Below are 243,793 nucleotides of genomic sequence, written 5' to 3' on the forward strand. Positions count from 1 at the left end.
CACTCATGTCCTTGTATATATTATATGCATGGCTATATATTACGTAATATACATTATATTAATTGTTGTAGTGCTACAGTAATATACATTATATAATCTTAATTATACCAATATTCTATGTACTAAATAGAAATAGAATGATATATTACACACACATAAAGTAATAATATAAGATAAGGAGCCACAAAATGGAAGTAGCTCAGTCTGCACCCACTGAGGGTGGCCTGGGGCTGTGAGGACAGGTGTCAGAGAGGCAAACTTCTGGAGCGAACCGGGCAGGAGAAAAAGGCTTAGACAACAAAGGAGATTCTTCTCTGAGGTAGAACAGGTGCTCGGCCAGTGTTCAGATGAACAGAAAAGAGGGAGCCGCCCCTTAGGAAGGGCGCTGTCTGGGTGGATGATGGGGACTGTGTGCATCCCTCTCCTGGGAGGACAATCATCGGCCAGTTAGGAACTGGGGAAGAACTGATGACCAAAATAAGTGAAATGATAACAACAAAGTCCTCAGCGATGCAAAAGAACATAAACCTCTTGCCCGGGCAAAATTTTATAATGACAATCATCATTTTATGGTTTTTAAAAAGTCCTCTCTGCTATTTGATGAACTTAACTTCAAAATGGCTTAGGTGGTTCAGGATGAAGAGTTGATGTGGGTCTTTGGGCAGGGCCCTGCAGAAATAATTCTTGGACGCAGAAGAGTCGTCTTAATTTCACTCACACCAAAGACAGAATCAACTCACGTGGAATAGTTTTACCATTTAAAAAAAGGTATTTTTGGGGCGCCTGGGTGGCCCAGTCGGTTGAGCGTCCGACTTTGGCTCAGGTCATGAGCATCCGACTTCGGCTCAGGTCATGATCTCACGGTTCATGGGTTCGAGCCCCGCGTCAGGCTCTGTGCGGACAGCTCAGAGCCTGGAGCCTGCTTCAGATTCTGTGTCTCCCTCTCTCTCTACCCCTTCCCTGGTAATACTCTGTCTCTCTCTGTCTCTCAAAAACGAGTAAACGTTTAAAAAAAATTTTTTAATAAATAAATAATTTAAAAAAGTATTTTTTAAATGTATCCCAAATTCTATCATGAAGAAAACATTGCCGCAGCACAAGTCCCATTAAAAGAATAATCCCCTCCCTGCCAAAAAAAAATGAAAACCCCATTTCACAAAACGGGATCTGGAGGACTGGAAGACCGGCAAACCGTTCAATGCGAGGAAAAGGGGGAGGGAGGGTCCCCTTGTTGGTGGAAACCCGGCTCAGCCCCGCTCTCACCTCCACCCCCCTCCCGCCTGCATTTCTTGCTCCCAGTGCAGCGCAGAGGCCTGAACGCCAAGCAAGCGGTTTAGCAGCGCCACCCAGTGCCAGAGTCACAAACCACAACAAGTTTTCACCTGAAAGGCTGTAACTGGAGGCCTCCTTCTGAAATTCGGCGCAGGCACAAACTTCTTGCCTGGGGTTATTTCTGGAGCCCAAGAAACCTAATTCCAGCACACTTTTAAGAGTTCTATACAGGAGAGGAGCCAAGATGGAGGAACAGCATGGAAGTTTTTTGTGTGTCTCGCGTCCGTGAAATGCAGCCAGACCGACACGAAACCATCCTACACACCTAGACAACTGATCGGAGGATGAACACAACAATCTGCACAACCTGAACCACAGCATTCAGCAGGTACGCGGCGCAGAGAGGTGAATCTGGGGAGCGAGAAGCCGCTGGGGATAGGGAACCGCTTTTGCGGGAGGAGAGAGGACGGAGACTGGGGAGGGGGGGAGAATACGGGAAAAGCACCCCTCCCCAAAAGCAGCTGGAGAGAAAGTGGAAAATTGCAAACGGCCGCAGGGACTAAACCAAAAAGGGAGAAAGGGGAGGGTTTCAATTCCACTAAGACTATAAACAAGAGGAGCTCAAAGGCTGCAACTCCGCAGCTCCCTACCTGGCGGTGCTCTGGTGGGAAGGGTGAATCCCCAGGAGCAGAGTGGGGTCCGGGAGGTTCTCGGGCCACAAGGGGAGAAGCAGTTCCACTGCCGGAGGGACATTTGGTGGAGACTGTTGAAGCCACCTGGTCCCGGCAGACCCCAGAAAACGGCCACATTCGCTGGTGCTGGAACAGGGTCGTTGGGGGTGGACCCTGGTACCAGATGTGTTGTGATTTCCCATCATCCCTGAAACGCTGCTGCTGCACTAGCTCGCGAAGTTTTTCTGGGCCGGGCTGGCACCTCCGCGCAGTCTCGGGGCACCAGCAGCAGCAGGGTCCAGCGGGCGTCCCTGGGTGCAGCCGACATTCGGCCATTGCTCATTTGGCCATTGCTCGGGGAGACTCTCCCGCAGAGGGGCTGAGCGGGTCAAGGCCGCAGCCCTTCGGAAGTAAGGGGCCGGGGAAAACAGCCGCGTCTGAGACAAAACTCGGGAGAGAGCTGCTGCCTGGGACCTGGTCACGGAGAGCGAAGAAGCGGGGAGTGGACGAGAGCTGAAGACGGAGGACGGGTGCGCGACTGCTGATCTGGGAGAACAGACCGGGTGACGCCATTTTTACCGCTCCCGCGCAGGCGCATACGCACCTATGAGCGCCGCAACACTCCGCCCCAGTAGGCTAGCAGCGCCATCTAGTGGAGACGGGAGCCATTACACTGAACCCTGCCCAACGGGGTCAACCTCACTCTTCAAGGACACAAATCTCACCGCCAGCTTAGTTTATGGACTATAAAGAGCTTCATGATCTGACTTCTAGGGGAAAACGAAGTAATTTCAGTCGTATTTCAGTCTGTTAGCAGGTCCATCTATTCAATTTTCTTTCTTTTTTCTCTCTTTTACACTACTTTTTCTTGAATACAGAAAGAAAAAATTCATTTTTATTTTCAATTTTTATTAAAATATTTTTCGTTAATTTTTTTACCATATTTTTTACTTTTGTGTAAATTTTTTCAAACTCCATCCTACTTCCATCATTTTATTTTAGTCTACCTCACTGTACTCACCTTTTCAAATTTTCAAACGATTTCCTTTTTTTTCTTTTTTCTCTTTTTCATTTCTTTTCTTTTTCTTGAATGCAGAAAGAGAAAAACTTCATTTTTACTTTCAATTCCTATTAAAAATATTTTCTTTAATTTTTCTACTATATTTTTTGCTTTTGTATAAATTTTTTCAAATTCTATTTTACTTCCATCATTTTGTTAGTCTACTACAGTGTATTCACTTTTTCAAATTTTCAATTTCTTTTTTCTCTTTTTCCTCTTTTTTGTTTCTTTTCTTTTTCCTGAATACAGAAAGAGAAAAATTCATTTTTATTTTTAATTTTTATTAAAAATATTTTTCTTTAATTTTTTCTACTATATTCTTTACTTTTGTGTAAATTTTTTTAAATTCTATTTTACTCCCATCATCTCACTTTAGTCTACTTCAGTGTATTCATTTTTTCAAATTCTCAAACGATTTCCTCCCCCCCCCCTTTTTTTGTCTAATCTGTCAAACCACTTTCAACACCCAGACCAAAACACACCTAGGATCTAGCATCATTTATTAGATTTTGTGTGTGTTGTGTGTAATTTTTAATTTTAATATTTTTAATTTTAATTTTTTTAATTTTAATATTTCTACCTCATTAATTCCTTTTCTACCTTCAAAATGACAAAACGAATGAATTCAGCCCAAAAGAAAGACCACAAAGAAACGACAACCAGGGATTAAACCAACACAGATACAATCAAGATGTCTGAACCAGAATTTAGAATCACGATAATAAGAATACTAGCTGGATGGGGTGTCTGGGTGACTCAGTCAGTTGAGCGTCCGACTTCGGCTCAGGTCACGATCTCGCAGTCTGTGAGTTTGAGCCCTGCATCAGGCTCTGTGCTGACAGCTCACAGCCTGGAGCCTGCTTCAGATTCTGTGTCTCCCTCTCTCTCTGCCCCTCCCCCACTCATGCTCGCCCTCTCTCTCTCTCTCTCTTTCTCTGTCAAAGATAAATAAACATTAAAAAAAAAAAAAGAATACTAGCTGGAGTCGAAAATAGATTAGAATCCCTTTCTGCAGAGATACAATAAGTAAAAAATAGAATGAAATTAAAAATGCTACGACTGAGCTGCAATCATGGATGGATGCAGCAGCGGCAAGGATGGATGAGGCAGAACAGAGAATCAGCGATATAGAGGACAAACTTATAGAGAATAATGGAGCAGAAAAAAAGAGGGAGATTAAGGCAAAAGAGCACAATTTAAGAATTAGAGAAATCAGTGACTTATTAAAAAGGAACATCAGAATCATAGGGGTTCCAGGAGAGGAAGAGAGAGAAATAGGGGTAGAAGGGTTATGTGAGCAAAGCATAGCAGAAAACTTTCCTAACCTGGGGAAAGACACAGACATCAAAATCCAGGAAGCACAGAGGACCCCCATTAGATTCAACAAAAACCGACCATCAACAAGGCATGTCATAGTCAAAGTCACAAAATACTCAGGCAAGGAGAGAATCATGAAAGCAGCAAGGGAAAAAAAGTCCTTAACCTACAAGGGAAGACAGATCAGGTTTGCAGCAGACCCATCCACAGAAATTTGGCAGGCCAGAAAGGAGTGGCAGGATATATTCAGTGTGCTGAATCAGAAAAATATGCAGCCAAGAATTCTTTAGCCAGCAAGGCTGTCATTCAAAATAGAAGAAGAGATAAAAAGTTTCCCAGACCAACAAAAACTAAAGGAGTTTGTGACCACTAAACCAGCCCTGCAAGAAATTTTAAGGGGACTCTCTGAGGGGAGAAAAGATGAAATACATATATATCAAAAGCAACAACGATTAGAAAGGACCAGAAAACGCCACCAGAAACTCCAACTCTACAAGCATGATAATGGCAATAAATTCCTATCTTTCACTACTCACTCTAAATGTCAATGGACTCAGTGCTCCAATCAAAAGACATAGGGTAACAGAATGGATGAGAAAACAAGATCCATCTATATACTATTTACAAGAGACCCACTTTAGACCTAAAGACACCTTCAGACTGAAAATAAGGGGATGGAGAACCATCTATCATGCTAATGGTCAACAAAAGAAAGCCGGAGTAGCCATACTTATATCAGACAATCTAGACTTTAAAATAAAGACTGTATCAAGAGATGCAGAAGTGCATTATATCATAATCAAAGGGTCTATCCACCAAGAAGACCTAACAATTGTAAACATTTATGTGCCAAATGTGGAACAGCCAAGTATATAAATCAATTAATCACAAACATAAAGAAACTCATCGATAGTAATACCATAATAGTAGGAGACTTCAACACCCTGCTCATAGCAATGGACAGATCATCTAATCAAAAAATCAACGAGGAAACAATGGCTTTGAATGACACACTGGACCAGATGGACTTAACAGATATATTCAGAACATTTCACCCTAAAGCAGCAGAATATACATTCTTCTCCAGTGCACTTGGAACGTTCTCCAGAATAGACCATATACTGGGACACAAATCAGCCCTAAGTAAATACAAAAAGATCGAGATCATACCGTGCATATTTTTAGATCACAACACTATGAAACTCAAAATCAACCACAAGAAAAAAATTGGAAAAGTAACGAATACTTGGAGACTGAAGAACACCCTATTAAAGAATAAATGGGCTAACCAAGCAGTTAAAGAGGAAATTAAAAAGTATATGGAAGTCAATGAAAATGATAACACCACAACCCAAAACCTCTGGGACACAGCAAAGGCGGTCATAAGAGGAAAGAATATAGCAATCCAGGCCTTCCTAAAGAAGGAAGAAACATCTCAGATACACAACCTAACCTTGCACCTTAAGGAACTGGAAAAAGAACAGCAAATAAAACCCAAAACCAGCAGAGGACAGGAAATAATAAAGATTAGAGCAGAAAGTAATGCTATCAAAACAAAACAAACAAAACAAAACAGGAGAACAGATCAGTGAAACCAGAAGCTGGTTCTTTGAAAGTATTAACAAAATTGATAAACCACTAGCCAGTTTGATCAAAAAGAAAAAGCAAATGACCCAAATAAATAAAATAAAAAATGGAAGAGAAGAGATCACAACCAACACAGCAGAAATAAAAGCAATAATAGGAGAATATTATGAGCAATTATATGCCAATAAAATGGGCAATCTGGAAGAAATGGACAAACTCCTAGCAACATATACACTACCAAAACTGAAACAGGAAGAAATAGAAAATTTGAACAGACCCATAACCAGTAAGGAAATTGAATTAGTAATCAAAAATCTGCCAAAAAACAAGAGTTCAGGGCCAGATGGCTTTCCAGGGGAATTCTACCAAACATTTAAGGGAAGAGTTAACACCTATTCTCTTGAAGCTGTTCCAAAAAATAGAAATGGAAGGAAAACTTCCAAACTCTTTCCATAGAGCCAACATTACCCTGATTCCAAAACCAGACAGAGACCCCACTAAAAAGGAGAACTATAGACCAATTTCCCCGATGAACATGGATGCAAAAATCCTCAACAAGATATTAGCCAACTGGATCCAACAATACATTAAAAAAAATATTCACCACGACCAAGTGGGATTTATACCTGGGATACAGGATTGGTTCAATATCTGCAAAACAATTAATGTGATTCATCACATCAATAAAAGAAAGGACAAGAACCATATGATCCTCTCAATAGATACAGAGAAAGCATTGGACAAAATACAGCATCCTTTCTTGATAAAAACCCTCCAGAAAGTAGGGATAGAAGGAGCATACCTCGAGATCATAAAAGCCATATATGAACGACCCAAAGCTAATATCATCCACAATGGGGAAAAATTGAGAGCTTTCCCCCTAAGGTCAGGAACAAGACAGGGATGTCCACTCTCGCCACTGTTATTCAACACAGTATTGGAAGTCTTAGCCTCTGCAATCAGACAACACAAAGAAATAAAATGCATCCAAACCGGCCAGAAGGAGGTCACACTTTCACTCTTCACAGATGACATGATACTCTATATGGAAAACCCAAAAGATTCCACCAAAAACCTGCTAGAATTGATTCATGAATTCAGCAAAGTTGCAGGATATAAAATCAATGCACAGAAATCAGTTGCATTCCTATACACCAACAATGAAGTGACAGAAAGAGAAATCAAGGAATCGATCCCATTTACAGTTGCACACATACACACACACACACACACACACACACACACACTGTAAAATACCCAGGAATAAATCTAACCAAAGAGGTGAAAAATCTATACACTGAAAACTATAGAAAGCTTATGAAAGAAATTGAAGAAGACACACAACAAACAAACAAACAAACAAAAAATGGAAAAAGATTCCATGCTTCTGGATAGGAAGAACAAATATTGTTAAAATGTCGATACTACCCAAAGCAATCTACATATTCAATGCAATCCCTATCAAAGTAATACCAGCATTCTTCACAGAGCTATAACAAATAATCCTAAAATTTGTATGGAACCAGAAAAGACCCTGAATAGCCAAAGCGATCTTGAAAAAGAAAACCAAAGCAGGAGGCATCACAATCCCAGACTTCAAGCTATACTACAAAGTTGTAATCATCAAGACAGTATGGTACTGGCACAAGAACAGACACTCAGATCAATGGAACAGAATAGAGAACCCAGAAATGGACCCACAAATGTATGGCCAACTAATCTTTGACAAAGCAGGAAAGAATAGCCAGTGGAATAAAGACAGTCTCTTCAGCAAGTGGTGCTGGGAAAACTGGACAGCGACATGCAGAAGAATGAACCCGGACCACTTTCTTACACCAGACACAAAAATAAACTCAAAATAGATGAAAGACCTCAATGTAAGACAGGAAGCCATCAAAATCCTGGAGGAGAAAGCAGGTAAAAACCTCTTTGATCTTGGCCGCAGCAACTTCTTACTCAACACGTCTCCAGAGGCAAAAATGAATTACTGGGACCTCTTCAAAATAAAAATCTTCTGCACAGCGAAGGAAACAATCAGGAAAACTAAAAGGCAACTGACAGAATGGGAGAAGATATTTGCAAATGACATATCAGATAAAGGGTTAGTATCCAATATCTATAAAGAATTATCAAACACAACACCCAAAAACAATACAGTGAAGAAATGGGAAAAAGACATGAATAGACACTTCTCCAAAGAAGACATCCAGATGGCCAACCAACACATGAAAAAATGCTCCACGTCACTCATCATCAGGGAAATACAAATCAAAACCACAAGGAGAAACCACCTCACACCTGTCAGAATGGCTAACATTAACAACTCAGGCAACAACAGATGTTGGCGAGGATGTGGAGAAAGAGGATCTCTTTTGCATTGTTGGTGGGAATGCAAGCTGGTGCAGCCACTCTGGAAAACAGTATGGAGGTTCTTCAGAAAACTAAAAATAGGCCCACCCTATGACTCAGCAACTGCACTACTAGGCTTTTATCCAAGGGATACAGGTGTGCTGTTTTGAAGGGGCACATGCACCCCAATGTTTATAGCAGCACTATCAACAATAGCCAAAGTATGGAAAGAGCCCAAATGACGTCCATCAATGGATGAATGGATAAAGAAAATGTGATATATATATATATATATATATATATATATATATATATATATATTCCACAATGGAGTATTACTGTGCAATCAAAAAGAATGACATCTTGCCATTTGCAACTACGTGGATGGAACTGGAGGGTATTATGCTAAGTGAAATTAGTCAGAGAAAGACAAAAATCATGACTTCACTCATCTGAAGACTTTAAGAGACAAAACAGAGGAACATAAGGGAAGGGAAACAAAAATAATATAAAAACAGGAAAGGGGACAAAACAGAAGAGACTCATAAATCTGGAGAACAAACTGAGGGTTATGGGAGGGGTTGTGGAAGGGGGGATGGGCTAAATGGGTAAGGGGCTCTAAGGAATCTACTCCTGAAATCATTGTTGCACTATATGCTAACTAATTTGGATGTAAATTTAAAACAACTTTTAAAAAAAAGAGTTCTATATAGGATGATTCACGCACTGTCTGAAGGCCAAATAGGGACCGGATATATATCATCACCATCATCGTCACTGATCACTAAGTACTCCCTTGACCATGTGGGCACGTGCCCTAAAGATTCAGGTGTTTCCAAGTGGAAGCCCTCCCCTTTGCTGAGTGTGTTAATGCCCTTGAGTCTCTTCAAACCGCCCCACCTTTACACCCTACACCTGAGGGAATAACCAAGCCTCACCCCAAACCCTTCTTGTGTCTTGAAAATTCTGCCACCTCAGACATCAGTTCAATCTCCAAGACGTTCTTTTTGGTCCAAATTTTGCTGAATTTGGAATCAGGAAAGGATGTGCCTTGGTCTTAGGGATGGAAAAAGGAAGTAGAAAATGGATTAGGGCATGTGGGTGGGCAGGTGGGCCGGGGCACGGGGCAGGTGGGACAGAGCCTGGAGAGAAAAACAGGTGCTTCAGCTTCAAGGCACCCCTCCATCGTATTTCCCCCCTAATTCACCTAAAATGTTAACACACTTGGTGCCTCAGAACTTAATTTTCTCCCAATGATCATATAGATCAACCTATACATTCCTTGTAAAAACAAAAAGTCCTTAGCTCTACTCGCAAAATAGTAACCCTGACCTCATTGTGTTAAAAGTAAATCTGACTTCTTCTTTTCTTGGTTTTAATTACAAACGGTCCCCACATTAACTCAGATGCTTCTGCTGATTCCAGAACAGATGGCCTTTTATTGAAGTCATTTCTCTCTGGTCATAATTTTCCCAAACATGTGACCTATTCTTGTACAGACAATACCTTAAAAAGGGGAACAAACTCAATTTTGGAATCTCTTCATCTTTCTACCCACTAGTTCCCCTCAACCTGCTTTTCACTTCCTCGAAACAAGAATTATTTTTACCTTCTCCACAGCTCTCCAACTACTGAGCACAGCGTAACTCTCAGTGCATGTGTGTGCTGAACTAACCCGCAAAGAATGACAGTTGATGTGGAGGAAACTTCTTGATAGTGGCAGTGACAGAATTTCAGAATGGGTGGTCATGGGCAGGAACAGAATCCCTGGCTCTGGGGCTCCTTAAGAAGGGAGTGGATGTGAGGGCAAGAAGCTCCAAATCTCAAGAAAGGACTCTAGCTTCTCAAACAATAACCTCTTTGGATAAATAACCCAGCCTGTGAACCGCCATCCAGTGCAAAGATGGAGGAGATGAGGAGGCGATGGGAGTAGAGGGAGAGACGTACAGGGAAGAGCCTGAAAGGAATGTCCGTCTTCTGCATGTGAGGAGACACTGATACTCTTCCGTGGTCGTTTCCACTCTCCTCCGGGAGCTTCCGGTTCAATTGTTTGCATCCGCGAAGCCATTCCCAGGTTTCTCTTCTTAATGAAGGGGAAGTCGGATGGATCTTGGAAGCCAAGGATGTCTTTAATTTGTCCGTTTCAGGGACGAGGTCAGATGGGATCATACAAAGAGGGACATCAGCCTCTCTGCACGGGTAGTTGAGTTCAAAGTGGAACTCGTCTTCCTAGAAGCAAGAAGGCAGGTCTTCAGAGATGCCTGCGGGTCTCCATGGAGAGTGGCCAGAACCGTCCTGTCTCGTGCTCTTGCCCCCCACTCTTGAAGATCTCCTCTGGGAAGGTTCCCCCGGTGCTGCTGGTTTGCAATCGCCTTACTTCCTTTCTCTCCAGCAGGTGGCGCAATAAGATTCAAGATGCTTTGGAAAATCCTCAAGACCCCAATTCCTCTGAAGCTTGGTTTGGGGAGAAGAAGCCTCAACTCAGCTCCTAGACAAGAAAAGAACGTGTGGAAAACATTGAACGTGGCATAAGCATGTATTGACTAAGTTAAAATAGCCCGAGACTGAAGAGGTAGGGATAATAAGAGGGGTAAGGAGGTGTGTGGTGGCCTGGAGAGAGACTACACATTCATTAGACATTCATTAAACCGCCCTCGTTAGACACTTTTCCTCCTTAAAGACTAGACAGAAGCATTTCAAAATGTTAATAGGTTGATGAGCCCACAGAACGTTTTTCCACTATTTTACCGACAAAATTTTCCAAATTTTCTGCACAAGGTAGATCTTCATTTCATACCTACCAAGTATTAAACATTATTACAAAAATCTCTTTTATATCAATATTCAATATCTAACTTATACTGGTTCTATTGTCTCTGTAAGTAGTGAGTGACAAAATCTGACTTCTCTTGGACGATTGGGCATGTTGGAGATCATTGTGCTCGATGCTGTGGATATTATGTGTCCTGATGCCATATTGGTAAGACATACAGAACATGAACCCTTCTATCACCCACGCTAGAGAGTTGTTTCCATGTCAAGCTTCCAGTTCTCCCAAGTTAAAGCATTTCTCTCATTCTTCAAAGACATATTCTAGAAAAGTTTTAAACAATGGGGTTACATGAGTACTAACCCAATGGTATGAGGAGAGACCAAGGTTGGGAAATCAGTTAGGAATCCGTTATCATGGTTTAGGAGTCAAAAGCATGATGGCAGTGAGTATTAAGGAAGAAATGGAAGCAAGAGGTATTCTAACGGATGGGTACAGAGGGTTTAGTAATGGATAAGCAGTTCAAGGGGAAAGGAGGAATCAGTAATGGGGACAAGGCCAAGCAGCTGGAAACATTAGAGCACTGGTGACAGAAATAAGTAAGTCAAATGGCGAAGATGGTGCATTAAGACGTGTCATGTTACTGGAAGTTTTGAAATAGACTGGGGCGCCTGGGTGGCTCAGTCGGTTAAGCGTCTGACTTCGGCTCAGGTTACGATCTCCTGGCTCAGGAGTTCGAGCCCCGCGTCGGGCTCTGTGCTGACAGCTCAGAGCCTGGAGCCTGCTTTGGATTCTGTGTCTCCTCTCTCTGCCCCTCCCCTGCTTGTGCTCTGTCTCACTCTGTCTCTCAAAAATAAATAAATGTATGGGGCGCCTGGGTGGCGCAGTCGGTTAAGCGTCCGACTTCAGCCAGGTCACGATCTCGCGGTCCGTGAGTTCAAGCCCCGCGTCAGGCTCTGGGCTGATGGCTCGGAGCCTGGAGCCTGTTTCCGATTCTGTGTCTCCCTCTCTCTCTACCCCTCCCCCGTTCATGCTCTGTCTCTCTCTGTCCCAAAAAAATAAATAAACATTGAAAATAAATAAATAAATGTAAAAAAAATTTTTTAATAGATTAATAGGATATGTTGGGTCATTAAAATAGCGTAACACCTATTAGTGAATATAGTAAATGTTAATATTACAGCAATTTTGGGGGGCGCCTTGGTGGCTCAGTCGGTTAAGCATCTGACTTTGGCTCAGGTCATGATCTCACGGCTCATCAGTTCAAGCCCTGCATCAGGCTCTGTGCTGACAGCTGGGAGGCTAGAGCCTGCTTTGGATTCTGTCGCCCTCTCTCTCTGCCCCTCCCTCGCTCACACTTTGTCTCTCTCTCCTTCAAAAATAAACATTAAACAAAAATTTTTTAATGACAGCAATGCCTTTATTTTAAAAAACATACAGGGCACCTGGATGGCTCAGTTGGTTAAGCGTCTGACTCTTGATTTCAGCTCAGCTCATGATCTCACCATTCATGAGTTCGAGCCCCACATCAGGCTCTGCAGTGACAACACAGGTCCTGCTTGGGATTCTCTGTCTCTATCTCTCTCTCAAAAATAAATAAATAAACATTTTAAAACTATACATATACAAATTATCCATTTGCAAAAATTAGAACTAAAAAATTAAGGGAACCCAAAAGAAAGGGTTCCATAGGATTTCCCTGGTCCCTATGAATGTGACCTTACTTCAAAATAGGGTCTCTGCAGACGTAATCAATTTAAAATGATGAGTTCACACAGAATCAGGTGGGCCCTAATCCACTGTGACCAGAGTCCTTTTAAGACAAGAAAAAACATCGGGGCACCTGGGTGGCTCAGTCAGTCAGGTGTCCGGCTTCGGCTCAGGTCGTGATCTCACACTCTGTGAGTTCGAGCCCTGGGTGTAGGGCTCTGTGCTGACAGCTCGGAGCCTGGAGCCTGCTTCGGGTTCTGTGTGTGTCTCTGCCCCTGCCCTGCTCACGCTCTGTCTCTCTCTGTCTCAAAAATAAGTAGTCCTTTAAAAAAGAATACAAAAAGACAAGAACAGACATAAAAACAGACACAGAAGGGAGACAGCCAGGAGAGGATGGAGGCGGAGAGCAGCAGCATGCTGCCACAAGTCAAGTCCAGAGCTACCGGAAGCTGGGAGACTCCTCCTCCAGAAGCATAGGAGACAACACGTCCTGTCTACACCTTGATTTCAGACTTGTAGCCTCCAGAGCTACGAGGGAATACATTTCTGTTGTTTTAAACTGCCCACTTTGCTATGGCAGGACTGGAGACTAATACAGTCCCTCTTGAACGCTCAGAGCACGCGAGGAGAGGTAGATGTTTAGTTTTGAAGGCGGGGTGGATATGACAGGATTATGTCACTACGGAGAGCCACACGCCATGTAAAGTTACCCACGAAACAGATGGGGAGATTAGGAGCGTGTTGGTCCAATAACTCTGTGTACTTTTTCCTTGATAAGGGTGGCTGCTTCCCTTATCACTGTGTGATGAAGGCTGAAGCCTCGTCACCAGAAACAAAGAGGTGTTTGGCCAGCCCACTCTCCTAGCACACCCCATCCCCACCAAAGAAACACGTCCTAGGCACCTCAGTGTACCCCTTCCTCCCTGGTGAAGGCTGCTGGTGCTTGGAAGGCCAACAAGCTCACAGAATGTTCCAACATAACACGGGAAGACAAAAGACAAGAAGCTCATCTATAAATCGAGAATGAGCCAGCTGGGGAGACAAAAGGGGAAAAGGAGTCAGGTTTCAATAATATGAGATAACCATGACAAGCACGGATGTGCCCCGTAGGCTACAGTCTTCCCCACTCGAAATGTTAGTAAGACATTTGGCATTCTCTTACAAAAAAACACTCTCCCCTTTTCAGTGTGGTAAGAGAGGCCCCAACATCCTCTTGGTTATTGATTAACAGGAAAATTTGAAGGTTGAGTTAGTTGTGTAAGTGTCCAGGGGAGATTATTTAACTTGCTGAGTATTCTTTTCCTAAGGAAGTTTTAATTCAGCAAACACGCATTGAACACTTACCTGCTGAAGAGACCAAGAACTTTTTTCAAGTCTCTGCTCTGCTCTTTTTTCAAGTCTCTGGCGTGGAGTATGCACGCCAGTGGGAGAGACAGACAAAGAAATAAATAGCTAGAGGATACTGACGTTTTAAAAAATTGCACTGCAATAACGGTCCCTGTTGGGGGTTGTGATAATAATAACGACAGTGGTAATAATAATGTCGAATGTACTATATGTTTTACATACGTTAAGGGAGCAGAGAGAAAAGTGTGCCCAGCTCCCTCTGGGGTGATAAGGGTGCCCGTCTGTCCCATTGGCAAGCTCCTATTCCTCCAAAGAGCCAAGGGAGGGAGAAAAGGGCCAGCAAGAGACCTGGAGCCTTAGGAATTCATGTAGTCTTTGCAGAAATGCCAACAGCCCAGGAGAGATGTGGGAGAGCGGGACACGAGGTCGGGGCCGTATCTTGAAAATCTGTGCGTGAGCCTCATTCCCTGACCCAGGTGTTTCCAGACTGGTGTCCATAAACACATGGGGGGATTTTGAACTTCTCTGTAAGAACGCATGCATGCATGTGATGGTGCCTTGTTTCAAATGTCATCTAAAAAACATCATATTAACATATTCTGACCATCTGGATAAACCACCTTATAAGAGAGCACTGCCAGTGATTTTAGGCTTTGCATTTGCATTTAGAACGTTTGCCCCAAGCAGTGCTTATTTGATTGTAGCCTGTCACATACTAAGTGTGGTGAACATTCAGCAACTCTTAGCTGTCTGTGTCTATGTACTAGTAGGATCTGGGGCAGAGACTACTGGTTGTCTCCTAATACAAGTTTCTCCTTTTTTCAAAGTCATGAAACCCCAAAGACTTAGGCAGGCACATAGCTGTCCAGAAAAAAAAAAAAAAAAAAAAAAAAAAAAAAAACCCAGACAAACAAAAGCCACATTGCCCAGTCTTTTTTGAAGCTAGCTCAAGTTCAAGTCAACAAGTCAGGTATGAGCAGAAGTACCTTGAGACAGCTTCCAGGAAACTTTCTTTAAAAAAAAAAAAAAAGATGTCTTTATGTGTTTATTTATTTTGAGACAGAGAGCGCGAGCCACTGGGGGAGGGGCAAAGAGAGAAGGAGAGAGAGAATCCCAGGCAGGCTTTGCAGTGACAGCACAGAGCCTGACGTGGGGCTCAATCCCACGAACGAAGAGATCATGACCTGAGCCAAAATCAAGAGTCAGATGCTTTACTCACTGGGCCACCCAGGCACCCCAGGGAACCTTTCGTAACAGCAAGGTGATTTTCTCTATATGTTCATAAGGTGAAGTTTACCACTGTGTTGTCCAAATGCCCCATGTCCTTATCGATTCTTAACTGATTCTGTTAATTACTGATACAGGCGAATTAACCTTTTCCACTGTGATTCTGGGTGTCTGTTTTCTTCTTATACCTATTTCAATTTTCACCTTATAAGTATCAAGTTCATGTTCGGGGGAACAACATGAAAATATTTGGATCATCTCAGTAACCATCATTTAATAGAGAAATTTCACATGATTCCCTCATTTCCATTTGTAGATTTATAACCATTTCGGTGCCAGTAGTGTTCTTTAAAAAAAAAACAAAAACAAAAACAAAACTCAGTCTTTTAATTAGAGCATTTAGTCATTTGTATACACAATTCCTGATATATGTTTGGACTTAAATTTCCACCTTATTTTATACATTCTTCTCTCCCCATCTTTCTCTCTCCCTTTTTAGACTGTTTTTTTCCCCTGGCATTCTTATCCTGTACCGGTTTGTAAATCATACTCTCTTATTTAATACTTTTAGTAGTTATCCCAGACATGGTAACATGAATCTTAGTTTACAGGTACGTAATGTTAATAAGTGTTTTTATTCTTCTCTTGGACGATGGAAGAAACTCAGGACATGTCACCACCCTCCTCCTTTGAAAGCCCCATACTTTACTACTGCGCATTACATATCTTATTTTCCAAATCTCCGGTTTATAGAGCCTGCATTCATTTAGATGTACCCACATATTCATACTCTGCCCTTCATTCCTTCCTGAATCTTGGCCCTACATCTAGGAACATTTCCTTCTGCCTCAAGTACATCCTTTAGAATCTTATTTAGTGCAGAACAAATTCTCTGTTTTGTTCGTCTGAAAATATCTTTATTTTACTGTGTATAGAATTTTAGGCTGAGGGTGCCTGGGTGGCTCAGTTGTTAAGCATCTGACTTTGGCTCAGGTCATGTTCTCACAGTTGGTGAGTTTGAGTCCCACATCGGGTGAGCACGATCCCCGCTTTGAGTAAAAACACGAGACCCAGGTGAGCCCCGCCTCTCTCTCTTTCTCTCTCTCTCTCTCCCCAGCTCACTTGTGCCCTCTCTCTTAAAAAAAAAAAAAAAAAAAGAATTTCAGATTGATAGTGTTCTCTCTCAGGATATTGAAGATATCCCACGGTTTTCTGATTTCCGTTATTGCTGTTTAAAACTCAGCTAAAAGTGTACCTATCACTCCTTTGAATATAGTAAGTCTTCCCCTCAATCTGGCTGCCTCAAAAAAAAAAAAATTGTAACTACCTGTTATGGAAATTTTAAAACATGTTCATAATTAGAAAGACTCATCTAATAAACCCTCTCATGCCCACATCCCAGCTTCAATAATTATCAACATTTTTTGCCACTTTTGTGTCAGCTCTTCCCACATATGCACACACTTAGGCACTAGTTTTAGGATTTTATTTTTACTGGTGTATTTTAGAACAGATACAAAATATTATCTCATGTCTTTTCATCTGTAAAGCCTTCAATATGCACCTCGAACTGATAAGGACTTTATTAACATAAGAGCCAAGCCATTATCACAACCAGTCAAATCAGCAAAACCCCTTAACTCTTCTAATACCCATTTTCTGTTCACATTTCCTGCTTGTCCCACAGGGGCTTTTCACAGCTGGTTGGTGGGAATCAGGATCTAAAGAAGTCCACGGGGCGCCTGGGTGGCGCAGTCGGTTAAGCGTCCGACTTCAGCCAGGTCACGATCTCGCGGTCCGTGAGTTCGAGCCCCGCGTCGGGCCCTGGGCTGATGGCTCAGAGCCTGGAGCCTGTTTCCGATTCTGTGTCTCCCTCTCTCTCTGCCCCTCCCCCGTTCATGCTCTGTCTCTCTCTGTCCCAAAAATAAATAAACGTTGAAAAAAAAAATTAAAAAAAAAAAAAAAAAGAAGTCCACACATCGCCTCGGTTGTTATTTCTCTTAAGATGATTTTGTTAGAAGCGGCCCTTTCTTGATTTTTTTCTCCCCTTGTTATACGTTTGTCAGAAAAACAAAACAAAACAAATAATTCTTTAGAAAGACCCACATTCTAGAGATTTGGTTTTCTCTAGTTGTTGGTTAATTTCTTCACATTGCTATGAATTGTCAGTCAGACCTAGAGGTTTGATTGGGTTTGAGTTCAGAATATTTGAGGCAAGTGAATTTTTTCAGCGTATTCATGATGAATAAAAGGTTTGCTTTTCCCTGTTTAGCGGCTCTAAGATTAAACAATGGTTTCAAAGTGTGTCAGCTGATGCCTCCATTATGAAGTCCCCCTCGACCTTCCACCCAAGGTTTTAGAACCACTGAGGACTGTTGCCCAGATTTGTGACTTCAACAGAGACTTAAAAGCAATGGTTTTCTTACTGCTCCCGTTCCTTCTGAGCAAGTAGCTGCAAACCTTCTAGAAAAACCTCTCCTCCACCTACTCTTTCAGTGTCCTAAAAATACAGTTTGTACAGGAAAGACAGCATAGATGCCGGATCCTTTCCCTCTTAATTTTCAGGACAGAAAATTAAGGTGCCTAAGGTGCCTAAGCCACCTCCAAACACAGTTGGTCCGTAGAGCCTTTTCAGAAGGATTCTTGTGGCTTTCTTCTTCTTCTTCTCTTCTTCTTCTTCTTCTTCTTCTTCTTCTTTTTGGAAAAATCAGCTTTACTTGAATGTTCATCCAGTAAAATTCACCTATGTTGAGTATACAGTTTGAGGAGTCCTGATGAATGAAATATTTATGCAAACGCATCACAGTCAGGATTAGAACATCTCGGGACGCTGGCGGCTAAGCATCTGACTCTTGATTTCGACTCAGGTCATGGTCTCATGGTTCGTGGGATCGAGCCCCGTGTCAGGATCCATAGGGACAGCACAGAGGCTGCTTGGGATTCTCTTTCTCCCTCTCACTCTGCCCCTCCCCCGCTCTCTCTCTTTTTAAATCAATCAATCAATCAATCAATCAATCTTTTTTAAAAGATTAGAACATCTCCAGGACCCCCCAAAAACTTTTCTCTTGTCCTTTCAAGTCAATCTGTGCTCCCCACCCTGTCTCCAAGCAGCCTCTGTCTGCTTTCTATCACATTGTCTACGTTTCCTAGAGTGTTCCATAAGTGAAATCACCCAGATTTAGTCTTTTCTATGGGCATCTTTCTCTCAGCGTAATGTTTTTGAGATTAATCTATGCTGTTTCATGTGTTGGTAGTTCTTTTTATATGAATATACCCCATTTTATTTATTAATCCACAGTTTTGTGGGACATTTTATCCTTGCATAAGTAGATCAATACTCTGCCAAAGACTCGAAGGGACCCCTCTGCAGATCTCTGGACCTCCTACCCCCTCCCGTGTATTTACGTCCTGTTTGGTACTCTGTTCTGTACCTTCACCCTCTGCAGCCTGCCCGAACCCCATTGTCTGGATGCTCAACTCAAAGGGACAGTTGGGCTCTGTCTTGGTTGCCCCTTCCTGCACCACAGCCTGAAAACTTCTTCTAGGCACTAATTTAGGGCAGGTACAGAGCTCACCTTGTTTGTATCTTATCTCAGGGGGATCACAAACATGCATTGTCTGTCCAATGTCTGAAAACAGTCACTTTATATATTTTGTTCAGTCTTCCAGGTTTTTAAGGGAGAAGGGCAGTTGGCGTAGAATTCAATCCTTCATGGTGGAAGCAGAAGCCTCCTGAATCTTTTTGACAAGTTGAAATTCGTTATTTTTTCAATCAACTTTACTGAGGTATAATCTATATACTTTAAAATTCACAGTTGATGTCTCCAGGTTGTTGATTTTGACAAATGCATGCAACATATAATCACCTCTATCTCCCCCAGAAAGTTCCCTCGTTCCTTTTTGCCATCAGTCTTCATCCACACCTCTCAACCTGGGCAACCACTTATCTACTCTCTGTCACTACAGAGTAATTGCATCTGTCCTGATATTTTAAATATATAGAATCATTTTGTCTTTTGTAACTGGCTTCCTTCACCAGTATCATGTCTGAAGATTTATTCACGTCATTGTATGTAACAATGTTTTGGCTTTTTTATTTCTGGGTACATGCTTTCATTCCTTTTGGTTAAATACCTAGGAGTAGAATTGCTGGGTCTTATGCAAGTATATGCTAAATTTTATGAGAAATTGCCAAACTCTTTTCCAAAATGGTTACACAATTTTATATTTCCAGCAGCAAGGCCTAAAAGTTTCAATTGCTCTGTATTATCACCAAGAATGGTTTTGCCGCTTTTTAAAACTTCAATTTAATCTAAATACTGAATATAAGTGGTGAAGGTAGACATCTTTGCTTGGTCTGTGATCTTATGAGAAAGAATTCAATCTTTCACAATTAAGCACGATTGCTAGCTATCAGCTTTTCATAGCTATCCTTTATGAGACTGAATAAGTTCCCTCTCAGTCTTGGTTTGCTAACAGATTTTACCAAGAAGGAATTTTGGATTTTGTCATCCTTTTTCTTTATCGAGGGAGCTAATTATATACTTTTCTTTATTTGTCTGTTAGTATGATGATTCACATTGATTTATTTTCCAATGTTAATCACCCTTCCATTCTTGGGATAACCACATTTGGTCATAATGAATTATCCTTTTTATATATTTGATATATTTGATAAGACAGACCTTTACATTTATGATCACAAAGAATGTTGGGGCACCTGGGTGGCTCAGTCAGTTAGGTGTCCAACTTCAGCTCAGGCCAGGATCTCACACTCCGTGAGTTTGAGCCCCACGTCAGGCTCTGTGCTGACAGCTCAGAGCCTGGAGCCTGCTTCACATTCTGTGTCTCCCTCTCTCTCTGCCCCTCCCCTGCTCATGCTCTGTGCCTCTCTCTCTCTCTCTCTCTCTCTCTCTCTCTCTCTCTCAAAAAAGGAATAAACAATTAAAAAAAATTTTTTTTAAGAATGTTGTTCTATAGTATTCCTTTTTCTTGTAATGTCTTTTTCTGGTTGTGGTATCCAGGTTAGGCTAACCTCATAAAAATAATGCCTCCTTTTCAATTTTCTGGGAGAGTTTCTATAAAATTGGTATTAGTTGCTCCTCAAATGTTTGGTAGAATTGCCCAGTTTACTGTGTGGGAAGGTTTAAACTACAAATTCTGTTTGTTTCATCTGTATGAGGGTATTTAGTTGATCAATGTCTTTGAATGATCTTTGGCATTTTATGTCTTTCAAGGAAGTTGTCTTTTTCATCTAGTTTGTCAGGTTGTTGGTGTAAACTTACTTATAATACTCTATTAGCTTTTTACTATCTATCGAGTCTGTAGTGATGTCCCCTCTGTCATTTCTGATATTGGTAAATGTTGTCTACTCTCTTTCTTTATTACTTTTTTTTTTTTTTTTTTTTTTTAGCAGTTAGATTTTGCATACTTTGGAGTCATTCTATTCGTGTTTCTTTTGCTTGGGATTCATTGAGCTTCTTGAATTTGGTACTCCTCCCTGCTGATCCTAGCTGCCTTGCTTTACTGGACTTCTAGCTCTCTCCTCAACTCAGGGAATCCACTGCCTGTCTGCCCATTCCTATGATGTGGCCTGCAAACTCTTTCCAGCAGTAAGCTTGGCAATAATAAAGATCCCTGGCTTGTTTCTGCTCTCTCAGGGACTGCCATCCTATCTGTCTGATGTCCAATGGAACAAAAAAATCATTTCATGAATTTTGTCTGATTTTTACATTGTTTCATATAGAAGAGTAAATCTAGTTCCTGCTACTCCATCTTTGCTGGAAACCAGGAACTAACTTCTACTGAATATCTACTATGCACAAACACTTTTCATTTCTTCTTTCATTCAATTCTATTAGAAGTCCTATGATGAACATACACTATTAATCCTTTTCACAGATGAGGAAACCAGGGAATACAACAAATTAATGAACAAAGTCATACATCGTATTAAATGACAGAACTAGGGGCAACTGGATGCCTTGGTAAGTTAAGCATCTGACTCTTAATTTCAGTTCAGGTCATGATCTCATGATTCATGTGACTGAGCCCCGTGTCAGACTCTGAGCTGACAGCACAGAGCCTGCTTGGAATTCTCTCTCCTTCTCTCTTGGCACCTCCCCTGCTTGTGCTTTCTCTCCCTCTCAAAATAAATAAACTTAAATAAATAAATAAATAACAGAATTATTTGATCACAGATGTGTTTTACTACAAAAGGATGCTACCTCCACATAAAGCAGAGAGATAGAAAAGTGCATGAATGCAATTAAATAAAATCCACTCTGTAAAATTTATTTTAATCATAACTATTTAAATCATCAGTTGAAACTGCCCCTTTTTCTAGTGATGACAGCAAGATGTGATCTGGGAACGACAATTTTACATTTCCAATGACTATCTTTGTTGATTTTCCTTTCTTGCCCTTTAATGGTATCATGGGCAGATTCTCCACATTTCTGGCCACTTTGGCTATAAAAGGTCCAGTCCACTTTGAAGTTCCAATCCCATATGCAATCTAAACCCTTCCCTCACTAGACTCCAAGGGACTTGGAGAGAATTTACCAGTCTTCCTTCTCCAACCCCTGGGGTGGCACGAGGAACATGGTCTTGTTTTGTATACTTCCCCTCCCTGTCTTCTCAATATCTGACCCCTCTGAGGTTGAGGGGTCAAAGGGGAACAGAAGAGGCAGAGCTCTTCCTGTATAACTGCTGCTTGGGTGGTGCTGAGGCACTACTAGTCTTTTCCTGACCTGTGAGGTTCCTATTTTCCTGCTGTGCTCTGCTCTTAAGATGTATTTTCATGAGGAAGCCACCTTCAGTAGGCTCTCTCTGTCCCTGCTCCTTTGGCCCTGCGTGTGGTTCTATGCCCGCTCTGGTGAAGTATTACCTTATTTAACCTAGAGTCTTCCATGGTTTCTGCCTCCTTCTATAACCCCTCTGCCCCTTCACGTGGAGCCAGGAAGCTGCCGAGGTCCTCTTTGGCACTCTCGAAGGACCAAGGGGAGCTAGGCTGGGTTTGGCCACCATTCCCTTCCACACTCACCACACTAAGGCTTAATTCTGTCCTCCAGCCTTGGATTATCTCTCCAAGCCTCCCTTCTCAGCTCTCTCTCAAGATGACATGGAGTAACCAGCTTTTCTAAGAAATCCCTCACCATCATCAGCCCTGGTGGCAGCGAAGGGGAATATTTCTGAGGTTCTGTGGGTCATCGAGTCCCTCTGGGGAGCGAGCTGACAGTCTCTTCCCCTGTTGGCACTCTAAGCTCTAGGTTGGTATTCTTGGAACCCCCAGCGCCTTCATTTAAATTCTGGAGGTGAGAGAATTACCTCATGGGAAGGGATGGGAAGGGAATTACCTCCTGCTGAGAGAATAATGGCTTTCCCCTTTCCCTCCTCCTGTCCCCAGTAATCTCTTCATAATAGCTTGTTTGCTAGGTGATGACTGTGGGTAATAGGGCTGTTTTCGTTCCTCTCAGCAAGCTGGGGGGGGGGGGGGGGGAGGGGAGATGGACAGGTCCTAGGACTGGCAGTCCTCTTTATACTGACACAGGAGTGCCTCTTGTTTTCCAGCGAAGCAACCCCCCCCCCCGCAACAGTAAAAATCCCACTTAATATCCTGTTCTACAACCCGCAGTTCAACTGGCCTTCTGCCGCAGCTCTCCAAACTTTGATGACAAAAGTCAACTTCGAGTTCAGTTTGCCTAATTCTGTGGTCACAGCTGAAAATCTCAAGAAGCTATGAAGTACACAAGACGGGTAGAAGCCCGAGAAAAGTCAGCAGGGTGTGCAAAACAATGCAGAAAGAAACAATTCGCGACTCTCGCCACAAAATGTGCCCAATCTGACCAAGGCAAAAGCCAAAACCAAAACCGGGTGCCTTCTCTGGGAGCGTGATTCCCAAGAGGCAGGAAGGAGTGTAGTGGGCGGGGGGAGGGGAGGGTATGGCAAACCAGGAGGAAAAAGGGGGGGGGGGCGGGGAAGGAGAGAGACTGTGAGTACAGCAAGACACTCTCTGCTTTCATTCTTGGTTCCCATGGACACAACCCAGAAGGAGCGCTGTGGGCCCCGCTCTGGGAGGGCTGGAAGCTGGCAGGCTTCCTTAACTCACAGAGCTATTTAGAGCACTGGGATTGGTGCCCGTGTCCAGGGAGTTAGCATGCCTGTGTAGGGGAGGTGGCATGGGAGAGAGCTTAAAGCGTATTCACACATTCTCCACCCCCCCGCCCCCGCCCGGCCTCTCCCTCCTCACTCCTCAACACCAAACTCCTAAATTTTCTGAAGGAAAACAAGTGCATTAACCCAGTCTCAGCCTGACGCCGCAAAAGATACAAGCAGCTTTCTCCCGGTGAGCAACCTGGCTTTGTAGGTAAGTGCCACTCACCTGTCCTTTGTTTAAAGTTCAGTCTACACTTAGACTATAAAGCGAGCTGTCTTAACGCGTCCTTCCTGGGCCCTGGCCTTATCCTCCCTTTCAACGCCAAGCTTTCTCCTGCATTATTATCACCAAAGCTCCATCGATAGAGATGCATTTATATCCTGGGCACATATTGTGCTCTTAGCGCCGAATATGTATTGCAAAGGACTCCAAGGCCAGGAAGGTGTGTCCAGCCTGTGTGTGCGATAGAGTTCCCCAGAGGACGAAGCCAGCTTGGGCTTGGGGATCGGGGGACAAGAAGGGCAGAGACCACGGGGCTCTGAAAAGACGGGTGAGGGCGTCCCACCCAAGCTCTCTCACCAGTGCCGCCCAGACTGCTGGTCTGGGGCGCCTGCACCGTTTTGTGACCAGTAGGTCCCGACCCTTCCCATATTCGAAATGTTGATTGTTCAGATTTGGTGTGGATCCTGGGATTCCACAGCCACAAGTCTGAAAGCCCCCTTGGGAATAGACACTGTGACTCAGTCACCACCACCCTCAGCACTTAGCATAGCACCTAGCACCTGGTAGGCTAACAGGCTGCGTGGACCCATGCATGTGTGAATGAATGAACAGAAGGGGCCCCAGAATGTCTCTGCCTAAGTCCCAGATCCTCTCTAGAAGCCCGAGCAGGCTTTTTGGGGAGGCTTCAAGGAATAGAAGGATCTCTTTTATTGGGTGCATCATGCCTTAGAGATGTAAAGCGTTTTCTATTTTTTTCCCAAAGAGTTATTCGTATGCTTGATCTTCACGGCAGTGTGACTGGGGCCCTGGGGGACCCTATCATCTATTGCTATCTTATTGACAAGGACACTGAGCCTCAGAGCAATGATTTTGCCCTCAATCTGGGAATCCATTAGGATAGGGCAAAATTTCCCAATGGTGTGACTTCATCAAATGCTGAAACCTGATTGAAAGCCAGGGGTCTGGGTGCCCATCTTGCTCTATCGGGTGAATCGGGGGGCCTGGGAGAATCTTGTTTTACTGCCCCTAGATCGGGAAGAGGATGGAGAGGCACATGGTCGGGGGGCCTCTGTATAAGCACTTCGATTTGGAGAGGAAGAACGCCAGGCAGGCCGACGCCAGGCTCAGCCAAAGACTGCAGAGACTGGAGCGGGTCTGCCTCTACCACATGAAGTCGCTGACCCGCGAGCAGAGACAGCTCCAGAAGGAACTGCAGAGGCTGCAGGAAGGTGAGGCCTCCGGCTCTGGGAAAAGGCAGGGCGGCGAGCCATCGGGCTGAGGCCAGAGTGACACCGTCACCTCCTAGGAGGGCTCTCTCAGAGGCCTGAATCCCAAGGAAGCAAGACCCTGACCCGACCTGGATTTCAGGCTGCCCTCCCTTCCACAGCCCTCCTTCCTCGTGTACACAGCTCGCTGGAGAGGCTCACACAACAAGCCTTTTTGAGCTAATACCTCTCAGGCTTCCAGTCACCTCTGTGTTTCAGATGAGCTCTGCCTCGCTTAAGTACTTCATTTCCTTCTTTCTTATGTCTCCTTCCGCTGTCCTTTCACTACATCTGGGTGGATTTGGTTTCACCTCTTTTTTTTTTTTTTTACACCTGGTCAACAACCATGGATTGAGCAACTGTTAATGCGCAAGCAAGCCGCCTTAGGAAAGGGAAGTGAAAACAGCCAAAAAAAGACCCCCGGGCTTAGCAACCACAGAGCAGTTATCCTCGAACTGATGGCCACCCTCCGAGAGGGCTGAGGACAGAGCATTCCGCCATTTTCAACGCTCTCCAATGTTGGAGACACGGGAGGGGGGGGGCTCCTTGCCTTCTGGGCAAAAGGAACTTCTCAACCACCCTTCTTGGGCTTTAACGTGTGTTCCCACTAGAGCCTGCAGATCTGGCTTCGATTAGAAAATTTCAGATAAGCCATTGTGGTGTATTGGTACTGTGTTTTCTTTGACTCCATAAGCCAAAGGGCAAATATTTCTGTCATTTTCCCAAAGAGGCCTCTTTACCTATAAGCTGTGTGCTCCCATTCTTGATAACATTGCTCTTCCAAAACACCCCCAGTCTCCACAGAATAACCCTTTCCAAATGTATACATCACTTAGAAGGCTATCTGGTTCCCAGAGACTATAGCGTTAAGTAGTGATAACAAAAATAATGTGACTAACTTCAAAAACTAGTTCCTAGTTCGTAGCTACTGGTCATCCCAGAACGAAGGACTACACAGTGGTGTCCAGAATCTCGGACTTTCCAAAGGTGTCTACACCATTCAGTAAAAATTGAGAAGGAGAACTCCCTTCTCAATGATCCCATTAAAACATGGTGGCTTGGGGCATGTGGGTGGCTCAGTCAGTTAAGCGTCTGACTCTTGATTTCGGCTCAGGTCACGATCTCACAGTTTGTGAGTTTGAGCTCCCCCTTGGGCTCTGTGCTGACAGCACAGAGCCTGCTTGGGATTCTGTCTCCCTCTTTCTGCCCCTCCCCCTCTTGTTCTTTCTCTCTCTCTCAAAATAAATAAAAATAAACTTAAAAAAAAAAACATGGTGGCTAAGAACATAGACTCTGGACCCAGACTGTCAGGGTTGAAACACCGACTCTGTCACTTACTAGCAGTGAGGCCTTGGGTGGCTTGCTGGACCTGTCTGTGCCTCAGTTTCCTCACATGTAAAATGGGAAAGACGTCCCCTACCTTGTGAAGTTATCTGAGGATTCAGCGAGCACTTGGAACAGCACCTAAACACACAATCAGTGTCATATACGTGTTTTCTCCTAGGCCTTAATCAATCAGTCAATAAAAGATGATTACAGGATTAAACCTTGCTACTGCTTTGTTGAAAATTGCCACCGTTGGCGCAGTCGGTTAAGCGTCCGACTTCAGCCAGGTCACGATCTCGCGGTCCGTGAGTTCGAGCCCCGCGTCGGGCTCTGGGCTGATGGCTCGGAGCCTGGAGCCTGTTTCCGATTCTGTGTCTCCCTCTCTATCTGCCTCTCCCCCGTTCATGCTCTGTCTCTCTGTCCCAAAAATAAATAAACGTTGAAAAAAAAATTTAAAAAAAAAAAAAAAAAAAAGAAAATTGCCACCGTTGTGTAGTTTATAGAAACCGCATCCATCCTTGAAATCATTAGGTTGTGATATTACTTCAAAATTCAGCATGCATGGGGGAGGGGAAGGAAAAAAAGAGTTAGAGAGGGAGGGAGCCAAACCAAAAGAGACTCTTAAAAAAAAACTGAGAATAAACTGAAGGTTGATGGGGGGGTGGGAGGGAGGGGAAAGGGGGTGATGGGCATTGAGGAGGGCACCTGTGGGGATGAGCACTGGGGGTTGTATGGAAACCAATTTGACAATAAATTTCATTAAAAAAAAAAAAATTCAGCACGGAAAGGATCCACCCCAGCTCGGCAAAACTACGGCCCTTCTCACTGAAGGCAGGTGCCGGAACTCAGAAGCTCTGAAAATGCTGCAGCATGTTCCAGAGGAAAACCTGGCATCGTGAATCAATGTAAATGTGTTTAGGTCTACACAGCTAATATGTGGACACAGGAGTGAAGAGTCATGTCCAAACAGCTGGTCTGGGGATTATTTCTAACCCAGGTTGGGTCTGAAAGATGACTCAGGGCAAGTGGCTGAACTTCTCCGCTTTCCATTTCCCTGTCTTAAATGGTTACAACAAACTAGACTAAGAGCTCACACGCTGGCAAAGAATCTTCGAAGCCATCTGGCTGAATCCCACTTCCATTCTCAGAAAGGACACTGAAGGCCATATACCTATTTTCAGGGAGGGGGCGCTGGTCATGCAAAAGGCCAGGCCCCGAGGTAGCTGGCTGTGCTGGCTGAGTAGAGAGTTTGCCCCAGCGGCAGGGGGTGTGGGGAAAATCTGGACCAGGAGGCAGAAAACTGATTCAGGGGCCTCCAACTCTACATCCTTCAGAAAGTTGTATCCTCTCTAACCCTCAGACTTTTAGACGGTAAAGTTAAGGGAAAGGGGAAGAAATAATATATATTAAGTCTCAGTATTTATCAGGCACTGTACTAGGCAGTGTTTTCCCATGATTCACTCACCAAAATTGTTACTGAGATTCAACTATATGCCAGTTGATGGACTGTCTAAAGTGCATATTCCCAGCCCCCATCTGTAGAGACTTGGATCGGCAGGTTGGGAACCAGGCTCAAAAATCTACATTCGCAACTGAGGTGGTACTAAGGCAGATTATTCTGGGACAGGTATTTCGTGGACCGGACTTTACAAAGCACTGTGACAGCTACTCCCATAGATGAAGGAACGTAAATGTGAAAAAAACAAAACAAAACAAAAAACCATGGTCTGTGCCCCCTTCGATGCTCACATTTGGTTTGGAAGGTAGCGGAGCTTGTGAAAAAATTATGATACAAGATACTAATTACTAAATTAGAGTTATTTGCATAGTAGGGCACGAGTGTAAGAAGATTCCTGTGTCTGTCAAAGGAACTGAGGTGAGATCTCCCCAAAGAGGCAGAGTGTAAGCAGAATCTTAGAGGAGGGGGAGAATGAAGGGGTGGGGGGGGTGTGGTTTGTCATGAGCACATGTGGAGTGAGGCCGCTCCTGCGAGAAGGAAGAGCACGTACAAACACATGTGCATGCGTGCACAAGGCTTGCTACAAACAGCCCGGTACGGAGGAGGCTAAGGGGCGAGGAGAAGATGAGGGAGGCGCTGTGTAGACGCAAAGCGGTGTAGACAGTGTCTCTGATCATGAAGAGGGTGATGGGTCTTCCAAAAGAGTTTAGATTTCACCCTATCGCGTCTGGGAGTGGGGAGATGACACATTCCCTCTGGCTGCAATGTTTAGGAGAATTCCAAAGCCCAGGCCTAAACTAGGGAATCGGCCAAGTGAGGAAAAGAAGTATTTTGCGATAATCAGAAAGTGGAATTGTCAGAGCTTTGTGATTAATTATGCGTCCAGGAGGAGCTAAAACCAGAGTCGAGAGTCTATTGCCTGCCACAGGGCAGGCATCCAAACAGCCTTGTGAGTTGGATAGCTGGATGCGTACAGGTGGCATGCCTCCACAGGAGAACCCTGGAGAAAGATCAAGTTTTGGAGAAAAGATACATTCATTTCTGAGCCTGTTGGCCCAACAGGGCTAAACTGCAGACGAATGGCCTGGGAGGGAGAAGTGGCTTAAAATCTCCTGGCTTATAGGAAACAGATGAAGTTCTTACATGGTTCAGACCTACACACATACAGGCAGGCACGCACACACTCAAGCAGGTGACGGAGGAAGAAGGGCTCACAAAAGACTGTCTCTTGTCTCGACTACCTTCCAAGGCAATGATCGGATGAAACAGTGTTAGGAGATGAATGTGAATTCTAGTCCCCTCATCTGGACGTGTTCCCTCTGCCCGGTGCCTGCTAACCCCAGTGCAGGTTCAGGGAACCCACTCCCATTAAAGCAAACCGGTGCAAGACTTTCAACCCCAAGTGAGCGACTCATGAGGTGTCTTGAAAACTAACTGGGTCCTCCACAGCGACCATGACTACAAGATGCCGAAACATTTACTCCAAGAGTGAAAAACCCACTTAATCATAGCCAGCAGTTGCCACTCGTGGTTTGGGCGAGAAGGAGGTCACATAATTGAGGTGAATGAAACAATAGGGCGCCATCTCTGGGTATCACTCACACCTATTTTGCCTTGAAAACACCAGGCTTGCCACATACAACATTCAAAAGCAAACCCTCCGCGGGCCTCACAGCCGGTTTAAACCTCTGATCTCAGTGTTTCTAAATCCCTATTAACATGTTGTAGGTCACGCCACACTGGGGAATAGCTGTAAGGTTTTCTGTCTTCATCCATCATGGCAGATCAGCCTTATGTGTATGTGGTCAGAGGGTATTCACATGCTCCTTCTTTCCCCTACATCTCTTCACACTGTCTTCCCTCTGTCTGTGTCTGTGTCCAAATTTCCCCTTTTTATAAGGCTACCAGTCCTATGGATTGGGGCTCCCCCTAATGACCTCATCTTAACTTGACTATCTCTGCAAAGGCCCTATTTCCAAATAAGATCACATTCTGAGGTGCTGTGGGGATTAGGACTTCAACATGTGACATTTGGGGAAGACACAATCAACCCATAACACTTATTCATTAACTCAAAGCAGATATTGTCAAGAAAAAGCTCTCCTCTGATTTGCGGAATGGAATTCAGAAGAGACCAGAAGACGTCCTTGTGTCCTCACCACCAAGAGGGAAGAAGCATGGAGGTCCACACACTAATGACGTTAGGTAAGAAAATGCTTGCTAAACTCATGGAGATGTCATTGAATCCCTCTTCCCAACTGACCTCCCAAAGTCATCCTCTCCCTGAGAAAATGCTGCCTTTTCTCCTTAAGCAACAAGACACTTCCCCATTCTGTGACCACCCCCTTCTCAGCCACTTCATTACCTCAGCCGATACCAACTGAAGGGGACCATGGTCTGACAACTGGAAAACTCAAAATATAGGCCTTCTTGTTGTTTTTCACAGATGTTTCTTCTTTTTACCTCCTTCCCCAGAGTGCTGGCCACCAACATGACCCAAGAAATGTACAGAACTAAGTCCCAGATGCCTCTTTTCCATCACGCTGGCTTCAAAGACGCCATGAAAAGCAAAGAGCAGTCGCTATCTCAAAATTACACAGCTTCTCACTTCACAGCCGAGAAGCCACAAGCCCAAGAAAAAGATTTTATGAGCCCACCAAAAGGCAAAGACTCCAACAAGGGCATCTCTATTCTGTGTCAACATCAAGACGTCTCCATCAACACCCTAGACCAAGGCCCTGGTTCCAGCCCAGTTTGTGAAAGTGGAACAGCACACATGGATGAGACCAGACCAAAGGATGTCAGCCTAAAGCCAGACCCCAATGCTGGGAAACAAAGTCCCTTGAATCCCATGGAATGTGCAAGAAACTTGAAAGGCGAGTCCGTAACACCTACCTTCTTAGAGCTGTTTGCTAAGGTCAGAAATGCCCACTACCTCTGGCACAGGGTCCCCCCGGAGTCTGAGAGATTGCTTAGCATTGGGGAGATATTCGGGCACAAGGAATCCTTACAGCCCAGAACAGGACAGGAGTGTAAGAACAGGGTGAGCATCTAATTTCCTTCCTCTCTAACCACCTAGTGTAACCTCACAATAACTTGCTAAAAAGATGTATTCCTCAAGTAATTGTGTATATACATACACATATATAGGTACACACACACACACACACACACATACATATATGTCAATTTTATTTTAAACCCTCAGGTTTTTCTTTTTTTTTCCTTTTACAGGGATATAATCTCTCACTGAATGAGCAATACAAGTATACAAAAAAGGAGGGGAGAGATGAATCTTCTGACAACACTTTAAGGGGTGCGCATATGTCGCGGATGTCATCAAAAATATGAATCTACATCGACGACTAGGCTTTTCTCGAAAGGAAAAATATGAAGGGTCCTGCTTACGTTGGCCACCCTTTTCTTATAGGAAGTTCTTATGGTGCCACCTTCTGGCACAATGACATAGCTCTTCTCTTCGAGTTCACATCTAACGTCCATGCGGGGAGAGGGACTCCGTTGGAAACAGTTACCGTCACGCGGTCTATAATTAAAACCTGCTCTCTCCTGCCACAGCCCTGGGCTCATCGGGAAGTCCTTGCCTCACCTCTTTCCTTCCCACGTGGCTCCGTTTTAGCTTTCTCATTCTCGTTCCCATGTGCTCATATCACACTTTCTGGATCCTAGCAGCAGAATAATACACAATTTACAACATTTCCTCTACCATCTGACGTTTCTCTCAAGAAGCAAAGCAACAGAGGAAGGCGGGCCGGGGCGACAAAACCGATTCATGGATACTGGATGTATTCACACTGGCCCGTGACCAAGCTAGCAGCAACAGGGTCACATAGTTTACAGAACCCCTCTGCAAAGTGCCCCCAGCCCTTTCTTTTACGTCCTTCCTTCGTTCTTCCTCCTTGTCTTCTGCTTAAACCCCATCTGTCTCCATTACAATCACCCTCCAAGGGTGAATTTCCAAAAATGATTTACCCTACTTCTACGTGAGCCTTTTCTCTGGCTCAGCCACCGGAGGACGGGCCATCACCAAGGCAGCCGGGAGGGTGGCCCCAGCCTGAGCCTCTGCTCCACACGCCATCAAATCCTCCACTCCAAGGACACCTCCGTCTTGTGAGCTCGAGAAATAAACATTCTGCACATGCCTCCTCATAACTGCGCTTGTGTCTTCATAGACCTGACGGGCCCGGATCTGTCTGTGCTTCTAACGGCAGTATTTTGGACACGCTACTTTGAATGGCATGTGATGCATTGCCACAAAATTGTGCATTTCCAGGGTGGCTTAGTCGGTTAAGCGTCCCACTTCGGCTCAGGTCATGATCTCACAATTTGTGAGTTCCAGTCCCACGTCGGGCTCTGTGCTGACAGCTCAGAACCTGGAGCCCGCTTCGGATTCTGTGTCTCCCTCTCTCTCTCTGACCCTCCCCTGCTTGTACTCTGTCTCTCTCTCTCTCTCTCTCAAAAGTAAATAAAAAACATTTTTAAAAAAAGAAGGAGGAGGAGGAAGAGAAGGAGAAGAGCAGTTGAAATCCCGGGGCTTCACAAGGCATATCAAGCTCCAGGATGGCTTGTACCCAGTCATCCTGAAGTCACTCATTCATACCCTGGTCTCAGCTGGGGATACACGTGCTCCCCAAAAGACATTCGGCAGTGTCCAGAGACAATTCTAGTTGTCACAACCCAGGCAAGAGGTATAATCCCAACCTATATACGGTTGCATTAAATCTTTGCAAAACCCTCTGAAGGGTAGGAAATCCGTGAGACGACTGCTTCTGTTTTACAGAAAAGAAAATCGAGGCTCATGATAAGCCAAGCGACTCTCTCTGTTCCAGAGTGTGACTGAGGCACAAAGGTCAGGACGCTGCTTTCCTGTCCTAACTTCTCTCTCAAAAAGGGGGTGGCGGGGGGGGTGGTCATGGCACAATTGTCCAATGGCTTGTGTCCTCATTTTCACTTTGAAATACTTTCTCCCTATAAATAAAAATCTTAAACAATCAAATTAGAAAGAAATGGTGAAAAGGAAAACTGAGTACTTCAATTTTGAGGGAATATGACACTTTTTACTACATCCATTCATGTATTTAGAGATATATTGAGGAGAATGTCTTCTCCATTTAGCCCCCCTGCCCATGAGGAAAAGGGGGCTTTCACCTTGATACCTGAACCCATCCAATGGGAGGGGATCCATGCTTCACCTGTAGGCAGAGACACCTGGAAACTCTGAGATGATTGCTCAGCCTCTTACCCAGGGTCCCGAAGTTCTGGAGGCTGTTGAGAGGGACCCCAAAGGTTCCCACAACCCACAGTGATTAGGTAAGTTGCTACCAGTAACTCTGGAGCAGCAGCCCCCCTGAGGGTGAAAGCCCCAGAGGCAAGGCGAAGGGAGGAGAACTTGGAGGGCATCGCCCGCACACCAAGAACCCCAGGAGAGCAGAGGCTCAGTCCAACCAAACAGAAGTCAATGGTCCCACATCACCAGCAACAGCCACCAGCATAGCAAGAACTGCTGAAAAACAAAGGAAAGCCAGGACGCCTGGGTGGCTCAGTCGGTTGAGCATCTGACTCTTGATTTTGGTTCAGGTCATGATCCCGGGGTCGTTGGATCGAGCCCTGCCTCAGGCTCCACGCTGAGCATGGAGCTTGCTTGAGATTCTCCCTCTCCCCCACTCATGAGCTCTCTCTCTCTCTATAAAATACATTTTTTAAAAAATTAAAAAACAAAGGGAAGCCAGGGAGGTGTGAGCCAAGTCCTTCCCTCGCCCGACCCGACCCGACCCCAGCCCTGTGCAGGTGTTGGGACACTGAGGGCAGAAGGAGGGAGACAGAGGAGGTCCAACCTCACACTTGTGCTGAGCCCAAGCTGCACTGGGGTGGGGAAGAAAGACTTTAAACCGGACGAGGACCCAAAGTGATAATATCTAATGTGGTCAAAGAATGTCTACCAGAGATGAAACTTGTAAAACAGAAGTGACCGGAAGTTGTCAGATCAGACTGAGGTCGGATTAAGCCAAGCTGGTAGCAGTTACCGGGAGAAGAGCCCCCCACCCCACCCCATCCCATGGTTACACATCATCGAGCTGGGATTTCTCAGTCTACTCTACATGGAACAGCATCGTGCTGAGAAACATTCAGCAAGGAACACACGTGCTTATTACAAACCTCATCTCAGATGGGGCTGGGGATGTGGCTCACCTGAGACTTATAGGAGAAAATTTCCTAATTAGATGTTGTATGAACTAGGCACCAGTCCTCCCATCGTCCTGCCCCTGCCGTGAACGTGCTCTGGGTCCCAACAGCTGCATCACTTAGAATCTGTGGATGAGATGTAATGTAATCAGTTCAATTACTTTGAATTGCTCAAGTTTAATTCCCTTCGAGTTGCACCACGAAGCTGGGCCAGGAAGAAACCTTCCCAGGAAAAGGAAAACACGTGCAACTATACATATAAAGACTCCAAACACACTTAACACACGTTGCTTGGAATCAAACCCAATGTTAGCATGGGGCTTCTCAACTCAAAACTATTTGTAATAAAATATTATTCCAAAAGTGTGCGACAAAGAGAAAATGTAGGCAAGCTATCGATAAAGATGTCTAATTCTGCAATTCACTGCTGGGAATCTTTTTTCATGTTTATTTAGTTTTGAGAGAGGAGGAGGAGGGGCAGAGAGCAAGGAGGACAGAGGATCCGAAGACAGCTCTGTGCTGACAGCAGCGAGCCCGATGTGGGGCTCGAACTCACGAACCGTGAGATCATGACCCGAGCCAAAGTTGGAAACTCAACCGGATGGGCCACCCAGGCGCCCCACTACTCGGAAATTTTGAACACTCTTGCTGAGGGCTATTTGTGCGTGTTGAGGCAAAAGAAATGAGACAACAGACAATATGTTCAAAAGCAAAGGATAAAAGCTAAGACTGCAGGAGGAGGTCTGACAGTGCTGGAGAAGCCACCAGAAGTGGGAAGTAGGCTCCTACATGGCCATCACTGGGGCCTCAGCCTGTTCCCCACTTCAGGCTAAGCCCTAGCAAATAGGATGGTATGAGCAGAACAATGAGCGATTCCAACAGTTGTCTTAACATCATTACATAAAACGTTAGGTAGAATGTTATAGAATATGTGCAACCATTCATATTTGAAAGATAATTTCCCTAAAGACTTTTCCTTCATTTTCTTAGGGGGTACGCACTCACACAAACACTCACACACAACACTCTTCTAACCTGGCCGTGAAAGCCAGGTGCCCCATGGTCTCAGGGCACCTGGGCTGGTTCACTACAAATGTTCCCACGAACAACATGGCAGCTCTCGGCATGTGGGTGGGAGGTGGTGGTGTTTCAGGGAGCTTCATCCTCAGTTTCAGATATGAGATGTGAACAGTCGACCTAATACGCGTTTCACATTCTAGCAAATTTGGTAAAAATTTTCAGCAGTGTCTTCATCCAGGCCCATCTGGAAGTGAAAGCAAAAATAGATATAATTTGGTCTTAAAATTAAAGGAAAACGAGATTAATAAAATTTGGATTAAAATGGGTGGTATTTAACATGTATAGGAAGGGTGGAAAGCTATAAATTGGAAAGAGACCAGCGAGTTGGGCTCCTCTAGGAATTACTGGCAAACTGAAGACATATGATCTCATGGTCCCAACCCTGTCCCTTACCAGGTCAGCTGGGACCCTCAGGAGCAGAAAAGCTGACAGATCTGAGCTTTGCTGCCCATAACGCCCTTGTTTTGGGGCAGAAGCTAACTACTGGTGCCATGACCCAAGAAGAGACAAGCCCCTATATTAAAAACACAACAGGGACCTCAATTCTGAACTCAAGACTCATTCATAATTATCTGAGCAACTATAAGTATAAACTTTTTTCCTATTACAACTCATTCTCAACAGACATTCCTTCAGTATAAAAAATAAGCAATAATCGTTGGGGTATCTGGGTGGCTCGGTTGGTTCCGTGTCTGACTCTTGATTTTGGCTCAGGTCATGATCTCACTCTTGGATCTCATGGTTTGTGAGTTTGAGCCCCATGTCGGGCTCTGGGCTGACAGGGAGGGACTTGCTTGGGATTCTCTCTCTCCCCCTCTCTCTGCCCCCCCCTCCTCAAAACAAATAAATAAACATTAAAAAACAGAGAACAAGCAATAATTGTTCAGCCATATCTACTATACTTTTGCCCCAGAGGCAGCCCAGCAGAGGCTGTAAATGATCCACACTCAGGAAATAATTCACACTCTCTGAAATCCGACTTAGAGTGATCAGAACCCCTAGGGTGAAGGGTTCTACAGCTCACCCCCACGTTACTGTTTAAACCTAAATATCACTAAAAAAAAACAAAGAAAGAAAGAAAAGAAGCCTATGCTTGATAAAATAGAAATAACCATCTTATTTATACTCATCTTGGAGTTTTTCATAGGATGGGGTTGGGAAAGGCTTTGGGCATGAAGCAGTTCAAGCTCAGTCCCAAGGCATAAGATGACTTCTTCAAAACAAACAGAAAATGAAAATACTCGCCTTCAGTGACTCTCCCACCAATAACCTGGGTCTAGAGTTGTTCTAGAGTTTTGGCCTGGAGTCCGGTCTAGAGTCTAAAGAGTCTAGACTCCATGTACACCAATGACCTTCCCTCGTGAGGAAGATGGGAGGTCTGAGCACCTAACCTTGAGAACCAGGGGTTTAGTTATTAGACTGATATGATTCCCTAGAAGGCATTCCCAGAGATGTTGCTGAGTGCCAGAGGAAAAAAAAGGACCCCGGGCTAAAATAAGTTTGGGGGGACATGGGTTAAACAATAAAGGCAAGAGTCTCTCTCCAAAGGGACCTAAGTCTCTAATGTGCTAACGTTATGATGAATGTCTGAGGGGAAATTGTGTTCCCCTAAATGACACAATCATGAAATTTTTTGTGCATAAATCATCTTCGGGTGCTGTGGTAATTTGCTAGCCGCACTTTAGAAACATTGTCTTGGAATAAAAACTAGATTGGGAGAGTTTTTTTTTTTCCTCAGGTCAGTCTAAGAGTCAACCAAGAGCTTACAAATTCCAGATGACAGTAGCACGAATGACACTTTTTGTAGAGACTATTTTCCTTTCAGGTGTCCCTGCTTGTGCGCGCGCACACACACACACACACAAACGTGACAATGGCCTCACTCAAAAAATGTCTTCGGGCAAAATGACAAAAATGGTAAGAAGGCGAGGCAATGTTTGTGGCTGTTTCAGCCACTTTATATAGGTTACATGTGTTGGGCAGTAATCTTTGCTTCATTTCACAGGTGAGAAATCTGAATTCTGGATCCTGCATAGGCAGTAAATACAGATCTGGGATCAAGCCTCTTTCTGCCCACATTCCATAACCTTGCTTACGTTCACCCAAAAGCTCAACAACAATAATTGCTAACTCCAAGCACTGGGCTAAGGGCAACCAGCACAGGCGCTGGTCTCGCGGAGTTTGCCATTGAGGGGAATGAACAGACCCAAAGACAAATTCAGCTAAGATTGGCGTTGTAGTCACTATTGGGCTCTGTTCTCTAACATCTATTCTACCCCAAAGGATCAAACAAAACCAATCATGGTGACTCTATTCTGTCTGCCAGGAACTCATTCAGGAAAGGGCATGTGACTCGATCCTTGCCAATCAGACATGGAGAAGTCAGCCAAGGGCTCTGGAACAGGTCTCCCCAGTCCCAAGAAAGCAACACGGAGAAAACAGTTGTGCTCGTCTTTTAGACGCTGTTGTACCTGCATGTGATTCCCTGAACGGCTGCAATCGTCCTGCTTGAGACTGAGGAGGAAGCCCAGTCAGTGAGGAGCAGAAGGCAGAGCTGGACAAGTGGGTGGGAGGCAGATCATAAAAGGCTTTATGTGCTGGGTGACTATATAATTTACCACCCAACCCGGAGCACTTCTGAGAGTGAGCTCGAGGATGCTACTAATAAATATGCTGAGCTAACAGGCACAAAAGGGACAGATCTTCTTGTATCCGATGCCAAGGAGTGTGGGCTTTGCCCGGGTCTGGGCACAGCTTTTAAGGAAAGGAAGGCAGCTTAGTTACACCTTTCTGGCCACAGTGGGGAGAAGAGGTTCATGGAACAGGCCAAGAATTGGGATAAGGCTGGAGGCATGGTCCATAGTAGAGAGGTGGAAGGACTGACCATGGGCATGTCATCAAGATGAAAAGGATGAACAGTGTTTAGAAGGAAAATAACTAGGAGAACCTGGAGGCTGAGTAGCTCTGAAGGAACAAGATGGGATTCTGAGGATGGAATCCAGTTCCTGGCATGGACGTCTACATGAAAGATGGTGTCACTTCCCAGGACTGGGGCCACATGAAGGCCACAGTCCTCACCTCACCCCGGGGAAGGCCTCGGTGACCAAACTCTGAAGACTGGGGTAGGCTGAGCTCCCCTGGACCCGCTGAAGAGGCTTGTGTGTGAGATGGCATCTTGAGGGGATTCGTAGAAAGTAAATTAGGGGTGGGGGGCAATTGTTTGTTCTGACAAAGATTAAGAATGAGAGAAAAATGTGAGGGACAAGAATCAGTTAGTGGCTCCTCTATCAGACTGTCGACAAGAAAAGACTGAGGGCAACATATCGTGACGTGTCTGAGGCCCAGGACACATCAAGGAGACAAACTCTCACTTCGTGCCTGGATTTTAGATCACATGCATGCTGTGACTCTGTTCAAATCATTCCCTTTCTCCCCCAGATCAATCTGTCTCTCCCTCATTTCCTCTCCTTGTTGTCTTATCAGTTTTACTAGCATTAGGGGGCCCAACTTTTATTACGCATTCCAATGCCCGGCCGAGGCAATGTATGCAATGTGGTGTTACTGGCCGGGGGATAAAATGCCCACTGCCTTATTCCTTGGGAATTCATTAACTCATTCATTTAACAAATACCTCTACTGAACACCATTATGTGATAGGTCTGTCCTTTCATCGCAGAGAACAGAAAACAAGGCATGATCAGTGCATGTCCGGCCAACTTCCAGGCTGTTTGTTCATGCCTGTAATCTAATCCAATAAGGACATCTGATAGGCTGGTGTTTGTCCAGAAAACACGCCGCTCTCTCTCCTCCCAATTTCCCTTCCAAATCGATGACCTTATGACGCACTCTACAAGAGCCACAGAGAAAAACATGAAGAGGCTAACTGAAGTTGGCCTTGAGTGTGACCACGATCAAATAATACACGGTTTCTGTAGGCCAACGATGAGTTTTCTCTTTTCCTATTATAGCTCATCTTGCAAAAAGACCCTTCGGAGCCTAAGAAGACCTTCCCTCTTTCTGTAGGCACTGTCGTCAGTGCCTTCAAAACCACAGCGTCTATCGCCAACTCTCATGGCTGGTGGTGCTCAAAGCGAGAGCGGCCTTAGGATGACTCAAAAATAGTTCACCTCTTAAGGGAAAACTCCTTTCAGTTAATGAGAGCTCTCCTATTTGGTCATTCATTCAACGTGTTTTCTATTGGCTACTCTCTATAAAGTCCCCGTCCCAGGTGTTGGGGACACAGAAAACACCCATAAATAACCCTCCCTCTTGGAGCTTTTACTCTGGCAGGGACATCAAACAGTAAGACAGTAATTATTCAACTAATGTTTTAATCACAATTATGATGAGTGCTAGGAAAGAGTACAGGGGCTAAGAAAGCCTGGAACAGGGGACCTGACCTCATCCGGAGAGATAAGGAAGGCTTCCCGGAGGGAAAGGAGACGTCGCCAAGGGAAAAGGGGAGGTGAGTTTCTAGAAGGAAGATGAACCTGAGATAAGGGCCTTAGATGAGAAGAAGCATGGGGTTAGGGGATCCCTAAGGAAGAGCAGTGTGGCTGGCGCTTAGAGAGAAGAAGCACAGAAAGGTCTGGAAAAGTCGTAGAGGAGGCAGTTTTCAGTTAAACAGTGTTCACGTAACTTACAGTTGACCCTCGAACCACACAGGTTTGAACTGCGTAGGTCCACCCATAAGGGGATTTTCTGCGATAAATAAGGTACAGCACTGTACATGGATTTTCTCTTCCTTATGATTTTCTTAACATTTCCTTTTCTCTAGCTTGCTTTATTGTAGGAAGACAGCATGTAATACATATAACATACCAAATGTGTGTTAATCGACTGTTTATTTTATGGGTAGGGCTTCCGGCCAACAGTAGGCTATTAGTGGTTAAGTTTTGGGGGCAGTCTAAAGTTATATGTGGAATTTCAACTGCTTGAGGGGTCAATGCCCCAACCCCCGTGTTGTTGCTCATGGGTCAACGGTACTTTGGGGGGATTCATACCACTGCTTCGAAGGCCTGCGATCATGGTGAGTGGACCAGGAGACTCAGACTTTTGCTGGCACGGGCACAACCAGAAAAGAAACAGGAATATGTATGACTCATTCCTACCGAAGCCAAGGGAGGGAGTCTCTGGTGCTGTTCACCTAGTACCTGACGGTGAACAACCTCATAAGACCCTTATTCTTATATTTGTCATCTCTCTGGTGATTGCATGTACCTGGAAAATAAGCCAGAGGAAGGAAGTAGGACCAACTGATGAGCAGTGTCCTCGCAAGTTACTTCAGGGAAAAAAAGTCCCATCACGGCTGTCTCCTGCCCTCGGGCTTATGGGATATAACTTAGCACAGCCTGCGTCGACACAAGACACAAATCCCTAATCTCCTGGGACTTGAAAATGGGCTGGGAAGACATGGATCTAAACAGACCCCTCAACCATAACTAATTCAACATGTGTTATAGACACCGCTTGGCATAGAATTATTATTCTGCTAGTTTTCCGAGTAAAAATGGAGACCAGTCACATCCAAAAGGCAGGTTAGACAGATAATAAAGGGCTAAGCCTTATGCCTACTAGAGCACCTCATCCTTTCCAAATTACCAGAGGACAGCAAACTACATCCCTAACACAAGCTCAAACGCCGATGTGAGTAGAGATATACATATGCACAAGCATGTACGTTTATACATATGGAAATAGGCACATAAATATTCATTGCCATATTTCATCTGACCCAGGATACCATATTTTATGACATGAGCCATTATTTTCTAGTAAGAAAGAAAAAAAATGCTGCCAATTAAACTGACATCCTGTTGACTGGAAGACCCATCACAATTTCCAAGAAGTTAAAACGTGAAAATGTGTTAGAATTGAAGAAACGAGGTCTCTCTGAGGGTGTATACTGGGTGCGTGGCACACACCTACTTTTTTTCATGTCTGTGAGCCTGTCCACAACCAAACATCATGTTAGAACATAGTCTTGGGTGATTGTCTCCTGTTGCCCAAATCATAAGAGATCGGAAAAAGATCACATCGGCACATTTCGATTGTGCTGACATCCCTTTATTCCCGCTGAAGCCCCACCGGATGCATGAAGCCTTTCCCGACGGATCGCCCTTCCCATCACTGCTAGAAGACCTGCGTTCATGCTACGCGATCCCAAACTCGATACAGAAAGTCTGATTTTCACCTCTCACCATTTCTGTTTTCAGTGGTGTTCCAGCATCAGGAATAAAGGTTCTTGCAAGTGTGTGTGTGTGTGTGTGTGTGTGTGTGTGTGTGTGTGTGTGTTGTGTGTACGAGGGGGAGGGATTACTGGGGACCACACTTTCTATCTATCCCAGGGAGTTTTAGCAAGTACATCCGTAAATACCCATGCTCTTGACTTGTTCTCCCCCCAGCGCTCTAAAATGCAAAGTGTGAACGCTCCCACTAGGTTGCTTATTAGTGTTACTGGCTCTTTTCAAAAAGAGAAAGCCTCATCAGAAAATCGATGCAAGATTTGTCACTCGGACGACAAATCTCCCTTTCGGTAAATCCTTTACTTGGTTTGAATCCAGCCACCAAGTATGTTTTTATTTATTTTTGAGACAGAGAGAGACAGAGCATGAGCAGGGGAGGGGCAGAGAGAGAGGGAGACAGAATCTGAAGCAGGCTCCGGGCTCCGAGCTGTCAGCCCAGAGCCCGACGTGGGGCTCGAACTCACGGACCGTGAGATGATGACCTGAGCTGAAGTCGGACGCTTAACCGACTGAGTCACCCGAGAGCCCCTCCAGCCACCAGCTATGAAGTATTAGTTAGGAGTAGGCACTACCGAGGTAGTGGCAGAGATGCAAAGAGAAGAGTGACACTGCTCTTGGACCCCCTCCCCGGGCCAGATGAGGGCTGGAGGCTGCTCACAGAGAGGCTGTGGGGGGGGCAGACACCCCATCGTGCAAGCATAATGCCCTGTGATACAAGACACATATGTCACAATGCACGTGACCCAAGAAAGGTTTGGGCCATAATGGTAGCTGCTTCGGGGTGACGGTGCTGAAAAGGGTTCTGAGGCCCTAGAACTCACCCACCGATCTGTGCCACCGGAAGGCATGGCTGGGAAGGAATTCACAAACAGCACAGCTGAGCAAAGAGTGACAGGTCACTCATTAACAACTTGCAACATTTTGGTCGTTGGGCCAGGGTCACGGAGAGGCAACACGGTTACTATGCTAGCATGTTTCTTGCCAGTTTGTTTGTAAGCATCCTCAAAAAGGAGAAACATTACGACAACAATAAATATACAGGAAGGACAGCAGTCTCCAGAGTGTATTCACAGGGCATTCTCGCCACAAGATGCTCTCAAAAAGGGGATCTGCGACCAAATGCATTTGGGGTGCACCGCATCGTGGGATGGGGGGAGGGACCGCCGGAACATGGGATTAGCATAACAAAGATCCTGGAGGTTTCGCGGTAAAGAATTCCCATGGAAATTTCCCTTTTTTTGTTACTGTCTACCTTCCCTCCTTCCTTCCTTCCTTCCTTCTTTCCTTCCTTCCTCCCTCCCTCCCTCCCTTCCTTCCTTCTTTCCTTCCTTCCTTCTTCCCTCCCTTCCTCCCTCCCTCCCTTCCTTCCCTCCTTCCTTCTTCCCACCCTCTCCCTCTCCTCTCCTCTCTCCTTCCTTTCTTTCCGCCCTACTTGCTTTTATTACCAGCCAGCATTTTGCAGCAGAGTAACATTCCTACAGGACACGCAGGGGAAATAGTTTCTCCGTTGATGTTCCCTCATCCCCACATTTATATGTTCCCCCGAGCCAAGCAACCAACATGAGGGAAGCAGGCCGTTCTCCCAAGTGCTAAGTGCTCACGATGGTAAAGGCTAAGAGGCTCGCGCTGCGCCTGGAACGCTAGCTTGGAAAATCCTGCGTGGGCGGGACTAGACTGTCAGACAAAACCCTTCTGGGCAGGACCCACTGGAATGGGTAGGATAAAGGCAAAGTAAACTCTGAAAACTCTTAAAACTTTCAATTTACATAAATATCCGCTATCTTCATTTCCCAGACCTGAAATGCGTCTATGATCCACAGTGAATGCACTTTTATACGTAAAACATACTCCTTATTTGCCAACAGTATGATGGGCCCCAGCAGCAGCCGCATGAAAGGAAACAGGACTCCAAATTTGGACCCCTGCACCGTGGGAATAAAGGCCCTGAGGGCAGGGGGGCAGGCGCTGTGAGCATCTGGAGTCATCGGATACCCACTAAGTCATCAGTATCTGCAAGTTACCTCGGCCTTTCGGCTAAGATCAAGTGCAGGAAGCGTTCTCTTAATTTTCTGTGAAACCGAACGTCGGGTTTGACCACCACGTACTGCGTGTCCACTCTGTGAAAGGAGGCTGCAATTTGAAAGAAAGGCTCTAATCCCCAGAATCTTCTAGTATGAAAACACTGGCAGCTATCCGGTGCCTTTACCTAGGAAATGGCTGGGGGATGGGCCGTGTCCCCAGAAGGGGGAGCTTCTGGCCCCAGAGAAGCCTCAAAGTGAGACGCTTAGCCAAGGTCCCCTCACTCCAGAAAATTCTGCCCCTATAATGAACAGCATAGCATTTTGTGTGCATAGCCACTTACTGTATTTCATATAAAGGCTTGATCTTCAGTGATACCCACAGCCAAATTGCTCTACTGTTTTATCTAGTTTAATCGTGGGTGATTTATCTTCATTACTGATCATGTATCTTTGAAACTTATGTACTATTTGTCACCTTGGTTTCCATTCATTTTAAACCTAAATTTTGATCTATTTTTCATAAGCACGATAATAATCCTGTTACATAATTACAGACCATATGATTATACATAATTACGTGATATGATTATAACTATCATATATAACCTTACCGTAATTATTTTCAGTAACAAAGTATGCTAGTCTTCATCGTCTTAACCTTAATTCTTTTCCTTGAAGTGAGGAATAGAAAATGCTGACGTTCGTGAGCTAGCCCGTGTTTGGCCTCCGCCCTGAATAAAAGAAGTCCGAGCCCTTTCTTCTTCCCTAGTCAGTGGGACAGAAGTCTGTGATCCCTTAAAGCACAACTCCTATTGAGTTCCTTGGGTTGTTTTGTTTTTTTGTTTTTTGGGGGTTTTTTTTGGCTTTCAGGCTATCACAATGTCCCCATCGGGGCAGAATTCATAAAGGAAATCTAGTTCCTTGTGTGGTTAAATGAGCAGCCCCTAATATCCTCTGGGGAAGGTCAGGTAAATAGCCTTAGACTCACCATCATGGCCCTTGGCAACTCATTATTTATTTTTTACTTATTTATTTTAATAAACACTAATATAGCAGTACCTGCTGTATGCCAGATACTGTTCTAAGCATTTTATAAATACTGACCCAGAACTTCCCCCCAAAAGAGTAATGAGCCCCACCTCAAGGAGCGCTCAGAAGAGCTGAGAGAGCTATGTTGCCATCTTATTTTTAGAACATGCACTAAGTCCCTCGGCAAGGAAATCTCGGAACAAAAACTCAGAGTCCCCAACACATAAATCAATATTAGAAAAAGAACGAGAGCAGAAAGTCACAGCCTCGCGGGCCCCTCCCTCGTTATAATTGCATTGCACCTGCTGTTCTGACCCCTTCCAGAACTTTCTGGGAGCAAAAGTTTACCTGATGAACCCAGGGGAAACACCAAGAAGCAGTAGTTGGTGCTGGAACAATGGTTCCTGAAGTGTGATCCAGGAAACTCGGGCAGAGGGCCCACGAGGTCAAAACTATTTCCACAGCAATACATTACTGCCTTTCCACTCTTTTCTCTCACAAGTATATATAGACCCGAAGTTTCCAAAAGCTCCATGACGTGTGGCTCCAGGACATCGCCCAGAAGCTGCTGGACCTCCGGCCGCCTCTGCCGGTCCGCCCTGTGGGATGACGGGCGACTCACACATGACATGAAACAAAGGGAATGAGCGGACACACTGAACTCACCCAGAGCTGGCCTGCCCCCAGGCCGTGCAAATTCTCTTTCCTGCGCCCGTAAGGCAGGCTCTGCCACCAGAGCGGAGGCTGAGGACATGCATCCGTGCAGAGTGATCTCAGTTCACAGAGAAAGGACTAGCAAAATCTACTTTGAGCCTCAGGCCCAGATTGGCGGAAATAAAGCCTATCCGGTAATCCCTGTGTGCACGTGACTCAAATAGTGCCCACGTGGGAAGGGAAAGGGTAGCAGTGGGTTATTTATTGACCTTAGGTAAGTAGAGTCTCCTCTGTACCTTCGTCACCCCCTCTGGAATATGGAGACATCCCAGGTGCCTCGCAGGCTTGTGAGCTAATACAGATAGTCCGGTACAGTGCCAGAACAGATAGCCGTTGCTTTATTACCATTCGTTAGATACGCGAGAGGCCCCAGCAAGCTTCAGAGTGTGCAAGAATCAGCTCCCTGTCAGTGGAAGGCCACGAACCCCCATTCACTGCTCTAGAATGTTCCCTCATGTCACCTAGCAACACTCGGGTTCTACCTCGTCCTCCCGGCGATCTTGCTCAAGTGGCTGCAATGTACTTTGTGAAACGACGGTGGTTATCTGGTGGTCAGTCTCATCATCAGGAATTAAATGGTAATAAAGAGGCTCTTTTGCTGCGATTTCCACATCACCGAAACAGGCCTCCCCTGTGGGCTGAAGCCACACTCAGAAAGTCAGCGGAGTATACGGAAGAGCTGGAAGGTTCCTGGCCTACGCTGCGCTGCCTGTCCTCAAGACTGAAATGAGATTTCGAGGCACCGCAGGATGACGTCCAGATGAGCTGAGGTGGATGGCCAGAGTGACAAAGGGCACACAAGAAACAAAACTTTTCTTTTAATGTTTATTTTTGAGAGAGAGAGAGACAGACAGACAGAGTGCAAGCAGGGGAAGGGCAGGGAGAGACGGGGACACAGATCTGAAGCAGGCTCCAGGCTCTGAGCTGTCAGCACAGAGCCCAATGCAGGACTCGAACTCACGAACCTGACCCGAAGGCAGATGCTTAACCTACTAAGCCATCCAGGCGCCCCCAGAACTGGACCTTGAAAACCAGCTCACTTTTGGACATGTTATGGTGATACTGTGATTAATAATAAGAAATACACATTTGGTCTCCGTCCCCCATTCCTCTGGCACAGAGCTCCTAAAATCCTCGGAATTTCCTAAGTGAAAGGCAAGAAGAAACAGACACCAGAATCCAAAGAGAGCTGTGGCTGTGGCTGTAGCTATAAGAGGGCACCTGCTGAGGCTGTGGCCTTCAGTAAAACATAGCCTCTTCCCAACTTGGGCCCAGCAGGGAGGGACCCAAGGAAGCAAATACTCCAATCCTCCTTTTCTCCCATCTTGCCATCTCACCTCCTCCTTCCAATGGCTAAAACCAACTGGAAGCCAGATGGCGGGGGGCTCTGGTAGATCGTTTATAATGACAGCAACTCTAGCCACACGGCAGCGTGGACCAAGGGGCCGGGTGGGTCTGGAGGTGCATACAAAGAACAAGGACGAAGAACGGCACCCCAGAGAACCCCAACATTTAGACGTCAAAGGGAAAAGGAACTTGCGAAGGAATCACTGGCAAGGTAGAAGGACCATCAGGAAAGCACCGAGTCCTGGAAGCTAAGTGAGAAAGGGTTTCGCCAGAGTAGAAGTGATCCACGGAGTCAAATGCTGCGGAAGGCTCCAGAAGACAGACTCCATGCCAAGAAGCAGTGAAGGTCATTGTTGAGGTGGTTAAGAGCTGTTTGGGTAGAGCGGTGAGAGTGAAAGTCTGAAGTGGATTTAAGAGAGGAAGGGAGGAGAGGCATTGAAGACAGACATTCAAGACAGGTCTTCTGAATGTTGCTACAAGAGGAGCAAAACACTGGAGTAGTAAGTTGCCGGGGTGAATGGAGTAAAGAGGTTTTGGTTTGACTGATTTTTGTAAAGAAGGAAAACGCTGACACATTGATTCATTCATTCCAAGTATTACTAATTGCCTATTCCAGCCTGAAAAAAATCCAATTTTTGTAGTATCCCGAGACTTTGAATCCTATTAAAACATCCATGCCCAGCAGCATTTCTCATCATAGAAATGTTCCTTTCATAATATGCAATACCCGTTCCTCCCCCATTCACCCTATTCCACCTCCCCTCGTGTTTTGCCACCACGATCTCATACTTCAAGGACAAAACGAGGCAGAAAAGTGAAGACTTTCACTCCAAGGATACATCTAGACTATAGAAGTTACCTTGAAAAGAGGCCAGAGAAAAATGCTTTCCTGTCCAGCGGAGGATCAAGCGGGATTCCAGCATTTAGTTGCGCATAGTGTAATCTCCAAGTTGTAAACGGAGCACAAACGTGGTATTGTTAGCTGCAACTAGTAAGATTAGGCCCCTCCTCCCAAACAAGGGAAACGCACTATTCTTTTCCAAGGAAAAGAAGATAGAGGGCGTGGTGTCCAGTATCCCCAGGTTCAACTGTCTACCTTCTATGCAGATACATTTGCTCTATCTTGCGGAAGGGACCTCCCCTGAAGGGAAATTGCGTATAGCGTGCTGCCCTGAGAGATTTAATGTAGGAGTTAGAAGTACAGAATCTGGAAACTAGACTGGCCGGGGTTGAACCCTGACTCTATTGCTTACTAGCTCTATACCTTGGGCAAGTTACCCTCTGCCTCGTGCGTAATACGTGAATAATGATGGTGCCTACCCCATAGCGTTAAAATCACCAGAAAAATACACATCGCATACTTAGTGCTGTACCCAGTACCTGGTTAATGTTATTTAATTGTTTAACATAGCTTTCTCCAAGACTGTTTCTGAGCTTATGGGCACCATTTAGGGGCCGCTGGGTGGAAGGCAGTGTTTCTTCCCGGAGGTTGGGGTGCCTGGAAGGCTAAGGATTCACTGGGTGCGGCCAAGGTGCTCTCAAGCACTAAAGAGCTGTTCTAGTTAATAGAGAGTATAGGGAAATACAGTCAGTGCTGTGTAATTTTAATTAAACCCGTTAAATCTAGGACCAGCATAGACTGTAAGTGCCGACTTCCAAAAGTAACAAAATGTATCGGTTAATGTCTAAAGCCTTGCCTCTTCGTGGGCCTGTGCTGGAAAGGCAAATGAGCCAAACATCCAGAAACAGAGTCAACAGGATGAGGCACTGGAGTTCTGGTGGTCTTTGATCCCGTCCATATTCGAAAGGTAAATGATTCTTCCCTCCAATCGGTTAGTCGCCCAGCAAGAACTGACAGAAGCCAGCCAGTGCGCTCCACAAGCTCCCTCCCCCCAATTCCTGTCCCACTTGATCATTAGATCTAAATAGAAGATAATCAGATCTTCTCTCCGCGGAGAGAAGGGTACACGGCACACAACTGGAAACCATCCCGGATCCCCGGGGTCAGGACCGCCGGCTCCCGTTCTGAGCGGAGTCAGAGCTGGTCGTGCCCATCACGCCTGGATCACTGCTTGGATCTGCGTGGCGGCGGGACTCCGGTTGCTGCTGAATCTGGTTGATTCAACTGCACGTTCGCTGAGCCCTCTCCCCCCACCCCCCGCGGGGCGCCATGGGGCGGGGGGGGGGGGCGGGGGGCGGCGAGCTTAGGGGATCGGGTCGCCACCGCCCCGGGTGGAGCCGGCAGGTGCCTCCGGTGGGGTCCGCGGGAGGGCGCTCACCCGCTCGCCCCTTGACCAAGACCACCCTCCTCCTCCGCGCGGCGGGCAGAAGAGCGAGCACCCAGCGGGGGAACTACAGATTCCCAGAGTTGATTTCCACCCGCGACGACCCCTGTGGCCCGGCCCACCGCGCAGCCCCGGGTCCCCGGCACGCTCGCTCTCGGTACCCCGCGCCACTCCCGGCGGGAGGGCGACCCCTACTGGCACGGCGGGGCCCCTTGGGCCACCTGGCTCCCAGGCTGCACCTGTGCGTCCCCGCCCCCCCGCCCCCCCCACAGGCTCCAGCTGTTCCAGAGCTTCCCCCCGCCCCACCCCGAGCTAACATTTTGAATCGTTGTTTCACTTGTTCTTTCGCTTCCTTTTGAATGTAAAAATCGAGCCTGTGTATCGTTTTCGAGTTCACGTTCCAATCCCTCCATTGCCACGACACTCCTAATTTCAGTTGCCTTCCAGAAAACTCTCCATTTGTCTTTCTTTGTTTCCAGGCGGAAGGGGCAAGTAATCTGGGTTTTGGTAAGGAATTATATGTACTATGACAGGATGTGTAATTTCATGACGTAGAAGAGGTGATCCCTTCTACCGCCTGTGGTTAAAACTGAACGTCTATAAAATATTTCAATTTCTTCCCGTCACTTTTTCTCTGCTACTCAGGGCCGTCTTCCCAAATATCCACCCTCAGAGAGGTGGCAAGGGCCGTGTTGGATACCTGGGGACAGAGAAATCTGAGCCAACCATTTAATATCCTCGAGATTTTTTTTTCTTTTTGAGTAATACATGTTGGCAATTAAAGATAAAATATATAAACTACAAAGTCAGTGCAAGAGAAACGCAGAGAAAAGCCCGTCTAGTTCATCTTCCCAGAAAAAACAGTCACTGTCACAAAACCCTGGTTTCTTTCTGTCCTTCGAGATTCTGTGTGTGTGTGTGCATGTGTGTGTGTGTGCGTGCGTGTAACACAAATGGAAGCAAAATATACGCACTTCACAGCATCTTTTTTTTTTTCAACATTTTATTTATTTTTGGGACAGAGAGAGACAGAGCATGAACGGGGGAGGGGCAGAGAGAGAGGGAGACACAGAATCGGAAACAGGCTCCAGGCTCTGAGCCATCAGCCCAGAGCCCGACGCGGGGCTCGAACTCATGGACCGCGAGATCGTGACCTGGCTGAAGTCGGATGCTTAACTGACTGCGCCACCCAGGCGCCCCTTCACAGCATCTTTTTATTCACTTAATAACATCAACCCATATATACCTCCTTACAGTCTTTTTACTTAAGGATTTTTAATAATTTTATTACTTTAAATATTTTCATTACATTTTTATGGCTATGACATCGTTCTTTACCCAGTACCCTCGTGGCTAGATAAAGATGTTTAAGTTGTTTCTCCTCTTTTGCTGTTACAGGACCAAAAAAAACCATGCTGCAATGAATGTTCTTGTCTAAAATCCTTGTCTGCAATTCCGAAGCCCAAACAGCTTTAAAAAATGCAAGTCTCTTCAAATTTTTGGCACACTCATTTGGCAGCTAAACTATAGCTTGAACCAATGTAAGGCTATTTATACTCTTTATACTACTTAATGTGAATTCATATATCTTTTTGCTGACATGTTACTGGGTTTCATTACAGGTTGTTATCCCAACTCCCACTGGAGTTGTTGCAAAAAAAAATACTGTGTTGTATGCACAGACTTATCTTTCTAAAATGCAGGCAATTTTAAGTTCTAACGCACATTCAGCACTAACAGTTTTAGAGCGGTGATGGTAGCCCTGTATAGATATCTTGGTACATACTTATGAGTTTGTATCTTCAGGATACATTTGCAAAAGTAGACTTGCTAATGATATGTGCATCTGAAATTTTGACAGACTGTCAAATTGTTCTTCAAAGGAGCAAACGATTTACATCACAAACAGGATTAAATAAAAATGCCTGTTCTTTCACCCCCATACAAAACCTTTCCGATATTTGCTAATGTGATCAGTGAAAAGAGAGTAACTTGCATAGTTTTGAGTTCATTTTATTATGGGTGAGATTAAGCATCTTTAGAATTCACCCTGATTTTATGTACATTCTTTAAGTATTAGGTTAATTACACCATTGACTCTCAACCTGTGTGCCAAATATTTTTTTCCCAGTTTGTGTTTTCGTTTGGTTTTATGATAACTTATTGTACAGATGTAATTTATTTTGTAATTATATTTACTCATCACTGCTCCAACTGGAATTTAATTTGATGTAAGGAATTGTTTGCATGCCATAACAAATTGTCACAAAGTTAGCAGTTTAAAAAATGTATTGTCTCTCGATTGTGTAGACCAGAAGTCCAGCATGGCTGATATTAGAATCAGCACAGCCTGGGGCACCTGGGTGGCTCAGTCGGTTAGGCAACCAACTTCAGCTCAGGTTATGATCTTGCAGTTCGTGAGTTCGAGCCCTGCGTCGGGCTCTGTGCTGACAGCTCAAAGCCTGGAGCCTGCTTCAGATTCTGTGTCTCCCTCTCTCTCTCTCAAAAATAAATGAATATTTTTAAAAAATTAAAAAAAACCCAGCACAGCCTGATTCAGAGTCTCACTGGGCTAAAATCAAAGCATTGGCAGGTAGGATTCTAGCTCCTTGCACAGCAGGTCTGAAGTCCCTCTTTTCCTGGTGTCAGGAAGGGGACCAACCTCGGCTTCTACAGGACACCTATCCTCTCCGGTCACATGGCCCTTCCCACAATATGATGGTTTGTTTCTTGAGCAGCCACAGACTCCCATCTACTCTAGCTTCGGCCTGACTTGAGCTCTATTTCTCTCCTGCTTATAAAGGCCCGTGTGTTTACACTGGGCCCACTTCAAAATTCTGGGATCATCTCCCTATCTGAAGGTCAACTGTGCCCAAAGACAACACAACCATGAGAGTCACTCTGGGCAAAGATCATGGGGCACGTTTTGAATTCTGCCTACCACAAGCAATGCAGAACTCCAAAACAACTCCAACTTCTTTCGATTGTTAGGCAGTTGTCCCCAGATTATCTTGAAGAAACCACCGACACCAATTTGTTTGGTTGTTCGAAATTCGGAGGTCTGGACAATTCAGGAATTCGATGATCTGAGTGGAACTCAGCCCATACCTTGCGGCCACCTCAACTCCTCTAGGAGCAAGAGATCAGTATTTGTCAATTCTAAAACTCCCGGAAGTCAGAATAGTCCCATTCTGGGGCCAGTCCTGCAGACTCCAGATGAAAGGTCCAGGGCTCAGTGGTGCCACGTGAGGGAAGAAAGAGTGGAAACTCAGGTGTGTGGCTGTTCCATGAAGAGCTCACCCCTGTAGAGATGAGGGAAGGGTCTGGATCTTGTAGGTTCAGTGCTCATTAGACTCTGGGAGTGACAGCCAGAGAAAATTGAGCCCCGGGGGCTTCAAGGCATTGGAGCACTGCTGGCAGCCCCCCCCCCTCCACCCCCCGCCATCTACCCCCGACCCCGCACCCTGCGGGAAAGACCTAGTTGCTTGTATTTCCAGAGACTGGGCTTCGACTTCAACTTGGCCTCCACTGAAAAAGTGACCTTCACGCGGCTGCAGACTTTGAACGGCTGAGCCGTTAAAAATGACAGAGAAGCCAGGACAGCATTTGGGAGGATCGCAATGTCATTTACTCAAGCTGTTAAACTGTTGTATTTTGTAAAGGATAGTTGTCATCACATCGTCCTTCTGTCCACATCTCCATGCGTGCTTCCAAGAACTCCAGTGCTCCAGCCTTGACTTTTGTTTTGTTGTGGTGGATAGTTTGGTGTCTGGACACCCGGCAGGACAGCCTGGTCGGGATAACCCTATTCCTGTACAGTCTTTGATCCAGTCCCTTACTAACCGTCTGCCAGCTCTCTCCCTGGCTGGCTATTTGCTATTTCCCTTGCCCATTTCTACTCTGAACTTTAAAATCCAGCTCTGATCCCCTCCTTGTGCCGGAATTGTCGTAGACGACCAAGAATGAAATGACTTGCCCTTAACTCGTCATAACAGATTTCTCTGTAAATCTCTCTGGAATGAGCTTGCCTCCAGCTGTAAGCAGGGAAAAAATAAGTACTGTCTTGAAATCAAATACTCCCTCCTTTCTTTTCCTTCTCTCCTATTCCTCGTAGCTATTCTTTTCCAAGCCCCACACATCCAGCCAGGCTCAGAACTAAAGCATGTGACGGGATTTTTTGTATTGTTTTTTATTTATTGGGTTTTTTTTTAGTATCTTGTAATCTTACTCATAGGCCACAAATAAAAAGCCATTTTCCCTTTCTAAAAGTCTCAGAAATGAGAAAATACATGCTTGTGAATATGCTTTCTTTTCAATTACAGAATGTAAATGTTAGTTACAAATGGAGATCCTTTTGTAATCAAAGACAGAGAGAATATAGCATCAGTCCACTTGTTAAATAGAATGGGATAGAGTTACTTCCTAGCCTAAGGAAGAAAGAAATCTGTGTATAGCCTATATCTAAAGTTGTACCTATGACACCTATCCACGGGTAAACTCATTTATGAATCACTAACAACAACAACAACAACAACAACAACAACAACAACGTGGTTCTTAAACATCAAGAGTCTCTGGGACTTTTCTTTCCCACTACAAACCCTCTATAAAACTCCCCAGAATTCCTGTCCTTGAAGCAGGAGTCAAACTGGATAGCAAGGAATAACCCCCAGGGAGACTGAGATGGGCCCTCTCTAATCCAGTATTCTACCGTCCATCATCAACAGACCCTTGTCTGTATTTCATAGCGATAAAAAACATGATTTATCAGATAATGGAAAGAACTCAGATTTTCAGGTGCCAGATAAGAAACATGCATTTGGGGGGGTAGGGGAGGTGGGGTGGAGTTTCATTACTAGGAATAGAGCTCACTCTGCACTCAAGTTGTTCTTACTCCTTTTTAATTCTTTTCCACAAGAAGGAATCATATCGCACAAAGTGATTTTGAAGGTGGCAGTAACAGCAGAGAGAACCTCCGTAAATTCTGGCTTGGTACTCCCAACACCATTCCACAGTAGGAGAGTGAAACCAAGGAGCGCCTGGGTGGCTCAGGCAGTTAAACGTCCGATTCTTGATTTCGGCTCAGGTCATGATCTCGCGCCTGGTAGGATCGCCCCGTGTCAGGCTCCTTGCTGACAGCATAAAGCCCGCTTGGGATTCTCTCTCCCTCCCTCTGCCACTCCCCCACTCACGCTCTTTCACTCTCTCTCAAAATAAATAAAAAACATTTAAAAAATCTTTAAAGAAAAAAAGAGTGTGAAATTGTCATATAGTCCGTTTTTTTTTTTTAATATGGCTACAATAAAACAGTTGATTAAGGCTGTAACACAGAAATAGCAAGGAGCAGGATATTTTTATCCAAATAAATGTTTGTTTAATCAATTGTTTATATATTTACTTATGTGACAAGCACTTATCAAGAGCCCACTATGTGCCAGGCACTGATTTAGTGTTGGGGATACAACAAGGAACAAGAACAAAAAGTCCCCCAACCCTCCTGGAGCTTATACTTTGATAGGGTTAAAAGGCAACAAACAAGACAAACAAGTAAAATACAGATGATAGGTAGTAATGAGTGGTAAAGAAGAAAAAAGGGGAAGGTGAGAAAACTTGTCAGGCGTGATGAGATTTCAGACGAGATCAGAAAGGAGCCCACTGAGAATCAGGGCAGAAAACAAAATGAGAAGCAAAACTCATGAACTAAGCACCCTAATTACCTCCCTCCCCCGCACAACCCCAAGGAAACAAATGCAGGAGAGGAGCACACACAATACACAACCTTGAACTATGTACATGTGCACACAATCTAGTTTAGGAAATATATAGACACCGATGCAAAACCCATGCTGTGCTCACTTTCAAAAGTAACCAGTATCCTTAACTTGATGTAACGTTCGCTTTCTACATATAAACGTGTTCTTAAACTATGAGTGGAACCAAACTGTATACATCCTTCCGAAGTTTGTCTTTATTCAATACTACATATTTGTAGATGTATCCCTATTGACACAAATATCTGCAGGTCATTAGCTTTAAAGTGCTCTGCAGAATTTTATCGTCTAACTACTCTCTTGCTCATAGTCATGTAACTTTCTAACAAGCAGGAATGCAAGTGGCTTTTTAAAAAAACTAATTCGTACCCCTCTTTTGTTGATCCTTTTGATTTCTACGTCGTCTGCAAAGATGTGGCTACTTTGCTTCTTGCCTTCTGATCCTTACACATTATTTCTTTGTCTTATTTTATACTCTGGCTCAAACTTCCAGTGCCATGTTGAAAAGAAATGGGCAGAGTAGACATATGTACTTTGTGCCTGTCTTTTAAAAAAATGCTCTCCATTATCTCATTGAATGTGGCATTATGGGTACTTGCCATGTCCGGATATGAAAGTTCCTTTCTTATTACTGATCTCTTCAGATGTTTTTATTATGCGTGAGTGTTGACATATTAAATCTATTTCTGCATCTACCAAGAGGAGCATATTACTTTTCCTCCTTATTCTTTTAACATCATAAATTATTAACTCTTCTGGTGCTCAGCTATCCTGTATTTTCGTGTAAAGACAACTTGGTCACATTTAGTTTTGTTTATTAATATATTGCTGTATTCAGTTACAACATCTTTGTAACCATGTTAAATGAATTCAGCCTACGATTTTCCTTCAAAGTATCGCACTTGTCTGGGTTTAGTAAAGGTGTTCTGCTGGCTTCATAAAATGGTCTTGGAAACAAGAGTTCAAGTGAACCACAATCTCTTCTTCTGAACGGTATCTTGAATATCTGTAATCGACTCTTGCAGCTCGCCAATCTCTACCTAGCCTTCTTTCCTCCTGAAACTAGCCAGTTTTATTATTGTTTGATAAAGTCGGCGTTTAAGGCTTTATCTACATGCTTGCAAATATCTTCACGCATTATTCCTTGGCGCATCTCACTTTTGCCTTGCGGGATTCAATTTTCTGCCTCAAATACACCTTTTAGGAATCTTTTCCAAAAACGGGATGTTAGAGGTAAAGGCTTTCGTGAAGGGTTAGAGATCAACTTGCAACTTTTGTCTTCAAATTTTATTTCAGCCTCACTCCTGAGTTACAGTTCAGATGGGTCTAATGTCACTCAGTGCTTACTATTTTCCGGTCTTCCCGAACATAACCCTGGAAGAAGTCTGCTGTCAGTCTCATGAACTCTCATTGGTAATCTCTTTTCTCTGATGGGCAAGCCAGCTTCTCGGGGTCTCTCCGGTTTACTGTGTCTAAGTTTGTTTGGGTTTGAGATTTGTCATTTCCCCCCAGTCTTCTGTGATCACGGCTGCCATCAATTCTGACGAATGCTCAGCTCTTCTCTCTTCAAGTATTGCCTTTTTCCCATTTCTCAATTCCTTCCGTTGGGAACTCCTATTAAATGCATTTGGGAATCCCCATTCTATCGCCCACATGCTCACTTTACATCCTCAAAACCCAACAGGGCCTGGGGCAGAGCCAGCCCCAAACATACCTGCACCATGAATGAACTACTCATATTGAACCCGTCGTGGAAATCGGAATAAATGCACCAGTCCACAGAAATCTGATCAGCCATTTAGAAGAGGAAGCTCAGGCATCTCCTGGAGCCCAACTTCCCAGTAGTTGAATCTTCTTCAATCTAGTAGCCACGTTCAGATACAGAGACAGTGAAATCTGAGACGATTTAATGACAAGAACCAATTGTTGAGGTATGCCACTTGGGGTATGTACTTGGTGGGGGCCAGGGGAGCCGTGATTTGTTCTCTATTTCAAAGAAACCTGATAAAATGGCTCAGAAAATATGCAGAGCCCCAACCCACTGACGCATCATAAATGGCAGGATGCCGGGATTTAGTTCATGTTTCAAGTCTCCTCTGGGGCACTTCCTGTAGAACAGAAATAAATAATAGTTTGTGCTGACTGTGCATCTACTAGGATATAGTCTCACCATCCTTCGAGGTCGCACTGGTAGCAATATTAAATATTTTGTAGTTAAATCCAGGTATAAATGGAAGAGATTTGCCCTAAGACGTTAAGTTAGTTAATGACTGAACCCAAATTTGATCCAGTATCCGCCCAGCCCCAGAATCCACACTCTTCCCCTGGTACCATCCTGCTGGTCTGGATGCTGCCAACCAATTCTCAGTCAGATGGGACACGGACAGTCATCACGGTACGCGGCACCATTTGAACCAGGATGTTCCGGCCTGTTCATCTCTGATAAAAACTGTATGGTTGGGGCGCCCGGGTGGCTCGGTCGGTTGAGCATCCGACTCTTGATTCTGGCTCAGGTCATGACCTCACAGTTTGTGAGTTCGAGCCCCACGTGGAGGCTGCCTGGGATTCTCCCTCCCCTCTCCCCTTCTCCTCCACTCACATTCTTTCTCCGTCTCTCTCTCTCTCTCAAAATAAACATTAAAAAAAAACATACTGTCACCATTCTCAAAAAATGCTCTTTATTCATTCCCATGTGTTATTGCATTTAATGTCCCTCCACACCCGTGACTACAGGAAGCAGGACGCTAACTACTCCACTTCCCTGATGTGGAGCCCGAGATCCACAATAAAGTGCTTCCTGCAAACTTGCAGTGTGAGTGGCTGTGAGAGTTCAACCCAGCCTGCCCTCCACTCTCCAACCCCAAAGACACTGGGGGGCGGGCAGAACCATTTGGTCCTTCTCTTCACGCACAGAATGTTTAACGTCATCAATGGCATCTCTAGCAACAAAATTAGAGAAACCATAACCAAAATCCATACTTAGAATGTATAGAAATGACATTTCTAGAACCTGTTTTGCTTTTATTAAGTCATTCAAACTTCTGCTCGCTTTATTACAATCCAGGTAGGGTGCTGGTTGTATTCGGGGCAAAACCATCTAGGCATCTCATAGCATTTTGTCTTCACATCACGCAAACTTGAGTCCTAACCACTTCCAGCTGCTGCTGACACCAGCAGATAGCTCACCGGCAATTATTCAATTGGAAAATTTGAAACAACGTGAGTAAATCACGTTTTGCTGCAAGTGTGCCTATGTTAAAATATAATCACGAACACAGGTTGGTCAGTAATGAACCAATCTGCAAATGGTGCTAAGGGTCGGGCGCGGTATTAACACGGGCCACCTCAACATCAGTAAAAGACACTTTCAAAAGAAGACAGGATTCAAGTGGTGCAAACACAAAGACACTTCTGTTCCTGCGATGAACTACATGGGTATCTGTATTAGGACTGTTAGGATTCTAACGATGTCAGGATTTTTAGAAGCAGCATGTGGAGGAAGAAATCAGGTACAAGACCTAAGAAAACTGTTCACAAGAAAAGGGACAGAGCTCAGATTACCACTCAGAGGGCGATCAGTACTTTCTCCTGCTCGAGCAGGCCAAGTGGAAGACCAGCGAGTGCCTGTGTCACGGCTACTCGGGTCCACACCTCATCCCACGCCGTGGGCCTTGGGCTCCAGTTGGCAGAACCAATGAGCACATACTTGGTTGGGTGACCCTCGCACAATTTTGCTGTGACACCATCCTGGAGACTATGTAACTGATATTTTACTTACCCATCTTTTTCTCATGGGTACACACACACACGCACACACGCGCGCGCGCACACACACACACACACACACACACACACACACACGGTCTTAGAATCCTGAAAGGAAGGAAAAGAGACCCTTCTAGTTCATGGTCTCCCAAAAGTGCACATCATCCAACTCAACAGAAGTCCAGAATGCCCAGAAGGCACACAGTGTTTCAGAGGGGATAACGGTCAGCTCTGATGATTTCTTTTTTGAATGGTGGCCCTAACGTGCTTTTCCAGTTCCAGTAAGTTTTGGTAAAATTTTTCAGCGGTGTCTTCATCTAGGTCCATCTAGAAAAGAAGCGAAGACAGCGATGACCAGAGAGGAAAAATGAAACAAATGGGCTCTGTGTAAAAGGAAGGCCTTCAACATACATTAGGGAACCGGAAACAAGAGAACAGGGCCGGGAGGACAGGGCCGGGGTTTCCGACTCTGAGATCCTGAGGACGTGTTAAGACCAAACTCCAACACTCACCAAACCTACCGACGCTGCCCTTGCCCAGCAAGACTGAAAGGTCTGGTTTTTCTCTCCCCGCTAACCCCTGTGCATCCAGTAACAGAAGACATCAACCGACTGTCATATAAGGACAAAACAGAAAGATCAAAAGATTTTTTTTGAACTCAAACCGCCATCTACCTAATGTCCACCTTCTTTCATACGGAGCCCTAGTTTCAGCTGCGTGCACTGCCCTCCAGATAAAAGCCCACGTGTCCAGGCTCCATTGAAGACGCCGGGTGCCATGCATTCACGCTTTGGCCAGTGAGGTCTGAGTGGAAGCATGTCGTACTGCCCAGGAGTCTCCTTTACAGGCATGGGCATCCCTTCCTTTCTCCCTGCTTCTGTACTGCTCTCTTGAGCCATAAGAATGAGCGTCACACCTTATGGACGGTAGAGGGGTGACGGAAGGACCCTGGGGACCTGACAATTTGGGGGGTGCCATACCGGCCCATCACTACCTCTCTCCAAAACTGCTTTTACGTGCAAGAAATCTAAGCTTTCATCTTGTTTAACCTGCTGTTATTTCACACTCTTCTGTTTTAAGTGATACACTGTATGTAAAAGCAAGCTTTCACCCCCTATAAAATAAAGTGGTGTCTCTTTTCAGGTCAACACCGAGCTTAAACTTCGGAAAAAAACAGTCTCTTTCTTCCCAAAGCTGAGAGGATGAAAATCAAAGAAAACTTAACATTCTGGAAATAACATTTACATTCATTTTAAACCCTGTCAAGCATTTTTCCATATTGGAACTGTTAGAGGTGTTCGAGATCTCCTCCAACCCCACCTCTGAACAGAGGAGAAAGCTGACTTCTCTGAATTAATCAACATTTAAAACACTTTCTTCAATGCATTTCAATGAAATGCCAGTAAAGTATTTTGGTGTATGGAATTGAACATTTTTCTCCCCGTTCATAAACAAGGCATTCCCTCTAAGGGCCTTTTTAAAAGGAAGCTTATTGGAGCGCCTGGGTGGCTCAGTCGGTTAAGCATCCAACTTCGGCTCAGGTCATGATCTCGTGGCTCGTGGGTTCAAGCCCCGTGTGGGGCACTGAAGCTGACAACTCGGAGCCTGGAGCCTGCTTTGGACTCTGTGTCTCCCTCTCTTTCTCTGCTCCTCCCCTGCTCACGTTCTGCCTCCCAAAACTGAACAAATGTTAAAGAAAACAAAAATTTGTAAACAAGGAAGCTTACTAACTTACAACAGAGTTCCTAAGGATTTCTTCTTCAGGATACTATGAAGTGCTACATAAAATTTGAAGGGAAAAACAAGCCATAGAGTCAGGAAACAGAAACAGCCGGATGAGACATCACACACACACACACACACACACACACACACACACACACACACACACACACAAACACACAGGAACTGCAGCAACTTCTCAGAGCCTGTCCTGGGCCAGTGTGCATCGTGGAGGCCTCGGAAAAGGGGGAATACGAGGCATTTCTCAAACGTGGCTGACAAACTGCTTTTTGCAAATCTTCTCAAGGAACCAGAATCCCACAGGGCATATTTTGGAAAACGCTGGAGGTTCAGAGGTTCATTGTTAGTAAACAGACACCATGGGAAGTGAGAGCACAGTCCCCTCAGGCCTCACGTTCCTCACACAGACAAGACCACCGCCGATTATGCGACGTCGCTGGGGTAACTGGTCTGCCTCCATCTCATTTTATTTTATGCCAATGCCTCCCACGTAAATGAGGCAGTGGGAAATGGGAGGCTGAAATAAACCTTGCTAACAGGGACAAAAATACAACAAAAATAGTTCTGTAAGTTCAGAAGAAATTTCCCTATTTTCTTATATGTCACTCCATGTGTGACTTCTTTCTGGAAGATTATACGGAGTCTAAAAAACAGTTCATCCCCTGCCTCCTGAAAATACCAATGCACGGAAGCCAGTAACTGTCGCGAGCAGAACTGAACACCCAAAGGGAAGTTAACTTCACTCAGACGCTTCATGTTTCACCCAAGTTGCAGCACATCTATTGAGCACCTATCACATGCGAGGCAACGTGCTCGAAAAGGGGGTATAATCCTCCGGCTCACAGAGCTTACAGTTGGCCAGAGAAGTCCGACGTTGAATGAATCCTACACAGAAGAGGTATGAGATGTCAAGAGAGCCTACGACGGAGGCCCTGGACCTGGGCTACCGGGTCACACAGGGCTGAGGGACAAGCCGAGGTCTCAAGCGTAATCAGAAATTGTCCGTCAGTTGAAAGAAGAGGTAGACATTCAGAGGACATGCAAAGGCCCGGAGGCAGGAGGCAGGAGGGAGCAGATGGAAAGGAAAACAGGCCAGTGTGATGCCAGTGACCAGAACGGGAAACGAGGGAAGGGAAGCCGGGACGCCATGAGGGCCAGTTCAGCAGCCGAGCCACAGTGTAAACACATTTACCTTCTGGGTCATTACGTAATTGCTTCCAAAGCCAGTGGTGGCACTCAGGTATTTGGTCAGGGGATTGAGAGACTCGGGCTTTTGGTGGAAAAGCCATACCTAGGAAGGAAGAGGGTGTCCATGATTCTTTTCTTCTTCTGCCCGACATGAGTGAGGCTGGTGGGGATTGATAATCAGCACTTTACCAAGCTCCAAACAAACTCTAAACCTTCTCTTGAATATCATCAGCGAACTGTAACGTCTTCACGAACCACTACTGTACCCTGAAGGAATGGTCCTCTTAGAAAATTTATTTAAAGCAAAGACCCCTTGTGTTTTAGCCATCTCTCCCCTTAATCCCAAATTGAAGTTCACAGCATAGAGACGGGCTTTTTCAGAGTTGATACTCAGCTCATGCCACGGTAAGTACAACGTATATTGTTACGTTATTTCACGTTCTTAATAGGCCTGAACGTGAACACCATTCAGGAGATGTTCTGGTAAAAAGTAAGTCTCCCTACCTTCACAATTTTCCAGCCATCTAGCTCTCCCCTCTGGAAGCAAGCTAGTATCTTACATATTCCTCCAAAGAAAAGGTATTTGCTTAAAAGCTTGTATATTCTTTTCTCTTACTCAAATGGAAGCCAAATGTATACTATTCGATACTTTGCCATTTTCATTTGAACAATAGGCCCTTTGAGATATTTTCAACTCGGTAAATAGAGAGCTGTTTCATTCTTTTTTAAAGAAACAGTGTTCTATCTCATGGATGGAAATTGACACAATCAATCAAAGATGTAATGTACACAATCAATTTCCAAAGGATGGACATACACGTGGTCTCCAGCCTCTGCTAGTACAAACCACGCTGCAGCGAATGATCTAAGTCTGAGAACATCTGTAAGATAAATATCAATGATGGAATTTCTGGGTCAAGGGGACGTGCGTGTGTTATTTTGAATGATCTTGCCCAACAGTCCTTGATCCAGCCTACGTCAGTCAACCCTCCCCCTGGCTAGATGGGAGAACGCTCTCTCTCTACGCCCCTGACAGGACAGTGCGGTACCAAACTTTCTAATCTTTGCTGATCAGAGTTGAGAAACCATCTCATTACAGCCTTAAGGGGGCTGCCTCCTAGTTTGAGTAAGGTCGAGCACCTTTCCGTGCGATTAAGACAGTTTAAGAACTCTCTGTTCACACCCTTTGCCCACTGTTCCAATAGGTTGTTGTTTCTCTGGACTGTTGAAGCTCCTTAACCAGGAAGAAACTTAACCTGTTACTGTGATATGAGTGCCAGGTACCTTTTCTTGGGCATCGTGGTTAGTCTTTGGAGTAGATTTACAGTGAGGATTTGGGTCACACAAAATTTGATTACTTTTATTTAATCAAAATGTTCAGTCTGTTCCTGGGAGTAAGGATGTCCCCACACTCTTAGACGATTTAGAAACGTCCCCCATATTTCCTTCTAGTCATTATATATTTTAACTCCGTCGTGTGTAAATCTTTGAATTTATCTAGAGTTTTATTTGGGTGTGAGGTATGAAGATCCTATTCTATTTTTTGGCACAATTTCTAGAATAACCCCTCTCTCCCACTAATTTGGAAGGCCATCGTTGTCATATACTAGATGCCTGTGTGCTGGGGGCCTGTCCTGAATTTCCTATTCTACTCCACTGACCTGTCCATGCACCTGCCAGAACTATACTGTTTTCATTAGGACAGTTTTCTTTGAAATCGTTAACGCTGAAACACACAAAACGCTTTATAGTAAAGCTTCCTCTCGTCCGTGCCTGGAATTCCTGTTTTGCCGACAATGATAAAAGCAAATGAAAACATGTGCCCCGGCGTTCGCAGCCAGAAACCGGAGACGTGGGATCTGAAGAGAATCCGTAGAATTCCAGAGTCCACGCCCTCAACCACTGTGCTTTCGGCCACTCCGGCTTAGCCCACGTAAGGAGGTGAATCTCACCTGAGATCCTTCCTGCACGTGCGCTGTACCCAAATCCCCATCCACCCACATCCACCAGCATCTACAACCATCACTGAATGGCAGTCAGGGGGATACGGACTCATCCATCGACATTTTAGGAAAAAACAGCAGGGTCACAACAGATTTCTTTAAACTGTGACGTGCGTCACGCTGTCCTATCCAGAGCCAACTTATCCCTCAGAGCCCAGACCAAGGAAGCAAAGCCTGCTTCAACCAGCCCGGCTCCCACTGATCCCCCGGTGATTAGTCCGAGGACTTACCACCTGATGACAGAATGTCTTATTTTCTCGCCTATTTTATTTTCGACATTCTCTTTTTTTCCAAATACGACTCTAAGCGCCTTAGTACCTGGAGGTTTTGTCTTCTAAGTGTTCCTCGCACCGCCGACGCTCAGTATATACTTGACCGCCACACCTGATTTTCAGTATCTGGGATGTCAACAAGTAATCACATTGTCTCTAATGCTTTGGCAAATATATTAAGGACTCATTAGAAGTGGCTTAAAAGCACTTGCTTCTACAATCAATTTATGTCCCTATAATAAATGCGTTCATTTCTGCAACGTTTACCAAAACAAGAGTGGCAACCAATTTCTTTCATGTTTTCTTTGGTTAATTTCAACTCAGCCAAGATTTAAGAGGCTGCTAAGTACAAGCACTACAGTGACAGAGGACAGATAAGCTTCATCTCGTGTGACAATTCGGATCCGTTAGCAGAGGGCATCCTTGGGCCCTGGGTTGACAAACCCTCAGGGACAGCACTTGCGTAATCATGTCTGCCACACGGGATCCACTTGTCACGTGTGATTTAAGGAAATGCACTGGTTTTCTAACAAAGCAACAAACCGATTCTCTAATATTTAAACAGAGGAAAGAGAATCTTCGTATAAGGAAACGGGAGTTGGACTGTGTCGCCTGTACTCTTGGCCTGCAAGATGACCTTCTCCATGGAACCGAGGGCCCGGCGACCATCCTGCTCTGCCTGCCCCTGTAGTGTTCCGCTGCTCTGCTCTCTAGCTGTTGGCGGGCTTTGCTTCCACAGACGTGCTGTCCCTACAACCATGGTATCCAGGGCTACGGTGGATACTAAACTTAAACTTCACTCCTAATACTCTGCACTCAGCCTTATGGTCCCCCTTAGTCCAAAACAGGACGCTGATGATTTACATAGCCTATCGTTTCTGTTGAGATTGTTTCCACTATCAGTGAGCTGCAATTTATATCTGCTCTGGGGCACCTGAGTGGCTCAGTCGGTTGAACATCCGACTTTGGCTCAGGCCTCGATCTCACGGTGCGTGAGTTCGAGCCCCACATTGGGCTCTCTGCTGTCAGCACGGAACCTGCTTCGGATCCTCTGTCCCTCCTCTCTCTGCTCCTCCCCCGCTCGCACTCTTTCTCTCTTAAAAATAAGTAAACATTTAAAACACGTATGTAAATACATTTATATCAGCTTAGCGACCGTACAAGCTACTGCAACTCTAGCGACCTACCAGGGCTTCTGTTCCATTGTACGGTGTCAGAGTGAAAGCATTTGCAAAAAAGCGAAGCTGAGGAAAAGAAAACGACAGTCATTTTGTGGTGGTTTAGAAGAGTCACCAAAGCATTATTCATTCACATACTGAAAAAGGTTAACTTGCATTTCGTATCACTGAACACTTAAGTATCACAAGTCTAGAAGAGAAATATCACATAATCGCCATCATTCTGAGCCAGCCACTTTTAACACGGAGGCGTGTTTCCTTCTCATCTTTTCCCCTTGCCTGCCACAACAGAGGGACGTTTTCTGCCAGAGCTCTGCGAGAGAGAAACCTTTCCCGTAAGCAAGCATTTTCTAACGTGTGCTGTGAAAACTCTGGTCCTGCCACATGCCCAAAGCACAAAACAAAAACAAATGAGCAAAAACATGGTTCCGTGGTCACACAATGCACAGCCATTCCCTTCTTGTGGGAACTTTCAATGCATTGACGGCTCAGAGAAATCCACTTTAACGTCACCTAACACAGATTTCCCCAAATTATGCCATCCTAGAACTCTTGGGAGCTATGATGCATGATCAAAGGCTCATTCCCTTAAAGAGAAGGGGCCATTCAGATGGCTGGTGCTGCGGGAGACGTAGAGGTTCCTTACTAAGGAACCTCCGACGAAATGAAACCCTGCCACCTTCTGGTTCAACTGCTTAGATCATTTCCCAACCCTTAAACACACCTTTTGGGTCCCAAGTCGAAGAGAAAGTAGGAGCAGAAGCGTCTGTCACTCACCAGCCATATGATTGGCATCAGCAGTGTCCACACAAAGGGAGGGAGAATTCCACACGTCATATTGGTCACCATGGTACCCGGGCACACCACACTGGAATACAGACCCTGGGAGCAGAGACAGGAGCAGTCGTAAGACTCAAATTCCGTGCATACCAACGCAGCCCATCTACATGCTCCTGAATACAGGAGAGATGCCAATGAGCCAGGAAGCCAGGGCGCGGAGGGTTTGTGCTCTGAGCTGCCCTCGAAGGTGGGCAAGCCATTTCGGCGTAAGAATCACGTGCAGAGAGCTCGCTACGGAGAGGCACTTCTCTGCTCTCAAGAAACTCCCAGTACAAAGAACAGCCACACTAGAGGCTGGAAGAGAAAAGCAGGATCTGGTTACCCGAGTCTGTGACGTGTTGGCGTAATCGAAGGCCAGTTTATTGATCGTAGTAAGTCCTGAAGATGAAGAAGACATTTCCAGTACGGTGTCTGCCTTCAAGAAGTTTCTGATCTACATGTCACAGACAGCCAAACCTAAAAGCCTGGGTCTGCCCCCCGCAGGCACAGAAGAAGCACACCTCTAGCTCGAGGGGGGAGCTCGTGCCGTGAGGGGAATGGAGGGTTGCGTGTGGCGCCACAGACACCCCTCGCGCAGCCAGCCCTCCATCAGCTCCTTAGCCCGGCACCTGTCATTTTAGAAAGATCTGCCCTAGGAAGAGAGCCCAGCTACCAGGAAGGCCCTGTGCAGGCTTTACTAATCCCTGGAGCACTGGGATTCGTCTTGCTAGTTTATTCAGGTCAATTTTTACTACATTTTACCTCACGTAGCTGCTGACCATTTTAACTCCTACTCTTCTCGCTTGTAATTTTATGTTTTCTTTTAAAAGGAAATAGGACACATCAGTGTACCACCAACTGGTCAGTGGACAGAAAGCGCCCTGGGTAACAGAAGCTAGAGTTTTGCTTTCTTTATTCAGAGCTGCAGAGGTCTGATGGTGCCTGACACAGACAATCCAATGCCCGGGGATCCTGTGGTCCACCAAAGGTCCCCTGAAAACAGTTAAGAGCCTGGACTCACCAGCGACCCCAAATTCTTCCCAGGAAAGTAACATAGCTCCCCCCCGCAGATGGCTGAGGAGGATTTCTTATTCTGGCAGCTAGCTAGGAAGTCAGGGCCTACTCAGTCCTAAGCGAAGAAACCTGTGAACTGAAACCCAAGGTCCCTGACACGCATGATGTTCTAACGTTGAGCAACAAAAGAAACAAACGAGGCAGCCTCGTCCAAGAACACGGTCCCCCCACACGTCACAGGGAATCAGCTGTGAGGACCTGAGTGGTTCGCAGACGAGTGTGACGGGTCATTAATGAACGATTAAACTCTACCAGGTAGCCTGCACGGACCCACCAGCATTTCCAGTGCTACAAGCCTTTAAAAGGATGGAGTTCGCCTGGGGCGCCTGGGTGGCTCCGCTGGTCAAGCGTCTGACTTCGGCTCAGGTCACGATCCCGCGGTCCGTGGGTTCGAGCCCCGCGTCGGGCTCTGTGCTGACAGCTCAGAGCCTGGAGCCTGCTTCGGATTCTGGGTCTCCCGTCTCTCTGACCCTCCCCCACTTATGCTCTGTCTCTCTCTGTCTCTCAACAATAAATGTATATATAAAAAAAAAAAGGAAAACCAATCATACAGATGTTAGAAGGCAGCAGCATTAGCCAAAACTCCCTTTCTTGTAAAAGATGAAATCCCAAAGCTTACTGGACAATTAAAACATATGCAAAATCCCAGAGCCTTTTACGAAAAGAGCAGCTAATCCACTCTGACCTTGCCCCCAAAAGGGAGCTGCCGGAAACAAGCAGTTGTGACAACTTTTTAAACATCTCAAGGAACCTCAGAAGGGGGCTAACAACTAGACCAACACACGAACTCAAGAAATAATAATAACAATAATAATCCTGATGATGATGGCCACACAAACACGTACCAGCACAGGTGCACACACATAGACCACACGCCTTCTGTACACCCGGGGCACCTCCACACATGCACACACCACCCACACGATCACATTCGTATCTGCACACACCTGCAAACCCGACAGGTGCGTGTGGGCAGGCACACCCTCGTGTGCACACACAAGCGCATTCCGAGACCACGGCTGCGACTGCATCACACCCGGCCCCTCTTCAACCCTCCTAACGAATCTGTGAAGCAGGCACTGTTTTTCAGATGAGGAAACTGAGGCACGGGGAGATGAGATAATTTGTCCAAGGATTCCAATCCAGTACTAGGGGAATGTTCTCAGCTTCGACTCTTCACTGAGAGGCACGGTTCTAGGACCCGGACCACAGAAGAGAGAGCTCCACCTGACAAGGTGTCCATTCCAGAATAAACCAGGTCTAGACTATCACAGAAGGCCCAGACTATGGGGGCGCCTGGGTGGCTCAGTCGGTTAACTGGCTGACTTTTGATTTTGGCTCAGGTCACGATCTCAGAGTTCACGAGTTCGAGCCCTGCATCAGGCTCTGCGCTGACGGTGCGGAGCCTGCTTAGGATCCTGTCTCCCTCTCTTTGCCTCTCTCCTGCGTGTGCTCTCTCTCAGAAATAAATAAATTAAAAAAAAAAAGTCTTAGACTATTTCTGACGTATCATCAGAGAAGGTCCGGCAAGGGCAGACAGCTCCTTGGTTATCTTTTTCTCTCTCCTTTCTCTGCAACCCTAAGCCTGGCCCAGTGCCCTACACGCGGTAGGTCTTTTGTAAATATTAGTGGAATTAAATTTCCCCACAGTCCCACACTCAAACAGCAGAGTCAAAGCAAACAAAGGAAAATGCCATGGGAAAGACTGGAGATTTTCAGTTAAGATTTTAGACCCGAACAAGAGAGACATTCAGAGCAGCAGTGAGTTCCAGACCACAGAGGCCACAAGGAGCCAGCGAGACCGACAAGGGTTGCCTTCTGCAAAGACACACCCCCTAAACCCAGCGTCCTCATAAAGACAGAGCTCTGGAGCGTCACCCAAGCCCACTGTGCAGAAGGCTCTGTCACCCCTGGCTGTCCTGTAGCACCTGATATGGCAGACACTGGGACACAGCATGGTTTAGTGGGAAAATTCCACCCTACAGTCACACGGCCCTGGGCTCAACTCTGAGCTCTACCATTAGTAACGAGTTGTGCGTGACGGCTGGGGGCAATCACCTAACCCTCATCTGAAGATGGGGATACTCAGACCTACTGTCCGCACTGTCCCTGGGACAGGAAAGGCATTGAATGACACACACAGGTAAAGATACAGCACCTGAAACGCAGCAGGTGCTTCACAGTACATACTCGCATCATTCGTGGGTCCCGTTCTGCTGCGGAAGCCAGAGCTGCTGAGGAGCTACGGGACGGCGAATGAATGCCCGTGTACCCAAGGCCAGGAGCTAATTATCTCTGCCCTAAAACTTTGACATGCACCACCTGTCACTCCTATTCATGTCTTCTCTTGTCTTCACGGCAATCCTGCTCAAGAAACAGTACCGCATCTTCTAACAGAAAGCCAAGGTGACCAGAAAATCAACTGTAGTTCAGAAATCGCCACCCTGCCATTTCTGCGTCACGGAGACAGGACTCACCCGCGAGTTGAAGTTCCTGTTCACAGCCACGCTGAGCAGGTCAACCGCGTACTTGGAGGAGCTGTAGGGCTCCTGGCCTCTGCTGTGTTGGATGTCCTCAAGGCAGAAATTCGATTTCCTCGCATTGCGAGACGATGTCCAGATAAGCTGGGAAGGACTGTCACTGTGACAGAGGAGAGGTGCCAGTTCCTGAATCTGAAGGAGATTTAAAAAAGAACAAAAAAGGAACAAAAAATGGATCAAAATCTACCGGAGGCGTACAGGGTAACAACCGGGAAACTACTATAAATGTATGCTGCGACTGAACAGGTAGGTCGTTGCCGGGGGGGGGCTCTTACAGACACATGAGAGAGGAGGCCAGAATGATCCATGTGGAAATGAGTTCGAGACATCAGACGAACTGATGTTTAGCTTCATAAAGATACAGATGGTTACATATAAAAAGATTTATAACATATACTATAACATCACTATAACATATACTAACATATACATGGGTTACTATGCACGGATTCTCTCCCTGCTCCGTCAGCCTAGAAGCTACTGATGCATCAATAGCAACGAGCCCTCGAATCTTGGTTTCTAATACCAGTGTCCAGCAAGAGGAACCAGATCTCCTTAGAGAAAAGGTGGATTCTAGGACTGGGGCAGGAAATGTACCGATGAGCCCACAGCATCGTGTAGTGCCAGAAAGGGCATGCTCAAAACAAAAACGGGAAACCATGACAATGAGGCTATGTCAAAGACATGCAGGATCCAACAGAGAGCACCCCCAATGGCCCAAAGGGACACAACTTGAGCAAATCATTTTTTTTGCACAAAATACGGTATTTACAACTCAAAGTAGGAAATGAGTATCCGCAAGCCCACGTGAATATAATAAATGACTTTTTAGCTTTTTTGAGATCAAATCGACCAAGAAATGATTGCATAAAGAATTAAATGGGTGTGGGGGGGGGGCCCTGGGTGGCTCAGTTGGTTAAGCATCCAACTTCAGCTCAGGTCATGATCTCATGATTCATGAGTTCAAGCCTCGCATCAGGCTCTGTGCTGACAGCTCAGAGCCTGGAGCCTGCTTCAAATTCTGTGTCTCCCTCTCTCTCTCTGCCCCGACCCTACTCACTCTCTCTCAAAACTAAATAAATGTTAAAAAAAAAAAAAGAATTAAATGGGGAACGGACAAATCTTTCTTGCAGAAAGCTTCCAGATAATTTAGGTAGATAATCAACCCTTCAGGGGGTCAAACACAACCTCTTAAGTGTGAGCTACACACACTAACTCTCTTCCAAAGAGTACAATATGGAAAAGGAGAGAAAAACCAGAGAGGAACTTGACAATGAGAAACCTGACCGACACTACCTTGAGCCAGGGGATCGAAGAGAACATCAACGCTGATAAGCCACGTTGACAGTTCCACACCCTTGATATTATGTGATGAGAATGGTACTTAACCTCTGTGGTCCTCCTCCCACACATGACTCAAGTCTAACCACGAGAAAAACTTCAGACAAATCCCAACTGAGGGCTGCCTACAAAATACCTCAGCAGTGATCCTCAAAACTGTCAAGGTCATCAAAACCAAGGGCAGTCTGAACAACTGTCACAACCAAGGGGAACCTAAGGGGACAGCTACTAAATGTACTGTGGTATCCAAGATGGGATCTTAGAAAATTGAAGAAATCTGAATGAAGTTTGGACTCCTGCTAGTAACAAGGTTGGTTCTCAGATTGCAACAAATGTACTACATCAAGGAAAGGTGTTAAATGAGACAGAAAACTGGGGGTCCAGGAACTCTCTGTACTATATTTGCAATAATTCTGTAAATCAAACCATTGGAAAACAAACAAAAAACTTACTAAAGAAAAACCTAGGAAAGTTTCCAGATGCACTCCATCCACATTTGTGATGAATAAATCAAATGCAAGCAAGAAAACTCAAAAACACGAGACTAAATCAAGTTAACTGGTACCACTCTGTGCTTGGAACTTCACGGAAATTACCTCTATACTTTGTAACGATCCTAAAAGTTTGGTCATGTTGCATATGGATCAAACTTGGGATGGATCCATTTATAAAATGCACTGACACCTGGAACCTAGAATCCAAGTTTGTGTTCCATAGAAAGTGGTAAGATTCTTAAACCTATTTGAAGAGAGTGGGAAGCATTCTAAGCCTCCTGATTATTTTATTAGACAAATCAATTCCCAAACTCCAGCTGCCTTGCCCACCCGTCAAAGGACCCACAGGCTGGGTTGTGTCACCAGGACACCTGTGCTAACTCTGCCCACGGCCACCACTCTCCTCCACCATTCCCCTCACCCAGATGACCCCAATGCTTGATCTTCTGAACAACCTAATTTTTAAACACTAGATTCATCAAAAAACTCACAGAGTCGTAATAGCAATAATTATCTTCTATCATTATCGATGAATTTAATAATTCAAGAAGAGGGCAAAGAACGAGTATTATAAAAAGATACAGGAAATACTAGATAACTGATCTGTGGAAAGGTATAAAAACAAAGACCAGACAAGAATTCAATCCCGTTCTGACTTTACGTTTTAACGAACTTTTGCCATTGAAAAAGTAACACCACATCGCATTAACTAAACAGCACTAAAGGTTATAGACTGAAACATGAGAGTCCCCCTCCTTGCTGATACCCTGGTACCCGAGTTCGTCAAGGTGACCAGTGCTCCCAGCTTCCTCTGTATCATTCCAGAAATATTATACACATTTATCTACAGTCTGTGAGGATGCATCTTCTCCTGTGTGTTTACATACACGAGACCACACTATACACATTATGCCTCGCTAGTCCTTCTTTATGATAAAATGCTAGAAGCCGTCCCACAGAACTGCAAAATATTTATCACATGTCTTTGAACGGGTCCATACTGTTCCAGAGTTTGGCTACACCTTCATTTATTGCAAATACAGGCTGGTGCTGAAAGAGGTCCAATTTTAAGGGAAATTAGGCTTAAGGTGGAGACAGGTGGCGGCGAATAAAAAGGCGTCAGAAATACAGGTTCTGCGCTGGCCAACCCAGCATCAGGAGGAGTCCCTCCAACACCAAGGAATTACAGGCAACCAGCAACGTGGTCTGGCATTACTTCAAGCAGACAGTAAAGCTGTCCCATGGGGTCAAGCCTGAGGCAAGAGCCCTGAACAAGCCAGGCAAACTGCACATCTCCCGCTTAACTCCACGCGCGTGCCTGGAACTGTAACGCAGTATAGACACCCAAGAATCCGCAATCACACCCAAGAAACCCAATCAATAAAAGATCGGGTATGAATTCCCATTTAACAACGGCTTGCCCACCACCCCATCCTATCTGATGCCAAGCCCAGTGTCAAAGAACATTCAGAACAGGACTGGTATACTTTCTCACAGTTCTGCGCACGCGTGCACGCACGCGCGCACACACACACGCATACACACACGCCGTGTGCCTCTTTCGCACTTTTCTCTCCACTCTCTAGAGCCAATGTCAAAAAAAAAAAATTAATGTATCAATACACTGCTTTAGGGAAGCAATGTTTTCAGAGAGTACAGCAATCATCCTATTTAAGTACTCAACGACTTAATGCTAGCCAGGAATTTGTGAGCTGAACAAAGAGCCCTGGGCTGCAGCCATGTGAGCCTTCAAGGTTGCAACACTAACTTGAGCCGAATGAGCCCCAAGTCTTTTTACCAGGATGAAGTGGCCAAAGACGTTGGTCTCAAACACCTCCTGGAGCCCGTCGGCAGTGATTTGATCTTCCTGGGTCAGCAATCCTTCAGCTGTGGAGAACATATGAATCACTTTTCTGAAAGAGGAGAAGACAATTGTATGACTTTTAAAAGCTTCTTTAACTGAAGATCCTGAAAAACGCTCCCTGCTGCCCCTCCCCTGCCCCAAAACTACATTTTCCTTGATCCTATAACATCAGGAATAAAAACGTGGGGTTCCTGGGTGGCTCCGCTGGTTAAGCAGCCGACTCGATCTTGGCCCCAGTCATGATCTCACGGTTCGTGGGTTCGAAGTCCCGTGTCGGGCTCTGTGCTGACAGCATGCGGGGCCTGCTTGGGATGCTCTCTCTCCTTCTCTCTCTGCCCCTCCCCCACTCTGTCTCTCACAAAAGAAGTAAACATTTTTTTAAGTTTTTTTTTAATGTTTTATTTATTTTTGAGAGCCAGAGAGACAGAGCACGAGCTGGGGAGGGGCAGAGAGAGAGGGAGACACAGAATCGGAAACGGGCTCCAGGCTCTGAGCCATCAGCCCAGAGCCCGATGCGGGGCTCGAACTCTCGGACCGCGAGATCGTGACCTGGCTGAAGTCGGACGCTTAACCGACTGCGCCACTCAGGCGCCCTAAACACTTTTTTAAAAAGAATAAAAATGTCAATTTCTCAGACTGTGTCACTGTGAGTGCATAATAAGACGCAAAAATGCTTCCTTTCTCCCAATTCAGAGACATATTTACATGCCTCTAACTCCTACCACCAACGGGAACCTGACACAAAAAACTTGCTGCTAAAATTCTCTCACCATTTCCCACATTGGGGTGCAGGTGAACCTCTGTGGGGTAATAACAGCCATGCCAAGGGGAAAATGTCTCACCCCAGCACAAACTGATGTTTAACTGCGAAAGTTACACAGGTTAGTTTTCTACGGGGAATTCCTGAAGCACCCAACATATGAACACGGTGATTTGCCATGAGATCAACTTATTAGGTCAAGACCAGCGTGTGTGTGTGATGGAAGAGAAGTAAAATAAAAGCAGCAACGTAGTAAGGAGCGTGCAAAAAGAGTATGAATATCTATGTATAGGTACACGAGGTCACAAAATAAGGTATATTTCGTACTACAGGTCACGGTCAAACACTTCTGGAGCCACTGTGCTACTCCGTATGGAGAATCTCCCAGGGGCACTTTTAGCTGGGTGCGCTCCCCAGCTCACCGGGCAAAGCACCTGCCACAGAGCTGGGAGATACTTCCAAAGCAAGTCTCGTGGATACTGGAGTCTCGCAGACAATGCTGCCTGATTCTGAAATGTTCTTCCTGCTAATCACACCCAGGCAGACTAGAAATGCACCTTCTTTTTTTTTTTTTTTTTTAATGTTTATTTATTTTTTGAGACAGAGAGAGACAGAGCATGAATGGGGGAGGGTCAGAGAGAAAGAGACACAGAATCTGAAACAGGCTCCAGGCTCTGAGCTGTCAGCACAGAGCCCGACGCGGGGCTCAAACTCACGGACCGTGAGATCATGACCTGAGCCGAAGTCGGCGGCTTAACTGACTGAGCCACCCAGTCGCCCCTAGAAATGTACCTTCTGAAACATCCAGCCGTTTGGAATGTCCTGGAGACCTAGAACACCCTGAGATCCAGGACTTCCAGCCTCTCCCACAAAAGACAGATGCTTTTCTTTCATGATGCGGCTGCAACACTTCCTGTCTCAACTCTTGGCCACCGCCCCTCAGCCCCCTAACTTAACCTGCCGAGGGCAAAACCAGGCAAAAAAAGGAATGGGTTCCTTCCACTCGGTTCATCTAGAAATTGAACATTACCTTGAAAAGAGGCCAGAGAAAAGCGCTTTGATATTCAGCTGTGGGTTGGGCATGATCCCAGCGTTCAGATAGACATAGTCTAATCTCTGAAACCTGCAAGGAAAACACCACGATAAGACGGTTCATTATCCCGAGAGCAACTGGAATAAAGAAAGCCTATGAGGGACAGAAAACACTTTCTGAACCAAAAAAAGCGGCCACAGCCAGTGGAAGGGAATGTACAACACATCATACATTACACCCACTTCTTTCTCAACGGTTTCTCTTTAGCCACAAGAAACATCTGAGTATTCTTTTTTTTTTTTTTGACGGTGGCTGCAAACAGAATTTGGGGAGCTAGGCTGGGTTTTGAAGTTACATCTCAGATCAACACTCCTCCCACCTCCGTCATCCCAATTAGGATCTGCACACGGCCACCCTCGGTCTACTAAACCAACTCTCCTTCTGGTCTTAGAAACATTTTGCCTTTTTTTTTTTTTTTAAAGAGTCACGGGGGGGCCTGGGTGGCTCAGTCGGTTAAGCGTCCGACTTCAGCTCAGGTCATGATCTCACGGTCCGTGAGTTCGAGCCCCGCGTCGGGCTCTGTGCTGACAGCTCGGAGCCTGGAGCCTGCTTCGGATTCTGTGTCTCTCTCTGCCCCTCCCCCGTTCATGCTCTGTCTCTGTCTCTGTCTCAAAAATAAATAAACATTAAAAAAAAAAAAGAAAAAAAAAAGAGTCACATCTTCCCTGTTGATAGGTAAAATTTATATCATATTGATAATCGCCCAATCTGATCCATTAATGCTGGAACCTGAATGCCAAGATATCTACTAAAGCAAAAGATGCATGTGGAAACCTGTCACTGTTCGTGGCCGGCTCCTCTGTATCACAAGATGAGGGGGGCTCATAAGAATATAAGGAGATTACGGAAGCTGAATGGGGGGAAGGCACATGTCGTGGAACCCGTCATGGAGAGAACAGTGAAATGTGGACCAGAGGGAGCACTTTCATATTGAAACCCCATGTAAGACTTAATGTAGTGTACTCCTCTTGAGCTAGGGGCAAGCCTGCCCTCGTGACACTCACAGACACCATGAATATTCAGAATATCCCCTAGACTTCTGCGCATTACACGGTCTCCGTGCCCTCTTGTGTGCAGCCCAAGACAACACGGGCCGTAGCTACTAAAGCTGGGACCTTAAAATACATCCATGCTCACCAATTCAGATCCCACACAAACATTTCTTGATCAGTCTACAAGTAATGAACAGCCAAATGACTCTAATTACTAAATTTACTGCTTAAAATACTAACGTGGAAGGGGTGCCTGGGTGGCTCAGTCGGTTGAGCATCCAACTTCGGCTCAGGTCAGGACCTCACGGTTCGTGAGTTCGAGCCCCGCGTCGGGCTGTGTGTGGACAGCCCGGAGCCTGCTTCGGGTTCTGTGTCTCCCTCTCTCTGGCCCTCCCCTGTTCACCCTCTGTCTGTCTCTCTCTCTCTCTCTCAAAAATAAAAAAGTTATGGGGCGCCTGGGTGGCGCAGTCGGTTAAGCGTCCGACTTCAGCCAGGTCACGATCTCGCGGTCCGTGAGTTCGAGCCCCGCGTCGGGCTCTGGGTTGATGGCTCAGAGCCTGGAGCCTGTTTCCGATTCTGTGACTCCCTCTCTCTCTGCCCCTCCCCCGTTCATGCTCTGTCTCTCTCTGTCCCAAAAATAAATAAACGTTGAAAAATAAAAAAGTTATAAAAAATTATTTTTAAACATGCTGATGTGGATACTACTGGGCCATCCACATAAGCACCAGTCATGTGGGCCCATCTATTGTTGGATGTTCCGTTACCTAATTTGCAAACTTCCATCTAAGAACATGAACACATCTTGCTAGGAATGGAAAGGAAATGTTTAGCAAAGGGTGGAAATTGCACCAGAATGCCAGATCCAGGTCTGGCTTCAGTAAAATGGCATACTTACCACTCTCAAAGATTAAGTGACGGAACGTTAAGTGCTCTAGTCTGGATAAAATGGAACTACAATTTCTTACTGGTTTTCCTCTGCACGTAGCTTACAGAAGAGAGTCGTGCGGCCAGAAAACCCAGGTGTCAGGAATGGTGCTGAATTAGCCAACGGAAGGGACCTTCCCAAGCTCTCTTTGGCTCGAATTTACCTCGGGTCTACCATCGTGGACAACCATTTGGGGCCATTAAGTGCAGGAGATCCTTTTTTTTTTTTAAGGTTATTTATTTATTTTGAGAGAGAGACAGACAGATATGAGCAGGGTCGGGGCAGAGACAGGATCCCAAGTGGGCTCCACACTGTCAGCGCAGAGCCCAGTGTGGGGCTCGAACTCATGAACCGTGAGATCATGATCTGAGCTGAAGTCAGACACTCAACCGACTGAGCCACCCAGGCGCCCAGGAGATTCTTGACATAGTAATGGATATGTCTGGACACGAGCACACATCCCCAAATTTGTGACTCTTACTACAACTATCATTTCCTAACTTTGGGAGACACCACTCAGCTCAGCAAGAGCTGTTCTGCTGATGAAATAAATACATCAAAGCTGCACAAAATGCTGACGGCAGACACGTATTACCTTCGTGCTCCCTTCCACCTGACTGCCCTGCGGCCTCAAATCCCTGTGAAATCACTGCACCTTAGCTAAGTCACTAAGCTTGTGATAACTAAACATCTTGAAACTTTGAAGGCAACTGAGAAAAGTCAATACTATGAACGTTACAACTTAAAATCTCGAAAGTCAACTGTACTAACACGGGCTACTCTTAACTGAGGACAAAGGCTCTTCTCTGCTAAGTGAGGAAACACCACGAAATCTCTACAAAACAGAAAAGACACGCTGGCTGAGAAGGTTTGGGGAAAACAATGCCTGAAACCTGATTTGAGCTCGAAACGTCTGTCCTGACGCTAGGGTTTTTAAATACCTTTATTGTGCGGTTTCACAGACTTGGAAAGTCAAAGTTATGGAAGAGCAGGGGATAGGAAATGTAGATATTCTCAGTTTTTTAGAAGGATGATGTGGCAGAAAATTCCAGGAGCTCAGGACTAGTGAGAAGTGAGATTTCCCAACAGGGTGAGGCTGCACCCAGAAGAGCCGGGTGAAGAAGGCTGGCTTCCACCTTCACCCTGTCCCTTGTGTCTTTGGAAGAGGGACAGGCAAATGGCCAGCAATTCCCACACGCAAAACACGAAGTTGCATTCTTCAGTAGATGCCTTTACCAAGAAGGCCTTCCTCGTTTTTACTGGACATCATTTTACTGTCCACGGAAACAAAGCGGCTTAAGGACCTCAAGGACAGGGGTGCCTGGGTGCCTCAGCCCATTGAGCGTCTGGCTTTGGCTCAGGTCACGATCTCACAGTTTGTGGGTTTGAGCCCCGTGTCGGGCTCTGTGCTGACAGCTCAGAGCCTGGATTCTGTGTGCCCCTCCCCCGCTACTGCTCTGTCTCTCTTTGTCCCTCAAAAACGAATAAATGTTTAAAAAAAAGTTAAAAAAAAAAAAAGGACCTCAAGGACAAAAATGTTTGAAAATTAAGTATTCCACATATCTCCGGGGCTCAGTACGGACCAGTGCAGGGCTCCTGACCTTTTTGGATTATAAATTCTTCCTAGAATTTACAATTTACAAAAAAAAAAAAAAGCAAGCATGCCTTCTTTCCCCAGAAAACAAATGCACTGTGCACCTGTATGCAATTTTGTGCACACTTTCCAGGGAGTTATACGTCCAAGGACCCTATTCCTTCATACACGAAATATTTCTCAGATACCTGTTATATGCCAATTACTGTGTCGATGTGAACAAATCTTTATGGACCTGTGGGGGAAATAATCTCCGAAGAAATAGGATGTAGACGTGGGCTCTAAGACCAACCCAACCGACAGGAAGTCCAACCACCTTCTCAGCCACATTCCTCTTATCTCTGCGTCTCAGGCTCTTCACCTGGCAAATGTCAACACCTGTCCAACCTACTTCATGCAGGTGTACACAGAGGAGAGATACAAAAACTGCATTCAGAAAGGAATCACCTTGCTGCCCATGCAACTGACCACACATCAAGGCGTCCTCATAAATTCATCCCCGTGAGATAATCACGATTACGATTGAGAACGAAGGTGCGATGAGTCACTCCATACGGATCTCCCCAGCACGACTACGGCTTGCGCCGCGCCTTTTTCTTCATAGGTTTCCCTACCCTTTCATATTCTGTTCGCCGCTGTGGGACACAATCAGGTGAGAGAAAACCCATCAGCAAGAGGCGTACCTTTGCTTGAGCTCCTCGGAAGCCCGGAACACCGACTGCAGGTTGCTGACATCCACCTGCACGATGCTGACCTCGGCGAGGGGGTGAGAGGCCAGCAGAGCCTCGCAGACCGCTTCCGCTTTGCTCCTGTTCCTACAGGCCAGACACAGGTGCAGCTCGTGGTCCTCCACCAGCAGCCGCTTGCAGAGGGCGAGGCCAACGCCGCTGGGGGTCAGTTTGGACACGGAACATGTGTTAATTCAGGCGGTGCCACAGAGGCCTTTCCCCCCGGTTCAGAGAGCCGACCTTGTCAACGTGAGCTCCGATGAGGGGCCCGGGCGGGGAGAAAAGACTCAAAAACTATGAAAAGAAAGGAACCCCCTACCCCAACTGAACAGTCAGTCCCTCTCTCAGGCCGCTGTCCCGTTTTGTTTCTCTCATTCTGCAAACGCTGTCACCCACAAATAACTGCACTGCAAATGAGAGCTGTCTTTCAATGCAGCGATTAACCTGCGGGCAGGGTTCCTTCTGTACTTGTTACGACACTCATGAACGTGATTCAGAGCGTCGCCAGCAAGAGCTGAAAAGAGCATCATATGAGCTGTTTCCCGTGTGCATGTTTGACTTTGCTGTCTAGGTTGCTCAAGGGCAAGGGCTCCACGCCCCATTGGTATGGTGGCCACTATCAGGGGCAAGAGCAGCTCCCGATAAGGACTGGATGGATCTTTCACTACCGCGGCAGGAGGCGGGTTCCTCTCAACTACTACGAGATCGAATAACCACTAGGAGAGAAAAAACTCAACGCGATTAAGTAGAAGGTAGGAAGAGGAAATACAAGCTGGGCACCAGGAAAGAGGACGAGTCAAGGACAGATAAACTCCTTAGAAAAGGCATTTGAAACTGCACAGTGGGTGGGAACAGTACTCAGACCAGCCTGGCTGGGGGTGGCCGGAGCCTGGGCTTTGCCAACAGAGCATCAGGTGTATTTACACTTGTTCCTCCTCACTTGAGAATAGCAGGTCTTTACGATAATTATCCAACTGCATCCATCACAACGTATGCAAAAGAAGCAAACATACAAAATCAACTCTGGGTCACTTCAAGGACAGCTTGGGAAGCCCCGAATCCGTTGTTCATTCAGGGCACTGAGGAGAGGACACGCTAAACCAGGCCACTCACAGACACCTGCCACGCTGGCTTAGCTAATAGGGATGCGGCTAGGTAGCCCCGAGTGGACGGATTTTAGATGACATTGGACATACCCCCCGCCTTCATCCCTCCCCACTGCAACGGGCAGGAGAATGGCTGGGGCTGGGGGGGTGTCGCCTCCACACATTCTTCACATTAGTGAAAAGAGAACGCAGAGGGGGCGGAGTCCACGCGGGCAACCCTGGAATAACTAGAAACGGGCGGTGATGGTGCTGTGCGCGCCTCCCGGGACTTTGCAGAAGACGGTTAGTTTTGTAACAATGTGTGCAGGCGTCCAGCTCTGTGCTGGATGGAATGACACACCCCACCCCCACCCCGTCCTCCTGCTCACGGGTGTCGACACATATCCGGGGTTCAGCGTCCTGCACAGACAGGACACCGGGACTACAAGACGGACCAGGTGCAGGAGGCGGGGGTCGGCGTGGAGAGCGCCCCTGTCCCGGACACCAACAGGACCCCCGCGACGCCCCAGGCTGCTTTTCCGCCATCACGTTCAATTCCGGCACCGGCTACCGAGCCCCCTGCGCGGCCGGACGCCGGGACGTCGCGCGCCGGGGACCCGGGAACAGCGGGGCAGGTGCTCGCGCGAGGTCCCACCGCGCAAGGCCGGGGACGCGCGCTCCCGGGGGCGGTCGCCGGCGGTGGCCCGCCTCGTACTTCCTGCTCCCTGAGACCCCTGACCCGCCGCTGCCGCCGCCGCGACCGCCGAGGACGCCTCACCTGCTCGCCCCGGTGACCAACACCGCTTTCCGCATGGTCTCCCGCCCCGCCGCCCTGCCGCGGAGCCCGCACCCGCCACTGCCTCGCGAGCGCTGGAAACCAGAAGCCCTCCTCGGCCACGCCCACGCCGCTGCTGTCCAATCAGGACCCGACGGTGCTCCGCTCGCGTCATCGGCTCTTCTCCAATCGCGGCCGGCGGTGCGCTCCAGGCGCCGGGCCCCGGGTGGGGTGAGGTAGGCCGAGGGGCGGAGCCGCACCCGAGCCAATCCGGACGCTCGTCGTCCTCCGTAGCTCAGGTGTCCCGCGGGACCCACCCGGCTCCTGCTGCACCTGCCCTTTGCTGGGTCGGGCTTTCCCCCAGCAGAGCACTGGGGCGCGGGATGCGTGGCACGCGCGGGATCTGTACCCTGGTGCCCCCGCCTGGCCTCTATTGCAGGAAGGCCTCGGGATGTTTGCACCAGAACTCCTTGTCTTAGAGAAAAGATTTGGGTCTAGGAGTTAAAGTTTGGGTATTGTCATCTACTTCGTTTTCTACTCCTTTTGGGATGTGTAGATCCAGGCACTGTGCCACTTTACAGACAAGCTTCTGGTCCCAGACCTGCTGTTCCTCTAAAAAAAAAATCCTCTTTGGAAAAATGAACATTGATTTCCTTAAAAATTTTTTATACAATCATGGATGAGTTGCCAGTTTTCAAAATTTGGAACATCTATGAACCTGAGAACCTAAGAACTTCATAGGACATTATCAGTGGTGTACTATAAACTCCTACTTCAGTGCTTCTCAAACTCTGTGATAAACAACCCCTTTTGTTTTTCCCAGCCATCCCAGATGGGTACTCCTGAAAAATACGAGAGCAATGAGTCATGAGAAAAATGAAATAAAAAGCAAAGGATGCAAAATTCAAGCCCGGATTTTTTTATTATTAGATTTAACATATAAAAGAGTCTTCTGCCCAAGTGCTATAAAAGTTTCTAATGCTTAATCCAGGTTTCTATATTTATCGTGCATTGGTAACAAGGTGACCGTCACTGGTCCGGGTTCACCCTAAGAAACTCCCCACATCATGTATCGAACTCTAGGGAACACGCTTTAATATACTTCATGGCCTCTGTAACAGTTTCAATTATTTATACACAGCAATGATCCCCGAGCAATATGAGACTGATATAATCTATACTGTCTTTTGAAATCATAGAGGTCTTGATTAATTTGATATTGTAACAGCACTCCAACCGGTTGTAAGAGTTAAGTTGCTTCAAGTGTATGTGCCTCTGGCCTTAGGGAGTAAAGAACCAAACTTTCCCAGAAGATAAGACCGGACTACATTGGAAAACGGGTGCCACGGAGGCCAGCACGTCTGTGCAGGGTCATGTTGACACATAACTAACTGCCTGGACGCCTGCTTCTCCTGCACACGGCCCCCCTCCCTTCTCCCATGCCTTCTCCTTTAAAACGCTCCAGCTTCACCTGGATGGGGAGATGGTCTTTGAGAAGTTACTCTACGATCTTCCCAGGTCGCTGGCTTCCTTGAATAAAGCATCCTTTGTTTCCCACCATCACTTGTTTCTCGAGTGTTGATTTCGAGTGGGGAGCAGCTGAACCCGAGTTCAGAACTGGTTCTCTGTCCACTGATAATATCAGCTAGTTTAGAAATCCCTTATCTTATACCAATAAAATTATATTAAAAATAAATCCTATTATTTAAATATTGGATTCCTAAATAATCACAGTTTTTTCAATTTTTTAGAGGGGAGGGGAAGAGGGGCAGAGAGAGAGAGAGAGAGAGAGAGAGAGAGAAAGTGATAGAATCCCAAGCAGACTCCATGCTCAGTGCAGAGCCCAACTCAGTCCTTGACCCCATGACCCTATGATCCTGACCTGAGCCAAAATCAAGAGTTGGTTGCTTAACTGACTGAGCTGCCCAGGGCCCCAAAACTTGGTTAGTGTTCTCTGGATGGAACTCAGCTCCTACCCTTACCCCATGATTCAACCATTCTAAAGAAACCACACTTTAACAATATTTTCTGGAAGTCCTAAGACTAAAGTTAACCCCAATCTTTACAGTCTAGACCCAAAGGCTCCTTTTAAAGTGTCCTAGGGCTCAGAAGTGACATGTAAAGGGAATACAACTCCATGTTTGTCCTGTGGCAAACTCATTCCTACGAGGGCGGGGGTGGGGGTGGGGGTGCAGATTCTGGAGAGTCAGCATCACCACAATCTGGGGATGACAAGAGTACAGGACTATGAGTTAAGTGAAGGCAGGAAAAGTGGAGTGAGACGGGCAGTCTCCTACTAGCGTGATGTCGGTCCCATCCAAGGGGGGGAAACCTTGGTCTCTGCTTCCTTCTTTCACTTGAAGTTGGGGCTTTCAAAGTTCTTTAACATTCACGGGATGGGCTGAACCACTAGAGGGGCCAGAGAGACTAAGAGAATGGAAATCTGTTGACAACACATGTCATTGAATTTTGTATTTTATTTATTTTTTTTAAATATATTTTTTTAACATTTTATTTATTTTTGGGACAGAGAGAGACAGAGCATGAACGGGGGAGGGGCAGAGAGAGAGGGAGACACAGAATCGGAAGCAGGCTCCAGGCTCTGAGCCATCAGCCCAGAGCCCGACGCGGGGCTCGAACTCACGGACCGCGAGATCGTGACCCGAGCTGAAGTCGGACGCTTAACCGACTGAGCCACCCAGGCGCCCCTGAATTTTGTATTTTAAAAAATATTTTATCACGTGTAGGACACAGCTCAGTAAAAGTTATAATATATAGTTTACTGATAGGTGAGTTAGTATGACTTTCATCTTCCCAAACTAGTCATCTTGAGTTTGTATTGTTTGTGAGCTGTTTTCCTGGAAACCAGAAGAACCTGGTACACAATGACTGATCCCGTTTACCCCTGGCAAACCTTGGCCCCTTGATCAGAATAGTAAATTGACTACTGCCTTATAAAATAAATTTTGCTCTACCCTGAACCCTGAAACTGATCTTTGGTTTCTTTTATGGTACCTGAAACAGTCCTCAGGTAGACAAAGCTCAGTAAAGTTACCTTTAGCACCCATGACAGAGCTCTATTCTGGGTCCTCAGAAACCTCTCCAGAACTAACTTGTCTCTGGTTTGCAAACAGGGTCAGAAAAAAAACAAAACAAAACAAACAAACAAACAAAACAGCTACCGTGGGGCCATGTAGCATTTCTTGTGGGTGTCTTTTATCTGTCTCCTCTTCCAATCACTGTACATCCAGCCTGGACCAAACCTGCTTTAAGAGTGGGATTTTACCCATTTCCTCAGGTAGCAAGAGGTAATATGTCTTATTATAAGACATATAATCCGTAAGGAGTTATTGTTCCGTGTGAGTCAAGGACCAGAAGATGAGTGTGTATACTTCTTTTTCAAATACGAAATGAATATAAAATTGTAAGTGGCGACAAATCAGTTTGTAGTGCTCAATACTAAGCAAAATAGAGTCCCTGAAGTTGTTAGTTAAAACGTAAAACAGCAGGGGCGCCTGTGTGGCTCAGTCGGTTGAGCGACTGACTTCGGCTCAGGTCACGATCTCACTGTCTGTGAGTTCGGGCCCTGTGCTGACAGCTCGGAGCCTGGAGCCTGTTTCAGATTCTGTGTCTCCCTCTCTCTGCCCCTCCCCTGTTCATGCTCTGTCTCTCTCCATCTCAGAAATAAACATTAAAAAAAACTTTTTTTAATAAATGAAACATAAAAGAGCAGACTTAATATGTGTCCTCAGAACAAATTACATACTCAGATACATGCACAGCATATACCTATGCTGTATCACTCACACCCACCTTTAAAGCTTGGCGACAGGTGTTGACCATGGAATTGGACCTCTTTGAACATCTCTGCTCTGCCTGTTACTTTTTTTTCTCCTTTGCCTCCGACCCACTCCCACCACACAGATATTTGCATCCCCGGGCCTTTGGTACTGAAATCACACTAGATACTTTGGGGGTCTGAGTGTGCGTTCGTGAATTATTGTCCTCTGAGAATTTTTATCCATTCTCTACCATGGCCATCGCTGAAAAAAACATATAATTCTTCAGAAAATTCAAAGTATAAATTTATTCTTCAGAGACCAAGAAACATGCTGTGGGGGTGGCTGGGGGGGGGGGGAGGGGAGGTTCATCTTAATGTGTCGTATGAAGACTCGGTCTGTATTCTGTTTGTTCATAGTTTTTGTCGCTTTTTGTATGCGTGGTCTGTCTCGAGCCAGATGATCTTTGGATTTGGGAGGGATTTCTATGTATCAGGCAAGACAGCTTTGTAATAACAATAAAGCATCCTCAATTAATTCTGGACTGGCCTCTCCAGAGCTGGACGAATGGGACGACACAAAACTCCAGGTCTCTAGTACGTTTGGGTGCGCCAGAGACCCAGACGCTTTCCTTCACGTACACAGTCAAGGAATAGGAGACAGGCTTGCGCAAGAGACCCTCTACCGACCCCGCGCACCCCCCGCACCCCCCCGCACACCCTTGGCTCTGCCCCCTTGCCCCCTCACTACTCCAGAAAGACTGTAAGGAGTGAAGATCGCAAAGCCAGGAGCCGGCGCTATTTGCACAGAAGAAGGATCCGTCAGTAGCATATTTCTTTAATCATTGTTATTTACAATTTATCATCTGACAGACTTACAGAGAATAAATAAAGAAAATATACAATTGGTATCTTGTTTCCTTTTCTAATACAGAGAACTTTTACCTATTCTGTTTTGGAATGACTAGGATAGTTTTAAGCAGAAATCAATCAGTTTGCTCTTTGCCCCTTGACAAGACACATCATCTTCCAAAGTCCGCAAAACGAGGCTCAGATATTCCCTCCTCGTAGGAAGAGTGAGCCGTGTTGATTCAGAAACTCAACCCTTAGGAAGTTACCAGACAACAGGGTAGAAAAAATAGGATATCATGAGTAGTAAAGGGCATAAAATGAATAGGCTAGATTACAAACTCTTGGTGTGTTTGCAGGAATCCTCCCCAATTTCAACTATTTCCAAGCCTGTTTGCAAGAAAACAGGTTTTCACTCAAAGTAATTGCCTTATCACATTATGCTTTCCCAGGAAGTCTTTGTGCAAAGTCTCCCCTTATATGCAATTGTGAATGTGGGTAAGCACAGGCCTGCTTGGGACTTTGACCTTTCTCCTTTACAAGTTCTCGACCAGGTGTCTGCAGGAGAAACCAAAGAGCTTCAAATGGGCTGGGTTTGGGGCTCTTGCTGGGGTGCATTGCAGAGAACTGCCTTGAACTGCTGTCTAAACACCTCAAGGAATGAGGTATTTCCATAGATCGATGTCGTCGTTAGAAAATATGCAAACTGAGAATGAACTTCACCAGGTACAAGTCTGCACACTCTTTTTTCTCTCTTCGTTCGAAAATAAACCCTCTACGATATAGCAAAGCGATTCTCCCTAAATTCACCCCAGTTACGCTGAATGACAAGTTTCGGTCTCTATCTTTTATTCATTCAAAAAACAACACTCAGCAAATATCTACTGAGTGCTCACTACATGCTTGGAACTTTACAGGACACAGGCTAAGCAGTGTGAACGTGGTTACCACCTTGTGACCCTTAAATAGGGCACGTTAAAGATGCCATCACAAAACTCACAGCTGCGATCCGCAAACCCAGAGTTTCAACTGCCCCCAAAGTTGCTTCTGTGTTTACGTTTGATTTGGTCCAATGTACCTGCCATTCCGTTTAAGAATTGGTATTTAGGCAAATTAAATGTCTGTACTACTCCGAAAATTGTGTTCATCACACGTTAGGGGACCCTATGCCCCCGTACTCTGTTCCTTCCACAAGCCAGCCCTGGTGCCATCAACTAAGTGCCACCTAGCTCTTGACCAAAAGACCCATTTACCCTAAGTCCCCTGCTTGCCACCATTACAAATCTTACCACTTGTAGGAACTGCAGGAACCATCTAGAACGTCCTACAACTGATTCTCTAGCCAGCAAACTACGTGCGGGTCTCACTGTCTTTTGTGTTTCCAAATCCTTCTGAGTTGTTTTTGGGTTGGTCCAGAGGCTAAACAGCAAAACCAGTCAGAAAATGTGGAAGCGGTCTAGGCAGGATCTTTCTCATTGACAAAGGAACACATTAATTTGTTGTATCCTCTCTAGAATTTTGCAGAATTGTAGTGTGTTTCCTGCCGCATCCCACGCGGGGCCAGGTTACAGATCAGAAAGGGATAAAGTATCCAGAAACTAAATAAATACATGTAAAAAAAACTGGTGACGTCTGAGTGAGGTCTGCAGTTTAATGAAGAGAATTACAAATGTCAATTTTCTGGTTTTGAGAATAGACTACGGTCACATGTGATGTTATCAACGGGGAAAGCCTGGCGTTAGGGTAAGGCCGCTCCACTATTTTTATAACTTCTTGTGAGTCTTAAAGTATTTCAAAATAACAAGTTTTTAAATAAAAGATACACCAAGTAAATAATTACCCACCACTTGTCTGCCATCAAGCAATGCAGCTAATCGTGCCAGAGAACTAAAAATGCCAGAAATCCAATCACCATTGACCATTCTGGTCTCTTTCCGTATTGATTCAGCATTCCAAGGCATTTACCAAGTGGAAAAGGCGTTCATCTGTTTCTATAAAAATGTTAACTTTCAATTCAAGAAGGACTTCCCAGCATAGATCAGAATCTGCAATCAATATTCCAGAAATTTTTAGGGACCTACCGTATACACTGCCAGAGGTCAGAGATCTTACTGAAAAGGCCGAGACGGCAGGTACATAAATTCCAGTTAGGATCAAAGACTTATTAACCATGTGCTGGAAGTGATCTGGGCCCTGGCTGTAGTTGTCTTCATTTTCTTTTCAGTTTTGGGCAAAACGAGATGCTGTTCTGCTTTGGAATATTTCCTTGGAATGTCTTCATCTCTCCCTCTTGCAGACACTCCCCCTCTTCTGTTCCCCTTTACTCAAAACATATGGCTCAGCCCCACCTCATGGCTTCCTCGTGGGAAGTCTGGATGGGACTAGAGAGACACTTGCTTCCGACGTGGCGTATACCTCTCCGCATAGACACCAAGTGAGATTTGGTCTTGTCTAACTTCGGCCCATTATTTCAGTGTTTCCCCGTGGCTTTTCTGGGCACAGCAGGGATGGGCATTATTTTAAATGGATTTGATCAACGGAAGCAAGGGAAGGGAGACAACACCCCGTGAACTGCCATAAATCGTTTCCAAAGCAGCACTTGGGAAACACAGTCCAGCTCAAGCAAAGGAACGACCTCTTCCCACCACCGATATCCCCAGCGCCTGCGGGGTCCAGAATACACTTCGACCGGGCGCCCCCTCACCCGCCCCCGTCTGAAATTAGATCATTCCCTGATGGTTGCTTATGTGTTTTTATAAGGACCTTCCCTTTCCAAAAACTCTGAAAAGCTCCCTTCCTTTTCATACAGCGCACCTGACTTTTCATTTGTTAATACTTTTATCATCTCTGTCATCCAGAATTTCTTTCCCTACACATATTTACCTTTTATCTCCAGTAACACTTACATTTTCTGCCCTCTCTCGGATCTCTCTTCCGAGATTTGCTTTCATGCTTCGGCATGGATTCTCACCTGCCCCACCTGTTTCTGACTCGCCCAGGGTCCTGCCCCTGCACTCTCCCTTACCTGTTTTTGTGTAGCCTTCTTTCTAGTCCCCACCCGCCTCCCGACTCAGGCACATGCACATTCATTTATTCTTTTTCTTTGTTACTCCCTTTCCATGTAATGCTCTTCCTCATACTGTCTTGTGTACTTGTACGTGATCTTTCCACAGCATCAAGACCACACTTTCCCCTCTGTGCCTCCTTCCGTTCCAGATCCCTTCTGATCACACAGGCGTCTGGACAGCACATCCAGATTTGCACCTAGTTAGCAGCACATTCACCAGCAAAAGTACAACGTGAAATCTGACGATCCCCAAACACAATCTGGATATGAAGTAGCTCATATCTATCACGAAGGGGATGACTCACTACGAAGGTTAACAAGGCCTCCGTGGTTCGCTGTCCCCTTTCCTATCTCCTTTCCTCAAAGCTCCCAGCTACGTTCTTCTCATCGAAGTTTGAGCTACTTTGAAATTCTACGTACTAAGCCTTCTTCACCATGTCCTGCTATTGGGTTTCTTTGGTCCGTGCAGCGAGGCTCTGCGGGCATGGCCGGGCTAGGAGCTAGAGCAGGGTCTCTAAGGGAGGAGTCTCAGTGCCAGAAAGCTTCCTCCTCCTTCTTCCTCCGTTCCTCCTGAACGGGCTTGGGAGCCACGTGAAACCAATTACTCCGTGGCTCAAGGCCAGGAAAATCCAGACACGTTCGGTTTATCTCCAGTATGATTTTCTTTTTATACGGGGCATCATGGAACGCGTGCGGTGGTTTGAGGCAGAAGTGTGAAAAGAAAGAAGTGGAGAGATTAGGCAAAGACGGGGAGATGATGTTATTCTCTCTGGCCACATAAGAAGCCGCGGGCGCGGGCTGCATGTGGGTCTACCAGAGGCAGGTGCAAAACAGAGGATAGGCCGTAGGCCTGGATTTCACCTGCAGCGAGGTGATGAAATTTCCGTGTCAATGTGCCCAGATGAAACAGGGTTTCTGGGTGGCTCTGTGAGGGTGTTTCCAGAGGACTTCGGCATCTGAATTGGTGCACTGAGTGAAACAGACTGCCCTCTCTGGTGTGGGCCGCTCGGGAAAAGATGCAAAAGACAGAGGAGGGGAGTCTGCTCTCTCTGCCTGACTGCTGAACTTGAACGTCAGTCTTCTGTCCTCCGTTTTCCCGGAACTGGGCCCCCCACCCACTTCCCTGGGTTTGCAGCTGCAGGGGACAGCTCGTGAGACTTTTGAGCCTCCTAATCACATGGGCCAAATCCTTATAATAAATTTATGTGTGTGTGTGTGTGTGTGTGTGTGTGTGTATACATATATATCCTATTGGTTCTGTTTCTCTAGAGAGCTCTCGAATACATGAAGTTAACACGGGTCTTGAAAGCAGTGTGACAGGTCCTGGGACGTAGGAGAATGAGTCTGGGGCCCTGCACATGTCAGATGAGATAATGTCTATGGAAATGCCTGATGAACTTGAAAGCGCTGTACAAGTGGCCGCTGTTACTATGACTGTGACAGTGCGTTCCCTGCATCATTGCTTTTGCTGACCTCGATCGGCAGAGCAGGACAACCACGTGACCAGATGACAGAATCTGCGTCAACTCTAGATGCAATTATCCAGCCAGCACTGCACCTATCAGAACTGGGCGGGGTCTCAAGGCCGTCTAACCCCATCCCCTCATTTTATGGCTAGGGAAAGTAAAGTCCGGAAAGGTGAAGTGATTCCAGAAAGTGTGAAGAATAACACACGTGGCTTGAGGCAGAAGTAGGATCAGAGCTCCAAGCCAACGCTCTCCTGACCCCCACGCCAATGATCTCGGCAGACTTAGCCCTGGCAGAGACTGGAGCCCAGAGTCGAAGGGCAGCTATGGGAGAAGGTGTCTGCTCGGGTCACAAGACCGTCTGGGGGACTTGGGCACTTGGCTTCTGCGGTAGCCTGGAGAGATGTTAAAGGCTGAACCAGGGAGGACAGTCAAGTCCCTGAGCGACTGTGCACAGGGGGCCAGGTGAGAGCTAGGGAAGCAGACCCAAGACTCAAGACTCTCAAGTCTCAAGACTCAAGACTATTTCTTACACTTGGGAAGCGTATCCTGTAACTTTTTCTTGTTGCTCCCTCGGAGGGAATGGAGGGGCCCCTTTTCCTGCTTCCCATTAAGTCTGAGGCCTCGTGGAGGAGAGAGCTCATCATCTGTTCCGAGGGGACTCTTACTAGATAGTGTATCAGTTTCCGTGGCTTCTGAACCCAGAACCCCAGGATTTCTTTCCTGCTGGCCGCACCATCCGCCGGGGTAAGAGCCTCCACACGAAGCAGGAGCAGTGAGGGACTTCTCTCTCACGCTCACCCTGTGCCTCTCTGCAATCAAGGACTCGGAGGGTCAACCAGCTCATACAACCATTTACCTTGGGTTTCAAAGCCTCTCCCTTTCTTGCCTGGCTCCTCAGCCTGCATCTGAAACTCTTCGGCAACAAAGGACTCCCCCCGACCTCTGGAGGTGACCCGTTCACCTTCGTGTGTGTTCTGCTGGTTATGCTCGCTCTAATAAGGAGTGGAAAGCTATCTCTTTGCGACTTTCCCTCGTTGGCCCTAGGTCAACATTTTGGAAACACTCAGAACAGACCTACTCCCTACTCCACAGGGCCTTCAGGTATTTGTGCCAGAGAAATTCACACACACACCCCAGCCCACGGGTCCCCTAGGGGATGCTCCTGATAAAAGAGCTGAAAGACTTGGAAAAGACGAACCAAAGGACCCATGGTCCGGATATCAAAACACCAGTCTCTACTGATTCAACACCAGGCTCTCACTGAAACACATGCCTGAAAATATCTGAGCAAGTGGGGGACCCTCAGCAGAAATCACAAGGGAATAGCCCACGTGTTACCTGCCCTCCATAGACTTCTTTTCCTATGTCCATTCTCTGTTCAGGAACCCTTCCACGCACAAGGTACTTTTGTGGCAAATGACGATTCCCCTTCCCACGGCCTTGAGGTACACTCTCTCCTACACACACTCTCTGTATGTCCTATGCATCTAGACCTCCCCCTTGACCCTGCCCACAAAATGAACAAAACACCCATTCTGAGAACCTGGGGTTTTTCAAGCATGTATCATCCACTTTGACAGGAGAAGGAAAGGCAGAGGGTGGGACGTGTCCAGAGGCCACATTAGGAAACTCAGAAATCTCTGATCAGTTACCGAATACCAACCACCTCATCGGATTCTCCACGCTTACCGAGTGTCTTCCCTAAGCTTAATCCCACGCTTCCTAAGATATCAGTATTCTTCAAGTTTTTTCTTTCTGAAGATACATTTTGAAAGGTGACATGGAAAAATATTGTAGCATTTGCACATTTATAAACATAGCATATTTAACCTTTATAAATTATCTAAATTGTCTAGCTTGCTATCCAACACTTTGGTATATTACGTAAGATTTCTTTACTAGATTTTATCTTTCCTAGGATTTTTTTTTTCTTTTTGACTTCTTTAATGTAAAAAAAAAAAAAAAGAGTATATATGGGTCAGGGGTAGAGAGTGGGGGAGTGGAGTGAAGGCAGGCCAGGGACGGAGACAGAGAAGTGAATAAGCCTCCGTCCCCCGGGCCCATTCAACGTCCGGATGGAGTGGCTTAGGCGTGGGTGAGTGGTAGGTCTCGTGAGAAGGACCTGGGCCATCGGAATGTCGCCAGGCAGTGATAGCGTCACTCGTCCCCTTGCTGAAGGAGCAGAAGGTGGATCTCCTGGAACGAAGGACGATGCTTGGTGTCTCTTCTCCAGCAGCTGAGCATCAGCTTGTACACAGAGTCAGGGCAGATGGCAGGCTGGGGGAGGTAGGTCTTTGAAAACAAAGGTGAACAGAAAACAAGGATGTTAAGAAGCGGGGGGGGGGGGGGGGGGGGGAGGGAAGGAAGTTTGGTTGCATTATAGTTTTGTCTGCCTCCCTCCCTGCTTGAACTTGAAAACTAAAACAGGTGTGGTGTCTGTTCTTCCCGCTCACATATTGGCCCCCGTCCCTTCGCTTGTCTTGCCTAGTTGTTCGCAGCAGCGTTTCCCGATGAACCATTCTGAGGTCCCCACTGTCATACGAAAGACGAAACTCTAGCCAAAAAGAGGTCTCAGACTGAAAAGCAAGTTGTTAGAACACCAGGTCCTCTGGTTACGGCCCAAGTGTTGAGGTTTATCTTGGCCAAGCCCATCGCGGCAGGGGCAGAAAGTGACTTAGGTGGTCTCAGCTCCTCTACCAGAATAGGACCCCAGACGGATGCAGACACCGGAATGCTGGAAATATCCGTGTTGCTCCTCCCATAATGTTCTCTGGGACCCCCTGCCCCGGATTGGGCCACGAAGAGGAGTCTGCTGACCTCAGAGTCCACCTTGCAGCTGACAGTATTGAGAAACTGCTGTCCCTACACTCTAATGTCAAACTTAAAATTTGAATACGGACATTTTAGGAATAAAATTTAAAGTAATGAAATTTTGGAGACTACAATAAAGTTTACCTTTGACAAGTTATGTTTAGTGATTAAGGTGCTAAATGTAATACATTTTTATCGAAAATTACAACTTTTGCTTATAGGGGAGAAGTTCACTGAGCATATAATGGTAATATCTGATTTTGACCTCAGCTTCATTCAATAACTTAACTTTGCTATTTGACCCCTTGGTAGTGGGTGAAAATACATTTGGCTCACTACTAGTAGTGAAGATGAACTGGGGGACCCTTTTAAGCTGAGTATTTAAAAATAAATAAGAAAAATAAAATCCTGGGCATTGTTAGAAATTAAAACTAGAATAGGTCAACCTCGTGTCATGATGTATTAGTCCAGTAGAAAAATCACTTTTTTCCTTGGTCCGCTCACTTGGCCTTGGTCCACTGCACACAGGGGTGAATTTGCCCTTTGTCATGGTATGAACGCAATTATTTTACAACCAAGACAGGTCGTTTGGATCCCCTGCTCCCAAAAGATCTACAGAGCAGCAAGATAAAGTGAAATCCCAGGCCCTTCCTCTTGCTTTCAACCTGCACGTTGTCTTATCTCTTCTTATCTTTTGCTTATCTTTCTTATCTTTTGCTTACTTTGATGTATTTAAGGATTTAAGTTCTTCTTTTCTTTTCTTTTCTTCCCCCACCCCCCCAATGTGGGGCTCGAACTCACGAACCGTGAGACCGTGACCTGAGCTGAAGTCGGACCCTTAACCAACCGAGTCACCCAGGCGCCCCTACGTTTTCATTTTCTGCAGGCCTTCTCCCTCTCACTAGCTGGCTTCAACTGCCACCCTCCAGGGTGCTGTGGTCAGGCCACTTTGGGGAGGCTCAGTGCTCCAGCCACATCAGCAAGCTCCAAATCCGACAGGTCACGGGGTCTTTACAAACCAAGTCACTAAAGAAATGTTAGAGTATCCTGACTGGGAATTGGGACCCTCGTCAGCGTGGGACCCCGCTGTTCCCCGAGTTCTGGACACATCTGCTCATCTCCCGGCACAACGGGAGTCCAGAAACGTTGCTAAATATTTAGTCCAAACCAAGTTTTTAGGTACTGCCAATGAATCCCTTATTCATTTTTTAAACTTATATTTTTGTTCTTAGTGTTTCAACCAGGAAGATGAACCATACGGTCCACAGAAAGAAATAGGGCAAACGTGAGAGAGTGGATTTGATTTCCTGCTGTCTTCGAGTCGCGGAGGCACCTGGCGGAACGGATCCCTGCCATGTGGATCAGGCAGAGTGTATGGCTGGCAGGGGTGGTGGGGGGCGGACCTCAGTCTTTCACGTTCTCTGGATAATTAGTGACCAAAGACTGCCATCCATGTAGCCCATCTCCCAGCTCGGGCTATCCTGCTAAGTCAGGACTTCTTCTCACCTTGTGGAGCACCCAGGTGCACACCCTCCCACCCCCAGCAGTTCTCACCTGCCTCCCTTGGTCCCGGAAGAACTCTCCAGTATTCTCAATGACCTGCTCATCAGACAGCTGGGAATAGGGCTGCTCCTGGCAAAAGGTGAACGTCTCCCACAGAGTCACCCCAAAGGCCCACACGTCACTCGCTGTCGTGAATTTGCCCTGTTCACGTAAGGAAGAGAAGAGGAAACCAGGATAGCCGGTGCATGATATGCGCGGGTGAGATCTGCATGACCTGGTCACCCCCTTCCACTCCCCAGGGCAAGGAAGACTGGGACTGCCAAGATGTGCATGGAGAATCTAAAATGACAAAATAGGGCGCCTGGGTGGCTCAGTCAGTTGAGCGGCCGACTCGGTTTCAGGTCAGGTCACGATCTCACAGTTCGCGACATGGAGCCCCGTGATGGGCTCTGCACTGATAGCGTGGAGCCTGCCTGGGATTCTCTCTCTCCCTCTCTCTCTGCCCCTCCCCCACTCGTGCACTTGCACACACACTCTCTCTCTCAAAATAAACAAATAAACTTAAAACAACAACAACAACAAAATGAAGTTGCTTGGGCCTCAAGCTGCAGATCATTGTCTTGTCCCCCGTGGCCTCAGCTTAGACCTGCTTCTCTTGGGGATGAGATCCCAGGGCTGAAAGAGGTGCAGCCGTAAGCCACCTGACTCTCCCACCAAGCGTCAGAAGCTCAAACTTCAGGCTGTAGGGTAGCCTTGGGAAAATGCCCATGGGAATGGCAAAATTAGAATGGAAAGTCAATCGCCTTTACGTTAGAGACAGAGAAATCTAGTTTAGGTGCCCGAAGTCCCTGGGAGAATGCAGGACCCTTGCTTCCCAGGTCAGTGAGAGTCCCAGTCTTGAAGGGTAGACTAACATGTGACAGCAATGGGATTCAGATGTAATCAGCATGCATTAAATACGTGCACATTTTCTATTCAATAAGTACAACCCTCAAGTAGATGAGGTTATTTACCCTTATTTATTTGGGCCAGGAAAGTGAGACAAGAGACGTTTACTAAAAATCTCCTAGATAGCAAGACCATTAGTCATGGAAAAACTGAGATTTGGAACAGGACCCTCTGAATCTCAGACTAATAATCTTTTACAACACTCTATAATACCTTCAAAGAGAGCACTGCTCAATAATCACATCAGAAATGGGAAAAATGTGTGCGTCACGTGTAGATGGTAAAGATCCTTGTAAGGACTTACGTAATCTGGTGTATACAGGCAGCATTCATAATAGTGGGAATCAGAAAAACACTGACATCTCAAATTACAGAGATATCATTAAATTATCGGCTATACACACACCATAGGGTATGATGCAGCCATTAAAATCACATTTTTGTAAGTGTTTTATTTATATTTGAGAGAGAGAGAGGCAGAGAGAGAAGGAGACAGAATGTGAAGGAGGCTCCGAGCTATCAGCACAGAGCCTGACCCAGGGCTCGAACTCGTGAACCGTGAGATCATGACCTGAGCCGAAGTTGGATGCTTAACCGGCTGAGCCACCCAGGCGCCCCTAAAATCACATTTTTGAAGAACGTTTAATGACATAGGAAATGCTAATGTTGTAGAGTTATATGTGCATCGGATCGTCCCAATTATGGAATGTAATTATCTGTACACAGGAGTTCCCCTTATCTGTAGTTGCACTTTCCACGATTTCAGCTGCCCACGGTCAACCGCGATCCAGAAGCCAAGAACGCTCTGCCCACGCTACGTGGTAGCCTAACGCCCCTGCACGACACCTACGCAATTCACCTACTTCATCTCCTCATGTAGGTATTGTATCATCCTACATCATCACAAGAGGAAGGGGGAGCACAGTACAATATTTTGGAGACAGAGAGAGAGAGAGAGACCATGTTTGCGTAACTTTGATGACAGTATCTTGTTATAAACAGAATCTTGTTATGCAATATAATATAACAATACTATTATCGTTTTTACCCTGTTACTGTGCCAAATTTATACATTAGGCTTTATTATAGGTATGTACGTGTGGGGGGAAAACATAGTATATATAGTATAGATAGTGGTTTCAGGCATCCACTGGAGGGTCTTGGAACATCTCCCCTGCAAATAAAGGGAGGCCGCTGTGTATATATATCCATATACATACATATATACACGTATATATACACACACATACACACACACATCTATATATACACAGAAATGTGTGTACAGAAAACAACCCTCAAAGGAAATATGCCAAACTACTAATAATGGATATCTTGGTGAGAGAAAGGAAACAGCTATATATATTTTTTCATTTCAAATTTAATTAATGAATCCTTTAAGAATATGAAAGAGGAATAAACAGATTAACTATAAACAAGAAAAGCTAGATTACTTCCAGGCTTTTCTCAGTGATATTAATTTAGCCAATTAAGACGAAATTACCTGTGTGCAGCATGGCAGGAAGTAAACGTTTAAAGTCTAAAAATTCCACAAATCAGCTAAGTGGTATAAAACCAACAATAAAATATCTCAAATATACACGGTCAGAAAATACACCTCCAAAAGAGACATTTGAAAAACTATTCACTCATGGTCCAGAATACCAAGCGTTGAATAAAAATTATAAAGTGGAGGCACCTGGCTGGCTCAGTCGTTTGGGCATCCGACTCCTGGTCTGACTCAGGTCACGATCTTGCCGTTCGTGAGTTCAAGCCCTGACACGGGCTCTGTGCTCACAGTGTGGAGCCTGCTTGGGATTCTCTCTCTCTCTCTCTCTCTCTCTCTCTCTCTCTCTCTCTGCCCCTCCCCTGCTCATGTTCTCTCTCTTTCTCTTCCTCTCAAAATAAATAAATAAACTTAAAAGTGGGTCCCTATGCGCCATATGCACCTGCCTCCATGTCAGTCGCTAAGGTAGGGCTTACAGACGTGAGGGACTCACCAGTAAGATGCTCTCCCAAGACATCCAGCGGATAGGGAGGACTGCCCGGCCCTGGATCCGGTAGTAGTCACCGCTGTACAGGTTTCTGCTCATCCCAAAGTCAGCTATCTTGATGGTATAGTTCTTACCCACCAAGCAGTTTCGTGTGGCCAGGTCTCGGTGGACAAAATTAAGAGAGGAAAGGTACTTCATACCAGAGGCTATCTGGGTAGCCATAAACTTCAGGTTGGCATAACTGAGGGAATAAAAAGGAAGAGAGAAAGTAGCCTGCGGAAAGAGGGAGCCGTGAAAGGCATGCATTCCCTGGGTGCTTCCTACGAACTGGAGTTTCGACCTCAGCATCCCTTCTCTGCTCTCTGTGAATCTCCTTGCTTTCCCCCCGCAGGACAGTTGCTCCATTATTCCCTGCATACTAACCTCCCTGCCATCCCAGAACACCAAGGTACTTTCAAGTTCACCGCTCCGCTTCTTCAGAGCCCAGGTTTGTCTCAGGAACACACAGAAGGGACAGACGAGCTGGCTTGCTTACCTGACAGTGGGTGCGTTGCTGGAGGCAGAACTGGGGGGCTCGTGGCGGGAAAGAAACTGATTGAGATCTCCATTCTCCATGTACTCAGTGATCATGCACAGAGGGTCCTCGGTGATGCACACAGCTAAGAGGCGGATGATGTTTGGGTCCTTGAGCCGGGACATGATCTTTATCTCCTTAAGAAAATCGTTCCTTTGGAGGACACAGACACGGGTAAACCCAGAGGTTGCCAGGGTTAGAAACAGGAAGGGGAAGAAGACACGGCAAAGCCTGGTCCCGCCCATTATTCCAAGTCTTGTCTCCCTTTGGATAACCTTTGAGAGGACAGAGAAGTTGGCACCCGGAAACTGTCTCATTCTATTCACCCTGGAATCGGATGCACCCTCTTCAACTGAAATCTTTTGGAGAACACGAACCATGATCTGCTCACATTTGAATCCCTAGAACCTGACAGAAGGCCCACCATGTAGAAAATGATTACCATTTGCTGAATCGAATACACGCTGCTAACAACGAGTCTGCGAAATGAAACTTTTCACTGGTAATCGTATCTTAAGTGCCCTGGGGATTTACCTTTTTAAAAAGCCAGGGAGTCACTCTATGAATAAAGCAAAGAAATCTTTTATAAAGTGAATAATTATCCTCTGGTTTATCTGATCATTCTTTTATTTTTCCCCCCTCATACTGGCTTTTCCTGATACGGGGCACACCAGCAGTCAGTCACAACACACACTGAGTAGCCCGTTCAAAACAGAGCTGTTGAAAGCTCAGGGTGGTAATGTGGGGTCATTTCAAAAACAGCACTCGTGTGGCCAAGACCGTTAACTGATTGAGTACTTAGTGACAACCACCCTTGAGTCACAAAGTGGGCTATCACCTTCCCAGTAACAATAGCTGCGTTAGTGAGACCACTGGCCCACATTCTGGAAACTATCGGAGCAGAGGAGTCATCTCCAGTGAGTTTTCTAGGAACCTGGACTGGCAGTCATATTGTGTTAATATAACACCCTTGAAATCAATGTAGTCGTGATGTGAAACCTGCCCTCTTGGATTCCCCCTCCATTCCAAACCAGGGGTTTCCACGGCTTTGGGGGGCGGGGCAGAGTCTACGTCACCCATCACTGCTAAAGTGCAGTGGGTACAGGAGGAGAAACACCAAACCTCGCCAACCAAAACAATGGGCAAAGGCTTTGTCACATCCTACGCTTTCTTCCTCTTGCCACTCTCTCCAATCATGTGCTAAGGCCAATATAAAGAATATTCCATCTCTCTAAGGGAGGCAGAGGATGTCATCAGTGCATACTGATGTCCTTAAGATTGAAATTCTCAGGGGCGCCTGGGTGGCTCAGTCCGTTGAGCATCTGACTTCAGCTCAGGTCATGATCTCACGGCTCGTGAATTCAAGCCGCGTGTGGGGTTCTGTGCTGACAGCTCAGAGCCTGGAGCCTGCTTTGGATTCTGTGTCTCCCTCTCTCTCTCTGTCCCTCCCCCACTTGCTCTCTCTCTCTCTGTCTCTCTCAAGAATAAACATTAAAAAAAAAAAGATTGAAATTCTCACAGTTGAAATTCCAGTTCTGTTCCCTCACCTTTCTTCATTCCACATCCTGTCCATTGCAACACTTTTAGTGAAACTCTACCACCACTCGTGGAATTGACAATAATTTGGGGAATAGGAATAGTAAGTTTTCTCTCACTGTGAGTATCAGTGAGACTAATCGAGTCAACACAAATGGGAAAATACATACGTTACCCAGATGTGCAGACTTCTCTGAGACACAGACAACCAGCTTTCAACCAGCACGCCTCCCTGGGTGAGGATTAACTCACCATTACTGTAATGGAAAGGCTGTCAGACAACGGAGTATGGCTGGAAACTGCAATTTATGTGGCAAAGGATCCAAGAGACTATTAGCCAGTTTGGGAAACAGCTAAAAGGACTGTGGATCCTTTTGCTTTGAGGTCCATGGATACTTTTCCAAGTAGAGGTAGCTTCTCATTTGGGGGGTTGCTGGACACAGAAGAGAAGAAGCATAAAAGAGAAAAAAAAGGGATGAGAAAGTAAGTAGAGATGCGAAAAAAGGAGAATGGAAGAGACTCAGCAAGAGAGATGTGTGTGAACGTGGAAGTCTGCCAAGACATGGTAATGACATTCAGGAGTATGTCTGTGCATAACCATGGCAGGAGCAAATATTCAGGCTGTTGTGTGTGTTGGGAAGTACAGCTCTGTGCAGAAGGAGTTAGGAGGTAAATAGGTAGCTAATTCGATGGATGGTGGGCATTTGCGTCTGCCAGGGATGGAGGGGAGAGGAGACGAGGGCGACAGCCCATCAGAAAAATAAAGCGTAACAGTGAAAGGTGAGGCAGCTCACAGACCTTCCCATCTCAAAAGAAAAAAAATTGCTCAAAGGTTTCCAGGGGTGTTCCTGATCCCGAAGGTGAAATACATAAAGGAGAATTCAAAATGCAGACCACAGACCTGGCGTTCTTGTTGGCATCTGCTCGGAGCATTTTCACGGCCACCAGGACAGGCTGGTTGGCACTGACATCTAGGGCAAAATCTTTGTCTTTGAACTTTTCCATCCCCTCCACTTCACAGAGATGAACCTAGACAAAAGTCACCTACTTTCAGCATCATCGTTTCTCCTGAAGACGCCTCAGTGCTCTTGCTGGGCATTTCCTGGAGACAAGCTAACTCTTAAGAACTCCACCAAAAATCATCAAGAGACTGTTAAGATACGTGTGACACACCTTTAATTCAAATGGTTGACACACACAACGGTAAAGTACCCAGCTGATATGATACGTTACTGCTTTGTGAAAGAAACATACATTGATTGGAACATTAAATATGTCAACGAATCTACAACACGGTATTTTATTACAGCACAGTCCATTATAAAATGTCACTTGGCATAAACGCTCCAACTTTGACTCAAGGGAGTTTAGTTAGAGGATCATACAAAACACATGGCAATCTCCTCTCTAAGTCATCCTTTGGTATGGCGTCAGCAATGTAAGTAACCCCGATGTATTATCAACAGTGTAACGAGCCTGTGTTTTCAACCCAGGGGACAGAATGAGTACCTACATCACAAACAGATGCCATGGACCCTTCTACCCCCACCAACACCAAACCTACCCAAGGGTAGAGCGCCACCCATACTGAAAACCAATAACACATTCTTATATTTCATTTAGAGTTCAGATGGCACTGTTGAAGTGCCTATTGCCACTTAAATCATGGCTTGGAATTCTCAGAAGGTTCATGTGACCGATGGAAGAGTGCAAAGTCACTATTACGTGCATCACTCGGAGGGCAATTAGGAAGAGTGCTCCTCCTTATCTCAGTTGGCAGTTCATTCCCTGGTGGCTGATTCTGGGACTAAAGTCAGGGGCGAGGTTGTTTTTGACCACTTTACACATAACTCCCATTGAAAGGAAGAAAACAAAGTGCCTATCAAGCAGCAAGATGTTCTTGGACAGTTTATAAAAGATGATCACATCTTATGGGTCCCCACCCTCTGTAACCTATCGTAAAAGTTGCTGAAAATATTGAATGTTTTTCAGGATATCTGAAGTCCAGTGACTTACTGGCTTAAAGAACAAACTGAGGGTTGATGGGGGGGTGGGAGGGTGGGTGATGGGTACTGAGGAGGGCACCTATTGGGGTGAGCACTTGGTGTTGTATGGAAACCAATTTGAGAATAAATATCATATTTAAAAGATAAAATAAAATAAAGTAAAATAAAATAAAATAAAATAAAATAAAATAAAATAAAATAAAATAAAATAAAATAAAAAACATAAAAAAAAAACCTCCTACACAGAAATCAGAAGACCCAGGGTCTCTGTTATTTTGCAGAGATGAGGTTGACCCAATACCAGCCTTCTGGAAGACAAGGCGAGGAGAGATAAGTGAAGGAGACATTCTAGTATGAATCCACTTTGGAAAGGGGTCCTATGCTCTACTGGACAGTTTTGAGATACCAAGAACTGGAGACCCCAATGGAAGACTCAACTCACCTCCCCAAACTGGCCTTCTCCTAGCTTCTCCTTGAACGTTAGGAGTTTCCTGGGGAACTCTTCCACAGCCACGTCTTTTCCTGAAAGCAAGTCCATGGTAACAGCAGGCACTGAATAGGTGTTGCCTCCGGTTACCCCCTGCAGGTTCACAATGTCAGCCTCCGCGTAGTGGGGCGCCCCCTCGGGCCCGCTGGGCTGGGCCAGCTTTGCAACACCACTGCAGCCTGGGAAGACATGGGTGATGAGTCTTACTCCAAGGGGCATCTTGACAGGAAAACTGGGAGGCACCCCCAAGATCACCCACCATACCCCATGCCATTGTCATTTGGAGAATGGCTCCTCTAGAGACTCTTTTTTAGGGCCTTTGGAATGTAGACCATCATTTTCTCTCTTATTCTTTTCAAACTGCATGATCACCAACAACCTCCTTGGCTAATCTTATGGGATTGTGGTAAAGCTATAGGCCACTTCATGCACTGTAAGGGCAGGAGTATTAAAGTTTGAAGATTTAATCACGTTTCTTTAATTTTAAGACACCATCATTGATTTAATAACCTATATTAGGGATTTAAAAAACTTTCTGATTATATGATCTAGTTTAAGATATATCCTTCCTTAAAAAATAAGCATTACAGGACACCTGGGTGGCTCAGTGGGTTGAGCGTCCGACTCTTGATTTTGGTTCAGACAGTGATCTCATGGTTCATGAGATCGAGCCTGTCAGGCTCCACACTGCTTGGAATGCTCTCTCTTTCCCTCTCTCTCCGCCTCTCCTTCTCACTCACTAGCTCATTCTCTCTCTCTCTCTCCCAAAATAAATAAACTTTAAAAAATTAAAAATAAACATTAAAACATGAGGGGGGAGATGTTTTAAGACTTTGGAAAATACATAAATTACTTTAGCTCAACCTAGGAAATAAATTAGTTTATATCCCTTATTCTTGCTATCTCTGTAAAATTGCCTGAGTTCAATGTGCTCCTTCAATGTTTGCTGTCTGCGGAATGATAAATACATGCTAGTTTCCTTCCTTCCTTTGAAAAGAGCCCTTGAAAAGCCTATGCACCCCAGTTAGTCCTGTCTACTTCTCTATCCAGCTCTTCCTGCCCCCTCCCCCAGTTCTTCTACTAACTTGGATCACTCTTCAGTTGCTGACCTTATGGAGAAGCTACTTTGAGCCCCAGCGATGACCCCAGAATCCCTTCTGATGTCACTCTGAAACACGTTAAAAAAAAAACCTGGATGTGAATCAATTGGCACAGTTTTACCAAAGCAATGCTTTTACTGAAGAAAGGCAAGAAATATTTGCTGTCATAAAAATTTTTTGTATTATTCTAATAAACTTTCACCAAAGATAAATCAACAAAAATTAGATAAACTCTATTATCTAGATGGCCAAAAAAATTGGGAATTCTAGGATGTCTTTAGCTTCATGTATTTGTTTTCTCCAGGGGAAGTGCTAGCCTTGAATTTACCACGAATGATGTTTAGTAGTGGGTGAGTACCCTATCTGGGCTTCCTCATCTTCTTCCTATGGAAAATGAGGCGATCAGACTAGTTGGACTGCTTTGAGTCTTCTGGTGTTAACACTTAGGGGACACCTTTCCTCTTCTGACCTGGGGGTCCCTTCAAACACCGGCTATGTGCAGTAGTGAAGGACAGGCGCTCAGATTAGGGTAGGAGAAGCAGCAGATCAATCTAGAAAAAGGGTGTGAACTTCTCAGGAGAATGTGGACCTCTCTCGATCAAACCAAGATTTGGTTGAGTAGGAGCAAAGCATCACACCTTCATTATCCCTGTCAAGACGTCTCCCTCATTCTCTGCCACTGGGTCATCCTCACCTGACTCTTCCTCCCCCGGTGCAAATTCTGGGAGTTTTCGTATCAGCCTCGATGGCTCCTGGTAGTCAGGGCGAAGGGGAAAGATGCGATCATAAGTGGAATTGGACTCCTGCTCACTTGGCGATGAGGAGCGGTTGTTGTTGAACATGCTGGACTCACTGGGCAGGGACAGGCTGACTGTCATTTCATCATCCAGCATCCTCCTGGAAGCCTGAAGGAGAAGGATGGGGAAGGCAAGTTGGCACAAGGGGGATCATCACTTCCTCCTCTCCTCAAACCCAGCTCTTTCACTCAGCTGAGATACCTCTCTGTTACTCTTAAACTCTGGAAGCACCACAGGTGACAGGATAAGGCACAGTCTGGTTCCACAAATGCCTGTGTCATAGAAATTTAGAATAATCCTTCATTGTGTCAAGGCAGAATCTGACATCTGAACTTCCATGCTGCCAACATTCATTAGCTTTCACTGAAGCACTTAGAAGGGTTATTTACATGACACTCAGTGCCAATCAGAACCCCTCAGTAGCCAATCAAAGATCTTCTCAATCTTGCAGAGTTTTTGATGTTCTATTAAATAATAGATTTTTGCAGACTTATCCTTCAACTGGTTTGATTTTGCGTAGACATACACTAAAATGCTCATTTAGTCAACAAACGTGCTGCAACATGATGGGTTTGCAGTCCACCTGATCACTCTGACCCTGTAGATTAGGATAATATGTCCTCAATCCTTCATTTTCACTAGCCAAAAATAAAATGGCTACAGAATGGGAAAGAAAAGCCCTGAGTATACTGAGGTGAATTACACCTGGTAAAGAAAGAGGAAGATGAAAATAACAAATTGTTTTGGCATCCTATTCAATGTGACCTACCTGCTCCTTCCAAAGGAAAATGCCAGAATCTGAATTATGTGACTATTTGGATTTGAACATGTAAAATGTTCCACTCCACTCCAACAAACACACTTTGGTTGCTCAGGAGAAACTTAGATGTCTGCTTCATCCCCTAGACTGAAAAGTCCTTTGTTGCAGTAACGTCCTCGATACTGCATGGGATCTAGCACATAGTAGGTACTCAGTAAATAGGGGTTAACTCTCTCAAAGAAAAAATGACACCACCAAAAGTATCCTACAAGTAGTGCTTAGTCTAAAGCTATTTTGAGTAATGTTTCTTGGAATATATGTGCATGCTTAAGGGTTTTACACACACACACACACACACACACACACACACACACACACACAAATTCTGTCCCCAGGAAGAAATCTTGGGTCATTCAAGAGCATCCAGAGTTATCTTACTAGGATATACAGGGTTAGATAGGATTTCTTGAAGGACCAAGTTAAATATTCCAGGGCAAAATTTTTCCTCTCGCTTTTACTTAAAGAGTCTCCAATCCGACAGTCATCTTCCAACCCATGAACATATTCCAATTAGACTCAGAAGAAAGACCCAGAGAAGTCTGGTAAATTCTGATTCCAATAAAGAAAGAAATAGCTCATAGAGTATAGAACACAGACTCCCTCTTCCCAAAGAAAATGCAGTCATAACAAATTACTCAAGGACATACAGTAGCTTCCAGCTGTCCCATGAATCTCTAGTCCACCAGCTTCTACTACCACTAGTACTCTTTGCTGCCCCTCATCCTGAATCTAGACACCCAGTAGGTTCCAGCATTCTAGAAGAAAGAAGGTTTTAACATTGCCTTATCGTGCCTCACAGCTCAGAACTTCTACAACATCTCACGGTCCACATCCCTTTGAACTCATTGATCAAGTGAAGACGTCCACGGCCAAATGTAGACATATGTAATCATCAGCAGACCCCAAGAGCATCAAATGCTTAGCAGGAGTGCCCAGGAAGCTGCTATCTGGCCTTAGGAAACCAAAGAAAGTCATAGATATTCCATCTTTGATGGAATGTACATATTTTGGAAGAAAAACGTCAACAAATTTCAAGATGGGAATGAGCATAGAAAATAGGATACCAGTTGTATGACCTTGAGCACGTCACATTTTCTCAACAGAGAAAAAGTTCAATATAACTACTCTGCCCAGCTCACTGGAAGTATTCATTGAGGTTCAAGTAAAATAATACATGTGAAAAAAGTCCTTGCAGACTGTCAAGTATTAGACAAATGTATAAAAAATTACTCAGATAATTTAGACTGGACAAAACAAATCTGAGGAGGGACTCAGAAAGATGCGTCATCATAACTTCCAAGTACACAAAGAAGTGGAAATAAGATTACAAGAAACTTGGCTTGGATACTAATGAGGCTGAATGTTTTTCTGCACATACACACACACACATGCATGTGTGTGCGTGCGTGCACACACATACGCACACACACACACACACACACACACACACACAAATGTAAACTGTAACGGAAGAGAAGGAATAGCATTATCAGAAGTTTCGGCTAGGTTTTTTTAATTCAAAAATTAAAAATATATATACAGATTCCTGCACTCCCCCCCTGCCAAACCCAGTGAATCAAAACCTTCAAGGGAGATGCTTGAGTTGAGATTCAATGTATTAGGAAGAGTTTTCTGAGTTTTCTAGGGAGGTTCCAAACTCTCCATTCCAAATATGAGAAAATGGACTTAGCTTGTTCTTTTCTGACTCCTTTCAATAACAAGCTTCGCCACTCCCAGGCTTCTTAGTAGCCCCAGTTAATGCTCTAAGCATTTATAAGTTCTTATAGTTTGCCATTTTCTCCTAGGGAAACAGTGGCTTAGGCAAGGGTGGGGTAGGTTCCTATCCCATGACTGTTCTGCATTTCCTCACCTTCTCCAGCATCTTCTGCCAGAACTGCCTCCAGAGGATGATGACAATGATGGCCAGGAGGATGAAGATAATGGCCACCAAGCAGCCGATCAGGATCCGAGTGTTGCTGTCGTCGACTTTAAGCATTGGATCTGGCATCAGGAAAAGAAAGATGGAGAACACCATCATCTTATGGGGCAAGGCAAGGCATGAAGGACTGGACCAGAGACAGGGAGGTAGAAACTCTTCCTTCAGGATAATTCTGCAAGATGCTACCTCAACACTTCTGCTTTGTTTGGGTTTTGCTACTCACGTAGTACTTTGCTTCTACACTGTACAGGCCTCCTCCTTGGGACAGTAGCCTTCTCCTCCTCACCTATCAGACTGGATAATGGAGAGGTTTTGCATTCATCCTCAAATTTTGTTCCTTTATTACCATTGCCCGGATCTACTGGCCCCCAATCATACCTTGTGAAAAACAGGTGAAGAGCCAGTTTCACCCTTCTCATTCTGTGAAGCACGCCGAGGTAGCTGAGAGTTCTCTTTGGAGACACTCAATCACCTGTATTTCCCAGATTGCTACTCATATGACCGGTGACCATCTGAGGTGCTGGACACGCTTTTGCATGTATCTCCAATTAGAGAGACTAGCATTTTGTTTAATGACTTCCATCCATTCACTGAGATCCCCACTATGGGTCTTACTCAGAAATGTCCCTTCCCGTGTTTCTGTTCCAAGTAACCTGAACTTTCATGAAGCAACTGGAGCAACTCCAGACTCTCCTTTAGCTGAAGAGTCACATGGAACGGCAGTGAGAAGAGTGAGTTGGGGGGTCCTTTACTTTGGAGGTGGACTGGCCTGCCTTCCTAGAGCTACTCTTCATCCAAAGCCACCTGGTATAAAGCCTCCTATGCAGACAGTTAGGCCCTTGCGAATCTCCGCCCATCTCCATCCTCTGAAGACACCCTCAGTTGACCTTTTGTAACTAGAGATCACACATACCATAGGTTGTGGGCACCACAGGTGAGGTAGGTAGGGCTCCAGAGTTGTTGTACATGGCCGCATCTGTTACAAAAGAAGGGTGAGTCAGAGCAGGGGAGAAGACAGTGAAGTAGTGATTTTTCTGGAGGTAGATTGTGACCTAGCACATGGTGAAATCCATTTAGTGGGTTGCCACCGGGCTTTCTCAAAAATGAAATCATATAATATTCTAAATTTAAAAATCACCACTCATCTATATAGTAAGGACAACTCTTGTTTTGTGAAATGTTTGTTGCAGTGACACTGGCTGCCATGGTACAAAAAAGTTTAAGGAACAGTGGTTCAGAGGGCTGTGACCACACATTATCATAAAGCGCGCACAGGAATTGAGACCCAAATTCAGCAAAATGTGGAGAGAATACGGTGGGTGAGTGGGCATGGGGTAGACAGTGCTAAGAGGCTCTTTCCTTCAAGGAAACTGTTTGCAATTTATTAAACATATTGAATTTATAAAAATGCAACGAGTGCATAATGATACTAAAAAAAACAACTATGAAAAACAAAACAAAACTCATTAGACATTATTAGAAGTTGCTAGGGGATCAACTCTGAAAAGAGAAAAAATTAATCGTGCATCCTGTCCTTCCAATGTAAACTGTATTTCAGGGTAAGCAAGTTCATGAGGAACAGTTCTACTAATCGGAAGAAATTCAGCTAATAAATGCCGAAGGAATGCAAGAATTAGAATCCCTAATGAAATAAATAATTCAAGCAGTGGTCATCAGTTCATGGAGACAACCTGAGCCCAGAAATTAATCTTAGCACCACTAAAGGTGAGAGAATCTAATATTACATCCCCATGATGGGGTTGAACGTAAAGGACACAACCCTATCTATGACAGATTCTTGACAAAAAGAAATATTGAACTTGAATCAAATTAGCCTGTAGATATCACCTCCAGTCTATTGGAATGACAAAAGATAGAAGCTCTGGAAAATGACTTCAAAGAAAGCAATCAGTCAAACCAGAATGGATGTTTTTAAAAGGACTGTTTTATATTAAAAGAGACACTTAGGAACATAATAAAGAAAATCTTCCAAGAGGACCTTATTTGGACCCTAATTCAATCAAGCCAGCTGTAGTTGTAGACAACATTAGACGTATCTATGATTGTCTATTCGATAATACTAACAAATTATATTATATTAGATAATATTAAGGAATTACATACTAAGAAATGCTGCTAGATGTTATAATGCTCTAAGCTTACAAGGCATCATGTTTAAAAAGACGATTTTCTTTGACGTATTCTCAAATGTTTAGTAATGAAATCAAATAATGTCTCAGATTTGCTTAAAATATGACAGCAAAAGGGAGAGACAGATAAAACAAGCATGGAAAAACATCAGTGGTTAGTATGGCTGAGTGACTGACCAGTGGGGTTCACTGTTCTCTTTACTTCTGTGTATATTTAGAAATTCTTACTTAAATGTTTTAAGAGTGTGCTTCCCCTTAGCTGACTTGATTGATATAGCTTTGACACATTGGACTCTCACGTTTTAATGCTTTATTTTACATGCCTCTTAGACAATATGGGAGAGCCCAGTAAATATTCTAGTCACACAGAAGATTCCTCTGTCCGTCGACGAGGAGCCGCCGTGCAACCCTCTTTCTCAGAGACCCGCCACCCTCCTCCGTCACCACCCGACCCCCATGTCCACAGGAGACACCCCCCCCCCCCCCCCCCGCCACCAGCTCCCAACCTGATTGGAAGGTGATCTCACTGAACATCATCCAGGTGTCAGCAAAATGGTACTGGCACTTGATGGCGCTGGCCATGCGGTGGTGGAGGGGCACCGTGACAAAGCGAGCGCTGGGGTTGACGTCGTCCAGGACAAGGGGGAAGGACACAGCGTTAGGTTCCCACTCATTGGCTTCAGAGCGGAAGTAGCACTGCACCTCCTTGAAAATCTTCACACCTTTAGCAAACATGTTGTTGCAGTGCACCTGACAGAGAAAGAGGCCCGTGAGTGACAGGCTGGCTCCAATAAGTGGCATGGGGACAACCTAACCCAATAAAATCCTAGCCTCCCCCTCCCCGGTTTCTCTGAGCACTGCCCTTGGTGGATAGTTGGTGCTCTGCTGTCTTTTGGATCTGCCCCTCCAGGAACTTCAGAGCGTGTGGCATATCGGTCTGTTCCTCCAAAACCACGGTGGCTCCCCAGTCACCTCTCTGCACCTGTGTGCCCCTGACCACCTCATTTCCTGTTGCCTCATCTGCTAAATGAGGGCTGGACCAGCCTCCCCTTGGGTCCTTCCTTGCCCTTAACACCCCCAAGTCTCTAATCCTCTCCAGCCCACTTGTCGTCCACCCAGAATCAAGCTATTCTGAACTGAGGTAAGGGGAGCCCGCCCTCCTCCTTCCTCCCAGGTACATGCTAAAGCCAGTCCACTCCTTCTAACAGGTAGTCGAGAAAGAAATAAGACGCAGTGCGAAACAAGTTCAGCTTTCTCTTTAGAAATCTCATGTCAAGTGCCACGTATTTATTAGCAGTTTTCAGCCAGGGACACAAGACTTAATTATCTATTGTAATTAAATTCAGTTTAGGGAAAGCCATTCCGATGAGGGCATGGAACTTCCTCACAGATATTTTCTGAGACGAGAAAAGAAGGCCTTTTGGGAAGCAGCTTGTATCCTCTTGCCCTGCTGTCATGACTCTTTCACCGGGATATTTGTATGGCTTTCAAAAGGTCATAAACAAAGATCCCACAAGAGTTCCTCTGGAACACCTTGCTGTGTCTAACGTCCCTTAAAAATGGGATATGCATATTTGTAACTAGGTCAGGTCTCTTGTGACAGTTCAGTGACATTTCCTCTGGCTCAGTCACACGTGGAAAATGGAGCCTTTCTGGTCACTGTCCCCTTAATTAAAACACCTTATAGGTCAGGGGCGCCTGGGTGACTCAGTCAGTTAAGCGTCCAACTTCGGCTCAGGTCATCATCTCACGTCTTGAGTTCGAGCCCCACATCGGGCTCTGGGCTGACAGCTCAGAGCCTGGAGCCTGCTTCTGATTCTGTCTCCCTCTCTCTCTCCCCCTCCCCTGCTCGCACTCTGTCTCTGTCTCTCTCTCTCAAAACTAAATAAACATTACAAAAATAATAAAAAAAATACAAGGCTTCATAGGTTGGAAAAGTATCATTGCCATTCTGGGAATATATTTGCTATTTGCATTTCCATGTCTTGCTCAGGCCCCGAATTGCAACCCTTCAACTGCCTTTGACACCCTCCTCTGCGTTCTGGGTGGCAAATACAGGACTGCCATTCAGAGTTTATTTTCAGCTGAAGCAGCAGCATCAATGATTATAGAAATTGTATGATCAAAGAAATGAGCAGAGATGCTCTGAAAGAATAGAATAGAATCACCTACTTGGACTTTTTATGTCCCAGTGAGCTAGGGCTCAGCTAGGTTTGAACTGCCAGTGGCCAGTCAACAACAGAACGGAGTCTAGAACCCTACATGCCTCGTCCAGTGCTCTTGCCAATAGCATGTCACACAGCAGTGGAACAAGGTGCCCCAACTTTTCCATTTGGACTTTCCTTGGGATGCATTAACCATTCCAATTTATGGAGCACAAGTCAATGGAGCAAAACTAAGAAAAAAAATACCAACTACAGCTTGAATAGATTTTTCAGATCTTTTTTTTTTTTTTTAAATCTGCAGAGTGTTAGGGGCACCTGGGTGGCTCAGTCGCTTAAGCGTCCGGCTTTGGCTCAGGTCCTGATCTCACAGTTGGTGGGTTCGAGCCCCATGTCGGGCCCTGTGCTGACAGCTCGGAGCCTGGAGCCTGCTTCGGATTCTGCATCTCTCTCTCCCTCTGCCTCTCTCTCTCTCAAAAATGAATAAACATTGAAATCTGCAAAGTGTTGGGTAAGAAGCCTGCAGGGGAGGTAATGATATATCCCACAGATGTTTGGGGAATTCTCCTAGAATGCCAATAAATAGTATAGAATTTCATTCCCCTATGGACTTACATATTTGTTTAATAAACACAAGACATTTTAAAAGTATATCAATATATGTCAATGGTATATCTTGACTACACTTCAGGGGTGGGGAAAATGAGCAGTAATTTGCCGAGAAAGCAGTAACTACTCTCTAGATGTTAGTGACCTGAAAGTCATCGTTTATATTTGATTTGTCTCAGAAAAATTAAAATATGCTAGAGACCTGTTTGGCCTAGACAGGACTGACCCTGAATTAGCTCCTTAGAAGTTCCTGGCACCTGCTTACTGCAGAATACGCTTCTGAGTAATTTTGATGTGTGATAAATTAGTTACACAGGAGCTACAGGGGGCTCAGGAAGATCAAAGTCTATCGACTGAATATTATAACTTCATGGAGAGTTGAAAATACATTTTATTAATTGTGAGACAAAAAAAACTATCCCAATGGTACATTTTTGTGAATTGATACGCATGTTCATAGGTGCATGTGGATATATCATTATTCAGCAATATAAATAAATTTTCCCTTGAGGTCTATCTTTGTTACTGTGCATATGCACACCCCCCTCTTCCAGAAGAACCTGTGAAGAGTAATGCGTTACACACAGTTGCACACGGTTATGTTTTATAACCGCCAAGGAGCCATCCTTCGACAATATCCAGGCAGATAGGTGAATGTTGCTCCTTCTGTTCTCATTTTAAATGTTTGTTCATTTAACTAATGGCTAGTAATCCAGTTAGGAGATATTATCACATTAACATGTGAGAGTAAACATAATAGAGTAATATAATAGTAATATAATAGAGAGGAATATAATATTATAATTATATAATAGAATAGTAATAGAATAGTATTAGAATAGACAGTACATAATAGAGTAATATAATAGTAATATAAGGCATCCATTTTATTTTTATTTCTTTTTTATATAAATTCTATATCTTTTTGACTCCGAGTCTGTGCCAAGAATAACACATTTTGATTTACTAGGGGCCCTGAATGATGACACAGATTTCCTTCTTCTGGGTCCCCACGTCGTCCTACATACCTCCTTTTGCAAATAAATAGTGCCTTCTCCCACTGAACTGCAAACCATCCCAAGGCCGGGACCACTTCTTATTCATCCGCTTACCCCCAGAACTTAGCACAGAGCTACGTATACTTCAAATACTGTTGCTACATTAAGAACAAAGAAGAATGAATGAATTTAGGAAACAAATATTGAAATAGAGGCAGAGTTACCAATTTGTTGGCCATTAATATTCTGTACCCAGCTATTAATAGGGGAAATAACAGATAAACAGAATCCATGTGTGAGGTCAAATTCACTTGCCCACTCTCTTTCCTAGGCCTCATACTGGAATTCCTCTAAGGCTCCTTCACAGACCAGTAAGAGTTATATGTGAACCACAAAAATTTCAGGGGTCTCTCTTACATTTAACAAAAGGATTTTCTACTGCTAAGCCCCAGTTTTACTCAAGCTTAGAGTTCAGGTCAAAGGAGCTTGAAATCTAGTAAGACAACCAGACAGATGTGCTGTTGCCACAGACAAGGAAACAAAGAACTCTGGAGACAGAAGAGAAAGGAGGCTTCTAGAATGATTTCTCAGGGTTGCATGGGTAGAGGAAACAGAGTAGGGGTAGAAAATGATTCCAAAGACAAAGTACAAAATACTCAATTCTCCCATTGAGACTCAGAGCTGCAATGAGCCAGCTTTACTGATAAAAGTATGTCTTGTCCCTGGGGAGCCCTAGGCAGAGCCATAAAATGATTTTCATGGGCTCTGGTTACTTTTGCTTTTGTGGGCCCTCCCTCCATAAAAAAAATCAAAATCGTATTTTTTTTTTTAATTTTTTTTTTCAACGTTTATTTATTTTTGGGACAGAGAGAGACAGAGCATGAACGGGGGAGGGGCAGAGAGAGAGGGAGACACAGAATCGGAAACAGGCTCCAGGCTCTGAGCCATCAGCCCAGAGCCCGACGCGGGGCTCGAACTCACGGACCGCGAGATCGTGACCTGGCTGAAGTCGGACGCTTAACCGACTGCGCCACCCAGGCACCCCCAAAATCGTATTTTAAAACCGTGTTGTTAAGTAGATGAAAATAATTTTTGACCCTACAAGTTCTTTTTTTTACCCCTGATGTTAAAAGAAGTTAAAACATTTCCACAGGGCTTCAAAGTATTGTGGGCTCTAGACACTGGACCCACCGTGCCTAATGGTACCTAGACGCTGATGCTGGAACAACGACACAAAACACTGAGAAACAGCGACCTAGTCTAAGCCCCCTTTTCACAAACGAAGCAGGAAGCCCACAGAGATGAAGTGACTCGTGAAGCGCATGTAGCTAGTTGGTAGCAGAACACCCATTTGAATCCAGTTCTGCTGGCAACACCCAGGGATCTTTCTAGCATGCCTTTTCTCACTGCCATTATTTTGGCTTCCACCACACCTAACTCCACTGACCTTCATGGTGGTGAAATTCCTGATGCGGTCAAATTCAAACATGATCTCGATGTAACCACTGGGGGCACTCTCATTCCTCCAGCCCACGTAGTCATAGCCTGGCCACACGTGGTATTCATGGGTCTGAGTGAAGTCGTCTAGGCCCGACACCCCATCTGTCAGCTGGCCCAACCCTTCGGTCATGCTGCTTAGGCCAGAGGAAGAGAAGGGAGAAGGGAGAAATGAGCCTGGAATTAATTACACATTCGTGGAAGAGCCTTTACCCAGCTTCTTCACCCCGGGGTTTTGTTAAGAGTTGATTATCTTGAAGGTTCAAGGATTGTGAAAAACCCAGTATATTTTATAGTATTGACTCATTTATCCTGTATCAATGGAGAGCAAAGAATTTCGTATCAATGAATTTTACAAAATACTTAATGCTTACTCCTTCATTAGGAAAGCTTTGAAACAGTATTTTATCATTTTCTAAGAAAAGCTTTCTATAATCTATTGTATCCTCACCTATTCTTGCATACTGAATATAAGTTTTTCTATAATAACTCAACATTATCAAATGCATTTGATTAATCCATTAACAAGTAAATGAGGGAATGGATGGATCAATGCATAGAGCGAACACTACAGTAGACGGTAGCATTTGACCATCACTAAACAGTCTCAGAGCTTGTTGGAAATTTTTCTGACTCTCCTTTGACTGTATGTTGTCATTTTTCAGTGAATCAATTCCAGATAAGCCAGTCATGCTCTCTTCTACCCCACATCCAACAACCCAATTTGAGTCCAACTAAAGGCGGGGGGGGGGGGGGGGGGAAGGTGATCAATCCCAAATTTAAATACTAATTTATATGTAATTTTAATTAAATTGGTAGAATACTAGACTCATGGAATAAAAGGCATTATTTACATGAGGGTCTCAGGCATTGGATTTAGTCTTGTTTTCTAGCTTGGCAGTCTTTCCACTTCTGATTGTAAGGGTTTGCTTGATTGGTATATGGGATGATTGTGTATTTATGTCAGATTGACTATTTCAGGAACTCAGAGAGTCCGATGCTCAACCAACCGAGTCACCCAGGAAGACAACTTCTCTTGAATTCCAAGGAAAAATACTTGGGATATCTTGTTGCTAGAGGAGAACCCAGATGTGAAGGCTGAGAGCCAATTTGGGTGCATAATTCCTTAACCATTTTTTTCCTGGTCCAATTCACTTTAAATTTTAGTTAATGAGTTCAGTGCAGTTCTATAAGCTGGTCTGATTTTCCTGCTAAGTGGACTGTAGGACTGAGTTGCTTCATGAGTAGAGAAAAACCTTGGGAACATAGGTCTTCCTTCTTTATGAAAGACAGAGCAAGGAACTTCTGGAACTTCTCTCTCCTCAAGCTCTGCCTTTCAAGATTTAAACGATGAATCAGGAGTCTCCCAAGTGAAGAAACTGGGATACTCACCCTCAAGCGATAATGCATGCACCCCTTGAGGTTATATAAAAGTTGTGAATTTACAAAAAAATAATTGAGTGATTATGCCAGCCTTACAGATACGCTTTGTTTGTTCATTGAAAAATGTTTGGCAAATTATAAAATTTGACTGGCCTTATCCACAGTGACCAGAGCTTGGGTGTCCCTTCCAAGGATTTGCCATCTTTTTCTTCTCTCTACAGATCAGAAGGCTGGGAGAACATAAGTTTACTTGCAATAAATATATTTCCCATTGTCCCCAGAATAATAAATCCCCATGAAACTCTTATGAAAAGCAACACAAATTAAAAATTAATTTCTCGCAGTCAAAATTAAATCAAATGGGGATGGGATAAGCAGAGAAACTTTCCCTGCCATATCCTTTAGAATTGTTAGAATTCCTATAACAAGCATATACTACTTCCATAATTTTTTTAGTTTTTAAAAAAGGAACTTTTGCTCCTAAAACTATCTATTCTTGAGACTCTGAATTAGATGACTTTAATACCTCACCACTCAGGCACACTCCAAAGAGATACCTCACTACCTCAGTTATCAAGTGGAGGCAGTCTGTATCCAAATCTTATTCTTGATCTTTCCTTCTGTTACCAGTTACCTGTCTTATCTATTTGAATGTCTTGCCAGTCCCTTAAATTTGTGTCCCGAACTAACCCCATCATTGCCCTTTTTCTAAACTAAATCCATTTGCATTTCTGCCCATTCTACTTTTCCTTCACACTCAGTGAAGGTGCCTGGTGTACCGGAAGCACCAAGATATACCTGTTGAATGAATAAATGCCACCCCCACTGTTTGATCTACTTCTCCTCACCCTACTGTCTCGCCCCTACACCCAATCAGATTGCAAACGGTCCCCACATGGATGGCTGCTCCTCTTCTGTTCCCACAGTCACCATTACAGCCCTGGGCCCACACGCTTTTTACCTGATAGTGTTTGCGATGAGAAAATGTCCCTCATCACCTCCTCCTTCCCGTCACATCTAACCTTTGCGACCTGCCTGATTAATCTGTCTAAAGCACCGTGCCAATCGTGTCCTTCCCCAAGTTTAAAAATCTTCAGTGATGTGTTCTATCAATGATTATGCTGATGAAGAGAAAGTCAACTCCTCCTCCCCTTCCTCCTGGCCCTGACATTCAAGTTCCTCCAAAATCTGATGTAATCTGCCCTATAGTGCTTCTTATCTACTATTTTGCTGCAGAAATACGGCTGATGGTTAACTAAACTATTGATCTTTACCAGGCATTCCCCTAAACTTTACAGGGTCATCCTTTTGTCCCCATGCTATTGACTCTGCCTAAAATGCCTTTTCAACATTGTTTACCTGTGAAAGCTCCACCCATCCTTTGGAGCCTGCTTCAGATTTCATCTTATTCCATCATGTCTTTGCTGGTTTCCCAATCAGATACAAACTTATATGTATTTAGCACTTTACCTTTACAGAATGCTTTTCTTATACATTTTTATCACTTAAGCAAACACTTTTATTATGTGAATCCAGGTGTTTTCACTCCCAGTGCTGTGCTTTCTCCTACCTTGGCTTGCTCTTTCCCTTGATCCCCAGAGCACTCCTACGATCTCTTACTCCAGGGCTTCTATCACAGCAATTTATATCCTGGCTTAGTCCCCATTCCTAACGGTGAGCTTCTTAAAGGTAGGATCAAGGACTTCCTTATGTTTGAATACCTACCAAGTCTGGCCAAATTCCTTGCAGGTAGTAACGGAGGATCAGCAAAGATTTATTGAACTAAACTGAATTCAACTGATCTCTGATTTCCTCTATGCCTCAAGCATATGCCAGTTGGGGTGTGGCTGAGTGAAATGATGCCCAGATAATTTAAGCGAATGGGGAAGAACGGTGACTAAGCACATGGAAAGGATGTAGCTGGAAATCGAATACTGGATGAGTCAGGTCTTCACTCAGGGGATGGCAGCTGGTGGGGCAGGAATTTATTCTTCACACCTAAGAGAATGGAAGTGCTATAATCCCTCACTCCCCTTCCTGAGATTAATCTCTCCCTCTCTCAACCACTAGAAACCTCCATCATCTGGTCTGGACCTAACCTCTCTCCCAGGCTCAATCTTTGCAGGCAAAGACCAAGCTAAGAGAGAGAAAAGTGTGGAAGTGGACTAAAAGAAAAATGGCAAGGCTCAGAGTGAAGTGAGATAGGGAGGAAAAGCTCTCATCCAACCCTAAATTCCCACTGTGTCTGATCATACTCTTCCACCATGGCCCTTCCTAGGTCCACTTCAGGACTGCCCATTGGTCCCTCCTGCTGTTCCCGGATCAAGCTTCTGCTGCAGTCAGGCCACTCTTGTCCTCAGCCCTGCTTTCTTTCCTCCGCTCCCTGCTACCTGCCTCCCCTGCTCTAATTATCATCTCATCACGGAAACTCTCCTTGTTTACTGTAAGTCTTATGGGTGTCCTTTTCATAATTTCTAAAGCATTTCTATTTATGGGGTTCATTCTCCCCAAACTTCTTGACCTGTCCTATTTATTATACTTATAACTTCAATTCTTCTGGCCCTTTGTCTCCATAAGTAGGCCATTATTTGTGTCAGACCACATGTCCTGTTTTAAGAGTCAAAAAAATATGGCTACCGTACCTAGAGCCATACTACAATTTTAGCTCTTGTTTTGTGTAATTTATTGTTTCCCTTGTCTTCCCAAAACAGGCATACGTTCCTTGCAGATAAAGACTCCATGTTTTACTTCATCTAAATTATCTCACAATGCCTAGTACAGGGCCTAAAAAAAAAACACTAGTTGGTTGACCAGTTGATTGATTATTGATCCTAAGCCATAATGAAATATTATCTCTTCTAGTGGCCACTTTCCCATTCTGATGACCAAAGTTTCCCAGGATTTACCTGTATCCAACCGCTCCATCATAGACAGAATCATTCAGATAAATGATAGAGCCTCCAGGGAGTACAAATTGCTGTCCAGCTGGAGCATTATAAGACACCAAGCCATCTGTCAAAGGAAACACAGATGTGTCAGTGCCTTTGGGAAGGAAGTGTACCTATGGCTCAGACCAACTACCCCAGGGAGCTCCATGTGACTTCAAAGGTACACTTGTTCAGTGTATCCACATAGGACTCAATCTGGGTACACAGGGAGCACTGCTGAGGAGCACTCCTCACTAGCAGTCAGTGAAGTGACTCAGAATGCATTATTCCAGGAATGGAATGAAGCCTTGGGTGGAGGAACAATGTCCTTTCTTGACTCTAACCTACAGGGAATCACTTCACCCCAGAGATTACTAATCCTGTACCTTTCTGACTTAATTGCCTTTATGTTCCAGGAGTTGGAGGTTTTAATAAGGTCCATACGCTCTGTCTCTAGAGACCTACCTAGCCAGACACAGCCATAAAGCTCCACCCTCATGCACACATTCATGGAGTGGTCAGTGACTGGAATGAAGCGGACAAATCTGGCCACAATGGGTGGCTCTAAGTCCTTTAGGAAAATGTCATAGGGGTTACTGTTCCCATCCAGCACCTGAGGAGACAGAAGAGAAATAGTGGGGAGATGCTGTGAGGTTATGCTGAGTCTTCTTCATAGCCTCTTTCATGGACCCTCTCTTTTTAATTGAAGGAGCAGAATGTATCCACTCAGCTTTCCCAGCAGCCTTGATATTCCTCCCGGTGCCCCCTCCCCACCCTCCCTCCTCCTCAGTCACACATTTACAAGGGCATGCCAGGTCTGTGGATGCACATACCTACAAGACAGCCTGTGTACTTCCTCTTCTAGCCTAAGTCAAAATATGGTCCTGGACATCTCAGGGTCTGGATGTCTCTTCTTCCTACCTGTTTTCCATGCCGGTTCCGCCAAGAGATCCAGCGAGTGCCATCCCGACTGTAATTGATCTTGTACATGGGGGCAAACTCAATGCCATGGCCCCCAGCATGGCGCCCTTGGGTCCCCACCAGAGTGATAAAGTGCAGGGTGTGCAAGTCAATCTGTAGGAATTCCTTCAGGTCATCAGGTTCCACTGGAATCTCAGGGCACCAGGCTCCGTCCCCTTCTTCTGAGTCCAGCCTTTTGACACAAGGGGTGGGAGACAGAGAGGAACCATGGAACTAGAGTTGTTTACCAATCCAGAGCAAGCAGCTGCTCTGTCCTGAGGGGAGAAAATGTATCCAACCCAAGACTCAGTCTAAAAAGTTGGGACCCCAGTCTAAAAAGACTCTTTGGGTCTCCCCTCAAGCCTGACAGTCTTCTGTCCCTGGGGCACCATGAAACCCAGATAGACCGTCACCACCAGGGCTAGAGTCCTTCAGATCAGATGTAGCCTTTATTTCTCACCCTGATTTAAAGACCACAACGGAAATGAAACTCTTTCTGCCCTCTACTCCCCCATGAGTCATTTTGTCTCCCCGTTCCACTTTCAGTCCCAGCATAACAAGGGTGGCCACCCCTTGCTTGGATATCAAGTTATAGGAAGGAGGAGGGAAGGATCATAAGATCTCCAGTGTGGGTTATGTAATGCAGTGGAATTTTAACCAACAGGATGGGCATGGCAGCCCAGCAAAACGCCATGGGAACCCATGATGAGAGTGAGGGGTAGGAGCAGGCCAGGAGAGTAGTAAATAATCTGGTTTCATTTTATTACCTCCAAGCTAAGCTACCAGTGAGCAAAATTGTGAAATCAGTGGAAGGTTTCTTTTGGGAATGTCTTACCACTTTCCCTCTTCCCTGGAATGTTCCTTTTCTCACAGATGTCAACCTACTCATTGCCGTTCTCTTCCAACCCCACCAACCATCACTCTCGTCTTTCACATACTCAGAAATTATGGAGAAGGTTTACTAAGGTTGCTTTTCTCGTGGGTGATTCCATTTGAACAGAAATCAACACTTTAGACCAAAAAAATCAGATCCCAGGAGAAGGATTAGACCCTCACCAGCAGAGTAGCTTTTGACAAGGGAGTTCGTTGCTTTGGAGGACCCCTGGTACTAGGCCACTAGGAACCCACCATACTCTTTGTGGGTGAGGATGGCCCTTCAATGAGAGAAGGGAAGACTTTTCTGGAGTCCTCAGTGTCTGCTCAAAGCCTTGATGCTTTGCACCGTGAATAATGTTTCACAGACACCCACTGACAAGAGGATGGGGTGTCCTCGCTTCCAGTGTCCTACCCCATCTGCGCCTTCCCCAGTCCACTACGGTAGTCAGCTTCCTGTAAATTCTCACACTGAGAAGGTGAAGTAAAGCAAACCCACTGCATATCCATGAACCCATCTGCTGTGGGCAGGGTAGCTCAAGGCCCTGTGATTGGGAAGGGGTGGCCAGACCAGCACATGCTGCCAAACCCTGAATTTTCTCCCCGAAAACATACAGGACAGGCCTCCCCCGTGCCTACCAGCTCCCACCCTTCTTCCCGAGCCCCTTGAGCCAGAAAGTGCATCCAGCCCGTGGCTTGGGCTTTCTTGGGGCATCTGTCCTCACCTTCCGTATTTGGCAGCTGTGGATTCTGACCACTGACTGGAAGCTGTGATGTCCTCATCTGGAATGTGGCCTCCTGACATACCCAGAGGATAGCGGCATATGGCTGGACCAAGAGACACCGAAGGGAAAAAGAGAGGAAATACTTTTCTTTTTATTTCCATGGATGCCCCACCCCCTTCTAGGAAGAATGTGATTGACTATTGGACAGGGAAACAGAGTGCTTACATCTTCTTAAGGTTTTCTATGACCCCAGTTTGATCACCTTGACTCTCTCAGCCTTTCTCCCTGGGCCTGCCTCCAAACTTAGTAGTGTTCAATCCCCCAAGCACGGACCTTCAGCCACATCTATCTTTCAGTCCCAGACCCAAGTAATGTAATGTGATGCAATGTGCTGATTTATTCTTTTATTTGGTAATAAGCCCATGGCCCATCCCCATTACCTTATCAGCAGATGTGTACTACTAACCAGTTTCCCAAAGGTGCTGAGTCATCCTCACAGCCACCAGGTACCACCTGATCCAAAGCATTCGTTTTTCTAGGTAGCTGATTGCACAAAACTACAGGGCAAAGTCAACTGTCCTATGAAAGTACTGGACACACAGCTTTGGCCCCCATCAGCACCATGTTTTCGCCTCTGGCTATAAACAATGGCCTCTGGGGAAGGACTTCCACCTCCAGCCAAGATAGAGTAACAAGGACCAGATTGACTCTCCTGGGTGAAACAACCAAAGAATGGACAAAGTATTCAAAACATTGAGTTTCAAACAATGAATACCGAATAACAAAGGCCAACAATCCCTGAGAGGGGACAAAGAAGATGAGTCCTACAGTGGCACCAGCTTACTGCTGTGGCAGAGTCCACAGTGAGTGAGAACAAGGCAGAGTTTGGAGGGCTCCCAATCAAGGAGACAAGGATAAGAGTCTGGAGAGGTCGGGGGAATCTAGGGTTGCCAGAGAAATACAGGATTCCTAGCTAAACTTAAATTTCAGATAAACAATGAAGAATTTTTTAGTATAAATAGGTACAATGATGGCAGGCGTATAAAGAAGCAGAGAAATAGAACCTATAATGAGAAAAACAACCAATCAATGGAATTGATTCAGAATATAGAAGAGGGGCACCTGGGTGGCTCAGGTGGCTGAGCGTCCAACTCGTCTCAGGTCATGATCTCACAGTTCGTGAGTTCCAGCCCTACATGGCCTTCTCTGCTGTCAGTGCAGAGCCCGCTTCGGATCCACTGTCCCCCTCTTTTTCTGCCTTTCCTCCTCTTGTGCTGTCTTTCTCTCTCTCTCTCTCTCAAAAACAAAAACATTAAAAAAAAGAATTTAAAAAGAACATTAAACCAATTATAATTATATTGTTATAAGGTCAGCCACTGTGGAAAACACTATGGAGTTTCCTCAAAAACATTTTTAAAAAGAATTACCATATGATCCAGTAATTCCACTATTGGGTATTTACTCAAAGAATACAAAAACAGTAATTTGAAGGGATTACTAAGTTTTTTTTAATTTTTTTAATGTTTATTTATTTTTGAGAGAGAGAGAGAAAGCAGAGGAGGGGCAGAGAGAGAGGGAGACCCAGAATCCGAAGTGGGCTCCAGGCTCTGAGCTGTCATCAGAGCCCAATGCAGGGCTCAAACTCACGAACTGTGAGATCATTACCTGAGCCAAAGTCAGACGCTTAACCGACTGAGCCACCCAGGCATCCCTGTACCCCATGTTAATTGCAGCATTAATTATAATAGACAAGATATGGAAGCAATCCAAGTATCCATCCATAAGACTTAATCGATAGGATCAAGGATATGTGGTATATATTGGAATATAATGGAATATTAGTCATAAAAAAGAATGAAATCTTGCCATTTACAACAATGTGGATGGACCTAGAGGGTATAATGCTAAGTGGAATAAGTCAGTCAGAGAAAGGCAAATATCATACGATTTCACTCATAAAATGCATTTAAGAAACAAAACAAATGAACAAATAAATCAAAACAAGAGACGACAAACCAAAAATCCAGTCGCTTAAATACAGAGAACTGGTGGTTGCCAGAGGGGAGGTAGGTGAGGAGGATGTGGGAAATAGACAAAGGGGAACAAAAGTACACTTATCTTGATGAGCACTGAGAAATGTTGAATTGTTGAATCATTATATTGTACACCTGAAACTAATATAACACTGTGTGATAATTATACTTTAATTTAAAAAAATAATAAATATATATAAGGAGAGCTAAGTGAGATAGGGAAGGATATAAATAAAATTTCTAGGGATGAAACTTGACTATATGAGAAAATACATTGAATAAGATTAAAGGAAGATTATACATTAAAGAAAAGATTGGTGAACTTAAAGACAGCAATAGAAATTATCCAAAATGAAACAATGACAGAAATTAATCAAATCACTCAAATAATCAATCACACAAAAAGATAGAACCTAAGTTAAGTTGTGAAACAATTGCAAATATCCTATTATACATGTAAATGGATTCCTTAAAGAAGAACAGAGAGGAATCAAAAAATTATTTGAATAAAACATGGTGGAAATTCTTTTCGAATTTGATGAAATTATAAACCCGAGAGGCTCAGTGACTTGAACCATAAGAAACATGAAGAAAACTATACTACAGTACATCATAATTCAACTGCTTAAAACAGGTGATAAGGAGAAAAGTTTTTAAGCAGCCAGAGAAAAAGGATACATTATGAACAGAGGACCAAAGATAAAAATGATTACAAATGTCCCTTTGGAAATGGTAATTACATAGTAAATAGATAAGAAGAGTTTTCATGTTATTTACATCTCTTTAAATGGTGATTGACTATTTAGATTAAGACGATTTTTCATGTTATTTAAATCTCTTTAAATGGTAATTGACTATTTATATAAAAACAGTAACAATATACCGTGGGGTTTATAATATGTACAAAACTAAAATGCATGAAAACAATAGCATGAGGGCTGAAAAGGGAAAAACGGAAGGCATCCTGTTCGAAGATTTTTTAAATGTTTATTTTTGTGAAAGAGAGAGAGTGCACAAGCAGGGGAGGGGCAGAGAGAGAGACACACACAGAATCTGAAGCAGGCTTCAGGTTCGAAGCTGTCAGCACAGAACCCAACACAGGGCCTGAACTCACGAACCACAAGATCGTGACCTGAGCCAAAGTTGGACACTTAACCGACTGAGCCACCCAGACATCCCTCTTGTCAGATTTTTATACTGTATGTGAAGTGATATACTATCACTTACAAGATATACTTTATTTAATTAAAGATGTACATGATAAACCCTAAAGCAAGCACTAAAATAATATTTTCAAAAAGGTTCATGGCTAATAAATCAACAAAAGATAAAACTGAATCATAAAAAGTTCAATTCACTGAAAGGAAAGCAGAAAACCACAGGTAAGTTTACACATAAAAGGATGCGAAAAGATATACCACGAAAATGTAATTAAAAAAAAAAAAGCTGGAGTGGTTTTATTAATACCAGACACAACAGATTTTAAGACAAGAAATAGCGATGGTATTTCACAATGATAAAGGGGTTAGCTCATCAAGAACACATGACAGTCCTAAATGTTTATTCACGTAACAGAGCTTTACAAAACAAAACAAAACAAAACAAAACAAAACAAAACAAAACAAGGCTGCAGGGAAAAATGAACAAAACCACATGTCGTTGAAGATTTCAATACTTACGTCTCAATAATTGGTAAAACAATCAGACAAAAAATCAGTAAGTATACGGAAGATGTGAACATTATCCACTGGTTTTGCCTAGTTTGACATTTATAGAATTCTACTGAAAAACATAGAGTATTCATTCTTTTGAAGTGCACCTGTGATATGTACCAAGATAGACCATATTCTGAATCATGAAACAAGTCCCAATAAATTTTAAATATTCAAGTCATACAAAGTATGTTCTCTGTCATAATGCAATTACTAGTTAGAAAAAATACATAATAGAAAGATATCTGGAAAATCCCCAAATATTTTCAAACTAGCATAACACTTTCCTAAATATGCCATGGGTCAAAGAAAAAAGGAAAATTAGAAGAAATTAGAAAACAAATTAGAAAGTATTAGAAAAGTATTAGTATTAGAAAGTATTCTGTACTGAAAGATAATGAAAATATAACAAAATTTGTGGATACCACTTGACAAGTACTTATGGAGAAAATCACCACAGTAAAATCCTCCATTAGAAAAGAGCAAAGATCTCTAAATAATAACTTCAGTCTTCACCTTAAGAAACTAGAAAAAGTAGAGCAAATAAAATACAAAGTAATTACAAGAAAGGAAATAATAGATTATTAGTGGAAATCAGCAAAATAGAAAACAGAAAAACGATAGAGAAACTCTAAAAAACCAAAAGCTGGTTCTTTTTTTTTTTTTTAGTTTTTTTTTTCAACATTTATTTATTTTTGGGACAGAGAGAGACAGAGCATGAACGGGGGAGGGGCAGAGAGAGAGGGAGACACAGAATCGGAAACAGGCTCCAGGCTCTGAGCCATCAGCCCAGAGCCTGACGCGGGGCTCGAACTCACGGACCGCGAGATCGTGACCTGGCTGAAGTCGGACGCTTAACCGACTGCGCCACCCAGGCGCCCCAAAAGCTGGTTCTTTGACAAGACTTAAAAAAAAAAAAAGGCAAAAAGAATCTCTAGCCAGATTGGGAGAGAAAAAAGAAAACACTACAAACATCAGGAATGAAGGAAGTTTCCTTGTTACAGAAATTAAAGATATTAAATGTATAATAAGAGAATCTTATAAACAATGTTATGCCAATAATTTCAACAACTTAGATAAAATAATCAAATTTTTGAAAGATACAAACCACTAAAGCTCATTTATAAAGAGATAGATAAAAACCTGAGTATCATTTATGTTCTAAAAAATTTAAATATATAGTCAACAACCTTCCTACAAAGAAAACCCCAGGACAAGATGGCTTTACTGTTGAATTCTGCCAAACGTTTCAGAAAGAAAAATGACCAAGCACTCACAAACTCTTCCAGAAAATTAAAGAGGAGAAGATAGAAGGGGATATTTCCTGATTCATTTTATGAAATCCTATTACCTAATACAAAAACCAAACAGGAAGCTTATAAGAAAACTATAGACCAATGACTCTCATGAACATAGATACGAAAACTCTAAACACAATTTTAGTAAACTGAATCAAAGAATATATAAAAAGAATAACACACCATGATCAAGTAGGATTTATTCTAGGAATGCAAGGTTGGTTTGACATTCAGAAATCATTCAATGTAATTCACCACAGATTTAGAAAGTGAAACTGTATCGTCACTTCAAAAGACACAGAAAAAGCATTTGCTGAAACCAAACATCATTTCCTGATAACAATTCTCGGCAAACTAGAAGTAGAAAGGAATTTTCTCAATATAAACAATTGTAACCGAATATTATGAAAACCTAAATGCCAACAAATTGGACAACTTAGGGGAAATGGATAAATTCCTAGAAACATAAACTACCAAAACTGAATCAGGAAGAAATAGAAAATTTGAAGAGACCAATCACCAGCAATGAAATTGACTCAGTAATCAAAAACCTCCCAAAAAATACAAGTCCAGGACCAGACAGCTTCACTGGCAAATTCTACCAAACATTTAAAGAAGAGTTAATACCTATTCTTCTCAAACTATTCCAAAAAACACAAGAGGAAGGAATCATCCTGATACTAAAACCAGATCAAGACACCACAAAACAAAAGAAGTACAGGCCAATATCTCTCATGAATATAGATGCAAAAATCCTCAACAAAATATTAGCAAACTGAACCCAACAATATATTTAAAAAATCATGCACCACAATCAAATGGAATTTATTCCCAGGATGCAAGCGTAGTTTAATATTTGCAAAACAATCAACATGCTGTGTCACATCAACAAGAGAAAGGATAAACACCATATGATCATTTCAATAGATGAAGAAAAAGCATTTGATAAAGCGCAACATGCGTGATGTCATCTGATACTTCCAGGAACAGTACGATGAAGCAAAACCAGACTCAGCCACTTTGGCAAGAATCATGGCCATGTACACCACCAAAACACTTCCATGTTCCTGTCCCCTGCATTTTCCAAGTCAAATTTAAATCAAGAGATGAACATGGGATCTAGTATCATTTTGCCTATTCTTGTCAAATGTATAACTTCTGCATCTGGGGTGACAGGTTCTACAAATAATCATTATGTTTGAATCTCGAGTGTAATTCTGGGCTGTTCAGGAATGAAGCATCAAGTTCTCAAATTCTAAACCCTCTGGAATGTGAAATTGAAGGGAGGAGTAAGGATGAGGAAATACTGATACAGAATGCCAATGGGGCCCAAATTACCAGTGAGTGAGGTCAATGAACATTTCAGAAATCACTCACAGGGTGCGCCCTCTCTTGTGCTCCACCCCTTTATGCAGTGGAGGCCATGCCCTGCCTCAAGGCCTCCTCCGGCCCCCTCCCAGATGCTTGTCCTGCATGTTTTTGGGTGTGCTAAACGTTTTCGCACTGCTGCTTAGTGTCCCTCAGTACCAGTGACTCAATGGGCCAGGAGAAGCTTCTGGACACCTTTATCTCACAGGCTACACGCCCCAGTCCAGGTTACCAGAACACTTGCCTTGGCATTTGTGACCCAAGCTAGCTACTAATAAAGTAACTTTGCTTTCCCATTGTTACTGCTCTCTGCGTGTATATATCCCTCAACGATCTTCTGGGGAGGGGACCTGGCCGGCCAAGGTAGACGGTCCTTGCACCTTTGGCTATCATTCATGTCGTGGTGCCCCCAGTTGCTATCTTGACTCCTAAAATACAGTTCGTTCTTCACAGTTTTCAAAGTGTTGTCCCATTGTTTTCATCTTGTTTACCCTACGATAACCCTGTGTGGTAGGCGGGGCATGTATTATTATTCTCAAATTACACGTGAGAAAACCAGTTAGAGCCCCATGGCTATGAAGGGGTCCTAATCCAAAGTTAGTCCAATGTACCAGACTGCCACTCTCTGCTCTAACCAAAGGAATGGCAAGATGTAAGCTGTTTCTCCCAACACACCAGGCTGCAGGCAGAAGCAATGCAGATTCGTAAGACAGCTGGCCTCTGGCACCTTCTTTCCCTTCAGAAACCAAAGCTTTATTCATGGACCCAGTCCTATCTCCATTCCCAGTGTGGTAATCAACTTATTGCTCTCCAAATCCATAGGGTTTTTAAGCTCCTATTTTTATTAATTCATTCACTCAATGTTTTTTTTTTTGAGCCCCGTGGGAATATAGGCATAAACAGAACAAAGTACCCTTTGCCAGAGTTTACATTCTAGTATGGGGAAAAAGACAAGAGGCAAATAAATATATAAGATGAGAAAAAGTGGCAAGGGTTGTGAAGAAAAGAACACAGGGAAAGGAAATAGCTGCTCTTTCATGTCAAGAGATAAGGAAGGTCTCTCGGATAAGGTGTCTCTGAGCAGAGATCTGAGTGAAGGACGACAGCCAGGTGACTCTTGGAGGGCGGAATGTTTCATGGAAAGGGAACAGAAGTCAAGAAAAGAGCCTTCTTAGTGGCTTCGGGTACAGCAAGGAGGTTCGCACACCTGAAGTGGAAAGACTAGCGTAAGTTAGTATCTAGCACTGTCCCTTTGCAATGGAATGAACTTGGTTGCAACCAAAGCAAGTGTTTTTTAAAGAAGGAATAGTACCAATTTCGGTAAATTTCTCCTTACTCCGACGTCCGACATTTTTAGTATCTGTTGTATAGCCTTCGGTACATAGTGCTTTGTCATATAATTGTCTGTGTGTGAGTCTCATCTCTCCTACAGATGGCAAACTTTTGGGGGGATAAAAGGGCGTAGGCGGGGAGATTAGATCTTATTCAATTTTATTTCTCAGGGCATGTCTGGGGAGACAACAGGTGCTCAAAAATATTGATTGAAAACAGAGGTAGACATAGATTAGGAGTTAGAATAAAGTGGAGTTAAATATGTCACCTTGCAAACCTTACCCCCAGTCTGTTCCATTTCAACCAACTCCACTCTTCCAATTACTTGAGGCAAAAATCTTGAGGCCACCCTTGACTCCTTTCGTATTCCATATCCAGCCCAACAGCTGATGAGGAAATCCCATTAGCCACCTTAAAGAATTCCCATAACCCACCTCCTTTCCACATATGCCACTACCATTCTAGGTCGATCCTGGAATAAAACAATAATCTCCTAACCAGACGTCCTTTTGTCCACCTTGTCCCATTTATCTATGAAAATGTAAGTCAGACCACGTAACTCTTTTGCCCAGCACCCTCCAGGGAGTTCCCACCTCACTCATGATAACATTGAAAACGCATGCGTGGTCTCCAGGGTCCTGCAGAGCTGATCCTGGGCTATCCTGGACCTCACGTCCAGAGCAGTCCCCCCTCCAGTCACGCTGGCCTCCTGGCTGCTCCTCAAGCACACTAAGTATGCTTCTTCTTCAGACATTTAACTGCTTAATTCAATAATGGTAGTAATCTGTTCTAGGTTGGGGAAAGAGAAGTGGAAGACTGTATCTCCCATTATTTTCCACGCGCTAACATATCTGAAATCTGAACGCATTTCACAAGCAAATGGTGAGTCATAGCTTAACTGGCTGGGGTTTTTTCTTAGAGTGACACAGTAGAATCAGTAGAATCAGTACAGTAGAATCAGCAGGCTCTTCAATTTGATGATATACTGTAATAATGGTAACCACTTATAAACAGCACTTATCAAATGTCAGACGATATGGTATTTTTGTCACTCATTACTTCCTGTTTCTCACGAATCCCCCATCTACAGGTAAGACGTTAAATAACTGCCTAAGGCCATTCGTGGAGTAAATACTAACTCACTTTAGATTCGGACTCTAAAGACGGCTCTCTCTAAGCTACACAACCTCTGAAGGGAAAAAAAAAGAGATTTCAAATCCACTCCAGGATCTAAGCAAAGTTCACATCCTTTCTGGGTCTCAGTTTTCTCCTGTGGAAATCAGGGGAGCTGGATTAGATGTTTTCTAAGGCAGTGATTCCCAAAAGCCAGTCCATGGACCGACTGCTTTAGAATTGCTTGGGAAGGTTGTAGAATATAGGTTTGTGAGCCCTGTCTTAAGAGATTTTTCTTCGGTAGGTCTGAAACTGTGCCCAGGAACCTACATTTTTTTTTTTTTTTAATTTCCCACGTGATTCTGCTATGCAGCCACACTTGGAAACCATGCTTCCAGGTCCCTTCCAGCCTGGACACATGATCATTCTCTGGGGCCATTCCAAAGGCCAGGGACATCCACATTCACAGTCCCACTGGGCTTGCATTCCTGGCTATCATGAATCTCTAGTCACTGGGCCATGAGTGTAACGAGAACTTCTGTTTCTCGGAACATCTAAAGTAAACCAGAAATGGGGAAAGAGGGTCGCATGGGGTGAGTCATGATATTGTTGCAAATAACTTCCCCACCAAGGCACTGCTTGTCCTGGGAACAGCAACCAGGGAGTTTTAACACAGCTGCCTTAGCTGCAGCTGCCTGTATGAAGCATGTTGATATTTCCTGGGCTTAGGAACCCTATCTATTTTGTGTTCCAATTATGCCTATATAGGTACTTTCCATATTTAACAAAGAAAGGGAGAGAAAAACCGAGAGACAGAGAGAGAGAGAGAGATCCCACCTAGGATACTCTATTTGGTGTCCAAGGAGGGCCAGTTGCCTGGCTGAGGCTCTTTGCTCCCCTTCATTACTGGGCTAAGGTTTTGATCCTCAAAGTGGTCTCCCAGGACCAGCAGCCCCCAACACTATCTGAGAACTTGTTAGAAACGGAAGTTCTCTGACATGTCATTTGCCAATACCTTCCCCAATTCCATTGTGGGGGGAGGGGTGAAATGGGTGATGGGCATTAAGGAGGGCACTTTTGGGGATGAGCACTGGGTGTCATACGTAAGAGATGAGTCACTGGGTTCTACTCCTGAAGCCAAGACTACACTGCCTGTTAACTAACTTGAATTTTTAAAAAAATTGGGGGGCGCCTGGGTGGCTCAGTCGGTTAAGCATCCGACTTGAGCTCTGGTCACATTTTGTGGGTTCGAGCCCCGCGTGGGCTCTGCGCTGACAGCTCGGAGCCTGGAGCCTCCTTCCGATTCTGTGTCTCCCTCGCTCTCTGCCCCTCCCCCACTCGTGTTCTGTCTCTCTCTCTCAAAAATACATAGACATTGAAAAAATTGCTTTGATAAATAAGTAATAAAATAAATTTTTAAAGAAAGAAAAGAAATGCAAATTCTCAGTCCCCACCCTAGACCTACTGAATCACTCTGAAGGCGGAGCCCAGCCAACCAGGTTTTCACCAGCCCTCTAGGGGACTCTGCTGCTGCTCAGGTTTGATAACTGGAAGAACCGGGGGATGAAATGAGGCTGCAGTTTGTCCACATAAAAGAAGAAAACTCTAAATGTGTCAGCGTGCCCCTCCTCCTCATCCCCTCCAGTGCTTCCCTCGCACAGAAGGGTGTAAGCCAACCACGTGTGGACAGCTGTGGCAACACCATGTCGAGACCTGGAAGGCCTCCCTGAGCCACGGCACACGTGGCCCTGAACCTGGACCAGTACAGGACTCTGGGACAGGAAGAGTTCTGGAATGACACGTGACACGTTCATTTCTGCTTTAGGAGCAGTGGAGGAGTGGAAAGTAAACCTGTCCTTCGGGAGTCAGCTGCTCTGTTAGCAAAGCCTACCGCTCGTATGGATGGGGTTTCGGAGTGGTAGGGGTCCAGAGCTGATGGCCAAGAAAGAACTCTTGAGATGTCTTTGGTGCAAAAAGGTGACTTTATTAAAGCACAGGGACAGGACCCGTGGGCAGGAAGTGCTGCACTGGGCTTGTAAAGAGTGACTGCTTATGTACTATGGAGTTGGGGGAGGGAAAGGCCAAAGGGAAGCCTCCAGAAGGACTTTCATCTGCTAAAGAGGACTCATAGGATGCCACAGTCTTGCTAGGGTCAAGCTAAGGTTGTTTTCCCTCTAGGAAGCCATTGACATTAAGACAGTAGGGGGTTCCTGGAGAGATGTTATACTTTGTATTTGCCTCAGGTATTTGTCAATGGGCTGCAGATCACACGGAAATTTAATTTTACCTGCCATTTTCTTCTTGCCTTTGTCCCCACATCACTATGGAGGGTGATGTTGGGGCTCCAGGAAACTGAGTCTACAGGTTTCTGGAGATCAGGCTATTGATAAAATTGCCTTTTTCTTATAATTTACTAAGACATTTGTAACCTGAAGGAGACTCATGTCCCGCATGACTGTGATCTCTATCACAGTTAACCATTTGTTTTCTTTCCTTTCCTTTGTTCTTGGGTGGCCAGGAGAGCCTGAGGAACGTCGCACAGATCCCGCTTGGGTGGGGGAGGGGCGTGTGCTGGCTTGTGCTTTGCCCTCAGCTTGCTTTATGGTCCCTCATCACTACGTCCCGCAAATTTCTTGAGTCCAGCTGTCTCTCTCTTTCTCCACTCCTCCCATGCAGGGCCCAGCCTCTGCCACCTCACATCTGAATGACTATAATGCCTTCTAGCTCTTCCTCCGGCTCCTCTACCACTCCTTCTCCACACAGCAGCCCAAGCGAGCTTCCTAGAATCTTATTCTGACATGAATCTTCTAACAGCTGTCCAGTCTTCCTGGGATAGTGTGGCCCATGATGCCTGCGGGATCGGGCCCAGCCTACCTCTCTGGCCTCACCTTGGGCTTTCTGCACATCTCTGCTGGCTCTCATCCTGACTTCGTAAGTGCACAAAGTACCTTCCAGCCTCAGGGTCTCCCTGCATGTCATGTTCCGTGTACCTGGAATGTTCTTCCCCTCCCCTCCCTTACCTGCTGACTCCTGCTCATCCTCCAGTTCTTAGAGAATTCCTCCGAGCCTTTGGGGAAATTAGGAATTTCTGTTACATGCTCTTAACAGTGCGCTGCTTTCCTTCTTAGTACTTTTCACACTTGTAAAACAAATAATTGTTTGTTTCAATACAAATAATTGTTTCATTTTGGTCTCTCCACTAACTATTCAGTGTCATATGGCCAGAGATCTTGTCTATCTTTCTCTCCGTTGTTTGCCTCATTTCTAGTAGGGTGTCTGGGTATTAACTGAGTGTTCAATAAATATCTGTTGAAAAGGTGATAAAAGAAGAGTTTTCTGTTGTTCCTAATTAGGAGGCTTAAAAACAAAGACCTGGGAAGTCAGGAAAGGGTAGCCCTGACTAATGATGCTTAACCAGGCAGCAGACATATAAGACTTCTTTGTAATTCTGGGGCATTACATATCTATTGCAACCCATCTTTTTGTTCATGTATTTATTTAACAAATATATTTACTTAACATTAATGTTAATTTATTTAATGCTTATGAATTTATCTAACAAATCAGTCCCTGCTGTGAAGATACAGTGGTGAACAGGACAGATAAAATGACTTAGCCCACGGATCCTACATTCCGGTAGAGGAGAAAGACAAGAGGCAATAGATTTTCGATTCTCAAATAGGCAATCAAATTGTCTGACAATAGCTATTACGAATTGTTACTATTTCAGATAGTATGACAAAACTACGGAAAACTCTAAAATATGATAGGGAGATAAAAGAGATGGGTGGGGGGTTCTTTTAGGTAACAACCTTCACCAGAGATTTTCTAGTTCACTCATGCTTGTTTACCGCCTTAGTGAAACTGTAAGCAATTTTGAGAATAGTAATCATGTCAGATTCTTCCTTTTCCCGCTGGGCAGCTGCCAACACATGGTACCCATTAGATGCTCAATACACATTTGGCAAATAAATAAGTAAGCAAAAGGGTAGAAGGCAGGTGGATGGGTGGATGAACCCAAGGCTGGATGAATGGAGAGTTCACCATGTGTTGAACTCTTGAGGGCAGGTTCTGTAATTGATTCATTTCTCTAGGATTGTTTCATTTCTCAGCAATCACCAAAGGACACCAAGTTTCAGGGATGTTCTTTGAAGGGCTTTGTGGGCATTTACATGAGAGGAAGAGAAGCTTTAGCATGAATTGTAGTCAATGGACACTGGATAAAGGTCCAAGAAGCTGCACTAAGGAGGGGTCCCCAAGCTTTGGTGAGGGAAAGAGCTCGGAGTCTCACTCTATGCCTTGATGAAGATCTCCAGTTCAATGCCAGAGCAAGGCTCTGAGCCAGAGATATTACAAAGCTTCTTGAGACAATTGGAGTGGGTCTTGAGGTCTAGATGTTGGAACCAAAGATAATAAGGATGAGGAGAGGGAATTCAGAGATAAGAGCCAGAAAAGCAGCCAGTAGGCGAAGTTTCTTGGTGAATCAATATTCCCAGGGGCCTCAGGGAAAGGGCAGAGGAAAAAAGACAAGCTGATCTTGGATGGCCTTCCTCATCCTAGTGGGTCTTTGGAACCAGGATAAGCCTTGGCCCAGGGCAACCAACGTGGCACTTTTCAGCGGTACCAGTGCGGTTTTCCTAGTGAATATGCCTATTTTTGGTAAACTCCTGTGGAAGGGACCCCAGCCAATAGCAAAGACTCAGAGTGCCAAATCCTAAATGTCAGGCCCCTGTGCTTTTCCCCAAGCCCACTTCATTTTTTTTTTTTTTTATCAGATCCCATCCATCCATCTCTGAACTCCACATTATGAAAGATCAGGAAGCATGGAAAGGCGGAGGACAGCAAGGGACAGCGAGGGACCCAGAGACCCAGCAGCAAAGAAGGGCGTCCTGATTTTGCTTGCTGAGTTGTTCTTGGTGGTTCTTGACACTTCCACTACCCACCAATCTCCTGGACAGAGAAGCCAATTCACTTTCCAGTTTCCCAGAGTGGAAAACTACCAGTGCCGGCCACCGCATGCCCAGGCAGAGCTCGATCTGTCCTGAGCTCTGGTAGGGCCTGGCAGGCAGGCAGAGGAGAAGCAGGCAGCTGCCACCAGGCTCCAGCTTCCCAAGAATTATTTTCATACTATGCTGCCAAGGTTGAGAGCCTGAAAGGGCAGCTTGTTCCGTGATGTTTACCATCTCCCTGCTAGTTCCAGACCACAAGCTTACCCATCAATGAGTGTCCTATATGCAGCTTCCAGGAAAACACACGCATGGCACACGTGAGTCCTGAAGCATGGAGAGCTGACACCTGGGCCTCTCTGGGTACAAGGAAGACCAGACTGACCAGAGGGGGGACACTGGGGTCAACCAGGGGACCCAAGACGGTCTCTGGTCTAAAAGAACATCTGCAATCATAAACTTTAGAGCCAAGAAGGGGCTTCAGAAAACCAACCCCTCCAATGGCTCCATATCAAATATCAGTTAGAACCTCTGAGCCCCCAAAAGGTGAAATGACTTAGTCAAGGACGCACAGCTGACGAGGACTGAAATTCCTGCACAGGACTGAGACTCACGTCTCCTGATCCCTGGTTCCTCTTTCTTCAACCCCAGGCTACCATGATCAAGTTCTTCCAATTCCAGAAAGGACAAGGTGGTCCCATTAGAGAAGCTGTCACTTGGGTCCCTGTTCCCCCAAGCTCCACATTGGCTGCTACTCCAGACTGGTTCATTATTCAGGTAAATATCTATACAGCGGGATGCTACTAGAGGCCAACGAAGATTATTTGGGTTCCTCTAGGCACATAGGGTGATTCTGCCAACACCCCTTTTGCCCAAATTGAGATTCCCCTTGGGATTAGCCCTTTAGAATTGCAGCCTTCCTGGAAGCCCAAAATACTTTCCAGAAACAATTATTGCAGAGCTCTGGAAGAGGAGTCCCCAGGCTGTACTGGATTCCAGGGTGTCAAAGTGAGGGTCAGTCAAGATACACTCTTCTTCCTGGCTGCCAAAGTCAGTGAAGGTTTCATAGTAGAATAGTATGTCCTTCCTTCCAATAAGAAGGTGAGTTGAAGGGATGCCTGGGTGACTCAGTCGGTTAAACATCCGACTTCAGCTCAGGTCATGATCACACGGCTTGTGAGTTTGAGCCCCACGTCGGGCTCTGTGCTGACAGCTTGGATGGAACCTGGAGCCTGCTTTGGATTCTGTGTCTCCCTCTCTCTCTACCCTCCCCCACTTGCATGCTGTCTCTCTCTCTCCCTTTCAAAAATAAATAATAAACGTTTTTTTTTTAATTTAAAAAAAAATGAAAGTGAGTTGAAGAGACAGCAGGTCAGGAACTGAGAAGAAAACTGGGGCCATGGTCTGGAAGCTTAAAACTGGATTCTGCCACTTCTAAATCATGGGACTTCAAGACAAGTTAGTAAACCTCTCTGAACCTGAATTTCCTCATCTTTAACAGTATTGCCAAGAGGGCTGTTGTGGAGATTTAGCATAATGAATACAAAGAATTTAGCATGCTTCATGAAATATAATAGGGCTCCAGATATGACACTCAGAAGGAGGAAGAGAGAGGATTATTTGTTTTAAATGTTACATTCACTCTAAAGCAATTTGGAGGCTTTATGGTCTTGGGAAGGTTACTTAACTTTCAGCCTCTCAGCTTAATGGTAATAATAGTATTTGTTTATAAGAATGCTATCAGGAAGCATGAGTTAATATATATCAAGTACTTAGTGATGTTTAAAGCAGAATAATGCTTGGGGCTCCTGGGTGGCTCAGTCGGTTAAGTGTCCGACTTCGGCTCAGGTCCTGATTTTACGGTTTGTGAGTTCGAGCCCCGAGTCGGCCTCTGTGCTGATGGCTCAGAGCCTGGAGCCTGCTTTGGATTCTGTGTCTCCTTCTCTCTCTGCCCCTCCCCCAACTTGTGCTCTGTCTCTCAAAAAGAAATAAATGTAAAAAAAAAAATTAAAGCAGAATAATGCTTAAAACCGGATAGATGTTATTTATAGATGTTATTTATATTTTAACTATTTTTACCCTGACTCATTCTAAAACAGAGATTGGAATTGGCTTCCCAAATGGTATAAAATAATTAATAAATGAATAAACGTATGTATGTTCAGGGGAAAGAGAATAGGGAAAAAAAGGATAAGCTAAAGAGCTAAGGTTGATATCCAAAAGATACTGCATGTGGGTCTATATACCTTTGCTGGTGATGGGCCTCACATTTGGCTCTGAGCTTCCCACTAGCCAATTCAAAAAGCAAGACACCATCAGTTAACATAATCTGGCAATAAGATAAAAGTTAACTTTTTATTTCTGTTTCCAAGTGGGATGGAGTAGCTTACAGTACCCAGTGCTCCCCCCTGCATTTGAAAGATGCAGATAAAACTTATAAATCATCTATTTGAAAGCATCTGACTGCTCTGAGGTTTCAAAAAAAGTTAAAAATGGGCAAAACATCCAAATAGAAGTTTTTTTCTCCGAACAGATCGTTAGAACAGGGGACTAGAACTTCAAAGAAGAGAGAATCTGAGAGGGGATATACCTCCTGCAGCCCCTTTCAGCCGTTCCTCAGTTTGGAGCAGGGGCACGGGGCTGGCTCTGGGCTTTGCGCAGGTAGAGAAGCTTCGCTATGGGGCAAAACCCCAGAGCTTCTGAAGGAGATGGGTGATCGCTGTAGCCAGGAGCATCTTTCTCACTCTGCACATTTGCCAAATGCATAGTTATCAATCACAGCTGAGCGAGTTTCTCGGTAAGAAAGCTACTACAGAGTCCTGAATATTGGTCTAACCTACTAAAAGCAAATAAATTAAAATTATAGCTTTCCAAAGGTGGACTTACCCACCCCCTCCCCTCTTCTCCCCATAGCCGGGGCTCCTCCTGTGCCAGGATGAATCATTTCTTGTTAGCTATGCTTGTATATATAGAGAAAATACACTTCATGGTTGGGCTTTTTTTTTTTTTTTGAGAGAGACAGAGCACAAGCAGGGGAGGGGCAGAGAGAGAGAGAGGGAGACACAGAATCGGAAGCAGGCTCCAGGCTCTGAGCTGTCAGCACAGAGCCCGATGCGGGACTCGAACCCACGGACTGTGAGATCGTGACCTGAGCCGAAGTTGGACATGCAACCCACTGAGCCACCCAGGCGCCCCCAAAGGGTTGATATTCTTATGAACTCTTTCTCAGCTTCCTAACATCTTTGTGAGACCAAACGTCAAATGGCATAATTTAGATGCTTTTTTTGAAGAAAAATACAGAGAAGCCTGGGAGGCCCTTGACTCCCTTCCTTCTTGTCTTCTCCTTATTCCTCAGGCACTTATCGATTGTCTATATAAGACAGGTACTGTCATAGGTATTGGCCATGAATACACAAGAGATCATTGCCACACGAAATAAGACAAAGACCAAAGTCATAAATGTCTGTGCAGCAGGGGGGAAAAGTTGCATATTTTTTAACAACTCATCACCTCCTACTTAAGCCCCCCCAAAAACCTCACTGTTTTGAATGTCTTAACTTTTACTTTACTTCACTGTGTATGTGTCCAAACCACGAAAAATTCTGGGAGGCCTATCTTGCCACATCCATGCTCTTCAGAGGCCTGCTGGCTAGGACCAAAAGCTAAGCCAACAATCACACTGTTCTCCCCAGAAAAATATACTGCCATGGATAAGCTCGCCTGGGCACAGGGCCCTGCGTCCCCTTGGAGTTAGGATGGCCAGAGTTCAGGGTTGTTAGAAGCCCCCACTTCCCAAAGGTAACTTGAGTCTCTCTTGGAGACCACAAGGGACCATAATGGTCACTAATGAACTCTTTTTCTCTTTCCTCCCCCACCGTCTGCTACATAGAAACCATTGTTTTATGGTATTTGGTTTATTTTATTTTTCTCTTCTTCCAAAAGGAACAAATCACAACCCTCAATATTTGCATATCACTTTCGAAAGCCCACTGACTTCCGTTATCTCATTTGGTCCCCCTATCGTAGCCACGTGAGGTGCAGAGGGCAGTTCATTTTCCCTTGTTGTGTCAGTGAGCAAAGTGAGATACGGAGCTTTACCTAAAGTCACAAAGCTAGATAGTGACAGAAGTGGAACCAGGCTCGAGGTCTCTTGATTTCCATCACCCGGTCTCTTCACCAAACCACATTGGCATCACACGGTATGTCTGCACTCACTCTCCACGCTATAATGAGACCTCAGGGTCAAGAAGAACCACCAATTCAGGGAACAATCCAGACAGAGGACCCGGGAAGGCTTACTGCCTGTCTAATTTCTTGGAACATCTTCGTCTCAGATTTGCTGAAATATGATAGCAAAAGGATATCCTGCATCCTGGTTATGGGATGTAAAATCAATACACACAAAAAAACGGTTGCATTTCTATACACTGATAATGAAGTATCAGAAAGAGAAATTAAAAAAAAATCCCGTTTTATAACTGCATAAAAATAATAAAATACCCAGGAATACATTTAACCGAGGAGGTGAAAGACCTGCATATCGAAAAGCACAAAACATTAATACAAGAAACCAAAGACGATACAAATAAATAGAAACCTATTCCATGCTGATGGATGAAAGAATCAATATTGTTAAAATGTCCATATTATCCAAAGAATCTACAGAGCCAAAGCAAGCTCGATCCAAATTCCAATGGTGTTTTTCTAATAATCCTAAACAAATGATAGAGATAGAACGAATAATCCTAAAATTGGTATGGAACCACAAAAAATTCTGAATAGCCAAACAAATCTTGAGAAAGAAGAACAAAGCTGGAGGCATCATGTCCCCCAGTTACTAGATATATGACAAAGCTATAGTAATTAAAACAGTATGGTATTGGCATACAAAATAGAGACCCTAGAAATAGATCTACACGTACATGGTCGGTTAATTTATGACAAAGGAGCCAAGAACACACAATGGGAAAAGGACTATCTCTTCAATAAATGGTGCTGGGAAAATGGGACAGCCACATGCAAAAGAATGAAACCTGACCACTACCTTATACCATGCACAAAAATTAATTCAAAATCAATTAAAGACATGAATGGGAGACCTAAAACCATAGAACTCCTAGAAGAAAACATAGGCAATAAGGCTCCTGACATGGGTTTTGGCAACGATTTTTTGAATCTGACACCATAACCAAAAGCAACAAAAGAAAAACATAGAGAAGTGGGAATACATCACACTAAAAAGCTTGTGCACAGCAAAGGAAACCACCAACAAATAAAAAGGCAACCCGCTGAACGGGAGAAAATATTTGCAAATCATGTATCTGATAAGGGACTAATATCCAAAATATACACAGAACTCCTACAACTCAATAGCACAAAACCAAACGGTCCAATTAAAAAACAGGCAGAAGATGCAAACAGGCATTTTCCAAAGCAGACATACAGGTGATCGGCAGGTACATGAAAAAAAAGGTTCAGCATCACTCATCTTCAGGGCAAGGAACATCACAACGATGAGATATCGCCTCAAACCTCTTAAAATGGCTACTGTCAAAAAGGCAAGAGATAATAAGTGTCGGCGAGGCTGTGGAGAAAAAGAAATCCTTCTGTACTTAGGGAAGACAGTGTGGAGTCTCTACAAGACATTAAAAATAGAGGGGCGCCTGGGTGGCGCAGTGGGTTAAGCGTCCGACTTCAGCCAGGTCACGATCTCGCGGTCCGGGAGTTCGAGCCCCACGCCAGGCTCTGGGCTGATGGCTCAGAGCCTGGAGCCAGTTTCCGATTCTGTGTCTCCCTCTCTCTCTGCCCCTCCCCCGTTCATGCTCTGTCTCTCTCTGTCCCAAAAATAAATAAACGTTGAAAAAAAAATTTAATAAAAAAAAAAAATAGAACTGCCATGTGACCCAGCAGTCCCACTTTTGGGTGTTCATCTGAAGAAAATGAAACACTAACTCAAAAAGATATGTGCACACACACCCCCCCCCCCATTCACTGCAGCATTATTTACAATAGGCAAGATACAGAAACAACCCAAGTGTCCACTAGTGGATGGATGGATAAGGAAATTGTGGTATATGTATACAGTGGAATATCGGTTATGAGAAAAAAGGAAATCCTGCCATTTGTGACAACGAATAAAACCTGAGGGCATTACACTAACTGAAATAAGTCAGACAGAGGTCTCTCTTATATGTGGGATCTAAAAATATATATATAAGGGACGCTTGGGTGATTCAGTGGGTTAAGTGTCTGACTTTGGCTCAGGTCATGACCTCATGGCTCAAACGGGCTCTGTGCTGACACCTCGGAGTCTGGAACCTGCTTCGGATTCTGTGTCTCCCTCTCTCTCTGCCCCTCCCCCACTCATGCTCTGTCTTTCCCTCTCAAAAATGAATAAAAACATTAAATTTTTTTTTAAGAGCTCACAGATACAGAGAACAGACTGGTGGTTACCTGAGGCAGGGGGTAGAGGGTGGAAAAAACGGGTGAAGGCGATTTAAATTTATTAAAAAGTAAAATAAGGAATCTAACTGTGGGGTGGGGGGGAGGCAGTGGAAAGAACTCACAATCTGGGAGGAAGGACATGGCATCCTATTTTGTTATCACCAGGTGAGGACAAAGCCTTTGATTGGAAAGTACCTGTCACATACTGGGGATCCCAAAGTTAGGTGGCTCCTGTTTCTGGTATGGCCCTAACCTCACTGTTGCCCTCATGACCCCTCAGTGACAACCATCTCCACACTCTTACTTTCCTATTTGTGCCTCTGAACCTTTTCTTAGCTCAAATGCTCTCCTTTCCTCTTTCCACCTAGCCTGGCAAATTCCTCCATGTCTGGCCCACATTCATACCCTCAGTATTTCAACCACTCAGACCCTGGGGAGCTGACCTGGTTGGGTAGTACGTGAGCATCCCGTGTGTCTGACAATCCAGGAGCACAGAGGTCAAGAGCATGCTTGCTGGTCAAGAGCGCCTCTTAGCTCCGTCACTTAGCTAGCTCTGCAACCTTGAGTGAGTTACCTAAGGTTTCTGGGCCTCAGTTTCTCCTGCGAAGCTGGAAAGACAATACTACCTACTTCATAAGATTACTGCAAAGATTAAATTTGCTGACGCCCACTTCGAATGGCACCAGGAATATATTAAGTGCTGGTTGAGTGTTAGTTGGTATTCCCCTTTGAACTCTGCATTCTCTTTTTCCCTATTTGGCACAACAGGGGCTGTTTAAGGGGCAGATGAGCTTCGGTTGTCCCCAGAGAAAGATCCTTTTACTGGCAGGAAGGATACCAAAGGCCACCCTCAGGCTAGACTCGACAAACAAACATATAAGCAAGAAAGAGCCAATCTGGGCAGCATCAGGCATTGCTTGCTTAAGAGAAATTCAAGCAGGGAGGTCCCTTCGCAGCCTTTTTATCTCCCTCTGAGGGCCCTGCTCAGTCTGAATAAAGCAAACAAGCAATCTCTCTCTGTCTCTGTCTCTGTCTCTGTCTCTGTCTCTCTCTCTCACACACACACACACACACACACACACACACACACACACAGAGAGAGAGAGAGAGAGAGAGAGAGAGAGAGAGCCCTAGCATCTCGGGTCTGGTTTCAGAAATCTGAAACCAGTGCCACATTCTCATTAGATGAAGCCCCACAAACCTTCTCACACATCTCTGGGGACATGAAGGATGAGAGCCCAGGATTTTCCAATTTGGAAATGTGTGTAAGTAAAGTTACATGTACCAGCTTTGGCGGTAGACAAGGGGGTGAGGAGAAGGGGACAACGCTGTGCAGAAGGGAACCAGGGTATCTCTGGAGCTTTGGTATCTTTGCGAGGCTGAGTCAGTACCAAAGGGCTTCCAGACCCTTGCTTGCTGGGCATGCTAACGAGACCAAGTTTCCCAGAGCGAGCTCTGCATGATCCTCTGAGTCTTTTCTATTCCTTCGCCTCAGGCCATCCCTCAAACCCCAATTACCTCTCACCCCCTTAAATGCACACTGGCGGTCCCAGAAAAGTAGCCATCAGGCTGCCCAGCTATTACACGATTATTGGAGAAAGGTCATTTCCTCACCGGCTCCCTGAGGGGCTGAGTGGTTTTGGTGGAATGACCTTGGAGCTGAGAGACGGGAGTCGTGGGCTCCTGTTTTACCATTCGCTAGATGTGTGCTCGTGGACAAACCTCTCACTCCCTTTGACATCACTTCCTTTACCTGTAAAATGGGGAAGAGGGACTTGGATATCGTTAAGGTTCATTGCAACTCAAATAGCCTAAGACACTAGTTGCCTAGGTCCAAAGAACTCACTGGGATGTAGGATTGATGCTGGAAACAACAAAAGCACAGTGATGAACCTGAAACTACAGGAGTCTATAGGAGAAGAAATTCCTCCTCTCAGAATCCCAACCCTTTAATGTCTTTGTCCCTCCCCCAAAAGTAGGAACATTCTAGACACCAAAGGAGGACTCCCCCACCCCAGGGTTCTGAATTGCTAGTAAGCTTCCTGCCGCCTATGAAGAGAAAATGCGGAACGGAAACAGGAAGCCCCAACACTGCCCTGCCCTGGCTCTGTCCTGTGCATCCTGAATGCCTGGGTTGCCTGTTAGGGAAAAGAGCTGTTTCTCCCTCTTCCAAGTAAAAGCACTTCTCACAGGCCAAGTCAGAGGGTGGGGCCAACTGCCTTTGTGCTCCTCACAGACAGCAACTGTCTGGTTTGTTGGATGAGTCTTTAGGACCTCAGACCCCTGGGCTTGGTGTCCAGGATAATCAGGTCACTTCTACTCGTCCTCCTCCCTCGAAATCCCTAAGATTCTGAGCCCTGACTGACCACTGAAGGAGAAGCCTGGAGGCGTCTAACCTGGCCAGGTGATCAAACCACTATTAATAACCCAGACTATTCTTATACTTCGTTGTGGCATCTAGAGATGTCCCTTTGTCCTGGAGGTACTCTCAGGCTCTCCTGTTAAGTCCAGTCGCCCCGCCCAAGGATCTACAAGAGGATGAAAAGGCTGCCCCTTTGGGTCTCTCACTCAGCACCCTCCACCAGGCAGCCCCCCATGTTCCTCCCCGTCCCTTCTGGCCATTGCATACATGCTATTTCTTCTTCCTGAAAGGCTTCTTCTTAGACCCACCTCCAAAGGAAAAAAAATGCCCAACAAAAAGCTTCTTGTACTATGAAACTCCTACAGATTAGGCTGGGGCAGGCTTTGTGTACCCAACATGTCACTAGGGGGCATTTTAGGGTACGTGTGTGTGTGTGTGTGTGTGTGTGTGTGTGTGTATACACACTGATATATATATATATATATCAGCTATCTTCTTTGTGCTTAACCTCAAAGCCGAGGTTCTTCCAAAGTTCAGATTTTAGAACCCCAAGCCTGAGAAGTGCCAGGGAGCTGGGGACAAGTGGATTTTCTTACAAAGAACAGCCATGCAAGATCAGGGACCCTGCTTCCAAGTCCAAAGCCCATCCATATCTTCCAGTATAGGTGGTAAAGCCCCACACCATAAAATCACACTAAGTTTGTGACAGAAAGGCTCTCACAGATCACCTAATCCAACATCACCTTACTACAGGTAAAAGGATTAAGGAAATACAAGAGAAATACAATGGCAGGTGTAATGTCACATAACTAATTAAAGACCAAGCCAGGATCATAACCAGGTTTTTCCTCAGAATCACTTTCTAAGTGAGTTAAATACCATTTTCTTGTCTTTCTTTTTTCTCTTATTTGAGAGAGAGCATGAGCAGGGGAGGGGCAGAGGGAAAGGGAAAGAGAGAATGTTAAGCAGGCTCCACACCCAGCATGGAGCCCAATGCAGGCTCGATCCCACGACTGTGGGCTCATGACCTGAGCCAAAATCAAGAGTCAGATATCCAACCAATTAAGCCACCTGGGCACCCCCAATGAGTTAAATACTATTTTCTAAGTAAACTGCAAATCATTCGGCAGAATATTCTAACAATGTCCACATCATTTGTTGATTTGTAGAAATGTTTTTCACAAATTGTTGGTATGATCGTTTGATGGAGACTAGCTAACTGATCTCCTGAGCCATGATTGTGCCAGAGGAAACTGCCTCAACCTCTTCCAATGACCTTCCATTGAATCGACAGTCATCCGGTCCCTGTCCCTGGTGCGCGGTTACAATGGGAAGCTGGCGAGGCATGCTGCCCAAACTTCAGAACTGTGTACATACTCCTGCGTGTCAGTATTTCCTGGGTGGACCCGTAGAGCCTACACTGCAGCCCCCAGTGACAACGCCACTTTGAAGCCTGCCATTACTGGAAATGCCACTATTACTACCTGTCTCACTACCTGCTTGGCTGCCGCTGTCAAAGTTCTGGTGCTTTAGAGCAGGGAGCCAACGGCCTCCCTGCCATCATGTCATGACCTACTACCTATATCACACTAGTACTACCCGGGAGCCTCCATGGTGTGACACCAGCAGCCATGATGAAATCTCCACAACGGGCTTAAACTAATGAGCTGGTTGTAGACTTTATATTAATTAAATTTAATGTTTAGCCCAGTTGCTATTTGCCAGCCAATATTTTATATCAAATACTCTATTAAAATATGTGTCTATATTTTAAGATATGTTTACAACCCAGTTCTCCCGACTTACATCCAAGATGGCATCTATTTATACCATGGGACCAACCTGTGGGGAAAACCTACCTGGCCAAGAATTTTCGTCTTTCAGTAGAAACCAATAAGGACTTCTGAAAAGTCATCCATAAATCAACATGCATTTATTATGTATCTACTCTACATTCATCAGTGTGCAGGCCCTAGGACTCCACAAACCCCAAGATTTGTGCCTCGATCCTTTAACACTGATTACCGTTTCTCGTTGCTGGTCTCTAGCTTAACTTGGTAAAGCAGAAGAAATGGTAGAGAGAAGGATTAGTTCTTCAACATACCTCAAATATTCTATGTTCTATAAAGATCTTTGCAAGTCAAGACGTTTATTCCTTTCTTCCTGGGAGAAAGAGGCAACAGAAGGGGCACTTGGGTGGCTCAGTTGGTTAAGTCTCTGACTTTTGATTTCGGCTTAGGTCATGATCTCACAGTTCACGAGTCCAAACCCTGCGTAGGGCTCTGCGCTGATGGTGTGGAGCATGCTTGGGATTCTCTCCCTCCCTCTCTCTCTCTCTCTTTCTCTCTCCTTCTCTCTCTCCCTTTCTCTCTGGTTCTCTCTCTCTCTCCCAAAATAAATAAAAAAACTTAAAAAAAAAGAGCCAACAGAAATGATTGGCACCAGGAATATGGGGAAAATGTTTTAATGATAACTGCTTTCTGTCTTCACACAGCTCATTTCCTGCCACAGGGCTATAACAATACTCTCGAACACAGAACACTAGCTCTTTTGGTTCATTCATCAAAATGTCCTCATATCATCCTAGTCTCTGTGAATGTGCCTGGAACCAAAACACACTACCATTCTGTGCACACATAGTGACACTTCCTTGGAGACCAAATCAGGGAGATGACCATTTGCTTGTTCAATGTAGCAGGAAGCAACCACACTTCAACGGGGTGGGAGGAATACAGAGGAGAGAAATGAAGGAATGGTGTTCAAGTTCAGATCTGAGGTGAACCAACTAAACTTATTACAAGAAAGTAATAAGGCACTGGGTTTATTAAAACAAGAAATCCTTGATTTTAAGGTGTTTTGATTATATTTCCTTTTCAGGTATAAAGAATATCCCACAGAGACAGAATTCTAGTTAGGAGAAGAGGGTGAGGATTTTCACAATGTACCCTCATGCTATATGAAGAAGACAAAAGAAAAATGTCCTCAAAAATCCATATACAACTCGGAGCAACAGAACTTTCATACATTACCGTGGGATGGAAAAATTGGTAAAATCTCTTCGGAAAACTCTGGTAATGTGTAGAAAAACATACTGTATGTAACATATAACTCAGTAACTCCACTTCCAGGTATATGCCCCCAAAAAGCTGAATACACACTTCTACCAAAAGACCTTTACAAGAATGATTATAGCAGGTTTATTCATGATGGGCCCAAACTGGAAACGATCCAAATTCCCATCCACAGTAGACTGGACAAATAAAATATTCAAACAAAGTAATATCACACAACAATGAAAACAAACAGTTGCCAGCTGCATGCAGAAAGGTGGATGAATATCATGAACAAAATATTGAATGAAAGAAGCCAGATGCGAAATAGTATTTATGCATCATCTGCTTCCATTTATATAAAGTATAAAAACAGGCAAAATTAATCTATATTGTTATAAAGCAGGATAATGATTACCCTTGGAGTGAGGGTGAGAAGAAGTAACTGAAAAGAAGCATGAGGTGAGCTTCTGAAATCTGGTAAACCTCTGTTTCTTAATCTGGATGCTGCTTAGATGGATGTATACAGTTTGTAAAATTCATCACATTGAGCACTTACACTAAGTATAAGGATATATGTATACTTTCCTATATTTATATTTGTGTCAACATGGAAAAAAAATGACTCCAATCCTTTACCCTTCCCTGTATTCAGGCCATCCCCATGTGATTTTTTTATGCCATCCCACTCTGACTCAGGGCTTGGCCATGTGACTTGCTTTGGCCAATGAGATCTCAGCGAATGTGACTAAAGCATTGGCTTGGAAAATGCTGCACATTTCTGCTTCTGCTATTGCTCCTGTGCAATTTCCATTAAAACATATCCATGCTAGTCTGCTAGAGGAGAGGACAGCCAAGTTGCCCAGTCGTCAGAGTCAAGGCCATCCTAGATGAACCAATAACCAGCTGACTCCCAGATAGGTACATGAAACCAGAGATCAGAAGAATACTTCAACCAAGCCCAGACTGGATCACCAACTTTACGTAAGTTGTTAAGAGGCAGTACTCTGGTAACAGACAAGTGATAAAATTGTGTACTTCAATTTAAAGTTAAAATATACATGCAGTTTTCCCCAATGTTTATATCAGCACTATCGACAATAGCCAAAGTATGGAAATGTCCCAAATGTCCATTGACAGATGAATGGATAAAGAAGGTGTGGCTTATAGATACAATGGAGTATTACTCGGCAATCAAAAAGAATGAAATCTTGCCATTTGCAACCACAAGGATGGAACCGGAGGGCATTATGCTAAGTGAAATTAGTCAGAGAAAGATAAATATCATATGACTTCACTCATATGAGGAATTTAAGATACAAAACAGATGAACAGAAGGGAAGGGAAGCAAAGATAATATAAAAACAGGGAGGGGGACAAAACAGAAGAGACTCTTAAATATGGAGAATAAACAGAGGGCTGCTGGAGGGGGTGTGGGAGGGGGGATGGGCTAAATGGGTAAGGGGCATTAAGGAATCTACTCCTGAAATCACTGTTGTACTATGTGCTAACTAACTTGGATGTAAATATAAAAATTAAGTAATTAATTAATAAAAAATAAAAATAAAATAAAATATATAGAGAGAGACACACATACAATTGTTTTAAAAAGTTGGGGAGAACTAAAAGATTTCTCTGGACACATCTATATTTGAGTATGGCCACACCTGATAGGAAAGAAAGACTGCCTGAGATCCCATAAGACCAGGGTCCCAGAAGCACAACATGACATCCAAGTAAAACATAGGCCTAAACCAGCCAAAAATAACTGGAAACCTGTGGAAGTTCTCCAAGTCATCTAAAAATTCTTTCCTGTTTCCAAGAAGATGCAGAAGTAAACAGATGCTTCCTCCGCCTCCCATTTTTTAAAATTCCCCTTTTACTCCACTCTAGTTTATATCAACAGCCCTTTCACAACAGCCAAGATGTTATATAGACAGAGGGTATTAGTTTCTGTTTCTGCTTTAGACAAGTTTCATCATGAAAGGGAAGGAAGGAAGGAAGGAAGGAAGGAAGGAAGGAAGGAAGGAAGAAGGAGAAGGAAGGAAGAAGAGAGGGAGGGAGGAAGGAAGGGGAAGGAGGGAGGGAGGGAGGAAGAAAGGAAAGAAGGAAGGAAGGAAGGAAGGGAGGAAGGAAGGAAGAAAGGAGGGGAGGGAGGGAGGGAGGGAGGGAGGGAGGGAGGAAAGAAGGAAGGAAGGAAGGAAGAAGGAGAAGAAGGGAAGAAGAGAGGGAGGGAGGAAGGAAGGGCAGGGAGGGAGGGAGGGAGGAAGGAAGGAAGGAAGAAGGAGAAGAAGGGAAGAAGAGAGGGAGGGAGGAAGGAAGGGCAGGGAGGGAGGGAGGGAGGGAGGGAGGAAGGAAGGAAGGAAGGAAAGAAGGAAGGAAGGAAGGGAGGAAGGGATGGAGGGAGGGATGGAGGGAGGGAGGAAGGAAGGAAGGAAGGAAGGAAGGAAGGAAGGAATAAGGGGAAAAGATGACCCTTTGGATACCCTTGGCAGGGCCTTTGCCAAGATGAACATTGATGGACTTGAGTGTTCGGCTGGTCTTCTAGCATGTGGCTGAGCAATGGCCGTGTTACCTGGATTAACCTGAGCTTTTGCAGAACTCAAGATGGACAGCAGCAGGAGTAGCATCAATGGTATTCTGGGAATCGAAGTCATCTCAGAAGATGGTGTCGGAACTGGAGCCTGCAGCCCACCAAAATGCAAGCAAACGAGAAAGAGAAGGAGAGGAGAGGAGTGAGACAGATACTATCAAAATGAATGGATACAATTTGCACTATTATGTTTGGTTCTTACAGCCTTTATTTCTATATTTAGGACTTCAAGTCACAGACTTGGAGAGTCTTGTGGGACATTCAATAATCAGATAATGTAAGAATTTCCAAACTCAGATCATGAAATTACAATTACCAAAACTATAGGCAAGTAACAAAGTTTTACTAAGATTAATACTTACCCACATTGTGAACGGTGATAATCTAAAACTTACATTTATGAAGTCCTCACAATTTTGATATTGATTCCAATATTAAACCAAGAAAAAAAATATATATATATATATAGGGAATATTTACAGATACATACATATATACAGGTTAGTATACACACATGCATCTCTTTGCTGTATCAGCTGAGAGGGCCTAAAAGCCAAACACCACAACAGCAACAAGTATGCCTAGTGCCCAGATCTTGGTTTTTAATACCATTCTCCAATAAAAGGAGTCAGAGTTCCTTGGAGAAGTGGCTGATCCCAGGCCTGGGGCAGGATGTATACAATATGAGCCCGGAGAATCTTTTAGTGGCAGAAATCAAGAAAGTATACATCCCCCCAAGTGATGGGGATATATCAACGGGACACAGGAACCAACTGAAAGAGTTCTCAGTGGTCAAAGCTGGAAGAATTTGAGCAACAGAATAAATAAAGTAGTATTGGACTACAACCCAAGGAATAAAATAAATATCTACAAGTCCATGTTGATATAAATAAATGACTGAATAAGCAAAAGGGGGAGAACAGAAAATCTTCCCATTCAAAAGAATTCTAAATAATTTATGTAGATACTCTGCTTTTAAGGAGGTGGCACATAATCCCTCCCCTTAGGGTGAACTGCACGCAGTGACCTTCTCCCAAATAGTCCAGTATGGAAATGGAGGAAGTAGTTTTTCAGTGGAGGAACTTGACAAATGCTACCTCAAGCCAGGTGATGGAGGTTAACATCACCTTTGATAAGTCATACTGTTAATATATACCCTGGATATGATATGATGAGAATGGCACAGGATAGCCTCTCTGGTCTTCCTCCTAAAAACGCATTACCTCAGACTAATCATGAGAAAAACATCAGTTCAGTCCCATTTTAGGGACATTCTACAAAATTCCTATTGAATAATCCTCTAAGCTATCAAGATCACAAAAGACAAGAAAGTCTAAGAAACTGTCACAGCTAAGGGAGCCTAAGGAGGCATGACAACTAACTGTAAAGTGACATCCTGGATGATGATCCTGGAATAGATAAAGCACATAGGGGAAAACTGAGGAAATCTGAATGAAGTATAGACTTTAGTTCATTATAATGTATCAACATTGGTTCATTAACTATGACAAAGCTACTGTACTAATGTAGGATGTTAATAATAGGGGAAACTGGGTATTGGGTAAACAGGAATTCTATGTACTATCTTTGCATTGACTCTGCAAGTATGAAACTGTTCTAGAATAAAAATTGTACTAAAAAGTTTCTGCCAGGTAACACTAATCATCAACCAAACCAACAATGGACCCATTGTTATAAATAATATGCAATACATAATTACAAAGGAAGACAAAATCCCATTAAGCTGGGGTGATTACAGAAGGCTTCATGGAGAAATCTGACCTGATCAGGCTCTTGAATGATGAGTAGGATTTTAATGGGCTATAATGGGAATGGAGTAAATAAAGGGGGAACATAGCCAAGACACCTGTTGAGGAAGCAGAAACTTTCTATGATGTTTTCTAGGTGATAGAACTCTCACCTGCTCTCCTCAATAAACAAGTAGGAAAAGGAAGAAAGAAAGAAAGAAAGAAAGAAAGAAAGAAAGAAAGAAAGAAAGGTAGAAAGAAAGAGGGAAGGAAAGGCAGATATTCAAATGCTTGAAGAGGATGAAGCCAAAACAAATCAAGGACAAAAGACTAAAGTGGCCTTCTGGTGGGGGTCAGGGGTGGGTGATCCACAGACCACAAAATGGTGATAAGCGTGATTTCATGGAATTGATTTGGATGGGGTAAAATATGTGTCTCAGTGTGCATAGTCACTGCCAGCAGCAGAAACATTGTGTTTTCATAAAGGAGTCCCCAAACTAATATGCCCAGAGAAAGGAAGACATGGGCAGATCTTCGAGACATTGGTCATAGCTATAATCTAGCACTAGCCATGACCATGGTCCAGGATGTCCTTCCACAAAGACCCAAGCTTCTTGTGCACAACCACTCAGCCTTGTCAGCACTGCCTCGACTAACCACTCTCTCCTTTGGTAGAAGAGTCCCACAATTCTCTCTTGGGGCACCTTTCTTATGAGTTGTTGGCCATAACCTCTCCCCTCTATAACCTTCCCCAGCAGTTCCCTCTACAAGGAATGTCTTATACCTCATTCCCTTAACCAAAACATACCCTGATTTTGCCTCTATTAGATCCTCCATGGCATAGTTATTAAAAAAAATCCATTTAGTCATTACCTTCAAAATGGCTCATTCTTGTATCTCCAAAAGAATACTTTCCATTTTGTACAAAGCATGCACTCAAAAATGGTTTTCAACTGAACTCCTCAGCACTTACTAGATGCTCAAAACTATCTGACTGACTTTCCTTTTGGAAACTGTTACTTGAGGGTTTCAGGCTGTGAATCTCCAAAACAAGTGATTATTTCTACTTTGCTGGCTTCAAATTAGGGTGTCAGCAGCTAACGAACACAGAAGAAACATTAACAAACTCAGAGGTATGGTAACTACAGCGTGTATATCTAATGTGAGCCAAAGACGCTCTCATGTAATATTCACAGTAACCCAATGAGGTTGTTTTTCATCAACAAGGTAACTGAGCGGGAAGAGAGTAAAACTGATCTGATTACACAGTTGACAGGTGCTCACGTGAACCCAGAGTTTGTATCACTCCAACATCCACATGGGTTTTGTTGTTACTGTTTGTTTTGTCTTTGTTTGTCATTATACTGCACTCCCCTTTGATATGGCCTCACCTACAAGACCCAAGCTATTCTCCTGCTTCTGCCTCATGGCCTCTGCCGGGATAGTTCAGGCTCTCTTTGTCCAGATCAACCCTCTGTTCAACGGTCACTTCCTCTGTGGAAACCTCTCTGGCCCTCTGGTTACATGCTCTGAAAGCTTTTCATTATTTGTCTACATAGAAGTGATCCCAGTTTCTGATCATATATTCATTGCTGTAGGGTCTTCCCCATCCCCTCCATAAACTCGATGTTTATTTTACTCACCATTGCGTTCTGAACACCCACCAGAGTGCTGGGTAAATATTTGCAGAGGAAATTAATGACTGCCTTGAGCCACATATTCAGTGATTACATCTGGCCACACTCAATTCCACACCCTAAACGGAAATGTACCCAAGACTTATTATAAGCCTACATCACCCTATTCTGCACCTTTGAATGAGTTTCTCCGAGGGTTCCGGATTTAAGCAATGTGACATGTGAACAGAACCCACAAACATACAGAGAAGAACTTCAAGGAAGTAGAAAGGCCCTTTCCTATCCATTTCTTTGGTTGATAGTACAAATTCCCCTGACAATTTATTCAATCTTCGAAAATAAAGCTCAAAATGCAAATATCTCTGGCCAAGCAGTATTCTTTCATTCGTTTTTTTCAGTAACTATTCTCTATGTGTCTACTAGGTGCGGTTCCACGTGCTGTAAAAGGCAGCTAGCTTGGAGCTGTCATCATGGAGCTTGTAATGCACAAGCAGACAAGTAAAGAAATAAGAAATCCAAAGAGATGTATGTGTCATGAAGAAAATAAAATGGGCTGATGCAACAGAGAGTGAATGCGGGCTATTTCAGGCAAGGTGGTCAGGAAAGGCCTCTCTGAGTATGGGATTGGCACAGAAACATATAAGGAGAACAATGAAGAGAAGAGGCAACCCAGAAAAGACTCATATGAATGGGAACTTACTATTTTATAAAAGGGGCACTTAAAATCAATGAAACAGGGGTGCCTGGGTGGCTCAGTCAGTTAAGTGTCCAACTTTGACTCAGGTCATGAACCCACAGTCTGTGAGTTCGAGTGCCGCGTCCAGCTCTATGCCAACAGCTCAGAGCCTGGAGCCTGCTGCAGATTCTGTGTCTCCCTCTCTCTCTGCCCCTTCCCTGCTCATGCTCTGTCTCTCTCTGTCTCTCAAAAATAAATGTTAAAAAAATTTTATTTTAATAAAATAAAATCAGTGAAACAGTTCGTTTTCAAAAACAAATAAAAGTATATCCACAGCCTACACATGAAAAAAGGGAATTCCCAAAATGCAAAAAGAGAACTATCAAAGTATTTCAAGAAAATATAAGAGCATTTGCTAGGAGCTAAAGGTAAGGAAGGACTGCACAAGTGAGATGTAGAAAACAAAATCCAAAAATGATAAAATTTTCCATCAAAATTTTAAATGTCTTTGACACCAAAAGCATCAACAGATAAACAATAGGCTAAGATAAATTTTGGAGTTTTATAACAACATAGTTTCTGGTATAAATATAGATCTATAGATCATTTTTTGAAAACCACTATAAAAGTGGGCCAAGCAGGGCCACCTAGGTGGCTCAGTCAGTTAAGCATCACACTTCAGCTCAGGTCATGATCTCCCAGTTGGTGAGTTTGAACCCCACGTCGGGCTTGCTACTATCAACACAGAGTCCACTTCTGATCCTCTGTCTCTCTCGCTCTCTGCCCCACCCCCCGCAGAAGTCAATAAACATTAAAAAATAAATAAAATAAAAAATTGTTTTAAAAAATGCATATACCTTATGATCCTTATATTTCCCTTATTATTAGTTACCCTAGAGAAAGACCTAGGTATCTGCCTAACGAGGTACGCACAAAGAAGTGCTTTGCAATATTTCCTCAAATTTTATTTTATTGGGGTAAGAACACTTCACAAAAGATCTACTCTCTTAACAAATTTTTAAGTATTCAATCCATTATTGTTGACTGTGGGTACAATGTTGGGCATCGAATTTCTAGAACTTATTCATCTTGCTCAACCTTAACTTTATTTCCCCCTCCCCTCATCCCCTGGCAACCACCATTGCACTCTTTCATTAGATAAATGTGACTATTTTAGGTACCTAATATAGTGGAATTAGGTAGTATTTGTCCTTCTGTGACTGGTTTATTTCGCTTAACATAATGTCCTCAAGGTTCCTCGATGTTGACTATTACAGAATGTCCTTCTTTTCAAAGGATGAATAATATTCCACTGTGTACATATACCACATTTTTCTATTCATTCACACATGTATGGATAGATATCTAGATTGGTTCCACATCTAGTGCTGCAATGAACATGGGAGAGCTAATTCCTCTTCAAGACCCTGATTTCAATTCTTTGGAGAAAATACCTAGAAGTGGATTATATGGTAGTCCTATTTTTAATTTTTTACTGAACCCCATGCTATTTTCCATAGAGGTTGTGGCTAACTTATCTTCGAGAAGGATGCCAAGAATACACAGAGGGGAAAGGATAGTCTCTTCAACAAATGGCACTGGGAAAACCGGACACCCGTATGTCAAAGAATGGAATTGGACCATTATCTTACACCACACACAAAGATCAACTCAAAATGGATTAAAGACTTGAATGTAAGACCTGAAACTTTAAGACTCCTCGAAGAAAACATACAGGAAAAGCTTCAGGACATTGGTCTTGGCCATGATTTCACAAATATGACAAATGCACAGGGAACAACAACAGAAACAAACGAGGAGGATTACACCAAACTAAAAAGCTTCTGCACGGTAAAGGAAGCCATCAACAGAGTGAAAAGGCAACCTATACAATGGGAGAAAATATTTGTCAGCCATACATCTGATAAAGGATTCACATTCAAAATATATAAGAAACTACTACAACTCAATAACAAAAAACCAATAACCTGATTTTAAAATGGGTTAAGGACTTGAATAGACATTTCTCCAAAGAAGACATACAAATGGTCAACAGATGTATGGGGTGGGGTGGGGGGATGCTTAACATCACTAATCATCAGGGGAATGCAAATCAAAACCACAATGAGGTATGACTTCACACCTATCAGGTGGCTATTATCAAAAAACAAAAACAAAAACAAGGACAAGTGTTGGCAAGGATGTGAAGACACTGTTGGCGGTATATATTTTTTTTATTAACAAAAACTTGGGGAAATTTCTATGAATAGGAGAATGCTATAGATGATGGTATATTCCTACTGTGAAATACTATGCAAGACTTTAAAAGTCTGAGCTGGATAGGCGTCCATGACTACTTTTGGATGAACAAACAGGTTGCAAGATTTATGTAAAGCATGCTATGTATCTTTGTGGATAAGTGCACACACACACACACACACGCGCATACATGTATGCATACACAAAAGATTGAGAAGGGTAAATACCATGCTAATAACAAGCTTCACTCTAGGGCTCCCTCTGGTGCTCAGATAAGAGGGTGAGTGGGGACAGAGCAAGAAGCTTCAGGAGACAAGGCTGGTAACAGTAGTTCCCTCAGAGATTGGACTGCTTGGCAGAGGAGACCAGGAATGGTGATCAAAAGGAAACTCCAGACTTGTTTGTTGTGTTGATTCTTAACAAGGAAAATATGTTCCTTGTTACTGCCTTTTACATTGGTTTTTCCGGCAAAAACCAATTTCCTGGGGGCAGTCTATCAGAAGCTGGAGGATGCTTTCCAACCAACCGTGCATATCCCAGAGGTTAGAGGTACATGGAGAACTTGTCTTGTACCTGAAGAATCACTTGTGGGATTGAGACATACTATCGGTTGGTACATCTTATACATGAATAAAGTAGGCAAACAACAACAACAACAACAGTAGCAGTTGAGAATTGCCGCTTAGACATTATTTTGTTGTTTTAGAACACTTGTACTTCAGCGGATGCTTATGGATGCATTACTAGTGGGCCTTACAACAATTCTAAGGAGAAAGATTACCACTGTCCTTTACGAAGAAGGAAAGTAAGGACCTAAGTCACACAACCTACGTAGGGTTCCGGATTTAAGCAATGTGACATGTGAACAACCTACGTAGACCTACGTAGACCTACATGCTCCGAGTTGGCACGTTGACCCATCTGTCATCCCCGACCCTGAGCCATTTAAGGTCAAAATATATAAGTCATTTAAGGTCAAAGACCTTGTTTATCTCTATATCAAAATCAGGTTCACTCTGACTTGCCTGGGTCACAAAACTAGAAAGAGTTAAGAATCAATTCCAGTTGCTCTGACTCTAAGGCCAGTGTTTCTTCACTCACAACCCAATATTTTTCCAAGGAATATCAATGGACAGGTAGCCCAGAGAGAATGTGTCCCTTGTAATAAAAAACCCACACTTCCCTCTTCTCAGTGCAAATCCCCTCCCCAGGCCAAGCTGGATGAACACTCCAAACTGACTGTAACGAGAGCTGTGGCTCAGGACTTCCCGGGCCTGCTAGGAGACGGGTAGCTGTCCCTCTCAGGACCACCCACATCAAGATCTGGACAGGCTGTGGGTCAAAGCCATCAGGAAAACCAGCAAGTAAATGGAGGGCAGATGGGAGTGCGGCAGCCACAACTAGAAATAAGCAAGACTTTTAAAAAAACAAGAATCTAGAAGGTCAAATGTCTTACAAATTATCTGGGTAATTGAGCAAATTGAGGCTTCCTAAAGCCTCTTTCTGAAACGTAGTCCGGGCCACACCATGGTGGCAAAGCAAGTCGCACTCGCTGCCTGACACCATCCCATCCTGCGACGGTTCACACGCCGAGGGCTCACTCCTGGTCAGCCCCAAGTCTCCTGTGGCTCTAGGTCATACACACCTGAGGACGACCACACTCCCCTTCTCCAAATGCCTTGAATATCAGACTGTTTCCCTAGTAACAGGCTCTACTCTAGTGTCCAAATAGGATGGTAGGTGAGGGTGGAGTGTGGAAATGATTTGGGGGCTGCTGAGTGAGAAAGGGTGGGAGCAAGTTCAACTCTCTCCTTCCACAATGGTGGCACAACAGCCTTTCAGGGCTCCAGAGCACGAGCCCTACACCGTGTCTCTTTTTTTTACTACAGAAATGAAAACACATGATAGGTAGGTAGGTAGGTAGATAGATAGGTAGATAGATAGATAGATAGATAGATAGATAGATGATTGATAGGTATATAGATATATAGATGGTGATAGATAATAGATAATAGATGATAGATAGATAGATAGATAGATAGATGATAGATGATAGACATCAAAATTTAGATGACACATATTTAGATATAAACTGAAACACTTTTAGAAATGTAGCTATAATAGTTCACTGAATTTATTTGGGGGAAAAAGTACCATCATTTCCTGTGATGATATGGAAAGTACGCAGAGCAAGCATCCCTTGGGACCTCTTGCTCTAACTAGTTGGACGCTTCGAGTGCCTCTGGCGAGACCATCGCTCACAGAGAGTAGAGCTCTCTTTGTCCCCCAAGTCTGAATATGAGCACAAACCATCTTTTTCTCTGATGCAGAACTAGAGGTACACCCCACTTTAAGAAATGCCTGTAGTTGCCAAACTCATACGTTGTGGAATGTTCCTCCGCATTACAGAAGAATTCTTTGCACCACCCCAAAGCGCCAGGTACCTTTGAATAACAAGTTTCCATGTGGCACGATTAAAATAACATTCAGCACACAGGAATGTTCCATCTACTTAACTGGACTCATAAATCACTGAGCAGGGGTCCACATCACAAACTAGTAGTTCTTCACTTTGTACCATGATCCAGTGCCCGGGTCCTTCGAGTAGCAAATCCCCCCGGGACATTCAAACTATGATTCGATATACTTGAATCCAGGTCATAATCAAGTGTTCAGGGATACGGCCTGAGCACAGAGCAAGAAGGATCATTCTCCCCAGACAGTCCGTCCTCCCAGATCCCAAAGCTGGAGACAATCTGAGGTGGCCGCCCCTCTGGCGAAAAATAAAAAGTCACAGATTTCCGGCAGACATCTTCACACTGAGTCCGAGACAGGGTCCAACAAGGAAGTGCCTGCCTTCCTGGAAAGTTATCTGCAGCCTCCAGCCTTGGCCCCTCTACCTAAAGACAGGCCTTCCCTTCCGGAAAGGGTGGGGGTCTGACAAGGCAGAGACAGGAATGGGAAGTGAGATAAAAGCACTCGGTCGAGTGGGAGCAGACACACGAGGTGTGGTGTGGGCCCAGCTGTGCTCGGTTCTTGCACCTGCGTGTGTTGAAGACCAGGGCCTGGCGGGGAGACGAAAACCCACTTGCTTTAGGGCCGTCCATTTTCACTCGGGGGCCCCTCAGGGCCCTGGGTCTTCCCTGCTGACTCGTTTTCATTTCAGATTCAACAAATGGAAAGAGCAATCTTCGCACTGTTTAATACTCAGCAAACAAAGATGCAGAAATGAGCTTGGTTTTGGCAAGAGATGGGCCCCCAAACACACGCGTGCGAGCACGCACGCACACACACACACCCTGGCCAACCTGGCGTTATCTGGCTCCCCAAGACTTGCTAGAGTCTTTTTCACTCCCACCCTTTCCTCTGGGAGTCCCCACCTCGTGCTTCTCCAAATGCATCCCCGCAGTGCTAAGCCAAAGGCCCCCCAGTGGCCCAATCCGTGTTTACACACGGGACATGCTCCAGACGACCCGAGGTAACCCTCACGGCTCGCAGGCCACGCTCCTGCCTTTGTTAGAAGAGCGCTGTGCTCCCCTCCAGCTCACTCCTTGGGTCGTAAAACAGAGACAACTTGAGTCTGTCGTAGAGTAGAGGCGGAGGGGGAAAGGCCAGGTGGCCATCTCATCCTTTCTCCCCACCTCCCCCTCCCCCCCTCCTCCTCACACCTGGGGAGAGGAGAGCTGCCAGGGATGGAGTGGGGCACGGGACACTGACGTGTGCCATCACTTGATGTCACTTTCTATATCATTACACGAGGGATGTCAGATCGAATGCCTTCACGCCATCAGCAGGAGGAAGGAGAGTAAACACAGAGTGAAGGCAGGGCATTTTCCAAACACAGAAAGACCCATGAGAGGCTCTAAAACCCTGTACCCCTGGGCCTGCTGAGTCCTTGGGCAGCTGGCCCAGCCTCTCTGAGCTCCAGCAATCCCTGGCTCTTCATTTAGATAGATCACGGGTACCCCCGGCTTCCATGGTCCTGCACTTGAACATCTTTCCCCACCCAGCCTCCAATTCCTTCCCCAGCCCACCCTCTGTCCCAGGCTCCTCACGGCCCCAGCTCACGTGCCGGGGAGCAGAGGGTGGCCTGTACGCGTTCCTGGGCACAGGAAAGTCGGCAGGAGGGACTCGGGTCACAGGGGGTTGGAAGTTATGAAAGAAAGGCACTAGTCCTCAAAATTATGCATGCACAACAGTGGAAGCTTAGGGGACCGGAGAGCTCACCCATCTCAAACTCTCTGGTTAAAGGTGAGGAAAGTAAGGTAGCCTGAACAGCGGAGGCAAATGCTGGTCAGAGGCTGTGCCCGGGGCCCTGGCCCTCCACACTGGCTCTGTTCTGTCACATAGCCTCTCCTGGCCCTATGTCCTGTTTTTCCTTCCTAAAACTCTGAGCACACACACCTTCCTCAGGCCCGGTCTGTCCCGGATAACTGGTCTCCTTAAACCAGAGTGAAGTTACTGGGAAAATCTCTGCGGTGGCTTGGCCACCATCTCCCAGTGAGGGCTGGTAGCTTATCTCCCATCTCTTGAACAGGCTCGGGCGAGTGTCTTGCCTCCAACAAAGTGAATGCAGGAAAAATGATAGTTATGGAGCTTCGAGCTTGGTCCACAAAGGGGATACACCGCCACTTGGCTCCCTCTCTCTTAGAGCCCTTGCCCTAGGAAGCCCAGGCCACACGGAGAAGCCACAACCTTCTGGTATCCAGGCTGCCCGTCCTAGCTGAGGTCCCAGCAGACAGCAGGGTCAGCTCGTGGAGGGAGCGAGGAGGGCTGGCAGGTGACTCAAGCCCCAGCTGCTGTCTGCTGCAAACACAGGAGAGACCTGGAGCCAGAACAGCCCGGCTGAGCCTCGTCCCCTCAGGGGCACGAGCGATAATAACGATACCGTGGTGGTCCGTCTGAGCTGTGAGGTGACTACGCAGTAAGAAGTGACTAGAACAACCTCCCTGAGTAAGGCCTCGCCTCCCACAAACGTTAAGTACTGGTTTGGGAACGTGGCCTGGTTTTTACTTGTTACCCATCTTCCCATTGCCTCCCATGCCTACAGTGAAGATTTGGGCCACATAGTAAAGGGGTCACATGGGGAATAACGGTAAACAAGAGATACATCCCTCTCCTTAATCCCAGAAGTCATGTTCAAGAGGTTAAAACCCTGGAGGGCTCAACGGTGAATCTGGGAGCAGCACCTGAGTCAGAGGGTCACCCCTTCCTGTGGCCCCTGGACCCCTGAGAATGCCCAGCTCTGCCTCCAAACTCCCTGGTGGCTCCTTCTGAGTCACCTTGTCAAGGCCACTCTTGCTGAGTCTACATCCTGTCTCCTCCTCCACCGGCTGTGTGGACCTGGCCCCACACCTGAGCCCTGGCGCCCGTTTCCTCAGCTGCAAGATGAGGGTAAGTATGGCACCCACGGAGGGACGTGTGGATGGAATGAGTTATCGCCAAGAAGTGCATAGAACAGGGCCCGGCTCCAAAATGTTCATGGTTATCTGTATTTCTGTCTTACTCTTGCTGTGCCTATGCATCGTCTCCTCAATAAATCTGCAAGTTAGAGGCAAAAAGCATGCCTCCCTCATCCACCCCTTTATTTGGGGATCAACCAGCATCTGTGCTGCAGGTGCTCAGAGGACGCTGTAGGTTGACTGATGGGCCATCTCAATGGTAATAAAATAAAATAGGCAAGAACAACAACATGAAGTCCTTGCTTTTGTTTGTTTTTTTTTTTATCAAAATTTTCTAAATGTTTATTTATTATTGAGAGACAGAGAGACAGAGAATGAGTTGGGGAGGGGCAGAGAGAGAGGGAGACACAGAATCAGAAGCAGACTCCAGGCTCTGAGCTGCCAGCACAGAGACCGACGTGGGGCTTGAACTCACAAACTGTGAGATGGTGACCTGAGCCAAAGTCGACGCTCAACCGACTGAGCCACCCAGGCACCCCTATTCTATTCTATTTTAAAGTACGCTCTACACCCAGCAAGGGGCTTGAACTCACAAGCCCAAGATCAAGAATCATGTGCTCTACTGATGGAGCCAGCCAGGCACCCCAGGTCAGACCCTTTTAACAGACAGATACTAATTAATCCCTGGGCTGAAGGGCACTTTTCTAGATTAGGGAAGTGTGAGATGTGGGTAGAGGTGGAAAATGATGTCATTGTTATAACTCAACAAGATGGTACCTATAAAGGGCTTACAGCAGGGTGCCTGGGTGATAGTCGGCACTTATTAGCATTTCGGTATTATTTAGTGGTGGTTTTATGAATGGGATGGTGCATAAGAAGAACACAAGGTCAACAGTCAAGGTGACAAGTGTCCAGTGGACATCTAGTGTGAGCCCGGCACAGGCTGGGTCACCTGGAGACGATACAACAGAAAGCATCGGTCTTGGTTCTTGGCGGGAGATGCACAGGACTGGCACATACAGACATTTGGAAAAACAAACAAGACAGCGGCTGAGCAAGTTCCCATCTTGCTCTGACTCCGGGGCTGGCAGGGCAAAGTGGAACGTTGGGTGTCACACAACTGCGGGTCCAGGGACATACAGACACCAAGGCTCACGGGCCCCGCCGCCTTGGACAAACACGGCCCAAGAGTTTCTGCCCAAATCGCAGAGCTCGAAAGCCTCATTCGGCAGCTGGGTTTGAACCAAGTGTCTGAGATTCCTTTCCGGGTCCCTACCCCTTCCTTCAAGCAAGTCACTTCCTCAGTACCTGCAGCTTCCGCCATCCCGGCCAAAACAGTAATGGCCTCCATCAAGAGAAATCAGCTTCTCACACTTTCCATTTCACACTTCCTTCACATTGCTGACTGGACCTTCCCTTCTCTGTTACTTTCACTGGCAGCCTCTGAAGCAAGTGGTGCAGAAAATACAAGTTTATTTAAGGGTATGAGCCATCTGCAGAGTCCATCTGCCTTCAGGAAGTTCCCCCATTGAGTCACCAGAGCCTGGCGCTCACCCCTGATGTCTGAAGAGTACCCTCCCCAGTCCGCCAGGCCCACTCACCACCCCCAACTTCCCAGCCCAGGTCAAAGATACCACATCACCAGGGCCAAGTGTGGAACCAAGGACCTGCCCCATCCTGGCCTTGGAGATGCTTCAATCTCAGTCTCAGAACACTCTGATTTAGAGCAACTGACCCCACCCCTCCGGCAGAAGGCTCACACACACCAGCTTCTTCCAACAGGAGCTCATGGCTTTGAGTTGCCCCCCCTTCACCAAGTAGATCCCTACTTTCTTTCAAACTGGTTCTGAGCTTCCGACCCACCCCATCCCACTTTGGGCTCAGATGACTGGTTTCGCGACATAAGTAGATATGTATATAACATTTGTTAGCTGTAATGTTTCTATATTTCTATCTGTGAATATATATCTATCTATATTTCTCTCTGGCTAGGCTGTGAGCTCCTGGAGGGATGGACCTTGTCAAGGTCTTCTCCAAATTCCCAGTGCAGAGCAGAGTCTGGAGATATGTAGTGAAGGTGCTGGGGTGGTTGAATGGGTGACCTGAGGGGTCTGCAGTGTCCAGGAATGTCCAGGAGTCCCAGTTCGCCTGCTACCAGCTGAGAAGACGGAGCACCAGGCTTCTTCTCTCTGGCACTTCTTCTGAGTCTAAAGGAGTCTCCTCCTTCGACTCCATTGCATTGATACTCCTTAACTTAGCAGATGACAGGAAGGAGCTTCTACACTCCCTACCTGTGCTTGTATATGGTGTGAAAATCTTATCTCCTCAATAAGACTATGAGCTCCTGAAGGGCAGGAATGTTTTGCACCTCAGGGCTTATGACAGTATGATAAACATTTACGGAACACACATGAGATGCCGGAGAGTATGCTAAGTTTTACCTGAATCTTCTCACGTGGTCCTCAGAACACCTCTCTGAGGCTATCACTATTATATCCTCGTGGTACAAACAAAAAGACTGAGAAGAGACAATTTGCCCAAGACCACACAGGTAGCAAGTGTGATGGCAATCCATCGATGGTCACTTATAGGATGGTTATGATGGTTCCAAAGCTGTGCCACACCACATCTTCCTCAGCCACCCCTACTACCAGGCTAATGGGACACTCTCATCTGGCACAAAAGGTATGGTTGACTCCATTCTTGCAAGATTTCGGTCATACCGCCAGCATGTGACTCCGACTTTAGGAGGGAATTCCCACCTGACTCCAACATGGCACCTGCTGTCTCCCACTGACTGACCTGAGCCTCTCAGGCGCCTGACCCCGGAGCTGGGTTTGGCGTCACGGCATCAGGACAGCTCAGTGTTCACACTTGCCCGTTCTGCTCACACCCAAACTCACACACACGGTCGATTCGGGGCAGTAGAAAGTTCTCGTCAGCGGTAGCCGTTTCTATGGCTCTTGAAGCTCAGACAATTTGAAAGGACTACTTCGTTAAGAAATGGAACATAAACTTACAGATACGAAGTTAGGCTCAGGGCCTCAAAGGATCTTCAACAAGTAAGGAGGGCAGAGGCAGAAGCTTCACCACCTGACTGCAAATCCGCCTCGGAATCTGAGTTCTAGTCCCTGCTCTGCTTCTCACCACCGTCACCTGAGTGGCAATCCCTTTCCCTGATCGGGCTCAGCCTCCCCCTTGTTCAAGTGAGGGGCTGGGAAGGGTCAGAATGGAGTGTGGCTCCAAGGCCCCCCTCAGCCCTGACGCGCTGACTTCCATCAGGCCCGGGGCCAAACACGTCCCCAGGCTCACCACAACCGAACAGAACCGCCTGCTGATCCAGGGGGGATTCTGCCCCTCCCTCCAGCCCAGGCACATACTGTATTACAGTAATGAGAGCTTCGGTGGCTTTAAATATCACGAAACAAAAACAACGGGCAGCCTGCGTCCATCATCATTCCGGGTCCAGACCACAGAGGAGAGCGCCGCCAGACCAAGGCCAGAGCAGAGATGGCGACAGAAGCCCACGTCGTCCCTTTCAGGAATCCACTGGCTCGTATCTGGAATGAAAATCACCGACGGCAGGGGCCGTGAAGAGCCAGTCAGAGAGCGAGCCCGCGAGGTCACTCTGGGACACAGAGGCCCTAGCCATAGCGAGATTGGAGACCTGGGTCCTGGATCCCCCAGAGACGAGTTGGTGCCAAGCCTGAGGCCGCAGGAACCACCGCCTCTCACCTCTGGGAGAGGCAGAGAAGTCCAGCCAAAGGTCTCCACAGAAATGAGGCGAGCCTCCCCCTGGGTCCTGGGAGGCGCCCGCAGAGCAGGACGCAAGCATTCACCAGCTGGGAAGGAGCGGGTGCACAGCGTGGGGAGGCCTGGAGCCCGACGCTCCATCCCTCGGGACCCCCCCAAAGCCACAGGGCCAATCTACAGGGGATCCAGGTCGAGAGGCAAGAGCCATGCTGTTCAGCTCACCACAGAAGGGTCCCCAGGAAACTCATATTCTGTAAAACGACCAGCGTCTGTGCAGAGGCCTTATCACGCAGTATGTGGTGTTGGTCAGACCCGATCAGGACGAAGGGCGGGTACGCCGAGCGGTCCTCCACCAGCCGGTGGACAGGGCCACGTGGCCCTCATCCCGCAAACCTGGCCCCTCCGCCCCCTGCCTCTCTCTGGCTGTCCGGCCCCCCGCCACTCCAAGGCAGTCCCTAGTGACGAGGGAAAGTGGCCGACATTTACGTCGGGACAGACAGGGGTTGGGGGCAGACGGCTGCTCTTTCTGCACCATGCCAGTCCAGGCCCTGCCCCCCTCGCACATGGTGCCCCCCCCCCCAGAAAAGGAAGTTGAGAGGCGATTCGCCAAAAATGTGTGTTTGACAGTAAACACCCATGGGCTGCTCTTTCCCGAGCTTTAGGTTCTTTGCAGGATAAGTCTCTTCAACAGTCATGGCAGTCAGATATTTTAAAAGGGTCTCCGAAGCCAAATGAAGGACTGAGCTTCTGTGGCCAGGATCCCGGCCAGAAGTTACTGCAGGAATGTGCATCACCTATCTCGTGGGGATCCCTGCGTGCTTGCAGAGGATAGGACTAGGCCACAGGAAGTTAGAGAGTCTTCAGAAAAGGCTGGGGTTGGATGGGGGGGTGGGGTGGGGAGGGAGCTACTGCGAAATCCATTGAAGACGAAAACCAGGACCTGGGATGTCTGGTTCCTACCACATGGACTGGCCTGCACTTCAATTTAGGCTCCATGAAGGCAGAGACCTTTCCCTGTTGACCGTTGCTGAATCCCCAACACCAAACACAGCACCCGCCATGGAGCAGGTGCTCAGGACATATTTGTTGACTGACGTACAGTAGGTGTTCACTAAACCTTCGTTCCCTTTCCATCACTCCCAATGTCTTCCAGGAGCTTAAGTGGACTGTGGGTTGGCGGCCCTTTTGCCACCTGTGGCTGGTACTGAATGGGCAAGACTGTTCTAGGGCACCTGTTTCTCATTTTCCATCTGGCCTCCCTCCTGCCTCACGCTCGCCACCTTCCACCGAGAACAACGACACAATAGCAAGCTCTCCATCGTCTTCCCTTCCCTGAACTCCTCACTGATGTTGATTATCTTCGGCCTTGATCTGCAAGTTAATTTTTTTCATATGATTCAGTCTTGTCTCTATTTTTATCCCATTTATATAGGGTCAACTATATTTATTTCATTATAAACTCACGGAGATCAGGGACTGACATATATGGCCGTTGTAGGCATCCCGGCACCCAGCACAAAGCTTTAGATGTTTCCAAACAAACTCCACAGTCTGCCAAGCCCTGACTTCCCTGGTTATACTGTATTCCCCATTACTTATTCCACTCCTTTTCCCTTTAGATGCATTCCCCAATTTTTATTTATTTATTTTATTTATTTATTTTGAGAGAGAGAGAGACAGAGAGAGAATAAGCAGGGGAGGGCCAGAGAGAACAAGCAGGGGAGGGCCAGAGAGAGGAGGGGAGGGAGAGAGGGAGAGAGGGAGAGAGGGAGAGAGGGAGAGAGAGAGAGAGAGAGAGAGAGAGAGAGAGAGAGAGAATCCCAAGCAGGCTCCTCAGTGACAGCACAGAGCCCGATGAGGGGCTCAAACTCATGAACCATGAGATCATGACCTAAGCCAAAACCAAGAGTTGGACGCTTAACCGACGGAGCCACCCAGGTGCCCTGCATTCCCAACTTTTAAAAGGAAAAAAGGCTCTAAACATTCCCTAACCTACATTTGACAACTTTATCAAATACCAGACAATGCGCTAGGTGGGAAAGAGGAAAAGCTGTATACAGGCATACCTTACAGATACTTAGGGTTCCGTTCCAGACCACCACAAAAAAGCTAATATCGTAATCGATGAATCAAATGAATTTATTGGTTTCCCAGTGCATATAAAAGCTATATTTACACTATACTGTAGTCTAGTAAGTGTACAATAGCATTGTGTCTTTAAAAAGCACATACCTTGGGGCATCTGTGTGGCTCAGTCGGTTAAGCGTCCAACTCTTGGTTTCAGCTCAGGTCAGGATCTCACGGTTTCGTGAATTCAAGCTCCACGTTGGGCTCTGTGCTGACAGTGCAGCGCCTACTTGGGATTCTCTCTCTCCCTCTCTCTCTGGCCCACTCGAGCTGTCTCTGTCTCTCTCAAAATAAACTCAGGGGCACCTGGGTGGCTCAGTTGGTTAAGTGTCCGACTTCAGCTCAGGTCATGATGTCTTGGTTTACGAGTTTGAGCCCCACGTTGGGCTCTGTGCTGACAGCTCAGAGCCTGGAGCCTGCTTTCGATTCTGTGTCTCCCTCTCTCTCTGAATGCCACCACCCCCCCCCACCCCACTCATTCTCTGTCTCTGTCTCAAAAATAAACAAACATTAAAAAAAAGGTTTTAAATGAATAAACTTAAAAACATTTTTAAAAAGTACATACCTCAATTAAAACTAATTTATTCCTAAAAAATGCTAACCATCACCTGAGCTCTCAGTGAGTCATAACCACTGATCACAGACCAACATAACAAATATAATAACGATGGAAAAGTCTGGAATAATGCGAGAACTACCAAAATGTGGCACAGAGACACAAAGTGATCAAAACCTATTGGAAGAATGGTGCCAACACTTGTCCCACGTGGGGGTGCCACAGACCGTCAATCTGTAAAAAACGCACCTGCGAAGTATAATAAAGCAAAGCACAACAAAACAAGGTATGCCTGTGTGCACACACACGCACGCACGCACACACAATGTAAATCAGAGATGCCACAGTTTAAGTCTGTTCTCTACAAAAGCCAATAGAGTTAGCCAGCTGAGTGGTTCAGTGGAAATGGCGCCTGGCCCGCTGCTCAACTAATGGTGTAACCTTGGACGAGCCCCATACTCTCCCTGAGATTCTGTCTCTTAATCTGAAAAACAAAGGACATGCCAAGGACACGTCCTCTCTCATGTTCCGTGCCTTGTGGACAAGGAGCAGGACCAAAGTTCATGCGATTACAATCTGTAGTAGAGGAGAAAAGAGCTGCAGCTCTGAGAGGAGGATGAGAGTCATGAGGTTGAAACAGTTAGAAGACAAAATCTAAACTGTGTGCAGAAGCAGCTACTTCTGAAACTGAGTTAGAGTCAACATACGGTGGCTGTCAGTTTCGGGTGTGCAACCTAGTGACTCAACCCTTCTGCACCCTACTCAGTGCTCACCACGACAAGTGTCATCTCCACCTGCCAGCAGACAACATCATTACCCTATTGACTCTATTGCCTGTGCTGTACTTATCATCCCCGTGACTTATTTATTTTATAACTAGAAGTTTGCGGCTCCTCATCTTCTTCACCTATTACGCCTGTCCCCCCACCCACCTCCCCTCCGGCAACCACCACTCTGCTCCATGTTTGAGAGTCTGGCTCTTCACTGGGTGTTGTATGGAAACCAATCTGACAATAAATTTCATATTAAAAAAAAAAGAGTCTGGCTTTTTTGTTCGTCTCTTTTTCTCCTTGTTCATTTGTTTCATTTCTTAAATTCCACCCATGAGTGAATTCATATAGTTATTTATATTTCTCTGACTTACTTCACTTAGCACAATTCTCTCCAGTGCCATCCTTTATTGTTGCAGATGGCAAGATTTCATTCTTTTATGGCTGAGAATATCCCATTACATATATATGCCACGTTTTCTTTATCCATTCATCTATCAATGGTCACGGGATGCTTCCATATCTTGGCTATGTTTACAATAGCCAATGTATTTACAATAAAGCTGCAATAAACACAGGGGAGCATATATCTTTTTGAATTCTTGTTTTTGTCTTCTCCGAGTAAATATCCAGGAGTAGAATTACTGGGTTATATGGTATTACTATTTTTAATTTTTTGAGGAACCTCTTTACCATTTTCCACAGTGGCTGTGCACCAATCTGCATTCCCACCAACAGTGCACAAGGGTTCCTTTTTTCCCGCATCCTCACCAACACTTGTTATTTCTTGTCTTTTTGATTCTAGCCATTCTGAAGGGTATAAGGTGATAGCTCACTGTGGTTTTGATTTGCATTTCCCTGATGATTAACAATATTGATCTTTTCATGTGTCTGTTGGCCATCTGGATGTCTTCTTTGGAAAAATGCCTATTCAGGCACTCTGTCCATTTTTTTAATTGTATTATTTGTTTTTGTTGTTGTTGTTTTTTGGGGTTTTTTTTCTTGGTGTGGAGTTGTATAAGTTCTTTACGTATTTTGGATACTAACCCCTCATTGGATATATCATTTGCAAATATATTCTCCCATTCAGCAGCTTGCCTTTTTGTTTTATTGATGGTTTCCTTTGCTATGCAAAAGCTTTTTATTTTGGTGTAGTCCCAATAGTTTATTTTTGCTTCTGTTTCCCTTGCCTGAGGAGACATATCTAAAAAAAAATGCTTCTATGGCTAGAAGCAGCTACTTTTAAGCCCACATCAACAAACTCCATACCCAGAGACTTCAGTACCGACAGACATTCGGTGAATATTCTATACTCAAAGTCACACTTGTGAATCCAGTTGGGTAGCCAACTTCTATGCAAAACAAGAGCGAATATAAGACTTTATATTGTTTTTGGTGTTTTTGAAATCATCGGTTCCATGGGCTGTTAATACAATCTGGTTTTATAGCTGGTGGAGAGAGAAAAGGGCCTAACAGAGTATCTCTCTTTGTTCCTGCTGATGGGAGAGGTGAACATTTTTCAAAGGAAAATGGAAGAAACAATGCAACAAGGAAGCAGGGAAGAGTGCCAGTATTTACAAAGAAGCAAAAGTAAGGAATGTGATTCGGGGCACAATTTGTGCACAATAATGTCTGTGGTGAGGATGCTGGGAAGAAAATAAGAAAAGAGGAGAAAGAGAAGAACTCCAGATTGCACAGCTGGAACCATAAGAAGAATGAGACTTTCCTCAGGGAGGGTGTATTGGACCCTGTGATAAGGGCATAGAATCTCCAGAGTCCACAGGTTCAAGTGGGAAGAGGGAAGTTGTTTCTCTATAAAGAAAACAAGAAGATTCGCTGGAGGACCTTGGAATGTTTTACCAGGCCAAAAAACCAATCAATCAATCAATCAACAAATCAATAAGAAAGATTCCACTAGGAGTTGTTGGTCTTCAAAAATGTGATGCACTTTCCGAACATACAACAGAGCTTCAGAGTCATAACTAAGGAAATTGCAGAGAGGCAGATCTCAACCCAAAATAAGGGGGGAATGTCCTAAAAATTAGAGTCATCCAAAATGTGGGTGTGTTTCTTTGTGGATATATGAGGTCCCCATTCCTGGAAGCGTTCAAGGAGAGGCTGACTAATCATCTTATTTAGAAGACCAGGGAAGAGTCCTTCTCTGTGCAAGAGACTTGGCTAGCTAACTTCTAAAATCCCTTCCAGTATTAATAATCCATGTGTCTGTTCGTCACAGCCAAACACAGGGTAAGCTGGCACCAGTCCAATACAGAGGACAGGGAGGCATATATGAGCTGAAAGATTCTTTTTTGTGCCGATGCAGATTTGAAGCTTCACACAATGATGACTTATGGCCCCAAAGCCATATGATTTGTAGATAGGGACACTCACATGCTCACACCATGTACACGAGCAGACACAACTGCTCATTAGGCACATGCCATCTGGCCCAGATTCTGTGGCAAAGGTGACTTATCGGGACTTTGCTCTACTACAGCTAAATTACTTAAAGTAACTTTGAGCTTCAGTTAGAAGTGAGATCTGGAGAGTAGTATTGATCACTTTTCCAAGAAAATGTGGTCAACGTATTTAATGCCACCTAATAGTTGTAAAGAATGATTAGATCTACTGCGGTCAGTCATAAAATCCCAGTTAGTCAAGGGTTTGAATCTATAAACATACACTGGTAAATTACCTCTGTTTTTCAGTTCCTCCTCTCATGTCCTGATCTCCCCAGACCCTAAATTATTTATCAGCGTCTTAAATACCACTGAAATATAAGCCAGCACTGTTCAGTATTTCTCTTATTTCGTTTCACTACCACAACACACGTGGAAGACAGAATATGGGAAAGACAGCACTGGTTTGGACCACAAAGCATAGGGTTTCCTTTTCTGTCTCAGTAGCTCTAAGCAGTTCGGGGGCCTGGACTCTGCCGTGTCCCCATAGTTCCCTGCAGGTGATTAATGACTGAGCCACACCTCATACCTGCAGCTCCCCAGAACCATCTCCTCTAACGGCTTGTCATGGCCTCAAATCCCAAAATTAGAGTCCCAGGGCTTCCAAATTTTTGCTTTGAATGCACATTTTAACAAACATACACATTTAATGTGCATTTAATAGAAGAATGACCCAACCCCAGCATACCAATCCTCTTATGCAAACACTTCCTCTGTGTAGAAGTCTGCATGTACACCAGGGTCTCAAGGCTGAAACACTTGATAAAAATTCTGAAAGTTCAACACCAGCCAGGTAATTTGGAGTCCCAGGGTCTCAGGCTGCCCAGGGACAAAACACTCCCCTGGGTATGAAACTCCAATATGGCGCTCAAATGAGTTGCAGGAGATCTTGGGCTTAGCTCCCTGAAAAGGAACACAACAGACAAAAGTATCTAGGTCATGGCCGCGGGCTCCATGAGAGCCCAAGAGGCATAGCATTCACGAGGCCCCAAGCTGAGGGTCCCAAGCCTGATCCAGGGCTGATAAGAAGGGGCACATTCACTCAAAGTGGCAGAATATGGTCTTGCCAGGGGGGGAAGCCAGGGCAATGCTGCTGAACATCAGGTGAGCTAAGGCTGAAAACAGGAATACGAATCATCAGGTCAGAGTCCTACAATTCTGGAAACAAAAAATGTGCTGAGAGAGTCTCAGGGAAAAGTCAGGGTCACTGCAAATGTGCTGGACGCCCACCTCTGTGTGGCCCGTGGCATTTTAAAGAAGCTCTCTCATGAGTAACAACATTGATTCGAAAACGCGTATGCTTACAGTCAGGGCGCGCGTGGGCTCTCACCTCCCCAACTAATTTAGCCACGTGTCTCTCGAGACAAGAGGGTAGATGAGAATAGAAGTTAATTAGGAAGAAGAGATCTTTCTGAGCATTGTGTGAACGGTTTGTTTGCAAATCCAAAGATCCTGGCATTTATGCCTCAGAATGTTCCCAGGGAGCCTCGGCTTTTATTCTTATTTCCGGGGTGTCATAAGCTAAAACCGGGTTTTCACTTGGATAAAATTGATGGCATCTGTAGAAATAAGGAGTGCGAAAAAAAAATAAAACAGAAAAAAAAAAGAAAGGAGTGCGTCTTACAGAAAGGAAATGAAAACAAACTTAAACTGAGTACATTGAGAGAGCCCACATTTTGCTTTTATTTTCGCATGCTTTGAACGAACCAAACAAGAAACAGAGGATGGCACGAGAGTGTCCAGCCACCTGCAGGGCGCCTCGTGGGGACCAGATCACAGGACCACATCAGGCCGCAAACCATCGCTAGCAGTGTTGCATGCCCTTCAAAACCAAAGCTTCTAAAAGGGAGCAGTCCCCAAATAGGGCAACTACCACAGTCAGGTTTTCACAAAAATCTGGATGTGCAGTGCAGGACAGAGCAAATGAGTGATATTGGGAAAGTAGAAGTGTCCAGAACAAATGCAGAATGGGAACATCAGAATATAAAAGGAGCGAGCACAGATCTTACGAAGGCAACCGTTAAATCATTAATGGCCCAGCTAGGCCAGCACTTAGAATTCTAATGCCAGCAAGACACGTTTCAATTCAATTCAGCACTCACTTTCTGAGGCAGGCTTGAGAAATCCTCATGCCTAAAGGCAGTTCCCCAAATCTCCTTGCTCCCTCGCCCTGTCCACAGGCATCACGGTGCAGTGACATAAGTTAACAGTCCAGGCCTGCCCTCTACGGCAGGTCTGGAGTAAATAAGGGCCTGAAGAGCCCCCAGAGGCCATCCTCACAGCACAGAAAACCCCAAAAGGATTACAGATTGAAAACTCCTCACCCTGTTCACCAAACAGAGCAATTTCAGGCCTGGGTAAGCCTACTAATCTCTCCTCCTTTTCCTCTGGAAACCCCCAGGACAGCCTTTAAAAATAAAGCACATTCAGGGGGCCTGGGTGGCTGAGTCGTTAAGCTTCTGGCTTCTGCTCAGGTCATGATCTCACAGTTTGTGAGTTTGAGCCCCACATATGGTGAGCTCGAGCCCCGTTCCTCTCTCTCTCTCTCTGTCCCTCTCTCAAAAAAAAGAAAAAAAGAAAGAAAAGAAAGAAAAAGAAAGAGAAAAGAAATGAAGCACATTCTTAAGAGACCTTGAATTGTACGAGAAACCCTCTAAAGCTAGCAAAGGGACAAGTAGGGAGGAAACTCTAAACGACTCCTCAGAGTTTCCTTACGGCTCAAAAGGGAGCTGAGTGGGTCAGGGCGCCTGTGACCTTCCCAGGCATCAGCTTCAGCAGGTGGGAATGTTCCTGACCTCGACCTTCTCCCAGCCCTGAAGGAGCCGTGCCCACACAGCAGGAGGCAGGAGAGAGGCAGCCCTAATCATGGGGCTGGATCTCAACCCCGCTCAAGAGGTACTGTCCCTCCCTATTTCCTGAAAAATAATCTCCATGGCACATCCAGAGTGTAAATAAAGGACAAGAAAGGGTGAATGAAACATATTCTCTGGGGCACCTGGGTGGCTCAGTCAGTTAAGTGTTGGACTCTTAATCTTGGCTCAGATGAGTTCGAGCCCCATGTCAGGCTCTGTGCTAAGAGGGCGGAGCCTGCTTGGGATTCTCTCTCTCCCCCTCTCTCTGATCCTCCCCTGATCTCACTCTCTCAAAATACATAAATAAACTTAAAAAACCAAACCATATTCTCTGTACCAGGCAGGCCTAAAGGGGCAGCAGGATTAGGCATCTTGCATGAGTCTCAGACTGTGGCTCTCCTGATGCTTTGAACAAGCACGCCCACAAGCATGCCCACGGCAAGGGGCTGATGCCCTCTGGTAAGCAGAGCGTCTACCTGGACAGCTTCTGAGACACGGATCCCTGGCCTGCTGTGCGCGAACACGGCGCCCCACAGAGCTTGCAACTTTATCTGCTCTCCCTGTCTCTCAACTATCCCACCCACCTTCCCAGTTTCCCCCCACGGTCAGCTGCCCCAGTGTTCAGTGTCGCTCAGCACAGCGTTCTAAGACAGTTCGCATGTGCAAGGATGAGAAGATAACATCGCAAATACGAGGCAACAAGAAATTAGTAGGTTCTATTCCAGAAGATACATCACAAATATGAGGCACCAAGAAATTAGCAGGTTCTATATTCTCTATCACCGTCAGAGAGGGTTTACTTAATTGGCAGCTGTCTCTGTTATTAGTAACTATAGATTCCTGGAGTTAGTAATGGATGACCCTGGTCCGATCAATGCTACAACCGCCAAAACCCGAGCGGGCCGCACAGCTCAGCAGGGAGCTCCAGAATGGGTGTCTTTATTTTTTTTTAATTTTTGTTTTAATGTCATATTTATTTTTGACAGAGAGAGAGACAGAGCATGAGCTGGGGAGGGGCAGAGAGAGAGAGGGAGACACAGAATCCGAAGCAGGCTCCAGGCTCTGAGCCGTCAGCCCAGAGCCCGACGCGGGGCTCGAACCCACGGACCGCGAGATCACGACCAGAGCCGAAGTCGGACGCTCAGCCGACTGAGGCACCCAGGCGCCCCAGAATGGGTGTCTTTAAACCTCAACACTGACCATCACACTAGCTGTGTGATTTTAAGCGCGTTACATAGCACTCACGCCTCAGTGTCCCCATCTAAAAGATGGGTGCCAACAGCAGTCCTGCCCAAAAGGATCATCACGAGGAATAAATGAGGTAACACTTAGAACAGGCCTTAGCCTCAAGTCTTAGCTATGATTATCACAACCGGGGGCGTGGAAACAATTGGAGTTTGTCTCATTTCGTAGTAAATATATTTGACTCCCCCTGGTACCCGGCTTGGGCTCATACATATTAAATAACCATGACACGACAACAAGTTGGCAGTGAAAACAAACATACCAGGAACAAACAGCCCCACCTCTTTTGTTCTAAAAAGAAGCGGTCCAGGTTCACGTGCAAAATTGTCGGATTCCACCTCCCCCTGGAATGTGTGTCTCCGAGTATGTCCTAATGCTCTAAATTATAGACTTTGGGGGGAAGGGGACTACTTCAGCTCCCAGCAAATGACTGCTTGAGATTCTGCAGTTTCCACTTCTCCTTGCCAGGGGGTTCTTAGGACCTGGATTTTACGACCTACCCAGGAGGCTACTTTGGCTCTGGTTGTTTGAGCTGCTCTGTGGTCCTTGGTTCTTGGTTCTTGGTCCTTGGTTCTTCTTAAAAACTATGTTGAGGGGCTCCTGGGAGGCTCAGTCAGTTAAGCGTCCAACTCTGACTCAGGTCATGATCTCACGGGTCGTGAGTTTGAGCCCCAAGTCGGGCTCTGCGCTGACAGCTCGGAGGCTGGAGCCTCCTTCGGATTCTGTCTCCCTCTCTCTCTGCCCCTCCCCTGCTCATGCTCTGTGTCTCTCTCCTTCAAAAATAAATAAACATTAAAAGCAAAACGATCTTGAATTCCATCTGTTGCAAGAGGCACACACTCTAACCAATAATCCCGTTCCGTGAATTCCATGAAGTCAACGAACAAATGAACGGAGAAAGTCGCTCCTAGAGGGGTCCTTACTTCTCCAGTGCGCTCTCCCCCTAAGATGACAACCAGACTCCGGACGCATGTGTCTCCCCTCCCCCCAGGGGTGCCAGGAGGCTCTGCAAAAGCAGGAGCAGATGCCCAAGGAGCGGGCGCTGGTTCACTTGGAAACCTCAGCCGGGAAGTGGAGATTCTGGCCCGCTAAGTACAGGGACTCGAGATCCAGAGTTTGGGAAGGGAATTCTGGAACCTCAGACAAGTGGGGACTTTCCGTCAGAGGAGACTAGCGACGGGTAGAGGGCATGGCCGGGAAGAAGGCTGTGGGGCGCATGGCCCAGCTCTGATTTCAGCACTAAGAGCAGGGCAAGCGGCAAGGGTGTGGGTGGGGAGCAGAGAGGAAAGGGGCCTCTCTTAATAAGGCAGTGGTTTGGGTCCCAACCAGGAGGGTGTCACTGTCCGTTTTATTTGGGGCTAGGGATTGGTGAGGTCCTCGTCCAGCAGTCGCCCCCACCAAATGTGCATCCAATCGGTGTCGTTTGGCAAACCCTGCCTCAGCTTTGGCCGAGGATCAGTGATTAAAGCCGGAGGCTCAGGCTGAAACAGGCAGGGGCCTGGAGCTCTTGAAACACGACACCGACACCGAGAGAGGGAAACTGAAGGAAAAGAATCACAGCCAAACAAACCCGCCCTTGGCCAGAGCTGAGCCCGGGGGGCCAGAGAGGGAAGGAGGGCCACCCTATTCTCTCCCTCACCCCCTCCAGGATCACAATTTCCCCAGAGGAGGGACCCTTTTTGTTCAAGGACTACATTTATCCACCCCGCCTACAATTTAAAGATCTTCTTGGGGTGCCTGGGTGGCTCAGTCGGTTAAAGCACCCGACTTCGGTTCAGGTCATGATCTCACAGTTCGTGGGTTTGAGCCCCGCGTCAGGCTCTGTAGGGACAGCTCGGAGCCTGGAGCCTGCTTCTGATTCTGTGTCTCCCTCTCTCTCTCTCTCTGCCCCTTCCCTGCTCATGCTCTGTCTCTGTCTCAAAAATAAATAAAACATTAAAAAATTAAAAAATAAATAAATAAAATAAAGCTCTTTTATGAACCCTTGCTTAGTGAAGCTTATTTTGTTGTTACTGGATGAAAAAGGATGTTAAGAGTCTTCTGTAGGTCAGATGCCCACATTTGCATGGAATTTGCTATCCCGGCTCTCCTATCCTTTAACCAGTACTGGAACATAATGGGTAGATGATGCCATGGATAATCCACAGTAATAGATACCCTAAGGTAAGATGCATTTAGCTCCAAAATTAGTCAGTTGGTTTATTGTCCAATATGGGAGGCAGTGCAGCCTTGATTAGAAAGAGGGACTGATAAAGGAAATTGAAGAAGACACAAAGAAATGGAAAGACATCCCATGTTGATGGACTGGAAGAACAAATATTGCTAAAATGTCTATTCTACCCAAAGCGATCTACACATTCAATGTAATCCCTATCAAGATACCAACAGCATTTTTCACAGAAGCAGAACAAAAAATTCTAAAATTTGTATGGAACCACCAAAGACCCTGAGTAGCCAAAGCAATCTTGAAAAAGCAAAGCAAAGCTGGAGGTACCATAATCTTGACTTTAAATTATATTACAAAGCTCCAGTAATCAAAATAGTCTGGTACTGGCACAAAAATAGACACATCAATCAATAGAACAGAATAGAAAGTCCAGAAATAAAACCACAATTAATCTTTGACAAAGCAGGAAGGACTATCCAGTGGGGGGAAAAAGACAGTTTTCTTCAACAAATGGCTTTGGGAAAACTGGTCAGCTACACTCAAAAGAATGAAACTGGACCACTTTCTCACATCATACACACACATAAATTCAAAATGGATTAAAGACCTAAATATGAGACAGGAAACCATTAAAATGCTTGAAGAGAGCACAGGCAATAAGGTCTCTGACATGGGCCCTAGTAACATTTTTCTAGATAGGTCCCCCAAGGCAAGAGGAAAAAGCCAAAAATAAACTATTGGGACAACATCAAAATAAAAAGCTTCTGCACAGCAAAGGAAACAATTAACAAAACTAAAAGGCAGCCTACAGAATGGGAGACGATATTTGCAAATGACATATCCAGTAAAGGATTACTATCTAAAATATAGAAAGAACTTCTACAACTCAACACCAAAAAACAAACAGCCCAATTAAAAAATGGGCAGAAGACATGAACAGACCTTTCTCCAAAGGAGACATCCAGATGCCCAACAGACACCTGAAAAAAAATACTCAACATCACTCATCGTCTGGGAAATGCAAATCAAAACTACAATGAAATATACCTCATACCATGTAGAGAAAGGGAAAATCTCGTGCATTCTTTGTGGCAATGCAAACCGGTGCAGCCACTCTGGAAAACAGTGTGGAGTTTCCTCAAAAAGTTAAAAATAGAACTACCCTATGATCTAGTAGTCATGCTACAGGGCATTTACACAAAAAATACAAAAACACTAATTCAGAGGGATATATGCACCCCTATGTCTACAGCAACATTATTGACAGTAGCCAAAATATGGGAGCAGCCCATTCATCGGTAGATGGACGAATAAAGAAGATGCGGTATATACATACAATGGAATATTATTCAGCTATAAAAAGAATTAAAATTGCCATTTGCAGCAACATGGATGGATCTAGAGAGTACAATGCTAACTAAAAGTCAGAGAAAGACAAATACCATATGATTTCACTCATATGTGGAATTTAAGAAACAAACAAACAAAATGAGTGAAGGAAAAGGAGAGAGAGAGAGAGAGAGTGATAAGCCAAGAAACAGACTCTTAACTATGGAGAACAAACTGATGGTTACCAGAGAGGAAGGGGTGGGGGGGAGCAGGTGAAACAGGTGATGGGGATGAAGGAGTACACTTGTCATGATGAGCACTGGGTGATGCATGGAACTGTTGAATCACTATATTGTACACCTGAAACTAACATAACATGCATGTGAACTATGCTGGAATTAATAAGATAAGTGAAATGAAATGAAATGAAATGAAATGAAATGAAATGAAATGAAATGAAATGAAATGAAAAAGGGAATGGGCTCAGAGCTCAATACTACCACAGATCTGCTGTGTGACCTAGGGCAAATCACTGAACCTGTCTGGGCTTTACTTCCTCATCTGCAAAATGGGGATATAATGGTTTTGATCCCATATGACTGCTATTAAAATTAAATAAGATTGTCTATTTAAAGCAGTTACAGCGCCTGCCACCCAACAAGGGCTCAATAGACAGGAGCTCTAGGTATACCTGATGCTCAAACATTTATAATTTTTCAAATCATCCTGTTGAAACCGTTTTTAAAAGTCAACTTGAGAGACTTTGGCACAGTGCCCCATGCCCGTTTCGAGTCCCTGCTCCAATCTCTTCTGATCCTCGTGCCAAGCAGGGATCAGTAACCTCCCGTCTCACCGGGGTACAAACCATCGGCATAAGAAGGGTTACCAGATCTTTCTTCCCGTGTCTCCCACTCTGTCATCATGTTAAAAGCTTTCATTTCCATATGAAGGAGCCATGATAAATTGGAAAGAACATCCACCTAGCATGCCCCAAACCTGACAAAACGAATAAAGTTTAACTCTGATTTCTTTTTCTAGAAATTTAAGTTTCAACTCTAGAAATAAGTCACAATAATGATATCGCTCTGCTGCCTGAGCAAAACATTTGGATCTCTACATTTGGACGTTTTCACAGATCCCAGGTTCTCTGAATGGATGTTTTACGTAGGACTGAGTGAAATAAGGTAACATTAAAATTTGTGGGATGATATTTACGTGTGGGAGAAATTATGGAACACAAAACGACCAGGCATAAGAATTTAAACCCAGCAGGCCTAGCTTTTTGTGAACCGATGAATGTTGTTTTGAGCATAAAACAGTTCCATTGGGTACCCATAAAAACATTACTAGACTCTTGTCATATCAGAGGGATCTAAGTCAACATGCATTCATTCGTTTAATATTTTTTGTGCAATTTCTAAACAGTCAGGAACTGTGGTAAGCACAGAGGCACAAACCGCAGTTCCTTCCCACCTGAGTCTTTGAGTTTGGTGGGGAGCTCAGAAAGATCAACGGCCATCACAGAATGGCCTAAGACAGTGACGATGGGGAGACACCCCTGGGAGTGACACCTGACCGGGGTTAAAGGGCAGGAAAACCTTCCCAGAATCAACTACACCTAAGTTGAGACTTCTGGGATGTGCAAAGCCTAGAATGAGCAGGTGGGGAGAAGAAAGTTTGCTACAAGTAGGGGCACCCTCGTGGAGAAAGGCCCAGAGACCAGAGGGCTCAGAGGGAAGCTGAGGAATGTTGTCACTTCGGCGTGACCTGAGCATGGGACGTAAGGCACAAGCAGGAAGAAATGAGACCAGAGAGGACAGCAGAAGTCTTGTGGGGCATTTAATCTGAGCATAAAGGGGGCCCCTGTCAGAGGACAAAAAAGTTTTTAAAAAGGGAAACTGTTTCCCAAAGAGACAACGACAGATGGAGAAAGAGCATGGAGGTATCTAGGTATGGATCCAATGGATTGGCGATCTGGTTTGAATATGAGGGGGAAGGCGAGAGAGACAAGCCAAGAATGAGGCCTAAGTTTCTGGCGTGGGAAGCTGGGGAATCCCACCACAGGACCTTTGCATGTACCGTTCTCTCTGCACGCAATGCTCTTTCCCCGCATACCTGTTGGGCTCACTCTGTCACCTCATTCAGGTCCCTGCTCAAATGCTGCCTTATCAGAGAGACGTCTTCAACCACTCGATACAAAATGACCCCTAATCAGTGCCCAAATCGTCACCCCAGCTCATGACTCCCTATCCTCCTACCCTCTATATTCGTTCATAGCACTCATCACCATCTCACATTTTATAGATTTGCCTTCCTCTCTCCACGGGAATGGGGGTTCCATGAGAGCCACAAGTTTTTCCATTTTGTTTCCTGTTTTATCCTCGGTATCTAACATAGTTCCTGGCTTACAGTCACTCTCAATATATTTTGTCTGAAGATTAAATTCATAAAAATAGAAGACGCTAAAAGAGAAAACACAAGAGTGGTCCAGAAAAACACACGCTGACCCCTATTTCTAACATTTTCATTCAGAAGCTCCTCCGTTTTTCGGTTAATGAAAATGTAAGATGAACGGGGAGGCAGACAACAAATCATACGTGGATAGCTCAGGGGATTATAACAAAACAAACACACTCCTCACCACTCAGGGCAAGAAAGAAAACACCATCAGAGGCTTCCAATGTGACCCTCCCACCCACCGCCCACCTTGCTCCTCCCCAGAGGTACCCTGGAAGCTGACTTCTAATCCCATAAATAGTTTTGCCTGGTTTTGAACCTTATATAAGTGGAATAATTCCATTTGTATTCTTTAGTGTCTGGCCCTTTTCATTCAATATTACATTTATGAGCGTCGTCTCTGTTATGGGGAGAAACACTTCATTGTTTTTTGGGGGCTGTATAGTATTCCACCCCACGAGTGGAATCACAACTTATTTTCTATTGATGAACATCTGGGTATTTCTTTTTTATTTCTTTTTATTTTTTTAACGTTTTTTTAAATTTATTTTTGAGAGACAGAGAGAGAGACAGAAAGAGCACGAGCAGGGGGGTAGGGGGTGTGGGGCAGAGAGAGAGGGAGACAGAATCCGAAGCAGGCTCCAGGTTCCAAGCTGTCGGCACAGAGCCCGACGTGGGGTTCAAACCCACAAACCACGAGACCATGACCTGGGACGAAGTTGCACGCTCAACGGACAGAGTCACCCAGGCGCCCCTGGGTATTTCTAATTTGGAATCATTATTACTGATGCTGCTAGGATCATTCCAGGACACACCTGCAGGTGAACCACGTATGTGCTTTTGGGCTATGTTTCTAGGAGAGTAATTACTGAGTCACAGTAATATTCTCAATTTTAGTAGATACCGCCAAAAACGTTTTCGCAACGATTGTAGCAATTTCGACCCTCGCCTGCAACGTGTGTTACTTTCCATTGTTCCAAATCAGCAGTAGGGTGGTGGTGCAAGTCTGTTTAGTTTTGGCCATTGGGGTGGGTAGGCAGGGGTGTCTCACCTCCCGGGGACTGACTAGCACAGATAAACATCGTTTTATCCATGCCACCTGGACATCTGCTCTGGTGAGTTCCTGCACAAGTCTCCCCTCCCCACTTCCATCTTTCTCTTTCTGCCCCACGAGCTCTCTCTCTCTCTCTCTGTGTTCTCAGCGCAAGCCCTTCGGTGCTCATAAAAGCTGCAACTATGTTTGCTGACTCTGCTGTCTGCCTTCCACCTTCTAACAGTGACCTTGGATGAACATACATTCCTCACTTTGACGGGCCCCACTCGGTCCACCTTTTATCCCTTCTGGCTCGTGCTTTCTGTGATCCGGAAGAGCTGGTGAAGGGGCACGAGGAAGTAGGAAGACGGGGACCCGGGGCTTTCCAAACGCGGAGACTGGTGTGAACCGAGGCAAGGTTGCGTTCCCAAGACGGGGCTGGACCGGCTGGAGGTAAAGTTTGTGCGGGTCAACGCAGGAGAAAAGGTTAGCTCGCTAGAGGTGACCCGAGGACGTGAGGGACCTCCCGGTAGACCAAGGCACTTCCCCCTTGGCCTGAAGACATGGGAGGTGCCCCCAAGGTCCCCAGCTCACCGTGTGGATGTGCCCACCACAAAACTGAATCACTCCCCCACCCCATGATGCCTTCCTGCCTTGTCTACACTCCACCTGTGCTCTCGTCCAGCCGCACGGTATTTTATCCACGTTGGAGTCGAAACTGACAACTTTTTGAAAACAGTGGCAGTAGGCCACGGGACGAGCTTGCCTAGCCTGATGAGAGCTGTTAAAAGTTCGAGAATTCCGCAAGCCCGTTTGACACCATGTCGGTAGTTGGAAATCGACCGCGGTGAGAATATGGAAATCAGCAAACCTGTCACCCTCTCCCACAGAGCCTGTTGTCAAACGGTTGGCCAGCACAGCATGAGACACCGGGCTCCTTCATGTCAAATGACAGCACTGAGCCTAGTGCCTGCACTGATGTCCGTTGAATTAAGTTGCATTTTTCCTGCCCCCCCCGCCGCCCCTGGGTGGCTCAGTCAGTTTAGTGTCCGACTTCGGCTCAGGTCATGATCTCCAGTTTTGTGAGTTCGAGCCCCGCATCGGGCTCTGTGCTGACAGCTCGGAGCCGGGAGCCTGCTTTGGATTCTGGGCCTCCTTTTCTCTCTGCCCCTCCCCGGTTCATGCTCTGTCTTTCTCTCTCTCAAAAATAAGTCAACATTTAAAAAAATTTAAATTGCATTTTCCCCCACCTACCATTCCTTCTGGAACACAAGGAAGCAGATTCTTCCCGTTGTAACTGACACCATGCTAACTGAAACAAGCCAAACACAGGAAGGCAAGTACCACATGATTCCGCTTATATGAGAAATCTCAGATAGTCAAATTCATAAAGTCAAAGGCTGGGATGATTTCCAGGGGGCTGGTGGGGGAAGAGGGAAAATGGGGAGTTACTGTCAATACGCATAAAGTTTCAGCTAAGATGAACACACTCCAGAGATCTGCTTCCAACATTGCACCTACAGTCAACAACAACGTAGCCTACACTCAAAATGTGTTCAAGAGGATAGTTCTCATGTTACGTGTTCTTATCAAAATAAAAAAATTGAAGGGGGGAGTTGCACCTGGGTGGCTCAGTCAGTTGAGTGTCCGACTTCGGCTCAGGTCACGGTCTCAGTTTGTGAGCTTGAGCCCAGCATGGGGCTTGGGGCTGTCAGCACAGAGCCCGCTTTGGATTCCCTGTTCCTCTCTCTCTCAAAAATAAATAAAACATTTAAAAAAATTTTTTTAATAAAATTAAAAAATGTTTAAAGAATCCCGTCCTCTACTCCTCTGACCAACCAGCACGTGGTGCTCATTTACTCAGCGTAGTGCCACCATCCCCGAGACCTTCCGCATCCAGGAAGCAACAAAACAACCCAGGGGCGAGAGCAGGGCAAGGAGGTCTGTTTGAGAAGCCCAAGCCTCGGGGGGGGGGGGGGGGGGGGGGGGGGGGGGCGGGGGGCATCGAGGAGCCAGTTGGTGTTCCTAAGAGCTCTGGGAAGCCTGGTTTCCCAGGCAAATCTCAACAAAAACAGCCCAGATGCTTCCCAGAGCCCAAAGCTCATGCAACTCACAGGGTCCCTGAATGAGGAGGGAACCCTGGGCCCCTATGTCAGCCAAACGGACATGTCCCTTGTTGTTCCCTCCATAAACAGGATGAGGGAACGTCAGTTGGTGAACGAATTCGTGACTCACAACAGTGCCTGGTGGGGGTGAGGGGTTTTCAGTAAAAGGAATGAGCAAAGTTTTATTTGCCACACACACCCAGGAGCCACAAATTAGCAAAAGAATGAATACAAATTAAAAAGACAAAACCCAGGCATTTCAAAGCAATTAAAAGACGAACTGTAGGTCCCTTTGTTGTTGGATTGGAAACACCATCCCTAGGATTGTCAACGGAAGGACAGCCCAGGGCTGGGGGGGGCCAATGCATCAGACTCACCCTCGGGGTATGGAGGAGGGCCAGTGTAATTCAAACAAAAATTACTCAATTTTATAATTGATTTAACTTATTTTTAGTCATGGTAATTCACCCGGAAATTTCAAAGAACACTAGGGAAGGAGGAACCGTTTTACAGTTATAAAAAAAGGCATGTGTTTTCAAAGGGATGAGCAATGTTTTTAACATGTTTTAATTCTCCTCTTTTACAAACAAGAAAACGAAAATTCAACTGTAAGGCCTACCCCAGCACGGACCGGGTCTGTCTTACTCACCGGGACGTGCCCGGTGCCAACAATGCCCGGCACACGGTAGGTATGCGATGAGTAGTTGTTGAATGAATGAACGAGAACCAGAGAAAAGACGTGACTTGGCCAGCATTATGCCCGTTGACATTTTGGCAGAGCCGGTGTGAGTGACCTAACCCCAAACCCAGTGATCTTTCTACCCTGGAGTGGTGGTTAATTAAGAACATGGGGCTCTGGAGCCAGGCTGCCCGGATTCCTGAGCCAGGCCTACAGCTTACTAACGGTGTGACTATAAGCAGGTTATATAACATCCTCGAAACTCGATTTCCCCTTCCATAAAATGGGGATAATCATGGTCCACTTCCCAAGGGCAATTATGAGCATCAGGTGAGGAAATATACGTAAATCATTTAGAAAATGCCCAACTCACAGGATGTGTTCGGTATACAAGACCATTATTCTTACACCACAGATAAGATGGGACTAAATGATCTTCGTTCCTAATGGTTCAGCGTTGTCTTCTGTGCTCTTGGTAAGTGAGCCCTTTGAAGAATTAGCTTGAGACAAAACTTGAAGTATTACTTGTAAATGACACTTCACATTTTTTCCAGAAGTCCATCAACTTAAAGTAAACCCCCAAACTAGCAAAAACCTAAGTCGATGAGACAGTCTTGGAGGGAAGGTCCTACGTTATTCATCACTTTAACCCCTAGAAAGCCTAGCCTAGGAGAGGTGGGATGGCCTTGGCAGTCAAGAGCACGGATGAGGGTCCTTAGTTGCAGAAGTTTCTATTCTACTTCCTCCACTTGTTTACCGGATGACCTGGGGCAAACGATTTACTCTCTGTGCCAACGTTTCTTCAATTTACAATGAGTTTAACAACCGCACCTCCGGACAGGGTTGTTTGTGGTGAGGGCTCTTCAGGCACTTGGACCGGCCATTGCCACGCACAGTGGGCACGCATGTGGATTCATGTGCAAAGTCATGAATTCAGCTACATGACAGTGCATGATTATCTTTCCATTCACTGTCCTTGCAGCGGTTAACCACACTGCAACTGGCCCCAGAGCCATGGTCCCAGCCCACGGGGCAGCCCTGACGCCAGCCTGAAAAGATGCACAGAACAGCACACGAAGCCAGCACCAATGACTAGAACAAAGTCCAGTCCGTCGGACTGAATTTCAAAACCGGGGTCATGCAATAAAAGTGGGGGAGGGGGGGTGAAATTTTCTGGCAGCACATTGTGAGCGGACCCCAGGGTTTGGGTCTCCATCATCAGTGGACAGACACAAAGCCACCAGGGTATCAGTCCACGGACAAGAGTCTGAGGAGAGCCAGCATCACCAAGCTGGTTCTCGGCCAGCACCAGCCGAATTTCGAGTGCTGGGTGCCAGGGATACTCTCAGCTTACCTTCTACCCCTTTGTCCTTCCCTGGACCTTCTCCAGCCGGGGTTCTGGAAGCCCCAGCATCTCAGGTCAAACCAGGACAGCTCTTGGATGATCGTCTCTACTGACGCACCGCACCCCCCCCCCCCGCCCCCCCCGCCCCCGGACACCCCTCCTCCGTGAGTCAGGGCAGAGTCTTTCTTACAGACAGATTCATAACACACGCACAGCTCAGAACACACTGGTAGATTTTATAGAGACACCCCTGGGTTGTAGTTATGAGTCTAGATTCTAGAGCCAGGAGCTGCCTGAGTTCAAATCTTGACCGAAGCACTCATTTACCGTGGGTGAGACACTTAACCTGTCTGTGCCTCGGTTGCCTTATCAGTAAAAATATAACAACTGTACCTACTGCACACGGCTTTGGAGGGAACATGTGTGAAACAGTTAGGAAGTATCTGATAAATTGTAGGTGCCACACACCGCTGGCTAGTATAGCATACCCCTCACACTAGGGCGAAAGGGTATCGGTGTAAAGGAGACAAAAGAAGACGGGAAGAAGTCTCGGGCTGAACAGGACAAAAGACTGTGCCCACTCATGTGTGCTGGTGTTTGGACTGGAGAAATCTGCTGGTCTCCTGGTTTCCCTCTTGACCCCTGCTCAAGTAATCCCCTTGGTAAAAGTCACTTAGAATGAGTCCAAAGCAAAGGCTCTTTCAAGTGCCCCCATGGCTCTACTTGCATAACATTGAACTTGCCCCAACCAATCTCATTCAAATTTTCCAAAACAATCACCTTTGCACTGAGTCAGCCTGGAAAGTTTTAGTAGATATGGTTGCCGGTTCAAAAACTGTGAGGAAAACACCAGAGGCTCCCCTACATCATGCTTTGCTTCTCTGATCGCACCAAAATATGAAAGGGTACCTGCAAAAATGACCCACCCTACTACCTCATTAGTGCTTGGCATGTGTACCCCCAAATACGCATCGTTCGCGATGGGATGAGGTGTGTAACTGCAATTTAGCCAGAATCGATGAGGTCGAGGTCTTAGAATTCAACCTCTCCCCATCCCCACCATGGCCCAGGCAGCGTCACCTCTGTTTCAGTGCATGAGGCACTTGCTCCATCACCACCAGAAATCTGGGTCACGAGAGAACACGGGTCAGAGTATCATCATAGTATCACACTCAGTTAAAACCAGAACTGGGACAAGAACACCCAGGGCAACTGGCTGCTAGGATCAGAGCTCTTTTCCTGGGGTAGCTGCGAAAACATCTCTGATTATGTCCTTTCAATGGTACACAGGACTAACAACATGAAATAAAATGAATAAAGCAAAATTTAAGGAAAAATGCAAAACAAAGCAACATTGCTCTTCGACCATGATCACTCTCAGAAATCATAAGTGAGCTCTCACATTGTCAGGGAAAGTCTACATCATCAGCACCAAACTCACAGAGGCAGGGGAAAGGATAGCGAGCAGTGGTGCCATTTTATGGCCATGGTGGCCACACTTGTTCTTAGGCTTACGACAAGTGTGCTAGGTGCACGGGAAAGAGCAAACCCTTGTCAGTATTCCTGGTCTAGGTAATGACCGGCCTCCGCTTCCTTCTACCATATTCAGGGCAGTTGGAGGGACATCAGAGAGGTGCAACTCTGTCTCATAGGAACCCACAAGACCAAGACCACCTTACCAGTCATGAAATGAAGACAATGGCAGGCAGAGGAGAGGCCAGAAGAGCCCAGAGCGTGGCAGCCTCACTGCCTTCCTCGTGCTCTGGATTTTCCCACTTTCCACCCTGTCAGGATCCTTCCTGGGCCCTTAAGCAGAACCTTCCCCTTACGTGGATAACATTAACAAGAGAAAACGAAGCTTAACACCATCAGCTTTGCTACACTCTTCGCAACAGAGGAGGCTGCAATCAATAGAAGTCAACAAATGTTGACTTCATCATCAGCAGCAGCAGCATCATCATCAATAAGAACGATGTATGTTTACTGAGGACCTATACAAAGCTGTGTGGCAAACAAGACAGAGGACACGGTCTCTCCTCTTTAGTAGTTGTCTAGCACTGTCTGGTGATGAATTGAGGGTCCAGGATATAGATCCTATACCATATGGATAGGAAGCCCAGCTTTGCCACTAATAGCCACGTGACCGGAGGCAAATTGCAGCCTCTCTCTGCCTCAGTTTCCTTATCTGCAAAATAGGAATAATAACAAAGCCTTCTTCATAGGATGTTTCAAGGGTTAAATGGGTCAAAGGGTTAAAAAGAGTGGCTAAGAATTCCACAGTATTTATTTTGGTAAGACAGTCTCTTCACCTGTGGAGCACGCTGTCTCTTCAGATATAAGACCTAGAAAGGACTTCAGCGAGCATACAGTTCCACCTCCTCAGTGTGCAGGTAACTATGAGGCTGTGGGACACCAGTGGACTTGTCCGAAAACACACATCTTGTTAAAGGAGCCTTGGCATTAGACCCAGGCCCCTCACCCAGATCTGCAAACTGACTCCCAGTCTAATAAGCTAGTTTATAAATAATTCTGCTGACCCTCCACATAACATATTTGTATTTTAGTGACTCAAATAAAGAAATGTAAAATGGTAGGAGTATTGTGGTAACCACACCATGATAAGATACATGGAGAAACGACTTTAAGGCAGTGGGCCCCCAATTATCCCATTGCATTTGTACATTATATGAAAGACCACAACTATTTCTGCTTCACTCTATTCTAAATTTTTTTTTCAACGTTTATTTATTTTTGGGACAGAGAGAGACAGAGCATGAACGGGGGAGGGGCAGAGAGAGAGGGAGACACAGAATCGGAAACAGGCTCCAGGCTCTGAGCCATCAGCCCAGAGCCTGACGCGGGGCTCGAACTCACAGACCGCGAGATCGTGACCTGGCTGAAGTCGGACGCTTAACCGACTGCGCCACCCAGGCGCCCCTGCTTCACTCTATTCTAATATATAGTTTGAGAAGGAAAAGTTCTGTGACCCAGTTCAAGGTTAGGTGTTATCAACATCATATATGCTTAAAAATGTTTTCCTTGGTTTTAACCATGAATATTTATGGTAATAATCACATAAGGTGGCATTAGTCTGTGTGTGTGTGTGCATGTGTGTGTGCATGCATGTGTGTATCTGTGTGTCTGTATTCCATGTATATGGCTTGCAAAGCTCCCGGTACCCACACCCCATGAATTTACATAAAATCCTCTTCAAGTGGTTGGTTGCTGGTTGGTTGAATCATTTCAAGATTGTTCTGCCCACACAAGCAGAATCGGTCTACTGGGAAACATATCATCTCTCTCTGAACCTCTCTTAAACAACTATAAAATCTCTTATTCACAGACATTCTCAAGAGCTCACATAACCAAGTCTGGAACTTTGGGACTTAGAGAACCCTAAACATAGCTCCTCAAAAATGAGTCCTATTCCTTGTGCTTCTTAAGAAGTCCAAATGAAGAACTGATGGTGTTAGATGGGAAGAAAGAAACCACATTAACAACACATTACACTAATGTTCTTGGCATCTGGCTTCAGGTGCACAGAGTAGAGTTCTCATGGTGTGGAGGTGTATTATTGACAACAATCAAGGTAGCAAATCTTTCAGCTTGTAGAATTCTTTATACAAAAAATAGAAAGGTATTTTGTCATCCCTGGTCAAACAGAAGGCTGTAAGGAAGAGACGGCAGGTTGTCCCCATTAAATAGAACAGGAAACTGAGACAGAAAAAGTTAAGTGATGTAGACCCAGAGAATCAAAGACTTATAACTGGAAGAAGTCATTCATTCAAGGGCATGCAGCAAGTGAATACTAGTCCTGCGACCTAAACTTGGGTCTCCTGAATCTGAGTCTAGAGCTTTTTCACAAAATAAAGCCACACAGAGGCATTTTCTCTATTGTGTTCTTTTGATCTATGTGCCTACTCTTCTGCCAGTACCACGGATTACTGTGGTGATCTGTCAGGACAGTCTTGATTACTATAGCTATATAAGTCTTCAAATAGGATAGACTGATTCCTCCCACTTTATTCTTTTTTTTTTTCAAAATTATTCTAGTTATTATAGTTCCTTGCCCTTTTCATCTAAATTTTAAGATAATCTAGTTTATATTCATTTTAAAAATTGCTAAAATTCTGGGCATCTGGGTGGCTCAGTCAGTTGAGCATCCAACTTTGGCTCAGGTGTCGATCTCATGGTTGGTGAGTTTGAGCCCCATATCTGGCTCTGTGCTGACAGCTAGCTCAGAGCCTGGAACTTGCTTCAGATTCTGTGTCCTTGTCTCTCTCTCTGACTCTCCCCTGCTCGTGCTCTCTCTCTCTCTCTCTTTCAATAATAAATAAACATTAAAATTTTTTTTTAAATTTCTAAAATTCTGATAGAAGTTGTGTTAAACTTGTATATCATTTTGGGGAGAATTGGCATCTTTGTTACATCGAATTTTCTAATCCATGAACATAGTATGTCTCTCCATTTATTTAGTTCTTTTGATTCTTTCCTTGTGCTTTACAAATTTCAGCATATAAGTTCTTTTATATATAGTATTTATTTTGAGAGAAAGAGAGAGAGAGAGACAGAGAAACAGAGCATGAGCAGGGGAGGGGCAGGGAGAGACAGAGACACAGAATCAGAAGCAGGCTCCAAGCTCTGAGCTATCAGAGAATGAGCCCCGATGCAGGGCTCTAACCCATGAAGTGGGAGATCATGACCTGAGCCAAAGTCAGACACTTAACCAACTGAGACACCTAGGTGTCCTCAGCATACAAGTTCTGTGCAAGTTTTATTAGATTTATACTTATATTTATACTTTATACTTAGATTTATACTTTATTAGATTTACACTTCAGTGTTTTTGAGTGATTATAAATGGCATCGTCTTGGGGAAAAAGCAGTTGGTCTTTCACAATTGAGTGTGCTATTAACTGTAGACTTTTTCTAAATGCTCATTATCAAGTTGAGGTAACTCACTTCTATTGCTAACTTGCTTAGAGTGCTTATCATGAGTGGGTTTTGGATTTTGTAAGTGCTATTTCCATATCAATTAATATGATCCTATGATTTTCCATACTGAACCATCTTTACATACAACTGGAATAAATCCCACTTGGTCATAGTATACAATTCTTTTTTACATTATTGTATTCTATTCGCTAATTTTTTGTTAAGGATTTTCACATCTATTAATACAGCCATTCCTGTTCTCTTTGGGTTAATATTTGCATAATATAACTTTTTTTCATCCTTTTTCTTTCAACATGGCTTTATCATTACATTTGAAGTGTGTTTCTGGTAAATAGCACATAGTTGAGCCATGTTTTTAGAGCACTCTGCTATCTTTGTTATGTTATAGATTCAAAACAGTTAAAATGTCAGTAATTACACGTATTTCAATCTATTAGTTTGTTTAATCCTTAACATGATAATAGCCCTACGCTTCACCAGCCTGGGCTAGTCAGCAAACAGGCCACCTAGTTCTGGTCCCTGGAGTTGTTTGTCACAGGCTGTACATATTCTAACAAGTCCACCTGCTCAGGGAGCCTTCCCCGCTAGGGAAAGGAGGAAAGTTCCAGGTCACTGGCTAGACCTTTGGTCTGATAGTTCTTGCAACCATGCATGCCACTCATAACTGACTGCTGCTGGGTTGGGGCAGAGAGAGGGAAATATGCTCTCCTTATGATCCCCAAGGGTCTGAGCAGCAGGGGCCAAAATCACTGGCAGACCAAGTGCCTGGGGGAGAGTCCCTAGCCAATTAAAAAAGGAGAAGCATACTTCAGCCTGAGCCAACAAAGCAGCAGTGTCCAGCTCAAGTGAGGTCCACCAAGATAAACATTGACCCTCCCCACCCTCTACCCTCACTGTGGATAAGACACAGGGCAGAACCTTGGGTCTGGTCCAAAGCAGACACACAGACACATCAGGGGCCTCATGAGGTTATAGCTCAAGGCTATTCTGAACATGGCAAGAGTCCCCTGAATGTTCCAAAGAGGACCCAAAATTAAATTTCCTCCCTTAAAAATGAAGCAGCTAATCAGATGACTCAGGGCAGAGAAGCAGAGTTCCGCACACAAGTCATGGCTCCCTTCAGCTGTGAACATCCCTGGGCTGGAAACGTTCACTCTCCTACCACCCCCACCATCCATGCAGGGTCTCCTGGGATCTAGGCGGGTTTGGATGGTTTGATTAATAAAAACAGAAGGACATAATGGTCTGCTAAGTACCCCTGTCACCATGGAGAGAAGAGGACCTGGGGAGCCAGCATAAAGAAAAACAACAAAGATTCTCAATCAACCCACAACTGTAAATTGGCATAAGTCAATCAACCAAACTGCAGCTGAAGACCATATAGATGAGATGTTTTCTCACATGAGGCCCTGGAAACCTTTCGCCTTCGTCGAGGCTGGGCACAGTACACATTCAACAATATATGCGACCTCTGTGTGGCAGTAATCTATTTTATAAAGGCTAGAAAACAGATCCAGAAAGGTTAAGACACTTTCTCAAGGTCATCCAACAAATGGGGAAGCAGAGCTCAGGCTTAAATTCTGGTTTCAATCCAGACCTTTTGGCTCCAGAGCATACTTTCTCCATTCTACCACACTCCATCGCAGAAGTGGATGCCAACCCTCAATGTAAGGATGCAGTGCTCTCCAGACTGACTTCCCTGAGAAAAGTCAGCAAGTCCCTGACTGAACCAAGAACAGGACTTGGGTTTTCTTAGAAATGTTTAGCTCTGTAGTTTCAATTTTATAAGACTTGGCGTTTATAGAAAAAAGACTGGAATGCGTTCAAGCTGATAGGATGTTGAGTAAAGCTCTCTCCCCCAGAAAGGAAACTTTCTCCAAGATTTGGTTGTCTTATTTTTACACTTTTTTTTCAAAGGAGTCCGGTTTTCCTGATGTCGCTCTAATTATGTCTGAGGCCAATGAACTGAGGCCTTCAGACAGAAACAAAGAAAGAAAGAAAGAAAGAAAGAAAGAAAGAAAGAAAGAAAGAAAGAAAAAGAAAGAGAGAAAGAAGCTAGAAAGTGTTGCTCTTGTTAAGAACATGCCTCAGCATTGCAGGAAGCATCATGACAACATTTTACCCAAGTCTTTGATTTAAAAATAAGATGTCCATCGTCGTCTTTGAGAATTTTTGTGTTTCTCATTCCATGTCAAATTGCCCCAAGGCCTCTCCTTTACCCATGGGTCTCCCAGTCTCTCAGACTCCACTGAGCTCCCCTCACCGAAACCAAGCTGGAGGCCAGCGGCTGGGCAGTTTCTTCACTTCACTGGGGTTTTTGAACATAACCTACCTCGTTATCTGAGAGACTCTAATAGAAATTGGAAGTGTACAAGTGGTTGTCGGGAGATGGATTTACAGGGAGACGTGAGGTACACCTGGAGGGCGGCCAGCTTTGTGAGAAATGCGTCCTGGGCAGCAGACTGGACGCTCTTTTCGCATGCCTCAGTCACTCACTCTGTGACCCGGGGCCTACATTTCCTCATCTACAAAAGAGATGTTTGGATTAGACAACCTCTAAGGTTCCTCCCACCCTAACCTTCTGCAGGCGTAGGTTCCTAATGCTAAATCCCAGAGGATTTATTTGACAAAGGTTGACACACCAGGTAGGACAGACCTTTAGCAACCAAGTATTAACAATAGCTCTTTAATGAGGGTTTACTATGTGTCATGTACTATTTTTAGTGTTCTATATCTATTGCTTCATTGAACGCTGACAGCGACCCTGTGAGGTTAGGAATTACGATCATCGCTAATTTACCTATGAGTAAATTAAGGCTCAAACAAGTTACTTAACCTACCCAAGGTCACACAACTAGTAGGTAGGAGAGTTGATTCTTGAACTCACTCACAGTTTGGATTCAGAGCCATGTTCTTTAGTGCTACCCTCTGTGGACAGATCTGTGCGGAACTCAGTGTCTCCCCACAAGAGTGACCTTTACTGACTCCAGGTTTCACCAAATTCATGCCCTGCTTTCCCTACAAGTTGCCCAAAACTCTGTGACCTGGGGCCTACGAAAGAGGTGTCTGAGGATTTCCCGTTGATAGAAATTTTTTAAAAACAAACAACAACAACCACAAAACCTTTGCCAAAGCCCCGGCACATCAATAATATGAAATGAGAGAGGTGACAAGCAGCGTATCTAGAGATCTGAGCCCAAAGCTGAGAGAATAAAAATAATATCCAGGAAGTGACTTCAGAAGTAGGATACCTTCCAGGAGCCCTGAAATCACTGACTTCCCCCCAATTCATACCCCCATGTTGGCTTCTGCCTGGTTCCCACAGCAGAAGGCTGCCTGGGAGGTGCCCTTCAGCCCCAAGACGCTAAATGGAAAGTCTGTGTGGATGAGTCATCCAAGCTGGAGAGTGTAGAAAAGTCAGGAAGGAAGGAAGTGGCTAGAAGACTTCGCTCGGATGCCCCCACCTGTCTCTGCTGGAAGCCCCTCTGTGCTTCCTCCGCCTCCCTAGGTTACCCCTGACAATGAGAAACCCACCTGGAAAAGAGCTGAGGAGACTGCAATGATGAACCGCGATTTATCCATGAATGGAGACTTGCAAAGAGTAACTAGCCAATGAGAACCCATCGACAAATAGAATATTAATAGAATACCAACCATATATGCGAGGCAATCTGGAGATAGAAACGCCTCACCCTTTTGTCTAAATCCACCAAAGCAACCAACACAGAGTTGGAAACAGGAAACCCACAATAAATTTGAAGTCTTCAACCCAGTAACAGTAGAATTGGGAAGTGGCTCCCCAGGGGGTAGAAAACATCCTGTCCAGATCCTTGGGGAAGAAAAGAAAAAGGCAAACATTTGAGGGAAAGGGAATCTCTAGCCTCATCCCGCCGCCATGAGCTTGGATCTCAACTGAACGATTATCATTCTTCCTGCACTCCTGGGAACCAGCCCACAGCATCCAGAGCTGGCGCTAACCCAGACTGGCCATGTCTCTGGGATAATATTGTTTTTGGTTCCCTTTCTGTGATTGGCCAAACCTCCTTTTGAGCACAGAGGAAACACTGTTGCCCTTTGACCAAATTAAACCCTTTTATTCCTTACAGGAAAAGGAGCGACTTTTCCCATTGTGCGGGGAAGAGAGAGCTGGGGATAGGGCACCGCGGGGAACAGCAGGATGGAGAGCACATGAATTAAGGCCACAGGCTTTGGTTCCGGCTGTATCTATTTTCCAACTGTGATCTGGCAAGTTACTTCACCTTAGAGAGCCTACCTGTGTCATCTGTAGAAGGCACTTGATAATATTTACCTCCTAGGATTTTTGAACCTCGGGGGACTTTAAAAAACACCGTACATGAGAGAGGTCTGGAGGGCTCAGTGGTTAAGCATCCGACTCTTGATTTTGGCTCAGGTCATGATCTCATGGTGGTGGGATCGAGCTCCGCATCAGGCTCTGCACTGAGTGGAACCTGCTTGATTCTCTCTCTCTCCCTCTCTCTCTCTCTCTCTCTCTCTCTCTCTGCTCCTTCCCCTCCCCCGCCCCACCCCACCGGCTCTCAAAATAAACATTAAAAAAAAAAAACACTGCACATAATGTACCTGGCATTGTAATTAGCACGTAGTAGGTTCTTAAAAATTGGTAACCATTATTACTGTTGTTTCCTAAGTCCAGGAGGCAATAATGAGATTTTCTAAGTAACCAGCCAATTTTGACTAAATAAGTTACAAAACAGCTGCTTTTCCTTTAGTTTGTTAACAAACATTAGCTGAGAACCTACTACGTGCCCGAAAAGGCTTTGGGGACAGAAAGAGAAATGACACACTTTTCCATCCTTAGGGATTTCACAGGCTAGTAAGGGGAAAGTATTACATAAACCCTTAAGAACAGTGGTGTGACAAGTGTTATAGAGCAAAGGGCTGTGTGAGCACGAGGAGGGAGCAGTTAATTAACTTCGCTGGAAGCGGCTTAGCGTGAGTCAGGACGGAATCACTGGTCTGAGCTGTTCTGCCCATTTCTGCATGTGACTTGGAGCATGTGATCGGAAGTAAGGCACAAGGATAACTTCATGAGCCTTCAGGCCAAATAAATGAGTCTTAGTAGAAAGCATTCCTCACCACTCACTCGCATTTACGCATGTTTGTGCACATGCACACACACACGCTCCACTGCACTAACATATAGGGCATTCCAGTGCACGCGCACACACTCCAAATCACTTGCACACACACACACATTCCAACTTACTCCCCCAAACATACACATACACATACACTCCCCCAAACATACACATACGTATTCCAACTCAAGTGCACACACACACACACACACACACACACACACACACACTTCCCAACTTTCTCCAACACATGCATTCAACTTAATCATGCTTACACGTTCCAGTCAGCGCCCAGGTGGTGGCGTTTCACCTGCCTGTCTCTCCCTCTGCACTGCTTAGAGAAATCCCCCGGGGCTACCTCTCCATGCCATCGCGGTCCCCAGCAAGGCACACAAGGCCCTCCATGATCTTGTCCCTCTCTCGAAGTCTCAAGCCCACCCCCCAGGCCATTGTGACCCACTCATTTATTTACTAAACATTAACTGAGTACCTACTATGTGAAAGTCTTTGGGCCAGGCATATTCTCCTTGTACCTCCTGCTTCAGCGGGCCAAAGCGTGGCTCCCTGAAAGCCCCAGCCTTTCTCTAGCCTCGAGGCCTTTGCTCACGGGTTCGTTCTGCCGGGTAAACACCCCACCAACATGACATGACCACCAGCCTTCCCTTCCCACCATCATCGCCCCACAGAACTGACCGCACGCCTCTGCGATCCCATCCAACCTGTGGCAAGAGCGGCACAGCAAAGGCATCCCTTTCTTCCAGTCGTCGTCTACCTGCCCCCGTCCACTAGCCCCTGATCTCTGTACTACACACTTCTTCATGTGCGGCGTCCAGCACGGTCCCTGGACCACAAGGAGCTCTCGGGAAGGGTTTGCAGAGTGAAGCAGTGTTTCTGCTCAGTTCCCAATTGTGAAAATGGTTTGTACCATTTATCCCTCCCCATTAAAGTGCTTCTAGAAAGGACAACTCTACATGGGTCTCTGACATTGATACTCACTTTATTAACAATAATTACAAGGGTGCCTGGGTGGCTCAGTCGGTTAAGCATCCGACTCTTGGTTTTGGCCCAGGTCATGATCTCACGGTTCGTGGAATCAGGCCCCGTGTCAGGCTCTGCACTGTTTGGGATCCTCTCTCTCAGCCTCTCTCTGCTCCTCCGCAGCTCATTCTCTCTCTCTCTCTCTCTCTCTCTCTCTCTCTCTCTCTCTCTCAAAAATAAATAAATAAACTTAAAAAAAAAAACCCAAAAGAACAATAATTACAATGTCATTAGCAGATGACAAATAAGTTTTGTACGGTGTTCTGCACCACTCACATTCAGACTCCTGACTGAACTGTGTGTTCACAGCAAAAGGGAAGAAGCATAACGTCATAAGCCTGGAGACCAAGTAGATGAGTCTTAGTAGAAAGCATTTTTGACAGAGACAGAAAGTACAATGACAGTAGCCAGGGGCTGGGCAGGAGAGGAAAAGGGGGGCTCCTGCCTAACGGGTGGAGAGTTTCGGTCTTACAAGACAAAAGCGCCGTGAGGAGAGAGGGCAGTAATGGTTGCATGTTACGAATACAGTTGCCCCTTGAGCATGAGTTTGAACTGCATGGGTCCACTTCTGTATGGATTTTTCCCCCATGAACACAGTACAATACTGCCAATGCATTTTCTCTTCCTTATGATTTTCTTAATGACATTTCCCTTTCTCTCGCTCATTTGGTTGTAGCCATACAGTAGTATGCAATACATGTAACAAACAAAATCTGTGAATCAACTCTTCATGTCCTCACTAAGGCTTCCAGTCGACAGTGGGCTATTAGTAGTTAAGATGGGGGGGCGTCAAAAGTTATGCACAGATCTTTGACCGTTCAGGGGGTCAATGTCTCACAACCCTGTGCTGTTCAAGGGTCCGCTGTATATTTAATGTAACGAAACTGTGTTCTTAAAAATGGTTAACACGGTATTCTTATGTTACATGTATTTTACCGTGATGAAAAAAAATTGGAGGAAAAAGGGGAGATTTGTTGGTGAAACAGTACATACAGCGAAGGGGTGGTCCACTCCCATCAAAAGATAAATGTCACACTTTGCCCTGTTCACTGATCACCTGTGAAAGAGGGTTAATCCTGCTCTGAGTTATTAACTCCTAGCAGGGCACAGTCCCTGTTGCTGGTTCGTTCATTCTTCGGCGTCTGTCACTGAGTACCTAACGTGTTCCCGGTTCTGTGTTATGTGCTGGATACCCTATCAGCGAGTTAAGGGTCTACGTTATTGGGGTATGCTGAATCCTGTGACAGAAACGACCAGCCCACAGTGACTGAGAATGTGAAGGGTCTCTGCAGGTGGGGACACCCTCCCTGAGATGACTCCCAGACCTGAAGAATGAGAAGGAGCCACCAGGAGAAAGGTCTGGTGAAGCTGGGTACTCCATGCAAATAAAATAGCCTGCAAGAAAGTCCTCGGCAGAAAAGGGTTTTGGCCCGTTCAAAACAAAAAGAACCCCGAGTGGCTGGGTTGGAGACGACCAGAGTGGGTGGAGAGCCCCGTGCCACAGAGAGCTTTACAGCCACGCCTCACAGTGACGTGCTGTGATCTGAATTGTCCCCCCTCCCTGCCAAATGCATACCTTGGAGCCCTAACCTCTGCTGTGACTGTATAGGGAGACAGGGCCTATAGAGAGGTAATTAAGGTTAAATAAGGTCATAAGGGTGGGGGTGGATCCTATAAGATCCCATAGGATTAACATTCTTGGAAGAAGAGAAACCAGAGAGGTCACAGGCTCTCCCTCTGTGCCCTGTGGGGACCCGGCAAGAAGGTGGCCAGCAGTCTACAGCCAGGAAGGTGGCTCTCACCAGAAGCTGAACCTTTCCCAATCTTAATCTTGGACCTGCTAGCCTCCGGAGCTATGAGAAAGTAAGTTTCAGTTGGGTAAGCCATGCAGTCTATGGCATTGTGTTACGGCAGTCCAAGCTGGTGAAGAGGTTTGAGTTTTATGCAAAGGAAATCAATGAGAAAGCTTAAACAAGGGAGTGACATCAACTAATATGTATATTTTTTAGGCCACTGTGTTTGCTGGCACTGGGAGGAAAGGTGGGGACAGACAAGCACTGGAGGTGGAAACAAAGAGCTACCATGGTCATGGTCACGAGGCAGGCCGTGATGGCAGCCAGAACCAGGGCAACGGCGGGAGCCCGGCAGACCTGCTTTGCTCTGGAGCACAAAACACGGCTTGCTAGCGGCTCATGGGTGGAAAAAGGAACGATCAAGGATGACTGAGCATTCTGGCCTGACTGGCTAAGTGCATGTGTCACCACTGATTGAGTTTGGGAAGAAAAGAGCAAAGAGTTTAGAGGAAAAGCCAATTCGGTTTGGGACACACGAAGCTTCAAGTGCCTATGAGTCATCCGAGAGGAAATATCAAGAGCTCTGATTGTTATCTGTGTCCGGAACTAAGAGGAAAGGCGGGGGCTGGAGACAGGAAGTTGAGGGACAGAAGCATATAGACAGCACATGAAGTCGGAGACTGGCACAATCACGCAGTGTATTTGAGTAATGGAGACGAGAAAGGGGCCAGAACCCCGAGTGAGGCTCTTTCTACTCTACCACATTGCCTCTTTTTGCCTAGATTTATCAATGGGGGCAAGTAGGTAAGTACATAGAATAAATAGAATAAAATGGGCATAGCATAAGCCACTGGTTAAAACTCGGGAGTTAGTCTTTTTTTTTTTTAAGAGTGCTATAGATGGAGGAAAAATGGAGACCTGACTTGTTGACAATACTTACAAAATGAATTCTAGTTTAATTAAGGTTTGCGGTGGTATCTTTTTAAAAGTAAAGCAACTTCTCTCCTTCCCTCTCTCTCTCTCTCTGATAATGATAGATAGATATAGATAGATAGATAGATAGATAGATAGATAGATAAATGATAGGTGATAGATGATAGACACATAAATACACAGATAAATATGACAAATAGATAATCTGCTGCCCATACATAAATAAAAATACAAATTTCATGAAACTAAAATGCCTCATATTCTCATCTTGAATAAGTCACGAGAGAAACAGAAAGCCAGAGCTGCCGTAACATGAGTTCTTTCCTCTCCCATGATTCAGTAAGCATTGGTGTCACCTTTAAATTTTCTAGTCAAGAAAAATTGTCTCTATACGAGTCAAAAGGGTTCTTCACTGTTCTGGACCCGGCATGATGCCTCCAACACGAAGCTGCCATGTGGAATCAGGCCCCGTGGGGGTCTATGCGGGACACAGGCAGGATAATGCCTCCATATCCCTCCTGAACCAGGGACCACTGGCTCCCAAAAGGGGCCCTCTGTGAGGCTCCTTCCACGCACGAGCCTTTTAATGATGTATTAATGTTCTTTAAAAGGCAGGGTAGGGGAAAGAATCTGGAAGGACATTTGAGTTGATTATAATATCTACAAAATTAACGTCTTTATATCTAATTACAGAACTAAAATGGACAATTAGAGCCCATAATTAAAGGACGCACATAATGATGAATTACAGTGTGCAATGAGTCGGGAAAACTCCTAATTATACTCTGGGAACCTGAAGTCCCCGGCACTAGCTCGCATTGCTATTTTCATCACAGGAAAGTACCTCCATGAGCTCATCTCAGAAGTTTTCCGTGTCTCTGAGCGGGTCTGTTTCATAGGGACAGAGAGTCCCTGAGAACTTGCTCCTGAGGAACTTTTCCTGAGACCAGTCAGCACCGTCCACCCTTATCAGAAAGATGGGAACACTGGCAAATAGGCGAATCTCATCGTTAGTGTGATGAAAAGCCAGCCTCTGGATAGTTTTGAAAAATGACTCTTTTACTGTCACACGATGGGTAGGGATTTGCCCAAGTAAGTCTTTTTCATTTAGAAGCATCATCAGAACAGTGAGTCCATTAATTAAAAAACAAAGAAGAGAGTATATGTGAATCTATATGTATATGTGTGTGTGTATACAGTCTACTGTATGTGCACAGGGGTGTATATATATAGCCTTCAGGGGGATGTGAAGAAAGACAAATACATCATATATCCATGTAGGTCCAGCCACTAGTGCGTGGACTAGTTTGCAAACAACGATTCTGGAATATGACACACAATGAGAGTTAGAAAAACGCTGAAGTCCAGGCATAAGAGAGAAAACGTGGAGGAACGTGGGGCCAGAGGATCTACCTGGATGGAATGCTCCCAGGACATCAGGCACTTTTACCAGCACTGCCCGTGCAGAGTGACCCGTTTAAGCAGATCACAACTGTATGAGATGGGCATGACTCTTTTGCAGGGGACGCAGCGCAGCACAGGGTGGGCAATCGCTTGCCCAAGCTCACCTGACTGGTTTAAGTGGCAGGGTCGGGCTTAGAAGCCCAGCGTCTGGCCGCGGAGCCCAGCAGTGATCCACTGAAGGCTTCCCAGTAAGAGTGACCCCGCCAGGTCTGTCAGGAACATGAGCTCTGGTAGCTCTGGAAAGGACGGACTAACACGGAGGGAAACCTGCCATATGGAGGTTGTCGGGAAAAGTGGCCCAGACGGGGTGACAAATAAAGAGAGAAGAGACTTGAGGGAACAGAAAGGGTGGGGCTAATGACCGGCGGGCGTGATGGGGAGGGTAGGTCAAAGATGACGAAGTTTTTGACCCAAATGGAAAAAATAATAATAAAGAAAAAAGAATCGTGACAAACTTATCAGAGACAGGAAAGGGAAGGAAGAATATAATGGAAACGTTAAGTTCTTGCACAGATGCTGTGCCTTTGAAATGTCTACTAGAGGTTTCCACCAGGGGTTTTCCACCAGGCAGCTGGAGATTCAAGACAAGAGCTTGGGCAAATGTCAGGCTGGAGAGACTCGCTGGACAGAGGTCTCTGAGGAGGGGAGGCCCAGGCCGCCCAACACAGCCGAGGGAGGGGACTCACAGGACAGGAAAAGAGGGTCAGAAGAAGGGCGTGACTCCAGGCAGGAAAGGCATTAATAATCAATCATCTCCTTCCAGAGGCTCCCCGCCCCTAAGCCACACTAACCCCCGAGGTCCCCATGCATAACCCACACCCTTGGGAACCGATAACCTTCAGGAAATACTAAAGCTATGACCATTCTTCCATCTACAGAATGCGTAAGCTGCGGAGAGGAGAGGTGCAGCACTGGGACCACAAGGGCCCTGCATAGCGCTGCATGGTGACAGCGGGCGGCCGCACTCGCGGTGGGCACGGCCGAGCGTGTAGAGGTCTCCAATCACTGTGCTGTGCACCAGAACCTGATGGAATGTTGTGTGCCGACTACTCTTCAATGAAAGCCACAAATAAAGACGTGATCGTTACTAGTCATTGGAATTGCTCAACAGGAAGCTCGGGAGGGGACGAGGGGTAGGGACTGTCTTGCTCACCACTCAATCCTAAAAGCCTACTGCTTAGCCTGGCACTGTCCGTATCGGGATATGTTGACCTTGGACCTCACCGGTGAGAAGTTAGCAGCAGGGCCTCATTCCCAGTCCAGTGCTGTTTCTACCACTCCCCGCCACCCCCCCCACCCCCAGACCGCCGCCTGTGGTCTCTCGGGGCGGCCCCCATGTCACAGAGCATGTGTGTGTGCTGACAGCGTGCAGAGGCCAGACCACACCCCTAATTTACTGTGAACCTCCTGGCCCACGAATAAAAGATCCAGTCCAGAATTTCAACCACCATAACAAGCAGAGAATGTTTACTGGGGCCAACGCAAAAAGCATCCTCCTACCCTCTGGCCCCACAGAACTTGCACCAGAGTCAAATCTCCGAAATTGATGTTCTGGCTCCTCAGCTAACATAACCGCTCGCTTCTGGCAAATCAGAGAGGAGCCACTTATCCTTTCAGACCGTGTGAGCCTTTGGGTATCTGACCCAACACAGGCAGCTCAGGGTCAGAGGCAGCAGCAGAGCCGAATTCAGCCAATATCGTCGGAAATATTCAAGCTGATATTAGCTACGTGGTCGATGCCCGAGAGAAAACTAGAGGGCAACGTTTTCTTTAATCATGGGGGCCATAGTCTTGGGTCTGTCAACTACTAGGCTCTAGTCCCCAGCTATTCAGACACTAATCTAGGGGTTAGCGTGAACTTGTTTTTGGTAGACGTGGCTAAAGTGCATCATCTGGTGACGTTATATAAGAGATCATCCTAGATAATCTGGATGGAACCGATTTGATCCATTGAAAGGCCACAAAAGCAGAGCTGAGCCTTCCCTGCAGAAGAAGTTCCACTGGGGACAGCAGCTTCAGCCCAGCACCAAGATCCCCAGCCTGCCCTCCCTGGTGGCCTGCCCTGCGGGTTGGGCACCGGCCGAGGCAGCCCCCGCGGTCACCTACGCCAAGTCCTTGCAATAACCTCCCGACGTATATCTCCTACCGGTTCTGCTTCTCTGGTTGAACGCTGAATGATGGCATCCGGGGTAGCCCTTGAAAAGATGCATCCAGTCAGTAAATATTCGTTGAGTGTCAGCCGGATGCCATGCCCTGTTCTAGATGGCAGAGATGTGAGAGTAGAGCAAAGACAGGTAGAGGGGCTGCTGTGGGCGCCTTGTGACGTCCGAGTGCCAGAATGCCTGCTGCGCCGGGTGCTCCCCCTATAGCAGTATGAACCCCCAGTTTTAGGTACACAGAGATATAGAGACACACACAGGGAAGAAGGCTATGTGACCACAGAGGCAGGGGTTGGAGTGACTGCAGGAGCCCTGGAAGTAGAAGAGGCAAGGAAGGACGCTTCCGTAGAGCCTCCAGAGGGACCCCGACCCTGCGGACACCTTGATTTTGGACTCCTAGCCTCCAGGACTGTGAGACAATAGATTTCTATTGTCTTAAGCCACCCAGTTTATGGCAATTTGTTAAGGCAGCTCTAGGCAACTAACAAAAATAGTCAAATTCATTCATTCTTTTTCCTCAGCAGTATTCGTCCCATAAATCGGAGACTGAGGTCTGATGTGTCTAACGTCCACATGCTTAGCCAGGGTTTCCGTGTGTCAGAGAATTAGTGTGGAGGCCCCCTGCTGCTCAGCGCCCACTCCCAGGGGCTTTCCAACTCAACTTTGTTCACAAACAGGCCACCAGCCCATGGGTTAGTTTGCCAAATTGACCATTTTAATACTGTATTAAAATTGTACTCATCTTGGTCACCGGATCTTCTTTTTTTTTTAATTTTTAAAACTTCTTTTTTTAATGTTTATTTATTTTTGAGAGAGATACACACAGAGTGCCAGCAGGAGAGGGACAGAGAGAGAGGGAGACACAGAATCCACTTGGAGCTGTCAGCACAGAGCCCGATACGGGGCTCAAACTCACAACCCGTGAGATCATGACCCGAGCCGAAGTCGGATGCTCAACCAACTAAGCCACCCAGGCGCCCCGGTCACAGGGTCTTCTCTACAGTTGTCCCTTACATTTGTCACCAGAGGGAAGGGCCTCACTGTCTCAGCCCAGGCCCTGCCCCATTCCCTACAGACTTTTCAAGTTCTTTGCATCAGTTTGCATTTTTCCAGGCTGAATTGTTCTCCTTCCGGCCAGCCTCTCTCCAATTCTATGAAATAATTCTTGGTCTCCAGTAACTGCCTATCAATGCAGCTGTTTTTATATCTTTTTAAAAATATTTTAATAAAAGCTGGTATTTCCTGCAGATAATTGAGGAAGATGTCCATTAATGCCAATCTCAACGAGGTGCCCACAGGCCCCTTTTAGACACTGCCCTGGGGTAGGGTGGGGGGTCACTGTCATTGTTGGGGTGTCCTTTGTAACTCTCGGGCCACATGTAGCACCTAAGCCAGCCTCAGCACTGGGATATCATCTTGAGAACATTGCAAAAGCGGTGGTAGCTAGAGGGTCGTCTGGGTGGCTCAGTCGGTTGAGTGTCTGACTTCGGCCCCGGTCATGATCTCACGGTTCATGGGTTCGAGCCCCGCGTCGGGCTCTGTGCTGGCAGCTCGGAGCCTGGAGGCTGCTTCGGATTCTGTGTCTCCCTCTCTCTCTGTTCCTCCCCCACTTGTGCTCTGTTTCTCTCTCTCTCTCCCTCTCTCAAAAATAAATAAACATTACTTGTGCTCTGTTTCTCTCCCTCTCAAAAATAAATAAACATTAAAAAAATTTTAATATATATTAAAAATTGTTTTAAGTAACTGACTTAGAGATGATAGATGATAGGTAGGTGGGGAGATAGATAGATAATTGATAGACAAATAGATGTGACTAGCTCCATTTGGAAATGTGGGTATGTGTGCGTATAGGTAAGCCTGTGCAACTCTGGAAAAATATCAGGAAGAATAAGCATAAAACCTTGAATGTTAAGGAAAGCAGTTATCTCTGGGGAATTAAAAGAAACGGCTGGAAAGGGAAACTTTACTTCTCATTTTATATCATTCTTAAATGCTGAGATTAATGAGTTACGTTTATTTGATGATTTTCAGGTTCCTTTAATTTTACAAATGTTTAAGGGGAAAAAAGTGTTACATAAATGCCTACTCTTCAACTGCAACCCTATGCCAGACGATTTTACATACACGTTCCTGAAGGTACACATTTTCAATCACCAGCCACTTCAAACACACACACACACACACACACACACACACGCATGCACACTTTTTCAACAGCTGGGAAACTCAGCTGTGGGAACTCATCCCACAGTGATGAAGAGGCGTGCTCAAGGTTACATAATGAGTAAGTCAGAGCAAGGGCCCGCGGTCCACCCTGGCTATCACCCTGAGCTCTCCACAGTTCACACTGCCCCCAGGGCCATCAGAGTATGTCTGTCCTTTGTGTGTTCATTCATCCAGTCCACTAATACGAAGGCCTCCCCTCGGTTTGGCACCATACTTGGTTCTAGAAAGAGCTACAAAGATGAACAAGGCAAGTTTTCTGCCCTTAAGCAGCTCACAGTCTCTTGTGCTGTTAATATGAAACAGAAGGAAACAGAATGCTCCATGGGCAGAGACAGAGTAAACAGCCGGGGACTGCCCAGCTGCCCTGGCTGTTCTTGTGAGGTTGAGTCAGAAGATGACTCTGATCCCCTTCTTCTTGAGTGGCCTTTGGGATGGAACATGGCAACGATGCCCTCAACATTCTGGTACATCTCAGTTAGCTCAACCAACCTCTTCGTTTGGTCCCATGTGGATGTATGGGTAGTAGAGAGAGAGGAGGGGAGGTAGGTGTTTGTAGAAATCTGAAGGGAGAGAAGGGCTCTGGTCATGGTAGGAGCTACCCATGAGCTGAAGGTCAAACCAGTGATTGGCAGAAAGGTGGGCTGTGAAGTTCACATTTATGTGCTGGCTAAAAAAGAAAAAAAATTCCTCTGGCTCAAAATAAACAGACTTGCTGTGAGGCCCATATGTGATTTTTCTTAGGATTTGGGGGAATATTGTAAATGATCTATATGCCCCTCTCCCCCAAAGTATGTGGGGATCACAAGCTGGGCTCTATTTGGACCATAAACAAAGGATCTAGAGAAGTATGCATTTCATCCCAGAAGCTCACTTCATTTGTTTTTTTCCCTGTGGAGTTGAATTTTTATGCAGATGGGAGTATCTGTTATATCCTTGACCCGAGCCATGGTTCTGAGAAGACATAGTACGTATGAGGGGCCAAAGGGCCAATACACATGTTGTCCATCGGAACCCCAAGGGACACGTCACGAAGGAAAAGGGACAAGAGCTAGGAAGTGCAGGATTTGACAGGTGGAGAGGGGAGGGACACTTAAGGGCAGCAGTTACAACGTGGGGCAAGGAACAGACAGCTGTCCTCTCCTGGGACACTGAGGTAACATGGCTCGCCCGGCTTTGAAGCTGCAAGGAAGCTTGGCAACCATCCACTACCTCCCTCATGTCACAGGTGCGCCATGTGAGAATCAGAGTGGTGAGATGGGCTGGCCAGGACCACACAGCACGACCAATCCCCTGGCCTGCTTGGCCGCGTTTTGTACTCGCTCTGTGAACATGCTGTTCCCTGAACAAGCAGAGGTTCAGAAGTGGGAAGGTGGGGACACATACAAGAAATAGCAAGTCTGAGAGGGGATTTGATCTGAGGAGAAAATACACACAGAAAATACACACAAACTGGAAAAGGCGAGTTGGGATTTTCTTCTGGAAGATGTCGAATAGGAGACCAAGGGGTTTGGGTCTTTTTTCCATGTAGATGACAGAGAACTACTACGTGTGTGAGAGCAGAGCTCAGGTAGCAAACTTGCTGTTTTCTGTCCCCAGGCACACATGAGGACATCCGATTGGGAGCGAGGAAAGACCTTCAGAGTCCCAGGGAAGGAAAGAGCCCACCTTGATTTTTCACATTTTCTCTCTGAAAACTACAATTACTCCTTCATAATATCATTCCCCTTCAAAAAAACTTACATAGCTTCTTTTCTTTCTTTTCTAATAGAGAAGCCATGCATGCTTATTTATGAACTTTCAATCTTATGAAGAACCAAAATGGCTCCTATGAGCTCCTCAGCTAATGAAAAATCAAACTCAGTTAATATTTTGACACATTTTCCTCAGAGTTTTTGTTCTGTGGATTTTACATCATTATTTAATACCTTTATGTAACTTTGAAACTTCTAATTTCACTTAATATAAAACCATAAATTCTGAAATTATCTAAAGTTCTCAAAACGAGGGGCATCTGGGTGACTCAGTCAAACGTCCGACTTCGGCTCAGGTCATGATCTCACCGCTCGTGAGTTCGAGCCCCACATCAGGCTCTGTGCTAACAGCTCCAAGCCTGGAGCCTGCTTCAGATTCTGTGTCTCCCTCTCTCTCTGTCCCTCTTCTGCTCATGTGCTCTCTCTCTCTCTCTCAAAAATAAACATTAAAATTTTTTTTTATTTCTCAAAACCATCATTCTAAAGGCTTATACCCTGTATACTTAACCATACCCTCAGTGCTGGGCCTTTAGATCATTTCTTTTTCCTACCTAATGCTACCTACCTTGTTGTGTGTAACTTTTGTCCCCTTCAGAGTATTTCCTTAGAATGGATTCATAAATGGGAAATTCCTACATCAAATAGTATAGACGGTTTTTAAGGTCATTCACACACCTCATCGAATTGATTTACAATGCTGGGGGCATTACGATATGTATAAATAACATGTAACTCTAAAAACTAGAGTTTTTATTGAATGAAAGTAGTTTCTTTGTTTTAATGACTTTAATTTCGAAAATATTTCATATCTTAGGGCGCCTGGGTGGCTCAGTCAGTCAAGCATCCAACTCTTTTTTGTGTTACTTTTTTCATGTTTATTTATTTTTTTGAGAGAGAGACAGAGTGAGCAGAGAAGGGCAGAGAGAGAGGGAGACAGAATCCCAAGCAGGCTCCGAGCTGTCAGCACAGCGCCCAATGCAGGGCTCGAACCCATGAACCATGAGATCATGACCTGAGGTAAAACCAAGAATCGGATGCCTAACTGACTGAGCCACCCAGGTGCCCTTTAAGCATCCAACTCTTGATCTCGGCTCAGGTCATGATCTCAAAGTTTGTGACTAGAAGCCCCATGCTGGGCTCTGTGCTGCTTGGAATTCTCTCTCCCTCTCTCTGCCCCTACCCCGCTTGTGCTGTCTCTCTCTCTCTCTCAAAATAAATAAATTGGAAAAAAAATTTTTAATTTCATATTTGAGGAAAAAATTCTCCATAAAATTAGACGGGAGGTGGGGGGTGGGGAGAGAAATACAGCTTCTATGAAATTCAATGTCTACTCACCCTGGACCACTTTTGCTTTCCCCTGTCTTCTGACCAGTGCTCCGCCCCTCCCTTTCCTCACTACCCACCCCACCCCATCCTCTCCCAGCCTCTCCGATTCCAGGATGTTGTCTCTTCTGTGCTTATTAAGGGGGATTCCATCTTGTATTTCCTAGTAAAGGGCCCGAGTCCGCACACACAGGCTTCTGCACCCTCTCCCAGGGCTCTGGAGAGTAGTTTGCAACGAAAAGATTAATGGTGCTTTCCTGATCTTCATGGCCTGTGTGTTTCTCATCATCTCCCTCTGGATGCAGTCGCTGGCTCTCATTCCAAAGCCACACATGGCTGGTCCTTGCTCCTCCCAGAGCAAGGAGACTTGCTAGGGCTGATGCTATGGAGCCAGCCAAGTCACCAGTCTCTTGCATAGTCAGAACCCCCCTCTTCTCTTTGCCTCCTGGTACAGCTCTGCTCAGACTCCTTCACTGCCCACCTGCCCTTTTGCTGGCCTCCTAACAAACTTCCCCACCTCTGCCTCCTTCCCTTACAATCTTTCTTGTACACTGCAGCAAAATCGAGTCTTCCTGGGGCAAAATTTATATCGTCTTATAGCTCTGCTCAAGCATCTGCAGCAGATCTCTATTACGTGGGAAGCCCCATATCTTAGAGTGGACCAGTAAATATGTACCAGGTCCTTTTTAATGGGTACACATTAAGTGCCACAGAGGCTATACCATGAGCTCTGGGTCTAGTTTGGGGAACTAACCCAGACATGTGAAAAGTCACAAGTCTCCAGCCCCCACCTCCTTCCAGCTCTCCAGTCCTGCGTGTGTGACAGGCAGATCTCACACTCGACGTGTTTCAAACTGAATTTACTCTCTTCTCCCCAAATCTATGTTTTTTACATAACGGTTCCACTCTCCAGGCTCTCAAGACAAGATAGATGCACGTCACGAACATGGGGAGATTTGACGGGTGGAAGATTTTGGTCTTGTACTGTCCATCAAAATCCAACTGTCTAATTACTCACTTTCTTGGTTGTACTTAAGAACATAAAGGGACACAGAAACAAATAAGACATGCCCCCACTGCTGTGAGCGTATAATGTTCTGGGGGAGACACAGAGCTGCTTGTCCATTGTCAACTCATCCACCCAAGCTGTGCCTCACAAGCCTGGGTCTCCAGATCCAACCTCCCCCCAACCCCCTCAACCATTCACTTCAGGAAAAGTGGACTAGGACGTCTCCAGGTATTTTCATGATTCTCCAGTACTTGTCATCTACCAAATCCCAACTGATCCAGATAGCAGAATCACCATAATATCCAGGTGTATCGGGAGCTAAGGGTAAAAACTATTAACAGAGATCCCTGCCATGGATGACTTTAAAATGTGGGGAGAGAGGCTGACACCTGAACAGATGATTTCCCGATCATACTGCACGCGGCCAGACTATGGGGCTACAACAAACACAAAGAGAAGGGATCTTCCGGCCCGACCGAAGATTCAGGGAGATGTGGGGAAAGTGGGGCGAGGAAGGAGGAAACCTGCCAACTGGAACAGGAGTGGGGAGTGGGGGGCTCACAGTGGAGAAACCAGAATTTGCACCCAGGTTTGTCTGACTCTCCAGTTCATGCTTTTCCCACCATCCTGTTACATGGTAGGCTTTCAATGGATATCCACCCACTGGATGAAAGAAGAAATAACAATACAGGAGGCACCAATTCACTCCTACAACCTCTCAGAATAGTTTGGAGGTAAAATAAAGTCTGGAATTGAGAGGGGACTCCTCACTCTTTTCTACACCTCCTCAAAAAAGCCCTGCTAATGTCCCGGGCTATGCAGACAATGGGAAAAGAAACAAAGGAAGCCTAGAGCTCCAAGGGCTACAGCAAAGAAGCCCATAGAATCCCACGCTAAATCACGCTGGCCCCGGAAAACCCCTGGACAAGGAAAAGGGATCCTAATTCTCCTACACCCATCTCCTCTGAAATTTGGTTCTGGAAGGAGAGCCAGGGGATCAGAGCTGCGCGCCCACATCCTCGAGCGATTACATGGGGCTGCCTTCTCTCTGCCCACAACCCCCCTGCTCCACTGTGTTTGCAGAGCAGATGCCTCGGGCCAGCCGCCCCCCTTTCTGTACTTCCTGCTCCTTGGCCCCAGCCTCTGCCTTCCGTCTCTGTATGCTTGGCATACACACAGCAAGCCTGGAGCTGGAGTGTGCCATCATTTCACAATTCACAAACTCCAAATAAGAGACAGGTGGTGGGATTCTCCCAGGGAATGGAAAGAAGGACTCCAAGCCCACACTGTCTGAGTCTGGCAGCCCAGGGAACAGCGCAGAGGTGGGCTGGGCTGAGGCTACTGTTTCAGGAGATTCTACCCAACCCTTTCCAGGCTGTTTGATTCCTTGGTCCCGGACATTTCTCCTCAGGATTTCCTCTTGGATCCTCCCAGTTCTTCGGGAAAGTCAAAACTCACTTTGAACAGTTCATGGAATCGATTTGTGGAAGAAGGAGTCGGCTCAATAAAATTACAATCATTTCTTTAGAGGAGGTTGTTAGAAAATGGGCCTTGGAAAGTCACAGACTCCTTGGTACTGATATCTGGATCGATTTGGGGCTCAAGACACTTCATTGCCCACTAGGGAATTGTTTTATGATTTAGTTTCTCCATGATAGATTAAGACGGGCTTGCAAATTTTGCCACTGGGGCAAAAGACTACAACTATTTCCTTTACTTCAAGGAAATATTTTGGGTTCATCTCATCAGCCACTACCAGAAAACTTTTTTAAAAATTTTCTGTAAAGGCCCAGATAGTAAGTATTTTAGGCTTTGTGGGCCATAAGGTCTCTGTCATAACTATTCACCTTGTCCTATGTAGCACAAAAGAAGCCATAGGCACTAGGCAAATAAATGAGCAGAGCTGTGTGCTAATAAAACTTTATTTACAAAAACAGGCAGCAGGCTGGATTTCGACCACAGGCTGTGGTGTGCCAAACCCTGACAAAAACCCTGTGTTCTGTGCAGGAGTATCAGTTTGAGGAGCGAATGATGTTCACTGACACCCTTAGGAAGGAAGGTGCTGCTTTGGTATGAGAAAACTTTGAGGTCTGGTTGTCTACTATTACCTAAGGAACCTAAAATAATATCAGAAGCTGCATGTTAACACAATCCTCAGGTGCTTTGTACACATTACATCTGGGGACTAGTGTGTCTCAAACACCGATCAAATTACGGGGTGCCCAGGGGGCTCAGTCAGCTGAGCATCTGACTCTTGATTTTGGCTCAGGTCACAATCCCAGGATCATGGGACTGAGGCCCTCATTGGGCTCGGCACGGAGCGTGGAGCCTGCTTAAGATTCTCTCTCTCTTTCTCTCTCTCTCTCTCTCTCTCTCCCTCCCTCCCTCCCTCCCTCTGCCCCTCTCCCCCACTTACATGCTCTATATGTATATCCCCTCCAAAAAAACTAAAAACAAAAAAAATTAGACTCTGAGGTCTAAGGCATGCAACTCTGTCTTCAACAAGCTCCTAGCTGAAACCGATGCTATCAGTGAATGAGGCTTCGATTAGCAAAGATCTGCTCTGGACCATCCTCTATAAAACCCAGTTCCAGGGCGAAACATGGGAGCAGATGGGTTCCAGCTGCCCACCACCACCAACCCTGTTTCTCAACCCCCAACAGATAATGCATGTGGAATACAACGCTAGATGTTACACAAAAGCAAAACCACCTGACAAAAAGACTCAGACCTTGGCTAAGAGGTTCTCGCAGTCTTTTTTTTTGGTGGGGGAGGGGTGGGGGAGGAGGAGCTCATACACATAAAGAAATTAATCAGTATAAGAGGTCACATGAATGTCTAAGACAATAAGACAGCAGTGAAAAATCCTGACAAAGACTATGAATGTCTAGAAGGGATACCCCAACCCCTCTCATCCATCACAAGGGGAGGAACCCGAAGCTCCATGCCCCAGGAAGCAAGAATTTTGAATAGGTTCAAGCTCAGAAAGAAATTCAGGAAATGTTGCCAGTCAGGAACACTTAACATCATTCCTGCAGCCCACAATCTCAGGCTAAAATAATTAATATAATATGAGAAATTATAAGGCAATGAAAATGGAAACAATGGAAATAAGATTCTTGCTAGCAGCCCTAGATGTACCCTGAGGGCGATGGAGTCTGTGGCTGACCCTCAAATCTCTTATAAGCCATGAAGATCAAAGCAAAGCCAAGAGACTGACACCTTAGAACGTGCTGCCTCCACGTGTTTCACGCATATATATTCTTAGGCGTCTGAATATTTCCCCCCTAAATCTGGCTCAGAACTGCACCCCCACTCAGCAAGAGGGGCATCTGAAACTGGCATCCTCAAAAGCAAAGTCACTCCTAGGGCACGTCCCACGCAGATGCTGAATCCCTAAGATGGCGTCCAGATGTCACAGACCAGCCAGCAGTCAGAGCTCTCCCCAGTCTGGCAGCCACCCTCCTTTCCAGCTCTCTCTTACACCACCCCTCGGTCCTAACCCTCTGCTCCCCACAGATTGCCATCTGCCCCCTCCCCTCCATTCCCATGTCCAGTGCCATCTTCGTCCACTGCTCACTCCTCGTCCTCACTGCTGAGGTCAGCCCCACCGCTAGTGACCAACCCATACCTCGCCCTCTGCATACTGCACCGCTGCCGGGCACCCCCATGCTTGGCCCCAGCCCCACCCCTTCCACAGTCGGGGACCTCCCCAGCCACAAGTGCCATCCCCTACCATCACCACTCACCACCCTCTGGGCACCTCCTTGAGCACGGTGCTTTTTTTTGTTCCTTCCCTTTCTTGTTGGCCATGAGGACTTGGGCTGGAATGATCCCCCACTCCTATCCGTATGCTTTCAAATCACTTGCGGAGTCCCTCACACATCACAGGTGCCCCGTAACAGTTACTATTTTTGTAAGTAAAGCTGTTACCCAAAGTCCTTGGGTCCCACACTGCTCTCCAGCCCCACGGTTCCTTGTACATCACCACCGTCCATTTGCAGTTCATGCTTTTCAGAACATTGTTGAGCCCATTTCATCTAGAAACGTCTAAGCCAGCTGCACACCTGGCCTCCCTTCCCCTGGGCAGGCATGTCCCTCAGTTTCTAACCAGTCTCTTCTCTCCTCGCCTCGTGGCACACCCACAATAGCTGTGGCTCTCTGATTAGTTAGACACCGATCCTGACCTTGTCCTTCCTGTAATGATCCTGGCACAGCCAAACTCCAAAATCTCAGACGCCTAGGTTTATGTAGCAGTGTGGTCACGGTGCCTCATTTATCTCAACCGTAACGTGCTCTGTAACAAGCAGATGCCTCCCAGGTTTGTCCCGGTCACCGCTCCGAATGCCACCCGTCCCCACGCCACCCCCACGTGCAACCCCCCAGGCTGTGCGGTCGCCATGCCCTGGAAAACATGTCCTCCGGGACACCTGAAACCAGAACCTCCCACCCAAGACACTCATGAGAAACAGACCAGCCCTCGGCCACTTGCAATGGGAGAAAGGCAGCTTCTAAGTCACGAGGGAGAATCAAGCTCCGGTTGGAAATACAAACTTTTCCTTTAAAGGAGAAGCTAACGTTGGCAGTACTACTCTTTTGAGCTGCTCTCCAACAAAGCTGGAAGAGCCATTTTGGGAGAGAGAGGGAAAGGAAGACAGTGTGAGTGACAAATGGAGAGAAGGAGACAAAAAGAGAAAAGTGAGAGGAGGGAGGCGCTGAGGGGGGAGGAGGTGGGGCAGAGTGAAGGAATGAAGACCCAAAGGGGAAGGAGCAGAGGGGGAGGGCAGAGGAGGGGACGAAGAGGGAGGAAAAGGCAGAGAAGACAGGCTGTGCTATGCTGGCTCACAAACACGGGCCACCAGTTCTGTGGTGAGTTTGATGGTGTCCCCTGGGAGCTCTAACATCCACGAGGGGACAGGGTCTCCATGGGCTTGTATAACACTGGGCTGGGCTGGGTGGACCCCAGAGCCCCCTTGGGGCCCAAAACAAACAACCAAACAGAACTGGAGGAGTTGTTCTCCAAAGGCTATTGTTAACCTCTGCTCTCAGTATTTGCGACTGATGCCAGATCTTGACCGTACGTTGGGATCAGCCCCATGTTCCAGAGCATCTATTAATAACACTGTCTTTCCCTCGCAAGTGTTCCATTTAGATGTTACATTACTTGGTCCTCCTATTAATAGGAGACACAGGAAACTGAGACTGAAGTCTCTGGACAGAATGAAATACTTAATGTCGTCATTCTCAGAAAAGGAGGAAGCCGACGTTGGTCACCGGAAAAGACCAGAAGGATTCTGTCTTGGGGGAGCAGGACTTGAAATAGTTCTCGGTGTAACATGATAGTGGAGGTGGGGGGAGGCAGCCGGACGGGGCTTCACAAGACAAGGCTGTAGGTTGCACACGCCGTGGATACTGAAATAGTAATTTCTGGAAACAGTCACTTAAGATCGGGTGGCAGGGGAAGAAAAGTCCACAGTGATAGCTTCTGAAAGGTAAAGCGGAATGATCCACAGATGAATCATGTTTGAGGAATCTCGTGTAATAGAGAAAATCTGCAATAACTTCTGGTTAGTGGTTAAATGTAGCTATGAATTATTCATTCTCAACTGCACATCATGAAGGCTCCAGTGAAGACCTTTTAGCTCTTCCAGTATCAAGAGTCTACTTGAAGTCTATTGGAAGGGAGGGAGGGAGGGAGGGAGGGAGGAAGGAAGGAAGGAAGGAAGGAAGGAAGGAAGGAAGGAAATACATTAGTTTCAAGGCGATCTGTGGGAAGAAACGGACCCAAGATATTTTCTCACCACAAGGAGGTGAAGGAGAAATGGGGAAGAGGTTTAGTCCTTACATAATAAATGGCAAGGAGTGTATAATCCAATGAGCATCCTGACAGTGAGAAGAAATCTCCTGGAAAATGTGAGAAAATACCACTTGTCCCTCCTGCCCTCATCCTTCACTCCCGAGGACTCACGGGTCCATATTATTTACTCAGCCATCCATTCATTCAGCGAGTTCTACAGAAGCCATATGGATGGAAGTCAGTAGGTTCTCCCCAAGCATCTTCTGTGAGCCAGACCCCATGCTGGAGGCCAGAGATGCCAGCGTGAAGGAAACATGGCTTGTGCCTTTGGTGAGCTCCAGGCTGAAAAGGTCTCAGACTCATGGAATTACTAGAATTTTAGATTCATTAATGGGATCTGAGTCCGCTAAAGGATGAACTGAGAAGTCCCATGGAGACCAAGATTCACCCAGAGCAGACACCTTGAGGTGGGTGAATGCTTCCTAGTTTGCTCATGGATGCTCTGAGATGTCCCACACATCTCTTTCTGCCTTGCGTCCCAGGGCTAAGGGTTGCATTTATCTACAGTAAGTACCCCAGGCCGGCTTTTCTCATATATTTAGCTCCTCCAAAGCTTATTATAGGACTCTGAGTCAATGACCCCGATTTTAGTAGCTCTGTGAATTATTATTTTTCTCTAAGCCACCTCAAATTATTGCTGGAAGAAGGCAACTTACAAAAAAATAAATAAATGAATGTAATCAGAGTGTTGGGAGAGACCCGGATCGACGTAGGAACCCCGAGATTCCAGTGGATCCTGTCGGGACAGGGAAGACCAAGATACCCTGGGCCACTCAGAGTTGGGGAAGACACCCCAGGATCAGCCGCGAGCCTGGTGCAAGCCACATCTGGATCAGTGAAGTCTGAGGAGTGAGCTGACATTCAATATCAGCTTTCCTATACAATCCAACACATGGTCTCTGCTGACACCAGCTCTCGGCACAGAACCCGCGTGCTCCACATTCCCTGTGACACGAGCCAGGTAAGTGAGGGGCTCCAGGGAGGCCACACTGGCAGCAGATGGTTTCCCCTCTTACCCTCGTCCCCGGCCTCATGGGGTGACAGCTTCAGCGACTGGCCTTACTTACATCCATGGGTGCAGAACATTCTCTGAGGAACGGGGTCCTCGACGACAGCTGGCTTCTGTGTGTCTTCAGTTGTCACAACGTCTTTGCTTCAAGCCACAGGACTTGGAACTTTCTAGAGCACTGAACCCCAGACCACTTGTAGATATCCCTTTATGGGGGGGGGGGAGGGAGAGCAATGTTGCATTACAAACTTTTTATTTATTTATTTATTTTTAATCTTTATTTTTGAGAGAGAGAGATAGCGTGTGAGCAGGGGAAGAGCAGAGAGAGAGGGAGACACAGAATCTGAAGCAGGCTCCAGGCTCTGAGCTGTCAGCACAGAGCCCAACCCAGGGCTCAAACTCACGAACCGTGAGATCATGACCTGAGCCGAAGGTGGACACTCAACCGACTGAGCCACCCAGGAGCCCCAGCATTACAAACTTTTGCATCATTCGTACTTTCTTTCCAATTTGACACCTCCCAAGTACCCCAGGCACTGAAGGGATCTCAAAGAGAGTCTGTTTAGGAGGGCTACACCTATTGATATCTATCAATCTAGAAACTTAAACAGAATGTTACATTTACTATTTATTTAAGATAATAATTACTCAATTTTATTATTAATGTTTAAGTTCTTAAAAATTATTGTTAAATTATGATTATGTGTTAACATAATTTTTTAAATAACAATAGCTATTTTCAAAAAAAATTCTTAGTGAGAACAGTGGCATTAGTTTACATTAAAAAAAAACTCTCATTGAGGGGCACCTGGCGGGCTCAGTCAGTTGAGCGTCCAACTCTTGATTTCGGCTCAGGTCATGATCACAGGGTTATGGGATTGAGTCCTGTGTCGGGCTCCATGCTGGGCGTGGAACCTGCTTGGGATTCTCTCTCTCTCCCTCTCTGTCTCTGTCTCTGTCTCTGTCTCTCTCTCCCCCTCTCTCTGCCCTCTCCCCACTCTCAAAATAAATAAAATCTCTTCAATATCTGGCTTAATTGAACACAGATTCTCATATCCACTTCTGAATTCAATTTGTTGCAATATCACATATCATGCATCCTCTCAAAAATTCCACCATATAATCGTGGGAGGAGAGCGAAACAAAGCCAAACATCCTAGGATTATTGTGGAAATAGTTTTGCTCTCACAGATCCCCTGGGAGTGTCTCCAGAGCTACCAGGGCTGTCCAGATAGCTTACAATCAAAGTAGGTCTCACTTCCCCCTCAGACTATCGCCCCCGTTCTTCAACGCCACTAGTTATCAGTTACCTGAGCAGTCTTCTAGAACTATCGACACATAAATGTAAATATATGGATGTACAGTTTTTGCTAATGTTTTTTTAAATTAAGTATGAGCACACTCTACCTCTCACCTAGGGTTTTCTGTTCCACATGTTGGGGTGCTTGCATTCTAGCATGTGTCATTACGTCATTTCCGTCTCTTCTGCCGGTCTCTTTCCTCCATTAGATGGTAAAACAATGTGTAACTCTGTGTGATGCCACAGCGTCCAGGTGGGTTGCTGAACCGCTACTCTAAGTTGCCACTGTCTCCAGCAGAGGACACGGAACTTAATGGGAATAAAGTGGCCACGCGGCAAGAACAGACGTCACCTATATTAGTCCAGCTCTCTTCTGCCTTCTAGTTCCCTAAGAAGGCAGGCAACTGAAGTATTCAACATTTGAGAAAAGATCCAAATTTTCACTGTATTACTGGGGCTTACCAAGTATTATACTTGGGGTTTATTCACTGGGGCAAAAAGACTTGTACTGAGCTACCCAGGGGATTCTCTCTCTCTCTCTCTCTCTCTCTCTCTCTCTCTGTGCCCCTCACTTTCGCTCGCTCTCTCTCTCAAAATAAGATAAATAAAAATATATATTTTTTAAAGCTGGAAACAGGTAAACACGCTGAGCAGACGGAAACTTGGGTCTGCCATTCAAGGGAGTTTGGTGCAACAGATACCTATTGAAACATCAAATACATAAAAGCAGTAAGAGAAGTCTGAGGCAGCTGAAATGATCTGGAAATTTAAAAAATGATCTGGGAATAAGGAAAAGAAAGACAATGAAGACAAAGCCTTGGGGCCTGTCTGCCTTGAGTGGCTGGAGGAAGAACATCTCCAGGTAAGTCCCGGGACTTAAAAACTTCACTCAAAAAGAGTTCCTCGTCACACAACACCCGCAGCCCTTAATCTCACCCAACTCCTTTATCTCGCAGAGGAAGAAAACCCAAGCCCAGAGGGCTGATTTATCGAAGGCCTCACAACTGCTTAGTAGCAAAACTGAAACGAGATGGTTAAGTGATCGCTGGGGATTAGCACTGACTTAGCCGCTTAAGCTTGCAGGTGCACCGTATGATATGTTCACAGGAGCCTGAGAACAAACCAGAAACTTCATTGATCTCTGTCTGCTACATCAGTCCAGCACTGCAACTGTGCCCGACCACACAATCAGCTCAGGGTTCAAACCATATCTTACTCATCTCGTCGTCACCGCCCCTCGGCCCCGAGGTCCCCCCCCACTGTCTCTGCCACCCGACTTATTACAGAGTAGAAAAATCACAGCTGATGTTCTTTTTCTGAATGTGCACACGATTATAGATTCCTACGGTTGAAAGAACTTACGAGTACGTCTACTATTAGTGTGACCTCTGTGGCAACAGACCCAGGGAAGTTCAGTGACCAGATAAGCCGTTAGTAGGAGAATCAGACCAAAATTCCAGTCTCCTGTTTCTTTCCATTTCACTGCCAACCTTGAGTGCAGGAGTCTTATTCTAAAGACAAACTCCCTAGTCTCCAATTTCTCCAAATGAAGCCCTCTCCCCTTAGGACACTTCTTTATTCTTTTTTAATTTTTTAATGTTTATTTATTATTGAGAGACAGAGACACAGAGCATGAGCAGGGGAGGGACGGTGGGGGGGGACACAGAATCGGAAGCAGGCTCGAGGCTCTGAGCCGTCAGCACAGAGCCCGACGCGGGGCTCGAACCCACAAACCGCGAGATCATGACCTGAGCCGAAGTCGGACGCTTGACCGACTGAGCCACCCAGACGCCCCTAAGACACTTCTTTAAAAATGAGCTCCATGGTCCCGAAAGTTTGTGGAGTGCTATAAGCTACCCTTCTCTTGAACACCTGAGATGCTTATGACCATATTAAAGACCTCGGCGACTCCTGCAACAAAGAAACCTGGGTCACTCTCTAAGAATATTTCTCAAACTTATTTGACCACGGAACGCAGGCTCTTGCCCTGCTCCTGCTGTTATCCATTCAAAACCCCGCAGGTTTCCAGGGATCACACTTTGGGAGACGCCACCTTTGTCTAATTAGCAAGATTTCCTTTGTCGGTCCCCAGCAGACGTGTCAAGACTGACAGGTCCTCAGTGTGGGAACCAGGTGGGGAAGCGACGAGAGCCAGAGAAGGAGAGAGAAAGGACAAACAGTCCCAGTCTGAGAGCCATCTGCTCTGCCAGCCACAAAGGCTGAAACAGCTATTTGGGAAATTTGGGGTCCTGGCCACAAGCGTCGGACACTGATCTCCAACCAAGACTTCTTGTGGGAAAATGGGCTCTTTGGGTGCTCACGGCCACACGTCGCTAGCACCGGGCGTCACTGGGCTTTGGGCACCATTACCAGCCATGCTCTCTCCTCGTGTCCTTCCAGGGACTTCCACAGCGGCTCAGGCTTCTCCTGGCTCACTTCACCACTTTGGCCCAAACCCAACCACATCTGGAACACCGACCACAGCCTTCTAATAAGTCTCCTGGCCCAACCCCCTCTCCCCTGCCATTTACCTTCCCCCCTACAGGGACACTCATTTTCTTAAAACAATCCTTCACCTGCTTCAAGACACAAAAGAACATTCTGAACTCCACAGCCTCCAAAGCTCCCCGTAACGTAAGAAAGCACAGCTATGCAACGTCCTTTCTCGGTGCTTCCCCGTGCAACTTCCACCACGCTGGGCTCACATCCTCTGTGTCAACTGAGCCGGCCGGCCATAAGCAGTCTGACTGCCAAGTCTCCACCTTTGCTGCTCTTTGCCTCTTGCCCATCCAATCCTATCCGGGCTCATGCAGCTCCCAGCTCCAGACCCTGGCTGTACAAACCCTCCCGCGACTTCTCGCGCTTGTAGACACTGGCCACCTAGCCCCACGTGCATTTGCACAGCTTTACTGTTTCCTGAATTTTCTGCTGGGTAATAAACTCAGGAAGAAAAAAAAAAAAAGACTATGCCTTACGACATTCAAGGCACTTAGGAAGCATTTAAAAAAAACCCTCTTGCTGAATAAAGGAATTAATCCACATTTGACCTCAGAACTGTAAGTTAAGCAGAAAACTTCACGCCTATAACACGCTAGGGAAACTGACCTTATTCTGGCCCTCAAAGGCATTTAAGCTTTTCTAATTCGACTGATCTTTGTTTTCTTCAACCGGAAGAAGACGGATTGTGTCCCATCCCAGAGGACCCGGCGGGTTTTTGTTCTTTTTCTTCAAGACTTAGTTGTGCTTTCTGCTACCTTCTCGCAGGCTTCTTGCCACGGGCAGCCCCCAGAGGAGAGTCTAGACTGAGTATATTACATGATATTTAAGCACGTATCTCTAAATTTTCCAAAGGTCTGGCCAAAAGAGTGTTCTTCTCAAGAACGTATTTTCTGTCGACAATTGTTTCTTCATTCATTCTTTGAATTATTCAACACACGTTTAGCAAGCAAGTCCTTGAGATGCAGAGGTGGTTAGAAGCCATGAGGCACCCACAGTCGAACACACTTTTGCTCAAAATGCATCAAAGGTATACACCTGCAACAAAATCACCTGAGGGAAGTGATTTAAAAAAAAAAAATACAGGTTTCCCTGGACACTACAGAAAATTTCTTTAAAAAAAATTTTTTTTTTAATTTTTTTTAACGTTTTATTTATTTTTGAGACAGAGAGAGACAGAGCATGAACAGGGGAGGGTCAGCAAGAGGGAGACACAGAATCGGAAACAGGCTCCAGGCTCTGAGCTGTCAGCACAGAGCCCGACGCGGGGCTCGAACTCACGGACCGCGAGATCATGACCTGAGCCGAAGTTGGCCGCCCAACCGACTGAGCCACCCAGGCACCCCTAAAAAAAATTTTTTTTTAAGTTTATTTATTTTTGAGAGACAGAGAGAGAGCATGAGTGGGGGAGGGGCAGAGGGATAGGGAGACATAGAATCCGAAGCAGGCTCCAGGCTCCGAGCTGTCGGCACAGAGCCTGACGCGGGGCTCGAACTCACGGACCGCGAGATCGTGACCTGAGCCGAAGTCGGACGCTTAACCGACTGAGCTACCCAGGCGCCCCAAAAATGTCTTATTCACTAAGTCTGTGGTGGAGCCTGGAATCTGCATTTTTAAAAAATCTCTCCAGGTGATTCTGACAGATACTCAAGTTTGAGACCCACTGGCCAGTGGAAAAGACAGGCTTAGAAGGAGCTCATTATAAACAGTGGTGCCTGCTTATGATACGAGGGGAGTTCATGGCATGTAACTGAGGCGCACAGAGAGGAACAGAGTAGTGGTACAAAGTTAGGTGTGCTGATGAGAAAGACCTACACGCAAATTCTGACTCTGCCACCGACCTGCTGTGTGATTCACGCCGTGTGCCCTTCTATATAAAATAGGAAAAATACCCACCTCACACAGCTATCATTAGGTTTCAGTGAGATCATATTTATAAAAAGGGCTTCACATAAATCTTAGGACACAATAAACATCACTGAATTCATCACGACCGTTTAATTATATTTTCTCTATTTTTCTCTAAAGTTTATTTATTTAATTTGAGGAAGAGGGAGAAAAAGCAGGGGAGGGGAGGAGAGAGAGAGAGAGAGAGAGAGAGAGAGAGAGATTGAGAATCCCAAGCAGGCCCCGTGCTGTCAGCGCAGAGCCCAATGTGGGGCTCAAACTCACCAACTGTGAGATCATGACCTGAGCTGAAGTCAAGAGTCAGAGGAGCTCAACCGACTGAGCTACCCAGGTGCCCCCTGGTCATTTAATTATTAAAATATTTAAAAGAGAGCACTCTCCCTCTCTCTTCCTCCCAAAAATAAATAAATAAAAATAAATAAACATTTAAAAGAGAGAGGGCGGATGAGAAAGTCTTTCCTGAGAAAACTGGAGTCTGAACTTAGTTTTAAAGCAGTGTCTCCCAAGTGTAAGTGTTTTCTTGCAGCCCACAAGATTTGGAGAATTTTTAAAATTTTGTATCTACAATTCTATCATTTGAAACTCTTCATACAATACTCATGGGGACCCGATACTGCCATGCACTTTCAGTGGCTGCCTTTTGTGTCCCTGACTGCACGGATGCCAGATGGGAGCCAGATCAAGTCAAGAACCAATCACAAATGGGACACGGTGGGAGAGCCGAGTCACGGAATGGCTTGGCCTGTTCAGTCCGCTCACCACAGATGTCAGTGCCACGTTCGTGCTGCGAGCAGATGTGTGGAGCGGACTCTGACTCCCCACATCCCGACACCTACCGGTTCCTAAGCAGAAACCTGAGGCAGGAATACACAAAGCGGGATGGTTCTGTCTCTAACTCTGGTAGTAACTGCACGACATACTCATCTGGAGCTATTTCAATGCTGCCGCAACGCTAAACTTGATCTTCAAGTGAATAGACAAGTTAGCAAATTATCAAATGATACCTCATTAAAACTGACATTTGACCATTTCCTACTCGCCAAGTTTGGTGAAGTATGAGATTCGATTTTCCTGGACTTATAAACCTTTGAGGCTATTATTAACACTGTGTTTAACATACTTAAACCAACGGGCATTTTCTGCGTGCATATTAATTACATTTAAATAACAGACCCAGATTAGGGGCGCCTGGGTGGCTCAGTTGGTGACTTTTGGTTTTGGCTCAGGTCATGATCTCACAGTTTTGTGACTTCGAGCCTCCGATCGGGGGGCTCTGTCCTGACAGTGTGGGGCCTGCTTGGGATTCTCTCTTTCCCTCTTTCTCTGCCCCTCCCCAACTCGTGGGGTCTCTGTCTCTCTCAAAAATAAATAAACTTTAAAAAGTTAAATTAGGAGTGCCTGGGTGGCTCAGTCAGTTAAGCGTCCACCTTCGGCTCAGGTCATGATCTCATGGTTTGTGAGTTGGAGCCCCACGTTGAGCTCCACGCTGACAGCTCAGAGCCTAGGACCTGCTTCGGATTCTGTGCCTCCCTCTCTCTCTCTGCCCCTCCCCTGCTCACACTATGCTTCTCTCTCTCTCTCTCAAAAATATATAAACATTTAAAAAAATTTTTTTTATCAAATAAATAAATAACCCAGATTAAACATAGAGCAGGCCCTGAGGCCACCTGGTTCCACTCTATCTTTACCCCCCCCCCCACTAGTGGTTAGTTTCAACCAACCACATCATTTGACACAGTAAAATAATGTTTTTAATTTATTTTGTTGAGTTTATAGTTATGTGTGATTTCATTTCTTTTTTTTTTTTAATTTTTTTTTTCAACGTTTATTTATTTTTGGGACAGAGAGAGACAGAGCATGAACGGGGGAGGGGCAGAGAGAGAGGGAGACACAGAATCGGAAACAGGCTCCAGGCTCTGAGCCATCAGCCCAGAGACTGACGCGGGGCTCGAACTCACGGACCGCGAGATCGTGACCTGGCTGAAGTCGGACGCCTAACCGACTGCACCACCCAGGCGCCCCGTGTGATTTCATTTCTAAATCTGGTTCGGCTTTATGGTTGCAAAAGAACTATAAGCGTAAGAAGCATAAACCTAGTTTTACGTTTGTACATATTTTAATGATGTCCATATAATCAATTACCCTGAGAGGCTGCAAAAAAATTTTTTCCTATAAACTATGTCTATACACTGTTCAGGTTTGAGGAACATTGAATTGGATAATCCCAAGGGAAGACGTTTAGCGAGCTGAGTCTATCCATCGGCACCTGTCTCCCATGAAAAGCTTTTCCACTCCCCCTTTTTCACCAAGGGTAAGCCGCGGAGAATCCGTTCCTTCCGATCCATGACCAAAGCCACCCCCCGCAGCATGTCTGTTCCGCACAGTCTCCTGTGCCATTTCGTTAACTTTCCAAAGCGCCCTACATCAGCATCAGCAAAAGTAGTATTCTGGGGGGGTGGCAGGAGCAGCCGAGGTGGGGGGCGCTAGAGAATATCTTCTTTGAACGTGGAACACCATTTACCTTATACTTGAAGCCATATCGCTGGCCCTAAGAACTGTGGCTAGTGGTGTGGCCGGGAATTGCTGAGATGTGATCAGAAGAAATGACGTGGGTCTAGACGGCACTGTGCCTTGTCACCACGCTCACCTAACCCCTCATTTAATAAGGAGAATGTGTTTTAACACCTCGTGACCCGTGGGGTGGATGCGTACCACTTCCCTAATGCGTATCACTGGATCACACAGTAGAAACTATAATAACCTCATCATAGGGATGGATTTGAATGTATTTCTTCTCAACGTTTTTTAAATTTATTTTTGGGACAGAGAGAGACAGAGCATGAACGGGGGAGGGGCAGAGAGAGAGGGAGACACAGAATCGGAAACAGGCTCCAGGCTCTGAGCCATCAGCCCAGAGCCCGACGCGGGGCTCGAACTCACGGACCCCGAGATCGTGACCTGGCTGAAGTCGGACGCTTAACCGACTGCGCCACCCAGGCGCCCCTGAATGTATTTCTGAATAGCATCACAGTACTTCTCCAACAGCCCCGAGGAACTGTGGCTCAATAAATTTGGGAACGAGTCGGCAACGACAATTATGATTTATGCTCCTACCAAGCACTGGAGCGAGACCTTTAGAGGCTCTGAGCACTGGAAGTATTGTGGCACCCTCCCCCTCTCACCCCACCAAGTACTTAGTTATAAGAAAGAAAAACACCACTATAATATAGCAGTAAGTATAAGAACATTCAGTAAAGTTTCTTTTTTTTTTTCACTTGTGATTTTTTTCAGTACTTCCTTGGAAAACCAAGTATCAGCCTATTTCCAAAAGAAACTGGAAATGCCCCTGCTCGTGCCTTAATCACCTTTGTGCAAAGCAACATCGTAAGTGTATCTAGACTTTTCACAGGCACCATCTCACTTGAGACCAGGACTCGTGTGTTCCATACAGTCTGCAGATAACAAATATGGGGCCATTTGTAATGTGTCGAACTCTTTTTTTTTTTTTCTATTTACCTGCCCAAGAACTTCACCAGACTTTTCCTTGCCCTGCCCAACTCAAATGAGGATTTATATCTTAAACACTGAAATCCCTTTCAGGATTCGTACTCCTTGGGAGGTTAGGCCTGGAAATGAGACCTTCGGCCTGTTTCAGCGTGCCTTCTGTCTCCCAGACTATTCTGCCCAAGGCCTGAAGCTCCGGGTGATAGGATCACCAGCGAGTGCAAAGTCTTTGCATCTCATTCATAGGATAACATTAGACTTTTGGGGTGTCTTTGATTGAATATGTTTCATAAATGCTGGCAACTATGTGATCAATTAGAAAATTAAAGTAGGGAGACCCGGGATCCTAGAACTGGAATTTCCTCCAACTAAGCATACAGCACAGCAGAGCGCCCCCCACCTTTTTCTGGACGATGTGGGGTACCTGTGGAACCAGGAGAGGGGCCAAAGTTAGCACCATTGCTCATAAAAATGAGGAAGGCAAGTAAATATTGCAAAGTCATGAAGAGATAATAGTAAGACCATCAGTCACCTCCTATCCTGCAAAAACAAAGTTTGCCATCAAAAACACAGCAAAAGGATTAGAAAGTCACTTTTCGCAGTCCTTTGGGGGATCCACGTAAGTCTAGAATTTACATCCTAACTTGACAGCCCTTTGGCAAGGAATGACTGAACAAAAGGTTTAAAAGTTTTTTCACCTCCAAACATGATATTAAACAACAGTTAATTCGCTTTTTACATGACACTTAATGTTCAAATGAGAGGGTTTTTTTTTTTTTTATGATTCTTCTTACATGAGAGGGGTCTCAGAGAAGAGTGAACACTCAGTGTTGGAGAGGAGGGTGAAAGGTAAGGACTTCTTGTCTCAGAGGTTTGAGCAAAGCCATGAGAGAAGAATCGTGATCAGGAGAAAGACACCAGCTCTGCCCATCGTCAAACCAAGTTTGGGGTTATATCCTGATATCCAGATTGACTAGTCATCGGTCTCTGGGAATAACTATTCTCTACTTTCTGCTTTTTAAAAATTAGCCCTGCGTGTGTTTACATACCCAAAGTCCACCAAGTGTTCACGTGTGAGTTTACTCCTCTTCATTTGTATTCATGAAGACATTAGTTCCTTTCTTCAATGCTCACAGCTCATGAGAAGCAGGAACTGAGGCCAGTACTCCTCAGAGCAAGCCCAGTGCTTATACCATTTCTCAGTCACCTGCCTCTCTGGACATCCTGATCTCACAGAATAACCAAGCAAGAGAAATTTATTGAACTCCCTTACGTCCTCAAAGACGATAGTATATGAGGCTTCAATGACAGCCCTCTGAGAATGTTCTCAGCACCAGACAACACTGTGCTAGGCATATAATAAGACCTTAATAGAATATATATTGACAGGTCAGCAAACACTAATGGGTTAGGCTACACAGTGAGTTATAGAGATCACCTAAGATATGTTCCTTGCTAGACGAGGTGATTATGACCCAAAACACCAGGGATTCCAAGAAGTAAGATCTGAGGTGGCCAGAGGATCTGAAACTCAGGCTGGCCTTTAGAGACGGTGGCATTTAGCTAACATAAGAGGACAGACGAAGATATTCAGAGTACATGGGATGGGGTGAAAACTTCAGTGGACACTGTAGCGATTGAAAACTTAGCCATAAAAGTGAAAATGGTGTGAGTGCTGACATGGACCGTGACTAACATTAATTGGACTAGAAGATATAGAAAATTTATATTGCCCTGTATAGATGAGAAAACTGAAATGCGGACAGGTTTAAAAAAGACTTGCACAAAATTGAGCCGCTAACAGGTGGTAAAATTAAAATTAAAAACTCAACATCCCCCAAAATGAATAATCCAATTAAAAAATGGACAGAAGACATAAATAGACATTTCTCCAAAGAAGACATCCAGATGGCCAACAGACACATGAAAAGATGCTCCACATCACTCATCATCAGGAAAATACAAATCAAAACCACAGTGAGATACCAGCTCACACCTGTCAGAATAGCTAAAGTCACCAATACAAGACACAACAGGTTTTGACAAGGATGTGGAGAAAGGGGAGCCCTCTGGCACTATTGGTGGGAGTGCAATCTGGTACAGCCGCTTTGAAGAACAATATGGAGGTTGCTCAAAAAGTTGAAAAGGGGTGCCTGGGTGGCTCAGTCAGTTAAGCATCTGACTTCAGCTCAGGCCATGATTTCATGGTTCATGAGTTCGAGCCCCGCATCAGGCTCCGTACTGACAGTGTAGAGCCTGGAGCCTGCTTCGGATTCTGCGTCTCCCTCTCTCTCTGCCCCTCCCCTGCTCACACTCTGTCTCTCTCTCTCTCTCTCTCTGTGTCAAAAATAAACATTTTTTTAAAGTTAAAAAATAGAACTGCCCTATGATCCAGCAATTGCACTTCTAAGTATTTACCCAAAGAATACAAAAATGCTGATTCAAAGGGATACATGCACCCCAATGTTGATAGCAGCAATAGCCAGACTATGGAAACAGCCCAAGTCTCCATCAATTGATTAATGGATAAAGAAGATGTGGTATATATATTCAGTGGAATATTACTCAGCTATAAAAAAGAATGAAATCTTGCCCTTTGCAACAACATGGATGGAACTAGAACGTATTATGCTAAGTGAAATAAGCCAGTCAGAGAAAGACAAATACCACATGATTTCACTCCTATGTAGAATTTGAGAAACAACACAAATGAGCCAAGGGAAAAGATAGAGAAAGAGAGAGAGAAACCCAGAAACAGACTCAACTATCGAAAACAAACTGATGGTTACCAGAAGGGAGGTAGGTGGGGGGTAGGTGAAATAGGTAACGGGGATGAAGGAGGGCACTTGTCATGATGAGCACTGGGTGATGTATAGAAGTGTTCAGTCACTATACTGCCACCCGAACAGGTATTACACTGTATGTTAACTAACTGGACTTTAAATAAAAACGTAAAAATAAGAAGCTTACTCTTTTAACCTGGCCTATTCCACCCTTTCTACCATACTATGATTTTAAGTGAGAATATTTATATGTTGCGTTAATTAAAACAAATGACCGGGCGCCTAGGTGGCTCAGTCGGTTGAGCCTCCGACTTCAGCTCAGGTCATGATCTCACAGTCCATGAGTTCGAGCCCCGCGTGGGACTCTGTGCTGACAGCTCGGAGCCTGGAGCCTGCTTCAGATTCTGTGTCTCCCTCTCTCTGACCTCACTCCCCCGTTCATGCTATGTTTCTCTCTGTCTCAAAAATAAATAAACATTAAAAAAAAATTTTTAAACAAATGACCAGAAAAACAAACAAAAGCCATATGACTGTTATTTAAGGTGATAGCTATTACAATTTGCATGATGTGGCAAACAGATTTCCCAAATACCTGATATTAACCCATTAGTCTTTATCAATAGTTTCAACCATTGATAGCAAGGGTTTTGCCTCCATTATCTTTATTAAATAAGATATTATTGAAGTTATGATGCAATAGCAATAGTTATCTGAAAAATACAATTAATAGCTTTTAAATAGAAATGTTCATCATTATAACTATAAAAAAAGGTCTGTCTTCAAATAAGAAAGTAGCCAGGAGGAAATCAGAGTTCTGGGAATTTGGGATTTGGGACTTTAGAACAGTTTTCAGTTCACGGAAAAACTGAGCAGAAGAAATAGAGTGTTCTCCTGTATCAACCACCCTGGGCCCCCAACACACACCAAACCTCCGCCGCGTCAACATCCTACAGCACAGTGGTACATCTCTTACAATCAGCGTGCTTACACTGATGTCTCACTCTCACCCAAAGTCCAGCGTTCACATTAGGGTTCGCTCTTGGGGTGGTACATTCGGATGAAGTTATAATGACACGTGTTTACCATTTGGTATCGTGCAGAATAGTTTCAGTGCCTTAAAAATCCTGTGCTCGGTGTATTCATCTCTCCCTTCCCACTAACGTCCAGCAAACACCAATCTTGCTGCTGTCTCCAGACTTCTGCTCCTTTCCAGAATGTCAGAGTTGTAGACTGCAACCTTTTCAGATCAGCCGTCTTTCACTTAGTAATAGGCATTCAGTCTTCTCAGGGCCTGATAGCTAACGTCTTTTTACCGCAGCATAATATTCCATTGGGTGTGCCACAGTTTATCTGTTCAGGTTATGCATTTGGCAATTACAAACAAAGCTGCTATAAACATCGCCAATACCTGAGGCAAGCTTCTGGATGAACATATGTTTTCAATTCATTTGGGCATTAAGGAGCATGAGTTTTTAATCATAGGGTAAGTGCATGTTTAGTTTTATTAAAAAACAAAAAAACATAAAACAAAAAAACACCTACCAAACTATCTTCCAAACTGGCGGCACCATTTTGCATTCCCACCAGCAGCGAGTGAGAGTTCTTGTGGCTCCACACCAGCATTTGGTGATGTAGGTGTTCTGGATTCTGGCCATTCTAACCGGTATGCAGTGGTAAAGCACTGCGATTTTCATGTGAGGTCTTCTAATGACGTATCATGTTGAACATCTTTTCATCTGCTTACTTGCTATGTGTGTTCTTCCTTGGGGGGAAGTCTGTTCAGGTCTTTGGCCCACTTTTTAATCAGACTGTTCCTTTTCTTATCATTGAATTTTAAGAGGTCTTGGCACATTTTGGATAACCATCCTCTATCAACTGAGTTTTTGCCCATAGTTTCTGCCTGTCTGTGGCTTGTATCCTCATTGTCTTGACATTGCCTTTCAAAGAGCAGGGGGTTCTCATTTTGATGAAGCCTAGCTTATCGATTCTTTCAAGAATTAGGTCTTTAACAGGTGATGGGGATTAAGGAGTGAATTTGTTGCGAGGAGCACCAGGTGACGTATACAATTGTTGAATCACTATATGGCACACCTGAAACTAATATAACACTGCATGTTAACTACCTTGAATTAAATTAAAAAATTAAATTAAAAAAAAAAAAGAAAGTATCATATCCCTAGTGTTGTGTCTAACAAGTCATTGCTATACCTGAGGTCACCTGAGGACACCTAGACTTTCTTCTAGGTTATTGTTCTGAAGGCTCTGTGTCTTGATTTATTTGTTTTCTTGTTGCACAAGGATGTCCAGTTGTCCCAGCACCATTTATTGAAAAGACTGTCTTTTCTCCATCGTATCACCTTTGCTGCTTTGTCAAAGATCTGTTGACTGTATTAGTCTGGGCTCTCTATCCGGTCCCATTGGCCTATTTGTCTACACCTGCACCAACACCACACTGTCTGTGACTTTGGAGTAAGCCTTTGTCCTTCTTCTTCAATATTGGATGGGCTGTTCAGTGTCTCCCGCCTCTCCATATAAACTTTGGAATCATTTTGTCAGTATCTGAAAAATAACTTACTGGGATTTTTATTAGGATTAGGATTTCGTTTTTGATTTCCTGTGATATCATCTTATCATTATTATCTCCATTTTAAAACTCTACATAATGTAACCATTCTAAAAATTAGAACTACCTCTGTCCCAGGAACAATTAACGACTCTTGAGTGAATTTGTCCCTCGCTGCTCTCTTCTTCGGATCAGCTTGTTCCCCGGGTCTCAAGAGGCCACGTCCTCAAGGCCAAGTGCCAGCAGCCTGGGACCCTTCACCACTCCTCTTAAGCTTTGTGTGCCCCTGGGAAGTTACAGTCCTGCGAGATGCCCTGGCTGCACAGCCCCCGTGAGGGTTAAGGTGGTGCCCTTTTACCCGGCCTAAGTCCTTTTGCTCCTGGTGAGCAAAGGAATGGGCATGTATTGGGGTAGGGGCACTTTAAACCTACTACAATCACACACATACACACACTTCTCTGGCCTTACTGTGGGGATGTGGAAGTTTGCTTTTTAGTGTTTGGTATTCAGACACATAATGGTGGCCAGAATTATGACAATAATGTGAAGACCATGGCACCAAAGACAATGGTGACCAGAAGGTGAGGAATACAATCCCAGTAAAGAAGCTGGGATGGTCACTGATTGCTTTATGCCTTATTTGCCTATACCAATGTGTCCTTTACTGAGATCCAATACTATTTTCTCTACTTTTGAAACGTTATCTAGTCCCTGTCATATGTGTCAGCTGTTTCCCAAGTTCTTAAGGACAGTGATTATGTCTTCTACTTCTGGATCTTTCGTTCTTGTTTTTCATATATTCGACAGCTATTCACTGAATGTCTGCTATGTCCAGGCACTGAACTAAACCTTAACCCTGAATCAGGCAGGCACCAAGTGCACAAGAAAAAAATTTTAATGAACAAGAGCCTCCAAATTGTAGATATGCAACATTATAAACAATTTGAGGGGCGTCAATATGATTTATTCATTTCTACCCCCATAATAACTGGTGTGGAACATACAACGGATGTTTAATAAATACGTAGTGAGTAACTGATTAAAAAAAGAAATGTAGGGGCACGTGCGTGGCTCAGTCAGTTGAGCATCTGACTTCAGCTCAGGTCATGATCTTGCAGTCCATGAGTTCGAGCCTTGCATCGGGCTCTGTGCTGATGGCTCAGAGCCTGGAGCCTGCTTCGGATTCTGTGTCTCCCTCTCTCTCTGCCCCTCCCCCACTTGTGCTCTGTCTCTGTCTCTGTCTCTCTCTCTCTCTCTGTGAAAAATAAATAAACTTAAAAATTTTTTAAAAAGAAAAAGGAAATGTAATAAGGCACCTGGATGACTCAGTCAGTTAAGTATCTGACTTTGGCTCAGGTCATGATCTCACAGTTTGTGAGTTTGAGTCCTGCATCAGGTGTGAGCCCTGCCTCTCTGTCTCTCTCTCCCTCTCTCTCTCTGCCCCTCACTCACTTGAACCCTCTCTCTAAAAAAAAAAAAAAAAGAAACGTAATAATAATACAGGATGTTAATAGGGAAACTGTGTACAAAAGGAAAGCGAGTGTGTGGGAACTCTGGGCTTTCTTCTCAGTTTTCTGTGAAGCTAAAGCTGCTCTAGAACATAAGGTCTATTAATTTTTAAAAAAATAAATTATGAAGAATAAAATATTAAACTTTGGATCTTATTTTTTTGTATAACATCCGGCTCTGCTGACAATCACTGTGCAAGGACACTATTTTTGAATTACGGTTCAAATTTAAAAAGCAAAGTCTGGGGGCACCTGGCTGGCTCAGTCAGCTGAGTGTCCAACTTCAACTCAGATCATGATCTCACGGTTCCTGAGTTCGAGCCCCACATCAGGCTCGCCGCTGTCACACAGAACCTGCTTCACATCCTGTCCCTCCTCCCTCTACCCCTCGCCCACTTATGCGCTCTCTCTCTCTCTCTCTCTCTCCCCCTCTCTCTCAAAAATAAATATACATTAAAAAATTAAAAAGTAAAATCTTGGGGCGCCTGGGTGGCGCAGTCGGTTAAGCGTCCGACTTCAGCCAGGTCACGATCTCGCGGTCCGTGAGTTCGAGCCCCGCGTCGGGCTCTGGGCTGATGGCTCAGAGCCTGGAGCCTGTTTCCGATTCTGTGTCTCCCTCTCTCTCTGCCCCTCCCCCGTTCATGCTCTGTCTCTCTCTGTCCCAAAAATAAATAAACGTTGAAAAAAAAAAAGTAAAATCTTATTAACCCAATCCTGGATACCAATTTTCCAAACTGAACTTTGTCCCCAGAATGTAAAGTAGTGATTATCTAAAGTAATGAATGAATGGTCCAGGCAGTTAAGCGTCCGACGTTGGCTCAGGTCATGATCTTGCAGTTTGTGGGTTCGAGTCCCACGTCGGGCTCTGTGCTGCCAGTTCCGAGCCTGGAGCCTGCTTTGGATTCTGTGTCTCCCTCTCTCTCTGCCCCTCCCCTGCTCACATTCTGTCTCTCTTTCTCTCTCTCTCTCTCTTAAAAATGAATAAACATTAAAAAATAATAAAGTAATGAGTGATCATAAACATCCATCATCTTGTTGGTCTTTTTTTTTTTAATTTTTTTAATGTTTACTTATTTTTGAGAGAGAGAGAGAGAGAGAGCACAAGTTGGGGAGGAGCAGAGAGAGAGGGAGACACAGAATCTGAAGCAGGCTCCAGGCTCCGAACTGTCAGCACAGAGCCTGACCTGGGGCTCAAACCCACGAACCGCGAGATCACACCTGAGCCGAAGCCGGACGCTCAACCGACAGAGCCATCCAGGCGTCCCTAGTCTTCTTGATCACTAACACCTAGAGAAGCACCTGACAGAGAGCAAGCACACGATAATTATTGGCTAAGAAATAAATAAATGAATTCAGAAAAAACAAAGTTATAACAGAGCTTTCCAGAATGCTATAATATTCATAATGGATTAAAAATTTTGATTTTTTTTTTAAACCAGCACTATTGGTGTAAAGACATGAAATCAGGGAGAAACTACTTCTCTTGGACATGAGAGTTAACCAAGCCTTTAATTGTTTGATTTTTCTGAACTCCTACGGCGTTCAAAATTTTAAAAGAAAGAAATGAAAAAAAAAAAAACTAGATTACTCATCCTTCTTTTTAATCCATCTCCCAGCTCAATGCATTTGTGGCTGCCTAAGCCCATAAGACCCTAAAGACAATCTTGTGTATGGTGAATTGTGCTGGATTGGCTCCCTGTGAAACGTGTCCGAAAGGGCACACAACCTACCTACCAACTTCATAGGCACGGCATGAGGACACTGAAGCCCAACGAGGATAAGAGACTTGTCTGAGGTTAAAAATCTTGAAAATGATGCACTGGGACCAACACCTTACCACGCGTTCTTTTCCCTCACTGCCTTTTGCACACGAGGCTCTATGCTTCACACACCCTCCCCTCTGGCCCCCACACCACGGAGCAGGTGGCATTAACCTCTGAGCAGTAGGTCACTTCCTCCAACACTTCTTTGGTATCTCTCTAGGCACAAAACACAATCCCTCCCCCAAGGGAGCCACTGCAGACCATGCCCAGGGTCCCAGAGAATCCCAGCTGAACCCAGGGGCTTCGGATTGAGTCTAAGCCCTTTGCCTTTTCAGCGCATCTCCAGGCCTCAGTGATACTTGCGCTGGGCCAGACCCGACCTTTCTCAGTGCCGGGAGGCCAAGGTGAGATTCCAGCTAAAATGTATATACCCTACCAAATGCTGGGATTCGCCATTGCTTGGAGAATCACAGCAACTTGGAAACATCAAAGAGTTCCACGTTAAACAGAAAGGAAAGCAAAAATGAGAAAGGAAGTCAAAATAAGAAGAGAATTATTTTCAACCAAGTCATGTCTGAATAACACTGGCTCTATCATAACAAATTCAAATGTATGCAAGAGAGATGAAAAGAGACAGAGAAAGTTTAGGGAGACCATCACTTTAGCCATTAGGTGATGGGTGTTCTGGTGAATGTTCCTGGAGAGACGACTGGACATCTTAATTCCTTTATTAAGCTACGGTTACTTAAAAATTTTAAACAGAGTGTCTTACACTAACAGGCAGTGAATAAATGCTTGCTGAATGGGATAAAACCAAATAAAATGGAACCCAGAACAACCAGAGATAAACAGATGGAAACTCCAGAGAAGTGTAGCACGATGGGGAAGGGAGGTAGGGACTTGGGAGTGAGGAGGAGGACAGAAAAACAGGTGAATGCGAACAAGGCAAGTCCAGTTTGCCCCCCATCCTCCAGCTTGGAGGCTTTGGTGGGACCAGTCTGATATTGGAGGACTTATACAAAAGCGCAAAACTTGAATTTCTCTTTTATTAACTCAGGTCTCCCTTTCCTGAATGCATTTTACGTTCAGTTACAACAGCAGTAGTAATTGTCACTCATACTTCTCATCATAATGGGGCTGTCTTTTCGTTGTAATGGACCCTAAGTCTTGCCATTGTGGTGCGATTAGCCTGCCCAAGGTACAACCTCTATGATCCCTTCTTCCCTACCTGCCCCAAATTGCCAATCCTTTTTCTCCTGGTGTTGTGCAGACCCCAAGCCAAGTAATCCACTCTTGTGATCAGTTCCCCATGAAGAGATGGTAGTAGGCACAAGTGTGTCTCAGGTAATAAGGGAAAGGTTGGGTAAAGGTGCATGCGGTGGGGGAAGGAGGGGGTGAGGGGAGGACATGACATGATAACTGTCTTTTCAAATCCCAAAGGGCCGTTTTCCAACAAATCACATCCATGATCTAGTCAAAGCGTCCAAATGAAAGGAATCAACCCAAGATATTAATCCCCAGGGTGCATACGTGGTAGGCTTTTAGACCATAAGGAATCAATGGTTCCCTCAGAAAACTGAGAGGGACACCATTTACTGGGCATTTATTTATTCAAAACATCTGCCATGTGTGAGGGTTTTTGCTGGCCCCCCGGCATATCTAATGGCACCCATTTCTCATAACAAACCTATGAGATGAGAAAAAGGAGATTCGAAGAGGTTAGGTATCTTATCCAAGGTCACATGGTTAATAAGTGGGGGCTGAGCCAGAATTTAAGCCCGTGTCCTTTCCGCTGCGAGAGCACTTTGGGTGGTATTCTCGGCAGAGGTGGCCTTGGGCAGGTGAATGTTGTTGCACTAAGAACCGGGCCGCGGGAAAACAGCTGGGCTGATGTTTTGTGCTTCAACAAGGGGACCAAGCAGCAACGCTGAACTAATAATAAAAATCATCCGCATCGACATCATCTATGAACTACATGAGCAACATCACGCTGAGTGCTCAGGGGTGGCATTTGTGATGCGTGTTAGTTGGGGATTATAGACCTGATTTCGCAGGGTGGGAAACCAGGACTTAGGGGGGTTGAGCAGGTCACCCTGGGTCCCAGAGCAGGTGAGCGCAGGCTGGGATTAGAACCCATGTCTGGCCGACTTCACACTGGAAGAGTCTGCGGCCTGCACAAGCTCCCACTTAAGGGGAAAAGGGAGGTCGTGCCCATCACGAGGAGGTCTGCACAAAGCTCAGAGAAGCCAACTAGAGGAGGGAGGTATGCCAACCAGAGAAGAGAGGCACTAAGAGTGAAATTCTTTACAGGACAACAGGAGAGGGGTAGGTAGCCTGGGCTGGTTTCTCTCCCCTGCCCGCCCTTCATCCATGCTAAGGAGAGGCTGAGGCAACAGACATGGACATTTAGCGGCAAAGGTTCACAATAAAATCACTTGGGGAACACTCCAAAGTACTGGTTCCCAACCCCCACTGCAGATACTGTGATGTAATTGGTCTGGAGGTCCTTAAGTTCCACCGAGGTTTCTAATTTACTGGGGAACAGCCCTCACGGTGGATGGTTGCTGAATTCAGAGACGCTCGGATGCCTGGGGATGTTGGGCACATTTCTGGACTGAGTCGTCATTGCTGGGAGAGAGTCGATTCATATGGTGCACGGCTTCCAACAGGGGAAGGGGCATAAAGAACCCAGTGTGTCTGCACTGCAGATGGTCACCATTTATGTGAGGTGGCACAGGACTTCAGCATGTCTGTGGAGGTCCGTCTTTAGATGGAGGTGAGCTATCTGGATGCCAGTGAGACGTGTGTTTGGGTTGCATGTTTGAGACGTGGGCAATGTAAAGTGCCTGAAGGTGGATCATATAAAGGGGACATTGGGAAGCATGTCTGAGAGTTATTAACACTAATTTAGAGTGACGTGATATTAACAAAAGGGGGTGGTCACTCTAATTTTTTAGCATGTCTATTAAAAATGCAATCAGAGGGAAAAGTCTGAACTACATCCCTTATGTGTGATAGGTCATTCATCCGACTTAAAGTCTGGGGAGTGACTCGATCAGAAGAGTAGAAGACAGGGGTGCCTGGGTGGCTCAATGACGGTTAAGCCTCTGACTTTGGCTCAGGTTATGATCTCATGGTTTAGGAGTTCGAGCCCCACATCGGGCTCTGTGCTGACAGCTCAGAGCCTGGAGCCTGCTTCAGGTTCGGTGTCTCCCTGCCTCTCCCCCACTCACACTCTCTCTGTCTCTCAAAAAATAAATAAATGTTAAAAAAATTTTTAAAAAAAGAAGAGAAGAAGACAGTGACTTAACAAGCTAGAAGAGAGTGGCGGGTGATGAGGCTCCTTTGGGTGATGCTTCCACTCTGTGCTCAGACAGTGTCTAGGAAAAACATTGTTTCCTCTCCTCACGCACTCCCAATATCTCTGACACCAGCTCTGTGGATTTTCCACAACCAGAAATTCTGACACTAAGTGCCTGAAGTTGGAGCAGACCCGACAGGTTGAGGGCTCAGTCCCACAAGACTATCCTCCTCCAGTGCAGACATCAATTGCAAATAGTAGGTCTGCAACTTCCAGCTGATGTGGCTACAAATCGGAGGTCCCCACAACCCCCTCCTCAGATTTGAGCTGCTCATCGAACAGCTCACAGGACTCAGGGAGACACATTCACCAGTTTATTACATAAAGAAGGATATGTCAAAAGATACAGAAGAACAGCCAGAAGGAGAGATACATAGGGGTGGTCTGGGAGGGTCCCGAGGACAGGAGCCTCTGTCCCTGTGGGATTGGGGTGTGCCTCCCTCCCGGTTCATGGCAGTGTTCACCCTCCTGGAAGCTCCCCAAACCACATACTTTGGGGGTTCTCATGGAAGCTTCATCAGATAGGCATGATGGATCACCAAGTCACTCTCCAGCTTCTCTCCCCTTCCTGGAGGAGAGCAGGTGGGGCTGAAAATTCCAGGCTTCTAATCATGGCTCAGTCTTTCTGGTGACCAGTCCCCATCCAGGAGCCCACCAAGAGGCACCTCATTAGAACAAAAGGACATTCCCATCACCCAAGAAATTCTAAGGATTTTAGGAGCTCTGCATCAGGAAACAGAGTCAGAGACCAAGGACTAGAACAAAAATGCCCCAGTGCTCTTATCACTTAGGAAACTATGAGGATTCAGGGGCTCTGTGCCAAGAACCAGGGGCAGAGACCAATACATATATTTTCTGTTATGCCACAGACACAGATACCGTTGGAAGTTTCAATCTGAGGATTCTTGGTAAAAGATTCTGAAAATGCCTTCCCCACTTCCTTTACCTTTGGTGTTTATAAAGCAAACAGACCTTAACCAGAAGCAGAGGCAGGGGCCTCCCCACGGCCCCGCTGGCCCTCCAGCCCCACCCCCGGGAGCAGCTGTAGTCCTGCTGACTCCAGGCACAGAAGGGGGAACATGAGGTAAGAGACAGGGTGAGATGCGCCTGTGCCAATGACAAAAAAATCTTGGGCCAAGGATCTATCCTCAGCTAGATACGAAATTCCTCCAAAGCTGATCTCCTCTGAGGAGAAACCAATGAACTGATCCTGACTACACCCCTCGTGTTCAGAGGCAGTGCAGACAGAAGCAGGGGATGCTTGAACAACATGGTGTCCTTCCGCCCCCACTGCCTTCTTTGGGTGAGGAGTCATGGCCAGGCCGGGCCGCCAGAGGGGAGTTCCAGCTAGAAAACCTGGAGGGATTGCTTCCACCCAGAAGAGATGGACGCTAAGGACTGAGGCCTTCCTTGCAGAGTTACACGGCCACATACAGCCACCCTCCTGCTGGCCCCAGCACTGGCTGCCACAACGGCACAGGGACTGCCTCACACTGGGTTCCAGTGTTGATAACGATTATCATTAGAAGAACGGGTATGGTCAAGCCCTTCATAGCCTTCCGAACACACGCGTGTCCAATAGCTCTGCAAACAACGGTGCCAAAAAGTATGGCTGTTATTCCCATGGAGTAAGTACAGACGCCAAGGAAAAAGGAGAGCCAGAACCTGAACTTGGTTCTTCTGACTCTAAATCCCAGGCTCCTTGCATAACAAGGGTAAGTATTTACCAAGCGCACAGAAATTAGCCCATCAAAGATGCCCACTTGCAGCCCCCTTCCCGTGTCCAGATAAATACTCATCCACGTGCACAGAAATGGCCTCAGGAGAGGATCCGTACTGTCCCCACAGCCCGGCACTTTCACTCTCAGTCACAGAAGGAAATGGAGACTTCACCTCCAAAAGTAACTAACTCTATGTGTGGAGGGGTAAGGGGTGCACTACAGCCTAGGGACTTGGATTTTAGTTCCTATCCCAAGAAAACAGTTTGGGGTCACCCAGTGAGGAGACAGATGGCAGCTGGACTGACTGTGGTTCACTTCCTAATGCATACAAACATCCAGCCATTACAACCTCAATTAAAAGAAAAGAAAATGTTGGGGCACCTGAGTGGCTCAGTCGGTTAAGCCTCCGACTCTTGATTTCAGGCTCAGGTCATGATCTTGCAGTTCGTGGGCTCGAGCCCCGTGTCGGGCTCTATCCTGGTGGTGCGGAACCTGCTTGGGATTCTCTCTCTCTTTCTCTCTCTCTCTCTCTCTCTCTCTCTCTCTCTCTCTCTCTCTCTCTGCCCCGCCCTTCCTTGTGCGCTCTTTTTCATAAAATGAACTTAAAAACATAAAAAAACAAAATGCAAGTGATGTTTTTAAAAAAGCACAGGTTTTAGAGTCAGACCTACATGACTTTCAAACTCATTTGCTGCATTTCTTTGAGCAACTCCCTCCACTTTGCTAAGCCCTCATAGCCTTACCTATAAAATAGGAACCATGTCGTACAGAACTCTGAAAATCCATCAAATATTGCATAGAAAGCTCTGAACATGGAGTGTGGTGCACAGTCAACCCTCAGCGTTAGCGTCTTTATTTTCCACGCACACACACACCAAATAGAGTTGACCCTCGAAAAACACGGATTCGAGCCGCACAGATCTGCTTACGCAGACTTTTTTCAATAAATACAGTACAGTACTGCTCATGTATTTTCTCTTCCTTATGGTTTTCTCAATAAGAGTTTCTTTCCTCTCGCTTGCTTTATTGCATGAAGACAGTACATAATATATACACATATACGTACGTATAACATACACAGTATGTGCTGATCGACTGTTACGGGTAAGGCTTCTGGCCAACAGTAGGCTATTCGTAGTTAAGTTTTGGGGGGAGCCCAAAGTTATACGTGAGTTTTCAATGCGCGGGGGGGGGGGGGGGGGGGCGGTCAATGCCCCGACCCTTGTTGTTCAAGGGGCAACCGTACAAGCACAGACACCACGAGCGGATGAACCACCGTTAGCATCCTCCCATCTGGTAACTAGGGTCCTTGTGGGGACTTGTTCATTAAAGTGCCTCCATCATCTCAGCCATGAAATGAAGAAGAAAGCAGAGGTAGGTGGCGGAAGGAGCCAGAGATCGGCAGCAAAGAAAGCCCCGACTTAATTTTCAGCCCCACCGTTGGAGCCCCACCACCACAAGCCCTACGTCCCTGAACATGTCAGTTCCTTGCTACCATTTCCGACATCTGTGAGATGAGGGGCCGGGTGGATCTCCAAGGCTCTTTCCAGAGCTCCGACTCCGTGCTCCTCAAGGGAAAGGGTGCAGAAAACGGTAGGCAAGATGGTGCTGCCCCCCGCCCCCCCCCCACTGGCTTGAACGGTGAGAGCTCCCGCCTCAAACTGCTGGCAGGAGAGTTTCAGCCACTTGGAAAAATTCTCTTTCTCCCCGGATGGGACTCTGGAACCTCGGCCAGGACACAGAGGTCCCAGCTGCAAACAGTCCCAAGTCATTTGATAACAAAGGGAAAGGCACCCCAGGCCAGCCAGGTGGGGTGAAAAGTGTCTTCTGCGTGCAGGCCCCCCTCCCGGCCACCCCAAACTTCGCCCTGAAGACGCCCCTCTGCCCAAGTGGCCCTTCTCACGATGAAGTCAACAGTGCTGCTGAGAAAACGAAAGTACAAAAAGCTGCCCTCTCCAAGGCTCGGGACTCTCAAGTCCACCACGAAATGCCTAAAACCTGGCTCCCCTGCTCCGCTTTCTCCCTGCCCGAACCAGCTCTGCGATCGGCCTGTCTTGCCTGCCAACAATTTCAACTCTGCTAATGCTGTTTATTGTACCCTGCAGCTCTATGGATTCCTTCCTTTTGCTCCTGTCGTCTTTGGTTTAGTGTTCCTTATTCTTCCCTCCGTAAATATAAATCCAGGAACCCCACCACCACCAAAATGCGAGATCGTGGATTTCTCCAGTCTACGGTGCTCTATTCCTCTCCCTTCCCCGCCTGGCTTGAAACCCCCTCCTGCCTCCTTTTTACAACTTTTCCTGAGACATCAGAAGTACACTCTGAGCTTTCGTTTTTAGAAAAGGGAAAAAAGGAAAGAAAAACAAAAAGACATAACTTACGTTCGTCCAGGAGGAGCACACAGATTTGGAAAGAAGAAAACAGAGTTATAATCCACCACGTTCCCCCAGCCCCCCCCAAAAACGAATCTGTTGTGAAACTCTTCTTTTTCCACTTTGCCGGCGAAGGAGCCCGGTGGCAGGCATACGTCCACAGGCTGATGCAAGATGCTTTGAGAGAAACCTCACATTCTGAGGATTCCTGGGAGAGCGCCAGGGATCCCAGCATCCAATATATTGCACATTTGGTTTCAATTAGGAAGGGGGTTGGGGAGGGAAAAAGGAAAGTCACCAATCAGAGCTGTTTTCTGTTTAGAGACTATGTCTTTTGACCCAAGGGACTGCGGGCAAAGCTATAATTTACAGCAAAACCCATTCATAGAAGAAAAAATATGTATAACCATAGGACAGAATTAAAGACACAGCTCCCTTCCGCCATGTCCCCACCGCATGCGTCCCCAAGCCCTCCCCCACCACCTAAGACTTGGTCCCCACCCTGTGTCCCCCCCCCACCCCACCTCATTTTTCTTACTTGGGCTGAAGTTATAAGCACAACTTAAGTTTTGGATTCTCTTCCAGTTGAAGTTTCCAGGACAGTTGGGTCACACACATGGAGTTGATCTTTGGTGTTTTATCCATGAAAGCCCAGAGCTGAGCCCTCCCCCAAAAATATTTTATTTAAGCCCTCCCCCGATTCCCTCTCCCACCAAAAAAACTGGACAGTTCATAGTTCTAGGATTCCTATTTTTTTCCACTCAATTCCCAGTTGGTTGTTGCTTCTGTGGGTCTATTGCTGACCTGGATTCATGCTGCTAAATGAAAACACAAGCGTTTGTTGTTTTTTTTTTTTTTCCTTTTTCCTCTTTTCTTTCCCTCCTATCCATGGCTGTGGCCAGAGACCATGTGAAAGGGGAGTGTAGGGGACACGGAAAAAGACCTTCCTCATTTCCCTGATACTTTTCTCCCATCCATCAAGGCCCCTGTCCTTAACCCTTCAGAGCGTGGATCATTCCTGACCAAGCACAGGCTTGGGCTGTCCCAGGGGTCCTGATTCTCCATGAGTACAGGGAAGGCAAGGCAAGCTGAGACTCTAGGTCAGGAGATCCGGGGAGGACAGTAGATGGCAACAGAGAGGTTATGAACACCTAACCCAGCCTTGAGAGATGGCCTCCTCCTAAAGAGACCCCCTTCCTCTGGGCCTGTGTTATCACTGTCTCTTCTCTGCTTGCATTTTGGCAGCCAACAGAGGATCGCACAGCCCCCAAGATGAGCAAGAAGAGACACAGGGCACACAGGAGAAGGACAGGAGAAGGGGACCATGGAAGGACATTCCCGTAGTAAGTCTGGAGCAGGAGATACTTCATAAGAGGACCAGGCGCCAAGGAGACCTCCAGCTGGAATGGCCATGAAGAGCCATGCTGTCGGTGTTATATCCCCACAAGGCCCTTAAGCTCAGTCAGAAAGTGGCCTTTGGTGTCTATGCCTCATATAGAAGAGGACACAGAGAAGTTGGAGGCAGCTCAGAGGGCAGCCACAGAGAGGACCAAAGGTAGAAAACGAGACTAAGAAAAAACTAGAACCAGGGTTATTTTACAAAGAGAAGAGGTAAAACTCGTAAGAAAGCTCTTCAGTGAGAAAATCTGAAGTCAGGTCTGAGGCTGACTGAGGCCAGGACACTTGGCTTAAGGAGGTAAATGTATATTGAGCACTTGGAGGCCCTTGGCTAGGTGCTTGCCTGAGACAACTCCAGACATCTGGTCCTGGGAAGGGTCCTAGAATCGTCCCCAAATATTGCGGTCTAGAGTAGTTTACCTATTTGGCACCACCATAAAGAATGCACCCAGAGGATAATAATTTCACAGATTTGGTGAGACTACAGGTCACATGTGGACAGCAGTGTAATAATTCCGTAAATCTAGAACCTAATAAAGAAGAGACACCTACAGGTATGTGTCTTCAATCACCAGTATTTAAGGTGGTTCTACTCCACAGGCTGCATCAAAAGTAAGGAGGAGCTCTAAGAAAAATACCTTGTCTCTCACTCAAGTTAGTCGCAGCCAAATGTGGAGTCTGACCTTGAACTCTTAAGAAGATGCTACCAAAAAAAAAGGGGGGGGGGGGGACAAGGAAAAGCCAAGGTGATGTTTTACCAAAATATGTGAGTGGACATTTAAAGAATCAAGAGGAATGATCAGATTGGAGCCCCCGTTTTGGAAGACCATCCAGGTTGGGGGAGTGGGCTATGTTTTCTCATGCTTGACAACAGCCATTGCTACAGGAAGCCACGGCTGGAAGGAAAGAAAAAGCAAGTGCCACTTCAAAGCTGAGAGGAGTCATTCATGGAATACACAGAAAAAACTTCTTGGAGACTCTCAGAGCTATTTGATAGAGTTTT

At 45.4% G+C, this 243,793-nt stretch overlaps 3 protein-coding genes and 1 long non-coding RNA gene across 16 annotated transcripts; 1 reads left to right on the forward strand and 3 right to left on the reverse strand.

Moving 5' to 3' along the window:
* Window positions 1-9,704: 9,704 nt before the first annotated feature.
* On the reverse strand, window positions 9,705-37,552 carry LOC125154945 (uncharacterized). Of its 2 annotated transcripts, XR_007147994.1 has the most exons (5): window positions 37,493-37,552; window positions 34,977-35,205; window positions 33,948-34,067; window positions 26,294-26,419; window positions 9,705-10,744 (listed from the first exon to the last, which is right to left on the reverse strand). It is a non-coding gene; the product is annotated as an uncharacterized LOC125154945 (long non-coding RNA). The 2 variants fall into 2 exon arrangements; XR_007147995.1 differs by lacking the exon at window positions 26,294-26,419.
* On the forward strand, window positions 23,634-31,288 carry CCDC190 (coiled-coil domain containing 190). The gene is made up of 5 exons (XM_047839624.1): window positions 23,634-23,678; window positions 24,721-24,919; window positions 29,822-29,945; window positions 30,216-30,783; window positions 30,975-31,288. The coding sequence occupies exons 2-5, from the start codon at window positions 24,733-24,735 to the stop codon at window positions 31,089-31,091; spliced, it is 996 nt and encodes a 331-aa protein (XP_047695580.1). The 5' UTR covers window positions 23,634-23,678; window positions 24,721-24,732; the 3' UTR covers window positions 31,092-31,288.
* Window positions 37,553-57,090: 19,538 nt separating the features above from the next.
* HSD17B7 (hydroxysteroid 17-beta dehydrogenase 7) lies at window positions 57,091-80,785 on the reverse strand. Of its 8 annotated transcripts, none has more exons than XM_047840935.1 (9): window positions 80,670-80,785; window positions 78,762-78,965; window positions 74,505-74,597; window positions 72,649-72,763; window positions 68,953-69,147; window positions 65,360-65,464; window positions 64,592-64,648; window positions 61,134-61,232; window positions 57,091-58,525 (listed from the first exon to the last, which is right to left on the reverse strand). In XM_047840935.1, exons 1-9 carry the CDS (start codon window positions 80,702-80,704, stop codon window positions 58,424-58,426), a joined length of 1,005 nt encoding a protein of 334 aa, XP_047696891.1. In that variant the 5' UTR covers window positions 80,705-80,785; the 3' UTR covers window positions 57,091-58,423. The 8 variants fall into 8 exon arrangements, 6 of the variants coding, with proteins under 6 accessions (XP_047696891.1, XP_047696894.1, XP_047696893.1 ...); XM_047840938.1 differs by having other exon boundaries at window positions 78,762-78,893; window positions 80,670-80,762; XR_007148255.1 differs by having other exon boundaries at window positions 58,476-58,525; window positions 61,134-63,530; window positions 80,670-80,719.
* Window positions 80,786-85,266: 4,481 nt separating this feature from the next.
* Window positions 85,267-241,619, reverse strand: DDR2 (discoidin domain receptor tyrosine kinase 2). Of its 5 annotated transcripts, none has more exons than XM_047840556.1 (18): window positions 241,402-241,618; window positions 216,172-216,319; window positions 148,862-148,970; window positions 120,629-120,731; window positions 118,992-119,223; window positions 118,536-118,683; window positions 118,050-118,155; window positions 113,711-113,897; window positions 109,001-109,244; window positions 107,258-107,320; window positions 106,276-106,406; window positions 103,483-103,693; window positions 101,644-101,867; window positions 100,097-100,224; window positions 97,621-97,812; window positions 97,092-97,326; window positions 94,195-94,344; window positions 85,267-92,121 (listed from the first exon to the last, which is right to left on the reverse strand). In XM_047840556.1, the coding sequence occupies exons 2-18, from the start codon at window positions 216,175-216,177 to the stop codon at window positions 91,987-91,989; spliced, it is 2,604 nt and encodes an 867-aa protein (XP_047696512.1). In that variant the 5' UTR covers window positions 216,178-216,319; window positions 241,402-241,618; the 3' UTR covers window positions 85,267-91,986. The 5 variants fall into 5 exon arrangements, with proteins under 5 accessions (XP_047696512.1, XP_047696513.1, XP_047696515.1 ...); XM_047840557.1 differs by having other exon boundaries at window positions 113,711-113,894; window positions 241,402-241,617; XM_047840559.1 differs by lacking the exon at window positions 94,195-94,344 and having other exon boundaries at window positions 241,402-241,619.
* Window positions 241,620-243,793: the final 2,174 nt, after the last annotated feature.

The sequence above is a fragment of the Prionailurus viverrinus genome, chromosome F1, assembly GCF_022837055.1.
Source record: "Prionailurus viverrinus isolate Anna chromosome F1, UM_Priviv_1.0, whole genome shotgun sequence".
Lineage (NCBI taxonomy): Eukaryota > Metazoa > Chordata > Mammalia > Carnivora > Felidae > Prionailurus > Prionailurus viverrinus.

Excerpts from the sequence above, each read along its gene's own strand:
- CCDC190 (XM_047839624.1), top strand. The coding sequence starts at position 24,733 with ATGGAGAGGCACATGGTCGGGGGGCCTCTGTATAAGCACTTCGATTTG. Across the intron at positions 24,920-29,821 it reads ACTGCAGAGGCTGCAGGAAG|ATATTGTCAAGAAAAAGCTC; the intron begins GTGAGGCCTCCG and ends AACTCAAAGCAG. Across the intron at positions 30,784-30,974 it reads GACAGGAGTGTAAGAACAGG|GGATATAATCTCTCACTGAA; the intron begins GTGAGCATCTAA and ends TTCCTTTTACAG.
- HSD17B7 (XM_047840935.1), bottom strand. The coding sequence starts at position 80,704 with ATGCGGAAAGCGGTGTTGGTCACCGGGGCGAGCAG. Across the intron at positions 74,598-78,761 it reads TCCGAGGAGCTCAAGCAAAG|GTTTCAGAGATTAGACTATG; the intron begins GTACGCCTCTTG and ends TTTTCCTTGCAG. Across the intron at positions 69,148-72,648 it reads TCTTTGGCCACTTCATCCTG|ATTCAGGAACTGGCACCTCT; the intron begins GTAAAAAGACTT and ends AATCTCCTTCAG.
- DDR2 (XM_047840556.1), bottom strand. Across the intron at positions 119,224-120,628 it reads ACAGCTGCCAAATACGGAAG|GCTGGACTCAGAAGAAGGGG; the intron begins GTGAGGACAGAT and ends TTGTGTCAAAAG. Across the intron at positions 118,156-118,535 it reads TTATGGCTGTGTCTGGCTAG|ATGGCTTGGTGTCTTATAAT; the intron begins GTAGGTCTCTAG and ends TTCCTTTGACAG.